We start from the raw sequence: 288358 nt of genomic DNA, 5'->3' as shown, positions 1-288358 counted from the left end.
CAAAAAGAGGCCAAACTTACACAGTTTGACCTTTCCAGGTATTTATAATGTCTGATTTTTAAAAAATTTCCGAAGCTTGACATTTGCAGATTCTTTTCTCTGCAGAAACAAAATTTCTGCTGTACAACTGACTTTTGGAAGAACTCATCAGGCTGTTTCTGGCTCTGGCTCAGACTCTGCAAATTCAACATCACACTGAAGATTTCTCTCCCTACCCCCAGCCAAGAGTAGGTACCCCACATCTCTGCCAACCCTACCCCACACACACACTCTCAAACCATCCATGCTCACTTACGTGTGTGCACACAAGCCCTGCTGTGCCTGTAAAATCAGCATAGTTTTCACAAATTCCTCTAACACCTCCTATCCTACGTGGACACCCACATCCACATTGACACGCACACAAACACACGCTTGTGTGAACCCACACAATTAATGTGAAATCACATCCATCTTCCACCCCACCGCCCCTCCCCTGTTCTCCATTACAAATAGCTGAGGATTGCATTCTCTCCCTCTGGCCTTGCCTGATGTTGTTTTTACATGTCTTGTTGTGCGCAGTATTCTCCCTTATGTAAGACAAAATTACCCAATATGAGTGTTACTCTCAGCGGGGGTGACTGCACTGGTGCATTCCAAACTCAATGAGAGATGGTGGGAGATTTAGAGAGAGGTGGAAAGGAAGATAATCTTTCTTTAATGACCATTTTTATGGCAGCCATGCTGGATAGTTTACAAAAGGTACAAGAGAGGGGATACAGCTGAGAGAGAGAGGTATGCTGAAAAAGTCATGAGTCAGACTCACCAGCACCTGCTGAGATACCAGGAGGCATTGGAGTCAACAGTCTTAAGTGGTTTATTTCTGTGCAGATTTAATCCCGCCCTTTCCATAACAATTTCTTGGTAAAGAAGAGGAAGAGCTAAGTAGACTGTGGATGTGGTTGTTTTGTTTACCCTGTAAGGATTCACTGCTTATGGAGTGTTGTTCTGAATACACTGGATGGAAAAAAGACAATCATTATCAGGCATGTGCAGAAAAACTAATGTACACGCCAACATCACTTTATTAGGTACACCTTGCTGATCACTTGGGTGCCCCATACTTTGGTTGTAATAAGTGGCTATTTGAGACGCTGTTGCCTTTCTGTTATTGTGAATCAGTCTGCCGTTTCTTTTCCAACCTCTGACATCACCAAGCCATTTTCATTCACACAGCTACTGCTAGCTGGATGAAAATGGATATTTTCTCCTTTTTGGAATATTCTATGTAAACTCAAAAGATGGTTTGATGTGTAAATCCCAATAGGTTATCAACTTCGAAAATACTTAACAAAGAACAAACATAAAACAACAAGCTAAGATATGGCTATGGTTGCACTTGAGTTGCTCCAACCATCTCCGTTGTGGAGCTGTGTTTGAATTAAATCAGGATCTCAGCTCACAACATTTAATAATGATGATGCAATTCCAAATTCCAGATATGACCGACGACTGTGATTGGTTCCCCTTCTTGTGGCATAGCATGTGACCAATGGTATTCCAGTAAAGAATAACAGCACCAGTAGACAACAAAACGATTCTGAGCCAAAAGGAACGAGTAACAGCAACCTTCAAAAAAATATAGTGGAATCCAAAGTACAATATTTGTCTTTGAAATGAGTGAAAGTCAAAAAAATAAATATTCAAGTACTTAAAAATTTTACTGAAGTACAGTACTCAAGTAAATGTACTCCATTACTGTCCTCCACTTATTATTGGTGATATGGAATTGATTCATTCCACATTTATGAATCGGTGCACTCTCAGTGCACATCCCATGACAGAAAATATTATTTTACACCTGAAAAAGTCACATAATATACAACAAAAATTAAAAGGTACAAAATGTAAAAGTGACAAAATCACCAGTACTCGTTTTCAGGCAAAAAGGGGATCGACCATTAAGTAACAACTGCTTTTCTTTTTCTGATGCCTCAAACAAGTTATGCATTCTGTTTCATTTCAATGACACCCATTATGTCACAAATTACTTTTAAACGTTTCATCCATAAAGCAAGTTGTTGTTTGATCAAAGTTTGTTACCAAACAGGTCATAATCCACAAGGGCTTAGCCACATTGGTTCTGGTTAGGTCATGTTCCAGCATTCTCTTGTACATGTGACCCAAAGTGATATGTCTTCCAATCAAGTAATCCATTGTCTTTGCACTCCTTCAGGAAGACGTCTCACAGACTGAGCAGGAGGCTGAGATACTGACAAGAGACAGATCCTCCATTGATAAGGACACCAAAATAGAACCGTTCTTTGTTCAACACTGTGGTGTCTTTGTGGGCACTGGAAGGTCCACATGAGGAATGGGACTGAACTGGAGACAGACATATTACTGGATCATTGTTAGCTATAAGAAATGGCAGTTATAGGAAATTTTGCCTTATCAATCTTGTAACAGAGTACAGTTTGATCAATATGTGTTTTCTTTGATTGATGCCAGTACTAGTTTTTTAAAAATGTAAGAAGGTAGCAAAAGATATTCAAGGCCAAATGTCATTTGACCAATTTGGATGTTATACTACAAAGTTATTTGATCTTGTTCTCAATTTTGCATTAATCATTAGCTAAACAGTCGACCTATATCTACTCTTGATTTTGTGCTCACAAATTAATCTGTTTATGGATCTCTCAGCAGCTGCAAATTATTTGGAGGGTAAAATTCACTGCACTGATCCTACTTAAAGAACAGTTTATTATTCCATTGGGTAAACATTCAGAATAAGGAAACCCAGCCAGGTGCATCAATGAATTGATTTTACCACCCTCACTTCTCCAAACAAACATGTAGTAACATTGACTAGTTTACTGTATTTAGTGAAATAAGTTATTTCTGAATTATGGATTCTTTGTTTTCCCCAAATTTAAATTTAAATGTTGTCCTCCCTTGTTCTCAATTTTGGATTTTCCAAAGGAACTAAAATGGTAAACTCTGAAATCAATATTTTTCACCTTTAAATAGCTGTGGTCTTTATTCAACAATCTTTTTAATATTTGGGAATTCTTTTACATTAAGGAATACATTTTGGACAGCAAGATATTCCCTGGCTTAGATAAGATGACTGAAGTGTTCATGTAAAAGGTGAACGCTGCTTGGTCACAAGCTAGTTTGAACTCTTAAGCATTTGAGTTATCAGCAACCAGTCACAGCTTTCCTGCCTGTAAATGATGTTGTCACAGCTAAATGGTGTGAGCAGCCGGAACTGTCTTCAGTGCTGAAATAACTGACTTAGTGATAAAAGGACTGCTTGTTTAGCCTTGTCTAGCATCTGACTTGAGGATGACACGTGGCCTGCTGGAATGCTCCTCCACAGGGGTCACAAGACATCAGGGGACATCTCAAACCAATCATTATATAATTAGTTATTATACGGAGTAGCCAATGTCCAGAATGAGCTGATTACCACTTCAGTTATTTTAGGAAAAAAAGACTGGGGTTTAATTAATAATGGCAGAATAACAGTTATTTTATTTTATTTTATTCACCAAAAAGAACTTTGCATCAAAAAATGTTAACTTCTAATGTGCCCTCATGAGAATTACAGGACTGTGTTTCCCCAATAGAGATTCATTCTACTTTTGTTTTATTTTTTTTGTTTTGTTTTTTTTGTCACTTGTATGTGTTGAAGATTTTCAAGTACATGTTAAAATTAGACAATTATAACCTGAGTCAATACAACAAGTAATTTAAAAATAATAATTTCATTAATCAAGCTCAAACACCTATCCAAAATAGACCTGGGCATATTTAAAGAAGTAATTGTCCCCGAAACCTAATAACTGGTTGTGTCACTCAGAGACACAGATCTCTAAGATATGAGATAGCAATGTATCTTTTCTGTGGAGGAATTTTGACCCACTCTTCCTTGCAGAATTATGTTCATTCAACAGCAATTTTGGCTTTTCAAGTTTGAAAGGGTTATTTATTATTATGCCACCGCATCTCGATGAGATTCAAGTCAAGATATTTTTTTTTCCTTTCAGAGGTGGACTTGCTGATGTGCTTTTGTCCTGCTCATAACCCAGCAGTTTAAGGTCACAAATTCACACGCACCTGGAAGGTTTTTCAGGTAGGTAGCAGAAGTCATGTGTCTATCTGTTACAGCAATTTATCCTTAGCTACAGGAGCAAATGAGTCTCACTTCATTGTAGTGCAAGCATCAGGTTATGTAGTCATGATGTTCTTTTTCCGAAACGCTGTTCGTTTTGTGGCTATTGCAGTGGTATCCACACTTTACAAACATTTCTGATATATTACATATCTCTACACATATATGTGTGTTTTTGGGGGGAAGAAGGATAGTATGCTGTTATGGACTGACTATCCATGATGTACCCTTCCTTTGCTTTTTCATTCTACAGATAGACTATCATCACACCTGGGTGTGGCTCGTAAAAAAAACAATCCAAAATTGTGTGCCAAATGACAGTTAATTAATGATTAATGCCTACACCGATTACTGAAGCAAACTACTTGTAACAAACCTGCAATTAAACCCAATTTTGATTCCAATTTAACATGAGGCACTGGATTTGTTTGATTAGCTTTTTTACTTTAATGAATGAAATCAACATCAAAAAACTGCATTTGGTATTTATTTGTGACTGATATTGAAATTAGTTTGAACAGCTGAAATCATTAATGGTACCAATAGAGAAAATATCAAGCACTATATATTCACTTTTCTGCTGTGAAAAGCAGAAAAGTGTTTTTTTGAATTACACTTTTAATGTGATTTTCAAATAAAAAATAATAATAATTATAAAAAGTTTTGATGCAGTTTCCTTTTCAACCCAACAAAAAGATCCATCACTGGTCAGTCTGGCTTTGACATATTGATCTTGTAACCATCGCACCATAAAAAACTCTTAACAAAACATATAATAGCAGTACTGGTCAAAGGCCACCACTCTGAGCACTCAGGCTTGTTTGAACATTACACACATTTATAATGGAATACATGGCTTGATAAATGCATTCCCATGATCCATCTATCTTTTGAACGGGCTTGTCCTCCTAAAGGAGGCTTAGCTTAGAAAAAAGAGAGGGGCGTGTGTTCCAAATTAATCAGCCCTCCTCACTTCCTTCTCTCCACCAGACAGACCTCCACTGGAGGGGGATCTGCGGCAACAAGGAGGGGAGGGGGACTACATATTGTCGTGTGTTTTTATGGACATGGCAGAGGCTCAAGCTCTGGCTGTGTTTTGGCTTGGAGAGGGGAGAGATGGGAGGACCAGAGGTTACAGTCAGGGAGAAAAAGAAAGAAAGAAATATTGGACAAACTAGGTGGTACATAAAAGTGAAAGATATGATACATCATTAGGCTACAAGTTAGAGGAAGGGCTTGGATAACAGCAGATGATCATGGAATATGCTGGCCACATATGAGTGGAAAGGAAGCTCACAGATGACAGTGCAGTGGTATACCGGGCACTGATCCAGACTTCAAGCCCCTTTGGGAAGAGTCAGGTTTTTTTTTTTGCTCTTTTTGAATGTCCCTCTTTCTCTTGTTGCTTCTCAAAGCACTTAGTTACAATTTCTCTTTATTTCTCTCCCTCTCACCTCTTTATTGTGCAACATTATTCAATAAAGTCTGTATCAGTGCCTGTCCTTGCTGTTACTCACAGTCATATTACATTTGCTTGAGGAAAAGGAGGAAATACTTTGAGTGCAGACAGCAAAGACAACGCCCTTCAACTGACATTTGTTTTCCCAATAACTTGTGGCTCAGCATAGAGAATGGTGGATGTCACACTCCCATAGATGTACATGTGCAAATACACACAAAAACACACATGCGTGATTGCATGTAGCATAAACAGAGTATTAAATAGGTTTAACACAATGACAACAAACTCAATGTGGGTTTCCCCAGAGCCCTATAAGCTGGATTTCTTAAAGAGACTATTGTTCACTCACAGTTTTGTGTTTATAACCTACCTTAACCTTGGTTTCATATTTGCGTCAATGCTATTTATGGAGAAATGTGTCAGCATTGGAGCTGTAAGTTGGTAAAAAATCTTGTCTTGTCATTTTTGTAGACAGACTATACAGTATGTCTAAATGTGGATATTCCTTAGAAATCCACTCTTAGCAACATATTTAAGTATGAACTCACTGACCACTGTTTTAGGTTCAGTTTACACTGAGCCGGTTTTCAGTAAATCCATAACAGTTTTATTGAGATCCAGCTGTTTGCTTACACTTCTCCAGTGATCACAATCTCTGTTCTATGCGCGCACTGCACAGTAAAGGAAGGTGAATATCTTTGTATTGTGTGTGATGCTTAACACTTCCAGTTTAACACATCTTCTGATACAAATGCATTTGTCTTACATGAGTACTTGTTTCGTCAGAGACGGAGATGCACTTTATGTTTAATAGAGATACTGAAAGGATCCATGTGGCACATGCAAGTTTTAATGACATGCAAAAATCACAGCGCCATATAGTGTCCCGGCATGACAACTACATCTGATTCTAAACCGTGACGCAATGCCATTTAAATGTGGAACTTTTCTGAAATCAACATCTGAAAATACTCCGTTTCCAGACAATGGTCTAGTGTAAACAAAGGTACAACTGTAACTTGTAAACACAAATACCAACTCAGCCATTGACATGACAGTAATGCAATGGATTTGGGGATCTTGATGTGCTGGAAATGAGTTCAAGCAGAACATCAGAATGTGGAAGAAAGGGAATTTAAGTGACTTTAAATATGACAAAATTATTGGTGGCAGACAGGCTTTTTTGAGTAGTTTGTGGTATTTGCTGATCTACTGGAATTTTTATGCTGAAGCATCTCTTCAGGTAATAGAAAACTGTCTGACATTGAGAAAATACCCAAAGAGTTGCACCTTTATTGATGAAAAATTCAGAGAAGAATGGGCAGATGGGTTCAAGATGAAAAGGCAACAGCAGCTCAAATAAACAATTGCAACAACCATGGTGTGTGGAACATAATTTCTGAACGAATAATAAGTCAAACATTGAACAGCAGCAGAAGATCACACCACGTATCACTTCCATTAGCTTTGAACAATAAACTAAGGCTACAACTTACACAAGTTTGTCAAAATTAGACAAAAAAAAAACACTGTAAAAAAAGTCGACTGATCTGGTGAGTATCATTTGACTATAACATACAGGTTCCAGCAAAAAAAAACAAAAAAAACCATTGAGTACCAAATTCGAAGCAACATTATAGCATGAATCCATAAAGGTTCCCACATACTTCATCCAAAGTGCCAAAATCAGTTGTCATTGACATAAAAGCACAACAAATATGGAGTCATTTTCTTCTAGCCACCTCTGCTTCTTGACACCAGGCCCGGGTTTAACTATTTTAAAAGAACTCTGTGCCAAGTGTTGTGTGTTTGGTCACACAACACTGCCATGTTGCTGCCATGTTTCATTCAGAAATGTGCTCCAATAACAGTGTTGATATTTTACTTCTACTAGTCCGCTTCTATTATCTGGTTTTTGTATCTGCAGGAGACATGAAACTTTTAGGAACATTTATCTCTCACAGTAAGGAATTATGTGTATTTATGCAGTTCACTAATTAAATACTATAATAGTAAGACTGTCAAATGGCTAAAATCACAGTGTTGTCCACGGAGGTGGCAGTATGCAGAAAGGTGTGAGGTGCTTTCTGTGATTGTTTCATAAAAGTAAAACAGAGGATACAGGAAGGGAGAGGGAACCCCAGCGGGTATTGGTGTGATGTATATTGAAAATGGAGGGGTGTCCCCCAGGTAGTCTGTGCCATTGTATGAAAAGTGTGTAAGAAAACAAATAATCCACATCCACATGGCTGCTCATCGACGTTCGGCTTTTGGAAGAAGTAAGCGGAAGCCTTAAGGTTTTGTGTCAGTGGTTCAAGTTGGAGGTGGTGCTGTTATGGTGTGGGTAATATCTTGCAGTCCTTAATACTAACTGTGCATTGTTTAGGAACCACAGCCTGGAGTATTATTGCTTAGTAGGTCACCAGTCCTTGACACAACTACTGACGTTAAGATCTTCAATCATAGGGTGAGGAGCATTATGAGCAAAATGAGGTTTCATCCCATAACAACTTGGGATGTGCTTTGTGGGAATACAGTACAACTAAAAACAGCTCTGGTAACCCACTATGCGCCACAAAGCACTGAATACTTGTAGCTGCTTGCTAATGAAGGCACATGTACAGGCAGGCTCATCTTGTTCTTGCCCAGGAAAATCTAAAGGATTTAGTAAAGTTTTGGGTCATATGAGCCCAAAACTGAGGTCTTTGGCATCAAGCCAATCTGAAGAGAAAGGTGTTAGACCAAGAGAACACCCTCACCGCAGGCAGTGACAACATTATGCTTTGAGATTACTTTTTCTGTTAAGGGTACATGTTAACTTCACCTCAAATGATGGGGCGATGTATTGCAAAAATGTTACAATATTAGCTATATTTAATTTATTTTCAATATTTTTTTAAGTATTCTGTCTTTAGGTTCTAGTGTGTTCCATTCTCAAGGCAATATCTAATATCTGCCTACCTAATGTGTTTAAAAAGGACTACCAGGTTCTCAGAACCAACCAAAGCTTCATTTCCCTTGTCCCCCTAAAACTGTATTTGTTCCCCGTTTTCTGTGATTTTTGAGTACAGTGAACACATCTATTTGTCTATAGAGGTGAGGATAAACAGCCATTTTCTTTAATGATTGTTCTCCTGTTTTTGTTAGTTTATTATGGTGTTTTGGTTTATTTTCAGATTGAGTTTTGTTGAACAATTTTCTCTGTTTATATATAAATAGCAAGTTTCCTAATTATTTGGTGACTTCTAGTGTATTTTCTTTTATTTAATGCTACAGCCCACCACCTTGATGCTGGGCATGATGGATGAGACTCCATCATGCATCCTTTGGTATGCAACAGACTATTGACCTTTATAATCACAAACTTCAGACAAAAATATGCCATTGAAACATTAAAAAAAAATGTAGTTCTGACATTTTGTCATTCTAATTTATAGATATTCCATGTTAAAATGCTCTATGTGCATGTTTTGGCTCTGGTGCAGAGCAGCACAGATCATTATAATTATCTTGGATACCCACGTGCCTAAACCTTTGCTGCCACAATCACTGTTTATCAAGTCTACCAAGTACATGAGCAGCCATTATGGCACTAATTGCCCAAGAGCTCACTTTTCCACCGACCTGAGGGGTTATGTACGACAATGTGCTTTGAGAGTCATTTGTCTTGTCATGAATTAAACTATGGTACACCTTTCAAGACTGCAGTGAAACACCAATGTTCCTCTCCATTTATAAATAATTTATTTGTGGGGATTTTAAAGCTCCAAGACATTTTACTCAAAGACATTTTAACTTTGTTGGATTGTGTTGGAGGGGGAATCAAGTACATAATCCTCAAACCAATGTTTCATTTCATTATTTGTTTTCATGCTCAGTTTAACTTATTTCTGACCAGATTTTATTTATCAAGCTTAAATTACTCCATCAAAGAACCAAATCATATTACTAATCAGATTTTTACTAGTATACACATACAATCACATCAACTTCTTGTGTACAGTGTAATTTTAGCAGCAGATATGCCATCATCTCATTGACTGGTAAAGTTGGAGTTATTGTTTTATAGTCTAAATGCTAAATGAGTTCAGATTTTACTAGAGATGTACCAATCCCATATTAATATCTGTATCAGTCCCAATACTGAAAAAAAAAATCTAGATTGGGTATTGGTGAAAGTGTACCTGATCCATAAGGGCAGATCTATTCAGTCTAAATCTATGATTTCTGCTCTGAGCAACATCATAAGTCATTATTTACTTTATATTACACTTAGAAATTCTAAATGAATTGAACCATTTGAAAGAAGATTTGTTTCAGTTTATTTTTCCATGTTTCACCAAGCAGTCAATGTATCTTTGTCAATTTTAGGTTGCCTGTTATACTAATCCAAATTGCACTGACTGAACAAGTTAAAGTTGTGTTGATTTTACATGTTTGACCAAGCTTGTGAAGTTATTGGTGTATGTAAGTGTGTTGTACTGGTGCAGTTATCAAATAAATTTGTAATTCAACATGTTTATGACTGTGTTTAAAAAAAACAGTTTAAATTGAATTCAGCACTGTTTTTCCATATCGCATAAATACCGGTTGATACTAAACCTCAGATATCTGAGGTATCTGTGAATAGGTATTGGAAGTGAACAGAGTGGATCAGTGCATCCCTAGATTTTACTTAGTAAACTGGAACTAGTCCCTGATATCAGGCAGATATAATATGTATATCCCAGCCAAACTTTATGGACAAAATCATATCCAATTGTTTAAAACATCAACAGAGTGCACACCTCCAGCAAGCAATCATTTCCCAATAAACAGAAAAGCTTTAACTTAAACATCATAGTTATTTATTCTTTATCATAAAGCTCTAAAATTACATTTTTATAATTTTAAAAATTTCCTTTATTTGGAAAAACACTGTGTTACACTGTGTGCAAAATGTGAATTATTGTGAATAACAAAGAACTCTAAAAACAATTAAACCCTCAGGAATAAAAATCTCCTAGGAACACTACAAGACCAGGAACAGATATTTTTGCAGTTTATAATATTTTTATTTTGAGAACATAATATCCTCGTGATTTAGTGAAGAATAATGTGTTTTTTAATAAAAATAAAAGTCCACAGGGATTTCATGACATTGTAGCAATACCAAATTCAATCAGCTTACTATGATTACTTTAAATCATTTTGAAAATGTGAAAATTTCCAGTTTTATATGTCTTTATGCTGTACACTATCTACCTTCTATTATTTTGAAGAAATTAAAATTAAGTAGTGTTGGGGAAAATAACAAATAAGGATGAGTCATTTCTTCACTCTCTTCTGTCACTGTCACCACATTAAAAATGGTTGATGCTGCTTTGCTAATCGCAATGAAGAAGAGAAGTGAAGAAATGGCTGCGTGACAGATGGAGGGCTTTCCCCAGATGTGTTTTGCATACATTCAGGAAGGTTGAATTAAATTTAAACAGCCCTGGTTTTCATTTTGAGACCAAAAAGAAATGAACGCAGCCCTGTGCGCCTTGATGCAGGAGGTTAATGTGTGTCTGTACTCAGTTGTCAAATGTAATTGAAGGGAACAGCTTAAGAAAATGAGGTGGCGAGGATGAGGCCTTTAATTAGATCAAGATCATGGACAGAAATGAATTAGAATCACCGCTCTCATTACCCACAGCAAAACTGGAGCAGCGTAGCAGTGAATACATAGGAAAACTTTCATATCCCTGAGACTCAGTTACCATGTAAATTGAGATTTTAAATAGGAATGGCTTGTTTATCTCATTACTGAGCTAGGATATATGAGCAAATCCATGGTTTTATTTGTATTAATCTGCGTATTTCCACACCCTGGTTACATGTTTTCTCTCATAAACTCAGAGGTCTCATTATTTCTAAATATTGTTCTGTTTGTTAAAGGCTCAATAAGTTTAGCTGCAGAAAACTACATGGAACACTAGAGCCATCTGGTGGTAAGGTAGCTAGAATGTACAAAGAGCAAATAAAGTAAAAAAAAAATGTTTACAGTTGCATCGAATTAGAAACTAATCACATAAGAAGTTTTTTCAATCATTCAGTTCAAGTCAAAACCATAAAGATTCTTTACATTCAGGAGGATGAATCTCTAGCATTTGTTTATGTTACTTACGATCATTAAAGTTTATAGCTAATAAAAACAAAAATAAATAAATTTAATAGGGAATTAGAATATTACATATGACCAATAAAAAACATTTTATGAGGAGGCACGGAAAGTGTTTTTATTTATAGAAATTTAGGTCATCACATATTGAAATAGCCTTTATGATTCTCACCACACTCGTACAAATGGAAAGAAAACAAATTTGTCCTTGACTGAGAAGTTTAGGAAAGGTAACAATATGTTCATATCCTTGAAACTGGAGGAAACAAACTGTTACTCCAAAACAAGACAGTCAGTTTTTCTGTTTGTTAGAAAGCAACAACAAACAGGGTTATGCTTTACAAACATGATAAAATGGAGAGGTTTGGATATGTTTGGACACTTTTTGTCCTCTTTTGCAGCAAACAAGTAGGTCAGTAGGTATTTTTAATGTCATAATATGCTGAAATATTTATTGCCAATTCACATTAAATAAGAATATTATAAAATAAGAATTTTACTTATTATGATAAGTAGCAAAACATTTTAATAAGGAAATGTGGGCCTTTAAAGTATGTTCTTGTACACTTGATACGTGATTTGGGCTCCTTTAACATGAATTACTGCATTAATGCTGTTTGGCAAGAATAATTGATCTGTAGTTCTGCTAAGATATTAAGGAAGGCAGGGTTGTCTTTGAATATAGCTTTATAGCTGCAATGTTGGGTATTGTCCTTTTCATCTTCAATGAATGTTATTAGCATCAAATTTACAATAAATTGCAATTATTTGATAATGAATGCATGTATTATTTGTACATTGCAGGAGAACTGGTGGGTCTTGATAATGGGACCAACCAGGTATATTAACTATGAAAACAAGTATTGCTTTTTAGCAGTTCAGAGAATTAAACATTCCACTTGTATGTACTGTAAGTGCATGTATATCAGTTCTGTCATCTGCATCCTTTTGACATGGTTTGCTTGGTTAACTTTTCCAAACCCTTCTGAATGTTTATGGTTTTTAGTGGTAGCCAACATTAGATGTCATTGGAGCAGGTAATGAAGCAAGCATGGATTTTAGTAGATGATGATGATGTGTTGTCTTAAGTGTGTGTTGTAGAGGCAAGTAGTTTTCAGCAAAAGGGGGCTTCATGATTTCTGATGGCCAACATTTTTTCCCTCGACATTGAGCAGAAACCCAGTTTTGCCAAGTCAAAATGTCACGTTTAGTGTCTACTCCCTTGGTTCACTCTATGATTTGATACTAGGATGTTGTTTTTAGCGAGTTAGAGAAATTGAGGTTTTCAATCAAATATGAAAGCGAGTATGCTGCCCGGAGCGATGGAAGATATCTGCAGCATTCAGCAAAAGGGGCTTGAAACCATTGTACCTGCACAAATGGATGTGTCAGTGAAGCAGAACAACAAGTCATTTTCAAGAGACTAAAGCAAAATCGGAGGGTATAATAATGGATTTGTTGAACGGACGCTGTAAAGTAACCCTTTTCTTTCAGGTTGTCCATGTTCACATCAATGTGAAAGAAGAAAAAGAAACACGCAATATACCTGATTTATATTAAAGATGGTAACTCTTAGTGTTATGCAACAATTCTTCGTTTCATAGAATGGACTGTAAAATTTATTTCAACTTTAAAAACTGCACCAGACAAGCATTACACTCTCATAAACCAAGTCAGATAATTAACCCGCCTGTGGCAGTTCTCTTCATAAACCATACTTCAAACCTCCTCTGACAGCATTATGTTTCCAGTGCCCCAAACTGCATTCTGTTCTCTTCCAATCAGTAGGAAGATCTAATAAAGCATCTGTGCTCCTTGCATATCTGTGGCTTAAGCTGTTGTTTTGTGTTAGCAGCTCAGCTGGGAGAAACAGTGGGGCACAATGAGAGCATGTCATTACAAAGATGCTATGACACTTCCAGTTCAAAGTGAAGATAGGAATTTTTTGCAGCATCCATGCTAGCTTGAAATCACAGGTAGGGCTCCAGCAACCTCACATTGGGTGTAATCATTGAACATGAGAATGATCGTTTTCCATTGTAATGCTAATATTTTTCTGATATTTTGTAGTGTGTTTTGGTGTTTTGTTTTCTTGAAATGATATTGAAATATTGCATCTAGGTTTTACATAAAATATTTTGGGACTAAAACTAAACTTTGCACTTTTAACCATGTTGCCCACAATGTTTTGATAGACTGTTGCACTGGATTAATCTTCCTCTACCTCCTTTCTGCTTAAGTAGAACTGGCGCTGGTTTGCACTAGTTAACCTGATGTCTAAATGCCTTTGTTTGGATCTGATCTTACTGGAGCATAAGAGTAAAAGGAGATAAATACAAACACAAACCATATTTCTAAGATTTTATTAGGAAAAACACCATTTTGAAAACTATGCATAATTATGTGCTAATTATTATTTGATGATTTAACTCATAACTCAAGGTTCTAAAATTACCAATGTGAAAAAAGTTGAAAGGGACTGAAATATTTTTACTAGCCACTGTGAGTGGAAGTTTAATAAAAAAATATTTTTTTAAACTGACAGGCTGCATTATAGTTACATAATTAGTTTATCAATACTGCAGGGAATCTGTGTCCATGTTGTCTCCTCAGTTTATAGAGTGTTGCTGCTGCAGGATGATCAGAGAGTTCTTAATAATTTGTGTCTGAACATCCCTGTGGAAATGAGCCCCAGAAAAAATCCTCCAGAAATGGAACAAATTGGCTGAAAGGTGCATCATTTTTTTCTCTTGCCATATGTTTTTGCAGTTGGACACAAATATTTCTCGATTATGTGACAGCTTTGTTTCAGTTTCATCACTGGGAGTTGTTATTCGCGAAGGATGCTCACTTCTCAAAGTAAAAGACCATCTTTGTAGTAATACTCATCATATTGTCACTTCCCATACTGCTGATTAGACCTCAACAGTGTTTCTTACTGTAAATAATGTGCTTCTGCTTCCAGGTCTGTCTCTTGGTCTGTGATCCTAGCCTCGGTGGGAAAACACACAAAGTTATCAGACTCCTAATTTTTTGTTATACAGGCCTTAGCACATTTGGCCTTCACCATTAATCAAAACCTAGAAGAAAAGAGTTGCAAATGTTTAATCATTTTTTTAACAAGGCGAACCTTGACCCCTCAGGTGTCTTATTAAACCTGAAAAAATTCTTCATGCATGCCAGTGTTTATGCACCAGCTTACCTGTTGGCATGATGTTGTACGTTCAAACGTCTATGGTACATTGAATCTGCTGACTAACTGGGCCAAACTGGGCTTTCAACAGCAGAACCAAATAATTCTGTACACTACTCTTTTCAGTCTTAAGATTTAGGTGATACAGTTCTCCGGCATTACAAAAACATCCCTATAAAATACAGACAAGTTTGTGGTTGTAACGTTACAAACCTTTTCACATTTTACTGAGCATACTTTTTTTTTTTTTTTTGTGGGCGCTCCTCTGTCTTAAATGAACTCAGGCACAAAAGCATTTGTGGTTTTTACATCCATTTGGTCCTTGCCTCACAAGCTTTAATTCCATACCTGCAAACATAGCAGAACATTTTCAGTATTATATTTTGGATTGTACTGTACTGTTGAGAAAGTCTCCCTATTCTCTGCATTTTACATTATGAAGCATTTGAAAATAAAATTGTTACTTTGAAATTTGAAGCAACAGCTTAATGTTTCAGGGAACCAGCCTTTTACTGTCACCAATTGCCCCTCTCCCCTCAAGCCACAGGCCATTTGCAACGGTTTCTGTGATGGGACAAATTGGGAAAATCAAGAACTTTATAGTTGCACTTTCACAGCATGCACATGGCTTTTTCTTGAAATTTCAGCAAGACTTTCTATCATGCAGCTTTTCTAACCATTATATCACTTCAGTCATGACTCTTACTCCCACAGCATTCAACCTCTTATCTCCTGCAGCACTACATCCGTCCATCTTCTCTTAGTCCATCCACATATGCCAAACATTTAATTTTCTAGTCTCAAAGGATGCTGGAAAGTAAGGACAGCCAGTCATCTATGAGAAAGAGAAGATAGTAGGTCATTTTAAAATTTCAAATATATGAGCTCCTCTCACTCGCTGAAAAATATTGTGTTTCCTCCCTTATTTCACCCATGCAATAAATTTCTCTATTACAATTCAACCATTAGAATTTGAATAGTAGAGCACCCCTGCTTCTGTTTTTACCTAAACATTTTATTCTACCATAATGTGACCTGCATAATCACATAGGCGGCTGCAGACTTTACAGAGGTCCAACAGTTAATGAATCCCTCCACTAGAATGGCAAGCCACAAATGGTAATTGTTACAAAGATTGTCTTTTTACAATTTGATTAATGTAAACATATTACAGAAAAAATTAGTGGAAGGATAACATGTGGTGGGGAAAAGTGCATAGGAGCTTAGTTAAAGAAATATTCACCATGGGGTCTGCTGCTGTTGGTCAACTTTGTTTCAAAGTCAGAGAAACCTTCTGCTGGGAAGCTTTGAAGCTCCCCATGCTTCCTTCTGCAGACAAGCTTAAGGAAATTCTGATTTCATTTTCCAACAAGACTTGGTACCTTCCCACACTGCCAAATATACCAAACATAGTTAATGACTGGCAAATTGGCCTGACATTAACCTCTCAGATGATCTATTGAGTATATTCAAGAAAAAGATAAGGGACAAAAGATCCAACATGTTCGTTAATTAAGGGACCTACACTTCCTCAACACCTCAGCAGAGCTACCAGCTGCTTTGTGCAGTACTGTTGACAATATTTGTTGTGAAAAGAAAATTTTTGGCCTTGTGTCATATTCTGTTTATTGACAAGAATCATATTGGATTTTTATTAGCCATAAGCCATAAACATTCTAATTAAGCCAAATAACTGTGTTCAATAAATCAATGCAAGCTTCACTGATAACCTAATTTACTGAGGTTCAGCGATTCAATTTGGCATGCATGAAGAATTTTTTGATGACATTCATCCTCCCATCATCTCTTCACAGCATAGAGAATGAGAAATTTTACAGCACAGGTTAACCTTAAGGCCCCCTCTCATTCCCATCTGTTTAGTTGAAAAACCTGAACTCTGCAGTAGCGCAATGTCAAACCCATTCGCCTTGATCTTATTTCTTATTTGTTACTCAGAAATGAAAATAGCTTGTGAAAGATTCTGACTGACAGCATCGAGTCCTATTTGAGCACTCTGACATCTTAATGTCTCCTTAATGTCACTATCATTCTTACTACGCACCTTATTTGCTGTACTCCTTTAAGAGCATAAAATAGGAATCTTGTAGAGTTTCTGTCCTTCATCAGGAAATATCTCATCTGCAATGAAATTATATCAGATTCAGCTCCTTTGGCAGCATCACACAGTGGCTTGTCAGCAACACCAAGTCTTTTGTTTTACCACATAATACATTTAATAGCATTTATGATATTATTTATAAATGACTAAAGTTCATATTCTTGTGGAATTTTAAGGTTTGATTAGCCTAAAAGTGATTTAAGAAAAGTAACAGCAAAACAGATCTTGCACGGTGAAAGCTGAACATATGTGTAAAGAAAATAAAGATTTTGACCCATAGATCTCCACCATAATAAACCATCCAGTGGCTCTGTCAATACAACTTTAGTGTGTGCATAGGCTAAGGCCTGTGTGAAAATACTATTCAACTGAAGCAACTCACTCTTCACTTCTACAGCAGCTAAACTTTGCTCCAAATACAATCGCAACATGTCACACACTACAGAGAAAATTCACTCACCCGTACTGTGACCTGTAAGCCACAGATCGAAATTATCCTGACAAAATCCCATTTTTGTCACTGATAACAGTTCCAGTAGAATGGTTGTGAAAACAAATAATTTCTCTTCAAAATGTTACAAGAGACAGGCAATTGTTAAAATGCATCAGACAGTATTGCTAGATTTGAACACTTCTTTTACAGACTGCATGATTTTTCACTCTGGGGCAGTCCAGGTGCTCCTGTTGCATAACTGTGATAAGAACCAAGCACCAGCAGTGTTTTTCAAAGGTATTGCCTCCTTAGCTAATATCAGTAACATATAGCCAGTGACATATAATGTCCATTTTCATGAGCAGATTGATCACTGCAATTTCCTCCCAAAGTAAAATCAATTCTTTAATGTTTTAGGAAAGATAATGGTCCTTTTTATTTTGATTAATCTTACCATTTTTTCTTTTTAGATTATCATAAATATTAAGTTAAGTGGTTAATATTTATGACGTACTCAGATCTTAGATCTCAGATTTGGGACTGAGTTGAATGTGTTGTAGTTACATTTCTGAAAACAAGTGGGATTTGTAGTTTGTTGTGACACCACATACTATCATCAATGCGAGCCAAAATTAACAATAAATTTTACTTTAATTTTTATTTTACAATAAATATTTTACATGTATTGTGCAAGCCATTGATTTCATTAGTTGCAAACAGCAAAAAGTGCAATAAAGCAACACAAAACTGTATTTTCGACTAAATTTCATAGAAACTGAGCTCAGGACTGCTCAAGGATGGCTGACATTTTCATTCAGAATCAGTATTCTTGCTTCCAGATTTTTACTTGGAAAATCTTATTTCCAGGTAAAAAAGAGAAAGTGATTTTATACTGTTACACCATTAACACTCATGAACATACAAAACAACAACTTTTGAACAACTATTCACACTATAGACTACTACATATGAATGATTTGGATATTATTTTGACACCTATGCACTGAATGGAAAACTTGTTCATAAAAAATAAATGGTAAGTGGACAGAATGTATTCTACATTTACACACCAACATTCAGCTCAGTAGGCAACCTAGGATGAAGTGCCTTGCCCAGAGGCACACCCACAAACTTCCAAATGCTAGACAACTTCTGCACTCAATAAAGTACAGTCACCTTGAATTTTGTTCAGAAAAGATAATTATGTGCTATTCACATACCCACCCAACCTAACCTAACCAGGTGCACTCTACATAACCATGCACAGATAAACTGGAAAGGTAGTGCACACCCCCAATTCATTAATACAAATGAAAATCTATGAAAGAATATACCTCTGGGGCTCAAATACACTGCTTTTCATATTTACACAGCACTTAAAATCACTTTCCCTTTGATATTAATACATTTATTCTCTAATGACATAAATATGGTTAATTGTCTCCACTTAAAGAATTTAAAGTTGTTCAACCATCTAAGAAGCTATGAGGAAAACCTTATTTTTCCTGTTAGTGTACAACTACAAGTTAAAAAAGCTGTGCCACACATGAGAGCTGTTTGCACATGGGGATCGTTTTTATTATTATTATTTTAATTTAAATCCTCCTACTTATCTTTGAATCTTACTGTATTTGTTTTTGTGCAGGGGTGTGTTCGGGCATGCAACTGGCAGTGGGAGAGTCTGCTCACAACATTCTTAGATGGGAAGGTGAGGCTAAGACCATGTGAAGGAAAAGTTTTAAAGTAAACATTTTGTTCTACTTTTTAAAAATTCATTGGTGACACTGAGAAGCTGTTGGGATACAGAGTTGATCTCACTTTCACTTGTTGTTTACAGATGCCAAATCCACTGAACTTAACCCAGAAACCAAACACCCTGTGGTATGCTGTCTTCTTCTTCACACCGTGCTCATATTACATTATGTCAGCAGGGAAGGCTTGGCGTTCTATTTGATCTTGACAGGTGAATGACATGCCAGAGCACAGCCCGGGAAAAATGGGAGGGAGTGTGAGATTTGGAAAGAGGGCAACCATTTCAAATCCAACTGTGTAGTTAAATTTAGTTTATTTAAGGGTCCCCATTAGTTGCTACCATAGTAGAGTTATTCATGTGGTCTACACTACAAGCATTACAGAAAAATTCCAATATTACATACATTAAAAAAAACACCACAGAAAAGCCTAAGACACAAAAATACACGTTGAAAGAACAGAAGTATAAATCGATAAGCGTATTTTCAAAGAATGTTAAATGAATAATAACACTACATAAAATCAACACACACATTCAATTCAATATTATTTCATAATTGCATTATAGATTTTTAAGATTCTTTTTAAACCTTTCATGATCACCAACCAATGTAATTTCAAAAGCCAACATGTTCCAATATTAAGTATACTGAATATGTTTCTGCATTAAAATCCCAGGTTATCTTCCCCCATTCTGCAGTGATTTGTTGTTGTTGGAGGAAAACTATAAAGAGATGGAGAATATATTGAAGAGACAGACACAGATTTCAGTTAAACACTAAAATATGGCTCTAAAGGTTTTCGCATCACTATGAATAACAATTTATGTATAAAACATATTGTTTAAACATGAAAAGATATTTTGGAGTTTCATATCCTTACCAGGCATTTTTCAGAAATTGTTTATATTGTACAAAACAAGAACCACTTCTCCAAAATGCTTTTGCTCATTGAAATCTTCTGTCATTGAAGGTAAATTCAGAGCTGCAGTACCACTTTGAAAAAAAAAGGACTTCATTTTGGTGGCCAGGATGTACAGTAAGAAAGAGTGGAGGTCACTGAGTTAGAGCATGAGGAGATGATAATAAATAAAGGTCTTTTTTCCTGCTATTATGAGTCATGATGCTTTTGAAAAATCTTACAGACGCCACCATGTACCTGCATGGTTCAGTCATATTTGTGGTGTAATGAATCATGTTGTAATAATTTCCTTAATGCTCTCCCTTATTTTTCAGGTAATCGTTATTTTCTTGGAATTTCATTCAGATTTTACATTTTGCCCCATGAAACTCTCTGCTCCATCTAAGTCTTACATAGGCTGTAGGAAAACCCCAGAGCTACCTGTCTTATGGCCTTTGCTTTTTTAAATGGTAAAAAAGTATTGTGGACCTCAAATGAATACCTAAGTAAATTTGATTTTTGCTGTGCTAAAGCACTTTTAAAAGGCATACATCACAATTTTTACAACTTTTCCTTTTAAGTTCTACTTTGTGTTTATTGCTTATAACAGTAATTTTCACTACCACAAATATGTGAAATAAAATTAAAAGAAAGAAAACAGGCAGTCCATAAAACAATGATCACCCATGAAGTGTCATGAAGTGCGGGTGGTGTTGGTGGTGAGGCAGACGCAGCGGACCCAGGTAAGATGAATTATGATGTTTTAATAATAAATAAGTCCAGTACACGGCAGCTCGCACAGAGACACACCGACGACGAACAGACTAGACATTGACGAGGACCCGACGAGGAACAAGGAACACAGGTGGAGTTAAATACACGGGAGGGTAATCACAGAACGAGACACACCTGGGAACAATCAAGGGGAGGACAGGACAACGAAGAGACTCAAGGACACAAAAAACTCTAAATGAACACAGAAAACACAGATCCTGACAGTACCCCCCCCTCAAGGGCGGCTACCAGACGCCCAAAAAAAAAAAACCACAACAAGGGTGGGCGGAGGGGCGCCGGATGGGGGGCCAGAGTCCAGAAAAACAAAAAAAAAAAAACAACCCACCATTGTGGGCGGAAACACAGGAAGGGCCAAGAGTCCAAAAACAAACAAAAAACTACCCACAGGGTGGGCGGAGGCAAAGGAGGCGGGAACCACGGAGGTGGTCTGGCGGTCGTCCGCGGCGGCGGGAACCACGGAGGCGGTCCGGCGGTCGTCCGCGGCGCTGGAGGCGGGAACCACAGAGGCGGTCCGGCGGCCGTCCGCGGCGCTGGAGGCGGGAACCACAGAGGCGGTCCGGCGGCCGTCCGCGGCGCTGGAGGCGGGAACCACAGAGGCGGTCCGGCGGCCGTCCGCGGCGCTGGAGGCGGGAACCACGGAGGCCGTCCGGCGGCCGTCCGCGGCGCTGGAGGTGGCGATGAGTCCCGGGGGCCGCCCACAGACGGCGACGACGAGCCCCCCGAGGCAGGGTCTCTGGTGGAGCACAGGGGGTCTCGGTCGGAACGCTGGGGGTCTCGGTCTCGGGAGGAACGCAGGAGGTCAGGGTCTCAGGAGGAACGCAGGGGGTCTCGGTCTCGGGTGGAACGCAGGGAGTCTCGGTCTCGGGTGGAACGCAGGGAGTCTCGGTCTCGGGTGGAACGCAGGGAGTCTCGGTCTCGGGTGGAACGCAGGGAGTCTCGGTCTCGGGTGGAACGCTGGAGGTCAGGGTCTCAGGAGGAACGCAGGAGGTCAGGGTCTCAGGAGGAACGCAGAGGGTCTCGGGAGTCGGGGTCTCGGAGGGAACGTAGAGGGTCTCGGGAGTCGGGGTCTCGGAAGGAACGTAGAGGGTCTCGGGAGTCGGGGTCTCGGAAGGAACACAGGGAGTCTCTGGAGGAACACAGGGAGTCTGAGTCGGAGCGCTGGGGGTCTGGGTCTCGGAAGGAACACTGGGAGTCTCGGAAGGAACGCCGGCTGGAACGCCGGCTGACTCGGCCTCGGGTGCGCCGGCTGGAACGCCGGCTGACTCGGCCTCGGGTGTTCTGGCTGGAACGCCGGCTGACTCGGCCTCGGGTGCGCCGGAGCGAAGCCTTGGAACCGGCCGCGTAGGCGAGCCGCAGCGAAGCCTTGGAACCGGCCGCGTAGGCGAGCCGCAGCGAAGCCTTGGAACCGGCCGCGGGGGCGAGCCGCAGCGAAGCCTTGGAACCGGCCGCGGGGGCGAGCCGCAGCGAAGCCTTGGAACCGGCCGCGGGGGCGAGCCGCAGCGAAGCCTTGGAACCGGCCGCGGGGGCGAGCCGCAGCGAAGCCTTGGAACCGGCCGCGGGGGCGAGCCGCAGCGAAGCCTTGGAACCGGCCGCGGGGGCGAGCCGCAGCGAAGCCTTGGAACCGGCTGCGGGGGTGACAGCTCCGGAAGGCGACGAGGGGCCGGGTCCACCGGCGGCTCACGTCGCTGTCTCCGGGCTGACCGTGGAGGTGGCGGCTCCGGAAAGCGACGAGGGGCCGGGTCTGCCGGCGGCTCACGTCGCTGTCTCCGGGCTGACCGTGGAGGTGGCGGCTCCGGAAAGCGACGAGGGGCCGGGTCTGCCGGCGGCTCACGTCGCTGTCTCCGGGCAGACAGCGGAGGAGGTGTTTCCGGAAAGCGACGAGGGGCCGGCTCCACCGGCGGCTCACGTCGCTGTCTCCGGGCAGACAGCGGAGGAGGTGTTTCCGGAAAGCGACGAGGGGCCGGCTCCACCGGCGGCTCACGTCGCTGTCTCCGGGCAGGCAGCGGAGGTGGTGTTTCCGGAAAGCGACGAGGGGCCGGCTCCACCGGCGGCTCACGTCGCTGACTACCCGGACGGAGGAACCGACGCGGGCCGAATCCGGGGGGCGCCAACACCAGTCTTGTCCCTCGGAAAAGCTCCCGCTGCAGCTCGGCGAGAGCGTCAGCCAGCGCCCTGTCCTCCCTGCCGGATCTCCGCCTCCGCACTCCAGCTGGGTCCATAATAGCAGCCTCACCTTTCGGTCTGGTCGGGTCCTACTGTCATGAAGTGCGGGTGGTGTTGGTGGTGAGGCAGACGCAGCGGACCCAGGTAAGATGAATTATGATGTTTTAATAATAAATAAGTCCAGTACACGGCAGCTCGCACAGAGACACACCGACGACGAACAGACTAGACATTGACGAGGACCCGACGAGGAACAAGGAACACAGGTGGAGTTAAATACACGGGAGGGTAATCACAGAACGAGACACACCTGGGAACAATCAAGGGGAGGACAGGACAACGAAGAGACTCAAGGACACAAAAAACTCTAAATGAACACAGAAAACACAGATCCTGACATGAAGAAGGTAATGATAGCAAAGTCTTGATTATGGTTCATATGGATCAAATTTATGAGGCAATTTTTTCCAATGAGGAAGTAAGAGAAATGTGTTCAAAGCACGGAAGCTTGGAAACCCGCTGGTCTGGACCCAAAGATTTAAAAGGGCTTTTTAACCTGTCTTTAATTCATCAGAGTGAGGGGGGAAACAGCTGTATTAAAAAGAATTATGGCAGCATTCAGATAGATTTTGTAATTTATGTTCTGGTTCTGACAAGTGTCGATCTGATGTGAAGAGCCAACCTGTTTTTCAACTGTTACCAAAATACTCTATTAGGAGCCAACACACACTCCATAATGGAACTGTGGCTATGAGTTACTGTACATTAGCATGGGAACCATATATGTTGGTATCACCTATGAACTTAGCGCTAATTTCATCCACTATGAATTCCATCAATCTTGGCACAAATGAATACATACAATGTCAATGTCAATGTCAAATTTATTTATATAGCACTTAAAAAACTGGTGTAAAGCTGCACCAAAGTGCTGTACAAAAACAATAATAAAGTAAGTTGATGAAAAGAAAAAGAGAAATACTACAAGAAAAAAAATCTATATGTATTGTTAAAATAATAAGAGTAATAATAATACAGCTAACTGTTCCTATACATAATCAGTGGTGTTTTATTTCTAAGGGTAAAGCTATAGTAAAATGATATAGATGGCAAGTCCAGGTCCAGGTCCAGGCCCTCCTGTGAAACATTGCTATCCCTTCTGCAGATCATCTCTTCCAGCCTCATTATGGGCCTGACTTCTCATAGCAATACATTTTGTCATGATTTGTTTGGTAAAATATTCTGAAAGTCATTCATTAATGCTATGTGTGCAATTTCACAGGAAGAGCTCAGAAATAAACACTGTTTATGCTAATATTTTTTTGAAGTATAACTCTACATGCCATACATTATCACAGAAATTTCAATGGCTCCACACCCCTGTAGCATCAGAATCACCTTCAGGGCTGGTTGGTCAGAGTGTAAGGGTAAGTGACTGGTATCACATGATGTATGATGCCTGGTGGATATGATTGGATCTGATCTGAGGTATCTGGGGTATCTGAGGAGTGCATGGATCGAGGCACTTGATCAAAATAGGTATGAATCAAAAGAAGATAAGCTAATGGAGATTTTGGCTCAAAGAGCATAAGAAATGTATTTGTAAATGGTGATATTCTAAATGAAAACGTACAAAGTTCTGGCTGGTACATGGACCACTGCCATCTGCAGGGTTATGATTTATAGGAGATTTGGCTTTAAAATATAATTTTTGCTTGATAAGTTCAAGGAGAATTCTTTTTTCTTCTAATTTTCTACTGTTCTTTCCCAGCTTACTATAGTTTACATGCTTCTTTTCGACTTTATGTGCTGCAGCATTTTCAGCGGGAGTTCAGCAGATCTGATCTTGATGTATTTCCCCTCTTTGGGATCAATAAACATCTTCCTAATGTTTATTATTTAAAATGTAATTTCTTTAATGTTGTGACTGGGTGTGGTTGGGATCTCCTCTATTTAGTTTATCAAGCTTGTTTGGGGCTACAGTGACACAGAAAGGAGAAATAACTTCATTACACGGATTTAGCAGCACTTTTATTCAAAACCACTAAGAAATAAGAAGTTTCTAAAGAAGCTGTAATAAATTTGGTTTGAATAGGACAAAAAACTTAGTATCTTTATGTTATAAACCTGGAATGAAATTCAGCTAGTAAATGATTTATTTCAAGATGTTAGTTTTCACCAATACATTTATCTGCTGGTACTGAAAAATTGCTTTTGTATAATTTATGCCTAAGTTATAAACATGTCTGCACATTTACATTTATTTTGTTCTCCTCCATATATGAACTTCTAAAGTTGATCTGAAGTTTAAAGATGATCTCAGCAACTTTTAATTATAATCCCAGTAACTTGAAATTGTGCCCACTTCTATCATTTGCAAGTTACAACATGATTATATCAAGGTTACAAATAAGAATTTAATGCAAATTTTATGAAATGTAAGCCTAATTGACCTTTGGATAAAGTAATAACCATGATGGATGTATCTATACATTTAGAGCTTAATTGCTTAATAAATGGATAGACATAGGGCTGAATTAAAAGAGCAATGAGTGTTGAAGTTAATGTCTATTAACACTGCAATATTTTATCACTGTAGACACCATGAAATGATCAGTGACAAGTACAACTGCTATTTTCCTTATTTCACAACATTTTTTTCTTTAATTTCAGGGAAACTTACTGCAACTGCAACATTTTCAAAACTCTGGAAGTGGATGTGATGAGCTGTTAATTTACAGTTTTCAGTTTTGGACAACCCCAATCCAGAAAAATCTGGATATTTTTTCTAAACTTATGCAGCTGAAGAACATTCCTATTTCTTTTTGTCTTAAATCATTTTTAGGAGCAGAAATAGCATAAGTGGATGGAGAACAGGTTATTGAATGCGGGCAGAGGAACAGCCAATACAGCAGACATAATCACTTATGGGATAATGGAAGAATCCAGCAAAGAGCAATAAAAAAATCCAGGAGTTTAAAAACAGGGGAGAGCGACGGTAAGGAAGAGGCAGGTGGTTGATTACTAACAGGTTACAGCTGGGATAGGAGGTAAACAGGTAGTCTGCGGGAAAGGGGCTGATTACCTCTATGAACTCAACTGAGACACAAAGAAACTACAAATCAAAAAGAACAGCACTGATCTAAAAAACTGAATCCAGTGAAGAACAGAACACAATAAAAAATACTTAAACTGGGGCGTGCCGTGGTGGCGTAGGGCGTAGCGCGACCCGTATTTGGAGGCCTTGAGTCCTCGACGCGGCCGTCGCGGGTTCGACTCCCGGACCCGACGACATTTGCCGCATGTCTTCCCCCCTCTCCTTCCCCGTTTCCTGTCAGCCCACTATCACATAAGGGACACTAGAGCCCACAAAAGACCCCCTGGAGGGGTAAAAAAATATATATATATACTTAAACTGAATTTCAAGGGAATTAATGTAGATGACAAAACCTTTGAAGCAATCATAAATACAGGCATAGAACAGAATATGGCAAAACCTACTGAATATAACAAAACAGAAAAAAAAGACATGCTTCAAACAAAAACAAAAATGAAACCAAACAGAAGGATCATAACAACCTTCTGAGTTATGATCAAAGAGCACAGCAAAGATAAGGCATGTAAAACCAAAGTCAATGCTTTTGGGTGTAAATTATAAACTCAGAGCTACAATGAATAATAGGTCTGGCTGTATTTAGATAAAATTATACTCTTGTGATAAAAGTTCTGTATGTAGTGTTTTGCCCTTTTCAGGCGACATTAGTCACCTTGGAATCAACAACTCAGAAATTAACTGCTTCCTAGGGCAATGTTAATCAATGCAATTAAGCTAAAACTTCCATTTAATCTCAGAATGACTACTTTAGTAAATGTTTTTTTGTTGTTGTTCGTGATAACATAAACTCACATAATTGTCTATAATAACCTTTAAATGTATGTGCAATAAACTGTGTTTAGTGTGCAATAATGCTGTTATCTTTCCCAACATGATGTCCATCATCACTTTATTTTTGAAACATTGTTAGTCCTCCCAAGCGGTTGAAGAGGCAAGCACATTAACGAAGAACAAAAGTTAGAATAAAATATGTGCGTTTTTATAGGAGCATCCAGAGTTTTAGAAAACTAAGTAAAATAAAAGCTGTAAGGGACCAGACTTAAACAAGGGCAAAATGTGTTCAAAAATGAGAAAAGGTTTCAATTTAATAATTCCAAAAAATAGTTAACAATACATAAAGTTTCAATGAAAAAATAAGTCAAAGGACAAATAACAAATTTGGGTCCAAAACAACTGAGGTCAACTGAACACAAACAAAACTGACCTGCAAACAAAGAACAAAAGGTTGCTTAAATGGGGGTGGAGTAACCAAAATCTACCACATGAGGGAGGCACAACACAACAAAGGGACAAAAATTACAAAATTAGCTAAAGTAATATATAAAACAAATAAAGGAAAACCAACTTTAGCTTAGCACAGATAATAAGTGACTATTAAAGTGGGAAAATAAATAACTAAAGTCGATTTTAAACCAAGTCCTCCCCCAAAGTCGTTTAGAAAAAGAAATGGTATGCTCCAGGCTTCCTCCTCCATCTGGTCTGGATTTGCAGCACCTCAAACAAAAGAACAAGTGTGAGTAAACCATTCAGACAAATATTAACTACAGTGTGCACCCATTAGAAAATATGTGTCTAAATAAAATGACTGACTTAAACATAATGTAAGCTATAACTTACATTATGTAATAATGTAAATTAAGAAAAATAAACACTTAACACTGTGGTGGTTCAAGCTTTATTTCCACCTCAAAGGGAAAGGAGCTTGATTTTTTTTTCTCAGATTATTTGTCTCCTACCATACTATCAAGTCATAGTGACAGTTTCAACAAATATGTAAAAAAGAATCTATATATACTTTTTTTCCATACGTTACATGCAGCAGCTTTAAGTTCCATAAAAATGCTTGGTGGCAGCCCTCCATGAACAGACAGATTCTTTAGAATGAGCTCTTGTGGCTCATTCTATCTTGTGGCATAAATAAAGGTTATGCATACACCTTTGTCTATGCACAAAGGTGTATGCATAAATTGTTTTTATGTGCAAAATTCAAAATTTCTGATAACCTGAATTTTGGATTTTTGTTCACTCTTCTAAATTTACAATTAAATTAATTGTAAAGGATTATTAATGAAGTGTCCTTATAAATGTGAGCTGAGTCGCTTTATGCCTTTTGCAGCATCAAGTTTATCCTCAGCTTTACTCAGGGGAATTGATGCCCCATTGTTATCAACTTCCCTTTTTTGGTAGCAATGTACACTCCAAATGCAAGATCATAAAAATTAGTATAACAGCTGCAAACTGTGTGGGCAAAGACAATCCAATGCTCATACTCACTTTTATGTTTCCTCATGACATACATATAAGTGTTTTTATCAACAGGAAACTGTAGTTTTCCTTTACATAGTGTCACACACTACTTCAGAGTCCTCCCACATATATCCCTCCCTTTCCAAAATGGCCCTCCCTGTGTCCTTGCACTTCGCCCCTCCCTTTATCAAGTATCAACAGGCAAACTTTAAAAGTCCACACCCCTGTGCAACTACTCTTACGCACATGCTAGTAGCATTTACCTTCAGCACCTTAGATGAGAACTATAGTGTTCCTGGGGTTATCTATGCGGGAGATTTTGCTGCATTCTGGCTTTGATGAGCCATCATGAAAAGGTGACTTTCTGGCTACAAAATGCTTTGTATTTTGGGATGGAAATTATCTTAGACTGTACCACTATTTGGAAGATTAATAAGGAGTGGCTGTTTGGGTATTTCTCAACACTTGGAGTGTCAGAGGTAAGGAGTCAGCCTACTTGAAGATGGTGTGGGAGTGATCATCTCTTGCACACACTACTTCTGCTATTCTAATTTTAACATTGACCTCTCTCTTTACCATACTCCTCTTTAACCTTTCATAAACCTTACTGTATTCTATTTGTTCACTTCAAACTTTTACACCTACTGTGTTTGTCTTAGTTGATCATTTCTCACTTCCAGCAACAATGGACCTAACTTTGTGGCAGTACCAGTTCAGGTTCATAATGCTGGGGGACTCCACTGTGGGTAAATCATCCCTCCTGAAGCGATACACCGAGGATTTGTTCCTGGAGTCAATCAACCAAACTGTGGGTGTAGATTTTTACGTTCACTTCCTGGAGGTGGAGCCGGGGGTCCGGGTCAAGCTGCAGTTCTGGGACACCGCTGGGCAGGAGAGGTTCAGGTAAGAATCATGTGATATGTGATTTAACATGTGCAGAAGTTTAGTCAATAGTTCCTCTACACCACAGGTGTCAAACTCCAGTCCTCAAGGGCCGCTGTCCTGCAGTTTTTAGATGTGCCACAGGTACAAAACACTGGAATGAAATGGCTTAATTACCTCCTCCTTGTGTAGATCAGTCCTCCCAGCCTTGCTAATGACCTAATTATTCTATTCAGGTGTGGTGCAGCAGAGGCACATCTAAAAGTTGAAGGACACTGGCACTTGGGGACTGGAGTTTGACACCCCTGCTCTACACTGTTAGATGTATGATTATACTCACCAGCCACTTTATAGATACATTGTGCCATTGGCAGGTTGGAGATCCTTTTGTTCTTCCAAACCTCTCTTATTCTTTCTGGCATTTTTTCAACAAGGTGACAGAAACATCCCTCAAAGATTTTAGTTGATATTGTCTCGATAGCATCACACAGTTCCTGCAGCTTTATCACTTGTACATTCATGATGTTAATCTACTGTGTCATCACTTTCCAAACATGCTTTGTTAGGTTGAAATCTGGAGCTTGTGGGGGCGTGTAATGTTCAAGAAACCAGCTTGAGATGAGCTTTGTGACATGGTGTATTATTCTGCTCGAAGCAGCCGCCAGAAGATAGGTCAACTGTGGTCAACAGGGTCAACAATAATATTCAGTTAGACTGTGGTATTTAAACAGTGTCTTGGTAGTACTAATAGTACCCATGTAAATATATCCACCACAGCATGACAGCACCAACTTCAGTGTGAACTGCTGATACGAAGCAGGTTGGATGAATGCTTTCATGTTGTTTACACCAAAACCTGACCCTACCGGCTGAATGTCACAGCTGAGCCTCATCGGACAAGATATTCTCTACCTCTGTAATGAGTGGTAATTTGAGCTATTGCTACCCTTCTAACCTTTCAAATACAGACTGCCCATTCTCCTCTGACCTCTGAAATTGTCGAGGCATTTTTTTGTACACACAATAACATGTCAGTAGACATTTTCTCTTTTTCAAGCCATTTACGACAGACCCCCTTTACGGGTTTACACACACCTGCATGTGTGAAAACCCGAATAGATCAGCAGTTTTTGAAATACTTGTTTAGCAACAAGAATCAAGCCTCAATCAGGGATCCTTCTGCCACATCCTGATGTCAACTCCAGCAAGTTGCCTATATGATATTCCATTTAGATGCCTAAATTAATCAAGTTTCTGCGTTGGGATTTAACGATAGTAAGCAACAAACAGCTATACATATTAAACTTACATATATATATATATATTAATACATATATAAAACTTCTGTAACCATCAGGCCTGATGGCATGACCCTTCAGTTGTTTTCATTAGATGGTTATCTTGAAAACACTATTCTCATTGTGAAGACCATACAACATCAGGAGTGTATGCAAATACAGTGCCCAAACAAACTACTCCAGCCACTCCACTTGCCTCCAAGCTGTTCATCTGTGTTTGCTTTCAGCCATCACCAGCTCAGTGTGCAATGTGTACAGAAATGCAGTCAGTGCAATTCTTTCACAGGGCACCGTTCTCTTTGCTCAGCATATTTAATGCAAGAGGTAGAAGTAGCCTGTTTCATTCTGTCTCTAAATTAATTATTTCTGTTGTCCAGTTGAATGAACTGTGACAAATTGCTCACTGTGCCTGTTTGTACTTACCTCAGGTCTGCAGTCGAACCAATCAGCTAAAAAAAGATGGAAAAAAAAGGTTGCTTTTAATGAGATGTGTGTTTAATGAAGTAATAAAGTTGCATCGGTGGAAGGATGTCTTACTAAGCCTGTTCTAAAAAACAGTCAGTGACTCATGGGGGATCTACATACCTGTTGATGGTTAAACACCGCAGCTATCAGTTTCCAACAAAGAGAATGATTCTTTTTCCATTCGCTTATCTGAAAGAATTTAACTCGTACAACACAGTTCAGTGGAGAAGGAAATAAGTGAAGGATAATCTGAACTTTGGACTTTCTATTGAAATATTTAAAAGGTTTTTATATGCTAAAAATCCGATGGCCGTCTCTCGCTTATTATCTATATTCTCCCCCCTCTCTCACTTCTCTTCTCAGATCAGTGACCCGTTCTTATTATCGGAACTCTGCCGGAGGCCTGCTGGTGTTTGACATCACCAGTCGGTCATCCTTTGACCATATAAAGGAGTGGCACGCTGAGGTGTGCGAGCGAGTGCAACCACAGAAGGTTCTGTTTGTCCTGGTAGGTCAGAAGATTGACCAGGACACTCACGAGGACAGAGCAGTGAGCCGGGAAGAGGCCCAGAAACTGGCCGGACAGCTGGGGATGCCCTACGTCGAGGCTTCAGCAAAGACAGGACAAAATGTGAGAGAGTCATTCGAGCTCCTCACTCGACGGGTCTACCAGGGTCTGTTGAGCGGGGAAATAGAACTGCAGGAGGGCTGGGATGGTGTCAAGTGTGTTGCCCCACAGACACTACAGTTACAAAGAAACAGTGTGTCTAAAGCCAGCTCACCAACCAAGAACAAAAACAAGTGCTGTGGATAAATACTGTACTGACATAAAACTCATGCTCTGGTAGGAGAGAAACCGCCTGCTGGCAAGTTGGATTTATAGTGGCGATGTAATGTATGACCACCCTAAAAGACACTCAAAATATATATTTTTCATTTCTATTGTGTGGAGTTGTGTATAATTTTGTAAAATAATGACTCAATATTGAATCTAAACACAGTGAAAGGTACAATGATTGTTTTAGAATGTATTACTTTAGCTGACATCACCAGCAGTCTGACATTTACAATGAATTGCAAACATTTGCATACCCCTTGGACTTTTTAATATTTTGTCATAGTACCATTACATAAAATTTATTTCATATCTGTGAACAGCAAATTTTCTCTCAAATTCTCAGATTGATGCCGCTCTGGATGTGTTTGTGCCATTATTGCTCATCTTTATCCCACTCTCATTTTTTGCAGATTTTTCTTTCAGGATTGTTCTTGTTTAGCTCCATCAACTCTAGACGGTTTCCCTGTAAGCCACTAAAGAAGAGCATCCATAGTATGATGTTAAAACTATTTTAGGTGTCACCGTGGAGATGGTGTGCAGTGTTTTTCAACATGCAAAGCATTTAGCTTGTAAGTGATAAAGCTCCGTTTTGATCTCATTTGACCAGAGCAGCTTTGTGTCTGTGCCATCTATATTTCTAGAGCTGAATTGCTAAGGTTTCTTATGCCATTTTCTTCTGGGCACTTTTAAATGAAGGCCAGATCGGTGAAGAGCATGAATTGAAAGATTCCCACAACTGTTACTATGAGCTTCCTGCCTGGTTCTTTCATTAATGCTCTCATTGTCTGACTTGTCATGTTTTGGTAGGTGCAGTGGTGTCTAACTGATGTTGAATTAAACAGTGTTCCTTTGTCTCCACGATGCTGTTTGTTCACTAATATTCTCTACCAAACATCTATGTCAATTACAAGACAGCTAGTTTTATACTGACATTTAATAACATACACTAGTTACCCTATTTATTAATAATTTTAAAACTGACGTCCTCTGCTTTCTCCTGCTTTTATTTAGGGGTATCAGATTGGGGGTGAATGCAGTCCACATCACACTTTTAAGATTTATGTTTGCAAAAACAGATGTCACTGTCCATCCATTTGTAACTAAAGAAGTAAAAAAGTTTGCAGGGTCTGAATACTTCTGTACTTGAATTAATATCCTCTCAAGTATAAGGTTAGCAGTTTCACTTTTTTGTCAGTCTTTACAGAAATTATGTTACATAGGACATCATTGTCGAGCATGTTGTATTTTAGTATTAAACCTATCTTAAGGTTTGCTCTTGCAAATGATGCAATTTCTTATGAGTTTTGTACTTTGAGACAGTTTTTTCTTCCTTTATTAACATATGCTTGGCGCACAGCCTATGCTATTAATGGACTGATGATGTCATTAGTTAACCTCAGTTCAGTAGCAAAAGGGTATAAAGGTTAATGTCTTGCAGTTTGCTTTTTGCATAAGTAATCTAAAAGATGTTAAAAATCGGACTCTTTCGTGGCCACATTCAATCTAAAACGTGGGCATTTTCTCTATTGACTTTTTTGTCATCTGGACTTGTAGATGACACTGGATAAGTGGTTTCTCACTCTGAGAGCACCCACAAGAAATATCTCAGAGGTCAGAAAGTGTGGTTTTAGTGTTTTAAGGGGAAACTATCACTTGTAAAAAAATAGCCAATAAATGATTCTTTGATGCGCAAACACACTGATGGTGTGACTAACAATAAGGGGGCTGAAAAATTGCGGAAGCCGCTGCACTACACACATTCTTTTTCTTAGAGAGCTATTTAAGTATTTCCTGTTACTTGTTTGCTGTAAGGAGTGGTAAAGGTACCAAATGTCTTTATTTAGATTAAAAACACCAACTTTTATGATCTCATCTTAAGCCTAAGTCGGTGAAACAAAATTGACTGATTTCCAGGTGCTGTTGTTAAAATTAAATAAAATCTCTTGGGTGCCTCTGGATATTGCTCTAACAATTTTTCTCTACACAATCAAGGGTTATATCCCTTGTTTATGTACACAATGGGGTGACTTCTTATTTTGTTAAGATAAATTGCAAGGTGTTAACAGCTGTTTCTATTTATTATATGAATACCCATAAGAAATCTTTATTACAGCTCCACTATTGTGGCTTAAAAATTCACAGCATTTTTAAGATGCTGTGAATTACTCTATGCTCCATACAGAAGAGAAAACACTGGACTTTAAACTAAAGTAACTTCATGATGTAAAATTTTATTGATTTTATGCAACTGTGACTTTTTAAAACCTTTGTTACGTCTTCATATCAGATACAAATTCATTGCTACACACTGCCATATTATTCTTACATCTACTGGGATGCTCACTTCTAAATGGTAACAGAGACCCAACTAAATTATTTAAATTATTTTGTAAATTAAAATACATATAAATAGGAATTCTGCTTAGACACACTAATTCCCTCTGTATGGAATGTCTCTCATGCATTAGTTTAACAATATGTAATTCACACTTAAAATCATTTTGCTTTTTACCAGCATCCTTTTATTTAGACACTGAAAATTCAATAACTGTCAGAAAATGGAAAGGGGAATACAAAGTACAGTGAGTAAACAGAGGAACTCTTCCATGCTTAACATGTACCTTGGCAAAATATTACAAATCATTTTTAGAAGGCTGAAGAGTCAGTAACACTCACAAAAACATGCTCAACAGTATCAAAAGCAAAACCAAAGACAGCAATATTGAATACAAAAAAAAAAAATCCATAAATTTTTTTTTTACTGACAAAGATTTTAAGTTGGAGTTCTGCCAGTCTTAGCTAGTGGTAATGAAACAGAACAAAATATGAATACCAATTTTCATAAGATGATTTTTGCAAGACAGTCAAATGTTAGGGAGACAATATTACAATTTATATTCAGAAAGAAAAAAAACACCCCTCACCATCACCACTTTTATTTCATTAACCAGAAAAAAAAATAATACACAAAGTTAGTACAACATAATAGCTTTCTTGTGCTACTTTTTGGTTGTCTTGCGAATCAGTGCCATTCTCTGGAACAACAAAGATAAATTCATTAGCCCCAAAACACAAATATGCATAAGTACATAAATAACTATTCTGATTTTCCCAAATTAACCAAATCCTGTTATTGTTTACCTGTTTGTGAGCCTCTGTAGTACAAGCTTTCTTGAATGGTCTGATTTCATCTGATCCATAACCTGGAATCCACATGTTCCACTGACGCTCTAGAGAAAAACAATATAAAAAGTAATCAGCACCCAGGTCTTTAAACACATCCATTAATTTTCATATGAATATCTAAGCGCAGCAGAATCCTTTGACTGAGACAGAAATCTATACTGGCAATACAATTCTAAAAATATAAATCATTTTTTTCCCAATGATTTCACTTTAAATATGTATTTAAATATCAATACCCTTAAATTATTTGGCAAATGATGTGGCTTTGAAGTTTTTTGTTCAAACGTCTGAGGAACAAATTCTCTCAATTCTTAAAATATGAAGAGTTACAATTCTGCCAAAAAGCCATCAGAAACTTACCTAGATGTAACTGAACATCTTTAACCTCCAGCGTATTGGATTTGCGATGACGTGCCAGCTGACACGCTGCTGTCACTACACTTTCTATGAAATCATCTGCAATTTGAAGCAGCATCTGAAAAGAGTCCCACATAAACAACTCTTAAAACAGCTCAAATAATGGGGATAAGAATAACTTTAGTAAACAACAGAAAATAACATATTTTCAAAGTTACTTATAACATCTTCACAGAAGTTCTGTATAAATGTTGTAAGTGAGTTTGCTTATTTGCAGTAGACAGATGTATTATATCACAAAACAGTTGCCAGCTTTTATGTATTGGCATCAGTTATATCAGTTTGCTTCATCAGCTGATCACAAGTCTGCCAGGATAATTTCCAGACAACTACACAATACGGTGTCATGTCTGATGCTGTTGCTTAATCCAAATCCAAAGATTTATTCCACTCTTGGTAGATTTAGAAACAGACAGGTGATGAAATAGACTGATGTGGAAAACAGCATCAACAAATTTAAACTTTGATAGCATTGTCACAGAGGTTGGTCCTCATGGAAAACAGTGACAAATTTAAAGTGTTGATAGTTAATATACAATGTGCTGTTCAGCTACATCCCAAACATAACCATTTTTAAATCAATAATGAACAAAATCTCTTAAATCAAGGATTCTGTTTGAGTAGCAAGTATGTCGGAGAATTTCTTCAGTTTCCTGAAAATTAATGGGAATGTGACATTTGTTTACAGGTGGGGAAACTCTTTGTGCCAATAGCACAACAGAACATCACATCACATCAAAAACCCAAAGTACCCCTTAAAGTCAGCATTGAATTTCTGACAGACCTCCTCAACATCTTCATCCAGTTGTTCATTTGGATCAATTTCTCTCACTAGGTCTTGCAGCTTCTTCTTACTGAGGACCTGGAAGAAAAAAGTAGCATTCACAGTACTTACATTACATAGATCATTTTTTTCTAGATTAGCAAAGTGATGATTCACTTGCTGTTCTGTTTAGAAACACATAAAACCTGTCTTCAAAGTGGTCATTATTCCTTTGCATATTTTCTTTCACATTCCAGCAAAAACATTTTATGTCCATGTACAAATAATGTCTGCATTTTCGTTTACTTCTTATTAAATACTTTGACAAACTATGAAAAGACTTCCTATTAGCAGAAACAAAAAAAAAGATAATAAATACAGGAAAAGGAAAAAAACACTAACCTGAGATCCCTCCGGACTACTCCTGCCTGCAGGACCTGAGGTCAGACCCTTCACTATTATTGGGGTGCTGTTAGCCATGCTGGTGGCCACGGGCAAGGACTTTGGGAGTCCTGAATGACCGTCTAATATCACAGATGTGATGGATTAGTTTGTATAGACACTGCCACCTATAATCTGCATCACGGAAAGAAATGATTATATAAATAAAACAAGTCAGGTTTAAGTTAAATTGCAGCAAACATGAAGAGTATTAGTTGAATAAAAGTCACAAATATTCGTTCAGTTTTTGTAGTAATAATATTGATAGTAGTAATATAGAAATGATTTTAATGACTTGTTCTAAAATGATAAATAATTCTACTTGATTTGCTTTGTCAACAACTATACATGCAATTACATCTACTTTTTTGATTTACTTAACGCCAATCATAGCTTAGCCGTGAAACAACGCTTTCGGGAAAAAATCCAAACAGAGACGCTGAACCCAAACTCAATAAATGACGCAACGCAAAAAAGATAACAACTGACAGCCTAATAATTTCAGTGCAAAGACAAAGCACGCAAGATGCCGTTGATAGCCAATCTGTTTGTGCTAAAAACAAAAGCTACTGTCAATTTTGACGTTAGCTTCATTGGCTAATATTAGCTGCTAATGTAGCGGTGGGGACATTATGTACTTTATTCTTTAAATGAGTTAATATATAAAACCTTACCAGGTTAAATGAAGATTACCTGCCCATTTTTCATTGTCGTATAACATACAAATTCGTTAGAAAGAAAAATAAACTCTTTGTTTTAATCCAGACATCCAAAAACAAATCACCGAGCTCTCACGGTACTTCCGCTAAGCTTCTGTCTATTTCCTGTGTCATTTAGTCGCCTTTGCTCTGCCTCCTGCTGGACATTTCCTGGAACTACATCAACAATCTAAACCACTCGAAGAGCGCTTCTAAATTTGTTGGCGGAAGTCATCGTTCTTTCTCTTGCACATAATAAGCAAAACACATCACACATCTAAGCATTTAAAGGAATATCATGGCAATATAAATGGCTGATCCCACCTTAAAGTGTTTAGTTATGATAGAATTTGTAGAACATGTTTATTATTAATAATAATACTGTAGAAGTTGTTGTTGTCATTGTTATTATTGTTTTTGTTATTACGTGATCTACTGTCTATGCTTACTATTGTATTCAATAATTATTGATCTTAAAAACTCCTAGTCTCTTAGATGACGCAGTTTGCTTCATGGTGTGTGACCGAGACAAAACATTTATTTCAACTTCTGCTTTGACCAAAAGGTCAAGATAAATGCAGCGTAAAATGTTGGCTTGTTTGGTGTTACATATCACGCCTAAAAACCACCAAAGCATGTGAGGGTTAGTTTCAATTTTTGGTGAAGGTACAGAAAAACACCTAAACGTGGTAGGCGCGGTTCCGTTTAGATACAACTGACGCACTGAGAATAAATGAAGATTATTGGAGCAGCGGCAGCTGCTCTACTTTTCACATAACAATTCATGCGTAAACGCACATCAGCTTAATATGAACCCCAAGACATATTAAGCTGTGTCTCGGCTGAAAAGGTAAAACTTTACCTATTCAGCCCGATTTATTTTCGCTTTTAAAACGAAAATAATGAATAAGGGCTTTTAAAAATTCAAACTGTTTCGAACGCACTTCCTGCAAAAAAACAGAGAAAGCCACGCCTACTCTGTGATCTACTAATACAAAGCAAACTTTCATTCTGTTTAGTAGCTGCGCAGGACCTCAACATTTGTTTCTCAAACTCTGAAAAGCCTTTTCCTACAGCCATGAAAGCCCTTCTACTTGTTGCATTGGTGGTCGTGATTCATGGCACTAATGGTAAATACGTTTATTATGTTTCAATGTTTTACAATTGTTGTAAAAGAGCTTATTGTGTTCTTTTTTTACTCAATATTTTGAGTTCATTACTCAAAAAGCCCATATTTTATAGTCTGTTTAGCTTTATAAAGGTCTCAATTTGTTGTTGTCTAAGTAATTCTTTCTCTTGAGGAAACACTTTGTTTTCCCACCTGTGTCTCTCAGAAAAAGACAGAAACTTGTTCCTAGAAATATTGAAGCAGAATACTTTAATGTTTTATGCGCACAGAAGGTCATGTTTAGTTCATAACGGCAGGAAAGTTTGCAAAATATTGTCAAGCCATTAGAGCTTATGGTAACAGAAAACTGGTCAAACTGGTTTCAGATCATAGCATCAACAGATACATGTTTCAGAAGGAGTGTGCTACAGATCTTAACAATGTATTGCAGATTGGTAATATGTAAAGTCACAAAGTTATTGGATCCCCATTGTGTCAACAATACTTTTTATTCATCCAAATCATTAACCTGTATATCTGTTATTTGTGTCCATATGCAGCAACTTTGATCATCAAAGGCCCAACTGAGCCGATTCTGGAGGGCGAGTCAGTCACACTGGAATGCCTGTACACAGACTCTGACCTCAATGTCAGCCAGGTTCACTTTGAGTACCTTCCTCCGGTGAGTTGTGGATGTTATGTGAGTGGGTGGATATAATATGACCTTAGGGTGTTTGCCAAAGGCTAAAGGAAAAAACTGGACCTTGCAGTTGCTGTAACAGGCAATATCCGTAGCTGTTGCTTAAACTGTTCAAACATGTAGTAACTCATAAAATCAGAGTCGGACTACTGTAGTCAAATGTTGCAATTGCTCAGGGACTCCTGCAAGGAAAAATCCTGAGGACTTAAATATTAAATAAATGATATAGCAATGCTAATTTAACCATTTATGTCACTTGTGTTTGCGCTTGAAATGAAACTGAATGAACACTGTAACTGTAAATGGATCAACTCTCCATTCTTTGTTGTGGTGAAATTGCTAAAATGCTTTGCTTTGTCCTTCCCTCCTTGGTTTTCTCAAGTCAATGATAATCTTGTGTTGTTTTTATACAAGGAAGTCAGCTTTTTCATATTTCCCAGTTGGAAATACATCAAGAACATTACCTGAAGTCTCACTGTTTCACTGTTTGTTCGATTATTACTTTAACTTTTAGAGGTATTTTTTTTAAAAAGCCCATCTAGGGACAAGTGCTGCGAATTAGCTGTTGCTATTGCACTATGATGTAAACATGGGACTGCTGTTTTGTTCAGTTTGTCTATGTCGCTGTATGTCTGTCCCTACCAAATAAACCAATTAAATTAAATTAAATTAAATTAAATTGTGACTAAGGAAGTTAGAATTTTCAGAGGAGCCTTAACTTCAGAGTTCAGAAAGTCTTTGATATATATATATATATACAGTATATATATATATATATATATATATATATATATATATATATATATTACACAGTGAAATCTGCAGGTATAAACTGTTTATAAATACTTCAGATGGTTTGATCAATTTCCACTATTTTACAACTTGGAACCTGAATGTCCTCTACTGTGGTGATTTTCTAACATCTAAACTTTGCCTTCCAAGACAAATTAAAATGAAGAATAATTTAGACGGGGTAAACTGGGGGCGAGTCCCACATTCAAATTCAGTTTAAAGCCAAGGCTTTAAAGAATTGTAATTACTCAAGAATTACAATTCTTGAGTAATGTTACTCAAGAATTGTTTTGCTCTCCAGACCGCTTTTGTACAATGGTTCACCACTGAAAAGTTCACTGAACTCAGCTCAGTCACACGAAGTGATACTTCAGACAGTCTAATATGTATATGTTCAGGTATTCCCCTTTGTTTGGGGAATTTTCCAGCTGGAGTAAAGTTCAAGCCAATCACTTTCATTTTACAGTAAAGTGTCATATTCTTTCTGCTCTGTTTTATTTTGATTGTTCACTCATCTGGTATGCAGATAGGCTTCTTAAATTCATTTACCACTGAGACATTGTGGTATAAAGGCTGACATGTTTCCCCAGTCCAATTCAAAATAACTAGAACTCTAGAACATCTGTGACCATCAGTATTCAAGTGCTTCCACAGATTATTGTTTGAAAACAACCAAGAATCTGCTTGACAAAGCAATTTACATGTTGGTCAAATAGTTTGATTTGGGTCTCAACTAACCAGAGCATGTCCTACCACGTTTGTTGTGTTTTCTCCGTAGTTTGTGACAAAGGTACAAACAGAGCTTCTTGATTCTAACCCTCCATAAAGTCCAGATTTGTGGAGCACATAACAAATGTGCCACCAATAGATTCTCCCCTGAGTTGCTGATGTTTGCAGCTCCTCCATAGCTCCTTTGGCTGCTTCTCTGGTTAATACTAGTAATACTCTCCCTGTCAATCAGCCTGTCAGCTATGGTGAAATATAATGCCTGAAGAGGTTTATAGTTCTGCCATACTCTTTCCCTTTCCTTTTAAAAAGAACAGTGATATATTCAAAGTTCAATGTTTTATGACCTAACATTGGTTTAAACCTATCTCTACTACTTCAAAACTGTTTTTATTTGTGTTCATAGTGCTTCATCATCCAAGTAAAATGTGCTGATAAATGTTTGTGGTTGCTAGTGTTAAGACCATTTATAAGGCACTGTAAATACTGTAGTATATCTGAATTTACACATACTATTTATAGATGTTTGTTTTTCAGACAGTTTGATTATGTTGTGATATTCTGAAAGATAAACCATTCTTGTCTCTTTCGTTTTTTTTCTTTTCTCAGTACCAGTACTCAAGGAACTTGTGGCGTAAAGTTTGGGGAGCCAGCATGGGCAGGTGGTTTTGCGGAGGGGATTATTTTTATGGCGAGGATGAGGAGAAAAGCGGACTTCTTCATATTCCCTATCCAACAAGGTTCTCTGGGGTGCCCTTCCGTTGTGTGTCAGACAATGAAAACACAACTGCTCCAGACAATGCGTCTGAGCCGCTGACCTTCAAAGTCCAGTGTGAGTTTCTTGGTTGCAATGGGAGGGTTTGGCTTATAGATGCAGTCTTCTTAAACTGTGCACTTCAATGACATTTACAATCAAATTCAGCTGTTGGTGTTATTAATGTTTTACAGAAGTAAGATAAAGATCAAATTATTATGTGACGCAAATTAACTTGAAGTTTCACTCTTAAAACAGGAAATGTGACAAATTGTGAGTTCCATTTCTAACAAAGAAGGACACATATCATCCTAACACATAAGTTGTTGGCTATATGGCTAAACAGAAGGTGTCTGGAACATATTCCCTCATGTTTGCAACTAGCAGGAGGTAAACACAATGGATTCCTCTCAGTGAGCAACAGAAAATATGTATTTTAGAGGTTGCAGCAGTCATAAAACAGCACATGCTAAAGATCTAATGCAAATGCTGTTACCCAAGAAAGGTTGAGCAATTTTCATTTCATGCTCTATGCAAACAGGGAGGCACTGCACTGGTTAGGCTCCAGTTTAAAACTACAACACCAATGTGGGAGACTTGAATTAAGTATCTTTTGTGTAGCTGGCCAGGATTTGTCCTCTCTCTTCTCAGTGGCCATCATATCGACCCTGATGCTGTTTGATCGACTCCGCAGCCTCATGGGAGGAATCAATAAGAGGAAAAGATTAGAATGAGCTATAGGATGGAAGGAGGCAAGAGAGCTGGATGGACGTGGGCCATCTATTGAAATGGAAGAGAAAATGAGTCATTATTCACAACACTGCCTCTCTAAAGACTTTGATAAGATGAAGCCTATCATCGTTACTATTGATCACTCGTAACAGTCAGCATCTATTGGAGGCATTGGAGGCCACATGGTCACAACTATTCTTAAAACATCTGAGCTTTTTCCAGACGCTAGTCCGGACAACATACATTTAGTCACCTCCCAAATACTCAGACAGGTTACCTCAGCATGCATTGAATTAGTTGCTTCATTAATGCCTTATCATTCTGTCTCATCTGCACTGTTTCCAGATATGAGAGAACTGTCAGTGTCTATGGAAGGCTACACCAGCTACCTGGGCGTCCCGCAGGACCTGAAGGTGCGGCTCGGGGATGATGTAGAACTGAAGTGCTCAGCGAGCTCGTCAGAGGAGCCAAGCTACTACTGGCAGAAAGAGGTGAGAAAACCTCGGGTATGCACACTGTGCTGGTGTCCTCATTATACTTTTGGAAACTTGTCAGTCTCTCTCCTCCTCCCATCTCTGGATGTGACCTCTTTATATTTTCTTTCTACCCTCTTCTCTTTCCAGCCTCACCAGGTCTCTGCCGCCCTCTTGGCTTTGTGCAAGCCTTCTGTTAATTGTCTCTCCTCCTCCAGCACATCTCTGTTTCTCTCCCTGACTTTCTCAAGTCTCTTTAGTCTCCCCTTACGTGCCGTCTTTCTCTCTCTTTCTATCCTCTAAACGAAAGGAGTTCTGTGTTTAAGTGACTGGTTGGCTTAGCCTCACCTCTCGCTGGGAATTGCAAGCTTGCCCACTTACAGAGGATTAATAGTTTAATGAGGTCTAGACAAGAACCAGTCAACCTGAAAACAATTATGTGGATAGATTTCTAATTATTTTTGTAGTGTTTGGTTAACTGGCATTGAATAATTCAGCTAGGCTACTGAACTAAGAAAGTGTTGCTGAAAGGAAATTAAGATGTCTCGCTTTAAAATGCCAGAGTGACAATTGGCGTGTAGAACAAGATGAATCTCTCTGACTAATCACATTTTTGAAGAACACAGGTAGGCAGGTGATACACCTAGTACATGTGGTGGGTTTGAAAGGTACAGGTGCCTAAAAATAAGTGAGAGATTTTGCGTTTTGGGGTCTGGTGTCTCGTATTTTCATCTTCAAGATGTTCCACAGATTCTCTATGGGGCTTATGGGCCAGTCAAAGCATAGTGATACCACAGACATTAAAACAACTGTTGGTACTTTTTGACAGTGTGTTAAGTCTTAGCCACTCCTTAGCCATTGGTAATCTTATCTTTGTTTCAGGGCTGACTTGCACAAGGAATATGACATTTCATAACGCTTGCTCTGACTCTAGCTGCAGTCCCCGCCTTGTGACAATTTCTTTCTCAATCTTCTGAATTTTGTGGTTATGCTAGTTGATTGTGAACTTCTTTTGTTCCTGTTTTTCTTTAGTTCAGTTGTTTCTTAGGGATGCCAGTTTATTATGTTTATTTTTGTTTCTAGTTATTTTTAGTTACTCTAGTTTAATTATGTTTAGTTTGCTTTACTGTTAGATTTATTCCATAATCCCCTATGTACTCTCCCTGAACCCCTGTGCCACTTTCTCTCTCTTTCTCCCTCTTTTCAGTCTGTCTTCTGCTCTTTCCTCTCACACCTGCAATCAGTTAGCTAATCAGCCCAGGTCCATTGTTTCAGTACTTAGCACCTCTTTCTCAGTCACTCCTCAGTGGTTCCTCCCATTACTTCCTCATTCTAACTCCTGTTCTCCTCATGTCTCCTTGCTGGTTTGTTTTCCTTGGATTTTTTGGTTTGTTTCTGACATGGCTCCTGTGATTTCTAATAATTAATTAAAACATGTTCTTATAAAAAACCCCATAAAAGATCTACAAGTTAGCCCTTGCTGACAATGAAAGATAAACCTATTATTTTTTCGAGAAACTAATTATTTTGGTACAAAGGACTTTTTATGTTATTCCTGCATCACTGTCAAAAACTGCACTACCTTAGCAAAAATGTCTCAAAATCTTGTTATATCTGGAAGGGCAGATATGTTTGCTCACTTTCCTCATTTTTGTTTTCATTCTCACTAAGTTGGCTCAGGGTTAATGCTTGTTAAAGGGTCATCACTAATCCAGGTTTTAAATGGGTTTACAAGTCCAAATCCAATTCAGTGGACTTGTCAGTGCGCTAATGCTGTTTGTCCTCTACATAATCTCATATAGGGCTTTAAGGTTTTTGTCATTATCTGCCAACAATGCTCTGCTGTCATTTTTAGTGACGAGTAATAATCTTAGAAAAGACAGGCTGGTTTTGTATATATGAACTTTCAGAAAAGTCACATTCAGAGAAATAAAATAGAGTCATAGAAGTGTCTCTATTCACACGTGATTAGAGGTAATTGTTCTGTAAACGTGCATAAAAACCCCTCTATGTCTTTGACAAGAGGGATGTTAGGCAGAAAGAGTCCCAGTTTGACAGACAGCCGGTGTGTGCGCTTTGGCCCCCAGAAATGACAGCAGGACAGAGGCAGGAACGACATGCTGCTTTTGGGCGCCAGTGGATTTGCATACAAAATGCTTCTTTGGCCAGACCTGGCCTTTATGGGAAATCCTCTTAATTCAGATCCATTCAAACTGAAATGGACTTTCTTGGCAGGAACTGTAGCTCCCAAGAGCCAAGTCATTTGCATGGTATAATGTTTTTTCTTTGTTGTTTCTTTTTTTTTTTACCCCCCTCTTCCTCATTCATTGTTCTTCCAATCCTTGTGTTTGGCCTATTATTTGTTCCCCCCCAGGTTAGGCTCTACCTCATAATAGTGCTGCTATATCTGTGTCGACAATTCATGCCGCTCCCCTGCCATCTCATTATGTGTTGTGTTAACAGTGAGCTCTTGCAGCATCATTCTTCGTGGATGATGCTGTTATTTGGGTTATTGACTTGTGTCGATGTAAGTTCGCTCATTGGGATTACTGCTCAGGTAAATAGAGTTCATTTAAGACTTTTGGGACAGCTCTCTGAAAAACTCACACCAGTAGAACTTTGTTGTATCTCTGTCTCCATCAGAGTCTCAATATTTCTTTTGTCTTGCTCTAATTTACTATGTCCCACTGCTCATCCCTCTGCAGAACACCAAAAATAACTACTCTGTTTTCCATTACCACCTGTTTTCCCTCATATTTTTCTCACTGCTTGTGTTTGACATCCCTGCGTTTCTTCCTTATTTCTCTCCTTTGTCATGGAGCATCAATTGCTCTTAATTTGTATTCTTGCAGGGCTGAAAACAACCTGACCAATAAAACACTCCCTTTCTTAAAACCTCTTTTCTTTCCCTTTCTTGCAGGGTAATGACTGGATTCTGCCTTCCTCTACACTCACACTGAAGAAGGTGAGTGAAATGGATGAAGGACAGTACACCTGCATGGCTACACATCCTTCAGTGAAGTCCCTCACCAAGAAGCGAACCATCAGCATCACCCTGCTTCCCGGTAAGTTGGGTGATCGTTCCTCGTCGTCATCCTAGCCAAGTCCTAAAAGTATTTTCACCTCTTCCTCTTTCTGAAGAAAGACTGGGCTTTTCTTCACAACTGCATGGGGAATTCATTTCTCAACAGAAATCTGTGCTAATCTATTGGTTCTTCTATCAGCCACTTAAATGTCACAGTAAAGGTCAGCTCATGCGGATGTTCTTACATCATGAGACAGGTACAAAAATGTTTTCTGTTTCATGTCCATAAATTTATGGGAACCAAAGGAAAGTTAGGCTTTCATATTGAGGCAGAAGAAAAAGGATGTGATGCTCCTCAGAACTTCCAGAGGTAAAGATGTTTACCAAAACTCCCCACATAGCATGTGTGAGAAATAAAACTGTATGTAAAATGCCATATGAGATGATCACAGATGATGACAGAATATACTCTACATCTAATAAATGCTGTAATAAACTGCATAAAATCAAAAGTGTGAAAATTTTAAAATTTTTAAAGGAAGCAGTTATTATTATTAGGCCAAATTCATTAAATGCTCAAATCAGTTGATTTTATTCTGCAGTTTACAGGTGCATATGAATAGATTCAAATATAAACATGAAGTGAATAGTTAGTAATTCACAAAAATGAATATTCAAAATATATTCAAAGTTTTTAAATAAGAGCAAAATATTACATACAACCAATAAAATGTTTTAATTAAGAAATCTAATGTTAACTACACAGTAAAGACACAGTAATCTACACAGTAAAGAGAAATACTATTTCCATTATTGTAGAAAAAATTATGATTTGAGACTGTCACCTTCCACAAGGAGGGTAAGCCACCAAAGGCCATTGCTAAAGAAGGATTATGGTCACAGGGGGCTTTATCAAAGTATACAAGTGGCAAGTTGAGTGGAAGGAAAAATAATAGAAAAAGATGAACAATCTATTGGGATAACTGCAGCCTTGCGAGGACTGTGCAGCATAGCCCATTCAGAAGGTTGGGAGAGATTCATAAAGTGTGGTCTGTGGCTGGAGTCAGGGTTTCACGAGTTTCCCCATACAGACATGGAATAATAATCAGAATAATAATCAGTGACTCTATTGAGTATGGTTAAAGGAAAAAGATTAAAAAGACAACAATGTAAAGCTGCATGGCTTCCTTGACACCTCAGCAGAGTTATAGGCTTTTGCCTCATTGATGTAGTAATTCATGCAAAGCTAGCCCCATCAAATTAATGACTGCATATTATACAGTACATGAACATACATTTCATAAGGCTGTGACTTCTGTATTAAAAATAATTTTTATTGGCATTATGTAAGTTTTATAATCATCTGAGATACTGAATCTTGAGTTTTCATTAGCACAATATCAGTCTGTGTGTAATGAATCTATATAATATATCAAGACTTTCACTTTTTGAATAAAATTAATGAATGAAATTAGCTTTTTGGTGATATTCCAATTAATTAAGATGTTCTGAGTTGATTTCTCAGTCATTACAGATGTAAATAGACAGAGCGTACATTATTACGTATTCCATTTAGATGACATACATATTTCTGTCTAATTTCTCTTTATTTTATTACTGATAGTCTTTCTTTGCTTGAAACCAGGCAATAATTTTATTTGCAACAATATATCTAATCTAAAACCAGACTCCATTTGTCTTCATCATTGTTATCACTGATCTGTCTGTTGATAATTATTAATTTACTGCAGTTTTAGAATTTACAACCAATAGAATTTATTAAACCACTGGGGTTAAACTAGTGTGTTCCAGTTTGGATTAATGAACACCACTGTCATGAGTCATTGGTGCTCCTTTGTAAGTCTGGTTATTTCTTTGGAGTAATTATTAAACTCATCTCTGCATATTGGAATTTTATGTGGTCCTCCCTGATGTCTTGGTGAGACTTCACCACATACCTCTATGGTTCCTTTGAAGGAGTTCACTACATCAGCTGCACAAACCTTAGGCAAACATTCTCCATGTGACTACACAGCAATCCTCTTAACACACTGTATTTAAGAAGACAAAGGATTTTTTCTTGCATTTTTTTCGGCATTTGTTTGTTTTGTCCAAAACTGCAAAGACTGGGTTCAGAAAAGGCAATTATTTTGACTTTATATGTGACCTGGAAATCCTGGAACATCCAGGGTATAATCTCCGATTTTTTAGAAATTCTAACAAGCAGACTTTGTACAGGTCAGTGTGATGACTTGTGTGAATACCTGGCATGGTCTCTCATGTATTCAAGCAGGAAGTTGCCTGGAGATACTTTTTGCCTCGAGGCATTATGAGGTGTGCTGATTTTAGATTCTGTGTCATGCACGTTTCCCTTCATGTCTGTCCCACAGAGGATGCTGCCTGGTATGAGACTACTAATGGGCGACTCTGGTTGATGACCTCCGCGGCTGCAGCGTCTCTGGTCGTGTTCATCCTCTCTGTGAGTGTGTTCCTGTGCCGCAGGGCCAAGCGGATCAGGAGCAGCAAGGGCCCCATGTAAGGAACCGTTGTTGGAATTTTTGTGCCTTTTTATTTTCCAAACAGGCGTCTTCACATAATCTAAAAGCCTCTGGTTTTAAATAACACAATTCAGATTAATTTTCCTGCCAAGTCAGAAATAAGTCAGCTGCTCCCAGTCAGAAACAACCAATCAGAGCTAGGGGGAGGGTCTTAGAAGTGTCAATTTCGCTTGTGACATGTTATACTGTCATGTCATGGTGACAGATTTATGAAATATGTAAATAAATAAAAAAATATTAAAGTTACATATTTTAATAACTGGAACAATAAACAGCATGTTCCCTCAAACCCTTTGTTTTGAGATAAGAATACATTTTGATGCCGAAATTGGAATCATTTTGCAATTCCTTCATTTTACCTGTGATTTTAAGATGCCACCTTTCCAAAACAACTTGCCAGACATTTTTAATGTCATGGCCAGTGTTTATTACATTTAACTTAAACAAAACTTTTACAGAAGAGTTAGCAGTTTAATGTAATCCCTGGACATAAAAAAACTGAATTGTTCAAGTAAGCATTGACAGATTAGACAAACTGGAATCAGTTGTGCACTATACACCCATTTTAGGTGTTGAATCCTTGCAGGATCATATTTTGGGGAATGACCATTTTTCCTCCAATTTTTTTTCCTGAAAGTCCCCAACTCCTGTTCAAACATCACAAACACTGTATTATGAAATAATCATGCAGTTTTTTTGTGTGCATGTATTCAGCCGCTCTCTCTCTTTAACATGCCCAGATTAGTTTATTTGTGGAAGAACTAGATTCTGACCATATAAACAAAGCCAGAGAGGAAGGTGATTTGTTCAGCTGCTGTCTACTCTTTTTCACAGGAACACTTACTGAGCCACCGCTTTGAAATCACTTTGGTTAATAGGATCTTAAATCATGTTTCAAAAAGTGATGGCTAATATGTCTTTGAATAGAGGTGAATGCGTGTGTTTATTTACTCAAAATTGCTTCCCTTTTATCCACTACTTGGATCTCCCTCTTTGCAGTTTGCCTTTATTATAACTAAGGCTGCAATATTTCATTTTGTCATGTGGCAGAACAAAGGCTATTTCATGTCCAGAGTTTCTGTTTGGTGTCTGCACCTTTATTTGAACCTGCCGTATGATGTCGGCTATGTGTGAGCCAGCCAGCACAACACAGACTGAATATTAAGAATCAATCACATGTAGAGACTCTCAGCTACTTTAGCTTTAATATTGGTTAACCAGCCAGCCTCATGAATTCTTAATACAAAATCCATCTTATAAGTTATAAAGAAATGAATTTCATCTAAAGCTTACACCTTCCTATTGAGTTCTTCATGGTTTCAAGTAAGAAGGAGTAATTTCTTAATATGTCTAATATTTATGGAAAGAATCTTATTGGAAAATCCTACGCCTTGCAAAAGATTACAGAGAAAAACGACATGTCTAATAATTGTATTGTGCATTTTGTGGGAACAGAGTTAATCTGAAGGCAAGCACTCTTTTCTATAAGAATTAAACTGATTAAACTCAGATTTTATCACACCTCTGGTTGATTCTTAAATGTCAAAAAGAAGAACACGTTTGATGCTTTGAATAGGACCTTTAAGACCTATGTCTGCCTAAGAAGGGGATATAAAATGGGAAATGGGAGAAGGTTACAGTCCATCAGAGAATCCACCATCAATCACATCAATGTCTGTTCAGAACAAAGTTCCTTTTTGGATCTGATGCATCCCGCTGTCTTATGGGAGACATATGTCTGTCTCTCTGGCTTAGAGACACAATAGAACGGAGGGGACAGCCCTGCATGACAGTGATGTTGTTCTCTGTTGTTACCTGGACGTTCTTCACTTTGGATTTTGAAGCATTTAGTCAATGTAAAGAGGGAACAAAGTTTCTACAAATTATACTGAAGCCTGAAACAAACACACCTTCACTTGAAATAGAAAAATTAATGTAGCATGCAATGTAAAAGAGATTCTTGTTTTGGATAAAGATTAAGGTTGCTTTTTTTCATGTCAGGAAACATTCAGATGTAGGTATAATAATGTTACTGCAAATGGAAAAAATGCAACCTTCATAATCTGGTATTTTATTTATTAAGGTGAAAAGCAGCTGCAGGTAACTTTCCAACAATTTAGAACATCATATAACAGCCATTGATAGGAGAGTATTAGTTTAATGAGGATATTTTTGGTAACTCAGTTAATTTTTTCAAAATAATACAATTAGCACGGCAAACTGAAGGTTGCTTGCTAAACTCAGCAATTGTGACCCACTTGACCTCATCCATGACCTTTCACATATTTCTGTATAATCCTGCTGTTATCTTTGCTTTCCAAAACCATAAAAATGTAATGTGAACACTTTTTCTCTTACTGCATGAACTAAAGTTTTATCCTTCATGCAGATGTTTTCCTTGACTGTCTTCCGTGAGTGTTTCTTGTGAGTATACAAGTAGGTGTGTGCAAAGACACTCAGACAGCACAGAAACGGATAATTGACTTTCATATCTACAGCCATGTGTGCCTCCAGCGCTTTGTTACAGCCTATAATTTCCTCACTTATACTTTTTGAGTGCCTGCTGCGAGATCGATCCACTGATAATCGTTCTTCTCCGTCTTTCCCTGTCTTCCTCTCTGCAGTGATGACCACTCTCAGAAAAAGCCTATCTACAAATCAAGTGTGGAGTCCCTTCCCTCCACCAGCGCAGACAAACAGCCGCTGGTGTGAATGCTCAGGCGGGGCTGCGGGATGAGAAAGTCGGAGCAAGAGAAGAGGAAGATGGAATGGGCAGCCACAAGGGGGGTGCCAGAGGGGGAAGTGAATAGGGTGAGGTAAATGGGGATATTGGAAGACTGTGGAGAAAAAAATCGAAATCAGTAACAAGCCGGGTGTAAAAAATAAATAATGAAACATACTGAGGGGCAAATGATTGCTTTAGTGATGCCGTTGCAGCTTTGCTTCTGAGTGCAGAGTGCAGTTATGTATCTCGAACAGAACCGTTTGGCAATTTTCTTTTCATTTACTCTGCAGTGGGGAAAATTGTAAGCTCCACCTTTGCAAAAATCAAGATGAAGATTCTTCTGCTAAAGAGCTGCAAAAACTCCTTGCACAATTCCTTCCTTTCAGGTGCAAGCATAATTGCTCAGCTGTTTATCATAAATGAACTATTTAGATGATAAGAGAATGGTTTAGAGTGTTGATTTGTTTCTGTTCCCAAAAGAGGAACTATCATAAAGTACTTGGGAAAGGTTATTATAATCTCTTTACTGTGGCAGCACTCAAGCACTTTCCACTTCTAATACTGCACTTTTGGATTTCTTTGACATTAAATGGCTTTTAAAAATATTATTTACCCACCTCCAATGTGTCATTGATTTTGTTTCATTTTAGAGGTATAAAAAAAGGTCTGGGGAGTATTGACAATGTGGCGAAGGCCGGACATGCACACTCGCTTGGCTGCACATCTTCTCGATCCTCTGTCTTCCTAGGTTTGCATCAACCTGTTTACTGACCTTCCTCTGCAGTCTGCGAGGTTTTACTCTTAGGGAATGATCTTTACTTAAAGTTATCCACTATTGTTCCCCCCAACCCTTAACAAGCATAGTGAGCTTGACAAGAATTGTATTTTCAGTACAGAAAATAAGAATCACCGTAGGGTCAGGTAACCTTGAAACTTTCCCCATCTTTTACAAAAGCTGCTGCTACTTCTGCTTCGACTTGACTAAATTTAGCCTTCTATGGCTTTCTAAAATATAACCATCGTATACAACACAACAACTTCATCTTTTTAATTTTCTCCTCTGTTGCTTTGTAACCCTTAACACTGCACTGCACAACCATTCCTTATTACCACAACTGTGCTCATATTGCTGAGAATTTCATTATGCCTGTCCGTTGAAGTTATGTCGGATTTTATGCGGTTTTATTATGGCTGTGTGGTTGACCGTAGGCCGTTGTTAATAATGGGCAAAGCAGCGGTTTAACAATGACACTCCATTAACTGTTCCATGCGCCACAGAGCACAGCCCTGGATAATGTTATTAAACTGATTATTCAAGCCCCCCTGTACAGCTGCTGCAGCTATCCTTTGTTGAGACTTTTACAGACTTTCTCCACATTTCTAGTCACAAAGTAAGATCCTGCTTACTTTATGGCTCAGGTCAGGCCTTGCTTGAGAGACAAAAATAAGAAGGCCCTTAAACAAAACAAGGAGAAACTCAAAATGCCTTTCTGCATGTTAAATGCCAGTGAGCACCAGGTTGTTTTGGCCTTTGAGTCAGTCATGAGTGAAACCCTGAGTGCTTTTAAGTTGTCTTTTTTTTCTGAGGCTTCAACTGAATAGGCTCAAACGACAATGTTATCAGGACTTTGACACAGAAGAGCTGACCCTAAGGTGCAAGGGTCTGATTGGGAGGGAAGGAAAACAGTATTCTACAATAACTTTTTGACCTCTCCAGTGCCCCATGGCTGAACCACTGGACAACATCTCGGATGGAGGCAAGGCCAGTGCAGAGAATACAAAACAGCTCAATTTCTATTTTTTTCAGTGTTGACTGGAACCTCTGTTAAAGATTTGTAAAAGCCTTAAATAAATTGACCTTTTATATATGTAGTACAATCTCACACTGATAATAGAATTCAACCTATTTAAGTGCATTTATTTACTGGGGGTAAAAAAAAATCAAGTTAAGATATATTTTTCTTGTCAAAGTAACTGCTGGTGCAAGTACTAACACTTGGTGGTTTTGACAGCATATGCATGTGCCAAGACCTGCTGGTAAATGAGATCAGCATCTCCGTAAACTCCATCAACAAATGGAAGCATGAGTTGTTCTGTAATTTACCATTTGATGGCTACTCTAACTTTTGACTTGATAAACCCCAAGAACATGGCATGGCTCTCAAAATCATCACTGACCATGAAAAATTCACACTGGACTTTAAACAAGTCAAATTCTGTGCATCCTGACCTTTTCTCAATGCTCTATCACACTTCTTCCTTCCACTGAACTTTACACTAATATTTTTTAAAAATCTGCAAGAGTGAATTTGGGGTTTTCATAAGCTGCAAGCTGCAGTCAAATACATTGCATTATATCACTGTTCATGCATGCAATTTTAAAAATTGTTTTAAATTGAAATTGACAAATTAACTTTTGTTGAAATTCTAAGTAATTGGGACGTATTTGTAAACATGATGTTTCAGATTTGTAGCTTTAAAGTCAGGCAGCTCTCTTCCCTTCTGTATTTTTAGTATGGTATAATAATCTTGCACAAACCTTTGCGTACAAGGGAGCTAAACATGACACTTACGTGGCTGAGGCACTTTGTTTCCATGTGTCACTGACTGCTGCTGTTCTCGTCACGGTAACTTGGTTTTGTACGTGCATCCCGCATATGCTGAATGAAAACGGCCGAAAATGAAGGAGTGCAGTTAACGGGAGAAGCAGGTGTTTTCCCCTCATTACTCCCTGACAATACCCCATCTGGTGCAGGAATGGGAGCTGCTTGCCACTGTTTCCCTGCCAACCTGGGACCAAACACTCTGGAAAATGGTTGACAAGGAAAAATTGGACGAGTTAGAAATCAGGGAATGAGTGGGGCAGAAATTATCATTTGCCAAAACAACTGAGTTAAAATGTGTCGAAAAAAATTAAAGTGCTAAGTGGGAAGAGCATGAAACTGAGACTTTAAGGCTCTCTGGCATATCTGTCAGGAGAGGTAAGATATGAAAATTGAGAGCAACTTTATGAAAGTCAGGGGTAAAAATATTAATATTAATATCAATATACCACTTTGATGTGTTACGGCCTAAAGGAAATTCAGTCTACTTGAGCCAAAAACGAAAAAAATGTCTGGAGGGTTTATGACAGATGAGAGGCCAAGGCAGATTTTAAGACATATGACATGTCATTCCAGCTTTTACCTGCGGGGGGCGAAAAAGATACAGTTGAGAAAAAATGGATGACTCAAGCCTCACAGGCTCACAAGTACATGGTCCTTTGACAAGATTAGGGGAGGGGAGAGTCAGAGATGAGGAAAGAGAAACAATTTTCATAATGGAGCAAGTCTCTGACTGGAAAACACAATTATGGGCGAAGTGTGGCATACGGGTAAACTTAAAGAGTCCCTTTAACAGGACCTAATAACCAGAAAAACTGCAGATAACCAGACTTTTGCTCCTTGGAGCAAAAGTTTTGTTTTCAGACCATTGCATTCATTGTTTGCAAAGATTCAGCCAAATAAACTGAGATCACTCAAAGCACAGATTGCATTTATGAGTCCTTGTTTGGAACAAAAGTCAGTTATTTAAATTGAATGTCTTTTTAATAAATAAAAAAATGCAGCAAGATTAACTAAAGGGATAGAGTCAACATGATTTGATCACTAAAAAAACAAAAGTAATTTCTTGTAAAGTTAAGTCTGGCAAACAGTGGAGAGCTTTCCACATTGATAAAAATAGAGAATCTACTCAGCATGGCATTTATGAAGGGTCGGGTCAATGCATACGCAAGCTTTGCGAATGCTTCGGTCGCCTGATGGCCTGCAGACCCCAAATTCAACAACATCCTATCGCCACCACAAAAATATGTTATTTTTCTGACAGATCAAAGAAGAGACTTTTTTTCCCTTAGTTGCATGTGAATGCATAATTAAAGATAGCTCCTCTTATCTTGACTGCTTTCTGTTTAAAAACTAATGTGAAGTGCAATGTAGCTATCAAGCCCAGCAAATAATGCCATGCAGCCAATTCCATTCACTATTCATTTATCACCTCAGGCGAGGCAAATTTATTTCTATGGCAAAATTCACACACAGGATAATTCAACATAGTTTTCAGAAAAATTAATGATCACAGGCAGATTGCATACAAAAAGGATAGATAGCTTTAAGCAGCAATGTAACTAATGAAATGGTGAAAATGAAACAACAAAATAGTTAAGACATAATAAAATAAACCGGTGAATGTTAACTGACCTTCACCAGGCATCCACTGGCCTTTTGGACTTTACACAGCATTATAATAACTACAAATAAAAGCATACGCTAGTTTTACTGGGTCCTATTTTGACAGTGAACCGTTTATTCTGACATTTTTTAAACAGGCTGATTTAGCAATAGTAATTCTGGTGTGAGTCCGTAAATAAGCCAAGAAGCAGGGCTGTATTGACCTGACGCCGGTGTTCTGGTGCGCATGCGCATTACCACAAGTTAGGACGGATTTACGGGTAGCACAGATAAACAGAACACCGGCTCCGCCCTTATGCGGAAGTAGAGGAAACCTCCAATAAACAAACAGCATTATAACGGGAGAGGTAATGGAACTCAGTGCCTTACCTGAAATCATATTTGCTTTATCAGCCAACACTGACAACAGGCAAGAAAATCAGATCTTTAAGGTTATTTGCTGGAAACAATGGAGAAATCAACGTTAAAGCCCAAGTCTTTCGCTGCCAGAGGATTAATGAGGGGCACAAAGTCTCATTGGATGTTAGCGTGAACGCTGTGTCGGACGCATTTTGCACGTACAAAACAGGTGAGTAATGACTTAAATAACACCAGCTTGAGAAAATCTCCCTGCAGGAAAATACTTAAAAATAAACAATAGCATAAAAAGGTGCTTAAATGGAAATACCACAGTTACTTCAAGTATGTTTTCATGGTGCCATAGAGCTATCATTGGAATTTACACATAAAATCAAACATGACTTCCTTCATTTATTATTTGATTTGACTATCAATAAGTGTTGTTTTGACAAAACATGTGATGTTTACTACCAGTTACCTTAGTGCAGATGAACATGTGATAATTGCCATCTCTCACGGTTTCATTCAATTGGATATGAGGTCGGCTGCAGAAAGTGCTTCTACCACTTCTATCTAAACAACCGCATTAAGTTAGAGAAACATTCCTTGGGGAAATGTTATTGATACACAATCCATAACATCAGTTTGGCACATTCAGTCACTGTAAGGGACAGTGGTCACAGGGTGATACAGAAATATAGCTATGTGTCAACAGCATACTGTCTGATTTGTAAGAGATCTGTCAAATAATCTGAGGCATATAACTTAACAGTGACCCAAGAACACAGCCATGAGGACTCCCACATGTAATCTTTGTTCACTCAGATTTATAATTACCAATTTATGCAAATTATGCAAAATGCATAAATACATGTTTCCTAATCTGTAGCCCATTCATAAAATATTTTCAATCAGCCCCAGACTTCCAGAAATAATTTAAACCTAGTTGTATTTTGGTAGTTTTTACGTTTCTGTCCATAGAAATTAATCAGCAAATAATTTATTTGCATCAAAAAGAAAAGAAAAAAAGACTCGATAATTAATTACATTTGAGCTAATTGTTTTTAAAGGATGCAACACTTTCCCGACCGATTTCCCTCCTATTTCCTTTAGCCAATATTTTTAAGCCCCAGCCCTCACTCATCCGCAAGCCGCTTCCCCCTCTACCTGGTCCTGCGCGCTGTAATTGGTCGGAAAGACACACGGGGCCCGCCCCGCTGGCAAGCTTTTCAAATATATTTACAATGTAAAACAACCGAGAAAAAACGGCAGAGCCATCATATTCGTAAGGAGAGAGCGAGGGAGGGAGAAAGTGCGCGCGTGTGACACAGAGGAAGCGCTTCGTAAAACACACGCGCAGTTTCACGCGCTCTGTCAGACAGACACATCCAAACACAGCCACACGCGCGCGCTGTGGTGCACGGCCGCCCAAGGCTCCGTCGGAGTGTGAACCTGCGGGTTCATGACACTAATTTCTCCGGGGAAGAGGAATACTCAGGAAGATCAGAGAGGAATATCAACAATGGCTCTGAGCATGTGGAACTACTGCGTCCCTCTCGCCATCATCACAGCCGCCTGCTTGGTGAACACCGGTAAGACTTGAGACGAAAGAGTGAGCGAGTGTGATGTGAATGGGGATGGAAGAGCCGTCAGTTTGTTGGGGGGCGACTCAGTCAGTGGGCAAGTTTGTCCAAGTCCTCTCTGAGCTGAATGATGTTTCCAACTGCTTTGGTTTATTAGGCAGCAAGTGGAGCGGGAAGGAGGAAAGGGCGAAAGCACGTGTTTAAATCGTAATGCTTAAAATTCAGCACATGATAATTATTGCTAGAGACGATTTTGCGCAATCCGGGGGTTTTATTTTAAGTGAGTCACCGCGTTCCAGTTGCTGAGCTGGAAAGACCCTGGAAGACCTCGATCAAGACAAAAGTGAAACCCGCGGGTTGTTGTGACTTTTCGCTCCCGCTGATCTATTTTCTGAATGGGTCTTCCCATGCTCCGATGACCCTGGTGCGTCACAGCAATTTGATTAGTCCTGGTTTTGTATGTGCATGGCAGGATTGGAGCCTGTGACATAAGTCTCCTGTGCATGCTGCTCCGATTGAACACTCTGACAGCTACATGAGTGCAAATTCCCGCAGTGGATCAGACCTGTGTCAGATACAACGCTGAACAGAAGAGGAAGTGTTTGCTCTTCCCTTTATGTCCCACAGATGTGTGTCTGAACAGACCTTTGATACGCCTCCTTATCAAATACAATAACATTTAACAGTCGTATTACAAACCCTGGCAGCGGCTCCCGCAGAGCACCTTATCTCGGGATGGTCCTGCTGCTTCTTCAGGCTGAATGTACAAGTGGACGGACATTCTGCAAATACAGAAATTTTGATTCCAGAACAACTTTAGCCCCAAGCCATCTGCTCGGGAGGGAACTGAAGCACAAACTCATAACAAAGCCGTTTAAGTCCCACCCATAACACATAAGTACTTGTGAATGAGATGAAGTGATGCACACAGATGTTGCTTTGCAGGGTTTTGTTTCCAGCATTCTGAAGGCTGTTAAAGGGTTAAGTGATAGGTCAGGTATTACCTTTGTCACTGCCACTGAAGTCATGATGTGTTTTGTTTCACACAAGAGGACCACATTGCTCCATTGCAAATTTCATGGTTGGACTGATAAGAGCCTTAGCATCGCCTGCATATTGATTTCCTCCCCAGAGAGTATTTTTGTGCGTCTGCTATGGGATCAGGGCTGGCTGATTTATATGCATGAGCTGTAGGTGTTAGTATGTTAGTCTAAATGGAGTTCTGTGTTAGAGGTTTGTGTGTTTGTCTGAATGATGCTGGAAGCTGCTGCGTGTGCTGCTTACAGTGCAGGGTTTTGGCTAAGCTGCAGGCACCCTCAGCTGGGGGTTGCTCGCTGATCATTGTCATTAATCTAGCCTCTGACAGGAGCCGGGGGAGAAACATGAGGCTGGGGGGATTCAGGAATGTTAAAGGCACAAGGTGGTAAAGAAGACACTGCAAAGCTGTTTGTTTTGAAACTATTTCTGATAAAGAAAACAACATTTATTGTTCTTTGCCATTCTAAAGGGAATGTGGAAACTAATCAGGCTTTTCTTGGCCAGCACTATTTCTGATTTTCTTTGAGGTTTGACCTTACTGATTCAGCTTTTTTTCTACATATGTTTCTTTTTTTTTTTTTTTTCCTAAAATACTATAATATATGACATACATACGTTTAATGCAGAATCTTTGATAGACATTGTAGTTTTAATTGCAGCAAAAAAAGGAATTGCAATATGGTTTTCAGTTTTGCATTTTTGATTGTTCCTTACCTTTTTCTGATTTTTTAAAAAGTGCGTCAAATGGCACGCTTTTGGTTTATGCATAGACCTCAATTATTCAGTTCTTTGTTTCGATTAATTTCACAGATATCAACTTTTTCATATTCCAGTCACCAATCAGACACAATATAAGGGATATTTTCTAACTGATTGGTGCGTCGCTAGTTTTACCAAATGAAAGAAAACATGGATTGAAGTTATTATGCAGAGGTGTTTGTGTGGAGGATTCTGTTGTGAAGACTTGTCCCTCCTTTTATAGAACAAGGGGTGATGGGGATGGAGAGAATGTGGGAGCAAGAAAGGCATAAGAGGGAAATGGTGGAAGAAGAAAGTCAGGCAGACTTCACAGTGTGTCTGACAGGCAGGCCTGAGGGACACACACATGCACACACACACAGAGTCAGCGCTGTATGTTTGTGAAGGTGCAGTCTAAAACTTCCACGTACTGTAACAAATACTCCTAACTCCACCTCTGCCGCTTAATCACCACCCTCCATCACACCCATTTTTGCACCCCATCCCCATTCCTCTCCTTTGCCTCCATTACCGCCCGCCTTATCACCATGCGCTTTAAATCACCTCCATTTGTTTATCCGAATGTGTGCAATGAGACCCATCCGTTTGAGCTTGTTCCCCATCATCCCGCTTGGACCTTGGCTTCGGCTCCAGTGGCTGAAAAATAGCAGCAGTTGGACGTAGTTGTGGGAGGAGATTTGAATACCAATTACAGTCGGTCTAAGTGTGCGTGTGTGTGCTCGTGTGTTGGTGAGTGCACCAACAAACGCAGAGAAGCCACGCATAAATCAATGTCGCTCTGAGTCACAGAAGGGAAGCTTGGCACGTAAACAGACGCATCAAGGTAAATGCTGTATGTATACAACTAGAAGCATGCACACATGCATAGGTGCATAACAGATGTACACATTAGGATTTTCTTTGAGCAGAGCAGTGTTGGTTATGTAAGAATTTGTCAGAACCCAAACGCAGCATTTGATGCTTGTCAGGCGTAGTTTGCCTTACGCAGGAGTTCAGAAACCCTTTTTACATTTTTACATATTGCGCTGGGCCTGCTATTTCTGTGCCTTTCTTTGTTGCCTAATATGCTGAAAAAGCCTTCACCGTATGGAAAGATGTATCCTTTGATCCTAAACTTGAAGGATAATTCACTCTCCCCCCCAAAAAAGGAGGAAAAAAAATACCTCTCATCAACAATTTAATTAAAATGTGCAAGATCTTGCCTCTTTGCTCTCTGTCCTGCCATCTGCTGGTTCACGGTATAAATCAGTGCAAAATCAGATCTCCTTGTTGCTACGATGTTGTTTGTGTTCGATCCCCCTCTGATTCACTGTCTTTTGTAAGTTTAAATAATTGGACAACCAAAACTTGGCAGAGAGTGCTACTGCGCCTGTCGACAGGAGAGAGAAGAAGAAATGAGGATTTTTTTTAAAGGTATGCTGCCTGCTGCTGTTGTGCACAGCCCTGTTTGATCAACTGATGCAGTCCTAAAGGGCCCTGACAGGGTGGCCCACTATCTCAGCTGAGCAACTGCCTCAGCATAAGCTCCATAGACAAATTGTGTTTCTCCCGGGGAAAGCCACAACCAAAAGAGTTACAGAGCTTATTGTGGCTTGTTTTTATTCTCCTCTGGGCTTTTATGGGTCCATTACTCCAAAGGAGAAGTCTTTAAGCTTCAAGGTTTGCACAGGTGATATATTTTATTCTACTTGACTACTCATTTCCTCCCACTGATCAGGCATAACATTATGACCACCTTTTTTGAATGACTGCTAACATGCTATCTGGCACTAAGATGTTATCAGCAGTTCTGTAGTTTCGAAATGAGTCCTCAATGGACGGTACTTGTTTTTACAGCTATCTAATGTTTTGCTTATTAGATATAGATCTGGGAAATTTTGAGTTCAAGCTGAAACCTTAGACTTCTTGTGCTCTTCAAATTGTTTATTAAAAAAGTTTTGCTTTGTGGCAAAGCTTATCAGTTACTTTCTCAAAATAGCCAACCAGAAATAATGGATTCTAATAATTTGTCACTCTTTGAGGGAATCTTCTCACTGAACATGCATGGTTCAAAAACCAATTCCAAATGCATGTAAGATGGAAAATACCCTGTGATCTATTAGCTGTTTTGTAAAGCATGCAGTGTTGTCACTCTTACTGGTTTGCAGCCTTGGACCCCTAACACAAGCTGTGAAACACTGTATATTCTAACAACCAGCCTTAACTTTAGTAATTTGTCTCTTTGATTGGACTACAGGGATTAATCTTTGCTACCTGAGTCCATCAATGGCCACCAATGACCCTGCTGTGTGTTCAAAACTGTTCCTTCCTTAGACCACATTTGATAAATATCAGTGACAGCTATTCAAGTCTGCAACTTCAATTTGATTCACACTTAAGCTGCAAACATAAGTGCTTCATACTTGACTTTCACTCATGCTCTGAATACTTGTGATCTCACTCAGATTTGAGGTGTGGAGCTAGGGTTCATGAACAATCTTTATCTCATATAATCAGCAATGAAAGAAAACTGGGGTGTGTAGATCATTTGAGGAAATAATATGGTCCCCTCTGAGTTTACTGTGTACAAATGACTGACTGTCATGCTAATGTCACACAGATCGGTTTTCTGGTATATGTTTTGACAGTACGTGCAAGTAAAAAGAGTTTATTTCATCTTTAAATTTTTGGGGGGTTTTATTTAATGCTGCAATCAAGCAATACACAAGGTTGATTGACAGTGCTAAGATCTTCCTGTTGGCTCTGAATATTGGTTTCTGACCACGTGGTTTATTTCTGCTGATGGCTGTAGGACCATATGGAGGTTGCTAATATAAGTAATAATTTGTATTTTTACTTTTTTAATTAAATATAACTATAATAACTATAAACAAAAATGTGAAAGTCCATGTATTAAGTCAGGCTTAAGGGTAGGGATTTAAAATCATTGCTTCTACTCCTGCACCAAGTTGGACTTGGTGGCATGCATGTGATGTGAGAAAACTAATTTTAGTCAATAGCAAAAAACTGGGGATTTGACCTCAAATTGGCCTGCAATTTCAGGTCAATTTCTTGAGCTGGGGCAAAAAAGTTAGGCATATCTTAGGTATGGTCTCAAAGTTGTGAACTTGAATTGGACTTGAAGCATAAAACTTGAGGACTTAGCTTGGAATTGTGGTGAAAGATTAAAGACTTAACTTAAATGTTCCCACTAAACTTTTGAGACTTGACTTGAACTTGGCCTACATAGATTTTAGATTGGAATTGATCTTTAAAAACATTTACTCATCAAATCAAACCGATATTGGTAACTGCCCAGCTGGAGGGGCTTCAGTTTTGGAGATGGTCTGACCCAATTAATTTACTGGCCATCACAATTTGTCACTTGCCAACGGGTTAACAATCCTTAGACTTTCCAGTTATTCCTGCTTCTAACACAAGTGTCATAACAAATCATCAGTATTCAATTGATTTAGAATATGTTATGCCTAATAACTGTGTAGCTTCTTGTTTTAAACATCTGCCATTTCACTCAGTCAATAAGCTACTCTACTATTGTAGCCTGGTCTTGATAGGATTTAATGTTTTTGCTTTGATTTTAATAGAAAAGGGAAATTAGACCTGACATGTCCTTTTGAGCCCACACATCACACATCCTTTTTCACATCCTGTTTACTGGAATGTGCTTCGGTTTGAGCTTCGCCTTTAGGGATAGCTTTCTGCAAACTGAAAACACAAAGCACAATGACTAAAAGGGTCACACAAAGACACCAAATGGTAATCGAATCCTTATATCTCATTTGACCATTTTTTTTTAATTGTCCATTAGTTAAACTTTCTGTCAGTCTAATCAGGGCAAATACTAATGTAGAAACACTCTTTATGGCGGCCACCTCATCTCCTTCCCATTACTATTCCCCAGATAGTGCTGCCCGTGATTATCATAATGGTGATCTATGTCGTCCTTATGTGTCGCTTTCTGAGAACAACTGGCATTCCACCAACTTTGGTGCGCAAGTTTTTTCGATGCAGAGTAGGACACCAAGGACATCTCCGTTTGCTGGCATCTGAAGCCTGCCAATCAATCTGGTGCTCTTAGGTTCATCTGATCTGATTGGCTTTTGTGTAAAAAAAAGCAAAGGCCCCAGCTGGGTGAATCTCTCACTGTGCTATGACCCAATGTCCCCTGAGCCAGCAGCTTTTCTCCAGTAGCTGACCCTTCTCTGTGTACATTTGTCTTTGCTTTGGGACTGTGAAATCAGTAAATAGCAGTTGTCCCGGTATAACTTCTTGGTGCAACTCTCCGAAACAGTTGCTAAGTATTCTTTCTGCCAGAACACAAGATGTACTTCTGTCAAGGCAGTCAGTGCTGAATAATGGTGTAGTGAGAGGGGCTTCTGCGTCTGAAAAAACATGAAAATATTAGCACCACGGGGTGAGCATTATTCACTATTAATATCGAGTCTCCCATGGCTGGGAGTAAATGTTTATATCTCCACTTTTGGGCTTGTTTAACACCCTCCCTTGCTGCTGTGACACCTGTCTCCACAGCTCCCAGGGCGCAGTGCTAACGTGGTTAGACAGCGGGCTCCAGTAACGCGGGTAACCAAGGTGATTATCCTCACTCAAGCGGTGCAACAGAGTCCTCGCTACCTGTGATTGGGCCAAAGAGGCTGATTGAGCTGAAAAGGGCAAGTGCCTAAAATTGAAGAGCTAGAAGCTGTGTACTTTGCCAGAGCAAAAGGCTAATGCGCATCCCATCTGGAAGACTTAATGTAGAGACAAGAGGAGGGACGGATGGCTGGTAATGAGGTGCTCATTCGGTGGTAAGGAGGATCAGAGATGGGCTTAAACTTCAGCCTGGGTGCAGAAACTCCACAAGAAACCACATTTTCCTTCACCACCTTGGGAGGTCGGTGTGTCTGGTGGAGGCTGGGTGATGAAGAGTGACCAGGATTAGCTGGGGCACTGAGGAACTGATGGGGTCACAGAGGGAGAGTGAAAGCGTCACAGGGAGAGAGGGAGCGATGTCTGCAGCCATGGCTGCACACTGTATCAAAAAAGAGAAAGAAAACAGCAAGAGGGGAAGGGAAAGCACCAGGGGCATGTGTCATAGACCAGTGGAGCAGAGGAGAAAGTCAGGTTGAGAGGAGTCCAGCAAACGAGAGAATGATTGCAGGATTCTGTGCTAAAATAGAAGAGTGTTTAAAAAAAACAAAGGGAAAGTGATGCAGGATGACTGATTCCTAGGGCAAAAAAAGGTGAGGAGGGAAAGAAGAAGGATGTTAGGAGGGGAGGGTAAAGATCAGGAAATACAGGGTGCTGGTGTCAGGAGAAGGAGGGAGCTCACATACAGAGAAATGGATGGCCATATTCAAAGATAAAGATGAAGAAAGGGCAAGCACTGTGTAGGTGACCACACCTGAGGGAGAAGTTGTCATGATCAATGAGGTCACAGTGTATACATGCCCTCTTACACCTACACACAATACACACACAAGACCCAGCCAAACAAGTGTTGAAAATGTTACACACAGACTTATGTCCAGCCCTCCTACTTTCACCCATCCTACACGAAGAATTGGACACCCACACACGCACTGGGCTATTCATCCGCCTGCCGTTTAGAATCCTCCTTCATATCATCACCATTAATAGGTTTGCTTTGATGAGATTGTCGGATGCTGAAAATTGCCAGTGAAAGCGCCGCTTTATCTTCTGGGAAATCAGATGGAGATTTTCAGAGCGCGGAGACAACAATGCCAGAGAGGACTCCGATGAGTTTTCTGTCTAAGAAAACCCTTAAAATGTCTCTCCCATGAGTGGCAAATTCATTGTAGTTATTACCATGTCTGGCTTAGCTACTGTTGTGACATTTCCCTTGCTCTTTTTTCACTCAAACATAATCAAACCTTGATTATATTAGCAAATGTTTATATATTCTAACAGCGCTCAAAGATGCTAGCTGAACAAGAATGCATTAAGTAAGCAAAAGATTAAAATATATTAGCTCTACAAATGCCATGCAAACACAATTTTGTGTATGTGCTTTAAAAAACACCACTCCTATCACTGCAGTAGATACAACTGATAACATCAATAGCTGGCAGATAAATATTAGATTTCCCATTTTATTTTGGACAGAGGGTAAGAGGCTGTTGACAAAACTCTTAAAAAACTGTTGAATGCCTAGTTTTTTATAAAAACAGCAGAACCTAATTGAAATCATTCTGATGTTTTGGAAACCTTTTAATATGTACTTTTAAACTTAAATAAACACACACTGGTTGCTTTTTGGGGGTGAGGAGGAGGGAATAAACAGTGTGTTGAAGTATTGCTTCAACAAACCATTGTTAAAGAACTTTTCGTCTTTCTACACCATCGGTCTGTTTGGGTTGTAGTCTATCAGGATGACACATGTTTACGTAGACACTGTACTCTGCAACAACATTCCTGTTCATATCCATCCACAAATTTTCAATTGGATTAAGGATGATTTTATTTAATTTTTTTACCATTACACAATTTCCCATAATAACTCCTTGGGCTTTAGTATGTCTGTCACTTCATCACAACCACAACTAAATATTGTATCCTACCACTTCTTTGCCACTTAATTTTTGTACATACTGGTATTGGGATGATGACTGAGATTCTATATGCTGAGCAGCTTAAGCCCAGGCATAAATATTACTTAGGGTTACTGTCACAGATACTACACACTGATTATCTGGTAGAAATTCATGCAACTTGAAAATTATTTCCTACTATTATGTGACCATTTACACTGTTCTCTGAGGACTAACTACAAAATGTCAGAGTATTCTAGAACAGCTGAATTCTTTTTGAGCAAAAAGTTGTGCAGCCTCATTACTTCCTCCCCTCCCCCCGTAAATATTTAAGTGTCACTTTTACTTATGTTGGTCTAAATGTTTACAAAAACTTGTCATCTTGTGAGATTTTTAGATCCACTATACTTTGCTAATACCCTTTTACTCTTTCCGCTGTCTGCTTTTCTCCTCAACTCTTCCTTGGGCCTTAGACAAGATCCTCAATATCAGGGGTATTAAGCTTTGATCCACTTCATTAGCAAACCGTAAACAACTCCTAATTAGAGGCAATTAATTTAGAGCATATGAAAACAATCCTCAAAAAAAGTTCCTCCCAAACACCTTGTTCCCATGTGCAGGATGGTGGGAGTCTGAAAAAGATGGACAAAGATTTAAAAATGAGAGGGTAAAAAAAGCCTGCTGTAATCTGCTGGTGCAAGATTTACCGCAAACATTCGCTGGGCTCTTTTAAGATTCATAAGGTCGTCAAGTGAGGGTTTGCTTTAATCTAAACAGAAGTTGGACTGCTGTGTGGCTGCCTGCAGTGAAGGGAAAGAGGAAAAAGAAAGTAGCTCTGCCAAATTGGATTGGTGCTGCAATTGTTTCTGCACACATTGTTACAGTTGGTGAGACCGTTTAAGAAATGGCCTGGCACCAACAACCTTGAGGAGAGCTTTCACTGGATTCATTTTCTATGGAGCAGTTCAAGGAGCTTTCAAGTGCATGACTGCTGATTCACCTGATGGCTGTTAACAGGTCCGACCCACTCACCTGACCTTCCATAAACCATCAGCGGCAGATTGAAGTGGTGCTTGAGTCACATCCACAGATGTGTCCCTATCTTCGTGTCCATCTGGCGGACGAATAATGTTATCACCAGCTACAGAAGGACCATGCCTCTCCTTTCTGGTCATTGCTGCAGAGGAGTGGAACAGGCAAACAATCTGTGATACTGAGTGAGTTTGACAGAGACCTTGGGCATTGGACGCAGTTGCAGAGGAAACGGTAGTTCATAGCAACTGCTTCCCACTAGGCTATACTGGCGAACTGAGCTGTGAAGCAGTTTGGATCGGCCAGTGGGGTTCTGTTGATCGCTCCACAAGTCATTTTTAGCTTTTGTCAACTCCGTAGGCATGGGCAGCAAGTGTTTTCTGTGTCTGCAATAGAGATCCTAGAGTTGGGAGAGCGAGAGAGTACACACAGCACGGAGCCGTCGCCTCCTGACTGCATATACAGTAACATAGTTTATTGCTAGAGAAACTAATAAAAGAAAGCTGTAGGGGGAATGTGCTTTCATTCTTGATTATTTTCTCTCTTCCCAAAGGCCATGATGGCTACCATCTATCCCTTTTTTTTGTATCCATGTCGCTCTGCCCACTGTTTTAGTCAGCGGGATTCCAGGCTATACCACAGCCCATCTAAAGTGATTCACAAATTTACTTTACTTTTTTTTTTTATGTTTTAATGTTGCGAAATAAATAAAAGGTATGCATTTAACATATATAGCATAATATAAATATCATAAAAAAAGCTTGCTGTGTATTTTCATTATGCTAAGAAGTATATTACAATACACTGTTTGCATAAACTTGAACTGGATAAATCTGATTATATTTGGCCCCTCTGAAGCTGGGAGACTTTGATATATGTGGCTTGCTGTCTCGATTTGAAAAGATGAAAGCTCAACAATCTGTGAGCAGAAGGTATGCTTGAGTCTGCAGAAACGACCAGAAGGCAAAGTTAATTTCTGTGTGCCAGGACTAACTGACATAAAATGAGGAAGCATTCCGCATCTAACTACTGTTATACTGTTTTTGGGTCTAAATATAGAGAAAAGACTTTTTAACAAATTGTTTACTACTTTACATAAGGAAAAATTTATTATTATAATTAGTGAATATATGATGAGAGATGAACCAGTCAGAGATTGTGTGGCCAGTTTCCAAACACTGATGTTGTAAAGCTCTAATCTGCCAATGACAATTTTAGTTTATTCTACAAATACCCATAGAACTTAAATTAGTATCCCACATTTATACAGCATTTAAACATAACAACATGGCTAACCAAAACACATTCTGCTGTCTTACTAAAAGTTCTACATTTTCTGTATTTTGGACACTGCAAATGTATTTGCTCTAAAATGATCTGTAATCTGGAGAATAATGCTGGCAACACTATTGCAGTACAATCATCTGAACAGAAGTATTTGTGATTTAAATTCATTGCAAATCCAGTTTAAATCAAATATTTGCAGTCTAATTCTGTTAGCTAGGCTGTTTTACAGGGGCTGGAAAATTTATACACAGTATTACTTGTGAATCAACAATAACTCAGCCTTGTTTATAGTGGAAATGAATTTGGTTTGAGGTCTGAAAAAAATAAATATGAACTTGTGGAAAAAATTTGAAATAATCATAAACTGTTGGTAACTAAAAATTAAGTTCATCCCAGATGATTTTAAAATTGCCAAATGATTTATTTGTGTATATATATATATATATATATTCAATGTCTTGCATTTGTACAGATTTTGAAATTCAGGTCTGCTTGTGTTCCATCACAATCAGTGAACTGTGCTTCCTTTTCTGCTGTGTGTTTTATATGTGTAGTGCTCCCTTATTAGTTTTCTTTTCAGCTTTCCAGTAGATATTAAAGACAACCAGTCAGACACACCCAGCCTGAAAACCATATTCACAAAAGCACAAGGCCTGGCCCATTGGTTGTGCCCTTTGATCTCAAGTAAAACCTGTTTTGCTTGTACTTACTGTTCACCTTCTCTAATATTTTTCTTATTCTTAACAGTTTTTTTTTTCTTGGTTTCTTCTTCTTTGATCCTTCTTCCCCAGCTCTCCTGCAGTGTGAAGCCTGTTCAAGGGCCTCAGCAGTGACTTAATGTCTTTTTGTTTTTGCTCACTATGATCACACAAAAGCTTTTATTTCTATCTCCCAGGCCCCTCCCTGTGCGGCTGTATTTCTTCGTCTAACTCTGTTGGTGTCTAAGTACAAACGCCCATGGCCACGCACGACACTCTGAGCTCCAGGTGCATGTGTCCGCATGCATCTGCTCCAACTGTTCCTAATAGTTAGCAATGACAGGCAAGCTCAGTGATAGTTGGAAAGGCGCGTTTTGGTGAAGGGGAAAAAGGACTTTTCTTTGCCAAGATAGCTTGCTGATGCATATTTTGGCAGTCTTTCCCCCTGCCTCCCTGCTGCTTGCACCCCATCTATGTCTTCTCTTCCTCCTTCCTCCTATCTCTCACACTGTCGCTGTAGGCTACGGGGATGGCAGAACCAGGTGTGAATAGATAGAAAGTGAGATGAAGAGGGAGAAAGAGGAAAAAGAGAGACAGAGGATTGACGGGACCCAGGTGGCCAGCTTTTGAATGCCTGTGTTTCCGTTTTTCTTCTCTCATTTGCATTGGCAAAATGGTTTTCTCCTTTCATCTGGCACTTTATATTTCCCCTCACTTTTCTTACATTTACACAGACCCCAACAAATCATTTCCAATATGTTTTTTTTATGTCTCCCATCTTCTTTATCCCATTTCCCATTTCTCAAAATAACTTAAACTTCCACTTCCTCCTTGTGTTCCTGTAACTTTTTGCTTTCTCTTAGTCAAAATGCTTGTTTCCCTTTTTTTAACTCTACCTCCAGATGTACCTTCTCTCACTATCCCTTTTGCTCTGGGCTTGCTGAACTCTGCATTTTACACGGCGCAGCAATATTCTAGCGGTTTGAAGCTTATTTTTAGTGTACATGCCCTTCAGACACCTTGCAGTCCCCTCAGCCATCTCCCACTCCTCCTTCTCTTCCTCCCGTGACTGTCTTTTACTACCTCATCTCTTCCAGCCCTCCTCTTCTGCTTCTTTTATGTCTCCAAAAGCCTGCAAATAATGTTTTTTCCCTACTATTAGCAGGAAAAGAGAGTTTAACTCCTCAGTGTTTGATCATACCTATCGGGCTCCTCATCTCTCCACAACGAACATGCACACATCATCATTTTTGTCTTGCCTACTCTACTTTTTTCATCGCTTCCCTAACCTCAGTGGCTCACACATCCATCATACTTCAGAATTCACTTGTGCTACTTGGCTTGTTCTTGGCGTATTGTCTGTTTTACAGGTGTGACTGGTATTGTGTATTTGTGCACAGTGCCTTGCAGTTTGTTACCTTATAACAACAAACCTTAATTTATTTTACTGGGATTTCATGTGGCAGACTAACAAAAAGTTGTGCATAATTGTGAAGTAAAAAGAAAATAATATATGCATTTGAAACTTTTCAGCAAATCAAAATCTTACAAATGCATATGTATTTAAGCCCCTTTGAGATTCACCCATATGTCATTCAAAGCACCCGAAACTGCTCTCATGATGACAAAATCTCATGATGAAAATTGTGTCCTCTGGTTCGTCAGGAGCTGTCCTTCCTTCCCCTTTTGACACCAGGCCTGAGTTAAAATATTTTGCACAGAGTCATGTGTGATGTGTTGTGTGATTGCTCAAAAGTTTGTAGGACGTTTCATACAGAAATGCGCTAGAACAGTAATGTTGATATTTTGCTTCAAATAGACCATTTCTGCCATCCGGTCTTTGTATCGACAGCACGAATGCTTTGGAGGAATATTTATCAGACACAGTGAAGAATTATATACTCTTGTACCATTCTTTGCAAAATGTCTAAAAATATGTCACATGGCTAAAAATATGTGGTGCTCTCTCCATGACCATTTCATTATAGTAACATTAAGGATGCAGGGACAGAGAAGGGATCCCAGCATGACGTATACTGAAGCATGCTTCCAGTCGACCTGGAAGTCCCCAGGTGGACTGTGAATGCAAAGGTGTATGCAAATACAAAAGTCCTGCTACCACAAGATTGTGTATCGACTGTTCGATTCCAAATGTTCCTAGTTATCAAGCAGTACAAAAAGCTCCATTAGTTGCTCAAAGAAGTTTAAAAATATTCTGTCCAAGGTAACCCGGCAGATTGCATCCAGTTATCAAGGAAATTTTACTTTCTAGCAGAACATTGGCCCAAAGCATACAGATCAAACCTTCTTTGTATATTGGAATGCTGCAGTCAAAGTCCAAAATTCAAGTCATTACCAAAGGCGGTACTTGAAAATTGATGTTCACAGATGAAAACTTCTAGGTGTGCAAAACCTTTACTGACATACTATAAAACACCTGCAGCTGTAACTGCTGTGAAGGTCGTATATTATGTGATTTTGGTGGTTCTTGACCCCCCTAAATTGCATTCACACCCAGAATACATTGTAGTGATATGCATAGTCTGGAGTTTCTTCCCATACCAGGACCCATCACTTCCTACATAGCTCTGCACAGTAAAGGTAAACTCAGTCACGCATTCCAACACACAGGAAAAAATGCCATCAGACTCCCTCAGAATTCCTGAATTGAGTTATGTAGCCTGCCAGTCAACTCTCTTCTCCCTTGTGTACTAACACACACACACACACATCCAGAGTCTTTGGACACACACACTCACATCCACCCTTCTGATGATGCATATTTGGCATAGGGAAGGGACTCAATTACTGTGAAGGTGAAAGAAGCAATAAACACGGCACAGATACAGTGAAGCGCGTTCAGCAGCAGTGCAGTCAATCACAGCACCAGGTAGGTAGCTGCTGCTGCTTTGCTCATCCAGCTGTGAAGTGATGGGAATGGTCAGGGGTGGGCAGATAGATAGAGGTGGGTTTTGGGAGGAGTTTGTGTGTGTGGGAGTAGCGGTGGGTACAAAGCGCAACCTTCTGATCCTCCCAAAAAATTATTTGGCTCCAACCAACTTACACTGACCTGCCACTGAGAGGATGGAGAGGTGAGATGAGTGCATTGTGACCTATCAAGCATTTTCATTTTATCCCTTGTAATCTGTTTTCATATATTTTATACAAACACAATTCTGACCACCGTTGGTGTTGCAGATACATGGTTTGGAGAATCCACATAGCATCAGCATAATGAGAGCAAATGACACCATTACGCATCCGTATCCCTTTTCCTTCTGGTTTATGTGGGATTTTGTGCAGCTGATATAACAGCCGTAATCACTTGTGCCAGTTTTATCTGAACATCTGAAAAAAAATATCTGAACATCCTGTCCAACAGGATCTTATGTTGTTAGTTCGTGGCATTGTTTATATTACAAAAAGCAGGTGGTAAATTGCTTCTCTGCTGTACACACCAACCCTGTGTTTTTATCCATATTTATGTTTTTGTTTCTTCCTTATAAACTGCATAATTTAATGTGATAACTAACATTCTGGACAGATGTGTATTGTTGTTTAATGCTGCTATATTTATGACAGACATTGGGAGTGTTGAGCTTTCAGCTGAAACTCCTTTTTGATAATATGGTATTAGTGAGCATCAAGCAGTAGGAAGCCACCACAAAAACAGTAGCGTAGCACAATATTGGGAACACATACAGGATTTAATTCATGTTATTGGGGATTTTGTGTGATAGAGAAAAATAAATAGTACATAATTGTGAAGAGAGAGGGCAATAATGAAAGGTTCAAAAATGCTACACAAATAAAAATCTGATTAGTATGACATTATTTGTACCAAGTGAATGTTTTATCAAACCATCTGCCTTTTTGCTTCATCCATCATTCCATCGCAGAACAAGTTCTTTGCGCATGATCTTTCAGCTGAAACTCTGCAATGAAGAGCACCTTCTTCCACATGTTGAAAACCTTCCTGTGTTTGAATGATATATCATTATTGTAATATAAGTGTGCACAATAGTATTATTGCAAAGGACCAAGTGGAATGATTTTTAGGGAACATTTGTTGGGTGTTACATTTTAATTGTCTTATATAACATGTTGCATCTGGTGTCACTACAGTAAATGCCCACACCTGATGCAGATTAAAATCTAGATGTACCACAACTGGTCTTCATGCTTGTCCAGAAAGCAGTGCTGCACATACAGTCATTAATTGGTTTGTGGGTTGCTAGGTTGCAAACTGTCAAATTAATTTCTAACAGTGTAATTGTGTATAGCATGCAGGAGGTTGTCTGTGCAAATGCTATTTGCCAGAGACTGTGGTAAACTGGATAACATCAAAGAAACATGTAAAAATAAAAAAATGAGTAAACTGGTATTATTCATTTATGGGTAAACTAGTTACAAAAAAATGTGATCTGAGATAACAAAATGGGAAGGCAGCAAGTGATTTTCGTTGAAAAATGTGACAAAAGGTTTGGCCAGTTGAGAATAAGCATTTAACCTTTTTTGTATGAATTTAAGCTTGGAGAATGATGGGAAAATTCAAAAACAGGCAAGCAGAGAAATACACATTCCCCAACCAGCCACATTTTAAACCCTGTGCCAACACCAGCTATTGTATTATTATACAACCTGTCATGTCATCATGGAAATAATGAATTATGTTTCATAATTCACCATGTGCATGCATACATTGAAAAAGCTAATCAGTGAGGCAAATGTTGCACTTGCAGACTGAGCCTATGCCTGAAAACTTGGCATCAAAATGCAAATAAAAATGTATGAAAAAATAAAAATAAAACAAGAACCAAATATACATAAAAAACACACGAAAAAGAAATGCATAATTGAATTCAGAAAATTTTCTGTTTGGTATCAAAAAGCAGTGCTTTTACCAAACTACACACACCAAAAAGATTCTGTTGGATCAATATCCACTACCAGAAGGTGAAAACGATATCCATCTAGACTTGCACTGATATTCATGAGCAGTTTTATTGAGTTTTTTTCTCTCTATCTTTTTCAGGCTTTTTCGACAAGTCTTTGCAGAAAGTTTTCTTTTTGCTTATTTCGATGGAGATAAAGGTTGTCCTGGAGGGGTTATATTTAAATTGATAGAAACATTTCAGTTTCCAAGAATGCCTTTCTCTTTTTGCTCAATTCCAAACTTTGTTGCATAGTTTCAGCTGAAAGATCATAAGCAAAGAATTGTGTTTTTGGTGGTGCTAGAGTTTGAGGCACTCTCTACAGGATGATATATGTCAACAAACTCACTCCTAACCTGTTGTGAATGATACGTGTACCTTTCAGACCTTCATCACACCACAGTCCAGCCTTTTGAAATTTGTTAGCAAAACCCCACATTTTAGCTGCATCGCAGTGTTCAAAGCATGTGGAAAAAGTAATCACTTATAGTGCATAATTTCCTGTAGTTTTTAGGTGGTCAATTCATCTTACAGTATTGGAGAGCCCAGACATAAGAGGAAAGCACATCAGGAGCAATACAGTGTGTTGTGTCACCTTACATACATCACTTAGCACTTTCAACACATATTCAACATGTTGTACTGAATTGTGCCAAAACTTTAAATAATAGACTTGATCTCTGGATAATTGTTTTAACAGAATTATCTAACATTTTAAATAGAAAAAAAAACATAGAAAATGACAACAAGGAGATTCAGCCGCCAATCTGACACTGCTGGTGTGAACTGATATGGATTTTTTTTAACCTATGCCTTACAATGCTGTTTTATGGTACCCTTTACCTTCATTACACCTCTGCTTGTAATATTCTGCTCTTCACTTCTTTCATCCATGTATTGGCAGCAGCATTTTCATTCACCACTGTAATGCCAAGATGGTGACCAAATCTCTTTATCACACTGTCAAGCTTGGAACAAAACATTGCAAACTTGGGACAAAGTGTCTTCAACTTTGCTAATACCATGATTAGACCTGAAATGTTGCTTGTAGTTTCCGACTTTTACTCAGTATTAATCTTTGACTTTTATTGACCTTGTTTTAGAGTTAAAATTCGATGCCGTTCTTTGCTGCTTTGTGTTTTGCTTTTTTCGGCTGACATACTGCAACTGAGCTTTTAGTACTTCTGTTGTACAACTATACTGTGCCATGGCTCAATAGTCCTTTCATTTCAGATGACAGTTTTGCAGCTCTGACCTAGCAAAAAGAAATAATATGGCTAAAATGATTGCAAAATTAAATTACATCACTAAACTAGCACAATATTAAATGCCTCATTACCATTTGGTTAGTCAGAATCTCCTGACATAAGTTGAATATGAAATGCTCTTGCAGTCAAAACATCACTAAAGTCAAAACCTCAATAATCTGATATCCAATAACATATGTCAACATGCATAAGGAAAATATGTGTACTTCATTCGACGAGTTACAGTCATTGCATTGGCATGACTCCTTAATAATGTGCCTGTGCAGGTCTGTTTGGTATTGTACTCCAAGCTTTTTAAATTACTGTCATTAAAACCCTGCAGCTTTCTTTATGTGCTGTGTATTTGTTAGTTTACTTGTCGGGAATGGAGGCAAGAATTTTCCTTTTTGCACTTCTTCTTGTATGTTGTTGATGATGAATGACTGGTGATAATCTCAGGTGGTAAATGTGATTAACTTAGCTAATAGTTATTCAGATCTTTTCAAATTAATTATTATTTTTTTGCTCAGTGTAATATGGAAATTTTTTATCATTATAATGATCAAAAATACCAAACCATAGAGCAAAGTTTACTTCCCAACACTAGTCCCTGCTGCAGGTGTAACTCAGCCTGGGCATAAGTGTTCTGGTGTTTGTGGTATTTTGCAGCCTTACGCATGTTCCCGAAGTGTCAATAGAAACTCTGTGGAAAAGTAGTCAAAATCTACAACAAAAAAGATCTAGATGAATGACAAATTTCATTCCGTCTTAGACGTAACCTGCCCTATTTGGCTGTGGTGGCACTTTTTTTTTACTTACCCAGGTGTCAAAGATGTAGATGACCTCTTTAAATATTGAAATCTTGCAGGTATGGTAATTTGACTGCAATGTATTCCAAGCAAGGATTCAGTTCAAAAAGTGTCTGTATAATCCAGAGAGAGCCAACTCTGTGGCTGTCAGTGGATCCAACAGACTCGCACGTTTATAATTTGTGATGTTCTGCTGTGCACCGTCACTTTCAGGGAGGTCCCCCCCCCCCCCCCCCTCACACACGCATAGAGATTCAGATCCGCAGATGGGGCTTCGCATATACTGTATATTTACTGCACATATATGTGCATGACACAAAAGCAGATATAAATGAGCACTTTACATTAGCAGCATCCCACTGAGCTAGAGTTTATAACTACAGTGGTGATGGGAAGAGAGAGCGACTGCCTGCAGAGAATCTAATAGCTCCAGCTGCTCTCTCACTCACCTCAGCCACCTTTCGATCCTATCTGTTTCCCTCCATATTTTATTCATTTCTGTTCCCCTCAGCACATCCGTATTTCTGCCTGCCTTTTCACCCCCCTCCGTCCTGGTCTCTTTCCATCTTGTCCGCCTCTGAATTTACCACCAAGGCTTGCCTCTTGGCACTTCCTCCTCCATTCTGTTGCCCTGCTCTTCTCTCCCTCTGTGTCCTTTTTGTCTCACTTCTTAGAGCCTCCCTTTTCTCCCCGTAATCTCTCTTTTTCTTATTTTTTGCCCGGACTCTGTATCAAACCACATTCTTTTGCACTTGGCCCAAGCCACTTCTTGTTCTTTTTTTGTCTTTCATAAGTTTGCTTGGCAAAGAGTTTGTGGTAGAGCTTAGATGCAAGAGGAGAAGGCGTGAAAAAGCTGCATGTGTCTAATGAGTTTAGGCACGCAGTCAAGGAGAGACCTGCGCTTGCAAACATGCATCCACCAGCTTTAATAATTGGTGGTGTAAAAATGTTAGGTTGTGACATTCTTGATAATGTTCTGGGTTATTAATAAAAATGTTACGGAATAGGAAGGGCCAAAAATCAATAAGCAGCCTTAAAGGGAAATTGGAAAAAAAGGATAAGGGGACAGCTTGCAAGAAAAAGCTTGGTGCAGCAGAGACATTGTTATTAGCTGCTGCTGCCCTCTAATGAGGCTTATTTAATGGGCCAAAAAACAAGCACACAAAGCAAACAGCTAACTGAATGCTGATTTGTCAGCTGCTAGCTAAAACTTTTTTTTTTTCAAATGGAAACAATAGGGATGAAATGTTCTGGTACGAGAAGAAGCAAAAGACTTCCAGACTGTCTCCCATTTGCTCACCCTGAAATGACCCTTGTTGCTTCGGTTTGTTGGATGTTTTTCCTTCTTTAACTACCTATATCTTCCGAATCTTTCTTTATTTCCTTCATCTTTCCCTAAAGCACCATTTTTATGGAAGAAGTAGTCATTACAGGACAATAAAATCCTGATTGGAAAGAGTGAAACCATCTTTGAGAATAGCGCATGGAGGGGTGCAACAACAGACATGGATGTGTGCCGCATTACACACTTAATAGCTTTGCTCAAAGGTAGCGCTGATTTTCCTTGCACTGCTGCGCACCTCTCAATGACACATCATCTCCTGTGATAGAACATTGTTTTTCACGCCATTAGAGTTCAGGTTGGAAGCAGCTGTGCTTTACGGCTGCAGGCTGCAAACGTAGCTGCTATTCACAGACAGTGAATGCAACATTGATTTCAGAGACACTTTGGCATATTTACATTCTTCAATTGTCTGGATCCTTTTACAGTATTTGACACTTGTTCAATTATGTGATGCGAATCTTCTAGACAGTACAGTAGTGCAATCATAGTCAGTGTGATTCAGTGTAATGAAGACGTTTGAGAATTTGGATTACAGAAATATATTAAAAAGCAAAGCAATCAAAAACAATCCACTGATTGTGAAAAAGGATTTTTTTTTTGTCTGCTAATATTGACAGAATTTACATGCCAGAATCAGTATCCTAATTCAGGAAACTTTACAAACATGCTTACATTGTAGTTTGTCTGTGTCTATTGGTGCGTTCGAAAAATAAGAACATTTTCCAAAAAGGAGGGCAGTTTTCTGTGGTCATTATTGTCTCTCTGCATTTCAACTTTTATTGTTTTAGAAGAAAATAAAAACATTACACTGTAAAACATTCCTACCTCTTACATTTTCCCAGGAACACCCCCACCCAAATTTCTCTTACAATCATTCCCAAACCCTGCACCCACCTTCCCCACCAAAACACAAATCAACCTCCCCTTTATAACCACCAGAAACCACATAATGATGTCTCTCTGCCTTTCTACTCTTTTTTTTCTATTTAATAAGGTGCAATTAAATTACCAGCTCAAAAAAACACCCCAAATAAAGGCCTTAGATAGGAGGGTGCACTTTTTCACTCACCAGAGACTTTTAGATGGAGCTTTGTGAGGAAGAGTCACATCAAAAACATATTTGGGACAGAAGCTTTAATGTATAAATAAGGGATTATCTTGTAATTTCTCCAGTTTGTACTGTATTCTAAACTACAAACTCCTTAAGAGCCTGTAGTTTTTTTGTTGTTTTTTTTTTTTTTGCTTTGAGCTTTTCTCAGTAATTCTTCGGACACTTTGATATCTCTGGCATACATTATGTGATTTCAGCTTTGTCACAGTCGGTTATTATGTTTGATCAGAGTATCTGGATCAATATTCAGTATGGTGTGTGAACAATGTGTTGCTGAAACAAAATACACTGTGAAAAACTAAAAGTTGCATTTCTTTAATGTTAATGGTTAACATTAATCCCATCAACATCACATTTCTGATCACTGGCAAAAAGGTCCTGAAGGCAAGTTTATTGGACTATTAGAAATACTCTACTGGCTTTCATTGGACACTGGTTAACAAAATAAAACAATAAAAACGCATGGTTCATTAGAGCAACATTGTCCTGACAACAGACATATTAATTGGGGATCTTCTTTTGTATTTAGAGAATGACATGAATTTTATAAGCATCTTTGTCTTCCATGCCTGCAAGCTATATGCACAACAGTGAAACTTTCTTTCTTTCAGAAGAGCCCAGCAACTTGCAGATTTTACTAATCTATACATATCATGAACTGTGGTACAACTCAGATTCCACAGAAATTAAATCTAGCTTACAGCATTCATAATGTTTAAATCATTAAATGTTGATTCAGGGCACGAATGTTGATTTGTTGTCATTACTGACAGAGGAAAGCAGTGATTCTATTAAATTTTCCATGGAAAGACAAAAAAATACAAACATAGGTTAGAAGAACTTTTTTAAAAAAGGAAATATATTTGTTCTATGCACATACTCCTGCATATACTTGTCATGTTAATCAACGTTCTGTGGTAAGTTTGTGCAAGGGCACATGTAAGACATGTTAACACAACTACTCTATAATGGATGTCAGCAAATCCTCAGTGACCTTAGCTAGATGCAAACCAGACTTGTTCTTTCTTTGCTGTGACATTGGCAGCACTGGCATTAGTTTCTGACAGCTCTACAGCAGCCAGTTTTGTAATTACATACTTTTATGAGAAACTATATTGTAAGCCTCAGCAGTCCCTCCAAGGCTTTTATGCATCTTCGTGTGTGAACTCATGCATGATTTTCTCACGTTGCATCTTGATTTTATTAAAATTACTATATGTTAACCTTTCTACTGACCCCAGAGTAAAAGCATCATGTTGAAAGATGGTTGTTAATTCCCACATCCATTACTGCTGTATAAAGCTTTGTTAAGAATTGGTTGAGATCAACAGCACGATGTGCTCAAAAGATTAAGTCTCCAAATAAAATGCCGCCCAAAGGGCTTTGGGGCTGCTCCCTCTTTGATGTTATCTTTATCTTTGCCATATTGAGTTTTCACACCCAGTTCAGTACACTAATGAAGGTCTTTGCAAGCATCGTGCAATTAGCGTTCAAACAAAAGCTTCAGAGAAATAAGAAAAAAAAAAAACATCTATTGACAGCAAGTGGATTACGATTACTTTACACCTAAATCCCACCATAAATTTTTCTTTAAAGCAGCAAGACAAAACTTTAAAAAAAAATATATTTCTTACATATTTGTCAAAACTGTCACTATGTCCTTACAATATAATGAGATAATCAGTTTAAAAAAAATAAACAATCAAGCTCCAGTGCCTTCTCCCTGTGGTCCTACTGCCATCTGCAGAAGCCGGTTGCCAGATTACCATGGTAGGCTACGCTGTGGGAAGGAGGAGCTGTGGCGCTGTAGAGAGTAAGGGAAAAGGCGTGAGCACAATATACAAAGGTTCTGAAACAAAAATATTGAATATTGTGTAATTACCTTCTTTTAAAACAGGAAAGCAACAATCATTCTAAGTGCTTAAAAATTTATGAAACCTATTATGATTATGCATGTTTTTCACAACTGGCAATGCTGGAAATTATGCAGCGCTGTCTCTGGTATCTCTTTCAAAACACTTTAGATGTTATAACGCAAATTTTAAAAATCCTGGTTTACCTCAGTATTGGTAAGGGGCACACCCCTGATCTGTAAGCCTTTATCACAATGTTGCTCTTTGACTCATTAACAAAGATGGACATTCTGTTTGTGATGTAGTAACACTGGTTTAATAGTCTTTCACACTGTAGATTTTTTACAAGCACAGTCGATATGCAAATTAAAACCTGGCAACACTACCCACCTGTCCTGTCATACACTTTCTCTTTTTCATAATGCATCGTTTTAAGGTTTATTATGATTGAAATGGATGTACTACCCATACAAATGAAGTAAATTGGCCATAAAAATCTAAACTAAAGTTAACTTGTGTTATAAAGTTGGGGATTATAAAATGGAGCTCAATGGTTCTGTAAAAACAAATCTGATGAGGCCAAATTTGGAAGTTGATATTTTTGGCACTTCACCCCTTGTGATACAATATTGTTCTGTATGAATTTCCCACTTGGTACAAGTGGGATTCTGTTTTGCTCTTGTAAGATTGGAAGTCTGTTTTAAGAAGACAAAAGCAAGAGGGGATGAGATAAACCGTCTTTCACTCCTAGTTTGTAACAGAAGCAGTCTGTTTTGAGACATAACCCCTGACGATATCACTCTGACATCATTAGGAGTGATTTTCTTAGACTTGACAAAGCTCCTTCACAGCAGTCGAAGACATCATAGGACTGGATCCACGGACTGAGTAGCACAAACTGTGACTAGCTCCCTGGCCTACATGTGTGTAAATGGGTGTTCAACAAATCCTTCTTTCAGAAACAATTTATAAATTTTCAACTTTGAAAATGTCACATTTTGCTTTGCTTTTAAGCATAGACGGTATAATGGCTGATAAAGAGGTATCTAAGTTCACAAACAGAATTACTTCTCTTGATAAAGCTGTCATCACTTAGTGAGGGTTTGTCAATACTCCAAGTTCCTAAAATGAGGTGAAACAGAAGAGCTAGCAGGAGTGATGTAAGACAAGATTTGGCTATTTTTTTGTAAATCAATCTTTTTTAACAAATGCAGTAAAGATATCGTACATTTTGTTCTTCCTCAGGAAATTCTACATGAGAATGTTAAGGCATCAGTATTGGATCTTGAATCCTGTCACACTTTGTTTGTGCTGGAGGATGGGCATCCAAAGTACAAAACATCCTTTAAATAACTTGAAGGCAAAAGAAAATTTTGGAACGGCCTACAAAAATCTAACTGAAATCTAAACTGAAATTCAAATTTGACACTGTAGAATGACCTTAAATGCTGTTTGTACTCAAAAACCCTACGATATGGTGGAATTAAAACCTTTCTGGAAAGGAGAGTAAACTAAATTTTCTTTGTGGTTAAGTGAAAGGCTTTTCTCCAGTATTTGCAAACCTCTGATGTAAGTTGTTGTTAAGGAAGTCACAAATGATTCCTAGGATTATTGTTGCATAATTATTTTTCACAGAGACTGTGGTTAGTTTGGGTAGCTTTTTTTCTTTTGGATGATTGAAATCATCATTTGGAAACTGGTTTTTGTATTTACTCTCTTTATCCAGTATGAAAATTAGTTCAACCATCTGAAACATTTAAATGATATGGAGAAAACAAAAACAGAAAAAATATTTAAGGGAGAAAACAGATTTTTTTCACAACTTTGTATTTTGTTTAGTTACTCAGTAGCTTTTCTTATGTGTTCAGTTTTGCTTTGATAGTCCAATAGTTTTTTATTTCCTGCTTTCCTGCTAATCCTGAATTAATTTGTCATATTTGATAGTTTGAGTCATTGATGTTTTGCAGTACGTTATGATTAGTGACAGCATAGTTTCTTTGGATTCTGTGCTTCTTTTCAGGCATTTCCTCCAATTAGACATCTCTGTTCTGTTTTCAGTGAAAAGTAAAATGTTTTGTGGTGATCCAGCCATGCGTTTAAATGTCTCCAGAGTTCAGAGTCTCTGACCCCGGCACTTTTTGAAGTCAGGAATCAGAGGAGGTGTGTAGTACTCTACAGGTGTGAAGTAGCACATGCACATGTATGCGTAGTTTATTCTACGCATACATGGGGAGATGACGACAAAAACAATGCTGCATGACTCTGGGTTGTGTGTGCCACGTAACCTGTTCAGTTTGACACAACCTCTGATATGGAATAGATATGTGTTACATGAGCACTTGGTTGGATGGTCAAAAGTGTTTGCGTGTTTTGATGACATGCTAAAATCACAGCGCCATATAGTGTCCTGGTATGACAACCACAGCGGATTCAAGGTGTCTTGCTGGTCTGATCTAAATGTAAGACATTTCCACAATCAACATCCCAAAGTTTTCAGACTGCGGTGTTGTACAAATTTAGCTTCAGTTTGGTCTTCCTCTTAGCTGCACTTCGATCTGTCAATTAGACTCCCCTGATCCTTCTTGCAGTAATCACCTTCCTAGCTTACTCTTCTGTTCATTTGTCAGATCCTTTTGATGCCGTGAATGCTTGTTTTAAGCCTAGAAATCCTTTTTTTTATTTCTCTTCATCTCAAGTTTCTTTTTTATTGCAATTTCCCATTACAATTTACAATTATTCATGAAGCGTCAGTAGACTTCTTTTAGCCAACTGACAGTAAGTTTCAACAGGTTGAAAGCTCTGACCACTCATGCACCTCGTATGGAATCTAATTAAAATAGCTATAAAGCATAAGAAAAGTGTAATAGAAAATCTCTATTTTCTATTTTAAACCTTATTCACACGACCAACTTTACTTTGACGAAAAATATTGTGGCATTTCAATATTACTTTACGTCACGTGCGACGTGATCTTGTTACACCTCTCCTAATCAGTTTAGATCTACTCTAAAGATTTAACTCGGGTGCATGCGTCAGTCAATGTTCTGCTACACTGGTAATCATGGAACACCTCTGATAGATCTGCAGCACCTGAAGCACAGAGTGCACAGGGAGAACGTGAATGTTCCTCGCTATAAATCAGATGAGATATTTTTTGCCTGCGCATTGTTACTTTTGCTTTTTCCATTTGAGTGTATTAATATGGTTCAAGAGATGTGTGTGGGTGAACGTGTGCATGTGTGGGGAATTATTATCCGTGTGTGTTGCGACGCTCGACTCGTGTTTGCTGCAGTTTCTGTTATGAAGGAGCACAAAGAGCCTGTGGTGGGAGTGAAAGCTCAGCCTCTAGTGCTATAGGCCCTCCGATGAAGAGATTAGCAGAGAGAGCTGTGAAATAAAGAGTGTTAATTAAAAGCGGAGAGAGGGGGTGTGGGAAAAAAAATCAGGTAAGAGAGATAACAGAAAAGTCTTGAGGAGAAAAAAAAAATATTTACCTGCCCACACACCCATACATATTCACACACAAACGTTCAAAAATCCATTTTAACCCAAGAAGATAGAGGTTGAGGGGTAAAATGAGCAAGTTAGTGATGTGGAAAGTACAAGAAAAGGAGCATTGCTGAGTAGGTGGCAAAGGGAAAAGGGGATTAATTGAATCTGATTTTAATCCTGCTGTTTGTATTTGCTCGTTGTATAGGTTTTATGCACTTTTTCAAGTGACGCAGTGTGTTTCTTTATGTCGGTCTCAGAAGGTCAAATAAGGCAAATATAAAGTTTTTGGAAACTGAAAGCAATGAGGGAATTTGATAATGGATTACAAAAAGGAAGGAAAACATCTGCCTCCCCTCCCTGATCTAAAAGGAGATACCATTTACTGGCATCTGAGTAAATGAGTCAGGCATCTGAAGTGATTGTGGAGTTTCTTGCTGTTGCATAATTACACAAGGAAATAAAGTTTGTCTGGGAGTCTGAAAAGAAATGGGAGAGATGAAGGGATGGGAAAAATTGAGTTTTTACCCTTAAATCTTTGCCGAAAGACAGAAAGTTGGAGATGTGGAAAGGGCAGTTTGAGAAAGAGAACAAGGCTGCGAGCTAAAAGGATTAATCGAAACTGATTTTAATCCAATGGGAGATATTAGCCTGAGTCATATTTGACGGGTGCCAGGGGGCAGGAACTTAGGGAGAGAACGTGGGGGGGGGGATTACATTCGTAAATCATTTTAATGACGCCTCTCCTCTGCATTACGGGGGCAGCCAGGAGGCCAAACAAACAGTGTGTAATTAGAGCAGAGGAATGGGAAATAGAGATGGCGCTAGAGTCGGGGCAAAGGAAAGTCATTTGGTAAAGTAAAGGATTGGAACAGGAGACCTTTGAACAATAATGGTTATGGGTCTCATTATATGGTGCCGCAGTTAAGAAATGAGAGCTGACAAGGTGTGTGAAACTACACAAGATGATGAAGCTGCGTGCGGTTGTGGAGGTGACGTCAACTGGAGTTGAGAAGATGATGGTGAAGGTGATATTGTAAGATCCCATCCTCCTGGGTAGCCGTGATGATGGCACTGAAGAAGAACAGTGTCACAGTGATTAGGATTATAATGGCTGGAATTATGATTACAATAATGGGGATGATGATAAATGTGATTTCAGTGTCATTGCTACCAGTGCTGTCTGTTTCTCTAATTATCCATCCATTTTATTTCTACGCTCACTTATCATGTGCAGGGTCACGCGAGGGCTGGAGTCATTCCCAGCATGCATTAGGTGAGAAATGAGAAGCCAGTGTGTCCATGAAGTCACATTACCACATGTAGAGTTCCCGATTCACAGAAACTTTTCTTCCTCTGAACAAATGGAAAGAGTTGTATGCTTTGAAAACTTTCTGTAATAGCTTCACAGTATTTGTATTACAAAGAGAAAGGATTTTTTTTTCCCCCACGAGAGTTTACACAGAGTAAACACATTTTCTCTTTCTGCTAATTTAATTGCATAAGTAGCAATTTTGTTTAACCCGTTTTATATTGTGGTGAAAAATAAAGGTAACACTCAGTGAGCAGAGGAGAAAATAGATTAAATTTGTAATGTAATTCAGTACAGGTTTGTATCTACTGATCCATTTGACAGTTGGGAAACTTTATGTTATTACCTACTAGGCTCTATTGTGGAAACAAGAACAATAACTTTATAAGTAAACAAATTAAAATACTTATAATACAGATAAGGCAAAAGTTACTATAAAACAGGAAGATGTAGTTTTAAAGTTTTTCTTTTTTCACTCACCAAATAACTTTGATTTCTTTTAAACACACAATAAGACAGGTCTCTCTCCAAACATGCTTGGCCTTTATTTTCATTCTTAAAAAAAAAAGAAGAAAAATCTAACATTTCTGGCTGAAATTCTGAGCACTATTTAGCATATTTAAATGTTCAAACTCTGGTTACCAATTATGACACATTTATGGTCTCATAATTTGTATAATCAGGAGAAGAAGGTCTTGAAACATCACCATGCAGGTCAAACCATAGCTTTTTTTTCATTTAACCCTTCAGAATATGTTTTACACAAACTAACCAATAACAAGAGCACAATAAAATGGAAAAATAATGTTTTTGTGATTTCATGTACCACGTACTTTACTTTCGAAGACATGCCAAAGCCTTCTTTTCTTTAAAATTTACTTGCATGAAATCTGTTACTGTTTAGACTTTTTCAGTTTATTCACCTAAATTCTTTATTAAATATAGTCTTGCCAGTCTAGTTTTGAAAATCTTGCATCTTTCAAGGAAAGAAACAACTAATTAGATGTAAACAGTCTTGACTTTTGATGAGAAGTTGTATCTCCAAGACTAAATTCTCATCCATTTCTGTAACCTCATTATGTAGCTGAAGCCCTTGTGTGCTACTGGACTGACAATTTTGGATTAATTTTCAAAAGTAATTATTTTTTAAGAAACCAAGATCTGTAGCCTACAAATATTTGACCTTTTAGTTGAAGCCTGTTTTTTTATGTGGTTTTTGGAAAAAAAAATCCTGAACTTTGAAGAATTGGGGTCTCACGTCTATTAATTTCCTATCCAACTATTTATTTTTATCTTTAGAGGGCTCATTCGTTGGCATAACTTCACTTCTCTGGATGCTCCACTTTGTTGATCTGCTCCTAATGTAATTACTGTATAAAAGACGAGAGACCACAGTCCTCGTTCTCTGGTAAAATAGATGCTGAATCTCAGATGAATCTAATGAGTTTGCAGCAGTCTGAATTTGGCAGATAAAGCAGTTAATTAAGTTGCTGTCTTTTATCATTAATTTTCTTTGTGTTTTCTCCGACCTTTTTTCGTCCCTGGACTACAGTGAAGGATTGCAACACAAAGTGGGTATTTGGGGAGTCTTTACAAGAGGACAAATATGGAAAACAGATATGGGTAAAGGAATTCAACAGAAGCCAGATTTAGACGACAGATATTGCACTTCATGGTCAGTGCTTTAAACCTTTAAGCCTACAGGGTGCCTCAGAGGGAGTCTTACAGTAAGAAGGCTGGTACTTGAAAGATAAGCAGTTGATTTGTCTCAATTCTCTGAGGACTGATGGTTGTTTTGACTAAAAAATTGAAATAGCCTTTTGCATGCCATAAAGAACTGTGGATTTTCCTCTAATCTTTTACATGAGAGCAATGCAGTGAAGCAGTCTACCCACATTACAAGAAAAATCACATGTTGTCATTGTTCATTCGAGCGTACAGATATTGCTTTATATTATCAAGGGGCAAAAAGCAGACTTTTTCCTTAATGTAAAGGTGGAAATGGGTTCAAGTCAAGCGTTCATGAGAATCCTATTTGGTATCTAAAGTCTGAGAAGTTAAAAACAACAAATCCGACTTATTTCAAAACTTGCCTGCTTCACTGATACATGTGCATGGCAACTTGATATATTATATCCTTTGAATGGATTATACATTAAAGTAAAAGCATCATAAACTAGCAACGGCAAATTAGAAAAATGTAAAAAGAAAACCACGCAGATACAGTCAATCTGTTTTTTGTGTGTGCTTTTGGAGAATGCGCTGCGGGCTAGTTTCAAGAGTTTGCATAATTTGTGTTCCTGAAATCTTAAAAAGTCGCTTTCCTTGCTTAAAAGAGCGGAGGAGGGAAATATCTACAACCCTGAAACAAGCCATAAAATAAAATAACCCTTTAAAAAGGCCATGCAAGTGCTTTTGCCTTTTAAGCATGCATTATTTTGACCAAAGAATTGCAGACACTGAATTAGGACCCAAGGAATCATCTCAGCTTCTGAAATAAAGGCATAATTATCCTTTAAATATTGTATATCACAATGATGAAAACATTTCCCATGATGCAATAATAACTATAAGGATGAAATAAGAGTTGCATATTGTAGAGCAAATGGAATCTACATAGCCTGCTTACAGTTACAGTAATATCAAGAACAGTTATGGAAATGACAGCGCTGCAGGCATTGGTGATGATCACTAGTGATGTAATTCAGCTCATCTGCATGCAATTTCACTGTGCTCAGGTTAGAGGTCAGGGCACATATATTATTAGCTCCCTCAGTGCTAACCGTAACTATAATGACCATGAACTCCTAAATTTACTGTTGTCGATAATCTTACTAGATCAAGGGGATTGGCCTTTGTGGTTTCCCGCTGACCTCCTCCGTAAACCTACAACAATCCATAATTCATGTGCTGTGTAATAGCTTCTAGGTGGTGATACGAAGATGCAATCTGCCGTACACTGACGGCTGTTTGTTTTGCTGGAAAGCTGCATATAAATGAATGCGGGGGGAAAGAAAAGCCATATAGGCTTATCTAAAGTGCAACGGATAGCCGCTCAGCAGTGAATGAGGGGAAGCTGAACCAAAGGGATGACGGAGTAGGACGGAGGAGCCAGGTGGAGAAGTGCTCCTGGTTGATTCATAGGTGTGTGTGCTCTGCATGGGAGTATATGATTTCGGATGTGTTTACCAGAGTGGAGAAGATAGTGGGAATTGCATGAAAGGGGGAGATGGATGAGAAGGAAGTTGCTGATTTGCTGCTTGCCTGTGTGTTTTGGTGTGCGAATTTGTTTCTGCATCTCATAACTAAGTGCATGTTGGTGATTACTCTCTGACCTGTCGCCTCTGGTTCTGTATCTACATAACCCTTCTCGTTTGGAGAGCCTACATTCTCCATACACACACTAAAGAATCCAGTGTGTAAATCCAGCCAAAGTCCAGAGGGCACAGAGAAAAGCATCCCCAGGAAACAGAATCTTGCCCTCTCTTTTTTTTATTCTCTGATCTTTCCCTTTTTCTAATTTTCCCTCCTTCCCTCTTACTTTCCTAAATCCTCATCTCCATATTCATAGATGGAGGGGCTCTTTAAGAAGACTGCTATCTGAAATAGGCTGGCAGTACCTCTTGTTTGTGGCCCTCCAAATGGAGAAAAGCCATTTCCTTTTCCTGTCAAGCATGGAGGCCTGCTACACCAGCATATCCTTGTATGTGTTTGCGCATGCACGCCTGTGTCTGAATGGAAAGTTGTGTTGTTAGTTTTATACTGTTATAACTTGAGAGGAGCCAAACTGTTGGAAGCTCAACCTCGCTTCCACTTTTACATTCACACTTCTCATGAGACATTTGAAATGTGCAGCATTGCTGGAAGAGGAGGGGAAAAAAGCACAGATATTTGGCATAAATAACAGAGAGCAAAAATGGAAACTCAAAATCAAGAGAAGACTTAGAATTCTAGATTAGTCAATCTCTCTTTTTTTCCACAACTCTGTCTCTTATTAGCTTATACATAATGTGAGTTAGGCTTACACAATATCAGAAAACCATGATTGAATATTGGAATAACTATATCAACTGACATTAACCCAAAGTTTCCTTTTTTTCCCCTCATTGTAATGTCTACATTGGTCTCAATGAGCTTTAGGAACTTGATTACTAAGATTTATATAAATTGTGGGACAGAGTAATTAACCAATATTATCCTTGGCAAGCAGTTTAATGCATGGTGCCTGGAGAACAGAAATAAATATTCAAAATACTTAAGAAAACAGAGGTTTTATGGACTTTTTCTTATTCGAGTACCTAACTTTAATCAATGAAAGAGGGTTTTCAGTACTAAGAAAATGTGAAATCAGATACTTTCCAGCACCAGACAATGTTGATATTAAGAACATTTGCCTTCCTGAATATAAACCAAGGTATGCCACCACTTATGGAACCCCCAAGATATGTCAAGCAGAGTCCCACTCTGCCTGGCTGATGGAGGATTTTTACACACAACTGCTGAAAATGGTCACAAGTTTAAACGAAATGTGGCAGCAAGGTGTTCTGTGAGAACCAAGTGTTGGATTTTTGAATAGTTGCCTCTTTGGGTCCTACCAAGACCAAGTTGCCTTTCAAAACTTTCCCCACTAAAGCACTGACTCCAATTCTCTGTCTTTACTAGCATGTTTATCTGTCAGATAAAAGTAAAAGACCAACCAAATCGAATTTTGGGGCAGACATGAAGGATCCCACTCACACTTTTAACCCATCTTCACCTTTGACTGACTGCATGTTAAGGCAACACATTGAGTGCATGGTCATGTAACCTGTTTGACTGTCAGTTATCTTTCAATGGACATTCAACCTGTCCAGGGTGCATCCCATTGCCTCTCATCTGTTGTCTCTTTGAAATGAGCACCAGCCCCGAAACAACCCAATAAGAATGAAGCAGATATGAAAAATTGATTGAACCATTCATAAGCAAATATTTTATTTTCAGTGACTAACCCACCACATTTGCATTCAAGGTTTGACACAGTGGTTGTTAATATTTGATGCATTTCTCAATTAGCAAAATAAGAAGGGTTCCAACATATTTTGACTGGGACATTAACAAAACACTTTTGAGCATAACAATCCCCAAGGTCAAATACATCTAATATTTTTCGACCTACCACCTCTGTGGCCATAAATTTGCTTTAATTAGACACAAGGTGGTCAGGAGGAAAGATTCACATCCAAGCAAGGCAATTTTTTACTACAGTGTTGAATTGACAGGCACAGGAGCAATACTGTTTCAGTCTAAAATAAAAGAAAACACATCTCTAACCTATCTCAAAGCCCTTCTTGGAGCTTTTAACATCCATGCTTGAGGAATTTTGAAATGTTATTTACTCTGGTCTTATTTTCCTCTTTCTGCTAGTCTTCAAAGGAATAGACAAGCCTGCCAATGTAAGCTCTTTGCTGCCTTCTGAGAGTCATGGAAAAAGTATGTGAAATAAAGTGAGATTTTTCCAAATTTAAGTCTAATTCCGATGTTGCAAAGTTCCCCTAAACCTTCGCATTGTTTGGGATTCGAGGGGTCACAGGTCAGTTTTTCCTTTTACCAATTTGCACCACCATTTCAAACCTGTACTTCTACCCAGTACCTTTATTTTCATGAATAATGGAGATAGTTACAAATATGCTTAAATCTCACATATAATTTCGTTTAATTGTATATTGTTTGCTGAAAAAGTTTATATTACATCCTATATCTTTTTATTTTGGTTGTGACCCCTGTGTGGGTAGTTGAAATATGATAAATTAAAAACTTTGGTCCATCCACAGTAACTTTAAGCAGACCTCTGCTGGTACCTATTTTTTTATTGAAGTCATAAAACCACATTTCCTCAAAGCAACAAAGCGGGCACAACATGTACCCCTGGTGGGTGAAATTTAATGAGTGGTTGACATAAAAATCCTCCATACAGTGCATTATGTAGACAAGGAATATACTTCCACTCTTGTTACATGTGATAAAATTTTGTGTTAATATGGAAACAAATGTGTTCTTCTCAGTTTATTGGCGTATAAAAATAGTATTTCTAAATATTTAGGGTCCACAACATCATGAGATAATTTCTAACAAATAGCATGAAAACAACATAGTCTATTAAGAGGACGTGCAGTTTAATATTTGTTTGAATTTGCATTGTATAGTGAGGAGTTACTACCATATATATTAAAACTATTGCACATTTGACCTTTAAAGTCACAAAAGAAGAAAAATAACTATTTTCAAGTGACCTTCACGAGAGAAAAAAATAACAGGGATTTGAGTGGATGGGGCTCTGGAGGTTTATTAATATGTGCAAGTGCAGTTCAAGCATATAAATATGAGTGTGTTTCATTAACTTCAGGAATATTCTAATTAAAACCCGACATATAACACTTGATTACCAGCATGCATAATTGCATTAGAGGAATAAATCCTGTTCACGTAGCTGCCATCACAACACATTTTATTCGATTTGCAATAATGCACCATTGCATTTTCTAATTTAAAACCAACATTTGAAGAGTATACTGTATAAGTGCAATTCAACGCAGTTTTAGTGCCTGATGAGATGAGGGAAAGTATGAGAAAGAGATGAGGTGAGTTTAGCTCACAGCGCTAGGAGGTAGGGAAGTGAAGTTTTAACTTTTCCTCGTCTACCCTCTCTGTCTCCCACGTGTTTTACTTCTTTCTTATCTTTGCTGTATTCATGATGCAACAGAGAGTAATGGATGCTTTACTTGGAGATTCATTGACTCGTCAGCAGAAATAAAATACCACCAAATGAACGAGGTGACAAAGGCTGGCTTTCTATTCTGATCTTAGCATTTTTTTCTTTTGCCTTTTACTTTCTGTCATTCCTCCTTTGTGTGGGCTCCATCCACCACGATAGGATCAATAAGTGATGTAGCCTTAATGACGTGTTACAGCTTTGACTCTTGTCTAGTCATCCCAAAAACCTTGCTATGTCTGGCTCAGAGTCAGACTTCTACGTCGTGGAGTCGAAGTCAAAGTTTTTTCTCTCTTGAGCTCCAAATCCCAAAGAGCTCTACATAGAATGTGGGTGACTGTGTACTTCCGAAATTTAAGGATACAGTCAGGTTTAAAGAAATGTAGACGAATGAATAGATGAAAAGATAGAAAACCTAACCATATAACTGGAAGAATGTTTGTCATTAATTAAGAGGAGCCTATATTCTGTATGAAGTGTCACATTAATTTCTACTATCTTATAGTAGAAAATTACAATAGAACAGCACAACAGAGAATTTAAATAGTCTTTAAACAGATGGCTTTTTATAAACATAAAGAAGATGCTTTACAGAACTAATCCCAGCTGCTTTTAAAGATTAAATAAAAGTAAGGGAACATATTGTTAGGGATAGCTGTAGTTCTCTGCCACTATGTATATAATATTGCTAGGAGGGTTACAAGCTAATTAGCATGCTAATTACTTGTGTTATTTTCCATCTGCAGTTTTAAATGTGCCCTTTATTTGACCGTCTGATGGGTCAGCTAATGTAGCTAACTGCAAACATTAGAACGTAGTGGTAATTTAGGTGACACAAAACTAAAAAATGGAGATTTCCCAGAGGCAGGACTAGCCTCTTTTCTATCTTTCCTAAACCCACTGCTTGGTAACTTACTTTGAATTTATGTTAAAAAAGCAAACAAAAAGTGTCATTCAGCCATCCCAGTTACCAATCTAAAGTGGTTCAGGAGTTGTGGCGTAGGTCAAGCTGGAATTGAACCATGTAGTCTACATACTTTTAAGTTGATGTGCGCCTAAACATTAGTCTATTGTAATTTGCATGCATAGAGGAAGTGTTTGGGAGTAATGCACCAAAACTAGCTCTAGAACAGATTGAGTTTAATTCAGACTTAATTGTCAGACTTGGGTAACATTTAGATCATGTTTGTCCATTAGTATGAATGTTATATTTACCAAAACTACTGGAAGAATTTTACAACAGGTGTCATATTTGTATTTTGGAGCCAAAAAGACACTAAACATTTCTATATAGAATGTGATCTAAATGTTAAAGAGAATGGTAAGTGGTGTTCTTTAGTACCCAGACTCTAATATTGTTATTGTAAAGAAATTTTAAACTTTTGTTCCTCAAATGAGAAAAAAAAACAAAAAAACAACTCAATTGCATCCCCTCATTTGACTGTTGTATACAGCTGACTGGCAGCTCACAAAAGAAATTAGGGTCAGGAGAAATCACCTTGCTTCAAGATTGCAGTTTAGTTTTTGCTTAGCATCATGGAACTTGTTTAAGCTAAAAGAACAGCACAACAGGGAACTTAAATAGTTTTAAACAGATGGCTTTTTAAAAATGGGAGATACTTTGAAAGCAAAACTGCTCCATGCCTAATTTACACCAAATACATATCCGCTTAAACAACGATTTCAAGGGGAAGAACCAGGCTCTAACAGGCAGAGTTCATCGTGTTAATTTACAATGTTTTAGTTGATTTTTGAATGTAATTATTCCTGACAAAACTCACGTGGGAAGTCTGGATAATTGCACTGAGAGCAATCAATTCGGCAATTACACCTTCTTCTAAACAACACTTGACAAAGAAAATGACTGCTGGCTGAATGTATATTCTTCATTACATTACATGTAAGAACAACAACATAATCAGTAAGAAAAAGCTTTAAAACAGTTGAATAGACAAAGATTCTGTCACCATCATTGCAGCACTTTTTTGACATCAGTAACTATTTTAACTTCAATAACTAATACATGCCTGTCAGAGGGGTGGACTGTTCAACAGAAATCGCTAATGACACACATGCCAATCTGCAGGGAACTGCACGCTTTTCTGGGAACTGTGTTGATTTGATTGCAACTGTTGTTGGAAATGGGCTGCAGGTGGACCATGATTAGGCCTTACTCAGCCATGGTTTGGAGTCAGTACTTTGCTTTATATTGTGCATGTGTGTGTGTGAGAGAGAAAGAGAGAGAGAATGTACCCTGTTTCGCTGAATTTGAATTCCCACAGTCTCTACTTACAACTTGGGTGAAACTCGTTCCTCCCATACGCAAGACGTGTGAGAACGTGCCTTGGTGTCAAACAACAGAAGTAAAAAAGTTTGAGAAAATGAAACTAAATAAAAAGAGTAGACATAATTTGCACAGAGCGGCACAAACACAATGCTGTACATTTATTCTCATTTACTCCTCCTGCTCTTCCCAGTACTCCCTTTCCTCTCACTAATCCTTTTTTTCAGCTGTCTCCGTGGGCTGATTTTCTCCCCCTGCCATCCTTCTTTCTCCTTTCTCTCCATTCTTTTCATTTTTCACCTTCCCCTGTTTATTTCCCCTGCCTTGTTCCCTTTTCTTCCCAATCTTTTCCCTGTCTGCCTCCTGTCTTTTTTTCCTTCCACCTGCTCTCATTTCTCTCCCTGGCTCATTTTCTCCCTCTCCCCCTGTCTCCTAGTGTATCACTGCAGACTCTTGTAGTCAATTATCCCTTCTGTTAATGAGCAGATAAATCTAATTGCTCTCTCCTTCGGTGCCTGACGGCATCTCTCTTCTGTCTTTCTAAGCTTGCAGGATGAGCATTATTTTTTTCAGCCGTCATTTTTCAACCCTTCCACTGTACAGTGACTCCGTTTTTCGGCACCTCCTGTGACTTCTTGGACTTTATTAGGATTGATATTCTTTTTTGTTTGTTAAATCTTTCAATTTGTCTTCTAACTATTCATTTTCACCTTTAGTCCAGTTATGCTGACTTTATGAGTCCTCTTTTCAGTCCTGTCTGGCTAGCCGGTGTTAGAGAAATGACAGGCTGTGTGGGGCTCCTGGTCATTTAGATTGATGGTGACAGAGGCCATGTATGGTTTATCTCTCCCACTCTTAGACACCAGTAATATTTCTACCTAGGATAGATTGTATTTATAGTCCTGGTCAGCTTTCAAAGACAGAATGTGCAAGAAACTTAATTTGGAAGTTTGGTTAAAGTTCAGCTAAGATACTTTGAAAAAAGATGTCTCTCATAAGAGAGCATGCGTGGGTTCTCAGCAGGTTCCCTGACTTTCTCCCACAGTCCAAAAATAGGCATGTCAGGCTAATTGGACACTCTAGAAATAGCCATAAGGAGTAAAAGTGTGTGCGTCATTGTTTGCCTTGTGTGTCTGTGTGTTACCTTGTGATGGACTGGTGACCTGACCGACGGGTATCCTGTGCCCCAACGACTGCTGACGATAGGCACCAGCCCACTGCAAAGCAGCACGGATAAGTAGGTTTTGTAAATGAATGGGCGAACAAATGGAAGGGGGAAAATTAAACTCATTATATCCATCCAACCATTGGCTATTATCCTTGGAAGGTCGCGGGGAGGCTGTTGCCTATCTCCAGTGGTCATTGGATGAGGAGCGAGGTACATCAGGATATAAATATAACTGGCTTACAGTGTATCAGATCTTAAAGTTGTTTTTTAATTTATTTTCAAAAATTTTGTTTCTCAGAAAATTGTAATTGTATAAGACACAGAAATGTATTGATTGTTATCCAACAAACAGCCTTTGACATCCTGCACAAGGATACAAGGATAAGCCACAAAAGGCCACTGCCAAAGAGACTGGCTGCTTACAGAATACTATATACAAAAATATTAATGGAAAATTTAATGGAAGGAGATGGTCTGGTCAAAAAAGGAAAACAAGCTTGCAGTTGTGATCTATTCACTAAGAATGAATTTTCATAACAGTTGTGAATTGTTATTGCTAAGGAGGTCCACTTTCAGTTGGCTCAGCAAAGACGCATGATAATACAAGGTCTGAACAGGTCCAATCTGTCTACAAGAACGAACCCAGGGGCCCAGAATCCAGTTTGATTCAGGTCCAACATGAAGTTTCCACAATCTGTGATAATTTGGAAAGCCATGCTATCTGCTGGCATTGTACATGTTTCATGAAGTCCAAAGTTTTCACAGTCGTATGCCAGGAAATCTTGAAAGCACTTCATGCTGACAAGCTTCTTGGAGGATCAGATTTTCACTTCCCAGTTGGACTTTCCACCTGCCCACACTGCCAAAAGCACCAATGCCTGGTTTATTGTCCATGGTAACACTTTGCTTAATTGGCCAGCAAACGTCCATGACCTAAACCTCAAAAAAAGCTTAGGGGCTATTATCGTGAAAAAAATACGAGACACCAGACTCAACAAAGCATGACGAGCTGAAAGCCATTATTAAAGAACCTGGGCTTTCTTTAACACCTCTGCAGAGGCTGATCACTTTAATCCCACACAGCATTGATGAAGTAATTCATGCAAAGAGACCCCCAGCCAAACATTGAGTGGATACACTGCACAGTATATGATCATACATTTAGTTAGGCTGACATTTCTGTTTTAAAAATCTGTTTTTATTGATCTTAAACAGATATTCAATTTTAAATATGACTTGTATGGCTCATACTAATCTCGGAACTTGTGGTGTTATTCGACAAACTACTCAGTAAATATTAAATATTTACATATTTAATAGATGCTTCTCTAGTAGCCTACTCTTTTACTTCATTTGCTGAAACATCCTATGTGTTTCTTTCCTTAAACTGCCTTTTGATTGTCAGACAGGAAGGCGGTTTCTTAAAGGAAGATACACTCACTCTGTGGTGTCTCTTTTTGTGACCAAGTAATACTTTTGATGGGAAATAATGTTCTGAATAGGATGAAGATGGCAACACTGATCCTTGATATCCCTTTAATGATCTGCATGAGCTTCAGTTTGTCGCATTAGTTCGTCTTACTTGAGTGAGTAGTGCATCTCCTACTTCAATCACACAATAGGGAGAAAAGCGATGTGTCAACACTTTGTAATATATGTGGAAAGTTGGCAGGGGAGCCTTCTTATTGGCATAATTGATGTAGCTGGATGGCAGGGTGACTGTAAAGCAGACATTACACTGTAGTTGTAGTAGCACACACCATGAAGAAGGGCCTGAATCAGCTCACAGTGTTATTCAGGGGTCAGCATGAATTATCACTTGCTCATGCAATGATTGACGCTTCCGAGCAAACATGACGCATGGGTTTGTAGTACACCAGAAACCTGTTTTGTTGAAAAGCCACACAGACCAGTGGAGACAGTGTGACTACACTAGAATTGCTGTTCTTAAAATCAATTTGTGCCCTACTGACATGACTAATAGAAAACTGTATCACACGTTTCAGTCAAATTAACATAGCACATTTTTCACACATTGACAACTTGTGCAAAAATAAATGTTGATCTGTGTTTCGGGAAACTTTTTAAATAGTAATTCATGGCCCTGTTTCTACCTTAGCCTATCTATCTTCAAAATAGTAATGACAAGGCAAGACAACTTGCCATTTAAGTAAAGCATGTGTGTTGACCAAGAGAGCTGCAGTAAGGAGTTGCATCTTGGGGTCACCAAGTGTCCTTAACAAACAGATGCTATCTACTTCCTAACCGGTTACTCAGGAGCAATGGCAGGGAAGTCTTTCCTGCCTTACCATCGTGGAGGTTAAATGATCTTGCTGTGGCTTTCACTGGAAACGTGCTTTGCTAAAGTTATACAACTGTTACAACTATACAACTATTTTCAACAAGAAAGACTTGACTGGATGATTCTGACATAAAACAAGTAATTAAAAGAATTTGATGTCCACAATTAATGTTATGGCAGGTTCTGTAATGCTGTGGACCCATCGCTCCTCCAAAGGTCCAGGGAACCATGTTAGAGTGGCAGAAAGAACTCTTTCAAACACAATGTTTTCAATAAAAGAAAATGTGCTGTCCTTTACAAGTACCATAGGGTCTTTCAGCGGAAAGACCATAGCCACCTTTAATGGCCATCTCAGGTTCTAGGCCTACAGTAAATGCTATAGCAAACTTATGGATTGAGATGAATTGAAGAGGATAAGAGAAATTTTCTGTGATCTCTCTCTGGATTTTCTAACCTTTTGAAATGTTGTAGGAGAAGACTATTGTTATGAACAATAATTCTTATGCCCATTATTTAATGAAAAAAAGCAGAATTATTTAAATTATTTATACTGAAAAATGTATTATTTCCTGAAACATAGATTACATAATATTTTTTCAATGTGACATTACACTGCTGCAATAAAAGGTTAAAGTTATTTTAAGAGTTCTTGCACATCTTCACTGGGGGTGATAGTAATTGTGTGGGACACACCAGGATTAAAAAAATACTTCATTGTGTTAATTTTATGAAATTACCAACTGCTTCTGACAAAGTAAGCGACTATTTAAAGTTTCTGAGGTTTATGGATTGACCTCAGGGGGTATGAACAAACCTACAAAATAATGCAGGCACTTATTTGTCAATCTGTACTTTCAGAAGTCGCTGAGTTTTTTGTTTTGTTTTGCTTTAGTCTTTTCAGCAGTTTATGTAAGCTGCTCAGCAGATAGCTGGAAGGTTTTCTTTCTTTGTTGCAGAGAAACAATCAGTCAGACACTAAAGGAACCATAGGGGAGACAAACCACAAAGCCCTTTCACTTTCACACATGGTGGGGAAAATGTGTATGTATACACACATTTATGACTATAGAGTGTGGTTTTACATATGACTACATTTGTCAGTAAGCAAGAACCAAAATATTTTTTTTCATGTACTTCCTAAGCATTGGCAAAGAAATATGTGTTTCATTACACACAATGCAGTTCTTTTATACTGACACTGTAATATTGCTGACAAGGTCAGTCAGATTTATTCTGTGCTGGCAGGGATTTTTTACTTCTAACAGATATACATAATGCAAGTAACTAAATGATGTTCAAAACCTTTTACGTGACTAAAAGTAGACATGCTATAATTTTAAGATATTAGAAGTCTTGTAATCCATTTGTGGCTTAACGCACAGTTGTAGCTCATGTCTATGATATGTATGTGGATAGTGACTCCTGAGGAAATGAATCCAACCACATGCGTTTTGAATCTCCCCCATCCTGAATGGGCTTCACTTCATAATACTTTTATGATTTATATACACATATTTCTACAACACAACTTTCAATTAGCCTTGGATACAACCCTCTATCGCGCTCAACTTCTTCAGAGACAATCTTTGATGTCTTACCTTTCATTTGGAGGTAGTCCAAAGAAAACTCATCGTTCTCTTGTCTGTATCCCCATCAGCATTCCCACCATCACAACACTCCTAGTGACATTTAGCATTTTGTTCTCTAAAACCCAAGTGTGGCCATTAGTGATGCTGAAAATCAATTCAACCGGTCAAAGGTATTGCTGCCATTCAAAGTGTGGATGCCTAACGCTAGAAATAGGGTTGCATATATTGCAGTATTTTAATAAAAAAATATTGCAGTCTTTTGGAATTGGGATTTTGTCTCATCGATAAACACTCAAATTATTTGTATGTAGTAAATGCATTTTATATGAGTTAAAATTTTTGATGGAAATTAGAGAATACACCTTTAAATTATATTCTTATATGAAGAAATGCTCCTGCAAGTAGAAGTTTCCCTGAATTGTGTGAGCCAAGTTCTTGTTTGAAATAACTTCCAAGCACTGAACAACACCTCAGAATTAGCTTTTGGTTTTTTTTTTTGGTTTTTTTTTTAGTTTTTCCAAGTTTTCCTTAACATAATCTCAGCATTTGTAAAGTCAAAGGATAAAGCATGTGAGGTATTTAGAAAGGCACAGGTATTTGCATATACAGTATATTCACACAACAGACACTAGAGTACAGAAACATAAGCAGAAATTATTTTTCACATACATAGCACCCGGACCTTCATAAGCATCAAAGATTTCTTCTATCTGCAGCCAAATGTAGATGCATAAACCTGATACAACTTGGCAAGATAAAATATTTCACTGGCACACAGACCAGAAACTAGAATCACACATAAACATAAACCACTCATGCATCTACACAGTGGGAAATTGGGAAATTAATAAAAAATAAAAAAAAGTCAGATCATCACACATCAACATGCACAGCTGCAAAAAGCCCAAGGGAATACAAACATGAGAGCAATGAGCTCTCATGTTTGTATGGTGTTGTCAAGCTGTGGGATATATGTGCTGATGAAGTGGGTCTCTGCATTTAATTTAACTGTAAATGAAATGTTGAATCAAAGCATATCCACAAAGCTTTTATCTGTTTGAGTGTGTATGTAACAGTACTTGTGTATTTGTTGCGTGTACTTGCGTGACGGGTCAGGTTTGGTTCATTTCCACCTCATCTACCTCAAGCTCATCATTCCCCGCTGAGCCAATCGGTGTCCTCTGAGACGACCCGTGTCTCCAGCCGCGCCCTGAGACCCGAGTGCGGTGATGAACGGGAAACCTGGGCTGCAAGCACTGCACACCTGCCTGCTTTTAGATACACACATCGGAAGCACAGTCCTGACATGCTTGAGCATCCCAATTGGCCAAGCTCTTTTTCTCATCACCTCGGAAACCCCAGGGGATGTGAGAGGAGTGGGACAAGGATGGTTGGGTTCTGATAAAGGAGGCAGTTAGTGCATAATTTTGAGCCGCGCCCATTTAGCAGCACTGCTCTCATCAAACAAAGCTCCACTCGAGAGCCAGCTGATTCTCGCCAAACCCCGCACACGGAGCAGGTCAATGGCAGTGTCACAGGCTGCCTGCATCAAGGATGGCCGTGCTTTTAGAGTGGGTGGTCATGCTGGCGGAACTGCCATCCAGGCTTTGAGACTCATTTGCCACCTGCCGACACATTTAATGCCAAATTAGAAAGCCTGTTGTTTCATCAGAAGCCTGGAAGTGTGGCATTTGCTTAGAAAGGAAGAAAACTTGAGGCTGATTACAGACAGCAATCAAAGCCCTTAGGTGTCCCCTTTTTTCAGGGACATGAATAGAGTATTAATATATTAAAGGACTATTGCTGTACATTTTACTGTGTGGAAATGAGATATTATGCCTGAGAGGGAAAATAAGATAAAAGTGCATTTCATAGTTCGGTTTACAATTAAATTCTGTGAAACGATGATTAGTTTTATCTCTAAAAATGCAAAACAGTCAAATTAGTGCAAAAGAAAAAAAAAAAGCTTTACATTTAGTCTTTAATACATAATATTCATTTGAATAATAGTAAACTAAAAGCGGTGACCTGAATAGGGACTGGCATGGCCCTATTAGCGACCTGTGCGGGTCTCAGCACTTCGTCATCGGAGACGGCCGCGTTTCAGTCCCATTGGAAAGCTGTCAGATGTGATTGATTCCATTGGAAGATACACCTTGATAATATTGATCAGCTGCTCGGCCTCGGGCAACATTTCCTCCACTAACAGGGAGATGAAATCTGCCCCCAAACAGCTCAAAGCCAATTTTATCTTAGCCAAGGCCTGTTTGTCTTGGGAGGAACAAGCAGCAGCCGATTTGACAACAGAATCTCTGAGCTGTAGTGGCATTATAGATTTTGATCTTGAAAATCCCTAATAAAGGTGGAGATTTTGAGCGTAAAAGACTGGGTGTTGAAACTGTCTCTTGGTACAGTGCCCAGAAAAAAACAACAACAAAAAAAAAGTATCCTTGGAACTTTTTCACTTGTGGTAATGGCACAACCACAAAAATCTATTTATTACATTGGGATTCTAAGCGATGTACCAACACAATTTAGTGTACAGTTTGGAAGTAGATGCAAAAGGACACATGGTTTTTGAACAATTTTACAAATAAAAATCCAAACGGTTTTGTACACTTAGAGACCATATCCTCCTTGACAAAATTGCCCAAGTTCAGTTAGATAGAATAGGAAACATCTATGAACACTGATTTTTAAGTTTTGTCACAGTTTGTCAAATAGATTTGGGTCTGGACTTTGACACACATGCATATGCTTAATCTGAAATATTCCATTATAGCTTTGTTTGTATGTGTAGGTTCACTGTCCTACTCCAAGTCAGATCACTCTAATGTCTTGCCTGATCTATCTTACTGTTAACTTTGACCAGCTTTGATGTCCTTGGTGTAAAAAAAAGTATTCTACAACCAGGTTTCAGAGTGTGGATGGTGTGTTGCAGTGTTTTATGAATAAGCCAAAATTTATTTTGAGGTCTCCTGTAACCTGTCACCTTCTTCCACATTTTGTAGCGGCCCCTACATGATATGTGGCAGACTTTCTTGAGCAATGTCGTTCTTCCACTCTTCCATGAATGCCAGATTTGTGGAAAGCATGACTAATAGCGCTGTGTCAACAGATTCTCCCTCCTGAGCTGTGGACCTCTGCTGCTTTTTCAGGGTTGCTATGGGCCTTTTTGCTATATTAATGTTAGGTTTGTAGAACTGAATACTTTCTATAGTTGGATAATGTATTGAACAGAACTCTGTGAGATGTTTAGAACTTTACATATTGTTTTATAACCTGCTGAACTTCTTTCAAACTTTATTTTGTGTTTCATATTCATTTGCCTTTTGTTCACTAATGTTCTTTAATAAACTTCTAGGCTTCTGTAGTGCAGCTATAATTATACTAAAAATTATTTGATTTGGGGTTATTTCATGTAAGTGATTGAAAATACAAGCACACCACACTATTCAGATTTTTGCTATGCATTTCTTGGTTAAATATATTCCTTTTACCTGCTTTTCATTTTCTATGGGCGGTTGCTTTTCTCTGCAGGAAACCTGTAATGTAATAATAATGAAGCCTACTCGTTATGCATCCAGTGATGGTGCCACCGGACTCGCATGCAAATGTGGTTTATAAATAGCAACTTTAAAAAGATGACATTCAGTTCAAAGTCAGCTATTTCAGGTGTGTTCACTGCAGAGGGCTGTACCTGAATCAGCTGGCTTTGATTACTGACGTGTTTACATCCATACTTCGTCAGAGGAATTAGATTTGAATTTCCTGCTGCTGCTTCCGATTGATTTGGCTGCATTGGGAGGAAAAACAATTTAATAAATGTCCCGCTATTCTTAGTTTTTGCTCTCACGTTTATGAGACATGATGAAATATAGCAGGTCGTGAAATATAATAAAAAAGGTTTCATGAGTGGGAACAAAACGAAGGGATGACACACACACATGCGCACCCCCACCCACACACACAAAACGAAGCCCATGAAATGAGGCACTTGAAGAGTGAAGAAGAACTGATTAATGGTAAGGAACAAGTGTGATTTATTATAAAGGTAATCTTTTATTTCTTTCCCTCTCTTTCACTGACCTCTTTTTAAAATTAATGCTGCTTCGTCATTAACCTAAACACCTCCATGAATGTTTCAAGCATTTTTTTGAATTTCTTGGATTTCACAGATGACTGATTGACCCAAATGATGAATTATTTGCACCAGAAAAAGTGTAATTTAGATGCATAACCGTCTTCTTCTGTCAGTCAAAATTATTGTTTCTCTAATGCCTCCTAAAAATAACAGTGTTGAGAAGTTACATAATTTGCTTTGTATTCAAATATAGAGAAAAAAGTCATGAACACCACACATTTTTTCACTAAGAAAAGTAAATATCACGTGTTATTCGATCTATGTTAGCATTGAACCAGTTCAGTACTAACTGAACTGGTTCAGTTAGTACTGAACTAACTGAAGAATCCAGAAGAGGATTGAAAAGAATCCTCTTCTGGATTTTTTTCAATTCTTTGCAACTACTTTCCAGAACAGGAAGTAGGTGCAGTAATTTTAGACTTGCAGTACTTCCTTGCAATACTGGCCTGGAGAAATGCATGCCTTGCATGTAAAGGTACAGTCAGAATCAATTTAAAATACATTCTATAAAAAATTAGTGTTTAGAAAAATGTAAATCTTTTAAAAATGATTAGACAGCAACTGTTGAGGCATTTCTTTTTAAGACTTTTTTTCAAAGATCTGCACACATTCCTCAGAATTTCCAGCTGTAGTCCTGTTATACAGACCCTTCTTTGTTTACTAACAAGAAACCTGGGCTCAGAAAGTTGACTCCTTCTGCACTGATGAATGGAGTAGAGTTTAAGTGGCTATCTTCCTAGATTTAATCCATTTGATCCAACAAATCCCAAACTAAATTAAAGCTCAAGCTTTAATATTGCAGTGACATTTATATTTGCTCTGTGTATACCTAAACTTCTTGCCCAAACTTTATATTACATTAGCTTGCACACTGGGGATGAAACAGTTACTGGTTTTAATTATTATTATGATCAACTTTTTCAAAAGTTGGTATTACCTTTCTTTAAACATATTAACAATAATGAAAAATGCAAATAAAAAGTAAATGTTTGATTGTGTCTATGTCGCAGATGTTTCACTACGGACTCAAGCAGGAATTATTTGTAGCTTCATTCAGATCTTATAAAATGGAAATAAAGACTTAAGATGTTCCTTGCTGTATGAAAAAAACAACACTAATAGTCCTCTGCCTCCAATGTCCTCTAGCAGCCCAATGGTTTATTCCAAGTAAATTGGTTTTTAGCCAGATGTTTACACTCTTCAGAATGTTCTAGTTGATCTGTAAAAATAGATGTGCGCATGTGGGTTCCTTGGACTATTAAAATGTTACCTACTGGTCTGCTTATTCTTTGTAAAATCAGCCAACAAAATATATGAGCCTCTGCTGTTCAGGTTCAGGTTTCAGATTGTAATTTGTTCTGTATTATTATTGTAATAAATTTATGAGTTGTGCTACCTTTGCTTATAGCAGCTTTAAAAAACATTAGAAATGTTCTTATATTCAGTATTGCAAATAATTTGCAGTTACATATTTATATGTGTTATTACATATCTATGTGATTTCAGCAGTTGGGGTCCTTAATAATACCAACAGTGAAAATATATTTTTCTTTTACCTTTTGTGGTGGTCTTAATTTCACTGGACATAATATAACTACACATTTTTTTTAAAGTGTTAATTTGGCATATTTCTACATGTACATTGTAGATGTACATGTAGAGGCTTGATGTCAGTAACAGGCTTGATGTCAGTTGTTGCCACCAAGGATGGGACAACCAGCTCTTAAGTCACATTAAAGCAGGTTTGGTTAGCTTTTTCTCATATTGAATTTGGTCTTGGTTACTCAGGTGTCTTTCTCTGACAGAAAAAAAAAAAAGTTTGATTAAATCAAATGTTTAAGTTTGCCAAAAAACAGAAGAAATCTCTAAAGAGGCTAACATATTTTTCAACAAACTATATGTGTGAATAGAAACCGTTTATGAAATATCAGGCCTGAGGGGTCTCCATATAGCTGCAAAGTTAACAATGCTTGCATTTGGCAGACATCACTTAGTTGACAGCCTTACATGGGCCTTTTCTTTATTCTCCACGTCTCACCAGGCTTTGATTGATCATGACGACATGTCATCTGCTGTGTGTATCTTCTCTCTGGGTACATTGTGCTTTATGGCAGCTACTGTCAGAAGAAAAAAAAGGTGTGGGATTGCATCATGACATTAGATTTTGTGGCTTGTAAAATGCACTAATCCTGGAAAGGGTTCTGGCAATGTGTGCTTTATTTCAACAACTAAATATGACTAAGCACAGGGTAGAAAATGGCAAAGGGATTGTCAGGGTAACATTCCTAGAAAACGGAAAATAATAAAAGGTAATAGGCTTATAAAAACAACACTCTTCAGGATTAATAGACCAAAAAAGCCAAATGACAAAAGCTCTTTTGAAATGGGTTCAAATGGTACAATGGTACAAAACTTGCGATTATTTACCTAGTGGATCTGTTCTCACAAATAAGACACTGGAAATGAGCAATGGGAAAAATATCCATGCTCGACTCTGTTCCTGTATCGCATTCCTTTTTTTTATTTGAAGATAAGAGCCTTTTCATCATTTTTATGCATTAACCATAAAAGAACAAATTCTTGTAAAAAATAACTAATAATGATGACAGTTTTACACCTTGAATGCAAAAAAGAGGCTGAAATAGCGCATACAGAATCTGTAACCGTTGCATCATCCGATTCCTCCTGATGAGCACACTGTGTAACTGTTGACATAATATACAAACCTGACACTGAATTTTAACCTGATGGGTTTTTTTATATTAAGAACAAGGAATAACACAATGCAAAGAATAGAGGAAAATACCTATAGCACATTTAGTGTTCAGTCTTTAGTACTTTGCAAAGGTATTCAACCCCGCAATCATTTTCACATTGTATCACATTACATTCACACAGCTAAAGGCTTTATATTGGGATATAGAGGACAGAGTAGTTTTACCATTTTCAAGGGGAGGAAAAATCATTATTTTCATAAATAAAACTGTGCATATGGATTCTCTCCTCCAGAGGCATTACTTTGTAATATTTGCCCACTCGACTTTGTAAAATAGCTGAAGCTTAGTCAGCTATTGGATGGAGTGTGTGCGGACAGCAATTCTCAAGAGCTCTTAGAGATTCACAACTGGACTTTGGTCTGGATTTATTGGGTCATTTTAACACATAAATATATGTGACTGGGCACGACAAAACTAGGAACAAGTCTCCCCCCGGGGGTATTTTGAGTTATTTACAGATTCTGAAAGTGTGGATTCTAAGCTTTCTAATGATGTCAAAGAGAGAGAAAAAAAATAAAAAATAAAAATATGACCATTTGAGTGTTGGCACTCTGAAAGCAAGATTAGTGTCTAAACAGGCAAGTGGAGAATTTTCACTTGTGCTTTTCCTGTTTGGAGTTTTAGTTTAGGTGGACAGACAGGTTTGCAGTTGTTCAATTTCTAATTTTTTGGTGGTGGAATGAACACTGCTTTGTGAAATGTTCTAAGGTTTTTTATATGGCATTATGGGCTAGCCCATACATTAAGCTTCTCCACAATGTCATACAAGACAAAAATACCGAGGCCTTCACAAAAAGGCTAGATTTAAACTGAACAGTTGGTGAACAGTTGATTTTGTTTAGGAATATAAGAATAAAAGGGGATGAATGCACCTTCAGACATTCTACTCTTTTCTAATTTTTGTGTTTTTTAAAAATGTTATGTCATTTTCTTTCCACTTCAGTAATTATGTGCAACTTTGTGTTGGTCTGTCACATAAAAGCCAGATGGGTTTAAACACATCCACACAGGGCTAGATATTTTTTTTTGAGTGGATTGTCTTAAATGGAACATATCTGGAAATTCCCTCAGTTATTTTCTGAAGCAAACAATTGAAAAATGATTTTTTTTTTCTCTCCTTTGAATGAATAGAGTGCATTTACATTGATGGATTGCTCCTGCACAGTGACAAGATTTGTCTGTCAGCAGGATATGTGATGGAGTTCCAAATTCAGCATGTTTCCCAGGAGACTTTGAATCACACGCATAGTTATGTAGGAATATACTTCAAAGTATATGTAAAAATAACTATATAAAATGGGAATCTGCAGCACACCGAATGACAGCGATGGCTGGTTAAATGCAGGGAGGAAAATTGTAGAGGTAAAAAGAAAGAGAAACTTCACTAAGTGTTTTTTTGTATCCCTTGGGTTGATTTGGTTTACTCCTTCCCCGTTCATCATTCGAAATTGAACTTCATAATAATTTCCAAAGTTTTTCAGGCGTGGAAGAGAGCAACACAGATCCCGACTACTGGGAAGGATTGTAAGAGTTACAGGGGCTGTTAAGATTGTTAGTCTGTGGTTTCGAGTCAACGATGGATGCTCCTGTGCTGTTATAAGCAAAGCCTTGCTATGACAGGTAATCACTATTATGCCTGCATTTCCATTTGGGTTACTGATCACAGCATAAAAGCCCATAGCTCTGATTTGTGTGTACTATAAAGCTCAGAGTGAAATGAAGGGAAAGAAGTGAGGTTGGGATGTGGGAATCGAGTTGAGAAGGGCAGAGAGATGGAGACATATACGTGTTAAAGGAGGTGTGATAATGAAAGAGAGGAAGCAGGGATGTATGGAGGTGTAAGGAGAGGGGATATGTGAAAACTATTCTCGAATGGAGATGTGGAGATTGGACGGGAGGGCGAGAGACTGGAAGAATGACAAGTGTGTGGGCCAATCAATAAGATCCTGTCAGGCAGATGGCAAATTGGAAAGTGGCGTGACACTGAGACAAATTGACACAATCAGATCTACGAAGATGAACAGTCATTGGAGGGCCCATGTGTGCCTTCATGTGCAAGAGTGGGTGTGAGACATTCAGGAAACTAATGGCCAAATCAGAGAATGATCCACAAGGAAACTTAACTATATTTGTATGACACCATTCACACATAAAGTAATTCAAACTGTTTAAGAGAGGGAAAAAAAGAAATTAGTTCAAAGAATATTACATTAAGAATGCATGACAAACAGCAGTAAAAACTTAAGTACCTTACTAAATAAAAATTGTGCAATTTTAAAACAGCAAATGATTATGACATGATAAAATGAATAACTGATGAAACGGTCTTTGAGCTTTATAAGAAAGTGACTGTAAACTACAGCTGCACAACACATTGCAAGAATATCATCATGGCACTATCATGTGTGCAATATTCATATAGCAAAGGACTGCTTGGGGTGCAATAACGCTTGACTAATACATCCCAAGTGTTATAAACTTGTGAGGAAAGAAGAAAATATTAATATATTGTGACTCGTATCACTATCGCAATATTTGCTAATATTTTAGCTGTCACAAAATGTTCAAATATCTTGTAGCCCTATTGTAAACAGTAATGTGTGTTTGATCCTGATTCTAAGTAGGCAACAGTTTCTGCACATCAATCTAGTGCAACATTAGACAATCCCACCCACTTTTCCAATCGGTCAGCCTGTATGTCATGAGCAAGCCTGCGAAGCGCAGCACTGAGATCCAGTAACACCAAAACAGAACAAGTCACAGAGGAGAAAGAGAATGGGAGAAGTTAAACAAGAAAGCATGAAATAGGAATAGAAAGGGAGAAAAAGTGTCAGCACCCAAACTCGAATAAAAGGGAAATGAAATGGAAGACATCTGGAAAATTTGAATGTGTGATTGTGAGGTAGCGCATAGACCATAACCCTAAATCTGTCACCGTTGGGGCCAATGTTCTCTTCCTGCATCCTCGTGTCACTCAAACATTCCCTTTCCATCTCTGTCTTGCTCGCATCCCTCTTTGCAATTGCGCATTAATTTTTCAGTGTCAATCTGGCTTGTGCCCTTAGCCCTACTATCTTCCTCGCGCTCAGTGTTTCTTTCATTTCTTCACCACTATTCTCACTTCCTGTATTTTCTGCTCTTGCTTTTAGTTTTTGCCTTCCCTTGGATATGTTTTCATGTTCTTGCAGCATGCCTTTGGTTAAAATGTGTGTTTGCGCTTTGTGTGGCTTCGTGTCTGTTTGTATCCAATCAGTCTTTAGTTTATTCAGTCAGGACCATTTGTCTCTTTTGTTTGTTTGTGAGCAAGCGATAGATAAATATAATTAGACAAATGAAATGGTGCCTTTTCTGTTTTATCTATTTGCCTTCCCTCTGTTGGGAACAATCCATCTTTGGCACCTTCCCTCCATTGCCCCTTTTACCCTTCCCTGTCTTCTCCTTCTTGTAACCCTCCTCATCTCTCCCTCGCTTCTTCCCTCTGTCTCTTGCCCTGACGTATTTTCATTTGGGCTGTGAAAGTAGCTGTTTGAATAGGCATATTTGTCCTGCTTAATAGCATACCACCTCGCTTACTATGTGATTTAGTTCCTTGGCCTTATCTTCTCCAAACACAACCACTTTTCTCTGTATCTGGGGGCTTCTCACACTCCTATTTTTTATTTATTTTTTCCTCCTGTGCGAGTCCCTCTTTCTGCCGACACCTCTGGCCACTGCAACACCCCACGGCTTTATCAAAATAACATTAAAAGGGGACAACCATGCATTTTTGTATAACTAGATATGATAACTGTAGCGTCTTGCCATTACACCAGTGTGGGCCTTTATCTATTAAACAGCAGGTAACAGCATTCACAAAATATTTTTTTGTGTCATCATCAGTGTTTGAATTTTACAGGCTGATATACCGAGAAATCATATTATCTACAGGATTCTTTAAATTTTGTCAAGGGTAACACTGAATGATTTCTACTTTTGAGGTTTTTATCAGAGCCTCAAATGTCTTTTTTGTTGGCTTGCTTTGTGCATGAGTGACCACCTGTTGAATTGAAACAATAGTTTTGAATACATCGGAAAATAAAAAATAAAAAAATACAGGAGTTTTAAAAAATATTTCCATCAATTAAGTAGGTTTTTGTTAATTATGTTAAGTTCTCTTGTTATTAGGCTCAAACAAAAATATGTTATCAGTTAATCTGTTTACTGACCTTAAATAGTGAAATGCAATAGTTTGGATACATTTGATAAAAGAAAGAAAATCATATTTTTTCTTTTTCTGATATGCTGTCAACAGGTCAGATGTTGGCTGATTCCAGGCGATTTATTGGCATATATCTCGCTACACGTACATTCTTGCCATTCTTTTCACTTTCTCAAAGGTCTGACTCATAAAGTGACACTCAATGCTATAAAGCAGCCAGCTGGCTGCTAATTAAGGGTGACATGGAACCTGCTTCACAACGTGGATTTTGACCAGTCACAGCTGGAAAAATGTGTTAATAATGGCTGACTAATATTTTATGATTTTTCTCTTTTCTCTGTTTTCATAGTCCTCGTCCTCTCTCTCCATCGTTTTACGACAAATATTTTCAAAAGTACCTCACTTTGTAAAAAAATAAAAAACAGCTGGAGGTTTGAGAATTGACATGGCTCCCCTCCATCTGTAAAAAATGCTCTTTCTTTGCAGCTGCATGATCTGGCACAAAAGAGAGAGAAGGAAAAGAGAACAGGGAGTCTAAATGTTAAAGAAAGAACTATATGTAATATTTATATAGCACTACATGCCTACACTTATGTATGGTTGAGGAATGGGGATCCTGCGCCTGTTTTTCTTTGAAACAGCCCCACGAACTCTGCGTGCCATCATTGAAATCACAGAAGATTTTAAATATCAATCTGGTGTTCTCCTGTAGTAAACTGAAAACATACCTTCATACCACAAAATTACATTCAAATGAATATAGAAACTGTTGAGTAGACACAAAATCAGCCCTCTTTCATGGGCATATCAGTCCCAAGATCTAAATCCAACAGAGAGGGCAAGATAAGAAAAGGTCTCAGGTCACTGAATGATCAAGAAACGTTGCACAAAAACAATTATTTAAAGACCACTTAGTTTGCTTCCCTCTAACTTGTGTGACACGCCAGCGAATCTGTTTCAGAAGTTTTAATGGCATCGGGACATCTGAAGCAAACGTGGCTCGTTAATCTCAAATTATAAATTTGATTATGCGACTCACACTTTGTCACCAATATATCCAATGCCCATCTAACAAAACATAAAGATAAAATACAACATTGGGCTGCAATAAAACAATGACTAGATTATTCAGCTGGGTCACGAGTCATATTTAATTGACATCAGTTTAAAATAATGGCTTTCAAGGAAGGACTCCTCATTTTGTTAATGCCTTTTACCTTTTCTCATCCTGCTCTCATATATGGTGGAAATGGCTATGAAAGGCAAGAGTTTGAGTGGGGAACTACAGTGTGTGCAAATTTGGAAATGAGATGGGGGGGCCTGAGTCGGGTCCTGCTGGTGAACATGCTGGGTCATTGTCAAGACATTGTGAGAGACTATAAAGAGCTAGAGGAACTAATGAGAATTTTGCCATCATTAATTTCATTTACTACAATAGTGCTTTTCATACTTTGACAAGTCAGCAAATCTACTATTAATAAAGTATATTTCTCTCCCCGTCAAAAATTCTTGGCTCCAAAGTTTTCTTTACTTTGAATATCGACCTGGATTTACATTTAACAGTACATGCTTTAATGGATGTTAGTGTTTGGGTATGTTTCATAATCTACACTATATTAATGTACATAAATTACACTCATAATCAGTCTGATATTGAATCAAAAACCTATCACAAGAATGATATTTTTGGCCTAGCCATTGTGTTAGCACTTACACAAAACAAGTGTAATGATATCTGCTCAAACTAAAAATAAACCAAGATAATGCTGAGCAACTTGTAACAAAGAAAAGAAAACAAAACACATTCTGCACACGTCTTATTGACAAAGGTATATTTGAAACTGACTTATATCTATTCATCTGCTCAGGAACAGTTTTATTTTGGCCAAATCATTTAATCTAGTAAATTCTATTTGGGTATTTAGAATTTTGTCTTAGTCGGTTGAAGTAAAAGGTAACAATTTTACTTAATGTTGATATCAATAAATATAGACTAAGCATTCAGGTGTTTAAAAAGACCCGAAGACAACCAAGTCAAAATGGCAACTAAGTCTAAGTTAGATTAGTGATTAGATTAGAAGTGTGTTGAAAACTGCCAAATATCTGTGAATACTTCAAGTGGTTTGAAACGGTTAAACTCTCAAATACCATGTGATAAGATCTAAATCGAGTATCAACATGTTTAACAAAATCAAAAGACAGTTAAGCAGTGAGGTTTATGCATTCCTGTCTACTGTTTTATAAAAAATTTTTAAAAATCCTGTTCTCACAGTGGTTTTTGCATTGTGTATCCTGGGCATGTTGCCCAAGATCACTGTGATTAGATTAGAGAAATACAAAAAAGGAGAGGGTTTTCTTTCTGTTTACCAGAATGTTAAGTTTGTGCCAGCCAGATGACTTTCCCGGGGTTGCTGTGAAGAGAAATGGTGCTACGTGAGATCACTTGTCTATTTATTCTTTCTCAAATAACAGCTTTTGTTCCATGTTTTTTATGGCTTTAGTAAAAGGCAACACACAAATTAGTTATTTATTTTTATGTTGACAAATTACTAGCTACCTATGTGTCAATATCATAGCCATTTGACTACTATCAACCACAATGGTTATTACAAATCTTCTCTGAACGATCAGTTTTTTCTCATCTAAATTTCAGAAGTTTTGAACAGAAAAAGCCATTCTGTGTCACAGATATCACACAAGCAAACATGGGGCAGTTCCCCAGGGAAGAGGCTCTTACAAAACCCAATTACATTGTCCTTTCAAACCATCAGTCAGCCACTGCGTGCATCTGCAGCAGCTGGGGGAACAAACCAGAGTGTTGTTCTGTGAACTGAGAGAACAAACTACATTTTTTTTTCTCTTTCACTAGGGTTTCATGAACTAGAAAGAAAGGAATTTCATTATGGGTTCCTTTTGTACTTTCCTGTTCAACCTTTTCCAAACATGCTTGAGTGACCTTTGCCACCCCTCCAGTTTCAAGCACCTTTGCTCATATCATTTATAGGATCGACATTTGAGACACTGCATTGCAGTCTGCTGGGTGAAGATTTCTGGATGAAATAAACAGACGTGCACATAGACATGGCGAGGCACATATGGTTGAGAAACAAGGACGCACAGGAGAAACTCCTATTTGCACAATGGGACTCCTATTTATATGCATGCATATTCACAGCCTGGGGTGATGCTCAGACTTACCATGTAGGAAGAAGATTTATACAATGAATGTGTAAGACTGTGGATGCACTGTTGGTCTCTGTTTGGTATGTAGTTGGGGAGATCTGGAAATTGTGGCTTCATTGTATCACTGAGAAGACAGTTAGCAAAGGGCTGGAACCTCTTTTGACTAATCAAATTGGTTTTGGTGAAATGTTTTTCTGAAACTTAGTGGTGTTTTGTGCCAACATAGTTTCAGAATGAAGAGAAGTCTTTTTTTAGTTATGTTCAAATGTGCCTTAGGTTTAAGTTTTGCTGGACATTTATTTCCCTCTTTTATTTTGTAAACATGCCCTGCGACAGACTGGCAACCTGTCCAGGGTGAACCCCGCCTCTCGCCTAAAACGTTTGCTGGAGATAGGCACCAGCACCCCTCCCAACCCCAGTAGGGACAAGGGTGTAAAGAAAATGAATGGACGACTGGATGGATGGATGTTTTGTTAATATTCAAGTTATATTGGTCTTGTCTCTTATTTAAATTTTTGTCCTTTTTTTTTTAGAAAAAGGACAGGCATTGGGAGATTTTCAGCTACATTGACTGGTTACTGCATCATCTTGGAAATTCAGAGGTTAAGATAAGACATGAAGTGAGGGAATAAAAATGGAAACTGATGCTTTGTATAGCTAGTCGTGCAAACCATGCAAATTACTAATATACAATGCTGAAGTCAGTTTGCCATTTTTGCAATGTAGTTTATCTTTCTTTTTATAGTTTAGTAAATAAGCTATCACAAGTGCTATAATGTTGCACCTGCTTCTAATAGTAGTACATGGATTTTTTTAGTTATATACAGGATATTAATTAACAATTTAGCGACAGTTTCTTCTCTGGCTACTGACATACAGGCAGTATAAGTGACTGTATCTAACTGTAATGGAATCTTTTCTAGGAAAGAAGCCACTTTTGTTACATCCTAATTTTCCCCCTCTGTTTGCAGTACAACTAAAAGGGTGAAAATAGATTAGTCAGGTTAAAATTCACACCAGAAAATGGCTCAGGCAGAAAGATATGGCAATTTGATATTACCCTGGACCTTTCAGAGAGAAATGTACTAGAGGGAAGGTAATTTCGCCCTGCGACAGACTGGCGACCTGTGCAGGGTGTACCCCGCCTCTCACCCGGAACGTTAGCTGAAGATAGGCATCAGCACCCCTCCTGAATCCTCTAAGGGACAAGGGTGTACAGAAAATGGATGGATGGATGGAAGGTAATTCCTTTTGAGATTGTTTGAATTTGCACAGCATTACATGTTGGCCATCCCAGAAAGCTTAGTTTACTAAAATATGAACTGTAGATAATGTTACCTCCACAGTTCTTATTTTCTGCTAATTTAACGCTGACTCATTTTCAAATCACAAACTTTCTCTTCAGAACATCTGATGAATCAGAAGGAGTACATTGTCTAATTAAGGTTATAATGTTGGGTTTTAAATTGTAAAATTAAATGTTGCTGGGGATTGCCAGCCTCCTTTCCTCCAGCCTGCGAGGATAAGCAGACATGAACAATGTACGGACAGATGGATAGTGTTTATGCTCCAAAGCACAAGAAATGAAAGACCAAACAACTAGACCAGGAGAAGAGAAGAGACCCTCTGAGAGTCAGTGGAAGAGAGATTCAGGGTTCACAATAATCCATTTCGGGGCAATACAGCTTTTGTGTATTTTGATAGTACACTCTGAAAGGCCCTAAAGCTGTATAACATAGACACATAAGTCAACCTCTGTAATAAATGTTAGCACTTACGCAAAGAAAAACCAATAGAAACAATAGCAAAAGTCACAAAAATTTCCCTTTTCGACATATTACTTGACTTTAGTGAGAGAAGCCAAAGAACTTGGCCCATTAATCAAAAAATACAATGCAAAATAAACTCACATTTAAAAACAAGACATTATATGGATATCAAATCTGACATGCAGCCTCAACTTTTGCACTTCCACAGTCTTATGGGCATGGAGTTTGGCTTCAACCCACAGTTTGAAAAAAAGAAAAATCAAATCTGATCTCCTAACAGAAAAAAACAGGAGTCAAGCTCACGGTTCTTGCAAGAACTTGGGACTTATGCAACTTTAAACAGTAACCATTTCAGTTTCTTGCATTGAACTTAAAGTGTGGGGAAGTTTGTATGTTTGGTGTAGATTTTACCTATGTTGTTCATCAAGTTTAATTATAACGTCTTTATGAAGGAGAGCAATGCTTATTTGCATTATTTCTCGTGTTGTCTCTTCTTCTTCTTCTTCTTCTGTTTCTTTTAAACTTTTTTTTTTCAGTCTGCCAGAACATTTTGCCATTCCTCCCGGTGTCCGTATAACAATTTTACATTCAGTAGTAACAGGGATATAAAAATGCAGCACTATAAAACTCTCCCTGGAGTAAATAAAATAAGATTTGATCTATTACCTCTTTGAGACAAACTTTTCCACCTATTTATGAGAAAGAAAAATATACACAATGACACAGCCAGGTATTCAAGATTAGACATTGATTATTTTTGTATGCTTGCCTGGTTAAATAGAAAAGGATGTCATATAGACTTGGTAAAAGTAGCCATCTGCCTCAGTTTACTGGAAGAAGAGGAAGATAAAAGTGCAAGAATAGGATGCAAATGATCAGCAGGACAAAATAAAGTACAATCACTTGAGTAGTGATCAGGCCCAAAGTCATCAAAGATAAACTTTAATATTCAGTAAAGTTTGAAGCGTTGTTTTGAAGATTAGGAGAATTTATGACTCAATAGCACAACTGGGAACAAGTTCATCTAGTGTTTTCATGATGATGTGAATGTAGTCAGAAACATCTGGAGCTTTGCTTTTTGCAGATGATGTGATTCTACATTCTGTGCTGAAAAGTTTTTATGACCATGGAGGTCTTAGTCCGACAGTGGTTTGTGTTTTGGTAAGCAGCCAGTCTCTGTTTCAAGGAGAGGAGTTTAAGTATCTTAGTGTCTTGTTAATGAGAGGAAGTAGGATGGAGATGGATAGACAAACTGGGGGCTCATTTGCAGTCGCATTTGCTCTTCTCTAGATTTTCATAGTGAGGAAACGGCTAAACCAAAACTCAAAACTCTCAATTTACTCTGGTTTTCTATATTCTGACCCTCACCTAATGTCATAATATATGGTTAACGACTGAAAAAACACAATCTCACACATAAGCAGCTTCTTCTGTTGGGTGACTAGACTCGGCCTTAGACTAGACGCTCCTGATCCAGAGGAGCTTAGAGTAGAGCTGCAGCTTCTCTGCAGGAGTTATTTGAAATGGTTCGCTCATGGATGCTGCCCCCTTTGAAAATTTACCGGGCATGTCCCAATGCGAGAAGACCCTGGGGGAGGTCCAGAAATTGGAACTCAACAATAGCGATTCAGATTTTTCCTACTGGACCTACTACTTCCATGGCTGGACGGATGGATAACTTTTAAGTCTGGATTGTACAAACATTTATGAACAGAAGGCAAAACTACAAATATGTTTTTTTCTTCTTCTTTTCATTCATATTAATTCTTTTCAGCAACCTTATATGCATCAAAGCAAGAGAGCACTTATTTGCACGTTCATATAAGAAGCTTTGATAAAACACTTGGAGATCATGTTAAGTGCTTGAGGGTAGAAAACAAAAGGGTGTTGCAACACATACAAACATAAAAACCACTGAGGTAACTGTTGTTTTAAGTTCTGTGTGAATTCTCTTAATGCCTGCATGGCTGTGAACTATGGACATGTGCATCCAAGTGTTACTGCTAGCAATGGGGGCCAGATGGCTCTCCTACAATCGCAGTCCCTGACTGTGGACGCTGATTGCTAATTCTGATCCAGTGTTTTCCATTTCCAAGCTCCCTGCATTTGCATGCACATGTCAGTGTGCTGCAGGTACGCTGCGTGTGGGTGTCCATGTTTGGCACGGAGCTGTTTCACTGTATGCCAACTCGCCGTTGTGATTTTTCTCAGGGACAAGGCTAGGTCATGTTTGTACTTGTTAGTTTCGGGAAGCTGGCTGTGAGTGTGTGCCAAGGTGTGACTGTGGCTAATTTAGTATGGGAACCTGGCTCTGTTATTGACTTCCTGTGTCTGTTTTTCTGACATTGTCTCTATCTGTGTCTACCGTAACTTGCTGTTTCTAAAACCCTGTCAGTGAAACTTGATTGATAAAACAGACACTGTGCTGCTAGAACAATATATTTTCTAATCTGCAGTGGAGATTTTTGTCACTAGAAATATCCAGTACATAATAGATTGAACATCTTGATATGTCTGTGTTACTACCAGGAATGTGATAATGTTTACTTTATCCACTGTTTTCAGTGGAGCTCATTTATTTTGGTTTCAACCTAAATTGAAGTATTGTTTGATGAAAAGAATAGTTTGCTGTTTATTTAAAAAAACAATAACAACTATTTCTCTTGATAATTTGACTAGCATCCAAGAGCCTGAGTGACCTCTTTTGTTTATCGTTGTAGTAAAGTTTCGATCCAGAATTGCCTGTCCTTGTCCCTAATTGGGATCAAACATCATTGCTCTATCATTCTCTATCATTGCTCTATCATTCAGCAGTTCCTGAATGATGTTTGTGATTTCCAAATTATCTGAAAGTGTAAAAGGAGAAAGGAGAGTATAGTTGGTCAAGGCATCAGTCTACTATAAACAGATAATGTTTGTAAAAGTATATAGAAATTATTCTTGGTATTGGTAAATCTCAACAAAGTTTTCTTAAGCTTAATGCTATGAAAGAAGAGAAAAGAAAAAAAAAGATAAACTACAAAAGCCTGGAAACACAAACTTGCACTTTTATCTTGGACTTTTTTTTAAAAAGTGACAACACAATAAAAACATCTAGTTTTGTAAGGGACAGCTTCAATGTCCAACATACATTGTTTATGCATAAGGTGTCATGTGTTATATTTTTATCATTTCTCATAGTACAAACTAGAAGTAAGGGTGCTGTTGAAAATGTTCATATTCTAACTTCAAAGCAAATTAGTTGTAATGGATTTTATTTAAAGGCATAAGAGTGAAGGGGGCTGAAAACTGACTTGTATTATATAAAGAGCTTAATAAAAAAGTGGGAAAAAAAGCTTAAATTCATTCTCAGTGAAAACAACAATTAGTTACTGTCTCTCCACATTATTGTAGACGAGTTTATGGTGGCAAAGCACCTTATAGTACTTGCTCATCTGTTTGTTTGTGGTGCCTTTCTGTTTGATGTCATTACAGAAAGGCAATGATATCAGAAAAAGACTGTCATATCTGCTTCTGTTTCAGACAGTTTGCTTGTGTCAATGCCAGAAGTCTTGTGTTCAGTTTTAAATGTGTTGTGGATGTGTGTTTGTTCATTCTGCTCTGAATTTGTGTCAAAATGTCAGACAGGATTAATGTCACTGAGTTAGCGAGGGTTTAAAGGCACCCTGGGTTTGTGTGAGTGTGTTCACTTTGATGGCCTGGAGTGCCGGTGAAATGTTGTGTCAAAATGTCTGTGCAGATTTGCGTCTCCAGGTGAGTCTTCTTACAATGTGAGAACATTGTTCCTGCTTTCATCTTTTGGTTGATCTGAAGTACTCAGATGAGCCTTTTGGGTGTAGAGGCTGCACACTTGTTCAAATCTATTCTTGACTTGAACACCAGCTTGATCTGCAACTTTGTAGTTTAGGACATGGTGTTAGTAAAGTAGATCTGTTGCTACTGTTCATTAGATAGCGTCGCTGTCTGGCTGTTCATCTATCTTGGCTAATTACCTGTATGGCTGCTTGGATCACAGTGTCTATGTGTGTTATGGTGAATAAAAACAGCTTAAATTCTGACCCCTTACTTCTGCTTTGTTAAAGAGCAATGACATACACTCATCAACAAGATGAATTTATATTAGTTCAAGGCTTTTAATGATGCATTTGAGATGTTTTTGTTGTTTTTGTTCTGACCAGCAGGGTATGTCACTAGGAGCAACTTTACTGGAGAAATAGTAAGATAAAGATTTTAGCACAAAAAGCATCTTTTTAATTGTAACTTCATTAGTTAGCTCAGTTGCACTTAATGCTCCCTAACTATTCCCCTGGGTTATGTTTATTCTGCTAATGTGCAGTTTTATTTTAATTATGTTGTGTTCAAAGAAAATAGACTGGGTTTCATTAAATACATTTTTTGATAGCCAGGAAGAAATGGATGCGTGAGCACCTTTGTTTGTGCATTTGTGTTTTTCCAATTGTGTATGTTTTGTCCTGATGGATGACTCGGTAGCCTCCTCTCCTATCTGCGCTTCTGTCTGCATGACCAAATAGTTTTCAGGGCTGGATGGCAGGCGGCATGCCTGGCATTTGCCCAGAAACATTACTCCTCCGTCCCAATTTCCTATGTGAATATTTAATGAGGGCATCGTGCATGCTAATAGGCCTGCTGTAATTACCTCTTTCTCTGCTCTCGCCCCATTTCTCAGGCCACTGGTGCTCAATGCCAATGTTATTTTTAGATTGCAGTAATGATGACTCTTCCACGTCACAAACATTCCCCACACTGCAGATTAGTGGAGTAGAACTCTCCCCTGTCCTCCTTTTCTTTCCTTTCCGGCATTTCCATTCCAACCTTCCCTTTTCCTTGTTCCTTACTCGGTCTTCGGTTTTTGTTTCTGCCCCCCCACACTGGTTTCTCATATCTCTAGCTCATTCGTCTCCTCTGCCCACTCTTTTCTAATCCCCTCTTTCTCTCTTTCATCTTTCCTGTGGAAAATGGGATATCAACAAACATTGTGCGGCCTTGCTCTCATTTCTCTTCCTTCTTCTCCCCACTCTCATCCTACCTTTATCTTGCTCCTCGAACACCCCTTGGCCACCTCTGTTTGTTTCTCTTTTTTTTTCTTTTACATTTCTCCCCTCTCATTTCTCTCATCCTTCTTCTTCCTTTGTAGTCCTGTCTGAAAGTACTTTCTACAGCCTGCTTCTTTTGTTTCATTAGGAAGTTTCAGAGGCTGTGATTATGTCAGCCTGAATGATGACTTTTTTCCTCTTTCTTATTTGTTTCCCTTAATCTCTCTCAGCTGCCTGTTTTTCTGTTCTCCATTCCTATCACTTCTGCATGTTCCTTGTTCCTTTTTGTCATTCCTCACCTCAAAGGTTGAGCCCCTGTGTCCAGCTGGGTTTTATTAGTATGAGATTCATGGCAGTAAAGCCCTTTATCCTGGTCTGATTCACCCCCCGCCAACCAACCTCTTGCTCCATCTCTGTAGCTGTCCTTTCTTGCTAGCACACACACTCGTGAGGACTCCACCACACACGCTGACAAGGTGATAGGCAGCCAATCACCTGCACACAAACACACACCTTTTTTCCAATCTCTGTGGTGATTTCCAGACTCTGATACACCAACTTTTTTCTGCACTCCACTCACCTTTCCCTTAAGTCCCCATCTTTCCCTCAATCACTGCATTTTTCTGTATTTTTGTCTGTTTATTTTTTCCTATTTCTCTGCAGAAATGTGTATTCTTTTGTAACTTGGTGAAAAAGACACTGGAAGAGATTATAGTAGTAAGAAAAAAAAAGTTTATTATGAACAAAGTAAAATGAAAGTATCAGTTCTTTTTCTTTAACTTTTTCACATAGTGTAACATAATGGGTGTTTATGTGTAAGACCAACACAAAGTAATACTAGATTGTGAAGAAAGATATAAGTGATTATAATCTGGAAGGTTTGACATGCAGCTTTGTTGAGCTGTGATATCTCTAAATAAAATCTTGTGCATTGGCTTTGGAAGTTATGTAAGAGTAGACATGTGTGTAATTTAAGCTCTTGCTGTTCAGTGAAGGCCTCAGAAGTTGGAGAACATTAGAGAACAACATGTATCATGAAGACCAATGACATGGGTCACTGATAAAGTTCTGGAGAAGTTAAGTTATAAAATGATACCCCAAGCTTTGAACGTCTCACTGAAACTGTTGTGTCATTCAAGCAATCTCACCGCTGACAGAAAGATGGATTGAGTTAAATATAGGGTAATCCTGGCAGAAAATCCACATTCATGTTTGTTGATCTGACTGAGTTTGAACCACAGTCTAGGCAAAACTTTCAGTCTTTGGATGTACAGAAGTATTAGAGACATACCTGAAAGACTTCATGCCACACTTATTTTTTGATGGTACACAATGCTAAAAGACTACTTGATACTTTGAGTTAATCTGTCACATCAAATCGCATTAAAATCCCTTGAAGTTTGTGGTTGCAACATGAAACAATTACAAAAAGTTCAAGGGGTGGAAATGCTTATTGCAACTTACTGTATGCTGGTCTGCTATTCTCTATTTCTCTGTCTTTTCAAATGTTCTGCCTTGTTTACCGCCGTCCCTTTCTCACTTGTTATCCAGACCTCCAGAGGGACATGCTTTAGAGCTGCATGAAAATCAATCACCCCTCCATCCCGTCCACTCTCTTTCATCTTGTTGTGACGTATTTTTATGTGTGCATGTGTCTGTGAGTATGTTGGAGGGGTGGATGAGGGTATTATTTTAACCTTCATCTTTTGTGGTCACCCTTGTCCTTTTTGGAAAGCTCAATACAATTCACTTTAAAAACAAAACCCTTCGCATTTGCTTAAGTTGGATAGGGTTTGACTACACAAAGCAAACCCTGTTTGGCCTCCCTACGCGCCCCTGCAAATGCTTGTCTCCATGAGCGGCATAGTAATTGGAGTGCGAGAGGGTGGGAGACTAATTCGGGTTGTCCATGTGTTTGAGGTGTGTCCTTTTTAATTCTTAGAGTGGCTGCCTGGTCTTCAGAGCCGGTAATCCAATTGGTTGTCCTGTTTAAAGTACTAAATTAACCCCTGTCTCACCTCCAGCCTTTTTCTGTCTGCCACAGTCTGTCTTGTTCACTCAGCCGGTGGAAGGGAGGGAGGAATAGATGGAGAGGTAGATGGACACACTGTTTCAAACCATGTTATTGTGATGCACAGGAGGTTGAGGACAAGTGTTTTAAGTGCCATCTCCTGCCTCTGTCTCGCGGACCAGTCTGAAGTCTAACACTTTTAAATAATACGGTCTTGTAAATGATAATGTCGGGTGACAGTATGGTGTAAAGTTAATTTGTGAGTTCACTTTTTATTCTTCCTTATAGTAAATTGATTGAAAGATGTTCAATAGTAGAGCTGTGCTATACACAGTCTCACCTACGTAAGTGCTTGAATAAAAGACAAGTGAACTTCTTTTCTTGTGTCTGGAAGACGGCTAACCTCTCATCTCAAAAGCTTCAGTTCTGATCATGGATCAGGAGGTTATAACTGTCAAACAACTACAAGGCAGCTTGACTTCGTTCCCCAGGAGAATTCACAACCTGAAACAAGCGATCAAAACAGTTCGCGTGTTGAACTTACAAGGAACTATTCTATCTGAAGACCTCATAAGATGGATGAAAAAGTCACTCAGTGACTTCAAAGGCCAAATTAGTGTCAAGATTTAGGCATATAAACAAAATATGTCTAAAACTCTCATGTTTAGAACTGAAGATATATTTTGGATGAGCGGTTGCACATAATTTCTTAGGATTTCAATTCATGAATGACTGAAGATCTACCCCAAGGTCAATGTCTCACCATCATGTTATAGTTCTGATGGTGAGCTCAAGTGTGCTCTCGTGCGTTAATTTATTAGGTACTCCTGTTCAATTTCTTGTTAATCCAAATAGTGATTCAATTAATCACATGGCAGAAAATCAATGTGTTTAGGCAAGCATGGTTATACTGGAGATCAAAGTGAGGATTAGTATTTGGTAGTACAGAGCTGAATGATGTTGCATATGGTACAATTGTTGGATGGATAATTTCAGAAAGTATTTATCTTCTGCTTTTTTATGCACAACAAACAATCTTTTGGCCATATGGAAAAAAAAGGTAAAAATGTGAATAGTAGTCAAAGGCTAACAGCTGAACCAGTTGCTAGTCATAGAATGACAACTATTGCTCATATAATCACTCATCACAACCAAGCAGTGTATATCAAATAATACAGTAGATAGGCTGCAGAAGACCAAATCAGATGCCACGCCTGTCAGCTATGAATAACAAATGGAGCTTCCATTTTGCACAGGTTCACCAAAATTGAACGAAATAACAGAAAACAAACATTCCCTGGTTTTGATTTCAGCTGCAACATGTTGATTTATAAGAAAACACGAAAACTTGGATCAGTCATGCCTTGTCCCAGTTATCCAAGCTACTATTGATGGCTTGATGGTCTTGTAGATAGTTTGTTGGTATGCTTTGGATCCTTCACATAGGCAGTGGAGTTTAGATGTTGCTTGAATACTGTGGATGAAAATGTTCATCCTTTTATGACCCCATCTTCTCATAGCTGCTTCCAGCAGGATAATGCAAGATGACACAAAGTTCAAATCATCTCAAATTTCTATCTTGAACATGACTGTGAGTTTACTGTATTACACAAAATATATGAGTTTGGGTTTTGCATCTAGGCACTGATCTTATTTCTCTGAGGATGTTGCTTAACATATAATGAAGTGATAACTATGTCTTTAAACTATTTCAGGTTGTATGAAGAATGTGTCTCACCTCAGAGCCCACAGGGAGATACTGGGGTGGTGGGTGAGCTGAAAAGAAGGAGAAGCACAGTGAGGTATTGCAGCTCAAATCGGCAACCTAAATTAGTTAGGTATATGTAAATGTCACAATCTCTGTGTGTGAAAGATTATGTGTAAAGCTGCAGCACAGTTTGAGCTGATTGCCTGAACTAGATTGTGGGCACTGCCTCATTAAGGACTGCTTGCACAATTGTCACAATGATGTGCAGTTTCAAGTTAGGTAAAATCTGTTATCTAAAATCTAAATGGCCACGACACAAAATGTTACTATTAAAAAAAAGAATAAACTTGCATTTCTAGCATAAATCCATCTATATTCTGTTTGCTTACCTTGTTTAGCGTTGTGAGGCGCCTATCATTTCAGCCAACAGGCGAGAGGCAGAGTATTGGATATTCAGTTCCTCACAGGACCAACATAGAGAAATCACTATACACACCTAAAGGCAATTAACCTAACTGACATGTTTTTAACATTGTGTGGTAAAACCAGAGTACCCAGAGCAAACCCACATATACATGTGAAGAAAAATCTCAAGGGACCTATAAGTCTTTAAAGTAACAGTGTTAGCTACCACTGTGTGAAACAGGTACAAGACAGTTAATAGTTTGAAAAAGGATAGATACATTCAAATCCCATCTTCTTTTCAATAAATTTGTATTTTGACCACCAACTTCATGGAATGTGCGTATTTGATTTAATTTGAACACACAATAATCTCCCCCTCCAATTAACTCTAATAAAAACAAAATAATCAATAAAACACGATTCACTGTAAAATCACAGTTACATATTTATAAATGAGATTGTCATTCAAATTTTCATTTATTTGTGTAATTAAATTTAAAAGTGAATCATAATTTTGTATAAATTATTTCTGGCTTACAGCTGCTATGGACGCATATAATATTTAACTGGTGTGGAAATGTCAAGTTATGGTCTACATAGTCATGTTTGTGGCTTGATAATTATCCCTCATGTAATCATCAAAAGGTCATTCCTAATTAATCTGACTGCTTACAAAGTGCTGCAAATGGAGAGTTGAGTGGAAGGAAAAAGTGCTGCAGAAAAAGCGATGCAAGTAACGGACAACTTCAGCCTGACCATGGTTCAGACCATGGTTCCTGTTACACCGGAAATAGTTTGAGTTATATTCTTAAACAAGACAAGACTTCAAGTGTTGCTGCATTTGTTTTGGTTCACTATTTATCACAAGTCTCAAAATATTGTCACACTGTGACTTTGAGATTGAAAAGATTGTTTATATGGTGGAAAATGTTCAGTTTCACTGAATGGTGTTGCATAGATCTGGTTTAGGGAATTATGAAATCAACAGGGGAAAGTTTTAGCATTGCAAATAAAGTAACAAAATGTTCTCATGTGCCTCTCCATCCCAAAAACACACACACAAATGCACACAGGGGCACAAAAAGACTTTTGTCCCTTTAAAAAATGAAAGCAAAGGCAAAACCCAATGCCCGCAACAGTCCCATAAACGCCTGAGGCAGTGGAAGATTTACTCATAAGACACTGTGCCAAACCCCCCAGAGCTTTCATCATATTAAAATTCTATAATATGTTTTGTTGTATTCACCAGTCCCTGCTTCACCCGCCCTCGTACACATGCATACAGACACCATTCAATTTTTCAGCTGAAATTGCAGCCCAATGGCTTCCTTTGTGTGAGCTGCTTTTTCTTTTTTTTTTTACAGTTATTCACAGGATCTTCTCTTTCACCTCTCCCTCTCATTTTTCCCTCTCCCCATCCTTTCCCTCTGTCTTTTTATTCTCGCAAGTTCCCCGGAGTCATATCTAAAGTGTCCACTGGGTATTTCAGTGCTTTCATTAAAGTCATTAAGCCGTTGCCCATAGTTCCCCTTTTTCTTAATTGTCCTTTCCTTTCCTTTTTCTCTCGCTTTTTTATGTCTTTTCTGACTCACTGGCCTCACTTTGTGTCTTCTCATCTGTTCCATCACTCTCATGCATCTGATTACTACCCCCTCCCTCCCCAATTCCCTTATGGTTCTTTTTTAAGCCATAATACATGTTTTTTTTTTTGTTTTTTTTTTGTTTGTTTCTCAGAACCCCCTTATCTCTGCTATCTACCTTTCCTTTCTGGTACACGCTAAACCTTCATAACATGGGTTGTACATATAAATCCCTTCTTATTCTCCACAGATTAAGCCACAGCGCAGCATCCCCAACCATGTTTCCCATCTTTTCTCCACACCTCCTTTGATCTAACTGTGAATTAAATTCTCTCTCCGGCTGTCACCCCACACTACCTACTACTTTTGCATGTATCTATACATGCGAAAGTATTCTGCTTCCTTTGCTCTTTAAACTATGTGTCTTGTGATCTTTTAATCCTCTCCTTTCCCCCCTGATTCTTTCCCTCTTTTAATCCCTCACTTTTGTCATTCTTTTAGTTTCTCCAGTCTTCCTCCACACTTCCCTTTTACCCCCACTGTGTTTCAACCCCCTCTTCCAAAAATCTTTAAAAAAAACAAAAATCTATATTAGGGTGAGCAGTTGATTTTGCCTCCTGCTTCACAGCCCACCCGCTCCCCAATATAATGTAGTGTTTTCTGTATATATATATCATTCTGTGTTGTCCCAGATCTGAATCAGGCCCCTGGGGGACTGCACCTCCTAATAGTCTAATGAATTCAGGGCCAAACATGAATATTTCAAACCAAGGCTTGTTCTTGTTTACTTAATGGCGGTGCTAATTCAGCTGACTTCATTGATTAACCCTTTCATGCATAGTGGTCACTACAGTGGACAGCTATCTAAAAGCCATTTTCTTGTGCTTCCTGTGGATTTTTATGTTATAAATGCACACAGACCACTGAAGTGGACACTAATGCATCATAAAATATACCATCAACTACTGGCCATCAGCTGCAAATGCAAGAAATTATTTTTGTTAAATACAATATGGCCGACAGACAAAAAAGCATGAGAACAGACCCGGTCCTCCTTCTACTGTAGACGACTCTTGCAAGTAAAAAAAATATTGTGACATCAGATAACCCCTAAGGAACAATACTACTGATGTATTTTTCAAATAACAACTTTGTATTTGGACAAAATTACAATTGATCACATAAAAATAAAAAATAAAAAAAAAATTATTTTTACAAAAAAATGTTCCTACCTTTTTTATGCCTTAAGAAAAGAATTTTAAAAAATGGAAAAAAAATTCTGACACAAAGGATCATAATTCATGCATCAGAGGGTTAAAAATTTATTTTATTTGTTGGATGCTTGTGTTTTATTTATTCTTACCACTGCCTACATAAAAGTCTGCAGTTCAGATGCATGTGTGTGTTTGTGAGGCTGTTTGTGGGGACCTGAGTGACATGCCAACAAGTGGAGGCTTGCTTTGTGTTTCTAGCAGCCCCCTTCAAGTGAATAACATGTGTTGAGGGGAGTAAAATAGCACATGTGCATGTGTTTGTACTGTGTGTGAGAGTCTGTGTGAGTGTTTGCGTGGCCTAATTTTCACATTGTTTAGTTTTTCTTCATCTTTTCTCCAGTGGCCTTGCTATCACAGCTGAACAACTTTCCTCATCACAGAGAGAAAACACTGCAACCAAACTGCTCCAAAGCATCCAGACTACTTTGTTCTGCCTCACTCTGGTGCTGTTCCAGCTTTTCACCCTCCCGTTTCTGTATCACCTTAGTTTCCCTATCTTCTCTTTGACTTTCTTTTGCTTGCTATGATAAAACAAGTCTTTGTTGCTGCTTTTTTGCAGGATTTTTTGTGTGCGTCTCAAGGTTAGCTCTAGTGGAAACTAGGAGTTGCACCAAATGGTAGACTTGTAGATTCTGTGCTGTGACTTTTTATTTTTACGTCAACAAAACAGATTTTTCAAGAAAGATGAAAGATGAGGAACTAGGTGAAGAATGTCGGATAGTTTGAATTGTATAAACAGTGTGTAAGTAATTTACCAAAGGGATACTAGGATACCCTGGCAAAGGCTACTGGAATAATCTGCAACATGTTTCATATCGGGGTCTTTTTCATCCATCTACCTAATTTTCAATGTCAGCTTCAACCTGCGTGTTGATGCTTTTAACCTGGCAGCTTTATGCTCTTAAAAAAACGCTGTCTGACAACATCTGGAAACAGCTGCATTTAAAGCATCCGACTTTCACTCTGCGAAGTCAGGGAGCCACTGCACAGAATAATCCATGGCAATGGTGGAGCCAGAACCTTTTCGAAGGCGTGGCCAGGCTTCGGCCATTGCTCACTCAGCAGGGCCAACGTCTGATCACTGCCAGACCCAGATTGGACAACAGCATTGGAACTTTCCAGATCATTTAATGTGATCGAAAATATTTTCTTGAAGTGAATAAATGAACACCTAGATTTATCAGTTTATGCTGTCTAAGCATATTTCACTGCTGCCACCAACTGTTTTGAAGCGGAACTGCAGGGGGTGGCCAATGATAGGTCCCAAGGCTCCACCCATGATTCACAGAGCAGCGGTTATATTTAAAGATCTGGGGTCATATCTTACAATATCTCACCACAGATATTTAACGATCTGTGAAGTGATCTAATGATCATATTAATTGACTTGTGGGTTCTGCTGTCCAAGACAAGCCAATACCTGATCATCAATATCAGCCGATATTCAGAAAAAAAAAAGTCAGGCTTGATTTTGTGTAACAGACAACAGTGGCAGAAGGTCATTGCTCTGGTCTAATTCTGACAAATAAGTTTAAGATCATTTTCTTATTTTTGTACTGCATGCTCTTATCCATGTTTGCTGTAAAAATAGCTAAAATTTCAGTACTGCATTTGCGGACCCGTGCTCTAAAATAAGGATAATAAAATCCAGTTCAAAGTTATGAAAACTGTGAAATAGGCATTTATATTGCATCAGATTTGTAGTAGGCAAATTATAATTTTGCACATCATGAGTATATATAATATCAGACGCATATAAAAGATAAGTCCAAAGAAAAAAAAATATAGCAAAAAATCTGCCTCCGTAGGAACAAAATAGAAAGAAAGGGTTGTTAAAACTTCCTCCTCTGGCAGTGATCAGAAAGGATTGTTAAAACTTCCTCTCACTCTGAGTTGTTTTCATACAAGTTTGTAGTTTTTTTCTGTAACTTAATATGCATTTTTCATGCATATTCATTATGCAGATCCCAAGTGACAGCTGATCACAAGCCTTTTCACTCAACTTGTGTCATTCTATTCATCTCAGTGCTGATCTCCCCATTTCCAAACTCTCCACTTGTACCTCCTCTCTGATCCCTTTGAGTGTCGTTTACACGCTGCGTCTTCCTCACTCCTTTCTATTCTCTAACCCTCTCTACTTCTTCTGTTCTCTGGGAAAGAAATCTCTTTCATTTGATTTTTATTGGCTCACTCTCCTTCCCTCATCTAATCTTGTCATAAGGCAAGTGAGAAAAAGAAGACAAGAGCAATAAAAATGAGGTCTTTATTCACGGTTTCCCCTCTTGCTTTTGTTTTTATTTTTTTATATGTTTCTGTTTTTGCCAGAAGGGAGAGTTTGTCGCAAAAGAAAAAAGAGAGAGGAGCGCAGTGGAGGATCTGGAGATGGTACAGAGCAGCAGGGAACAAAAAGGCAGAAACTTTTAGCTTTCTTTTATTATATTTGAAGAGTTGTCAGGCCATGTCAAGTGAGAAAAAAGAAGGGATGAGGAGGGAGGAAGAATATAGAGGTGTCACATCAGTTTATCTCCCTAAAAAAGTGACAGTCGTTTACCAGCTAACAATCCATTCTTGATGCGGCACTTGTCTCTAAGCCCCTCCACCTCTTATTCTCTGTTTCACGTTATTTCTCTCTTCCTTAGAGCGTACTTCCAAAAGCTGCCGCGGCAATTTACTGTAACTCTCCATCATTTTTCTCTTTTTTTTCTCTGCATTTTCTTTATTCATCTCTCTGCATTTCCTCTCTCGATCAAATATACATGGGCTTTTGCACCCCCCCTGCCGTCTTTCTCTCTTTTCTTTCTCTTTCAAACATTTCCCCATGTTTTCCTCCTTTACAGTCACGTCATTTTATCTTGACATTTCAGAACCGAGGCGCTCTGTCTCTGGGAAAGAAATGTCTCAATTGTACACAACATGTTGGGCTTATTCATCTGCTTCAGTCTCAGTGTGCTTTTTTTTTCTGCCTTGACTCAAGAATGTGTGTAGGCCATTCATTTCGCTGAGTATTCTGATGCCCTGGGGCATTCTTCAGAATCACCCCATTTATATTGCCTACATTCAGTTGTCATCACTCTGTTGTGTAAGTGTGATTGTATTTATGTGTGTTAATGCACTGACACAGTATTTCAGCATTGTCCATGTTTGGACAGGGATAAATAATGAATTGTGTTTGGACTACAGCCACCATTATCTCCAACATGACATGTGAGATATTTAGCACCTTAGGCCATGTGTGTAAATACAGATATGTGGATGTGCTTGTGCTCTCTCCAAGAGTAATTATCACGACAGGTTGCAGGCCTATTGGCAAATGCCAAATGTTTAGCTCTACACTGCTCCAGGTTAATTGGCTGATTGAAGTACAAGACACATCGTAATGTCTCATCATGTTGTAATGCTTGTGTGTGGGTGAGTTTGTGTGCGTGGGTATGCATGTAATGTCTTAAAATATAACTATTCTGCTGCTTAAGAGAAAAAAGCAGTGTTTGAATTGACTAGGTTAAATTCTGTGGTACTGTGTTCTTAGAGCGCAGATCGACTTACCTCTTTTTGTTGGTGGCCTGTAGAGAGGTTGATGTCAAAAAAATGTCTGCACCATGGTTTCTTGGGAGTTGTTGTGCGGGTGATTAGCTGTGTGAAAAAAGACAATTAATTTTAAAGATTTCTCCTAAACTATGGATTACACCATAACCTTCATTGCTTTACCAGGCAGATTACATCTTACCTAGTTTTGTTGTGCATGCCTAAAAATGTCAGAATGCACTGTAACAAGATTTATGTAGGATTCATTGAAAATAAATATCAGCATTGTCAAACTTAACACTGGAGAAAAAACGTTTAGATTTGCTGTTGTTACTTAGAATCATTGATTCATTTATTGTAACCGTACCGACGGCCCAGGCAGCATTTCTGTTGTGATTGATCACTAATTATTTACACTAGGACCAGAGGCGTAAAATAATTATTTATAGAGGAATGCTTTGGTGAAACAAATTAAGCAAACTTTCAAAGCACATCACAAAATAATACTAATGACACCAATACCCTCCAAAAATGCCATTGTGAACTGTCTTTGGGATCTTATATTGACATAATTCACATAATTAGGAAGGCTAGCAAATGTGACATTCTACTAGAATGTCTACAACCTCTGTCTATAGACCCTTATTGATAAGTATAAGATTTCCAGAAGACTGGCAACGGTTTCTAATCCAGCAGCTACCTTGATGGATAAAACTGGACTTTGAAGAGGATTAAACAAGGCTGTCTTGCTGTAAAACTTTAAGCTTCTTGTTATTGACTAAGTCTAACTCCATGTTATAAATGAACAGTTGCCTTGCTTCTAGAAAATACAGCTTTCTTTCTGAAACTTTGCATGCTTCTTCTAAATTCATTTTTAAACAGCACAGTAATCAGCGATACCTTCTACACTAAATGAGTGTTGTCAGCCTGACCTGGCAATTCTTAAATATGGGTCATTCACTTAAGGTTAAAATATATGAGTAAAAACCCAACTTTTGGTTCTAAAACTTTGTGGAAAAAAAACTTTACTTTTTGCACTCTTAAAGGTATTGCTTGTGATATTGATCCATATTCTTGCAAATGTCAAATGTATATCTACAAAATATATTGATCATACTTTTGCTAGTCTTTTGAGCTCTATCCCCACAAAAAGTGTTAACATTACAGTTAACATTACAGTTAACACTTTTTTGAAGAAGCCGTCAGTCCAATTTGAGGCTTGATTAGTGCCAGAATGTGTATGTCTTGTTTAATCTTAGCTTCCGTTTTTTGTATTTGAGTTGTAATAATTTATTAACTTTATTTAGATTTGTATGGCTTCGTTCCAAATTGCAATCAAACCGCCATGATGACTAATAGCTGGTGGGTTGTTCTTCTCAATAAATTTTGAATCTCATTCCCTTCAAACCTAATTTGGGTCATTGCCTGGTGTGGCTGTGTCTCATATGTATGTATGGTGTTCTCTGCTGTCAGACATCTGATGCTGAATTTTGTTATGAGGACACAGGAAAGAGTTTCTCCAGGAAACTTCGTCTGAGCAACATGCCCCAAGGCATACAAAGCTTTCAGATATTTGCTCTGATCTTTTGTAAAGGACCTCCTGTGTCTACATTGAGTGTTTACAAAGGTTAGGTGTTTCACTATGAACTGAATATAGTCATCAGTGTTTGGTATGGATATTGGACTTTGTTATTAGTCTTTAAGGCAACCTTGTGAATATTGTGAATGATCTCGATTCATGACAGCTAGGTTTGCTGTAGCCTTGCCTTGACCTCTATTTTGTTAAAGCAGAAATACAAAAAAAATGAAGTTATATGTGTGCATCTGTTTTTGAACAGCAGAATAGTATCGTTCAATAGAAAAAACTTGCTTATTATTCTTCTTCTTATATTTACCTTTAGTTTGCTGTTAGAGTTTTTTGGATCTTCCAAACATCAACCAGCTATTGATCAGCTGCAGTGCATATTTTCTTTGGTAATTTTTGGAGAATTCGATTTTTTAAATCGGCTAAATGTAGTTGTTTAGTGCAACTATAGTGTAACTTTTTGAGTTAACTTTGCAGCTTACATTGACTAACCTTTCATAACAAGGGGTGACAAATTAAACAAGTTCATTAGGGCTTTAGACTTTGGTAAAACGTTAGGAGTCATGAGTTATGGTTTGGATAGTTCTACTTAATTCTTTTAAAAATATGCAAAATAATTACTTAATTATCTAAAACCCTTGAAAAATACATGTTTTACATCTTTTCATTTTTAGCATGCTTGGAAAATTCAAATACCATTAACAGATTTTAACATGGGGTATCCAAACTTTTTGCATGGTACACTATTTGAGCAAGTACTTGCTGTATATGATTTGTGTACGTGTCTTTTTAATGGTTTATTTCAAAAGAAAAAAGAATAAGTCCCACACAACTACTTCACTCCTAGGGAGACAATAAGAAGAGAAATTATTTGTCAGTTTCTGTAAGATCAATACAGAAAATTGCCCCTTTACTGCAATAACACAGAAAATACCTAGGCTTTAAAGAAGTGACAAGTCTACTAAAAGAAGTCGTAAAATACTTTTTGTCAACAGCCACATCAATAGTAAAAAGCTTAAACTTGTCATTTTTTGTAATTTTAGTTGAAAAACAATAAACTAAAATGACAAAAAAGATGTTCCATCTTAGCTGATCTGCTTTTGTGTGCCTTCTCACATTCATGGCTGTGCATGTAAAGCTCCTTGTTATTACATTCATTTAGACAGTTTGGTACATGCAGGTTATAGCCAACAAATTAGAATAAAACCTGTTGTACTGGTTGGTTTCTGAATAACTACACTTAAAATATACATTTTGATTGAAACCATACAGTTAATAAAAATTACACTATAGAATGCTTTTATTTTTTATTTGGTTTGTTTCTGATGAGCTGAAACAAATAAGCCAATACAAATGTGTATAAGGAAGGCACTATTGTATATACTGATGTATCAGTGTGTGTTTGTGTAAAGGCTGTAAGTACCGATGGATATAGGTGACATGTAGCATAAAAATGCTCTGAGTGGACTGGAAAAGTGTCATTTATATAAATTTAATCCATTTACCATGTGCTGTGCAGCTCTTTATATTTATAATGTTTATTCTACCACTCCGGATGTTTGAAAAGCTTTCATGAAGTAAGTATACTTGCCATATCTTATGATTGTGCTGTTTACTGCTATATATCCACCTATCTTTGAATACCACTAAAGTGACATAAATAACTTAAAAGCAGAAATAGGAATTACTATCTACAATTTTATTCTGAACAGTTTGTCTGTTCAACATGAGAAGTATAGTTTGAAAAGTTGAAAGAGTAGGATGTAGAACCACTATAGTGTATATAGTTTGAAGTTCTGATACAGTCACTGCAAGCAAGACAGTAAGACAGACCACACACGTGGTCAGCTGAAGTTTTAACAATTTCATTGTATGAGAAATCTGACTGGACACAACTTAAGTGTGTCGTGTCGTTGGTGAGCTGTTGCATCAGATGCATTAAATCTTTGGAGTTTTTTTTGGACTTTGAAGCCCCCAACATAATGACAACTTGCAAAATGAAGATTTGCATCTTCAGAGTGCAGCAGGACTTTTTATGAATTCAGTGCTTAAAAATGAAAACAGTTTTGATTAGAGTGTGTGGTAATTCAGTTATGTATAGCAAATCTATGGGTCTTTGCTACCCAGAGTTGTCTTAAAATTTGCCTTCAAATGTTGCCTGGCTGTTAGCATGGAACCCTTATCAGGCCTGTTGTGGTATTAGAAAATGGGAAGACACAAAAATGTTATAATATAGGATGTTCTTCAGATAAAAAACTTTATAAACATGCATTATTATTATTATTATAAAATATCAACAACATGAAAACTTCTCCCAACCCCCCAAAAAGTGACTCACTCTTTTGCCTGAGGGAACAATTCTTTAAAGAGCACCACAGACAAAATCATCAGATACTTTTGGGCAACTTTGTTCAAGGACTGAAATGTCACTTGTGCATGAAAAGCTTGCATGAAAGACTCCAAACGTGTGTATGTGCACAATGCTTGTTTGTTAAGGAGTGGAATTAGAATAAAATGTTCTCTTTTAAGCCTGTGTGTGTCGGGGTGAGCAAGGCAGCAGATCAGAGGGCCTGTTAAATGAGAGGGGTAATGTTACAGCTTTGTCAGAGCAACGAGGGGCCTAACTTAGCTTTAGTCCGTCTGATCTCCATTTGTTCCACCCGTGTACAAAGAGTCGGGCAAAGTGTTGGAGAAAATAGGGGAACAACACAGAGATAGAGTGTGATGAATTACACACTCCTTTGGGAGCTGGGAAGGGGCAGTGAATTTGGAAAGGAAGGAGAAAATCAAACGAAAAATTCAAACTCAAACAAATAAGCCACTAAAATATCTGTGAAGAAGACATCCATATTAGTGAGGTTTTTTTGGATAAATACAACAGTTTCCCCTAAAGAAGCTGTAATGAAAGATTTTCTTTCCTTTTTCTTTTACTTGAAATTTTGCTTTGTGGTCATGAATCAATAGAGAAAAATGAAGAAAAAAACTCTCAGTGCTATTTCTGTGTCTATTGCCTATCTATAATGTTCTGCATTTATCTGTATGCTTTTAGGCACAATCTCATTTTAGTTGTGTCCCGCTGAGGCTGGCTATGTACTTTCAGTTCAACCTCAGTGTACTTTCAGATTGTTCTCAGTCCATCTGTCAAATAGTAGGGGGTCGCCCCTTCTCGTGCTTGTTTGTACACTGGCGACACAATAGACTGATGAAGGCCTGCTGTTGTGAAGCATGTCTTCATCAGTCATGTTACAAATCTTCTAAGTTGGGGTACAGAGCCTGTTACACGTCTGCAATTAAAATAATTTGTTTCCTGCAGGATATAGTTTCTATGACTGCAGTGTTAACATAAGACCGACTTTTGGTAAAGTCACAGGTTGTTCATGGGTGGAACCAGGCATAGTCCAGTTACCCCCATGATTTGACGTTGAATGAGCAGATTGGTGGATGGACAGACCGCTTTTTCTCTCTGCATAATCTTCAAAACAAATGCAAAGGCCTACAATGCATGTTCCAGCATTTATATTGGAAGAAGGATTGCCCCTGTCTAGAGCCAAAACAAAGAGAGAGGATAGATTTTTAAGCACAACCTAGTGTGGCATTTAGCTAGAAGAGGAAGAACAACCAATTTCAAAGGAGAGAAATATGACAGTGAGGAGAAAAGCAAAGAACTGTGGAGTTGCGTTGCGCAGAAATAATTCCCCGCTCTGTTTCTCCCCCCTTTTCACCATTGCAGTCCTTTGATCTCAGCTCGTGCCATATTTAGAGATGTTCTTCAGCGCTAACCTTTCACCATCTCCTTCTGTCTCTTGTACCCAGACACATGTGAAAACTTGCAGACACTCATTTACACTGATAGGTTTCACCCCTGCTTTCAGTGTACTTTTCACACTTGCAGAAAAAAAAAAAATCACACATAAGGACAGCATCTTCAAACATGAAGTGTTGTCCTTGTCTGAGGACAACATAAAACGGCGCCACCCACTTTAGTTTATACAAACGGATGGAACCAAACCCTGGGCAAATATCCAGCCACCTCATTACACATCACATCATACCTGAGAAACAAAACTGTAACACGGATGCCTCAGACCTTTTTCCAGATGTAATCATCACACACTAGAAATCACTCCTGTGTGCAAAACAATAAACTCGCAGGTTTAGGCCATCAGCAGACGTGTGGCAGGGAAGGCACTTGAGTTGCAAAGCAAGATTGAAGAGAAATGGCATGAAATTAAAGGGGAAAACAAACATCTAAACCTTCTCCCTCTTATCATTCTTTAGATTAAGTGATGTTCTTTGTCTGAAAGCCTATAGGATCAAAAATAATATCCTATCCAAATAGTGATGATGGTGTTAAGAATTGAGTGCTTGCCTTCTTTCCCCTTTCTTTGCTTCTTGAGTATTGCAGTAAAAGTGTTTATTATACTTCCAATCATGTCGCCTGTAACATATTTTTTTGCTTCTTTGATTTTTAAGCATGAAGTTAACAAAAATACAAAATAAACACCTTCTAAATTTGCTTTCTGCACAGGATATCATTCCCTTTTTCTAATCTCACCTTTGTAGCTTAGCAGAGTTATTGCAAGCTAGTCGGGTTAATCAATTAACTGATCTGGTAGACATGCCACTCATACTTTTCAACTGTAGTTTTAAAACAATATTACCTTAAATAGCGAGATTTAGCTGCATAACTCTATCCCAGAAAAAACTTCAAAATCACTGATACGTTCTCTGACCATCTCTTCAAAAGGGCTTCATACTATAGAAACTGCATGATGTAAAATTTAGCTGCTTTATTACTTTTTATAACTTTGCAATTCTGCTTATTGCTTACATGCATCTTATCCTCATTTATAAAATAAATATTTTAGGAATAGGGCTGCACAGTGGTAGAACCATTGTCTTGACCCATGTCTGGGGTCTTTCTGCATGGATTTTGCATGTTCTCCCTTTTCACAAAAAAGAAGGTCATGCTGCCTGTTTCACTTTCAGCATCCAGCATGCCGATGTGAGTAACTCATATACTGCATGTGATTAAGCAATGCTATTATTGGGTCATTGCTGGTCGTTGAGTAATTGCTGTTCAGCATGGCTCATTTGGTGATCATATTATGCATGCTAAAGAAATAAATGTGTAGAAATGTGATGCTGGAGCTTCATTTTTCTAAAATGCCATTGAAACAAAAGACAAGTGTGATTATATGATGGGATTATAAAGATTCTTACAAACCTCAGTTTACATTCAGCCTATGTAGAGTAAGACTTACTGCAATATCAGCTATATATTTTATAACTTGATTATGTGTTTATATATTCATTAGATATGTTAATTTGATTCACTGAAAATATGGCAGTTGGGGCCTTTTTCTGATCATAATGAAGAGCAGGTTATGCAACAAGAGATGGCGACAAAACTTTAGCTAATTTGTTACATGAAAGTGTACAAAAATTAAAATACAAACTATAACAAAACTGCGCAGTGAGAACTTTTTCTCTTGTTTGTGTTTCTACTTTAGGGAGCTAAAAATCTCATGTGGTATTATTTCTTTTGGAGATTTTTTCTGTTCCTTCCGCTGACGCCTGTGATTGTTTTTGATGAATGATTAAAGTGAGGATTGGATACAATCAAGTGATTTCCTTTGATAAACAATCAGGATTTTCTGATTTTTTTTTTTTCTGCATGCTATCATTATCATAGCATTGTTGTTTTGAACTATGTCACTTGGTTAAATATAGCCAATGGAATAAATTGAATTGATTGACATCAGGATGTTTGTTCTTACACAATTGAAGGAAGGATGTTGTTTTTAATTGTCACTAGAATAAAACTGATGTGAATTCAGAGGTTTTAGAAAACTATTTTTAAGTATTGACAATATTTAATTTAGATGACATTCTCTACATACAATTCTTTCTTATTTTGAAAGAAAGTGAAGCAGAGGACATTTTTCTGCAGGGTCACCTTACTTCTAACTTGGACTGTATGTTTTCTATAAGGTGTGAAACGAAAGGGCTTTGAGACAAACCTTTGTAAAATACCGCTGTTTCAGAACAGTACATCTATAGATTCAAATCTCATCCTTTATCTTTGACCTTTAAAATCTTTTCGGCAAAGCTGAAAGGTCAGTTTAAAGGAACTAAGATGTGATACGAAGATCAACCAAAGATGTTAAGAGTTAACCTCCAGTAATGAAGCGATGGGGCGTGTTTGTGGAGCTGCTGTATAACCAGCACTGGCCTTGGCTGCCTGGCAGGCTTCCAGTTCTAGTGAGAGTGCATTAGGAAAGAGGCAGCAGAGCTGAACCCGAGTCTAGTTTTCAGAATGAGGTCACCAGTGGAGCACTGTCTGAGCCTGCAAGGTCAGGCATTAGCTATGGTCACCAGGGGAATGAGAAGGGAAGAGAAAATAATAAATTTGATCAAAACAATCATTTTTTTTGTGCCATTGAGCATCATCACCATCTGTAATGGTCATGGAATGAAATTAATGAGCATTGATCGAGATTCTGACAGGAACAAAATTATTAAATTTGAATGAAAAGCAAATATTCTAACAGCTGCTAAAATAGAAACACATTGAGTACTACATGTATAATAATTTTACCTTTAAATGTATTTATTGTTTTCATTCCATTTTGAAGATTTGAGTAAGCATAAAAAACTCTGTAAATTTACAGGTTTTCTTGAAATGATTCTGCAGTGTTTACATTTGCCATTCTGCTTAATGGAAAACGCAGAAATTAACATGAAATTGACTGCTGAGCAGACATGCCACACCTTGGCCAGTTGTACTTTATCTACTATTAACTTAATTAGCTATGCAAAATGAATTTCTTAGTTAGATATTTAATTTATTTATATCCTATGGGTTTATGTTTTTCATGACCAAAAACAAACAGGCCTGTTTATTAGGCCTGAATAAACATTCTCTGAATGTTTATATTTTCTCAAGTGAATTGGCTGTTTGGAGGCCTAAACATCTACAAAAGTCGCCAAAGTTTGGACATGAGTCAGGCTTGCATGAAATGTAAGTATTTTAAGGGTTTTGCAAAAGCGTGTGGTATGAAATCTGGTATGCTTGTAAAGCTTCATAAGATCTACCCTCAAGTCTCTAGAAGCGATGTTTTACAACAAACAGGAAATGACAGTGTGGCAAAGTCCAATGTCACAGCATGGACACACACGCACACACACACACACACGCCTATATATATATATATATATATATATATATTTACTTATTTTATTTTTAGTTTTTTTGTCTCTAATTTTCACATACGTCATCTGATCTGCACCAGAGTGAACATGCGTAATATTAATCTGACCCCCAAAAGATAAATCCTACACAGCTTCCACAGCTACACAAATAAAACTGACAATCCAAAGATAATTTCTGTTCATTTTGGTTCAGAAAGACCCAAAGCCATTTGATACAGATTTCTGTGTGAGCGATATGGCTGTGATCGTTATTGTAATGTTGCAGTAAACATAAACGTCGAGTTACGAGCTCTTGAAAGCTTTTAGTCCACCAACATCCCCGGTTAATAAATCATATGCACCTTAAACAACAGAATCATCAGAGCTGCGGTCTGTGGTTTACATACTGTAAATGCTGGTCGATGATAGCAATAAAAACAGACAAACTTAGAAGCTGTTTACTGCTGTTGCTGTCAAAACAATAAAGATGCCATATGAGTTGTGCATAAGATTACCATGACAACCAGTCATTTGTACACTGCCTTAGGTCGGTTGGGGCAATTTAAATTATTTACGCATTCATAGTTTAAAATGACTGTCTGCCTTATAATCCTGATTACATAAAATAAGTATTCTTCTTGAGTCCCAAGCCTCATACCAGGAAACTCAAATCAGTATCCCTGATGCAGCCCTTTTTTTTTTCTAGCATGTTATTAAATAACTTTAAACCCCAGGAATACATGGCAGACATTTTCAACAGTTTTAAAACAGGTAATTTTTCAAAACTATACCTTTACTTGGTGCCAGAAACTGACCTATACCTGATACCCAGTAAAGAAAGAAGGAGATGGATTTCAGCAGAGGAGTTTTATACAAGGAGAGGAAATGTCTCAAGGCAAGAAGTTGATTGAGAGTGATGAGGGAAAAATGAAATGATGAGAAGTATATCAAGAGAGAGAGAGACGGAGATGGATGAAATACAGAATGAGAAAAGAAAGATTAAAATACAGATGAAAAGGCGTTTAAACGACTGATCTCATCAAGGCACAAACAGAACTGGAGTAATTGAGATAACGCAAAGAGCAAAGAAAAAGTGCAGCACGATTAAATGATGGAAGGGAGCTGAGGAATGCCTGAAGTGGAGGAAAACTCGACTTTGGGACATGGAAGGTGGAACTGTATGACAGGAAAGTAAGAAGAGAGTCTCAGTATCAAAACATCTTCTTTTTCTTAGCCTGTCGATTCTATATAATGACTTTTTCTTTCAGACGCTAGGCCTATTACAGTGCTATTCAGCTTGCCTGACCGCATGGGTCAAGTGATGTTGACCTGAATCCTAAGTGCCCCATAGACAACCAGAAACCATCTCTGAAAGTCCTTCATTAACAAGCACAGTGAGGGTTTAAGGGTTCAACTTATATTCATACACAGTGCTAAGAAAAAGTATTTGCTTTTCCTTTACTCTTTCTTTTTGCCCTTTGTCACACTTGAATGTTACAAATCATTAAATAAATTTTATGATTGGAAGAAAAGGATCATTAAATACAAAATAAAATTTACAGATTTTTTTGGTTTTTGTTGGATGGAAAATGCTACACAAACCAAACTGGTGTCATGTCAAATGATAATTTTCTCCCTTGAAAAATTATGATCAACCCAAGGCCTGATTAGCAATGGACCCATAGAATCAATAAATTGCTTAAATAGAAAATATTTTGACAATATGAAAAGGGCTAAAAAACCCAAAAAAGCAACATATCTTGCTCAGAATTAGAGAGATATAAGATCAGGTGAGAAAAGTCATAAAACTTGTCAGACTTGTAAGAGTTACATATCCATTTAAAAGGATTTGGAAGTCCAGTGAATCATGGTGTGATCTATTATTCACCAATAAAGAAAACATGGAACTGAATGGGACTTTCTCAGGAGTGGCCAGCCTACCAGAATTAGTCCTATGATGCATAGATGACTCGTCCCAGAATCCAGAACAAATTGAAAAGTGCTAGAGGCTTCATTTGCTACAGGTAAGGTCAGTGTTCCTGGCTCCACGTGATAAAGAAACTTTGCTAAGCTAATTTCAAGGGCAAATCTGAAAGAACAGAAAGAAGACATTCAACAAAGAAGATCTTGATCATCCCCAAGTTGTTTGGAATGTACTGCATGGAAAGTTTTGGAAAGCGTGTGTCCTTACACATTTTGCAATAAAGTAACAATGTTTCAGCACATGAACATCATGCTGAGAGTCAAATGTTTTTGTGGCAGTGTGATGCTCCAGAGCTGCCCTGCCACTACAGGACCTGGACAACATGCGGTACTGAATTCTGCTCTTCATCAGAAATTCTGAAGGATAATATCCGGCTATAAGTTTGGGACATCACACTTAAAGCGTATTTGGGTTAGTGGCCTAGTCGAAGTCTAATTCAGATGCTGTGGTATATTCTTAAACAATACATACTTACTAGGGAACCCTCCTAAAATGGTTAATTAAAACAGTTTTCCAACGAACAGTGCAGCAAACTTCCTGCACATCAAGGTAAAAGTGTATCTCAGTTAACACAATGCTTGATAGAAATTGGCGCTGCCAAGTGTGACGCAACCACTTATTAATGGGACTTCCATTTTCATTCATGTCAGATTGGAGTTGTTTTTTTCCTTAGTATTTAAATCACAGTTGTGAAACAATAATTTTTGTGTTTATTCTGGTTATCTCTGTCTAATATTGAAGTATTTATTCCCCTGAAACATTTAAGCTTGATTTGAAAAGTCCAAATCAGAAGATAGTGGGCAAAGATTTCATCACTGCACTGTCAGCTTTGGAGGCCCACACAGTTGTAGTTCAGAGTTATAAACAGCAGACAAAACTTGGTGATTGCGGAAAGATGTTACAGTTTGCAGAATTACTGTAAATCTCAGAGCTGATGAGTGAGCTCTTTCAAGCCTGCAGGGTCAAACATCAGTTTTGACATTGATTGTTGGTACAATTGTGTTTTTTGTGTGTGTTTTTCTTTTACAGCTGCTGAGTGGGCGCTTCTGAGCCAACAGAGTCAGCCAGTTGCAACACACTGATTTGTAGTGTTGATACACAGAACTGTATCTGTGTAGATTTTTTAGCCAAGTGTAAATTTGACAAGTTTTGACTGAGACTGGCATGCATTTGTGCGTACAAGTGTGTGTGGCAAATTTTGGTGAAACGTGTTAATGAAACCCCACATGATTTAACACTTTAATTTGTCATCTGCTCATTTTTGATGCTGACAAAATGAGGTAGCTGGCTAGACGACATGCGAACGACAATTAGCACTTTGCTGTTCCACAAACCTGACAAAAAAATCTAAACTGCTGGTCATTAACAGGTGTTTACATAAATAAACGAAGAGCAATGCAAAGTCGTTCCACAAAGCAAAAGAGTAAAAATGATATCACAGTGTAATGAAGGGGATAATTGCAGTAATGATTTGCTGTATTACCTGACTGCATCCTGAGCGCCGCCTCGCTTTAATGCAAACAGTGTTACTGTGAACGTCTAAAGTGCTGTGAAACTGGGGATAATTTGGAGCCTTTCGCTTTATGATGATGTAAGCGTAAGCAAGTCGTGTTTTATTTGTTTTATTGTCATAAGGTGGTTTTTATTTTAAAATCCACCTGTAGAAAACATCCATTTAGAGAGAGCGAAGATTTATGCACTCCCTTTCCTTTTTTTAGCTACAAAGCCCCCCCTGTCTCTTTCTTCCCCGTCTTATTTTAATTACAGTTTCCGCTCCCATCCCCACCTCCCACCTCTCGTCACTCGATCATCGGAGAGTGGTAAAAATACCACACCAGAAGACCTCATCAGCCTAAACCCCAATGCCCTTCCACCACCACACCTTTTGCTCCAACCCTTTTGCTTTTCCTTCTCATTACATTGTGTCTCATTTCCTCCTCTCCTCTCTCAGAGTCTGTTCTCCTCCCTTCCACGCCATTGGCACATTTCCTTTTTCCCCTTCCAAACAACAATCTATCCTTTTTTTCTACTTAGCATCCCTCATCTCAGGGTCTGCCTTTATCCAATTGTCTCTTCTGTTTCTGTTCTTTTCTGCCAGCAAGATGAAAGATAAAGATCTTTAATTAATCTGTCCACGTGCCATCGCCAAGACTGTGTCTCAGTTTTATGTCTCAGGCTTTGACTGAAAGAGAAAAAATCCCTCTTTGACCTTTTTTACAGTGTGTCTTTGAAATATAAGCACTAAACCCTTATTTTTTTATTTCTGTTTGGTTCTGGTGCTTGCTGACCTGAATGATACTTCATACACTTAATGAGGGCCGTATGTTTGTTTAGACTGTGTAATTAAAAAAAGACTTCTTTATTGTGTATGATCAGAACAACTTGAAGCTCATCCATAATGCTCCTAATTGTAGTGTCCAGTTTTTTTGTAATTGTTTTTGAGGTCTGATTATTCTTTAGTGTTAGATTCATTTCCTAGTCTCTTCTGTACTCTCCCTCACCCCCTGAGTCATTCTCTCTCTCTCCTCAGCTTGCCTTCTGCTCTCTCCCCTCATACCTGCAACCTGTTAGCTCATCGGGTCTTTGGTTCCAACATTCAATCTCACAGTATTTAAAGCGTTCTCCTGTTCACACTGCTTGCTGGTTTAATTGGATTTATGGTTTTTGTTCTGCTCTGGCTCCTTGTTATATTTGTAAGTTTGTCCATCATTTTTTTAATTAAACATTTTTCAATATGATCCATGCTCCCAGCTCCAGTTTGCATTTTGGTCCATCCATAAACTCACAATTCATGACATTAATCAGTTTTTCAGTTTAATATTTAATATCAAACTGAGAAATAAGACTGACAACCTGACTATTTGTTCATTAAATGTAGTTCTTTTATCAATATAACCTTTTTGGCAACACATGAGCAAAACAGAATTCGTGCTGTAAGAGCTATCCCATCTGTGATCGCATACATTGACTCAAATACTGTAAAAAGGAATTTTGGAGGTTGTTAAATATTAGCTATTAACATTCAAATTAATATTAATTAGTATTATTACTAAAATTAAATGATGGGGATGCAGTAGTTGCTTCAGCTCTGTTGCAGTTTATATCACTTAGTTTTTACTTTTTCTCAACATGAATTAGATTGGCAAAATGTCTTTATTATTACTTTTGATGTTAAAATGTAACTAATTTAGTCAAACACTCAAAAGTATTTATCTTAATTTACAAAAATAAAATGTACATTTTTAAATAGTTTTTAGATAGTGTAGATTTATTGTTCGATTCACATTTGTGTAGCAGTTCTTTGATTTTCTCCAGAATTTATACGCAGAATTAAAATCTGACCCTATGGAACACCCCCAGGGAACCAGTCCCTGTGATTGAATATAAAAAAAAATATTTCATATCTTCATGGTCAGACGTGACTGACTTTTGATTTCAGAGAGGAATACAATTTTGATGCAAATTGCAGCAATCAAGCATTAGGGGAAGGTTTGAAGGAACCCTGATGGCTTCCATATCACAGCTTCAGATCCGGCTCCAATATCACAAGTAAGCAAACCTGCAAAAGATGATATTCTGTTGCTGTCATATCATCACCATTCTTTTGATCTCAGAACTGATTGACTGATGTAATTGTAACATCATTTTTGCAAAATCTATTCAAACTAACTGTAGGAATTTATACCTTAACATTTGGCCTTTGATGCATACTGCTCTGCTTGAGCTGAAAGGATTTCACTTATTGGGAATTCATAAGATCATGATTTGCTGTTTGATAATTTTTCTGCACACTGCTTTTTAAGACAACCTTGATCATGTACTTAACATCTAAATCTCTCTTTCTGCGCAACATCTCTCCCTTCTGCTCTCACAGATTTGTGGTTGATGCTGAGCACCATCTTGTTCTTGTCCTTGCTTGTTGTTGCTGTGGTTTCTCAGCCTTTTACTCAACTCCAACAGTTTCCCTTCTTGTGAAAGTAGAGCTGCCAGCAAACACCGACACACATGCAAATATTTGCAAAGATGTACACATTACAGCATTGTTCACACACACACACACACACTGCCTCTAAACCGTTATTGTCTTCTGCTGACAATAAGAGTCAAGTGTGACTTCATGCCGGCATCTCTGTGTGTCACAGTGCGCTTCTGTAATTCTCATCAGTCTTATCTGATCCTTTCTCCTTGTCTACAACAACTATCGGTCTCCTTCTCCAATATTGCTCCTTTTTCACAAACAGCTGATATCTTGATATACTTTACTGGTCTGTTTTTCAACTCTTTTTGTCATCTTTTTTATTTTCTTCTTTTACGTCATTTTAAATCATTGGTCTCTATGATTTTCAAACGACACAGTTCCCCTCATCCAATCTGACATCTGTTCTTGTAGGCTGATTGAGCTAACATCTTTTAACTGACACTTTCCTTTCAATAATATACCTCTGACTGCATGCTTACCTCTCCATTTAAATTCAGTCAGAATTGGAATTAGTCTTAATTACTCTTGCTTTGCTGGCAAATATACAGAAGGACTTAATGTTACAAGGGCATATTTTACTTGTATAACAAAAACACAAGACACTCGGGCAATATGTGTAAGTGGATAAATGCTAATTAAATAGTGTAATTAGAAGACACTGGAAAGTCGGGGAAATGGTCGTGCACAGTCAAGCACAAGCTCGACTCAGCATCCTACTAAATCCGTCTGACAGGATGGTTCATGCTGTGTCATTGATCATTTTATTTGGTTATTTGCTACGCTTAAAAAATTGTTGTTTTTTCCAATTAAAAAAAGACAATTTCTTTGGAAAGAATTTGACTGTCAGAAAATGTCATATTTGACATATAAGCAGATGGATATTGCTTTGTTAAAGCTCAAATTAGAGCTAATGCTGAAGACAGGGTTCAAATTGCCTTTTTTAATTTGGCAAAACAAAATCTAAGCTTGAAACCCCCCTAAAGTCCTTCAGTTGGTAACTTTTAGCTTTCTCTTTCCCCAAGTTCTTCAAAATGAGAAACCATATTGGAACATGCCATCCGTCATTGAGCCATTTTTCAAAATAGAAAAGACTTTACAACATAATTCAAAAAAGGGAAATTGGTGTTGGTCCTCTAAAACAGAGAATCACTAGAATAAAATAAACATTTACCGTACTTCCACTTGCCCATATCTATAGCCACAGTAATAATAAACAGGTTAAAATATCTGGAAATGTGAAAAACACTGGATGCAGATACACATTCATATTTTTTTTTTTTACCCGTCCAGGGGGGGTCTTTTGTGGGCTCTAGTGTCCCTTATATGACAGTGGGCTGACAGGAAACGGGGAAACAGAGGGGGGAAGACATGCGGCAAATATCGTCGGGTCCGCGACGGCCGCGTCAAGGACTCAAGGCCTCCAAATACGGGTCGCGCTAACCGCTACGCCACCACGGCACGCCCCTCATATTTTTTTTTACTATTAACTGGGAAGAGAATGGTAATAGAGGTAAAAAATGTCTCTAGTCAAGAGTGTCCTCTACACTTCTGATGATGTAAATAATCATGGAGGCCGCTCTTTACAGTAAAAAGTTCTCTCTAATGTTCAGAACATTTTTGAGGATGTGTAACAGTAAAAAAAACAACAAAAAAAACCCTTTAATCCTTTTTCTCAGATTGAGACTCTTCTAAATCCAGAGAAAAGTACACCTTAAGAGCTGCCTGGCCATGGAAAAACCAACAAAAACCATCCCACACTCCTGTTGAAATAAATAAAAAAAGGAAACGGAGCGAGCTGTGCACAGCAGAGAGGGGGCTCGTGTTTATTCAAGTGCCGAGTCCTCAATCAATGTTCTCCTGTCTCAACAGTCGCAAATGACCTTTCAAAATTTGAGCATTTTTGAATGTCTAATTTTACCAACATCTCAACAAATTAGATTTTCTGCCACTGTGTTAAACACCGCATGTCACAACAAAGGGTTTTGTATGTATTATGAAATGTGGACTCCCTATTTCATGCACCAATTTCTGATTAATTATCCTTTCTGAGATTGTGACGTGTTGGCACCCAAACATTGTGCCGCCTCAGAGAGTGAATATTACAGCACAATATTAAAGCAAAACAAATGTGGCTACAGCTATACAGGCATGAGTTTATTTTTCTTCATATGCATAAAATAGCAATAGATGTTGTCTCTTGTGTCTCATTTTTGTTTGTGCTGGCTGTCTCATTCCTCCGCTGCCTCTCCCCTGTCGGTTTTGTAAGTGTGTCCTCTGTCTCTGGTGAAAGAGAATTATTTGAAAGATTAATTACAACCTACTGTACTGTGGTTACTGTCAGCAGTCTCTCTGGAGCATAAAAAAGACTGGGATGGGGAGCAAATGCAACAAGGGAGCTGCTAACAGACTGAGGTGGAGACTGAATAAGGAAAACTGAAAGTCGGGTTAGACAAGATGCAGGGAATACAAAGGCAGAAAGTGGAATTGAGTGAGAGATGGGGAAAGTGGGGAAAGGAGGGTTCAGGAGAGAGTCGGAGCTAAAAAAAAAAAAAAACGGAATGGAATTGGTTGCCACTGTAGCGTTACTCTATCTCGATGGGAAAATGTGGATATAGCTGGATTCAACGCTCTGTGCACGACAGAGAGGCTATATATGCCTCTGTGATAAGTTTGTGGCTTCCAGTGTTCGTGGGGGGCTTACATGTAGTTCTTTTATGTGTGTGTGTGTGTGTGTGTGTCCTGGTGAGAATGGAAGACTGCTTTTTCATTGTGTTTCTGTGAGTAGCGCAGAGGAACTCATGATGTCAGCTCACTCTGAGAAGCAAGTTGTGGGTAGTCAGAAAGTGAGCATCTGAAGTGCCTCATGTTCAAGAGATAGAGCTAACAACATTTACATGATCATGTTTTAAGGATTTAAAAGTCTTTTTTTAATGATTTTCAGTGCCCACAGATGGCTTTATCTTTACAAGAGCCTGTGCCGGCTCCTTTAAGCTGTGATGTTTTATTTCTTCTTGGCCTTTAAATCATTTCAATGGAATTTAGACAGAAATGAAAGGAATGATGTGGTAAAGTCATTGTAGAGGTCAGGGTTCCTACGCAATCTGCAAAAGTTTAGTATTTGATTTAAATAGTTTTATGGTCTGCAGAAGTGTGGATAAATTAGAGCCTAGACAGATCAGGGTTTCCACCATTAAACAAAGCCTGGTGGTCGGGGTGCCAGAGCAGTTCACCAGTGGGTCACCATATTTTTTGTGTTAAAAAATGTTATGTTGATAGGAAAGGTCAAAATATTACAAATTCAATTCAAATTTAAAAATACTTTATTAATCCCAATGGGAAATTGAATGTTGTTGTAGCTCATCAAGATTCTTCAAAGAACTGGGTAATTATATGTTACTGGAAGACATTGGTGGACAAGAGCCAAGTGTAAAAAATAAAAAAGCTGAATGTTTTCAAACACAACAAAGATAAAGAATCATTGACATTTACCCAGAAATGTGCAACATGCTGTTTTTATATGGAGCCAGATGAAAATGGTTGCACTAAAACCGGTCAATAACACAATTATTACTACAAAATTGTATTGAAGAGCAGAAAATGCCATTAACAATGATAAAGGTTGGCCTTAAAGTTCAATTAGATGGTAAATCATGTGGCTTATCAGGCAGTGCGTGATTTATCCACAGTTATTTAAGCCTTTTTACAAGAACAGTTTTGCAAACTTGATTTTCATCATTTTATGATGGCGCTGAAACCCCACTTTTAACTAACTGCAGGTGGGTTTTGTATATTGATATACTGATAGTTAAGAAAGTGTAATTTTATTACTGGTCTACCAATAATCTCTGGTATCTAAATGCTTCAGGGAAATGTGTGTTTAATTTAGGCAAATTGTGAAAATAAATCTCACTAGTTAATAATAGCTATTTGAATTGTAGATTGTATTAAAACAGACATTACCTTAGTAGCTGGAATATTAATCTTGAGACTGGAGATGGTTGTAATCAAGCAATTATAACTAAAGTTTTCCCTATAACTCAGTAAAAAGGTGAAGCTAATTACAAAGTTCACTGCAACTGTTACTCTGAAGGATTTGTGAAGGATTTAGTCATCACCTTTTGCCTTCTAAATTGAAAACAAGTAATGGATTGCCCTATTATTTACCTATTATTGACCTCTAAAATTTAAAACCTGTAAGTGAGTTGATATGTATTTGCAGTAAATTCAAGATCAGCCTGTATACTAATATTTAAAAAATGAGCTGAACATTTGGACATGAAAAATGTGTAGGACTGCACTCTATTTAACATAGGCCACTACTAAAGCTGTCAGTGTCCTAGCGGATTCTCCCAGTGCTGCCTCATCAATTACTTTGCTACTCAATACCGACCGGCCGACTCAAGTACAAGACTAAATGAGATTCTTACATAATAAAACACGGGCCACTGATGACATAGTAATCTTGCGGTGAATGCATTAGGTTTAGAGGCCAGGTATTGCTGTTCTGTGCTTACATTCCCTTCATGCTTTACAGGGACCAGCAAATTCTTCTATCAGTGCAGCACTAATAAAGTTGTTCAGTGTTTTCTTATCACATAGGTCCAATAAGACACTCAGATTTCACATTGCAGGCATCATTCTTTAACATGCTCTGGCTGCCACCTTGTGATGCATTGACTTCATCATTTAAGCATATTTCTTCATGACATTTTTCATTAACTGATCAGAAACCAAATTGAGCTTGGCTATTATAACCTAAGATGTCACCATATTTAATGTTTTTTTGTTGTTTGAATAATAGTTATTGATTGTGTGAAAGTATAAGTACAAGGATGTGCAGGCGCATAAATATCTCCAAAACATTTTTTCCTGTGACAGTTTTTCTTTTCAGTAATGTGACAGGAGCACCCCATTTATCATCATAAATTTTTATTGAACTGAGGGTAGCATTGTTTAAGGTGACTAGTTGATGTAACTTCTCTCTTTATGGAGGAATTACTGACCATTACAGATCATTCAAACATTTCTCTGTGGGATTACAACCAAATATGCATCAGCTCTCCCTTTTTACAATTTATGAAAAAAATGCTAAGAATGATATTAGCGGGTTTAGGCCTTGTTTACACAATAATGTCAGCACATTAAAATACAGATGTTTTGTTGCATTTTGGCCTTTCATTTCCATGGTAACAGCATTTTGTCTGGACACAAAGGTTTGACATCATGTCCCTATACATACAAACCAAAAAGATTTGGAAACTACGGCATCAGTGAGTGCTAGCTATGTTCTCTTTCTGTTTTTGCATAAACACAATAGACAACATTGTGCAAAGAGGACCTTAACTGTGTAAAATTTCTGCAGAATGATTCAATGCAATCAAATGAGTTGTCTGTCTTGTTTTTAAATTTGATTTTGACTGAACTGTACACATTTCGGTCTGAATGTGATTGGAGTGAATTTAGTTGATTCAGAAATAATTTTTAATTGAATTGGATTTCACATCAAGTAGATGTGATTTGGACCTGTTTTTCCATTACATTAAGATAATGTTATGAATCGGCCTTGTATAAAAGAAGGATGAAGGCAGAAAACATCATACGCTGAAAAACTAAAAACTAGACTGTATTGTAAACATTTAGCCCCATAGAATAAAAAGCCCTGATTCATAGTTTAACTAGTAGGGGACAATATGTTAAAGGAGAAAACCCTTTCCCAAAATGTTCTGCCTACTATAGAAAAGTGTTCCAAAGGCCTTTCATATGCTGAAATGCATTTATTGTTTAGCACAATCGCTCTTGAATTTAAAACGAAAAGTAACATTCGCTTACGGCAGCAAATGCACAAAGCAGAACGAAAAACAAAGCGACTCCTGCTGTGTCAATCTGAGTGATGGCTGGCCAATAGTGATACCATAAAGCAATATTATGCACCACAGATTGCTGCAGTATTGAAAATTCAGGTGAAGCGGGATTCTTCGGCCGGCTGGCTATGGTGGAAACGCTGAAATATAAGCAATCTATTGTGCACTGCCTGCGTAATTTACCACCTTTAGTGAGACCTGTTCACCTTTATTGACATTGTGTCCAAGCATTGTTCATCAAACTCTGCTCCATTTGAGATGTTCATATGCTTGTTTCTCGGCTTGTGGGATGTAGAAAATGTAGGCAGTATGGACATGTGTACATTACAGGTTTAGCACCTTTGTGAATGTAGGAGAAACAAATAGCTTTGAATTGTCTGATATTTAATGCTTGTGCCATTAGCAGCCTGACAGAAAAATGAGAAGGCCTGCAAAACTGCACAGACGGTCAACATTTGGTTCCTCTTAGCAAGTCATGATGGTCAGTTTATAAATCTGTTGCATTCTGATGCTTCTACCAGCCCACACACACTGGGCACACCACCAAGATTCATCTTTCTTCAGATTGGCAAAATGTTGTGTATATGTATGGATGCTTGGAACTGCGTGCATGTGTCTGTTCTCTAATCTGCTTGGGTTGCCACTATTATCCTCTCTTAGCAGTTTTATTAAAACACTGGACTTTTTGTTTATTCACAATGTGTAATGCATGAAGTATGATGAAATGCGTGTCTGTACTGTATCAGTGTGTGCGGGTAAAGTGCACCCCTCCATGCGAGCTTATGTGTGCGTGTGCGTAGACCCACATGCGTGGGGCCTTTTGAAATACGCAGAGGGTGTTGTCTGTCATTGTGCATCTGTCAGTCTAACTGTCATGACCGTCAGAGAGCAAAGCCAATGTGGGAGGAGTGGAAGGAGAGACAGAGAAAAGGACAAATTAGAAGGAAGAAACACAGCGAGGCAGTTGTTGAAGAGGAGCTTGAATTGGTGAATTGTTTCAGGCAGTTTGTGTTCGTGTGCGTGTGTGTGGGGGCTTGCTATACTGTATTCAAGGAGCCCAAAGACCAGAAACCTACATTGCTTGTGGAGATTATAATGCTGGGCCCCCACATTTTATTTATTTTTTCTGTCGAGCTTTAAGCTTGTTTTTAAAACCAGATTTTATTGTGGTTAATAGTTCAAGTAAAACACAGAGAGAAGTATGTTCCAGCCCTGGGATTCAATATTCAAAAGTTTTAAACTGGCAGGGTTCATAAACAATAAAGATCGGTTGTCAAGCTGTTTCTGCAGTTAAGTTATTTTAATGAGCAGCCAGAGAAACTGTAAGGAGTGTCTCACTGTACGGATAAAGTAGCACAGTTCTTACCCATCCCCACCTGCTGCTGTAATCTGCCAACTTATTTTAGTTCAGTTAGTGCCATTTCACAACAAAGCAAAAGTACAAGTCAAAAGAATTCAATTTCTACACAGACAGATATAATCGCGTCAGTCCAATGAGGTCAAAGTAAAGTTCCAATACAATGCAGTCAAATTAATTTAATCATTCCATTCTGTGAGAAATAAAATATATGTAAAGAACCCCATCGAATTGCATTGAATCATCGACAGATTACAGCAGAAAAATGTCTTAAGTTCTACACATGGTTACAAGACAGAATAAATTGAAAATATTTTCAGTTATGAAACATAACTGAAAATAGGTGTGTCGCCCATTGTTAAGGTATTACTAAAACAAAAACTGGCATGTTTGACAGCAAGTTAGCTGTCAAACATGCTGTTACATGTTGGCCAACCGGGCAGTTAGCTGGACTGAATAACCAACCAGTATCAACTTGTTATCGGATGCTTACTCCATCAAGAGAGGAACATGTATATAAAAAGCCCTGGAAAATTACTACTACAGTTGCTTGTATTATTACAAAATTATACTAATGGATATTTTAGCTGCCATAGGAATAATGTATTTAAAACTCTGGTCCATGCTTAGTTGTGGCACTGAATTTATTTATTTTTTGTCATTGGCTAACAAAACAAACAAGAAAAACAATAATACAAAACTTTTAAAAAAGTAAAACACAAGGAGATATGATGGCATCTAAATGACATAGAAAATCTTGTTAGATTTCTACCTCATAATGAAGCATAAAAGTTAAAAGGCTGGCAAATAAACCAGCAAATTCTGAAAATAATCTACACATATCCTCCAATGCACTCCTCCAGTGGAGAGTTTGGGTGTGTTACAAATTAGGAGCTAGAGTCAAGTGCCTCAGCCAAATTTCAGCCATGTTAAAAAAATAAAGTTATGATTAGGGTTAAGTTGAGGGAGCAGGTTGGCCATTAATTGGTTACAGTGAAAGCTGATGGTAGATTTTGGGCTAGGCTTTATTAAGGAAGAATAATTTAACTTTAACTTTGGACAAAAAGTTTGGCCTCTCCTTCCTTAGAGTCCCGGAATCTCTGGCAGGCGGGCTGCGGCTGGAGGAAGTGAAACCACGACACTGCGCGTTGACGTCACAGATCACGGAGTTTTAATCTCATACAAAGCCATCGACAACAAAGTTGCAGAGATACAGAGATATGCATTTTCTCATGAAAATAAAAACACACAAGGGGAAGACAGACAAACACAAAACACATAAGACAGACAAAGGCGCCCAACGTGGAGTAAAAAGATGGAAAAAAACTCTCCCTCTCCGGTGATGACCCGAAACTATAAACCAAAAGGGTGTTTCCCTATTTAATATATGCAGTCAAGGCGTTCCGTTCTTTGACCAATTAGAAACTTAGAAACTCCCCTCATCACAGCCCCGATGTCTGGTTTTTGTCTAGGCGAAAAGGGGGGACCACTCCGTCTTGGGCCGTGCCAGGTACGGGGAGAGGCGCCAAGAAGTCTCTTCTGCTCTCTCGGAATTGTAAATTTTATTGCTGTGTCTGTCAAAAGGGGGAGGAAAAAAGGCCCTGCTTTGTCTGCTGAATTCCCAACTGCTCAACAGAAACTATTCCAAATTAAAGTGTTGGCTATACCTTTACACATGTCGTGGATTAGCTATATTAAGCACCAAACAATAATTATTTTCTTTACAGTTCCCCCTTTTGAGGTCTTCAAAAAGACCTCAATAAAAATTGATTAAGCCTTCTAATGCAGAACCAAAACTATGTATTAAAAAAATAAAACAAAACAAAAAAAATAGAAAACAAAAGGTTGACGTAGCCTAATTATATACAGTTCCCCCTTTTCAAACAAAACCCAAGGGTAAAAACGACTTATCCTTACAGAAATATAAAATCATAAAACAAAAACACAGGATAAACAAAACCCAAAGTGCACAATGAAAAATGAAAAAATAAAACAGGGACATACATAGTAAAATTAGTAAGAAATGCTCTGCAACTTAAAAGACAACATTCACCACCCAAGTACAACCTGTCAAATGAGAAAGACACAAAATTACAATCTGTTGCTCGTCTTTGTCTGTTTTTTTTTTTTTTAAATGTCCATCGACAGTCTCTTAAAAAATATGAAGTCTTCGTCAGGAATTGTTCAAAAAATGCGCGCAAAAAACAAAACGACAGTCCTTTCCAGAGTTCACAACGAACGAAAAACACGCAATAAAAGTTTATGATGATCCTCTTGCAGCTTGATCTTCTTCGACTGGAAACCTCAAGAAACGACCTGTCACAGGTCATTACACAGACATTTTGTGTTCAACATGAATTTCATTAGCATCAGAAACACAATTACCACATTCTTTAATATCATCTTCATTACAGTCAGCATAATCAAACGATGGTTTCACCTAAAAATAAATTTGTTTTGTTATTTTCCATCCAGGGAAATTATTTTAATCCTTTTTATCAAAGAACGCAGACTTTGAAGGAGACCACATCCGCAGGGCACCAGGAAACCAGCTGCAAAACTATAATGACAAAACAGAGATCAGATTTATCCAAAGGCATCATTCAGTTGTGTAATTCAACACAAACATCTTCAATTCACTTTGTGTTCAAGTGAATCCTCCAACGCTCGTGGCTCTGTGGCTGTTATCTTCGAAATAAGTGTGAAGCCGCTTCTCCAAGCAGCCCCACCCCCGCCTCGCATGACACAGCTTGTATGACAGAGTCCAGAGTCCTGGAGCACCGAGCTCCAGGGCAGTCTGTGTGTAAAACCATGAGCAACACATCACGTGAAACCTTATCTCCTACTCTGTCCAGTTCTGTTCATCAAATGGTGGATGTGATCCCTTCAATTTACGTTTCTATTATAATATACTATAGCTCCTAACCGATGGAAAACACCAAAACCCTGTAATCATTTGCTTCAAAAGACATGTTTCCAAAGTAACGTTTTGCCAGAATATCAAACAAATGCAGATCTTTTCTTAAAGCAATCTTGTAAAAATAGGATCAAACAAACGAAACAAAACAAACACAAAAACCTAAAAATGTAGTTGTAAAGCTTACATTTACCATCAAAAATGAAAATCAATGTAAATTAAACAGTCCAGTTTAAATTACTTTTATAGAAGAAACTAGATCCTACTGGTTATTTGTCTAAATCATTTTACATGCATTCCTTAAACAAAATTCAAAAAGTTAGACTTGGAGAAATTATAATGAAACAAATCCAGACATTTTCAAAATATACCGACATTACCTAGGCTTTTACTTGTCGTCGAATTTAAAGTTTTATCCAAATTCGTTGTAAATGAATGTAAATCAAAAAATCAAAATCAAGTTTACAAAAATCATTATAATCCCGCCTATGTACTTTTACTGATTAGTGATAACTTTAATCAAGAACAGATTCTTCAAAACATTTCTTAAAACATTCATGCTCCATTAAATTAATGCTCTGAACATGGCTGACACAATAATATTTTAATTTCTATAATTATTTTCCCAAGTTAATTAACCAAAATATGCTTCATTATCACTATAAATTTATCTATTTTCTCAAAATATGTTAGCCCATTGTCAGAAAATCTTTTAATGGAGAACAACTCAAACCTATTTAAAATAAGCACATATATTACCAGAAAATATTTTCCTTTCACTTTTATGTGTAGCACAGATCAGACATGTTCTTCAAAAATTTGTTTAAGTATTATAAAAGATGAACCCATGCATCTTCTCCCCCTTTGATACATTACTGGCTAATGTATCACTATTTCTAGTATGTGAAATAACGATGTTGATGAAACAGGGTTATTATTCAAGCTAAGAAAAATCCCACCGATATGCAATGTTGCCCTCGTCTAAAAAGTAAACCTTTCAAAAACAAACAGAACAATTTATTGTAGCATGCTTTAAACCTTCAAGATTATTATGTTCAAAAAACATTTCACATTACAGTTTCAAAACTCAGTATTCAATTTAACTCTCATGATTATCAAATAATTCGTTGTAGAAACTTCTCAAAAATTTTCAGCAGTGTTTGACAAAACGTGTTTACCAATTAAAAACTCATTGAAGGTTATGCATAAACCAGGCAGAGAGACGTTGAAAAAGGAAAAAAAAAAAAAAAATTCAAAATATATTCTTAAGAAAATCCAAAAATGATAAATTTTGACAAATACTGGTCAGAATATTACCAAATCAACAAATGAAAGAAATTAAACTGAAGACTGAATTTCCCCCTCCCCCTTTCGAACGGGTCAAGAGGAAACTGGTAACTCAAAAGAAAGAAATTAATTTGGTAGATTTAACAAAATATAAAGAACTGACATTTAAAATTAACTAAATGGGAGTCAAACCAATGAAAACAAATTTTAGAGAAAACGGTCCACTAAATCTAGGAAACCAAACTATATCAAATCCTGCGTAGTGTAACGCTAAACACTCTCTACAACTTCCTATACTCTACAGTGGTATGCAAAGAGGCTCCACATGTTAATTAGTGGAATCTAGTGGGGCAGCCTTTACAGCTCAGCTCTGTGGCCCTCCTGGAGCGGCTGCAAGTCCCCTGATCTACATTATTCTCTACAAAAGTCCCACCAAATCCTCTTTCATTAACCCATAAGTTATTTCTAACTTAACATGATCCTTCAATAACAAATCTTGTCGATGTTATCAAACTTGTCTATATTTAATCAATTTCTATTTAACAAGTGAGTTACTTCCATTTTATTCTGTCTTATTATCAGTAAGTCCTGTAGATTTAATAATATTTTAACTATGCTAAAGTGTTGGTCAGTTTGAAAAAGACTGATTGTGAAACTATCTAGAGTCAGTTGCATATTGCAGTTTGTTGTTATCTGAGCAATTCCTCTTACAGTTAGAGCCTGTTTCTCTAAAAATCTGTTCTGTTTTTTGTCTGTATCCTCAACTCATTGAAAAGGTCCTATTTTAACTCATTGTATTTTATCCTATTTTTCTGCTACCTTCTCAGCGTAGAAGGAATAATTAACATTTTATCCACAATTTTAGTTCTCAATTCTATACACAGTTTTATTTTATTTATTTCTCTACCTAATCAGTCATGTATTTAGCCATTTATTCATTCAGGATATTTATGTATTTAACTATTAATTTGCCAAGACAGCATTTCTAGAATCCTCTGTGACCTAATTTTCTTGGCTTATTCTTTCTTTCTTTATTTATTTATTCATTTATTTAACCTTAGAACCCATAAGTTATGTTCAAGTTGTTCAGATGATTTATTTTATCAAGATACTACCCTTTAATCACCTTCCTAACTTTACACTGCAGTGCACACTTACTGCTGTTATCGTTTAATTTTAAGAAGTTAGTTCAATTTAACACAGAGGATGTTTGTAAAATCTAGAAATTTTGCACCATCATACAGCACTGAGAAATTGCTCTGTATTTATATGACATAAAATACCAAATGGTATCTTATCTCCAATCACACACTCTTTCAGACCAACACGAATGACAACACAAACGAAGACAAACAAAACACAAAACACAACACATCTGGCCAAGTTTTATAGTCAGTCAAAATTTCCTCAGTCCCCAAGTGTCAGTCTGTGGTCATTATTCTATCAAATTTAACTATAATTTTTTATCAAATTTACTGAAGCTTCAGGAATTGTCCAATGGTTTGTTAACATTTTTCACGAATTCAATTAATTTTAAACTCAAGTCTTCAGGAACGTATGTAAAAATAGCGTGCACGTTTAAAAAGAGACATCTCAGAATTATGTTAAAATTTAACCACAACCAATAATTTTGTTTTCTGGTACCAGTTTTATGTACTTAACTCCTTACCTAGGATGTTGCGGAAGTAAGGCAGCGTTCGGAGTTTGACGTGGCGACAGGTCCGGCAACGCACCCTCTTGTGCAGCAACCGGTGTGTAATGAGGACACTGCCGAACCCAGTGACCATCCTCACCACAATAAAAACACCTATCTCTGCGTCTCCCGCCCCGTGCACCTCTTTCCCGGACCCCCGACCATGCGGGGGCTCCTCTTCTACCCCCACGCCATCCTAGAACACCAGGCTGGCAGGTCGGAGCAGCATAGATGTGCGGACCAGATTGCGTCACCGCACCCGGGACCCCAGCCAGAACCGAAATTAAGCGAGCAGCATCTGTTAGCATAGTTTGAGCCTCCCTCTGTTTTTGTCTTGCTTGACGAAGCTTCTGTCGTGCTTCACCTAATTGAAGCCGTAGTAATTGTGTCTTAAAATTTACTTGCTCCGTCTCCGCCTGAGGGGAAGAAGCTAAAGCAGGTGTGGGGCAGCTTAACCGGTGTGTAATATGAGTAATGCCCGGGGAAACCGCAGAAGGAGGCAGAGAAACACAAGGTTTTCCACGCAGGTCCTGATCTGCCATAGGAAAACTACCAGCACTGATAAGGTCCTCCTGTTTGCGGACCGCATTTTCCAATTCATCGGCCTTCACATTAAGCGAATCCAGACCAAGCTGTTGATCATACATATTAAGTAAGTCAGCAATCTGGTCCCGCAGACTAATCCGCGGAGCCAGATTACCTGGACGGTCTACATCTTCGTATGTCAACTCAGTGTCCATAATAACTGCACAATAAAACGCAGCAAAAGCAATGCAAATTCACACAAACAGCTTCTCACTCTGCACAGACACACAGCCAGCCCGAACTCGCGCACGCGCACACACACGGCCACACCGATACACACGCAGCTACGCACGCAGATACACATACACACACTCTGGAGACGAACCCAGTGTCAGACGAACGTACGAGACAGAGGGAAAAAATAATCAAAGTCTACCCCAAACTATTTTCAGAATCTAAAGCCTACCGCAGACTATGTTCCAAAGCGTCCCGTAAACTATTTTAAAAGCGTACCAAACACTACTGACAAAGCTTCCCGCAGCTATTGTAGCTTCCCGCAAACTATTTTAAAATGTACCACACACTCAGGAAACCTACCCCAGGTTATTTTACCGTATTATTCTGAAAATCTACCTCAAAGTTTGCCTCAAGCTAAACCAAGAATTTACCACAAATTCCATCTGTCGGCCTACCTCAGACCTATCTAGTTCAAAAACAAAATACACAAAGCTTGCCTCAAGCTAAACCAAGAATTTACCACAAATTCTGTCTGTCGGCCTACCTCAGACCTATCTAGTTTAAAAACAAAATACACAAAGCTTGCCTCAAGCGAAACCAAGAATTTACCACAAATTCTGTCTATCGGCCTACCTCAGACCTATCTAAAGTGTACCACACACTAATCCTTAATTCCTAAAACCTACCGCAGGCTATTTTCAAAGTCTACCCCAGACTATTGTACGCACGGAAATTCATTTTTTAGGGACCCAGTCATTGATTCCCAGGGCACAAGAACACAATTAACAAACCCAGCTGTAACGACGGAGGGAGCGCAAAATCCTCCGTCTGAACCCGCCACGGTCCCCTGTGGTGCGTATGTCTATAAAGTGTACAACACACTACCCGTCAAAGTCTACCACAGACAAACATTCCAGCCTTTTAATCCAATTCTAAGTCAACAAAGTCAAGTAGAAACAATCTATCCTCTCCTGCAGCTCCGAACTCCGAACAGCTGCCGCTGACTACGCCAATTCACGCCGGCCCAACCACAGACGACCAAAAAATAATCAAATAGTATCTTACCGCATCAAGCCGTCGAGCCGAAACAGGCCGATCCGCCTGCCAAAACTTCAGAACCGGACGAAGCCCCCAATTATTAAGGAAGAATAATTTAACTTTAACTTTGGACAAAAAGTTTGGCCTCTCCTTCCTTAGAGTCCCGGAATCTCTGGCAGGCGGGCTGCGGCTGGAGGAAGTGAAACCACGACACTGCGCGTTGACGTCACAGATCACGGAGTTTTAATCTCATACAAAGCCATCGACAACAAAGTTGCAGAGATACAGAGATATGCATTTTCTCATGAAAATAAAAACACACAAGGGGAAGACAGACAAACACAAAACACATAAGACAGACAAAGGCGCCCAACGTGGAGTAAAAAGATGGAAAAAAACTCTCCCTCTCCGGTGATGACCCGAAACTATAAACCAAAAGGGTGTTTCCCTATTTAATATATGCAGTCAAGGCGTTCCGTTCTTTGACCAATTAGAAACTTAGAAACTCCCCTCATCACAGCCCCGATGTCTGGTTTTTGTCTAGGCGAAAAGGGGGGACCACTCCGTCTTGGGCCGTGCCAGGTACGGGGAGAGGCGCCAAGAAGTCTCTTCTGCTCTCTCGGAATTGTAAATTTTATTGCTGTGTCTGTCAAAAGGGGGAGGAAAAAAGGCCCTGCTTTGTCTGCTGAATTCCCAACTGCTCAACAGAAACTATTCCAAATTAAAGTGTTGGCTATACCTTTACACATGTCGTGGATTAGCTATATTAAGCACCAAACAATAATTATTTTCTTTACAGCTTCCTATAATGAACGGAAGGTGTTAAAATGCCCTAATGAGGAGAACCGCTCTACCTTTTGTGAGTCTGTGAATCACCTATAATATTCTACACCGAATACAACTGCTTACAAAGATAGATTGGCTTACAGGTGCTTAAGAAACAGTTCACTTTAAAGACACAAATTTTGAGGTCAGTAAGTCAATTATAAGCCAGACTTTTACATTTAAAATGAGACACAGGTCTGTCTGATGCTCAGATTTTTATTACCTATCTATTAATAATAACACACACACCTGCGCGCACACCCCCACACACGCACACACCCATACAGCGAAATCTCAGCCAGACAGGAGTCAAACATCCTTTAAGAGATAGTTGGATTCACACAAATGCAGTAATGAGTTCTTCAAGCCGTGCCTACACACAGACTGGCTCTCCCATGTGTATTCACCAAGCTCAAACATTAAGTGGGTAAAAGATTAAGCGTGCACACATACACAGCTCGTACAAACCTACGCTCCTGGGCGCCATTTCTCACCCACGCACGCAGACGCACGCTGACACCAAGTCTGCTAAGCATACCCGTATATCTCCAATAAAGTGTCAACTACACTTTAATTGGCCTTGAATCTGATGCCTCGCTGTGTTGTTTTAATGGCGTGTGCATGTGTGTGTGCGTTCTTTACGATGAGCTGTGAGAAAAGTGTGGGCTCAATCAACTTCCTCTATCTCTATCTTAACATTTAGATGGATGTTCTGGTCTTACTGTCACGGTTCAAATTCTGGGTTTCTTTGTAATCAATTTTGTCCAAGTTTGTCTCATGCTCACCATAATTCTTCGTTAAGCTGACCGTCTTTACAATACACCTTAAAACGAGCTTCTAAAAATGTACGCCAAAAAAGATAAAGTCAGACATGTGTCTCAAGTTTTAGTGCATAGAGCAGAAAAAATATGACAGTATTTACAGGTTTTGTGGTAGTATTGTCTGGTGGGCAGTGTTCTCATTGAGATCATCCACTTTAAATGTCAAACCCATCTCACAAAAAGTGCATTACTTACATTCAGCTGCAAAATAGCCCATTATGTAAAAGGGATTTGATGTGCTGTCATAACAACGCCACATTACAGGTGCATTTCAATAAATTACAATATTCTCAAAAAGTTAATTTATATAAGCAATTTGAATAAAATAATTGAACTCATACATTATGTAGATTTACTACACACACTGTATTATACATGTTCCAAACATGTATTGCTTCTTGTTAATTTAGCATATTATGCCATACAACTAAATCGCAAAAGAAAACAAAACCCTAGGGTTAATCCTAACCCTAAAATGTTGCTCTGTGTCTTCTTTTGAGATGACAGTGAATTTTTCATTTGTTTTGCAAACATTTAAGGAGCCATGAAATCCTCTGGTGGTGTTGAATTTTATTTTTATTTTTTTATCAAGTCCAAAGTCAGTGAAGCACCCAGAAAACTTTATAGCACTTTAGTTCCCTCTGTTGACAAACTTTATTTCATTTTGAGAGCACCAGACCCAACCATGCAGATAAGCTGGAGGAAACAATTAAAACGACCTCAACTTCCATTATATCTCAGCAGAGCTACAGGCTGCTCTCCTCCATTACACACCACATTGATGCAGCAATTCATTCAAAAGGAGACCCAACTATATGTTATGCTTACAGTATGTTTAGTTTTCAATAGGTTATCATTTTTGTATTGGACTTATTTTTTTGTTGGTCTTATATGACACTGTAAGACCACAAAAATACAAATTGGAAATAAAAGCTGGAATTCTATGTTCAATCTGTAATGTGTATTTACTTTATATAAGCTTTAGTTTCTTTAATGCAATACACACATTCACATTTCACTGACCTTCTAGTTCAGTGAGATTCACCTGTATGTGAGTAGCTCAAATAAATCTTCTAAACCATTTTAGTTTAGTTGCCCTCGAACTGGTTGAAGGTCACTGTGAACAGAAGTAAACCAAAAAAACCCAGAAGAAAACGTGAGCTAAAAGCTTGAATAATTTTCTTTTTTTCTCTCTCTGATGGTTGAAAATAAAAATTTTAAAAAGTATATAAAAGACAATTTTTACACATGTCTTCAACATTGCAACAGGTGGCAAATGTGTCTGTGAGATACTTGTTTATCTGTACATGCACCTGGATTAGTGCTCTTATCTACATGTAACCACTGCTTTTGATGGGAAGCAATCAATCGTCCAGCTCTCCCATTAGGATACTCTGAAATGCTTGTGTTTGTGGATGCTGGAGCATTCTTTGTTAATTTGTGTCAGGCTATTTGCATGCACAACACAGCCAGCAAGACGAGAGGGAAGGAGATGAACAGGAGCAACGACCAGAAGGGACAGGAAACAAATGGAGTGGAAGGAAAAACAAGACCCGTGGCAGGGAGAAAGAGGGACAAATTAGATGGCAGAGGACTAAACAAGCTAAGAAAATGGGATAAGAGACCTGACAGAAGGCCAAGAGGTTAAAGTCAGCACTTAATCCTGAAGGCTGTTCACAGATGTGTAAGAAATGAGAAAGGGGCATTGCACTGCATGTTGGAATTCACATGCCTGTGCTGTTTATCATTTTATACATACCATCAGCAGCATTATTTCAATTGGATTTTCTAAATTTGAGTATTCTCTCGCATGGGTCCAGAATCCACCTCAATGAATTGTTCTGATGAATGATTTTTGAAGGATGCATCTCATTTGCAGAAACCACTTGAGATATTTATTATTTTTATTATTTTATATTGACTGAATTTATTTACAGTATTTTTAGCTACAGTATTTAAAATATTAAGTATTGAATTATATTACACTTAGTCTTTAGTGCTTGTTTTTGTCAAGCACATGCTAAATCAAGTCGAGGTTATTAATTGTAGTATCACACATGTAATAGATATTTATCTAAGATGCAATTTCTGCTTTACTGTGATGACAAGATGACAAGGTGCCTCCAACAGGAATAAATGTATGGATTATGCATCAAACCCTAATTCCTGTTTCTTCTCAAGATCTTTAGATCTTTCCACCACTCTATCGTTTAGCTCAGTTACACTGAAAAGTATTATACAAATGACCTGAATTGTTAAAGTTAGTTTTGATTCCTCTTTTTCTTCATATCATAGTTCTTGATGATAATTAAGAATTAAATGCCTCCATTTGGCCAGATGCAACCCAACACAAAAGTTATTTCAGAATGGTTCAGTTTTGGAATGACAGATTGAGTTTACTTTTCCTGTCATGTCACCACGCTGTTGCATTCTTCTCAAGAAGAGATTGTTTTGGTGCTTTTAGGACACTTGGATGTCCTAAAGCCTTCTTCACTGTGATTATACATCACCTTGAAGCTTTTTTAATAATGCAGGAAAAAGTTCTTTCAAGGCCAAAATTACAAGTAGCAATCTCATTGCATTTGATACAAATCCATGACGGCAGCACACTTTTCTTTGGAGGTAACCATGTTTAAAAGAAGACAGTTATTCCAATCACATCTGTGTCTTTTCTACTGCAATCACTGTAGTAATTAAATTGAGCTATTTTTGCTGTAATCTTTCACATTTTTACTTGTTTATCATTTGATGATCAGTTTGTGCCAGAGCAAAAGTACAGAGAAAGTAGTTTTTTGTTATGAAGTGAATTTGTAATCTAACATAGACAGCTCTGTGCAATAATTAAGTGTCAGAAATCACTTTCTACAGGAATTTTAAAAAGGGCTTATAGAGCTGCGACTGATTTATTCCCTTTACAAACTTAACCAGTTTAGCTTTTCTTTACTTTATTTTTGTCAAATCATTAAACAAATTTTAATTTCAGATTAAGACTTTCATAGATATAAGACTCAGTTTTTAACTGGCCCTATGTTGAAAAATTTATCTTTCCCAATTTTACATTACAAATTAAATGTGATGAGCCACCTTTTTTTTTTTTTTTGGAAAGCAATTTAGTTTCACCAGCCTCACCCAGGCTTGATTACTGCCACACCAAGAATTAGGAAGTCATGGGTTGTGACAGAAAACCTGATGTATTCCAAAAGATATTGAAAAGCAACACATCACACCTGGTCATATGGAACTTAACAATTGATGAGCAACAATGTCACCGACATGCACAAAATAACAGAAATACCCATCTTACATTTGCCAGAAATATCTTGATGACCTTTTTAGAAGGTATGTGTCCTGCTACATCGACCATAAAACTCCAACACAATCTTAAAAAATGTACGTTTGACTATTGACAGTCAAACACGGAGCAGGCTGTGTAATAACTTGGATTAGCTTTGTTACTTCAGAATCTGGGCAATTATTGGAAACATGAATTCTGCTTTCTACCAGAAAGTCCTGAAGCCAAATGTTTATTTTAAGAACAAAAATGGAAAACACCTTTTGCCAGTTATTGCAAACACTTAATTGTTTTAATATTAAATATGGCAAAATCAATTTTGAGTTTAGGAAGCACTGCTCTTTCATATAGCCCAGGTTGTTATGAATAACTTTTATCCCTTCATTATTTAAATTATTATTTGAAAACTACATTTTGCATCTGGTGATCTGCATCTGATAAATAAACTTCAGTTGATCATAAAATGCTAGTTGGTAGCAGTTTTCCTTGAGTCGTCCAGCTGTTTGATGATCTGAATTGAGTGTGACAAGAAGGCAGAAGCGCCTCCATTTTTCACCGAAACTTGAAGCTACAAAGATGCATACCATATGTGTGCCAAATCTTTTCACCATACTTGAAACCAGAAAATCCACAGAGTGTCGGTATTTATTTTCCCAGCAATTTCATGGCTGTACTGAGTAATTGCTTCCTCTGGAGCAAATTGCCTAAACCAGGCCATTTAGTGCTGATCTCCTCCACCCCAGTAACTAGATTCTACTGTCTGCAGCATTTCCCCTAGCATTAGCCTCCATGTTATTTTATTCATTACTCTTAGCATTAGCCTAGCTAAAGGCACAGTGCAGGCCTTTTAATTAAGTCTCCTTTGAGCACGGAGCATTTCAGATCACGTCGGTGCGCCAACTGAAGCAGGACCACACTCTCTTGCCTTGTTGCTTTCCTCATCACATGCCTGTTTCTCCTCTTAGGCTTTAATTCTTTCGCTACTTGGCTTCCCAGCTCTCATTTTCTCTTGAGGTCACCAGCTAACCATGACAAGAACAGTTGTCTGAATCTGTGTGTTGCATTCTTGCCTAATATTTTTATCCTTGTGAGAACTCCTTAAAGAGATTACAATCTTATTATGAAAACATGTGTAAAGTCAAAGCTGAAATTAAACTGAGAGAAAAATATAAGGGATTATAAGCAGTGTTAAGGTTGAGTAAATACAGTTTATTAGTGTGTCCCATTGCACAGATAGTTCTACCATTTTCCAGACTCTATTGAAAAAGAGGTTTTAAATCTCAATGGTTTTTATTATCATAGTAAAATAAAAATTAAAAATAAATGCAATTTTAAATTAACGTATCAGATGTAATTATAAATTATTGTTTCTATTTTACAATGCCAAAGCATTATACAAAAATGTTGCCCTCTAGTCTCAACCATGACACAGTATTTTATGTAGTCTAATAATCTCTTTAAGCGTACAAAACATTAAGATGTTATGTTAAATCAATAACAGAGATCAATATGAATAACCTTCCTCTTGCCAACAGTCTAACCAAAAAAAAACAAAAAACATTACATAAGTAATAATGGGAAATATCCACTGTTAAAATGGTTGTTAACATCATTATTTACACTCAGTGTCATTATAGACAATGGATGTTTTTAAGTAAATTGTTCATTTCTGACATGTGCCATTTCGCTTGCTATTCTAATTATTTAAATTATTATTTTTCCTATTCTTTAATTCCATATATATGTCTTTATAGCCTAAAATGTAATCATTTTATTTTAACTCAACTAAAATTACCTCCCTGCTATATGTGGTGGACCTTGATAATGAAGCCCTCCTCATGATTTAAGTTGAATCATTTCATTAAAATTCTAGCCCCAAACCTACTCCTGATGCAGCAAGGGGTAGTGCTAGGTCCCTAGAGGTGCACAACAAACAACCAGTGCAAAAATGCTGCAGTGCTTTAACATTCCCAATGGCAGGCAAGGACTAGACTTCCCAACAGGGACCCAGCACCGTCTCACACCTCTCTGTCAAGGTTATTGATGCACCAGAGGACACCAGTTCAATTCAGTTGATTTATGTTGCGCCAAATTACAACAAATGACACTCAACATGTCAAACATTTAGAATCCATTTCAACCTGAATTAATTTCAAATCAGTGGAGTCCATGCATGTAGTTACAGTCAGATCAGTCTAGTTCAATCCTTCTTAACATCCATCACAATAAAATTTAGTTGCTCATAAAATGCTACTTGGTCGCAGTTTATCTTGAGCCATCCAGTTGATTGCTTTGAGTCAGTGACTTTGCAGCAATTCCTCATTCTGAACAAGCACCTAGCAACAGTAGAGAGGAATGCATCTGTTATAACAGCAAGAAATCTCTAGTAGAACCAGGGTCAACATGAGGTAAGGTCTGTTACTGCTGGGTGTGGTTTGAGAGGACAGGAAGCAGAAACAGAAAATAAAACCTTAGAAACACAGAACAAGTCTTACCTTTCAGAAAGCTTTGTCGGTGACTTCATCTAGGACGATCACAATAGAGTCGTCTATGAGGGAAATGTGGTTAAACAAAAAAACTTCTGGCCCGACATACCTTTTATGGACAGAAAAACTTGTAACTAGAAGTTTTGTCAGAGTGGTGATACATAATTGTGAGCTCAGTGGGTTGTGAGATGCAGGAGGCTTTTTACCTTTAATGAAGATCTTAGGCCCACGTGGTTGCATACACTGCATAGAAAATCCGGCTCTCATGCCAGATTTTGATAGATGGTGGACAGTTGGAGTCATTTGCATCTGAGTTATATTAAAGGTAAAGATGTCTTCTGGGTTGTAAATCAAGAGTCAGCAGCCAAGCTTTGTTGCTTGTTAGATGTTAAGAACAACTCTGTTAGGAGGATTTTGAATTAGCAAAAACCTTCTGCAAGCCTGTCAAAATCTCAGTTTTAGTTTTTTTCTTCCGTTGTGACAGGATTATGCATTTTACATTGCGATGTAAACAAAACATTGAAGAAAGATCTTTTCTACTTAGTCAAAACTCTTGGTTCACTCTTTATAACTATTGGATGCAAGGAAATGTCTCACTTTGGTTTGTATCTCTACCTTAGTAAGTTGTCACAAGTACATAAAAGCTATTTAAGACATTGGCGCAAAATAAAAAGCCTAAAAGCAAAATGTGCCCTTTTTATGTAAAGACTTTCATGCTTGAATGCATTAACATAATGTTGATTTTAAAGTATGGGGGTGTAGTCTTGTCCATTTTAATCTAAGTGGAGTTGCATATATGCAATGTGTTATGAAAAGGTAATGCTGAAAGGCCATTAAAGCCTCTTGAGTTGTATTAAATTGATGAAAGATGTAAAGAAGGAATGAGTAGGAAAAATTAGAGGGAGAGATAATAGGACAGAGAGACAAATTAAGAGAGAAAAACAGAAAGAGAGCTTGAGCCACTGAATGTGAAGCAGATAAAGAGAAATGAACAAAGACAGCACAGAAACACCTCTAATGAAGATGAACAACAGTGAGAATCCGTCACTGAAGAGGAGCGATGCTTGATAGATAACCACGATAAAGGAGAGGAGGAGAGTTTAACTCTCACAGCACTCATCATCTGGGCTGCCTGCAACAGCCTGCCCATCCTGGACAGGCTGTGACATCATCGGCCCTTACTGCTGGGCGTTAGTGTCACCACGGAAACTGGCTCTCCTCCAGCTGTTGCCAGGCGGCAATCTCCATGGAGATGTATATGAATCAGGGAGTGGGACAGAATGAAAAGGGCACGAAGGGGCTACAAACACAGAGAAGCAAATATGTACAGTACTACACAGTTTTTCATTGTTCACCTATTCCTACTTCACATCACTAATATCTTTAACCTACAGCCCAGTGCTTTATAGAGACACCAGGGTCGGCTGTGATCAGCTCACATTCCTAGTCCGAAGCAAAGTCACTCAGACTGGTTTTTTTGTTGTTGTTTTTGTTTTTTTGTTGTTTTCACACACTGTCTTCTCCACATTCAGTACTCTGCACATGTATGCAATTAATCTATAAATTCAAATTGCACAAAGAAAAGAAAAAATGTATCTCTGTTGCAGTCGCTTTAGACTAGACAATGATTTTATTAGGGCTGATTCCCATTCAGTAATGTTACCATTACGTCTGTTGCTGCAGTCACACATTTCCCTACTTATATCTAGTGCACTTCTGAAAAATCTTAAATTGCTAGAAGTACTATGAATCAACCAAACCTTTATTTTTTTAATTGGACTAAATGTTGGGGCAGGCCTAAAAAATGGCAAACAAGGGTAAAATCAGACTAAGGCTAAGTTGTCTCCTGCCAAATACAGAAACTTTCTAAGTGGTAAACATGGAAATTAATTTAACAACTAATTTAATCCATTAGAAACATGTTAGTGCTTGGGGTTTTTATACTTTGTCTTTTTTGCCTTGTAGCATAACATTTCATAATGAGCTGAATAATTCTTACAGGCATAACATGTAATTCTCCTAGAGCTTTGAGAAATATGACTTTTTCTTCCAGAATATTTAAAACATACTCAAGTAAGGCAATAAAAACAATATCCCAACTTATCGGTCAGTTCCTCAGTTGCTTCTGAAGCCATCACATCTTCCTCCAGTTATCTTTAAGCGCAACACAAGCTTCGTTGTGGTATTTGGCCTAAGGGTCTTCTGCATGTGAACTGCAGTGAATTAATTGTCTATATTTGCTGTAACATTTCCAGGCTGAAGAAAAATGATTTTCTACCTTTTTTTTTTTTTTTAAACCGATGTGCTGTTTTTAGCAATAATATAGAAACATGTAATGTGTCTAAGCTCTTTATGAAAAACTGACATGTTGAAACCTCTCAGGAAGGCAACAGAATTTTCTTTCACGTTTGTTTGTACACCCTGGAGATGAAAAGCTCTGCTTATGACACTTACCCGTTAATGCTTTCTAAAAGTATAATAAAATGCACTTAAATGTGGAACTTTGTAGCAGTTTTGATGGAAAACAGATTTTCTCAGCATCTTAAATTGAGTTAATCTTTCAATCTGCCCCATTGCTCTTTAAGTTGAAATATTTTTATGGTCCTCCAGTGAGCGTGCACGATTTTAAAAACACAACATTTGTGCCTGCAGGGATCAGAATTGTTACCCTGCAAACGGAGACTCCCCGGCTAGCCCTGATCCTCAGTGTCTAGTTACATTTTTTTTTTCCAGCCTGGCACTTTAATCAGCTCCTCAAAGCTGCATGAATTCCCCATGTAGGCCTGGCCTCCTTCCCTTGTGTCTGGCAGCCTGTTATTTTTCTCCTGCCACATCCGCAACACATCAACCTGTAAGTGTCATTTAGCTATCAACACGCACAGCTCCCCTGAGCTTTTTTGTTATTAAAAATGGGACATGGTCTCTCTTCCATCGTGCTGCCAAGTGTTTTGTGTGTGTACGGGTCTGTTGATGTTCATTTTTTTTGGATGCAGAGAGACAGTCCTGTTACTAAGAGTAACCCCATGTTCCTCATGAGAAATCAGCAACTCAAGAATCACGGGTGCATCTCAATGAATTACAATCTAGTTGAATAGTTAATTTACTGTGGTAATTCATTTACAAAAGTAAAGAGCATAGATTTACTACACACACAGTGATGTGTTTTTAGCATGTTTTTTTGTGTGGTTATGGATGGAAATCAGCATTTCCAAAGAGCTTGTCCACAGAGGGATGCATAAATTGCTCAAAAATTTCCCAGTTGAAAACTGCTCAGACTTTGGTCTTGACAAATCACAGTGGACCGACACCAGCAGATGACATGGCTCCAAAATCTTTACTGACTGTGAGTGCGTCATAAATGGCCTCAAACAACTTGGATTCTCTATTGCTTTACCTTTTGCCCGGACTCTGTGGTATTTATTTCCATATTTCCAAATAAAATATAAAACTTACATTCATCTGAAAAGTGGAGTTTGGTTCTCTGAGCAACAGTCAGGTCCATTTTTTCCAGCCCATGTACAATGCTTCTGATGTCTGTGGCTCATGAGTTGCTTAGCACATAATTACAACATTTGTAGCTCATGTACCGGGTACATCAGTGAGTTGTAAAGCACTGACTCCAGCTGCAGTCCACACATTGTGAGTCTTTCATGCCCTCTTAAAAGGGCTTTCCTTCACAATCCTCTCAAGGCTGTGGTTATCCTTAGCACGTGTGCACCTTTTTCTGCCACGCAGTATTCCTTTTGATGGTGTAGGCCATAGCATGCCCATGGCATAGCATTTCTTCCCTAGCAATCTTCCTTTAGTTTATTACATATATTAATATTAATTTCTGAGGTACTGGATTTGGGGTTTTAAACCACAATCTTCAAAATTAAAGGTTTGAAATACAACTATATATAATGAATCTTTCTGAAATATGGCGCTGGATATTTAAACTGAATTGCTGAAATAATTATATTTACTTTGATGTTTTGTTTACTGAAAAACACCATTATGTAGCTCTGTTATAGTTTGAGTCAATCCTTTAAAGCTACAGGTTTGCTAATTTACCTATGAATTCCTTTGCGTATAGCTGAGACGTGATTTCTGGTGTGCCTAGGCAAAATCCTCAATGTGAAGGCCATGAAATATTGTTTTCTGACTTTCGTGGATTCTCCAAATCACAATTCACTTCTTATTACCTTATTTTTTTGATTGTCAACTTTCTATACACTATAAATTAGATAATTCCTACACTTATTTGATATAGATGCCTCTTTTTGGTGGCCATAACAGGCACTACCTGTATCTCTGTGTTGTTGCCCGGAGCTGCTGTTTTATCACCATTCTCTGTTTTCCTTCAGTCTTGATTGAAAACAAACGTGTCAGTGAATCATTAAAAGTGACAAGTAGAAATGCTTTTTGCAACACAGCTGCCTACCATTACTGGTGTCATTTTATATTTCACTGGCCCTGCAACTGGAGCAAAACGGGCTGTCAGATAGGCTGCTCCGTTCATGTTTGCGTTTCATATGTGATCAAAATTAAGCTGGTGGAGATGTACGTCTCTTTGGCGTGCATACTTTTGATCGATACTGAGCTCCCTTTGAAAGTTTATTTCATGTGCATTTGTGCGTGCATGTTTTCAGCTCTCACTTCAGTGCCATATTTTTTTAGGAACCCGCCTCTAAAGGGCTTAGGCTTTGCCTAAATCTGTGCCATATTAGTATTTATATATTCAACTTCATTTTCCACTCATTTACTCACAGGCGCAAGCACACTGGTGCACAAATTGTCTGCAGACATGTGAATGCACGCAAACACATGCCCACACACCCCCGCGCGCAAGCAGAGACTTACACACAATCACCAAATGCTTTATTTATTTGTGGGAGTTTTTAAGCTAATTAGTTTGAGTCCAGGGGAAAACGGTAATTGCCTCCCAGGAGTAAAGGTAGATGACAAAGGGAAAGAGAGAAGAGGGAGGTCTGGAGGGAGAGAAAGATACCGCAACCAAGTGGGAGACAGGTGCAGAGTGAAAGTTGTGAAGCAGGGTCTGTGTTTGAACATGTTCAAAATGCATGTTTTTATACAGGACTTCATGCAACACGCATACGTAGGCAGCCAAAAAGTGTATTGAGACGTGACTTTTGTCTTTCTCCATGCTTGCATGTTTGCATAACCACACATCAAGCGTGGAAATGTGGGCGTTAAGTGCAACATTCTTCTCTGACTTTGACAATACAGCAAAGTTGAATGACAAAGAAAGCGAGTGGGAGCAACATGAGGACACGGAGAGACTCAAGAGAAGGCAAAGGGAGGAAAAAACTGTTTAAAAATGGAGTGGGGCATGTTCAAAGCCTCAGGAGTTTTTGATCGATTTTGCCTCTTAGTAACGTGTGTTGGGTACAGCTTTTCCCCTAATTTGTAGCTGGTTTTCAGAGACTTTAACCCCTGAAGAAACTTTGAGAAGAGGGCTCTCTAGTCTACTTCAAGGAGCTGGCAGAGTGGGGAATGAAAACATCTGGAAGTGAATAATAGGGTCTTTTTAACATTGTTGTGGTAATAAAAAAGCCTAACTCAAGTGATAATAAGGTTTTCAGTTTTTTTAAGATTGGACCAACACAGAGATAATCAGACACATTCAAAGAAGAGTTTTTTAATGATCAAACTAGGAACTGCCTGCTCTAACAAGGTTCCACACTGACCTGAATAAAATCTGCAGTATTGTTGCAAAAGTGTTATTATCCCTTGAACTTTTCACATTGCAACTACTACAAAATTCAGTATATTGACTCTTTGTGAAAGTGGCACAGTTGTTGTGAGTAGAACAGAACATTTAGGCAATTTGTAAAACACTACTCCGAACAAACCATGCTAATGATGCAAAATGGCAGTGGCATATAGAACAGTCTGGGAAGAAAACCTTTACAGTACGGCTTTAGCATGAAAGCTACAATAGGATATCAAGACGTAGAGATAATTAAGAATTACTGCCAACAGCTGAAAATTGAGGTGAACAGACACACACTGTCTAACCTTGTGCTTGTTATTTAAAAGGAATTGGCAGTATATTTGGTCTCTACATAAGCAAAAATAAGATATTTATATTTCAAAACTGAAACAGTTTTAAAATCTCAACCTTTTTCTTCTACTTCAATATTATGTTTTACTTTGTGTTGCTCTCTCATAAAAACTCTCACTAAAATATATTTGCTATGTGTGAAAAAGAATAAATGCTACAAATACTTTTACAAGATACTAAAACCAAATGAAAAGAGGGTATCTGATTACAAACAGCCTCGTGTTGCCGAGGGTTATATGTGGATTATATGAAGCATGTCTGGATATAATGTTAAACATACAACACTAGAAGCCACTCAACATCGCCACTCAGCCATGAGTCAATCCAATGCAGTGCTTTGATTCAGAAGAACGTCATGATACAATACATACATAGCGCGACCCATGTTTGGATGCCTTGAGTCCTCGACACGGCCATCGCGGGTTCGATTCCCGGACCCGGCGATATTTGCCACATGTCTTCCCTCCTCTCCTTTCCCCTTTCCTGTCAGCCTACTTTTGTATAAGGGACACTAGAGCCCACAAAAGACCCCCTGGAGGGGAAAAGAAAAAGAAAACCTTACAACTGTCCTACAATAACGGCAGAACACTTTGTTTCAAATCAGAATAGTGCGCATATTGTACACTAGTTAAGATTTAATCTACATGCCACATGATAATTAATTTTTTAAATAACTGGTGGGAAAATAACACTGCTCTACATGAAGAGCAGAAAAAGAAAATAGTCCTATAGGAGTTTATTCACAGACTCAACTTTAAAAGTCCATCTTCATTAATCAGAAATCACCAAATTTTCAAAAGTAAATCTAAAAAACGTCAAGAACTGCATCTAATAACAGATGTTCCAATGATACACTGACAATGTACACATGTTCATGAATCTTTAGAAATATGTTTACATCCCTAATGGAACCACTTAGATAGAAAGCTAAAGGTAGTTGTTTTGGGTTTTTTTCTTCGCAGGATTTGTGTCTACAATCTTAATGGAATCTACAATCCGTTGCACACGTCTGTCTCTCGTGGCTTAACTTTCCGTTTTTGTTCCAGCGTGCTGTCACTCCTGGTTCTCTCTTCCCACTCAAGTGAACCCTTACAACAGTACTTAAGCAGTCAGTTAGTTTGTTTGACATTTGGGATCTTTATATGCTTACATGCTTGAATGCGTTATGACCTACCAGTTGAGTTGTTTGCACAGTGGTTGAAAATCAGAATATATGAACTGTATTTGTAATGTGGCTTTGCTGGGAGAAATTGGCAACATCAGAGAACCAGAAGACATTGATCGCATAGGCCTATGGCAGAAACTTCTAAAATGTATTCAGAAAAAATGTGCAAAAAAAATATTTTTTTATATAAATATATTTATAGAAATGTATACAGGACAGACCAAAAGTTTGGACACACCTTTTAATTCAATGAGTTTCCTTTATTTTCATGACTATTGACATTGTAGATTCACACTGAAGGCATCAAAACTATGAATAACACATGTGGAAATATGCACTAAACAAAAAAGTGTAAAACAACTGAAAATACCCCTTATATTCTAGTTTCTTCAAAGTAGCAAACTTTTGCTGTGATTACTACTTTGCACACACTCTGCATTTTCTTGATGAGCTTCAAGAGGTCGTCACCTGAAATGGTTTTCACTTCATAGGTGTGCCCTGTCAGGTTAATAAGTGGGATTTCTTGCCTTATAAATAGTCATGAAAATAAAGAAAACCCATTGAATTAGAAAGGTGTGTCCAAACTTTTGGTCTGTACTGTACATATATATATTTGCCACTTTAGTTCCTTGTTCATCTATTTGCTCATGTTCTTTAATTTGGCTAAAGACTGAATGAACTACTGGGTCCTTGTGGCAGGAAGGGAAAAAAAATTAATGACTACCCATAAAAAATAAGTAATCATGTTTGTCTGTTGTTTACTGCTCTTTATTGTTTGTGAAAACAATGGGCGATTAAAAGCAAATTGTCATTTTTGGTTTTCCCAAATTGGAAAGCATTTTTGAAACCAAAGGTCTCCATATGAAAGGATAAGTGCAAATGCATCAGAAAATCTCAGTTTGTTAATTATTCATTTGGCATAAAGTAAAAAAAGAAATACTGACACATAATGTTATTCTATAGAGCTTTGCTTGACAGAAGTTTGCAGAGAGTTTATAGTGGATTCACTCCTCCCATTCCGCTAGGGGGCTCTGTAGTTGCTTTGCATTGGTACGGTAGGGGAGGTGAAACAATAGAAGAAACTTACGGCAGGCCAGTAATGCTTAAAAGTTATGGATCTCTGGTTAAATTAGTTTGGGTTCCTGCTCACATTGGAGTAATAGGGAATGAGCTGGCAGATAGTTTTGCTAAGAATGCAGCAAAAAAGTGTATTGTTGATTTAAATATTAAAATGAGTAAAAATGAGGTTAAAAATATTAGTAAAATGTATATTAAGGATAAATGGCAGGAACAGTGGGATAAAGGAAGAAATGCCAGATTTTATTATAGCATCCAAAGAAAAGTTGGAGAATTTAGGAAATGTAGCAGGAATAAAAAAGAAGAAGATATTATATCTAGATTAAGGTTTGGACATACAGGTTTAAACAGTACTCTTAAAATAATTAATAAACATGATACAGGTTTCTGTAGTTATTGTGGGAAATTAGAAACAATACAACATTGTTTTTTAGAATGTAGTAAGTATGTTCGAGAAAGGGAGGAATTAATTAGAAATTTAAATAGGAATAAAAATAAATTAGATATTAGAAGTTTGCTTCAAAGATCATCGGGGGACGTAGTTTTTAATGGTATTTTTAATTTTCTAAGGAGAACAGGTATTATGGGAAGATTATAGTGACTTTACATCTGATCCATACTCCAGTCTAGAAGGTGGCGGTAATGCACCTAAAAGTTGTTTGCCAACCGCCATAAAAAAAAAACAAGAAGAAGAAGAAGAAGAAGGCCAGTAATGCACTGAGACTGCCGTTAGCTGAAGCTAACAAGCTGAATCTACCATAAAATCATATGATACTGGCGTTCGTGAGTGTTGCCCTACGTTGTGAGTTATATTAATGCTGTAAGCTGTGGGGAGATGAGTTTTTGTTATCTGTTCTAAGCGTGTACTCGGTGAATTTGCTAGAGCTAATTAGCCAAATGCTAGCTGTGTTTTGCTGCACTGTGATATTTGAATACCGACGTTTATTCTATTACGAAGTGTTCTAAGAGTAAACTTTGCCTTATAACCGGTTAGTCAAGTCAAGCTCCTAAATCTATGTTTAAGTTTGTGTTTATTGAATATTGCAATACTAAGTATTGATGTTTTGTTTTTACTCTATTTACAGTTTAACCAGCATGTCCGTGTAAAAGCACTCGGCAATAAAATTAACAGCAACAACAACAACGGCTATCTATGTTCTTTGTAACAGTTTATTTCTCCTCTATTTTACAGGTATCCCTTTAATGTTTAAACTTGTCTTATAACGTTCACTTTTGGACAAAATTGAGGTTAACATTAGTGTATTGATTTTAATTAAGTAGCGATAGTTTAGAACAAATTTCATTTGTAGGTAGTGTACAAGAGCAGCCCAGATGTCTACAGACAAATGGATCTCAATTAGATGTCTGGTCATCTCTACAATGCTTAGTGGCAAGTTAGGTTTATGTCTAAAACTAAGAATAATTTTTAGATGTTGGTGGAAGGTTGCTAAACATGAGGTGTAGCTACTGGGGAGATTTGTATCCACTGCTGTGGATTGTTATAACCTCAGCCTTCCATCTGACATTTAGGGAGTGAGAGTGAGACAGGCAGAGATATGCATGGTGTCAAAATTAGATTAGAAAAAGAGATACAAGTGCCAAAAGGATACAGGATTTGAATGAAAGGATGGTCGACAGGAGGATGAAACTTGGTGAGAGGATGAAAAAAACCCGAGGCTGATGAAAAATAGCACACCATGCTTTTTTATCCCTCGGTTTGGGCTATCAATCACACTATTAATCTCACCCCCTCCCCAAACTTTCTTTAAATTTAATCCTGACTTGTTGCCTCCTGGACCAACACACTTCATTTTATGTTTGGTGCCTTTTCTTTTTTTCTGCAGGATAAAAAAAATAACTTATCATTGACAGAAAACAATGGGATTACTTCAACTGTTAAGAGCAGAAGTGTGTTAACATAAACTGAACTCTCTGTTCCTTGGAATCCTTCTTATTTAAAAGAGGTGCCTTTAATGGTAACTTGCATCTGTAAAGACAGCAAAATTTTGTTTCTCCAAAGTGCTTAATTCTGATCCACACCACACACCAACACTTTTTGTAGGTCTATCTTGTCGAATCAAAAGTGTTCGAGTTTTTTGTTTAAATTTGACAGTTGTGACAAAATCTAAAATGATTCCAGCAACATGAACGCCTATTGCAAGGAAAGGTGTGTTATGCCATTTTCATGCCTGATGGGAAACAAGAAACCAAAAACTATCAAACAAATATTCTGAGTTGACCTGATTAAACTTTTGAGTGCCGATCAGATTGCCACTCCAGTCCTGAGAAGCTGCTCCTGCTGGTTCCATTGAGATTCACTCCAAGAGACCCAGTTCAGTTTGCTCCAATTCACTAAGTATGGTCCTCATTACTGTTTTATATGCAAAACCAATTAGTCACTCCATTCCCCATCATTCAGTCTACCACACAGACTATTATACGAAAAGCCCCATAAATCACTCAAACATGTTTTTTCCTTGGGGGCATGGAAGTAATTGATGTGTGAGCGTACCTGGCTTACCACATTGCCTTCTTTTTAACAACATATTTCTTTTTGTTTGCATGAGCATTTCAATCTTGAATTTTGTCAGTTGCCGGTCTGGACATACATTTTTCAGCCTTTGTAATTTCCATATAATAGGATTAGAAGGGGAGTTAAATTAACCTTGTAACCGGAGTTGCTGAAAATTATTAGACAGCTCTTTTTGAGTTGCAGCGACAAATGTTAATAAGATTATAAGAGCACAGACATCAGCATTTAAATAAAATCAAATTCAAAAAGAAGAACATGGACTACCTATTTGCTACATCTGTATCTTGATATATATGAGTGCACCCTAATATTGTTTGTTGATCATCATTGGAGTTATTCATTCAGACGTGGAAAAAGAACAGTTCAGACACTTCATTAAAGCCCTCAATTAACAGGATTCAGAATGAAATCTACTAGAAAGAAAGACAATAATCAAGATCAATTTACCAACAGAAAAACAGGAAAACATCGACCCATAAATGTGTTTGTCAGAACGACTGAGTAAATGGAGCTCTAGTGTAAAGCACTTTAAGTGTTCAGTATGAATAGAAAATTGGTACACAAATGAAGTCAATTTATGCAACATAATGCATTCTCTGCATGTCCGTTGTCCATCTTCAGTTTTATGTGGTTGAGCTAAACATACCATGGCTAAATTCCCTCAGCACAAACTTAAAGTGACCTCACATTAAGCTCCTAGATACTTATACAAAGGAGTTCATTGGCAGCTTCATAAGTCATTATCCCCTTGGGTACAAGGCTGCAAAATAAACCCACCATCTCACTTCCAAGTTATTTAATGTCTTCATGCAGATCTGTAGCAGTTTTGTTTTTCTTGTTCTATCTGGTAATCATCACCAAAAGCTCAAATTGTCTCCTAATTTGCTCAATCTGCTCTAAAAGTTTTACTTTCTGCTGTGTATAATCATCTACTTTAGTTTTTAATGCCTTCCTCTTGAGTTTTTGTTTTTATTTTATTTTGTTTTAATTTTGTAAAGAGAGATAAAAATATTTGGAAGTGACTTCCTGTGGTAAGGGGACATAAAATTCATCTCTTGTTCCTGTTTTTGTTTTAGCAAACATATGACACATTTAGATTCAAAATATCTGCTGTTTCACACTTACTAATAATGACATCACATGGTTTACACCTTTTCCACATCATTTTATTTGTTCTTTAACACTTGGAGAGAATGTACTTAATTACATAAAAACATACAGGTACCTACTGAGCTTGTTTTTAATTACTTTTAACACATACATAAAGATCCAGTGGACTCAGGATCTCTTAATAACACTAGCACAAAAATATTAGTAATAGAAGTAATATTGAGAATTTCTGTTGTATTTGCTTTTGCATTGTGTAATTCTGTACTCCAGATGGCTTAGACTTTTTTTTCTTCTCTATAATGCAGCATATTGTAATGACAATGAAAGTATATAATAATGTCATGTTCTGATATGATTTACTAAATCCAAGTGGATTATGTGATATTCCGTACAACAGAATACCATGATCCACCATCTGCCACAGTGCCAAATGCTGAATGCTTCATCTTGGTTTGCATCGGAGGAACATATGACTTTTTATGCAATAAAGCATCTTTCCTTTAAGCTGCAGTAATGCGGCTGGGTTTTCAAATTATACTTGATGTAAATGAGACCGTAGAAGTTGGACACTTCTTTCTTTTTACAAAATAATCAAGAAAATAGTCAGCGCTAAAGCTAGGATACAGAGACTTTTTTGAGGTCTCTCTTTAAATAGGAAGGCAGAAAAAGACAAAACCAACACTTTTACCTGAAGGATTATATTCACTTTCTAAGTCATTGCCAAGATTGATTTTTCTTTTTCTTTTGGATATGAATTGTTCTTGCCCACAGCCTCTTACCTACGTGTATTTCTATCTCCCCTGATCCATGTTTTGAGGCCATTAGTCACATTGTCAGCGGGTCATCAGAGGTCACAGAAAAGTGCAGCTTGGTCTTGTTTACTCCTCTGAGCTCTGGGCTTATCTGTTCATCTTTCTGTCTGTCTCTTTCTATTTTCTCTCTCCACTCAGCCTTCTCATTTCTGTAGAGCTGCGTGGTTCTGTTTGAATGTCTGATTACGTATCTCATTCTGTGTAGTGTCTCCTGTTTAGAAACACTCAGAAAGTCTGTATATTATTGGCACATACTCCTTGCATGACCTTGATTTCCAAGAAAATCGAGAATACTGTCTAGAACATTATGTATAGAACAACAAGTTTACATCAATAAAGTGCACCAATCAGTACATTGTTTTTTTTTTCATTGCTACTCCATCTCTCAACTCTACCAGGTTGGTTTTGATCAGACCAAGGGAATTAAGAGTTTGCAGCTGACATAATGCAGAAAACCTGCAAGTTCTCAGAAAGAAAATACTGAAAAATGTAATGATTTTGAAAATGTGTTGATTCTTCAGTGTTGGATGAAGCTGAAACTCCATTTGTGTGTTTTTTCTATAAATTACTGTCAACAGTATAATTGGATAGTCTGACCCCCCCCCCCCCCTCCCCATCAACAAAAACTTGCAGTTTAGAATAATTGGCTTCTCTGAATTACCCTTAAGATTGATGGGCACATTCATGCATGAAACATAATAAAAAATACATTGTACGTGGTTAGGAGGTAAAGTTGTATTTTTAGCATCTTTACCTTTACGTATGTTTGCTGTAGGTACCATTTAGAATATAATTAATAAGGGTAAAACATTTATTGTAAAAGTGCTTTTTCAGAACTTAAATTGCAAAAAAAAAATGCATGTAGTTAAATTTAAATGAGTTTATTTATATAATCCCTATAACCAAATGACATCCATCCATCCATTCATTCATTCATTTATTTTCGGGCGAGAGGCGGGGTACACCCTGGACAGGTCACCAGTCCATCTCGGGCATCTCAAAGTCTCACGTCATTAACTTTACAGCAAACCTCATCCTGGATGTGCATGTGGCAACAGTGGAAAGAAACTACCTTTTAGCAGAAGGAAGCTTCCAGCAGACACTGAGTCATTAATAGTGGCCATATGCTGGGATTACTATGGGTCTGAGAGAAAAACAGATTAAAAACAAAGCAAAACACAGGTCCAGGGGTACTTTCTATGTTACAGAAACGGCCTACAGAGTTACTGGCAGCAGTGGGTCTGTTAGTGGATTTGTCAAAGAGAGCACTACAACTAAACAGAGATGTAATGAGCCAGTGGTAAAATCTATAGGGCAAAAAAGAGGGAGAGAGAGTTTCTGCAGTAGCTATTTCTGTTGCAATTTTCTTGTCAAGAAAAGTCTTTTAAGGTAAATTTTACTTGGGGGGGGGGAAAAAAAATCAAAAATCAAATCCCCATTGAAGTTATTTAGAGCCTTGATATGTGACTTTGTCAAATGGTTTCCTGAAGATTGCTGGATACTAACCTAGTTGGAGAATAAAGGAACACATGTAAAAGGAACTGAAAAGTATTTATTCCCAATACCATTCAAAGACTTATAGACCATCAAGGAGATTTTAAAATCAATCTTTGAACCAACAGGGAGCCATTGCAGTGATTTAAGAACTGGTGAGATATGATCTGTTTACCTGCTGTTTCTCAAAACTCTGGCAGCAGTGTTCTGGATTAGCTGTGGCTGACTAATTGTTTTTTTTTTTTTTCTTTGTAGACTCTACTAAAAACTCTGTTACATTACTTTGACCTTATGAAAATGAAAGCATGAGCCAGTTTATCTATACCCTAATTGGACAGGAATCGCTTTATTCTGGCAATGTTTTTTATGTAATTTATTTTTTTTAAAAGATAGAATCAGGCCGATTTAATGAAAGACTTTATGTGGTTGTCAAAATTTACACAGAGGTTTCTTGCATGGTCTCAGTTTTGGGGACAAAAAGAGTGACTTATGTTTTTTTCTGCATTATGGTGGAGGAAATTCTTACCCACCCACCTACTGATATTATATAGATGCTGACTCAGTGACTGTAGTGGACTGTGGTCATGTGATGGCACAGAAACATCAAGCTGGGGTTATCAGCACAGGTATAGTCAGAGATGTTGTAGCACTCTACAATCTGAGCTATGAGAGACCTGAATAAAAGTGGCCCAAGATTGGAACATTGAGGAACCCCATATTATCTTAGTTCACTCGTTTTTTTATGTTGCTTTTCTTCTTTGTCTGATTAAGTAACCTGCATAATATCAGTATTTGAACATTTGCTAAATGTGTTCCTGGTTTGTTTTTATTGCTAGTGGTTATTTACTACAAATAACCATAAATTTATGTATCGTCACATGGCTCTCAGTTTGTCTCATCAGTCCCCACTCCGATCTTCTTAGCAGTCTCAACTTGTTTAAAAAAAAATTCTAAATTGTTATTGGTATGGTCATACATTTCTCACGTCACTAAGTGCAGAAAACATAATAAAAATGATTTAGTGATGGTCAAGTCTCTGAACGATGTCACCTTAAAAATCCTGTAAACAAATGTTATGAAAGGTTCGTAAATCAGTTTTTCTGTCATTTGGATTATGATGTTAAGTCAAAGCTTTTTCGTGAAAGCTTATTGATCCAAGTGTTTCTATGTACCAACTCTCAGCATTGACAACCACAGTGTTGATTATGCAGTGTGAATGCAGTTTAAGAAGCACTGCAGAATGCTAATTCAGTGTTGGGTGCCATTTGGAGAGTTGAAGTTCAAGTTCAGCACATAAAAATCTGAAAATTGAGGGTTTCTCTGTCTGATCCGCTTCTTTCTTCAAGGCTGGCTCTTTATAGCCCACTGTCTTTGGGTCTCCGCGTCATCTGTCCTACTCTTTAACTCTATTATAAAGCCATTTTCCTACAGTAGCCGCTCTGTCTCCTTGCTCCCCCCGTTTGTACCCACTTTCCCTTCCTCCTGCCTCTCCAAATCAATGAAACTGCACAGGCTCTTCCTCTCCCCATGATTCGTTGAATACTGTTCCCTCTCCCATCATCAGAATACTTTACCCTCCTGCTGTGTTTTCTCCGTCTCTTACCCTCTTTCTCTCTTTCAATACTTTCTCCTCCATCCGTTTCTCTCTCTCTTCCTCTAACTGTAATGTCTCTGGGTTTCTAGCTGCCAGTCTGTCTTTTTCCCAGCTCTGCTGGACAGTTAGTCTCTTTTCATAAAACTTTCTCTGTATTTTGCTGGCTGGCTTTTTAAAATGTCAGATGTGAACCAGAAAGTTATGATGTTCTTTTTCCTTTGACACACAAAGATTGTTTGACAAACAACTGAATGGAAGCAAAGTTCTGCCCACACATAGTCTCAAGCATTAATGAATGCTTGTTCCACTTCTTGACAGAAATGTTCCCATATGTATTTGGTGAGTCATGTTGTTAGGTATCTAATGCACACCCAAACTAATATAAACATCTGGATCTCAGTGTAGCATTTTATGCATTTATAGAAAGAACAGAGATATAGTCTGAGTTTTGTTTTGCCACAAGTTGCCTGTAATGATGGCAGAAACAAATTCACTTCTTCTCCAGCCAATTACCACACACATCCTGAACTCGCTTCTAAATCTTCCACAGCAGAGGACGAGAAACAGATAATGACGTACGCAATTCAGTCGCCTGTCATAATCTCACGTCAGTTTAACTTTGTAATTTCTCGTTCCGACCACCGAGAACTGGAGGTGACTTTGCCATATTGTTGATGTTAGAATGTAATTTGTTGTGGAGTGGAGGAGGCAAATTAGTGATGCTAATCTCAGTTATGGAGAATTTGTTTAATTGGAAATCCTCATAATGGAACAAAAGGGTGGTGAAAAGCACTTTTGTGTCTGGTTAACCACTCAAAAGAGTTTTTTTCTAACAAGTCAAAATGAAACAGAAGTTTAATTTCACAGCTACTTGAGGATGTCTTTTTGGCTGTGCATATGTGTGTGGAGTGTAAATGGCTTTCGTAGTGCGCCTGACTTTGATTCTTTGTTTAATAACTTTGATGGATATTGTTTGGTCCCGGAAAACATGTTTGTATTAGTAACTTCGTCACTTTTTGTTACAAACACAAACATGAATGTATTTTATTAGGATTCCAGGCAACTGGATGACACAAAGTGGTGCATATTTGTAAAACAGATGGGAAATAACTTGTTTTTTCAAGGGTCAGGCAAATGAAAAGTGAAATTGCATCATTCTTATACATTCTGCTCCCCCGAGTCAAAAGTGTATAGGACCAACTTTCTCTAACAAGACACCTGCAGGTGCGTTGGGGTTATGTCTACCAGTTTTATACATCAGTAAAATACTTCAAGCTCAGTCTCATTGAATGTGGATCAGTTTTTAGGTATTGAAACTAATTCTTAATCATATTTAGGCTTGAGCTTTTACAGGATTATTCTAAAACATGAAAAGACTCAGATCTAAACCATTCTATTTCAGCTTTTGCGGTGTGTTTGGGACTGTTATCCCTCTAGGTAAACCTCCAACCCAGTTTAAGACTTTGGCAGCCTCTAACAGGTTTTCTTCCAGGATCACCCTGTAGTTAGCTCCATCCATCTTCCTATCAACCAGGACCAGCTTCCCTATCCCTTCTGAAGAAACGTATTCCCACAGAATGATGCCGCCGGCACCATTTTTCATGGTGGGAATTGTGTTTTCAGGGCACTGTGTAATGTTTGATTTTCACCACACAGACCGTTTTGCATGTTGGCCATAAATTTCAGTTTTCCTCTCGTGAACAGAACACCTGCTTCCACATTTTTGCTGTGTGTCCTACCTGGCTAAACACTGCAGACTGGACTTCTGAATGCTGTCTTTTAACAGCAGCTTTTTTCTTGCCATATGTCCAAAAAGGCCAGATTTGCAGAGTGCACAAGTAATTGTTGCCCTGTTGACAAATCTCTCACCTAAGCTGGGAACTGTGTAGCAGCTCCAGAGTTACCATGAACTGCTTCAACCAAAAAATTATGCTTTAACTCACCTTGCTTGTAAACTTAGGTAATTGTGCCACTCTGTTTACAAATTGGGTGGCTTCTGACATTACAAGATTTTATTTCAGGGTACCTTAAAGGTGACTAAACACAAATGAGGCCATGCTTTCAAATTTTTACTTTCAAATAAATGTTGAAAACCCTGTTATTTTCTTTCCACTGTATAAATATCCAGTACTTTGTGCTGGTTTGTCATAAAATTTATAAAATAGTGATGGAATTTTGACTTGGAAAAAATATAAACATGCTATATGTGCATATTTTAATGCATTGGACCCAGCACAGTAGCTCCTTATTACAGATTGTAAATAACTGGGGGCATGGTTTTCAGTGTGTCCCGTGTTTTCACACGTGTTTACCAGCAGCTGTGTTTGTCTGTGAAAGAAATGGATGGAAAGCCCTTTGTTCAGTTCCAAATAGGGTGAAAATGTGACTCTTATTCAGACATGGAATGAAAGACATACAGTCGCAGCTTCTTTCAGACTGATGGTGGAAATAGAGAGGGTTGGAAAATGACGACGCGGGGAAAAAAATGTTTGTAAATGAAAGAAACAGAAAAGGAGGTGATAGAAAGAGCAGTTTGACTTGTGAAAGAGATCTGTTTTCAAAACAGCCACTAACAAAAGAATGACATTTAGGCGGCTGCAATTATGGGAGAGAACAGAATGAGGGGAACAAAGACTGAGGAGTAGAGAGTGAGCTGATGACCTACCACCAGGCATAGTTAGAGGGGACAAACAGGAGGGACAGGAAAACTGGACAGGGCCATGCCAGTCTCCCTGCCGCTGTCAAAGTCAAATGCTGCCGGTCGCTCGGGAAACATGCAAATGAGATGCAAATGTGCGGAATCTCTGGAGTTGGGCTGGGTTTTCATGTTGACGTTGTCATGGAAATGAACAGTGGCACACACAGAAGGCTATGTTGGCATGTGGCTGGATAGATGGATTAGTCAAAAGATGAAAAAAACAGGGAAAAGGGGCCAGATAGATGGATAATGGAGATGAAAGAGAGACTGTTTACCCCAGTTAAGGTTGGAGTACTCAGATGGAAGAACAGGGAGCTACTTCTGGACAGAGATGCAAAATACAAGAGAAGCCAGAAACAAAGTTAATAAATGAAAGTAAATAGCAGGCAAAAGAAAACAGTTGAGGTCATTGGTGGAAAATGAGGCAAATGAAGAAAAATACTCTGCATGTCATCTGCTCATCATTCTTTTCCTCTTTGTCCTTCAGGTTATTATTCATGGTCTCCATTTAAGCATCACTTATTATACTTTATAATTTTGTCATTTCCCTCAACAGTTCCTCTTTAAATTTTCAAGGTTCGCTCTCCGTTTGCTGCTTTGGAGCGTTACACAGGTAAAGATTGCCTTAGACACAGTAAAGGAAAAAACATAAATCATAGTACAAAATGTAATTAATGCCGTCAATAAGATTCTGGTACTCAGACATGGGTCACTTTTCTTGTTAATGTGCCTTTTGGCTTTGTTCTACCATACCAGTGACGTTGATGGAAAGAGTAGGAGAATCGGAGCAATATGTTTTGTTAAGATTTTATTGCATAGTTTATCAGGTGAGACAGGGTGACTTGCAAAAGTTTATACAAGTTTAACCTTTTCCACATTTCGTCATTTTGCAATCTCACATTTCAGTGATTCCATTGGCATTTTATGTGACAGATTAATTCAGCGTTGTTCATTATTATGAAAAAGATGGAAAATTAAAACTGTGGTGTGCCTTTCTGTTCAGCCTCCTTTACTCTCATACTTCTAAAATAAAACCATTTGCAGATCTATTTCTTCATGAGTCACCTAATTAGCAAAAAGTCTAACTGTATGTAGTTTTAAAATACAGTTAGAGAACATTAAGAACAAACAGCATTATGGTCAGGGGAAAAAGTGGAATAAAAATCATTTCTCAAGCTGTGAAACTCTCATGAAGCACCATTTGGTTTGTTGTTAGAAAATGAAAGGAGTGTGACTTGACAGCAGTTCTAACCCAGACATGGCCGTCCACCTAAACTGACAGGCGAGGCAAGGAGAACGATAATCAGGTAGACACACCAGATGTGGAAGAAGCAGCTCTGGTCAAATGAGACTGACAAATGATGATTATCACATTTTAATCGAAAGCCATATATTGATAGAATAAGCAACATTTTCAACAAAAAAAAAATATTTGTTGCTAAATTGTGCAATAAAAAGACACAAACTCAACAATAAATGTATTATTTTTGATTTGATATTTAGGTTTTTCAACCATCTGATAGGTGCAAACCCACCCAGCTAGTTTAGTGGTATACCGGTACCACAATACAAAGTTCCAAGTCTGGACTTTTGTGTGTAAAAAGAAGAATTATGATTAATTGCATAAAAATATTTAATGCATTAAAGCTTAGGTAAGTCGATATTAACAAGCTAATTTTCAGCTCTAATTTTATTTAGATCTTTAGTTGAAAAAAATAAAAATTAAGACCATGTATTATTTTCTAACCAACAAACACTTGTACAAAATATTATGTATGTATGAAGTACTTCAAAGTTTCTGACTTTAATGGTACAAAATTGGGAAATGTAATATTAATACTAATTCTCAGGGCTGCATGCTCATTTGCACATGTAGATTACTTTGCCTGATTAAATATAATCTCTTTAAATTTCAGAAAAGCACCACTAGAAAGCAGTGAACCAAAATGGATAAACTCGATTTTCCTAAATGTTATTGAAAAATATGCTGATTTTTGATGGAGTCTCAATTAAAAGGTTAACTCCAGCAGCTCTTACAGCATGTTGAACAGCTTTGTTTAGATCAATTTCTTTCATCTTGTGGCTCTGATGAGGTCTTCATTATACCACAAAAATCCAGGTTTAGAATAAAGTAACTTGGAAAGAAAGAGAAAAAGGATCAAATACCAAAGATCAAATATATCCACAAAGATATCAGCTAATTGGACACTTAAAGTGATGGACTGAGTATGTGGATAAAGTTTCTTTTTCTGGCTTCAAACCAATCTTTGTGCTAGCTCGGAAGAATGTCCAATAAAATTACATCAGTGCCAATATATTTGGTCAGTGGCCTCGAGACAAACACTTAAGTACTGGCACTGTTGGCACATGGATTGACTATTAACTGAAATGCAAATATCTTTTTTTCTCCCTGCTAAATTCAACCAATATTCCCTAGTATGTTATACTCCTTACTGTTTGATTAAAATAAGACCATGGCATTACAGTGACAAATGTATGCCAAACCAGCAGTGGGGTTTCTACTTTAAAGTTTGAGTGACAGCAAAACAGCAGACACTTTGATTGTTCCAACTTCCTCTTGGGATGGAAGCCAGGGTGAGTAGCAAGACACAAAGCATGCAGTGTAAAGTAGAGACTCAACACTGACTGCATCTTTTCAATTTGTCTCTGAAAGCAGGGAAACAAATTCTTAATTATATTAAGAAGCTGAATGAGATCGCTATAGAAGAAAATCTTAAAATTAGCTGTAGGGGACCAGACGGAGGAGTAATCAGAGTGCTACACCCACGAAGGACTGAGAGAAAGCACATCCTGATAATGAAGAAGAAGAAAAAAAAAATTGCAAGAAGCAGAAGGGCAAATGAGAGAGATGGAGAGAAACAAAACGACAGAGGGAGATAAACAAGCGGACAGAGGGAAGATGTAGAAGGCACAGGAGGTATGGAAATGAGAGAGAGGTTGAGGAAAGGAAGTAAAACGAGTGATGTGAAGAGGAAAAGGGGTAGACGGATGAGGTAGAGGAGCAGTGGTGCAAGGGATGGCTGGGAGAGAGAGGGAGCAGGCTAACAGAGGGCCATGTTTTACAAATTGCCATTTGAGATGAGCCAACTGAGGGGAGGGGGAGGGGGGCTCAGGAGGGGGGATACAACAACTATAGTCAGGCTGCAGATTGCACACAGTGAGAGATGTACCCAGCCACCTCTAAACACTGCATCATGCACACATGCTTGATCCCTAAGACACTCTCGAGCACAATGAGTCAGATGCAGGTACGCTGATATACAGAGACAAGACTTAATTGGAAGTTGTGTCAGATCTATGTGAACTCATCCTGACCTCTCATTGATTGGCCTTATCTTCTGACCCCAGAAACATACCATTTGTAAGTTCTCACACACAAGACTGAAATACATTTCTTTAGTCATGGCTCTTATTCCCCACTCACTGTAGACTAACCTTAAAATCAGGATATAACTCTTTCAAGGAAAGAGAGAGAACTAATGAGGATCTGTGACTCGATATAGCAACACAGTATATGGACCATACACAACCTAAATTGAATGAAGCAACTTTTTTCTGCTTGTTTTGGTGATTCTTAAAGTGGGGCTATTATGTAAAATTGACTTTTTTGAGTTTTATATGTTTTTATATTATTCCCTTATTGAAAAAAAGACATGCCGCCAGTTTTCAGATCATCTCCAGCAGTTTCACATGTCAGGCTGGGTTACCAGTTAGGTGGGCTTTTGCGTTTGGTGAATTATTTTTATGTCTTTATCTTAAGGTTGCACTGATTTATCGGCCGGCCGATTTCCATAATTTTTAGAGATCGGTGATTGTCCTCTTCTGCTTTACTGTGAGAGGTTTGACTGATAGATGACCCACCAGGTCATGTTTGCAAATTTGCAGTTAACAATAGTCATCCCACTGTTACCAACTCAGCAACTTTCTTGCTACATTTAACAACATTTCAGACAAAAAAAAAAAAAAAATTATATCAGCCAAATAATAATAACCGATTGACCGGAAAACTGCAATTGGTGTACCTCACCTTTATTTTACTACTTCAGCCATTGTAACTTTATTATAGTTTACAATATTTAGTTAGAATTTCCCTTTAGAAAATCAGTGTTGCTTACTCCTAGAGTAAATTTATTTTTAAGTTGTGTTATTTCCTATAGGCACCAATGTCTTGGGGGCTTTGGCACTGAGATTCCACTCTCTGGTCAGAGACCCTGTACCTTATTTTGCAAGAGAAAGCTTATTTAGGAGAACAGTAAGGATGGTCCCCAATTAATTGGAAAATAAGTGTCAGACCAACAACCAAGGCGGAATGACGGATGTCTGTGCCTTTCCACCTTCAGCTAATATACAGATTGAAATTATCACAAGAAAAACAGAAAGGACCATTTGTGGAACCGTATCAGTCAGACATTAAGTGTTGTTATTCTGTTTTTTTCCCTTTTGTCACTATACAAGTTGCAGGCTTGCTGACAGCTGTGTGATTAACTCTCACGTGTGTGGGAGCAGGTTTTTAATGAGGTGCTGAGATGAAGTGTTCTCCTGTGCCCTGACAGCCTATTTCAACCCGAGAAAAGTGGCATATGGACACACTCTTCGAGGTCCTTTTATGAAATTGTCGGCTTCATAATTAAAACTGTACTGTTCGTTATCATCGTCAAAAACACAAGAGCTGAAACGTGTGACATGCTTTTTTCACTTTCATTTTCAGAACTTTTCTAGCAACTGCACATTTGACACGTGCATAGAAAAACTTTGTTGATGTGCAAATAAATTATCACAGCCCAACAATGTCAGGGACTGCTGTACATTGCAACTTGAAATAATTTTACTATTATAATTATGGCCCTTTCCTAATTGAGGAATAAATGAAAAACTATCAAGGCTTGAGTGACTAATTTACATTCATTTAAAATTGTAATTTTTAAATATTCTGGTTTTGGCCAAGAGGGAAATAAGAGAATATTTTCCAAAGTGCATGAGGTTATCTATCCCTCCTCCCTCATGATCTCTGTTAGTTAAAGTTATCTATACAGCATTAATTTGGTGAAATATAATATGATCTGTTACTAAAATTTTATGCTTCTTATAAAGGAAAAGGGCAGTTTTGTTGGAAAAAGGTAAAAAAAAATTTAACTAAAGGACTTTATATCTACAACAAAAAAATCCTAAAGAAGCAAAATTACCTTTAAAAAATAAAAAGTAGATCAAAGGGACAGTAGAGATAGGTAATTTGATAACTATAAATTTGAAACATTAAACCAGGCACAGCTGAATCGCATCGTAACTACGCTCAGTGGAAGGAAGGGGCAACAGAGGCAGATAATGAAGAGGCTCTTACACTGGAAGACGCAAAGCGAAGCAAAGGAGCTTACATGCTGGCAAAAATTAATGACCTTACACAGAGAAAGTGTGGCAGAAAAATAAAAAAAGAATGAAGAACAAAGGTTAATGATCAGTGGGAGAAAGGAGTACAAAACAATCCAAAAATAAAAAGTACAAACCAAACTTGAAGACAGCAAGCAAATATACTGTTAATTTAACTAAAAATAAGAATCTAAGCTAAAAAGAATCCACATTAAATAGAGATTTTATTTGGAATTTGCTTAGATGAGAACTTCATTGTATCCTCTTATTCAGATAATTAATGCAACCTAAAAAAAATAAACATGTAAATGTTACCTAAGTAAACATATTGGCATAAAATGTATGTCCATATGTTGGTAACAGCCCAAGTGATCCAAATACAATAAAATCAAATGGAATAATTCACAAATTCAATTATGTATTATAAATTGGAAAAGAGAAAAGGTTTGTACAAGCATACTCAAATTTTTTAAATACTAACTACAGAAGCTTTTGTTGTTATTTTGACTCATTGTTCCATTCAGCATTTCTTCAACTCTTAAAGGTTTTATAAGCCTTTATTCAATTTGATCTTCAATTCTTGCATAGATTTTTAATGGGACATTAGTCCAATGGACCAGTCGTGAAGCTTTATTTTCTTACTCTGAAACCAATTCAGAGTTTGCTTGTCTGCGTGCTTAGCATAATATTTTTTCTTGAATTTATACCCTTTGATCAGACTCAGATTTGTATTGATTTGCACTGATAGGAGGCAGGATTGCTTTGTCAAATACTGACACATTTGAGCTTACTTGTTGTCTCCCTGTAACTTTATGCTGTTTTTTTTTCTTCATGTGTTCAGTACTTATTTCCCGTTGACATCTCACTTAATTTTTATGTGCACTTGTTTTTATGTTTCATCTGTGGATTACTTTGGGTCTTACTTACACATAGTGTACATTTTTGTCAATATGTCTCTTAGAAATAGATTTACCAGAACATACCTTCACATCTTCAATATTTCACTATGTAATTTTATGTTTTTAGAATATATATGAAAACGAAGAATAGACTTTAAGTCTATCTTTAAGACAATATTTCATCCTAGGAGTAAGTGCACAGCGCCTGAGCAACATCAACCCACACATAGTTTGAAATACTTTCTCTCTGGGCCATTCGGTTTATTCCTTTAAACCCACCAGGCACTTGTTCCTGAGCATATCCTTTGACTGAGCCCGCTGTCCTCCTGGTGCCCTTCTTTTAGCTTTATGCTTCGACAATACAGAACATCACCGTTTTCCCATCAGTACAGTATCTTCTTTCTAAACTCCAGCCCCTCCAAATTGTCAAGCCAGAGCCACACTTCCCCTTTTAATTTAATCCACCCATCAGCAACTACAATAAACACATAAAAGGGAAAATTACCCTGTTTTAGGCACATTAACTTGAAAAAACATAGTGTAACCCCAGGGGCTGTTGAAATTTATTATACAATTGGAAAACAGGTAATTATATTTTTGAGTAATTTAATAAGAATATCTTAGCGTTTTGTTGGAGTAAACATTATGCACTTAGGGTCTTAAAAGTTTGTTTTTCTTACATTCACAGCTAATATAGTTAGGTAATCCTACGGTCTCCTGTCACAGCGAGTCTCTAAACTACTTGTTGTAACTGTTTTGTGTCGGGAGTCTTCTCGAACCTTAACCATGACCTTTTCTTTCACCCTGCCAGGTAAAGTGGATGCCTAAACTTTAGAATTAAAACTAATGAGGTGGAACTAATAGAAACACCAGAAGGTCATGTTCTCTTACAAACACTTTCTGCAGTCTCCTGGATGAAAGCCTTTAGTTTGATTCATCACTATACCACGCCTACGTCCTCCAACTGCAGGCTCTGTCGCTTCTTTATTCCAACCTCATATTTGCAAATGGCTCATGAGTCATTTAACTTGTGAAGCATCTGGATTCTCACATGGTCAGGCTCATGACATAATCCATCTTGTCAAACTTCAAGCTGTGGGTTTGTGGACAAGTCATTGTTTTTCAAGTTAATGTGTGTCTTATTCTAGAAGCTACTGACAGGCTTTAGCTGACAGTTGATAATGGATTCTATTTAAGTGGATCTTTTAGCTGCTGCAATACATGTTATACCAGAAACAGAAAACCGTTCTTCTTTAGTAACTAAGCATTTCTGCATTGAAAAGATGTGTTTGCACTTATCAGGGATTAGCTATAGTTCGCTTATTAGCATGTAGTGCTTTGTTGAACTTTATTGACGATCGGCAATAACAGAGAATAGCAGCTCATCTGTCACATTATAGATTGCTTTTAAAAGTTTAATACAGATCATTGTGTCAAATCAATGAGACTGTTTAAAGTGAACAGCTGAGGGGTTGCTTTTCCTACTATTCTATACAGGGTCATAGAAGTACAAGAGCCTAACAAATAATACTTTTTATGGCTAGATTTGCTTTAAAACAATTATAACATACAATTGAGAAGGCAATTTTGCACAGTAATTTTAAATTGATGTTATCTGTATGCTTTTTTCACATATCTCGCCAAGTGCAGTGTATTAAAACCAATGGATTGCTACTCACGTTGTTCTTTCCTCTCCTCATTTTCTATCACTAAATACTGTATGTTGCCGGGGCTTCTACATAAATATTTCAATAAATGACTTTGGGCACTGTCGGTTTGGTTATGCATAACAGGGAGGACACTGAGTTCTTAGAATACTCCAAAAGAGCTTTTTCAGTCCCTCCAAACACTATCATGTTCTAGCTGTTTTTTTAATGTCATGTTGTGGACGTGTTCCAGTGTAAAGGGGATTTTAAAATAGGTTTTAGAGACCTTACTTTAAAAAAACCCCCAAAACTTTTAATCCATGATTTTCATTTATTTTGCTTTGCCCACTTGTAAGACTCTTTGTGACTCTTGTACATATTCGGCACCAATCCACTCTTTCTATTATATAACCTGTCACCCAACCACCAACATGAACTTGTGTAGCTTTTATTTTTCCTGATACACACACACACATCACCATCACACATCATTTATAGATCTCAAGGTTGACAAGCTAGATGAAAGGTGTGTTGTAAGAAAATCACCAACCTTTTTTTCTTTTCATCTCCTATTCCCCAAGTTTTCCTCATTGATTTTTTCTCCTTTTTATTAAAAAGTAGCCAGTTTTTTATTCCAACAAGTCTTATTCCAACAAGATAGATTTTGTTTATCTTTCCAAAGGTAAACAAAGAAAGTGGGATCATTTCCACTCTTGAGTTAAATTGCACCTGAAAGTGTGGGACGCGTTGTTGTTTTGTCCAGTGTGTCATTCAGGTAGTGTGAGAACTGTGTCGCTCTGTTCTGTCTCTTGCTTTGACAAGTGGCTTCACCATTCTGCTCTATCAATACAGGGCAGGTCCTCCAGGACCAACCTGAATACATGAGCCATTTGGATGAGAGCCTTTTCATGCACCGAGTATCTCAGGGGGGTTTCTGAATTCAGTTTTTGTCAGAGACATGAGTGTGTGTGCGTGCGCGCGTGCCCGTAGGCGTGTTCATGTTTGGGCATGTATGCATGTGTGTACAGGTCAGCAGACTGATGATAGCCTGACGTAACAAGACCCAATGATGAGAAAAAACACTGGCTCAGTCGAACTGACAAATTCATTGGCAGAAGCAACAGTGATGTTGTTGTGACTCTCTCTGGTGTTCACATACAAGCAGGGTTCCTCAATGTTTTTCATGTCAAAAGTTCTACTTCCCTATACTCAGTTTTCCAGTGTTGTCCTTTTGAGCCAATTTTTGCAAATGGATGGATGGATTTACAAATAGATCAGTGAATGAGCAAATGAAAATGTGGGTAGTGAAATAGATGGATGGACAAAAAGATTTGTGAAGAGGCAGATGGAGATATGGGTGGACACAGGGAGGGTTAGAGGAATTAATAGATGGACACAATCATAGGACAGAGAAAAAAATCTGGTTTTTTAAAATACTTCCATGCTTTATCTTATCATTGATACTGTGCCTGGAAAATACTTGTATCTGATTCCTTTGTTTCAACTTCTCTAGGATCCTTCTCTTAGGATCTGGACCCTGGATGTGAATGTATTCAGACTGTATGAAATATCTTGATCTGGGACAAGCAACAGGTTTTTACGTTGTATATTTTGCTCTCCCATATGTTTTTGTTTTTATTATTATTATTTTGTCTCTAATAGATTCAATATGAATAGTTTTGATTTAAAATGACTCACGATTAATGGATATTTAATTGTAATGTAAAATATTAAGATTTTCTATTAAAATTTTATAACATGAAATGCTAATGAAAACTGAACAATTGGAAATACAATTTTTAGCTCTTTTTCTTTCAGCTGTTCTGTGTACAGCGCTGGTTGGCTGCTGGTTACTGGCTCTTTGGAACTGCAGGAGCCTGAGAGTCTTTGTGTGAAGTGACATTAAGATTTTATACTGGGAAAAGAAATGACAGAGAACATTTCTGACAAAATGAAAAAAAGAAATGCACAAATATTTCTCTTTGAAGTTTCCAAAAGAAAGAAATCATTGTGAGCCTTCAAAGGGTTAGCGTGTATTGCTCCCTGAGGGTCCTCTGTGGGATGGTGAGGTATTTTTGCTCTGCAGTCGTGTCAATTCAATAAGTTTTGCTTTGACACTGCTGGTGAAATTAAAAAGTTTACACCTGCATGGCAGCTTGACCACCAGAGTTAGAAAAGGTGAGACTTTTGTGTCTGTTTGCCCAAGGCAAGGAGTAGCATCTCATAACATTCACAATTTAGAGAGGCTCTGGTGCATAATCAGCACAGCATTTGCATTTTATCCCCATTCTTTGTCATGTTTTATTACCGGAGCATTCCGTGAGCCACCTCTTCGGACCTCATTTACTGTAAACAACTGTGATCGGATTCAAAACAAGTTTGCTGGATGAGCGAAGACATGAAATATGGAACAATTCATTTTAAGCTGTTTTAATAAATCTTGATTAAAAAAAACACACAGTCCTTCTCTCACTGATGGGCAAAATAATGGGACCACAGCGAGGATAAAACATGGGACTTTATAGAGGCTCGGAGTGTAAATATGGGCCAACACCTCTGCTGAGTGTTTACTGTGTTGTTTATTGGTCCCAGTGTTGAATGAGCTTTACTATCCCAGCCTATGGGGTTCAGCTGTAAAGGCAGGGAGAGGAGGTAGTTTTTGCTCTCTGATGCCAAGTTTAAAGTTTTACATTTTAATTTTAATTAACTATACAAGACAAGTAGGGAAACATAAAATGATGAGAATTCATTTTTGCAATGATGTTTCTGAAGACGAGATAATCAGGCTTCTAATTGCTGAAACAGATAACATTTATTAAGTCCAATCTACCAATTCTGTCCGTAAAACATACATACATACGAACATGTATGTATGTATGTATGGCTCTTCCTTTCAGCTGAGGCTAAAGTTTCCTCTTTCTCTCCAAAATTGGACAAAAACAGATTGAAGAAATGTTTGTTGAGAGTTGATTTCAGCTACAACATTCAGATACTAGGGATATAGACTGATGTAGTCATTTGTACCAACTGATCATCATTTGAACATAACAGCTTGCTTATGTATTGTTGCTAACAATGTCCATTGAATATGATTTTAATGTATTTTTGATGGCTACTCCCAGGGGAACAAAGCATTATGTCACAAAGCTCAAATCATCTCAAGCCGGTTTCTTGAACATTGTTCTCTAATGGCCTCTGTACTCACCGAGCCTTATTCAAATAGAGCCCAAAACCTTTGCGATTTGGTGGGACAGCAGATTTGCATATCATACACGCAAGCTGGCAAATCTGCAGCAACTGGAGTCAATATTGACCAAAATTTCAAGACTACTAAATCTTTGCCACAAAGAACTGAGACAGTTATGAAGGCATTTGAGTCCCACTCTTTACCAACATATATAATAAATTGGTCAACGAGTGTATGTTAGCGATCTTTTTTAGATGTTTTGAAAATCCATCAAATATGTATGGGAGTATGTGGTGTTATTTTATGCATTTGTAGACCTAATGGTCAGAGACGTCTGACTTTTCAGTGATTTTCCAGTCAAACAGATCAGGTCAGGGGAAAGTTAACCAGTTCTGATAGCTGACTGATTATTTGGTGCATCTCTGGTTATTTCTGCAGTTTACAATGACTTCAGTGTCTGATAAGCAGCATGGAGAGAGAGGACAGAGGAGAGAGAGGAGAGAGCTGACAAAGACAGGGTGACGACAGCAATGACAAACGATGCCTTAGAGTTGGCCTACTGTAAATGGTAGATAACCCCAGCAGAGGGAGACAAGTGAGGGAAGGCGCCAGGGAATAATGGAACGGACAGGGAGGAAAGAGGAGGACTGGACAGTCAATTATGTAGTCAACTGAGTATGACAAAAATGTGTGACTTCCTGAAAATGCAAAGGGTCGCCAACTCCCTATGCGAACACAAAGATGGATCTCAGGGTGACATTTAAACTGGATTCTGCTTTTGTTTCCCTAATTTTCTGGATGGAGCAAATGGCTCACAACTAATTATTTTGATTCCTAATGTATTATTTTCTACACTCATATATTAACATACTGTGAGCTTATGCTGTCACAAACTCATGTACACACAAGAGCATCCCTATACCCTCTGCCTCTCTTTGTCTTACTTGGTGAATAAACAATAAGTCATTTTTCTCACAATGAAAGTTGACATCCCAGCTTTCCGCTGAGCATTTTCTCATGATGAATAACTCTCAATACAAAGAAGGGGCATCACACACCAGGCATGTCTCACCTCTTGTTCCTCCATCCCCTTTTCTTTGCCTCTTTTCCCTCTTGCACTCAGTTTTTCTATACCCTTGTCCCTTCTTGGAGTTGCATTGAAATGGTGCTGGCTGCCTGATGAATGCTTTGTTACCGAAGCACTTCAAAAAGAGAGGGAGCTAAATGCAAGCTGAATTAATGGAAGGTGGTTTAGAAGCAAATAGCTTTCAAAAAGGCAGCTCTTCACTTATTCTTTTTTTCCTCTGTTACATGTTCACTTACTGCCCCTCTCATGGCTTGGTTAAATAATCTTTCTACCTTTTCTTCCTATGATGAAGAGTCTCTCTGTCACTCTGTGTGACGCCTTTCATCTTATGCTGTTTCTTTGTTTTATCCATCATGTTGCATATCTCCTCTTCTTCCTCTTTCTCTCTCTCTACTTGTCTACCTCTTTGTTTTCCATTTCTCATTCTGTCATCACAAATTACCTCAACTCTTAGTCTTTCTCTCTGAGCGCAGTACTCTCTCTGTTTGTAAGTATCTCTCATCGGTCTCCATCTACCATCAGCCTTGTTTTTTTTTTCTTCCACCCCCTGCCTTCCTTTGCATTCGTCCCACCATTCTTCGTTCGTTTGTCTGTGAGCAGCGGGGTGTCTACAGTCCTCCAGGGTGCATTTGGTGTCATAGTGAAGCTTGTCGCGACGCCGCAGGCAGCTTTTATCAGCGCCCTTAAAAGAGCACATGCACTCGCATCTGTTGACATACACGTGCACCAAACTGTAAGATGCTGACTTGAAGCACGCAGGGGTTGAACATTTAGGGACAATTTAGGCCTGAGGGCTGTGACATTATCAAAGTGCACTCAGCTCCCTGCAGTAAGCCTGCGTGTGCGTGGTGGGGTGTTTGTGGATATGTTTGTGTGATAATGCGACCACAATCTCCACACTCGTATCCTAACTTTTTTTTTTTTTTTTTTTGCTCGTTCCATCTCTGTGCTGTCCATATGAATTTATATCAGGCTTCCACCAGTTTCTAATGTTACATTTGGTCTGTGTGGCTATAACTTCTGTGTCCCCAATGTCCAATATGCTAGAGGACCGTCAGTTTGAATTGTGGGCTCCCTTTGAGCGTGCAGACGTGGATGTGTGTGTGTGTTAGGAAGGTTGGGAGGTGATTAGGTGGAATATTTTTCACCTCCACTTACCCTGTCCTCTATTTGAACTCTGCTCCACTATTCTTAACAATAACCATTAAATATGGGAATAAAAATAGAATAGAATATTGTCCCTCAGAGGGAAAATTTGGGAACTTTCAAAGATTTGCTGACAAAGTTACCCTGTTTACCAAAATAATAATAATCAAAATAGTTTTCTATTCTTGGCATATTTTTGTGCATTCTAATTTGTTTCATACTGCAAGGGAAAGCAGTTCACCATAGTTTGCAGTGGGTAAAACTGTGAGATGAACAAAGTAGAAAATCCATGATAGCTTATTAGGGGCTACTGCTAATTTTCATGATAAAATTCACTTATTTTTTAAAAGTTAAGTTTAAGAGTTTTTAAAATTATAAATGTAAAAAATTACCATGAAAATATTATGCATATTTCCATTTAGTAAGCTTTAAATAAAGAAGGTATCAAAGCACAGGATGGATGGATGGACATGATTAAAAAATCTCAGGTGTCAGGTCAACCAAACCTTTTTTTAAATAATCTGTAGTGAAAGCACCTGACAAAGTTCATTTCTTCTTTTTTTTTAATTTTTATTTTTTTAATCTTTTTTATCTCTGTGTTGTGCATTACCTTATCTCAGCAACATCCTCAACAAGACATTTAGCCAGGTGGACTTTGTTAAAGAACCTGCTTGGTTTTGTATGCATTGCTGGCTAAAATAATTCATCATTTACTGCTGCAGTTCCCTGTGTGTGCAATATGACAGTCTCTGTGCTGTCTACTCTGATAGTCTCAGCTGTATTGGAGAAAGCAACTGAAACACTGGCCATTAAGCATTATGCTCAAACAAAGCTTTACATTAATGAAGCTGTAGCTGTTTTGTCTTTACACAATTAACTGGAACTATGTTGGAAATATATTGTATGCTGCATTATCAACAAGTGGTCAAAACGAATAAGAAATGCTATTTTAGTTATGCAGTCCAGAAAGCTGCTCTGCATGGAAACATAAATACCAGGAACTGAGGACTATAGTTGGATGTCAAGTCAGGTATATTTTTAGAAGTAAATGGTAATGTTGTGCATGTTTTGGTGGTAGTCATTATTGCAGATTTCCTGTTCCATTTAATGTAGTGTTGGTGCAGCATATCAAGGCCTCCCTGTAATTTTACTGTCTTAGAGAGCATGTTGTCTAGAGAAACAGCTTCACTCTCCCTAGACTCTGTAATACTGATGAAATATTGTGGGGTATTTTACTTTGAAGCTTCAAGAATATGTAAAGCATTGATTTCTAATGAGGTATCGGGCCAGGACTTCCCCAGTAAGTTGTGTGGAAAATTAATTTTAAGCAGTTTTCTTCAGTGTATAACCAGTGGCTAGATCGTACTGAAGATTGATTTAAACAAAATATACTTTGAAGCATCAGTGCAAAAATGAAAGACAGGTTTTGCTATGGAGGAACCATAACTACATTATGAAGATGAATCACGGGACACAGAAACAAGGAGATGCAGATAGTGTAAGGGATTACAAATACGCAGCAAGACACATGACACTCCGATAAGAATTACCATGATGCATGGTGACATGAAGTGGCACAGGGGGAGGGGGAAAGGAAGAAAAAGGTTAGAGTCAAGGAGAAGCATCATGCCAGAGCTGGTGAGGGTTGATGGGAGAAGAGGGGTGGGGGTGGGAAAGGTTGTCAGGTACAAGACAGCCAGAACAACTGAGGTAGGGGGAGGGGCAGAAAGGGAAAAGGTGCTGTTGAAGCAATGAGGCGAAAAAGCACAACACACCAGGGAGATATAGAAATGATGGAAAGATCGCAGCTGAGCCACTCGGGCAGATAGAGTGATAGAAAAAGGAAGGCAGAGGGATGAAATGAGACAAAAAGCAGGAGGTTTTTAGTGTTTCCTGTCACCAGAAATGATTGCAAGGCAATGTAGGATAATAGCTGAATGTTTGATGGATTCCTCTAGCCAAGGATCAGACATAATTAGAAGTGTGGAGGCCCGGAGTGATATTAGAGCTCCTGGACTGATGGAAGAACTTGTTCTTAAACAATATCCCCAGTATGCCTTATTAAATACAGAAGTTTCCTGGGTAAATTAATGGAGACTGCAGGCCTGTAGTGTGACATTTAGCTTATTTCAAGTTTCTGCCTTGCATGTTTTCCCTGTTGTTTTGTTCGTTTTTACTGTGCAAAGAATATTCAGTCTTGCACAATTGTGAAAAGAAATGATAACAAGATAATGCATCAGAGTAGACTATAATTGGGTTCATGGCCAAAGCACTTTTTTTTCATCTTCACCCTTGTAGGTACCCAAGACCAACATACAAATTCTAAGTGTGAACTTAGCTGAGAAACTGAGAATATTTCAGCAATTTTAATTTAACTGGCTTCATGTTGATATGATTCAAGGAATCTAGAGCAAATCAGATCACCTTTGATTGACTGATTATTTAAATCTCCATCTCCACAATTTTCAACATTTTTTTTAAACCAAAATGAATTTGACTAGCCACAACCAGGTTTTTTTCACCCAGCCTGCGATACTAAGAAATTTCATAAATCTACCCTGACTGGCAGCATGAAGTAGAAATAAAAGATCTCAAATGACCCCAATCTAAAGTAATTGAAGAGCAAAGTCATGAAGAGTTACAAAGTCTTATCTAAGGCTTTGACACTCTAGCAAACCACAGTCAGAGCCATTGCCCCCAAATCAGGAAAAGATTTGTGAACTGAGGGGCTTGCCAATCTTAAGAACCAAGTATAACACCTAACTTTCAGTAAATTTAGAAACATAAATTTTGTTAAGCCTTCATACCAGAAGCCAACCGATTCCTAACACTATAAATATACAGTCATATTCAATAAATTACAAATATATATATGAATGTAATCCACTAAGTGAAACACATCATCTATGTATTTACAACACACAGAGTGGTGTTTGCAAGATTTTATTTCTGTTAATGACATTTCTGCTTACAGTTAATGAAAACATGACATTTAAGATTAGAATAAACCATCAGATCAATATAATATATATATATATTTTTTTTTTAAATATGGGCTTAATAAAAAGTAGGTTTATCCCTTGCATAAAGGTTTTTATTTTCAAACGTTTTTCTTAACCTAACAAATAAACCTTAGTGGAATTCATATTCTAGGTTGCTGAATGTGACTGTTTACCAGCTTTTTAAGCAGTGAGACATTTTCAAACAGCTGTGTTTGTCTTTCTTCTAAGTAATCTTCTTAAGGTGTTTTCACACCGGATAGTCCAGCAGACTCCGTTTGATTGAGGACTAAAATTGCAACATTTGTTAAATTTTCAGAACTGTAGTTCGCATTCACACCACTGTGTCAAACGACCCAAACTAACTGGAAAAACATATTCCCTCTGTCGCCTGTGGTGGCGCTGCACCAAGAACTACTGAACGAATCGACACAAAATCTCTGAAGAAGACCAGCGCAACTTCCTTCTTCACAAAAAGTAAACAAAAACGGAGCAGCGTCAAATTTTAGCGGTTGTAGGATTTCTTCATTGATAGACATTACTGGTTTGGACATCGCCTGTTAGCCGCTAACACTAGCTACGCTTCCGCAGGGTGAGTCTGTCCACAAAACCAGACTGTTACAATGCAGTATGAGCAGGAATGTGTCACAAAAATGAAAGCAGCGCCTTTATTTCTGAGGGTCTGCCATGCCAAGGGGCAGACCCGTTGACATGTCTTCGTTAACCCGCGGAGCAGAGAGTAATATATTGACCAGAATGTCCTGCACTGCTAACTTCCTGCTTTTGGAACGGTCTCAGGTCCAGTTGTAATCTCACTGCCTTCCAACCGTTTCAGAGTTCGCTTAAACCGGACCGAGACCTAGGGTTTTAGGTGGATCGGAGTTTGCTTTTATAGTCCATTTTGGAATTCAAATTTGCATTCTCACCTCCCAAACGAATCAAACTTTCTAGACAAACAGAATAGAGTCTGATTCAGGACTCTTCTAATCCTAGGCTGGTGTGAATGCACACTTCATAAGCCTCATTTTAACCAATTGATTACCAATGTGCAGCAACAGGTAAGGGAGGGGCAGTGCTGTGCTACTGTATCATTACAAGGATCTTACTTATGCCTTCCTACCAGAAACTGGCCTGTACCTAATGCTATAAATATAGTATATGTTTTATTTATTTATTTATTTATTAAGTCTGGAAGCCTAATTGCAGTTTTAGTTCATGCAGACCTTTAGGATAGATTCAGTTTATATTTCTTATGATAATTCATTTATTAGGATAAAAATTATCAATTAAATCTCTCATGCATGTGAATTTGTTATATTAGACTATCCTAAGGCCCTCTTGTAAATTTGCGTATCTAATTGCAGTTAAGGATTTTAGGGTGTGGCTAGGTAGAGTGAGTTGGGCCACACAGTTTTTTGACCTCTTTCGCTTCTTTTGTCTTATTCTGTATTCTTTTTGTGGATAAGTAACATCTGTATCGTTTTTATTTTTGAAGTAAACCGTTTAACTTTATCAAGTGGATCCAATCTGTTTTTTTGTCGTTTCGTCATCAAGTGGACCGAAAGGGAAATACAGAGAGGGTGAAGCTTATGGCTTCATTATTTAGGAACCTACATTTTGTCTTGTATGTTTTACTTTTGCATATTTTGCTTATGAATTTTCATGTTGTCTCCAATATAATTGTGAGAGACACTAATAATTGTAAAATTATTTTTGAAAAGATATTAAAGCACAGGGAGATTCAGTGTGGGATAGGAGCAATTGGGAGAACCAGGTGATTTTTATCAGGTTGGTTTTCAGCTGATTTGCCCATGTGTTCTGTTGTTTCTAGGCTTGACCAGAAACCATGGTCAGCTATGGACTAAGCATATCTCATGTTTTATATTCTGAACCTCTGAGCTGTCAGATGGTTGTAACATCCTTCGTAATATCCTGGGATAATCACAACTCAAAGGCTGCTAAGATCCCAATCAAAATCTCTGCCAGATGGGATTTTCTTTTCAATAGTGGATCAGGGTGGAACACGCAAGAGTTTTGTACAGTGTGCAACACACTGATTCGGAATCTTCTCCTGTAGCGTGCTTTGAATTTTATAGATTTAGAGATCTTTAAAGTTTGGAAGTCCAAAAATAAATCTCAAGCTGGTCAGTTTTTTTTTTCTGCCATCAGGTAAAAAAAAAAAAAAATGCATTTCATCTAACGTGAATGCAACTTACACAGTTTTAAATGACCAAAGACAGAAAATCCATCACAGCAAAAATGAAGCTTTGATTTGGTCCTGTTAGAGTTCTGCTTTATTATTATCTCATTGTGTCAGAGTCCCAGGTTGAGTGCTTTCATATCACTGTGCTACTGCTTACTGTCGGTCTCTTGACGGCTGCTAGAGGACATAAAATCCTCTGGCAAGACCCAATCTTTTCTCCAAATATGCTGCTTTATAAACACTGTCTTTTTGTCTGAGGCATTGATTTTAGATTTGATTTAACTTAGAAAAATGAAAGGTTTGATAAACATTCATGTGTAGTGGAAAACAAAAATATCAAACTATAAGTGACACTAGTTTTCATTTTTCTAAATAGAAATGTATTTATTTAGAATTCAGATGTGTCTGCTATGAACTTAACTGGAAAAAATAAAAAATATATAAGTCCATAGTCACTTCATACATCTTTGCAGTGTGTTTTCCAAAGCAGGTTTGGGCATGAGTGTTATGAAGTGCCTCCTACACACAGGAGAGGGTGAAACACCTGACGAGTATGAGGTTTGAGTGCTCTGACACCAATAAAGGTGTCAAAAAATATAAAAAGGGCTTGGCAAAAAAAAAGAGAAAAAACAACTGAGGTTGCTGTTGACGATATTGAAGCCTTATTGACTAAACCCACACCTCTTTTCCTGATCACGGCCATTCGTCTCTGGGGAGCCACTCACCTGATTGGTTGCCTTTCAGAGGCTGGCTGCTTGGGAAAAAATATCAGACATATTTTCTGATAGGTGGTTGCTAGGCAGTGGATGTTAGTACAAGCAGCTGGGTGTGTAAAAGGGAGCAGCTGGAAAGGGTGATTGTATATAACTGGGGGCATGTGTGCACATCATTTATTCTTCTGGTTCTCTATACATTTCTTCAAAGTTTGAGCTGGAGAGTTACTTATATGTAAACCAAATGATATAGTATGCAAGTAATTAGAATATTGTCAAAATTTTATTTTTTTAGGTATTAAGCTCAAAAAGTGACACTTCTTTCTCTCTCTTCCTCTCTGTTTTTTTCTTCAGTGGATTTCAGTTCAGGTCAGTTTGCTGACCAATCAAGCATAGATAGACCATGGTCATTAAACCAGGTAGTGGCACTTTAGGCAGAGCAAGCAGGTGCCAAGTCTGGCTGAAAAATGAAATTGGCACCTTCATACAGCTTGTCAGCAAGGGAAGCAGCAAGTCTTCTAAAATGTTGTCATAGATGGCTGAGATAAATATTTGCAAAAATACGTTGGACCAACTCCAACAAAGGACATTCCTCTCCAAGTCATCACTGGCCATGGAAACCTAACACTGGACTTCAAGCAGCTTGAATTCAATGCCTCTCCACTCTCAACATGTTGAATGGACTTTTCTTTATAATGCTTTTAAGGCAACCCCACTTTTTTCTTCTACTAGACTTTTCATTAATATGCTTGGATACAGCACACTGTATCTGCTTCTCCAACAACAACCTTTTTGTGGCTTCCCCTCCTTGTGGAGGATGACATTTATTGTCAGCTGGACAACTCTTTTTTTCCCATGATGATTGTGCAGGTGATAAAATAACATTTCTGAGTTGAAAAACCTTTTTTTGTATTTTCTTTCTGTAATGTCTTAACTGGAGTTTGATTTTCATTCACCAAAATTAATTAAATAGATGAGTGAACTATTTCACCATGTTAAATGAATTTATATAATTTTTGAGTTGTTGAAAAAAATTAACTTTCCAATAATTTTCTAAATCATAGAGTTGCACCTGTATATATGAGTTTTATGTGCTTGATGGCTTCTTGCAGGCATAGCAGAGCAATAGCTGCTATTGACAAATAATGGCACAAATGAAACAAAGATATAAAGAAAAGCATCACTCAGAGACATAAATGTTCATGAGTTTGTGTGTTTTCTGGCATGAGAAAATACATATATATTAAGGAAATACAATCATCCTTTAAGCCATGAGGGAGTTTCTGAGGTCACCTAATAACTGCAACGCTCTCCTCTCCCTCCCAGAGCCAGCCAGGGATCTGCTGTATGTAACGGTGTTCAAAGGCCACACAGTGTCTTATTAGGTCTGTTTGTGACTCCTGCAGTTTAATTTAGTCCCCTGCTGGGAGCGTTATTCCGCTCATTAGAATTATCAACAGGTGCTTTGGGGGCGCAAGTATAAAACTCTGTCTGATAGCGACTCGGCTACATGTGTTGGTGCGACGGATCTCATTCCTCTTTTTCTGCTAATTCTTTGAATAGCACAGAGTCCCCTTGGTTCTTCCCTGCTGCGTTTTTGATCAAGCAAAATTAAATGTGAAATCTTGTTTTTTTCAAAGGAGAAAATAAATATTTTGAGCTTAGACTGGTCAGGTTTGGCGCCGTGTGTGATGTGTCCCTCTGCTGATGTTTGACAAATTCTCTGTCAAACTTGAGTAAATAGAGAAATGAGGGCGCTGGGTATTGCTTGTGAGCTGAGTTTGCCATGCGTTGTGTAGTAAGACCTACTATCGGCTCATTAAATCAGTTTGAACAAGCGTTAGCTTGTTAAAGGAAACAGTGTCCAGAAAGCTATCGCACAATGGACGTGGCAAAGAAAGCCCTGTGGATAAATCAGTCATTTTTTATTTTTTTTTTAGTTTAAGAGCGTTTCACATTTAGTCTCAATTCGCATCAGCTCTGAGCCACTGAGTTGTGAATGACAATCTTTTTTAGGACTGATGATAAAGGAGAAATTTGCCAATTTTCCATTATTTTCTGCTTTTTTAATCAGAACTAATCAGCAGTCTAGATGAGAAACAATTAACAGAATGGAGAGCCTATTTAAGGATCTGTAAGTGTGCACATTGGTTTAAACTCGACCCTCTCTGCTTATTAAATTGATCAAAAGTGCAGATAAGGCCACTTAATAATTATCACGTAGCAGTAAATGGATGAATGTTGGGTATTTTTATCTGGAGCTCATGTGAGCCATATGTTCTTTCTATAGCCTTCTTCAAAAGAGGGTGCTATAATGACATTATGTTGTTAAAAGTACTGATGGATATAACTGTGAATAAACAGACCTGAGGGGGAAGTTAGCTAAAATATATCAAGAAAAGAAGAGGTGAAGAACGTTGAATTAAAGAGTGATGTGCCAGGGTCAGTTCTGTGGAGGCAGCGTGATAAGTGCTTATGAATATGGCAACTTTTTGAGTCCTGTACAGAATCATGTAGGCAGTATGTCGAGTGGGAACACTCTATTATTAAATTCTATAGCCATCTGATGATTGCACAAGAGACATACTTTGAACTGCAAAAGTGTGACACATTTAATTTATTAAATAAAAAATAAAACACTTGAATCTAGATATAAACAAAATAGACTCAGACTGTTTCTCCCTTTTCCTGAATAAAACTAAACCTTTCCAGATTTAGTTTTTTTTTTTAGGATCTGGTTAATTATTGAGCTCACTACCCTATAATCTAAAGACATTAAGGGATCTTACCTTTCGGGAAGGAGATGGGCTTTGTCTCTTAAAGATGAACGTGCTTTGATTAGAAATGTGTAAATCAACCCCAAAATGAAAGCTTATGACCTTGTAAAAACTGAAACTGTGAAATGGCGGGTACTATGTAAAATGACCTTTTTGAGCTTTCATGTTATGATTTTATTCCCTCATCAAAAACATACCTGGAGAGCTGCTTTGAATCTTTCAGGCATCTTTGAGGAATCCTTGAATCTAATTTTTAGTTGGCTTGAGCTAGAAAGTAACCTATATTAAAAATCTCTCACCTTTTTAAAAAGTTGTCCCAGGTTTTACTCTCCTTCAATCTCTGCCCTGCTTTCTGTTCATTTTTTACTGACCACTAGTACCACAAAAACTTTTTTAAAAAATAAATAAAAAGTTCTAGTCCAACTAGACAGATAAATGTAATTCAGTTGTGTAAATAGATAAGTAAATAAATCTTGACTCACTGACTCACAATCTCAAATCTCCTGCTGGCAGTGAACTGTAAACCACAGCTTATGTGTGGTCTTGCTGTTTGAAATCACAAATTCCTGTATGAATTAATAAAAATAGTTGGTGTCATGCCAATAGTTTATATGCATTTTTTCCTCATACATTCCAGTCATCGATAATAGAATTTTCTTTTTCACATTATCTGGTCTTCAGTGTTCCTTTTCCAAGCAAACTTTGCTTGTGAAATCCAGGTTTTCTCATTGGTCTTAAAATCTCACACTGCTTTTGGTGCGTTTTCTAGTAACACTGACACACAACACTTTTGATTTGCTGGAGTTGATTTAACAACTAATAATGGTTAGATTTTCTTCTTTCAAGATAAATATGAGGGATTTTTATGGAGAAAAAATCTCTGGGTCAAGAGGGACAACACAACTTCTGGTTCTCTCAAGCAGAGGTTATCCATGGACTTACCATAACAGCACAAATGTTCAGTTGAGGGGACAGTAACACATTTTAGTGGAGAAGATAGTGACAACATTAGGTGCCAAAGTGATCAGGTGTAGTGTTTGCTAAAATTTTGAGAAAAGTTTAGAGTGAGTTCTTTTAGACGTTTAAACTGCATCTGAGTTGCTATTCTCTCTCCCCATAAAAACTTCTTTTAGTTTCTCTAAACTGGGATTGCCCTGACAGCTGCTGATTTCAGGTAAAATACTAACTTCCTATAAATATTTCTCACTACCCCCACTTTAAAAAGTGATTTATTTCCTATTAAAGTGAATCTCTTGCTTTTAAATTATTCATAAATATTAAAGTTAGTTTTCCTTATAAACTAAAGTTAAGTCAGGACTCAATGATCAAAATTCTGAATGTGGAAATATAGAAACGGCCTCGCAAGAATAATAAAGTCTAAGTAATATAATTATTTATTTCATTTCCCAAGATGTCAACCTAAAAAAAGGTGTTTTTTTATTTTATAAGGAAACAAATGTAAACTGACAATACTGACAAGAGTTTACAATAGGGAAATCGTAAGAAGTCAAGTCAGAGGTAGTGCTGTCAGAGTCACCTTGTTGGAGCAGGGACTGTCCCAGTGAGAGATGTTTGGTACAAGCTGCACTGAAGGAAAGAGCACAGGTGAAGAAAGAAGTGATAGACTGATACAAGAGGTGGAGCACTTAAATCAGAGATCTGGCAGATTGCCTCTAAGAGGGACGGTTGTCTTTGTTCGTCAGCCCTCTAATAATCCGCCACAGACACATCACAAACACCACACATAAAAACCAAGTCACATTTTGATGTTTCCATTTCTGCCTCAAGCTACTGTTGTCATATTGAGACTGAAAGCTCTACTTAAAAATAAAAAATAAAAGAAACCATGGTGAGGGAAAATGCTAATGCTGCAATTTAAACGCTAATTTCATAAAACGTTTATTGAAAAAGATAGAAAAAAAAGGAAGTAATTATTAGATTTCATTATACCGATATAATTAAACATGCATGGGAAATACATTTTAATATTGTGCCTTGTAGGCTCATGTAGGACTTTCTGCTTGCAAGGTTCATGCATTCTGCAAAAAAAAAAAGAAATGCAGTTCTTAAATAAACTTTAAAAACTGTATAAACACATAATCTAACAGGACACATGCCTTAAAATCTGGATAAATATACAAACTTCTCAATATTTTCTTATTTTTCATATAATATAGACATCTAGGTTGGCATTGATTAATTGCTCTCCCATGCAGTATTCCTTGCTGAAGGAGGTAATAAAATCTCTTATAATGATCTGTTATCTCTCCTCTGTATAATGGTTGTAGAATAATACCCTTCTAACTAAAAGTGCTTAAGGAGAACTTGGTTTTGAGGCATCGTGTATTTTACGTGCACGACAGCTGAATACATTTGGCAGAAGCCTTGTGTGGAGATGTTAAAAGCGGCCGTGGTTAAGGTCGTCTTTCAATTGGGAAATTTGATCCTGAGCTCATTCCAACAGCAGCGGTCCTTTGGGACTGTATTGAACCTGACATCGCTCTACATGTCCTCATTAGTGTGTGATTGCAGATAAACCAGATTGTACATATACACCAGATTGGGCTGTATGAGTGTCCTTGCTATTTGATTTTCACCAAACCAGTTCCCTTCTACAGCATCCTGATGATCACTTCAACCCATCTGTAAGTAGGACAGATATTTGTCCAGAGGTTTTGCAGCATCTAGATACACTTATGGTGTTTGCTGCATGAAATTTTCCCTATTTTCAGCTGCACTTGTTAGCATATTTTTTCCTGATATTCAAATTCATAAAAGTCAAAACTATTTGTGCTTAAAAGCTGTTAAAAAGTAAAAAAAAACTGCTTCCATGGCATTCACAAAAATTTGACATTTGACCTGTAACTAATTCTTTATGTATGAAAACAAATTCAGTGATATTGCACAAAGCTAATCTCAAGTATTGACATTCTGATCAAGGCATTTCTAAATGATTGGAATCAGAATCTATAACAGAACCAAGCTCTCAATTCCTGCCATTGATCTACTATTTGTTACATTTTAGTCATACCCCAGTTCGCCATGTTCTGGTGCAAAACTATTATAGGTTGTACACATTGTTTGGTTATATGCCATTAGTCTTAATAAAATATCAGATCTGAGCTTGGTATTGGAGTTTGGAGGGAAAAATGTCCTCATGGGATATCCCTTAGTGTGAAGTGGAACTGAGTTTCTCCATTCAGCATGATACAAAGAGGTAGGCCGGTCAAAGCTGTAAGGCTGGAGAGTCTGGAGACTTGAAAGAGTTCACTGGATTTGCAAAGAGGCAAAATGTGACTCTTATGAACTTCTATCTGAAAATAGAATCCTAATATATGCACATTTCCAATTTATGCTGCAGTTAGGAGGGATATTCTAGAAGCTTGAGCAACCCTGTATATTATTCAAACTGTTTTCTACAGACCATGTTGGTAGTTCCTGTGTACAAATCTTGATAAAACCTTCAGAAAAGTAGGACAACGTGACTGTATTTCACTCAGGGAGGTTAAACAAACACAAGGTTGCGTTTGTTAGGAGTGAAAACACTTAAAATTTAGGAGGAAAAAAAATTTGATTTTCTTTTCAGCCCAGGGTAACATCTTATTTTTTACAAAATAATTATGCACAACACACGCATATTTTTGTGCAAAAGGCACTTTACATCAAAGTCAGACAGGCGTGAATGAGCTAATTGAACACACTATTTCCTCCTCAGACACTGCTGCGAGTCTGTAAAATGTAACCCTCGTGTGTAAATATAGTTTTTCTCTAATATGCAATGAAACACAGCAGATAAAACAAGGCCAGAGGAGCCTTCCTCCATCTTTATGGAGGAAGGAGAGTGAAGAGAAAAAGAAAAACCGCTTTGAAAAATCTAAAAACAGCATAATGGAAACAGAAGAGGGAAAGAATGGTAAGAGGAAAGTAGGAGTGTGATAGGGAAGCGGTGGAGCAAATCAAAGTAAAATTAAGTGCATTTACATATTTAGATGAGCGCTTCTAGTCACCCTGTCTAATTATTTCATCTCCATTTTTCATTTGCACGCCGTTTGATCCAAAGGCGGCGGGCCGTGAGGAAAGTTTCTCTCTCTCCCTCCTTGCTGTGACTTTATCGCATTCATCCTCACCCCTCTCTCTCTGCATCTGACTCTCCACCTCTCGCGGGCGGCTTTCGTTATCCGGGTCATTACCATACACTTTTTGTCCATTCGCACTTGTTCTTCCTATCTCCCTTACCCCCACCCCTCCCTGCGCCTGCATTCTTTCACTATGTTTTATGCATACGAGGATACTGCCCTACTTGTGTCCAGAAAATGTGTGTGTGTTTGAGACTTTGTGTAAAAGTTCAGGACTAATGCCCTTTCCAACACATGTTTTATGCATTGTGTTGCTTGGGCAAAGACACGATGGGTGCATGTCAGTGCCCAGCATGTGTGCGTGTGTCTGAACACTCTCACCTACAACCACAATCTTCAAATTAGCTCGAGGCTATCTGGTTGCAGCCTTTTATCACTGATTTCCCCCCTTTTCTTCAATCCTTTTTCCACAGTAAATAAATCTGGCTTTCTCCTCTTCCTTGGAGCTGTTCATCACCTTGTCTTCATTACTTCTGCTAGCTTCTATAAATCTCTTCCGTCTTCTACCAGAGTACTATTAGAGAACAGCGTATGTATATGTGTGATTATCTATCGTACATAAACCACCTTATTAGAAATAGCTGGCGAAAAATTGGGCATGCTGGGCGGAATTGCTTATTTCTGTTCACGTGTTTAGATACGGAATTGGTCTTTTTGCCTGTGCATGAATGCATGCATGCACTCAGGTGCGTCCACTGGCATAAAAGGTTATGTGCTTTAGGTGTTAATTGGCTGAGGAGCTTCGTTAATATTCTCCTCGCGAGGCTGCTCGTCAGGAGCAGAGCCGGCAAACTGATGAGTGTGTGATTTTCCTCCAGAGGGAGAGAGGGGGAGAGAAAATGATAGAAGGGGACAAAGAAGCAGAAAGAGTAAAAGGAGTGAGTCTGACGCAAAGAGACTCTTTAAGGTCAGAAGTGAGAGAAGAGGGGGCAAGAAAAGGTTTGGAATTAAATGCAACGAAGGCAGCGAGTGTTAGTGGGTTTGGGGTGGGTAAGCATTCGAGGAAGACAGAAAGAGATGAAGGTAGAGAGGGGGAGAGAGAGATGTGATAAAAAGCCATAAAGGGTTCCATTGAGTCACTGGGTGAAAGGAAAGATTATATCATGCAAGGGTGAAATTACTCCATTGTTAGGCATTTGTGGATTGGCGTAATGGGGGCAAGGCGGTTGGCAAGGCTCCCTCCAGCAAGGTGGCCCATTGCTGCTCAATTCTAATCAACCACCTTATGCCACGACAGCAACCTGCTTCCAGCTACACAGACTCACTGCAGTGTACTGACCATCACCCCTGCAGAGCACACAAAAATGAGCCATTAAAGGCTTTGGCCTTAGCAAGCTGGTGTGGCCTTGAATATCACATCACATAGCTACAGCTGCAGGTCTCTACCAGCTTAGCACATCTGGAGGTTGAAGTTCAGTCAGGTTAGCTTTGGCTGGAATCTTATGGGTTGGTTGACTATTGGATGGCAAAGGCCCCTACATATTTGATCGTACTTCACTCCGCAGAGGTCCAGACAGACTCAGTGTGAATTTAAAGCAAACATCCGCCGGACACGTTCGTGCAAAAGTAAACCTTTACGATTCATACTATGTGTGACTTAGAAACTTGGTTGGCAGGAAATGGTGTTCACATTTATTTGTTATTTATGTGACACTGAGTTGATGAAGTTGAGAGTCAGCACATCTAGTCACAAGGATGCACATCAGCCAGACTACTACTTTGAGCTGCATGGTTGGTGACCTGCTGGAGAAGAACTTGGGCTAGGGCCACAACTAACTCCTGCTATTCATTTGGACTGAATGAATAGCAGGAATTATTCAAAATGAGTTCCTTCATTTTGTTTTGGGAAATGAAGGAATTCGTTGTAGGCAATCAGTCCACTCGACAATGAAAACTCAATCTGTAGTGGATAGTGTGTGCAGAGTCCATCCAGCTCACAGAATAAAAAGTGTTAACTTTTTATCGCACATAGTGTTTTGCTTGCATACATTAATCTGACTGTAGAAACTGAAAGAAGACAAGTACTTTTTGTGCTGCTGGTGATTTTTACAGTTCATTCAGTTGTGCCATATTTTCAAGATGATGGATTTAGAGTGCTTCTTGAGCATTTGGGATGTTGCTTTATAACATAATCCTGCTTTAAACGTTTTCATAACTTTATCCATGAGCTGTCTGCTGTGCTCATTTGTCTTCATGATGCTCTTTGTTCACTGTTCTTTAACAAATCTCTACGGTTTTCACAGAGATATCAGTGCTACAGACTGATGGATTCTTTTTCCAATTTGTTGACTAGGATTTTATTTAATGTGTCAGTTTAATGGTCCCTGAATACAAGTGCATTTCAAACTTCAGATTTAGATTTGCAATTAATTTTAATATGTTTGAAAACCATATGTCTTTTTTGAATCCGCTTTAAAATTATTTAATACTTTTGTTTGTTTTTGCCTGCCACATAAAACTTCAACATCACCGTTTTTTGTTTTGATGTGATAAAATTGTGGAAAAAACTTCTCTGGCTTGAATACTTTTGCAAGACGCTGTATAAGTGAGCAATAAGGGCCGAGACAGGATCTGACATGCGCATCTGGCACTCTGACAACTATTAGTCGGCCTCACATCAGGGAACAAAACAAAATTGCACTCCGGCAACAGAAAAATGTTAGCACATGCACCGGGAAGGGAAAGAAGAGAGAGACTGACACGTGCACAGCGGCAGAGAAAGCAGTGAGCAGAGAGTTGCAGCCTGTCACTGGGAGGTGTGATGCCGCATGGATAATGAGTGTAACTCCCAGCAGGTAGCAGTGTTCTATGTGGCTCTCGGCGCACACAGACACACTCGTTAGGAAGCTTCGACAGTACGTTCTCAACTTGGCAGGTAACACTGTTTGCATTTATCTTACTGAGTAAGGGATGGCTGAGTTTAGCATTCAGTTGCATCACAACAGGGGGGCGGGACGCGGGGGGAGGACTTGCATGGCGATGCATAAAATATGCCTGTAATGCATTCTCTTACTCAAACCAAATATCTTTTTTTCTTTCTTTTTTTTTTTTTTACAGAGCAGCCAGGAAAACAGCAAGAGCCCAGAGCAGCAAGTGTCATGTCTGTGTTAAAACCTTACCGCCTTGATGGCCTGTAAAGTCTAACACCTTATATCCAGCAGCTCTCTTTATCTGAGCAAATGAGAAAAAACTGCAGCTATCTGGATTCCTGCTGTAGCTTTCCTCAATGCAAGTGTTACAGCTATTATTCGCACTGGCGTGAGCTGTCGCCTTTTCTGAAGCATTTTTCTCACATACAATAACCGGTGCGACTGCTGTGGTAACTTCTCACAAGTGCACCTCTTGTTTTGTCTGTTCAAACTAAGCGGTAGCTGCCATTAAAATAGTCTGTGGTGGCTTTCTTGACAGTTTATGTTTTCTATTTCTTTCAGATAGAACATTTCTTGGAATATCGCTGCTACTTTTCAAACTATAGTTTAAATATTCTTTTTTCTTTTGCAGTTTACAGTTGTTATTTAAACCTGGCAAGGTTTTTCAGTAGATTTCATATTTAATTTCTGTTTCAACTCAGTGGAAGAGTTTAAGTATTATTCATTAAAAGTGAATATACCACAACTGCCTGCTTTTTAAATGTTTGATTATGTTGTGGATCAATATGCTGTTGAATGATTTTTATTTTAAATCCCTTGCTATTTTAAGGAGTTCTTAATCATGCACACTTCACAAGGTTCACAGCATCACAGGTTAAACACCATATCTACATAACTGTGGGCATTACAGTCAGAAACGGTAATGCTGTATCTAACGGCCACATGGTGAAAAGCAATGTGGCTAAATTGCTTCTCACCAAAGAAAGTTGAAGACCCTGAAGAGTTTCAAAAACATCACATTTAAGTTTCTAATGGTGCTACAACCTTTCAAACAACTAGTTGTTCAGCAGCAACTCATCGTGACCTTGTACATAGTGATTATAGTGAGTCCATTCCAGGCCAGACCATGAGTGCTGATGGAAGTTAACTTCTACATCACTTCATGGAACAGGAATACATGGCTTATAAGTTAAAGCTGTTCAATTCCAATTAGCTTAAAAAGGTAAAGTATAATTCTGCTGTGCTTATTTTATAGGAATTTTAAGGTGCGACAATAGTTGGCGCCTCAGTAGTTTTAATAAAAACAATTATTTTTTAAGAGATCTTCTTTTTTTCATGCTGAATAAGTGAGTCAAATTAAAACTTTGATTTTTCCACAGTTGTACTCCTGCAAAAGAATCATTTATTTTACGGCTTTCGCATGTCTGTTTTATATGTTCCAATAAGTATGGGCGGTGTTATGACAACATAATGGAATGCAATAATTTTATTGCTCAAAATTAAATCTACTTGTTCAGATTTTTCTTTGATGTTATTCACCTACAACTGACAGCATATGGAGCCAGTTTAAGCATTCTTAGTGGTAACACATGTGTCAGATGTCCAACTTTTTGTAGACAGTCCTCAGGCACTCATACCACAGCTGGCTTCATGTGGAGAGCGGATCGGCTCAAAGGATGTCTGATTTGTATGACAAGTCTTTTAACTCAGTCACTACCTGACTGTAAGAAGCCAAATGCTTCAATCTGTGATTCAACAATGTTTTTTGGCAGAATTTTTAAACAGGCAAGTTAAAAGAACCGTCTCATGTTTTAAGCACAAAGCTACTTTATGTGCTTTCTATTATAAAGTAAAGCTATAAATCTTGGCTTATACCTCATCTTTTGATGAGACTGATTCAAAGCATTTATGCTTCTCAATGTTTTGCTTGCTGTTATGCTACAATGTGTCCAGTGATATTTTCCTTAAAATACCTACATTTATTTAGATTTGTTAAAAAAAAAAAAAGAATGTTTAGGCTGAGGTGTTTCTTTAATTATCCAACATACTTGCAGTTTCAGTTCTAGTATCTGTGTCATCCAACTGTGGCTTCTCCAGTCCACAAAACAAATGTAATAGCCAGTAAATTTGTAGCAGGGTATAATTAAGTGCACCCAATTATTTTTCCATCAGTAAATACTACAAATCCTCCTATTCCACTCAGTGATGTGCATTATGTGTTCCAGTTAAACTATAGGTGAACTGCTCCTCTCTGCTTCTCACTGACCAGCCAGTTGTTTTGTTAATTCACTGTAATTTCCAAACTAAAAGCTTCTTTCAAAACGCTTTGAACACTGTGATGCAGCTAATATACGTTTTTTTACCAACGGGTTTCAAAAGGCTGAACTGCTGCACAATGAAGAGGGAAACACAAGCTCAAGAGCATGGTAAAAGTGCATTGAGATTGATACAAATGAGAGACTGAGGAAGGGTGATGAAGTCTGCAGGATTTAATCAGAGGGTACGCAAAAATTAATGTAACCGCGATACGCATGGCACGCCAAAACAGTGCTTCTGATCCACACAACGTGGCACACATACATATATGCTTATATAGTCTATTTGTTAAAAATTTCACTAAATAATAAAATGGAAAAACAAAAATACCTTTTTGTAGTTAACTCTCCTGCCAGTTTCTGGGTTCAGGTCCTGTGTTTGTGACATCCAGTAGGTGAAGTGATAAGATTTGCTTAATTATTTCTCTCTTCTTTTCAATGTGATTTAATTGGTTAAAAGTCTAAAAGTTAGTTTCAATTTTAGTTAGCTTCACCACACAGTCACATGTAGCTCATGGAAAAAGCGCTAGCTGGCAAATAAAAGTAAATTACTTTTTCGGAATTGGTTAGTTTTTTGTAAGCGACATAAGCACATAAAAAAAGTACAAGACGTTTTATGTGTTTATGACCTTTTTATCCCCTACAGTATTTTCATAAAGCGGAATGCTCAACAGTCAAGAAATTATGGTAGAACTTGATGTAAAACCAAGGAATGCATCTATTGTTGCATTGCAGATTTTAAGGTTGCATAAAGATAAAATATATAATTTGTACTACCCAAAGCATTTTAAGAAAATAATGGCACTCTGCTTAAAGAGAAAAACTGAAGTCACTTTTTTGTAAACCACTTTACCAACTCTGTTCAGTTGAGGCCTTTTCATGGGCTGCAGTGTCACTTTGGAGCATGTATCAGAAATTTTTGATGAGAGCTAACACCATGGCTCCAAGGTCTTGTTGTTTTCCACAGTAGAACAATCCCTACATTCTTACATTTTGAAACATGTATCTGTTTTATTGATTCTCTTCTCTTTCAGTCAAAAGAAAACCTCAGTTCTCATTGAAATATTCTGACATGGAGTATTTCTCAGAGTTTAAGTCGTCAAACCCAGATAGTAAACCGGATGCTGATGTGAGTGCTATTTGATTTATGTCCAACAGACTTGACAAACCTTGTGTGATTTACTTTACTAAGTTACTGCTTTTCAGTAAAAATCAGTGCATTCAAAAAACTCACTAGGTTTGGTTCTTATTTCCCCGTTGTTGAATACTGTCTAAGTGTGGTACTAGTGGCCTTTGACACTAATCTGAGCTAAACACTGTAGTATTTTTTCATATTGTTAATTTTTTGCTAGGCAGACTTTACAAACTGTATGTGCCTTATTTCCTAAGTTCCTACTTTTTTTCCCAAAATGTCTGCTTTCATAAAATGCTAGTTTATTATTTTTTTATCACTTTTTGTGAAAATCTGTTTTCCTTCACTGACCAAAGGGCAAAGTAAACCGGACATTAGTTTGTGTAAAATTACAATAATAGTTACACTTATTTCTTGCTGTTGCATTTTATCTTTATTTCTTTATTTTTTAACAACTTTTTTCTGTAGCTTCCAGAATGGACAGTGCAGCTTTATTTTTGCACTTGATAAAACAAATAAGGGTGTACTACATTTTTTTATTATTATTTTTTTTAACCTTAACCAGCCCTTGATATTTTTGTTTTCCTTGCATCGACCAAGAATCCCTGATTATTATATTGAGATGCATCTTTGAATCAAAAAATTTTCACATTTGCAGTGGAATTTTTTGAGATATAAAACATTCACTTTTTATATAAGAATCACATCATAGCAGTTTGTCTGTCTTTCTCAATAACATTGACATGTTGAGTTTGAGTATTTCTACATATTTTTTTATGTATTCACATTTGATAATCAAAATCACGTTGCATTCTAAAAAACACTAATCCCCGAAATACTTTAAGCACAAGACGTTTTTGGATATTTTTGCCATATAATTATCCACCCTCATGGACATTTTCACTGAAATCTTTTGGATTTGATTTCATTTAGAGGAATATTTTCTAAATTATTACTCTGTTATAAACAGATAGAAGTGGATTGTCTCTCCACTTCTATCTCTACATAGCCATCAGAGTGTAAAATTAGACTACAGCACTAAGCTTTAGCTAGCACTGCCATGTATACTAGTACCAGTCATCAATATCATTCTTCATCTTCACTTACTGCTGACTGGTATTTCTTAGCTAAAATGCTTGCTCAATTTTGTGCCTGGCTGGAGAAGAATAAGTAAAAGTTGGATCCTTTTACTGCATAGGAGATGCATAGTAAATGTATAGAGGATGAAACAACTAAAAGGAATTCTGAGACGTTCATGCTTTTTTCCCCCTAGCCCTATAAAACCTTTGGATAGGTTCCTATTCTGTTTACCAAAATCATATTTCAGTCTTAAAATAATATAGAGAGATTAAAGTTTGTATGTACAGATATATGTATTCACAAAACTCACAGAAAAGGTAAGACATAATTTCCAATGTCACACTTTTGTACATGCATTTTCATCCGTCCTTGGGATTTCAGAGGCATTGAATTAAATCCTGATATCTGTTTTGTATTCTTATTAGCCTGTCATGTGGAGAGCAATATTGACATTTGCCAGAGTCCTTCGCTGTCAACAAGCTGTGAAAATAAAGGAAATCAAAACTGTGTAATCCTGAATTGTGTGAAGTAAGAAGGGAGGTGTCACTCGAAAGCCACCTAAATGATGGGGATGTATTGATCCCTTTGCCCAGGAGCAAGAGGTTAGCTCGAGTTGTACCTTTGGAAAATGCAGTCCCTGATGGCGCCCATAGATCGTGGAACTGTGGCTTTTCTAATTAGTGTGTTCATAACTGATTTGGATTACCTTGTGCATTGCTCTAGGCTTGCTATTAAACTCAAGTCTGCAACATAAACTTGAAGACAATCAAATGAGTGTGGGAGAAGAGCAGGGAAAAGTTGGGAGAACAATTGCAAAATCTTCAAAGAAACTAGTAAAAACCATATATTCTTTCTGATCAAGTAAGAGGAATAGGTAGATTTTTTTTCATTTAATATGTAATATGGATTTGATGTGAGCAGTAAGTACCTTAGCAGCAGCAAAAAGCAATGCAACTGCTGTTTGAAGAAACAGATTAGTTTTCAGCGCTCACGAGCAATCAAGGTGGACCCTGTTCCATAGCAGACTGCTACCATATTTAAACTCAAATGATCTAATGGAGACAGAGATGTGGAACTGCAGAAAATATCATTTGTATGACTCACATCTCCGGTTTGACTAGCCGTTAATCCCAACTTTTAGTGGTTCTCCACGCTGAAGTTAGAACTGATCAACAATAAAGCATTTATTTAAATTAGTGGTGTAACAGTAAATTCAGCTCATAAGACAAGATGGTACACAAGTTGCACAAAACTTAGCAAAAAAGAGTAAAGGCTTTCCCAATCATAAACTGGGTTTTATAAAATCTTACCAGTAGAGAACATTTCAGTTTGGGTTTGATTTGTCTCAGCATTTAGATTTAAAATGAATGATGTACTAATGAAGTCCAGAGTCTATTGTGTGTACAAGCCAAAGAAAACACGTTTTATTGTTTAAAAAAAATTCTAAATTCTGATCTGCCAACTTCAGTTATTTGGCTGCAACAGTGTAATGCAATAATAGCCATCAGAGTGTACAAATTGTTAGATTTTGTAAAGGTCTTGTTAGTCTAGGTAACACTGCTTTATTTTACTGTTTTACCAAGTTGTCCAAACTGCTGCCACAAAAAAAAAAAAAAAAAATGTGTCGTGTTGTCTTAGCAAGACAGTCTTGCTTTAATCAGGAAGTATTATCACATTTCAATATTGTGAGATCTCCTCACATCCTACTTTTAATTTCCAGGGTCTTAAACCTCAGCTTCTTGTTATTATCATAACAGAGCAGAAAGGTTTTGACATGTTTTTTTCTTTTTTTGGTTTTGCCATTTAAATTTGTGCTGAATAACTGCCAGATCCTAAAAGATGAAATTGTCTTGGAAAAGGGGCAGAAGCACTCACTCACTGCACTTTTATTTTATCTTTTTTTTCACAGCCATAAAATCATAATAAATCCAGATGGCCCATATATGACTCTGGTCATAATAGGGTTGTAAAAATCACAGAGAACAAGCTTCCCTGTCTCTGTTGTGTTTTGCAAAAAGTGTTTAAACCACATCTTGAAATTAAATAAAAGTTGAATCAATGTGAACACATATTTGTAAACCCCTTTTCTGGCATTCTGTGGTGAAAGATATCTCTTCACACACCTAACCAAGTAATATTGTTGTTTAAGCTGTAGGGATGGAAGATGTGGAATTTAATCAAGACATTTTGTGATATTTAGTTTTGTTTTGATAAAAGGAACAGAAAATGTATTTACGAATTATTCACAGTATTATTTTCAGGCACCTTTATGGTTATGACTGCATGTCACTGCAGTCATAGTCTCAAACAAAACTGCCCTCCAAAAAATGTACTTTTTGGCTTCTTCAATACACCAACTACATAAAGATGTATGTTCTTTTAATTATTACGTTTCTCAAAGTAACCAGATTCAATCACATTTTTGAATTGATTAATCTTTGCTTCTGCTCTCGCAGAACGAACAGTGGAGAAAATATCAAAAGTATCCACCTTGAGAATATTGTCTGTTTTGGGGGTTACTAATGTAGTCCTGCTATATGAGTAGTTTTGTTGGACAACGTAACCAACAAGCAAACCAAACATAAGTTTCATATCAATAGATTTAGGTCTTGGTATTTGTATCTAAATATTTGTTCATATGGAGCATGTGGAGCTTGTTAATAAGGGAGTATTTGTTCATAGTGCCAAGCATTGCAGTTACAACAGCAGGTGCGTTGGACTATGCCTCTACCCACTTTGCACATCTGGATGAAAGTTTTGTCAAATTCTTTCCAAAAATAAAACAAATTTATGGTTGTTGGGTGACAAAGTGAAAAAAGTTAATACTTTTGCTGGGCGCGGTATTCATCAACCAAGAAACAAAAGTCAGATATTAAGCTATATTTCTATGCTTTTACACGTCTGCAAAAATCCCATCTTGCCTGTAGATGTTCACTTATCCTGGAACACCCCCAGGGGGATGTTCATTTGATGTATTATTACTTCTCACAAACGCATGCCCTCTTTTCTCACTTTACCAGCTAATAAACCCTGAGGATTCACATCTACCCCCCCTTCCTGACAAACTCACTAACACATCACACATACACACATTCAAGCATGCTCCCAACCCACTTGCCCGCAACAACCTCAAGGGAGACATAAGAAATAAATTCAACACTTCCGCTAACCCAAGAAGCGCCTTAAGGACAAAGAGAAATTTAATCTTGGATAAGCCTCCCGATAGAATCTCTGCATTAGCCCTCTGCTGCTGGTTCACAGCTATCCCATCAACCCTTACCTCCCACACCTTGGCCCAATTCCCTCGTATCTTTCCTCCGCCACATTGCTAGCTTCTTTTTCTTTTATTTCTCCCCAGTTTCTGCGCACAACTTCTTCTGTCTTCCCCCTTATTTCCGTAATCATCAGTTGCATTCGGTTCTTTCACCTTGTTGTATCCATTCACCATGTCTCCTCATGCCTCAACCCCCAACTCTCTGTCTACTCCCAGTTGTGCTACACATTGTATGTCTTCATATTTCTGTTCCACCGTCTTGTCGGGGTGCTTTAATACCATTGGTATTAAATGCCGGCACGACCTCCTCAGCATACTTAAGCAGGCATGGATCCATGTAAGGCTGTTTGAGTGCTTAATATTTTTAGCACGCTGCTGACTTAAGCCCCTTAAGTGCTTTGGCAACACTTATTCCACGGTGGCACCAATGAAGCCCATTAAAAATTTGATTTCGATGAGAAAGGAAGGCCGAAAGTAAAGAGAGGAAGGGGGGTATCAGGAATCTTTCTTTGCTTTCACACACATTGCGACAAAAAACAAATACACCCATCAGGGGGGCTGCCCACACTGGAGCTTTGCAGACATGCCAATGCGCACATACTTGTGCAATGATTTGCAATGTGTTTTCTTTCTGTCTGTAATTATGTTCATTCTCGCTTTATAAAGCACTCTGCAATGACCCTATTTTGTTAAAAGCTGTTGATAAATGAACTTGACTTTATTTGACTCGATAACAGGGAACAGGATGTTTCCGATTGAACTGGAGACAATGTTTGTAAATAAAGCCTGCAGCAAATTAGAACACATAGTTTATGATCAACTGATTAAGGACAAGCAGAGGTGCTAATATAAAAGCAAAACCGTGTTGCTGTTCTCGGTTTACAGGATAATGAAAGTCAAAGACGAAGAGCCTGGTGTAGTTAGCACCCGCTATTGGCTTCGTATTGCCAGTTTTATGGTCAATAGAAGTAATGATAGTACATGTGGGCATCAGCTTGAACAAAGGAATTGCATTATGCTTGATGTGTTAGTTCAAAATGTGCTGACAGACTGATTAGACTCCTAATAAATTCTGGGTTCTAACAATAAAAGTTCAGGGCAGATTCCTTTCTATGGGGCATGTTTACATCAGCATAACAAATTGAACAAAATTACTAAACATAATTACTGTGCCATGCAAAGATACTAATACACCTTAAACTTTTCAGATTTTGTTACATGGCAAAAAAAAAACTGAATACATTTAGTTGGGATTTTTTGTAAAACAGTATTACGTTATAGAAGTCTACTTTATTCAGATAATCTTGAATCTGTGCTATGGCATAATGTAAGGCAGTTTTCATGGGTATTACTACTTTTGGACGACAATCTGAGCCCATGTTTTTTTTTCTGTTTTGGACACAAAACATGCAAACGTACAGAGCCATGGATATTCCCATGGCTCTGTAAAACCCGTAAAACTGTTCATTGAACATAAAGAGGCACTATGAGGTTTTTCTGTGACTCTGCATGGGTACATTAACGGGCAGCAGACAGTGAAAGAGGCAAACATTCAAACAAATGTACACCCTGCTTATCCAACACTGGACAGTCAAGCACATTCACGTGCAGACACACTCCGCCACTGTTTTTCGACCTGAAAGACCCCCATTGTCAACGACACCATCCCCAGATGCACATCTCGAACCTTCACAAACTTGAATTTTAAAATATGCAGACACTGATCCAACCCTGACAAAAGCACATTTTCTAAGCAGGGGGAGGGAAGCCAAGCTTATATAAACAAGCAGAGGACAGTAAAGGGACAGATGGATGTGATCGTCGGCGTTCGCACTTTGGGATTTAACAGGCTTTGTAGATTACGGGGAATGAAGAGAAACAAAACAAGGACTCACTTTTGGGAACTAACAAGCTGCTGTGAGAAGGCAGACTGAAGGAGCAGGACTAAGAGAGGACGCGAGGACCGATAAACTAAAGACAAATTTAGGGATCAGTCTGAGCACGTGCATTTAGTTTCCATCTGTGCTGCACCAGGCCTCAGACTGGCTGTACACAAGCTGCTGGTTGCACACCAACTGAGAGCAATTTTCCCTGCGACAGCCAGTTGACCGATGAAGTAAGCACTGTGGAGAAGACTTCTGATGAGCCACTTTCTGCTTTGCCCGAGGTGTCAGGGCCATCGCCGTCAGAGCTCATCGTGTTTACAGCGGGACACAGAAAAAGGGCGAGGCGTGTGTGTGTAGTGATATTAAAATGACACCCACACTTTATTCCACCAGATAGTGCTCAGCGAGGTGTGCGGTGCTGCTCGTCACGCTTTGTTTTACTCGCTTATGGATACACTCACACACACACATCACAGAGCTGCACGCCCCACCAAAAGATCACATCAGGTTCTGATAATCAGCGGCGCTCTGCCACGACCTTAAACGCAGCAGGTTTCAGATCAGCGCCTGTAAGTTAGTGTGTGTCTGGATTCCAGCAAGCGGTTCTGTTGCAGCCGGTGGAGCAGGCTGCATAGGAAGTGTTAGAAAGGTCGATGCCGCACGATCATGCAGGCTGATAACCTATGATTATTCTGAGAAGTGTAAATTACCATGATAAATCACTCTCCATTCATGCTGCAGTGTGTACAAGGAAGTGTATTGATGAGACCCCAGCATCCACGTGAATGTTATGGACAAATGGCAAACAGAAATATCTGAAACCAAGGGAGCTTGCTGATGCGTTTGTGAGTTGGCCATTCCACACAGACCAAGTACTTTCACTCTCAATCTTTAAAGTGCATCACTCGACTTGAGGAGTTTTATTTAACTTTAGATATCTCTAGATGAGTTTTAGTGAGCGAGTCAGTCTCTCCAGAGCGCTGGTTGGCTTTGGGTATATTGCTCAGAAGAACATTGACTTCTGATACTTGATTTGCTGGGCGAGAAGCACAGAAACGTTCCTTTTTGATCCATTTGAATACAGTGTATTTGAGAGATTGGCTTGAGGATTCAGTGATGTAGCATATTGCTTCCAGCCTCGGAGATAAGTTGGACTTGCTTTGGAAGACAGTTTCGGGCTATATCTAACTAAATTACATGGATTTTGATGCTTTCAGGTACAGAGTAGTGTGGTTCTATGTTGACATGCAGACCATTTGCTGGTGTGGTTAAGGGTTGGCTGATCATTAGAGCCCCTTTTCTTCAGAATATCTGTTTCTCAAAGTGTGAAACTGTGGTACAGCGTTGTTAATTAGGTTGTTGTTCATTCAGTCAGTTGCATAAGTGCATCTGTTGGGAAAGAGAACAGTATTGCCCTGTACTGCCATTTGAAGATCTAGCACAAGAAAAAAAAAAAAAAAACTTTCTATTTTTGGATTGCTTTCTCACATCGGAAATGTGCATTTTTAGACATTTCCAGCTGTCTAAATGATTTTTTCTTATAGACTAGCACAAGTTGCTATAGTCTGCTGAGAAACTGCCATGTTAACTCTGTCTCTTGATGTTTTTTTGATGTAGAATTTAAGATACTAACTCTGGTTACCCAGAGCTCTTAGAAACTGCTGTGTTACCCACATAAGCCTCCGACTGCAAGCTCGTCCTGTGTGTCCTTGCTACAAAAACAAGTTTCATTGCTTGTGCTCTGATAGAGGGTTCTTTCTTTAAGAGTTCTTTTATTTAAGTGTCGTTCCCAAACAACTTGTCTCTAACAGCACTGAAGTAAAAGCCGAGCTGCCTCGCACGTGTCTGCAGCATTGCAGTGGAGAACAAATCCAAGTGCATTAGTGCATGAGTGAGTGTGTGTTCAGAGCCGTGTCTCTGTAGCAGTTCAGGCAGGGTTACAGAAGAGTCATTGATCAAATCTGCACAGCCACTCACACTTGCAGGCTCAGACACACACATAACACACATCTTCGACCTGAATACACAATGAGGCCTGTCCGGAGCTCTGGCCTCTGCTGCCTCCTCCCTGGATCTTTCTTGCTGACTCTGCACAGCCTCGTCCTGGTCCTGCTCTTACTCTGCATCACTCGTAAGTTCATGCAACGCATTTACAGTTGTAAATTGAATGAGATGTGCTGCATTCAGTTCAGGCTTGTGAAGCCAAGTCCACCTTTTAGGGGCCTTGATTTAATCATTTTGCACATTTGCCTTGATATTTAAGAACTTTATTCTTCACTTAAACAATATGAACCAGATTATGTGTCACCCCTCCTTGAAATAAAAAAAGTTAATACTTTGCTACAATAAAAATAATAAAATAAAAATAATGTTGAGCAATCTATCAGCCATCTGTTATCTAATAAATCTAATGAATAAACCTGTTACTTAAAATAATTATTATATATATTTTTTTTAAATGGTTCGACATCAAACTACAATGATCAAAATCACCTCGGCTGAAATTTAAAATATTCCTGCTTTTTGATAGCTGTCATCAGTTACAAGGTGTCTTATTTAGTGTTGATATTATACATGTAAATACACACACACATAACAAACACATAGAGTGATACTTTATAAGTCACTCAAGGTGCAAACCGTTTCAAGGAAGAGACTGCCTTATGTCAGAGTTTTTTGAGGGTTTTTTGTTTGCTTCAACACTGTCAAGAAAATCAGCACAAGGGCTTTGTGTCATATGGTGACCATACAGAAAGGACTCGACAGACACCCGTAGTGACCTTGCCTTGTTGTACGTTGTGCTGTCACCATGGATTTTTGTTTTTATCTGTGTAATGCTGAAACAAGTCTGGAATGCAATATTGGAAGATTATCCAGTACACCCACATCCCAGTGTTAGATAGTTCTTTTTTATTATTTCAATGGCATATGAAGAAATGATGCCATGGGAAAAAACACAATAGTGTTGCCTTTATGTGCATTGACTACTGTAGCATAAACAAATTGATAACCAGATAAACCAGGCTGCCATGTACATTTCATCCAAAAAAAAAAAAAAAAAATGTTCATGTTCCACATTACGCTGTGTTGTGTTCACTGGTGAACACTCAAGTTACTTCGGCATGCCAGATGCTTGAACGTGAAAGTGAACACCTAACTTCCTTTCCGATTAATTTTACTAGTACTTACCTGACCACTTGGGGACACTAATGGATTATTGAAATTTGATTTCCAGATGGTTAGAAATTCCTTAAACATAATTAGGAATGTGAATTCCACATTCTTAATCTCAATACACTAATGTATCACATACAGACCTACAGTATGTAATCATTTCTGCCAGCACACTTGGGAAAATACAGAATATTTTTCTCAACCCTCTTCTCCAAATCACTGCTTTAGCGGGCAACTAATAGATAGATTTCAGACTTTTATTTCAGACTCAATGTCCAACTGAAATAAGTAACAAAATAACAAACTACCAAACAAATATCTATGAGTTGGGGGAATGCACACAAACGTGCTACCACTGACAAGATGAGCCACTTTTTTGTGAGGGCAATTTCTGTTCATTTAAAGGAAACTCCTTACAGATGTTTAAATGCAGCAATGGAGTGTTTCTTTTATCTTTAAATGGAACTTTGTTGTGAATATGAGAGTGATTTTTGCAACATGATAGTAAATTAGACTAGGAACAGTGCTAAGCACATGAAATGTCTGATTGTGGAATCACAAAAAGGCAGTTTTTGAATTGTTTGAAAGGATTAATTAAACCAGAATTAGTAATGAATATTAAGAACTGGGAGGAGTTGATATAAAAGTAGGACCTACCAGAAAGATTTAATGATACAGTGGCTGGACCAAAGGATCTAAATGTAAATTCATTCAAAATAATTAAGAGGCAGAGATAGAGATAAAAAAAGTGGTTTAAGTCTTTTTTATCAGCTTATATCAGAGAAATCTAATCAAAGAAAGTTTGACTCTCAAGACAAACCAAAAGAAAAGGTGCTTAAATAAAGAGTGATGTGGAAAGGTAAAGCTTAACAGTTCAATATGTATCAACAGAGAAACTAATTGACACAAAGAACGAAAGTTTTGGTCAGATAGTGCTATGCAAGATGGGAAGGGAGGGAGTGGCTGAAGGCAGAAAAAGAGAAAAAAGTGAGACAGAGATGGAGAACAGTGGATTCAGTGTGTGTATGGAATAAAGACAGAGATGGAGGGGATTGGTACAGAGATAAAACAAGGCACAGGGCCTCAGAGAGAGTTGCATGGGGCCAAGAGATGAAGCAGAGTCATAAATTGATTGAACACAGGCTACGGAAAAGTCAGAGGTGGAGGAAAATTTCTATTAATGCATCTTTTTAATCCATAGGGGTGTTTTGGTTTTATTACTGCTGCTCAATGGGAAACTAGAGTAGCATTTTGCTGAAGTTTTAATTCAACTCCTTGTTTTTTTGTTTCTGCCAATGTTGAGGGATTTTGACAATGAATGTTGGAGTACAAGAATAAAAAGGGGATGGTATCTTGGCAGTCATCTTGGTTATGTAACTAATGCCGGTAGAGCATTTTCATTTGGGCTTCGAAATCATGCTGTTCACACACATTTAATAGATATTTGGTTTTAAACAGTATTCACAGTATTGTCTCACAGACATCTTCCAATTATGTTTTACTGGCCTCTGGTTTATTTTTTTCTCTTTTAAATAGAGAAAACGTTCAGCTCTTCTGGCCGTTGTGAATCTCCTGTGTCGTCGCAGATGTGTAATAGCCCTGTAAATTTCCTTTAAGCTGCTGTTCTGGTGTAGAGGGTATTGTGTGGCGGCTTTTGTCGCAGGATTGTTGGGGCTGTGACAGACGTCGACCATAAAATGCTGCAAAGTAGGCAAGGCTAACCAGCTCGGTCCAGAAAGGAAAAGAAGGGGACAAAAAGGAAACCCAGCAGCCGATGGAAGAGAGGGTTGGGACAAGAGAGAAGCAAGGCGATTGCAATATGCCAAAGGGCAGATAAGACATAAAGATATGAAGGTCAAACTGAGAGATATGTGGAAATGAAGTGTCAAGATGCTAGACATTAAGGGTATATGTGATGAGAATAAGACAATTCATGACAGAGGAGAGTGAAATCTTAATGTGATTGTGAGAAAATTTACATTTAAAAATATAGTGGAGTATAGTGCTGTTTTCAGTTTTAACAACAAACTTTCATGGATGTTTTGGGGATTTCATGTGATTTGACAAAACAAAATATTGCATTTGAGTTCAGCCACCAATACTCTGATACCACCTGGATGAAAACCTTTCAACCAATCGCCTCTAGACGTCACCTAACTTAATGGTTCCGGACCATTGTTGAAACATGGACTGGTTTAATATCAGGCAAGATTTTCACATACTGGTTTTCAAGGTGTGGCGGATAAACAAACTAAAATAAAATGATAGGACTGGCATAAAAACTGGGGTATTTTTAAAATAGTGTGATAAATCCAATGTGTACTAGCAAATTTATTACCAGTGTTCCCGTAACATCACGCCAACAACATAACATGAGTAATAGCTCTGTTCTCTGATCACTATGGCAGCATTTAAGCATGGCTTTAAAATAAGATATACAACAAGAACAAACATAAAGGGCATGTTTACAACTCACCACAGTGCTGAATCAGTGGAATCCCTGTGCCTGTTTCTCTGTAACTAGACTGTCCCATCTAGGGCAGTTTAGAAGGCTTCATTGCCTCATTAGAAAGCCGGTTACCACATATTATGCAGAGCAGGCTTGGTGCCTTGAAATCACCTGTCGCGATAACTTCATATTTTAAGTAGGTCTCCAGGTATTGTCGGTTAAATGTAGCATTCTTTTTCTTGGAAGTTGTAGACTCTTCTTTTGTCTCTTCACTGGACCTTTTTCCCTTTGCAAAGAAAATTTCCAGAGACATTTGTTTTTTACTCATTTTGCTAGCTTGTTGGGATGTTTTTAGTGGCTACGAATCATGTGGAGACACAGGAGTCAGACCCGAGTGAGCGATAGACAGATGCAACAGAGAAAATCTGGTTATTTTCCAAAGTAAACTTTGTTCAGATTCAAATATTAAATAAAACAGAAATATTGTAAGTTCTTTCCGTGGTGGTTAGTACTAATTGACCGGGGGATTCGAGACCCCTGACCTAATCCATACAGGTTCCCTGTATGTAATTTATTCTCAGTATAAATTCAGCTGTTCTTTGAAGGCTTTAGAGGATTTTCAATCAACACTGGTGAACAACCAGGACCATAAAAACCAGGGAGCCTACTACGCAACTTAGGGATGAAGTTATGGAAAACATAAAGTCAGGACTGCGGTATGAATCAATATCACATAATTCACCCATGGTAACTCTGGAGCAGTGAGAGGTTGAACGTTATCCGATTAGATGAGACGAAAAGTCAACTTTTTTCTTGCATGCAAAAGCTATGTGTGGTGGAAAACAAGCACCCTGATTTTCTGTAACGGGAAGATTGTCTCTCAAGAGAGTCAGATCGGCCTTCATCCGATCTGACTGCACATAGAAGATTGGGCAGAAATGCTTGTCACCAGATGTGCACAGAAATAATTGCTGCAACAGGTTGTTCTAGAAAGTATTGACTCAACGTAATTTTGCATTCATGCTGTATTTTGTGAAGGTCTTTCTTTTCAAAATCCAGTGAAATACATTAATGTTTGTGGTTGAAATAAGTAAAGTGAAGAAATTTAAGCTACATGAATTGCAAGGAAAATCCTGGGCTATACAAAAGCCAAATAAAGGAATCTATATCACAAGGAGAGCAAAATTGCAAAAAATAACTATTTCCTCCATTCATATGCTTTGTCCTTTTGTCCCATATAGTCCTTTGCCCATCCAACATCCCCCTACCCGCATCATGGCCTTACCTCCTCTTTTCCGCTAGAAAAGCAACACGATTATCCCGCAGACTTGAGCTGCAGAACAAATCACTTTATCGAAGGAAAGTGCGCAAGATAGAACTAGCAGAGAATAGAAAGAGAGACAGGAAAAGATTCCCACTGAGTCACAAAAAGAGACAGAATGAGAGAGATTGCAAGGAAAATGAAAGCACATTGCAGGCTGAAAGGAAGCAATTTTAGGGGCAGGAAAAACTGCATCAGAAGAAAAGAAGAAGAAACCAGGAACAGAGGAGAATGGCTTGCAACACTTCTCCTGAGACTGAGAAGAAAAAAGGAGGAAAGGAGACCTTTAGGACAGCTCTAATGAGGAAGATGCATGATGAGCGATGCAATAAGAGATAAAGGCAATGAGGAGGAAAGATGACAGGAAGAAAAGAGGAAGGATGATAACGGCAGGAGAAATCAAAGATTAGATCAGGCAGAGGGAAAGACTGTGGGTTAAAATAAAAACAAAAGACAGATGTGAGAATGAGATTAGACACAAAGGCAGCAAGAGAGGAGAGCAGTGAGAATAAATGAGGAGAAATGCACTTAAAGAGAGGGATGAGAGTAGGGGAGAAAAACAGGACAGGAGATGCCGACTGAACAGAGGTAATGAGAGACACGGCAGCAAGATTTGTAAAAGGATTATGTATTATTTATAAAGGAAGAATTTCTTTCTTTGCATTTTATTATTTCTTTTTATGATTGGCAGAGTTCTTTCTCCCTGAGAAAGATGAAGTGATAATTTTAGACTGGGAAGAGAAAGAGGGAGAGGTCTACAGAGGAAGTTACGGGAGAGAAGAACCTCAAAGTCAGCTATTTCATGGAGTCAGTGCACCGCAAAACTCTGTGATTAACCTACAGCAAGTGTTTCACACACACAAACGCACGCACACACGTAAACACCGCACACTTCATTTGCATAGATACTGTGGAAACAGGCTCGCCTCGCAGACTCCTGGGATAGAGGAGAAAAAAATGTACATCCAGATGGGAAGAGATGGAATGGTTGCCAGCGGACCCCATATGAGTGGAATCCATGAGCTGTTGTTATTGTTTTAATTAAAGCAGCAACAACATAAGGGGTTAGGCACTGTAGTCTTCCCCCCTCTGCATCGATTTCCTTGTAAATCCGTGGCCGGCATGCAAAGAAAACACAGGCTCCTGGCCCGCCTCCAATTGAAAGATAATGACAGATAATGAATGGGGTGACAGCGACTCCAGCTGATTCAAGGATACAGGGGAGCTTGTTTGGGGCAAATGGAGACAGTTCATCTCCTATCCTGCTTGTCTGTTCTGTTCAGTCTTCACCTCTCTCCGCCCTTACAGACATGGACAGGGAGCAATAGGTGCACACCAATGTGGTAACTCAGCCTGCTAACTCTGAATCAGGGAGATAGTTTCTGGAATTTACTGTGAGTAAGGGTGAGCCAGCAGTCCACCTGGCTGCCTTCCATGTGCCCCCCTCCTTTAACTCGATAAAGCCCCTTACAGCCGCCCATCCCCTCTCTGTTTCAATCCTCTTCCATCCTGTCCCTCTCTTTCTTTGCTTATAAGTCAGCGTCTTGCAGGACCATTAGGCTGGGACCCTGCACTGCCCTGTCGTATAAAATTGTGAGCTATTATTCATTTATTTGTTTATGCATTTCAAAATGATGACCTCTCTCATATGTCTGTTAACCTTATAAATAAAGGTTCCTATTCACCCAGGCGTGTGGTTGTGGGGCAGAAGACTAATTACTGTGAAATATTGCCCTCGCTTGGTTGGAAAGAGAATTGCCTCTTTGTGTTGCCCCACTTGATTTAGCAGTGAACTTTTTCACATCTTGTCACTTTAAAGCAAAGGAGTGCAATATATTTTACTGGGGTTTCATGTGATAGACAAAACAAAGTAGTCCATAAACAGGACATAAGAAATGAATAGTTTTCCATTTCTTCTACAAATGAAATTTGAAAACTTTGGTGAGCCATTGTGTTGCCCTGTAAGTGACTCCATCTGTCTTCCTTGATAAAAAAAATTCCTTAAGCATTAAGCAACCACTATCATGCTTAACCGTAACAATTTTTTTTCTTTATGATTTTGTGCAGTTTTTTTTTTTGTTCCACCTATCATTATGCATGTAGGCATGAACAGAACACCTTCCATCACGTGCTGTTGATCTGTCACAGAAAATCCTACTAAAATACCTTGAAGTTTGTAGTTATTACATGACAAAAGGTGAAAAAGTTCATAGTATTTTATCAGTTGATCATAGCCGTCAGTGCAGTACCACAACATCGATTGTTTGAGGCATTCTCCTTTAATATGAGGCTGTGCTTGCGGAGTATTTTATTATGGGCACACATTTTAATGGGGCTGAGATTAATACCTCTGTCACGGGGGTTGATTCGCCCATCCACCCACATCCCCCCAGCCCCTGCCTCACAATTTCTCCCCAGATTGTGCGCTGCTCTGCAGATCAGAGGCGCAGGCTCACGGCCTTCATATGAATGAGATCCTATAAAACCTACAGTCAAACTAAAGTGCCGTACCCAGCTGCGTTATGAGCAGAAGTGGAGGAATGCGTCATCTCTCGTATATTTCGTCCAGCCCTCTCCAGCTGCTTTATTATATCCAAACCCTCACTTCCTAACTCCCCGCTAGAATTTTGTGGTTAGAGCCTGCATCATCTCCATCCACCGCCAGCCAGCAGGTGTTTCTGGGTGGCATCTCTCAGCAGGCAGCCGCGGAAATCAGTCAACCCGATTGAAACAGCCGTAAATGCTTGTTAATATTTTAGTTTCCTTTGTGACTTTTCTTTGAGCTGTGCTGCTATGCCACTGCAGCTAATTTCCTTTGAAGGGGAGACAGCTGTCAAGAGAAATGGGAGCAAAGTACAAATGGACATCTAATTAGTTTTTCTGGCATCATTTCACACGCAAACCTTTAACCACTTCTTTTCTCTCTTCCTCTCCCATATGAAATCCTTTTTTCACTGCAGCTTCTGATCGGTCACTCAACCCACAGGCAGACACTCTCTGCTTTTGACTTTTTGTTGGGATGCATAGCAGTACTATATTACAATTAGCATTGTTTAAAACAATGGCCGCATAGCCCTGCCCAGTTGCTATGGTGTTGAGTAATAGCTTCCATTAGAAAAATAATTGGGATGGCGGTGGCAGGCCCTGATGGCCCTTGATATGAATCACAATATTGATGCAGAGAATGGGAGCAATAATGACTTCAATTAGTGGTAATTGTCAATTTTTTTTTCTCAGTTCCACGGAGAATTAGAGTCTCCTTTGTCTTTATTCCCACTTGGTTTTATTTTTTTTTTCTTTCTGTTCAGTGTATCTGGCATGACTCAGTGTTTCGCCCCTCCAACATGATGAATATGTAAGCTTTAAGTATTTAATTAAAAGAGATTAAAATCAAGAAGAGAATTGGATTTGGATTAAGTTGGGAAGATTAAATGATGTCAAAGTAGCTTAATTGCAATATGCCACCCTCTCCATTTTGCTCATGCCCACCTATTGTACATGAACACACATACAAACACCTGGGTTGCAGATACAGACATTTATTTTGTCCCAAAGCAGTCAAGTCAGCACCTCCTGTCGTGGCAGCCACCATCTGTTTTGTCTCCCAACATTTCCTGCTTTCTAAAGGTGTTTTACAGAGCTCAAAGACACTGCTGCACTCCACAGTGATATGTATATGTGCCAACAGTCTCGTCGCCTTTTTCTGCACTTCTCATTGCCTGTTTCATCACTGCCGTTCAATATTGATGTTGTTCTTTACCTAAATCTTCCCCGCGGCCAACACTTTGCAGGGGAAGGAGGGAATGCAAATAGGGATGCAAATTAGGAGTTGGAGAGAACCAGTGAGCTGCTCCTCTTCTGAAGGTAACCTTTGGCTCCAAACCATGTGACTAATTGCTCATCAAATAATTCATATTCAGACAATGGCCCACACTATCCCATTCAGCTCAGCAGGAGGGGGACACTCGGCTAAGTTTTGTCAGCAAACATGGGCCGTGCAAAGAATAGCCAATGTCTTTGTAACTGACTTTTGGTGCTTTGAGAAACATCAAAGATACCCCCTGCTGTTTTATCACCTTCCATTGTTTAAAGATGTTGTCTAGCAATCAGTTTTAATTAACAGATTGTTCAAGGAAGTATCGGCGAGTGCTAATTTTGCACTGTGTGAATTCTATCTCTGTTCTCATTTGCAGGTGAGCAGTTATGAGGAGCTGGTGTTAGAAAAGGTCTCTGAATGTCTGAGTTAGCCGTTCGCAAGTGCCAAGGCTGGTGCATCATCCTGCCACTCTAATAAGGAACCATTAGATTTGAATAATGGGATGTAATCAGTTGGGTTTAGCATGCACCTGGATGATGAATTGCATTATGAATGTGTAATGGTGCATCAGTGCTCTCCACTTCAGACTCATGCAATGAGACTGCAATATTAAATTAGACACAGTTGGTTCCAGAGCTCAAATGGATCCAGTCAATCACACTTGGCGCAGTTCATGTGCGCCAATGCCTTTCCCAAGCATGGAAGTAGAAGCAGGAGGGTTGTGTGTCAGATTAGCAACCTGACTTAGTAAAACTATAACCCATGTCAACAACCAGTTCACTAAAAAAGTCAAGAAGAAGTTAGAGCCTTGGTGATCATGTTTCTGAGTGCAAACAACACCAAACATCACATCAAAAAATTTCCAAACTTTGAATTTGAGTATCTTTTAGACTGGATGAGAAACCATATTTATTTTTAAATAAAATATATGTATTTAAAAGCTTGAGCTTGAGGATTAAAACTATCCTCAAGCTCACTGCCACAAAGCATCACATCCTGATCATAAGATCCTTGACATGCTATCTACATGCCAACCAGTAATCCTGAATTAATACTGAAAAAAATATATTTTCTGTCCTACTGTCACAAAAGTTAATCTGTGGAGCTTAAGGAATAGTGTATTTATTAATATTCAAACTTATTGAATGGGTCTGGATATGTGGGAAATCACCCATAGCTGATCTGGGATGCTATAGGTACTTTAGAAAGCAAATCAAAATCTTGTTCTGTTTTAACATCACAAAAGTAAATATGTTGAGCTTGATGAATTCTTCTGGGAGTTTAACTGGAACTGACACCTTTGATCAAATGGGACTTTGCTGTCAAAAAGTTACATCTAACTCTTCAGGGGGAATAAAGTAATACAAAGTAATACAATTAAAGTAAGACGAAGGATGAAAATGTAAAAAATCACATTAAGCTCACAGTTGAATATGGTGGATTGCACCAGTAAACAGGAAATGGGTCGTCACTGGATCTAGCAGCAGAATAATGATCCAAACACAAGAACAAATCAAAATGGAAATTCTTCATTTGGCACAAAATCAACATTCTTTCATGGACATATGCAAAGAGGGACGGTCAAATGCTTCACTCACCATATGGTCCAACCTTGTGAAGTGTTAAAGGAGATGACTTTCCAGCAGGAGGAACAACTGTGGCACCAGTGATTTCCTTCAAAACAGATGCATCTTAACACTGAATCCTTTTTCCTACTTAAAAAAGGTTAAACTTTTCTAAATTTCTCGGTGTGAAATTATGCAGCTGCAGTAGATGATTTTAATACACACTTTCGCCAGTGGTGCCAATAAATGCAGCTAGCACTGAATATTTTCACCCTTGAATTTATTAAATCTGTTAGAATAGTCAGAGGCAAAATCGTTGTTGGTATGTGAATAGTTGGTAAGGGATTAATGGTGATGGTTATTATCCCTCTTATTATAATTATAGTGCTTTCGCTCATAAAAAACCTTATTTAACACGTGGAACTTTTCAGTGTCATCTTTCTGTCTTTCAATCTCCCTGTTGTCTCTTTTCCTTCTCTTTCTGTTTTGTTTTTTTTTGCTGTTATCGTTGTATCTTTATGATAAATGGGACATAAATGAGCAATGCGTTAAGTACCTTATTTTGAAAGATTCTATCTGAAGAGAGTTGTGAATTTATCTTTTTTTGCTCTTCTGCATCTGTTCCCTACGCTCTCCTCTCTCTGTGTCTTTGCTCTCCATCATGCAGTCCTTGCATCACTTTATGAACATCAATCTTTCTTTCCCGCAGCCCGTTGCCAAGCAGTGCAAGCAGAGAATGTGACAGTCTTGGAGGGAGGCACTGCCCAGATCTCCTGCCGCCTGCAGAACTACGATGGCTCAATTGTGGTCATCCAGAATCCCCGCCGGCAGACTCTCTTCTTCAACGGCACAAGAGGTTTGTGGCCTCAAATCCATCTGCGTGAATGCTTTTGCCATTTCTGACATTTGGAGGAAGTCTTTGATGGAGGCTCTGGCATGAACACACCAAGCCATCACATTTTGTATTGTTCCTCCTGATAATTTTCATTTTTGCTTGAAAAGTATGTCACATAAAAGATTGAGATAATCACCAAGTTATTTGAAGTTTATTCTAAACTCATAGCAGTGTGATGGTTTTAAAAGCATAATTTGAAGCTTTCTACATAATCCAGAGTTAACCCCATTGATGAGATCAGAGCTTATTACGGTCCTCATTAGAGCGCAACCTTGCAAAGTTATTTTTAAAAAAAAAAGCAACTTCATGGCAAATTATCATTGTAACCAATATTATAATCAAGGCACATTTAATTTACATCCTGGGGGTGGGCAAACATTAGATGTTTTTACTTGCTAATTAAATGCAAGGGCAAGTTGCTACCTTCGCCAGACTCTGTGTAAGTGCTGCTGGGAAACCTTCGAGCCAAAGAACAGTGATCAAGGATTCTAAGCGTTGCCTTTGAAATTTGTGTGTGGCTGCCTAAATGAAGCAGAAAAACCCGTTGTGTTTTGTGGCATAACGGGGTATATTTATGTACCTCATAATCTGTGTGACATCTCTTGCAATTTGAAAGGCAATTGTTCAGCTTGAGGGCAAATATTTGGATATTCTAAACTTACAATCACTTAAAAAACATAACAAGAAGATGTTGCTTTATACCCATCTGTATCTCCACTAAATGTTACCTTGAAATCAGACAGAAGTGGAAAATCAAAACTATTTTTCCTTTGACTGGTGGCTCTACCACCAGTCAATTCTTCTGAAGTTCAGTTATATTTATCAGCCTTATGTCTATTGACCTGGATCTCCACAAGTAAATCTTTAATTTTTTTTCTTTTTTTTCCTCCAAGCCAAACATTTGAATATTTGATTTCTTCTCTGCACCTTATGCACCTCCCCAGAAGCTAACACAGTGTTGCCGATCATTTAACACTGTGATAGCCTCCCAGACTTATTCACACCCCTGGAGTTTCTTTAGTTTGTCTCACTACAAACACAAACTTGAATGTCGTTTCTCAGGATTTTGTGCAACAGACTAAATACAAAATATCTCATAACTATGAGGTGGATAAGATGAGATTCATTGCTTTTAAAATTTATCACAAAGAAACTGGATATGTATTAAGCCCTCCTCAGTCAATGTGTTCTCCTGCTACAATGTGAACATGAACCTCAATGTCAAGTCTGTTGCATCATCCCACAAGTTTTCTTTCACACATTCTCTACTATAAATAAGATTTGTGGAGTGTAAAACTTAGTAGTTTTCTTCAACAGATGTTTCCACTTGAGCTGTGGATCTGTGCAGCTCATCTAGTGCTACTAAGGGCCTACTGACTGTTTCTCTGATTAATGGTCTCCTTACCCAGTCCTTCAGTTTAGTTGAACAGCCATGTTTTGGTTGGTTTGCCATTGTTGCATAATTTTTCCATTTTCGAATTCTGGGTAGGATGCTGTTTTGATATTTGTTTTATAACCTAACCTAGATATGCATTAGATTGTGTTATTTCACATACATTTTTGGTTACAAGTTGAAAACGCTACATGGGTGTGAAAACTTTTTAACGGCGCTGTGTCATATATGCAAATATTCATAATAGTTTATTTTTGAAACCTGAATTAAACTTTAAAGAGTTCACCCAGTGAGTTTGTGATACAGAAATTTCAGCCTGTTTCAACTGGTGTATCAGCTAGTCTTAACTGGTGATCATGTAGTTTAATAACTTCAACCAGTTCAATGCATGAGTCTTGAAAAGGAAATTAATCATTATCCACTTTGTGTGGCTGAACCGCAAGCAAGGGAAATATTACAAATATAACTGGCAGGCAGGCATTTTTCAGCAGATTGCTGTACATTAAAGATCCTGTCAGGTACTGGATGCTCTTCAAGTCATATTGGACTTAATTAGAATTTTGTGAAGTCCATAATTAGCAGGGTAGAGGTTTTCATTAGGACCCCTGGAATCAGCAGCAATTACAAAAAGGCATCCTGAAGAAGTGAATGTAAAGAATTGCGGTTGGAGATGGAGAGTACATGCACATTCAGACCTGCACATGAAACAAGGCAATTTATATAAAATTTATACCAAAACAATCTTTATCCTTGATATAATAACTAGATTTCCAAATCTAATCAATACATTTTGTATGAAGTTAATTAATTTCCATGGTTAAATTATCTGTATCTGCTTGTATGATTTATTTAGGGGTTTTCTGTTCCTGTGGGTGTATGTTACTACACATCTAAACTCTAATGTTGTCTAGTTTATAGCGTACATCAGCTTAAATTTCAATGGTTTTCTTCCAGCTGTGTTAGAGCAGTCAGAACTAGACCTTTCAGAAATTACCTGCAACAAACAAGAGTTTAGACAAATTATTGCAAATGAGGAAACATGACATGTTCCAACAACAAGGTACATTTTTAGAATTGGCTAAAAACAATTTATCTCTAAGGTGTGCACAGCGCAGTTAAAATAAAAGGACTCTGTGATGTAAAACAATGAAACCATGATAAACTATTTTAAAATATTAACATTTTGAGTTGTATTCTGTAGAATCCAAACTGCACACATGTTCTGTTGGATTTAGTTTTGCAATCTTCATCCTTTTCATCTTCAGTTTTTTATCTTTTCCTAGCAGGAAACTGAAAGTTCACGTTGAAACTCACTGGCATTTAGATGTTATAATCCCAACTTTGTTAGAAACTTTTATTTGATCTGAAGATCAGTAACCCTAACCATGATGCTGCCATTGCCATGTTTCATTGTTGGTATATTCTGCCACAATGCTTTTTTAAGACTTTTTGCCAGGCTGGAAGATAAAAATAAAAACCAAACATCCAGGCTTGAGCCTTAACTTTTTATGTAGAGATCTGGAAAATATATGGGAGTATTGTTACAATCGGATCATTTAGATTTTTTTTGTAACCTGTCAGCAAACTACAATTTTAACTGAAGTTTGCTCCGGTGGTACTTTTGAGGTCTACTATGTCTATTAAAGTGACTCCAAATAACCCACTAAACAAAGATTATTAGCTGCAAATTAGGATAACATTGTTATTTAAAGATAGAAAGTTGACTGTGTAAAAATATAACATTTTCCACTGAAAAGCCACTGAAATATTCTGTCTTCTTACCGAGCAAAAAGTAGAAGAGATTTGTGCACAAGGTCATTTTTTAACACTACCTTAATTTTAGACATGTTTTTTCTCCTTCCTAAAACAATAACAAAACCAAACATTGCTGAATTTCAGTGCAGAAATAATCAAACAGATTGGCTGAGCAGCCAACTGGAAACAACAAACTTCCTTTGAAAAAGCACCTGCTTACCTTGCAGCTCAAAACTCCTGTTTGAGAAAAGAATAATAACCACATTTGTGTAAGATTTCATTGTTTCACAAATGTGGTTCTTATTCTCTTCTCATATCTTGCTTTTCCCACTAAAACTTTTTATGGATTAAGATTTGTTAAAGGATTGTTCTGCTTGTTTCATTGTGTGACAGGTGGTACATTTCTATGCTTGATTCAGGGAAAGCGGGGGAAAAAAAAGACTTCCTCCAAAAATTTAAAAGTTTGCTCTGGTCTTAACTGAAAAGCAAATTACATTTAGCTTGATTAAAACAGAAAATTGCACACAGGCAAATACTAAGTTGCTTGTGTGCAACTTAGAGTTTTGCAACTAAATTGCCAGATTTTTTTCCAATCCCTTTTTCAAGTAAGGGGTTGAAGGGTTACTTGTGTCATAGCTCAGTATCTGATAAGATAGCATTACAAGCAAGGGTACCACAAGATAGTGCAAGAGGACCAGAAGCACAACATAGGTCAGTCTTATCCACATTAAGTCTTATCCACAGTTAAGATAAGTATGAGATTTCCCTTTTTCCCCAAAACTTTACATGCTTTGTATTCTTGGGTAATCAATTTTAAGTTGTGCCTTTTTCTTGGCATTTACGGTAATTGCATGCGTGAGACTGCAAGTCTCCTGTCTTTCTGTAGAGACTAGAAATCCTCATCTGAAAATTGGAGACAGGCAAACCCAAGAAAAACATAATGCAGGTGCAGTGAATAAAAAAATGATGTAGAAGAGAGGACAAGGTTTTCAGACGGACAGAGTTCTACATGGAGTTTTTTTTTATGCAGAGTTTGGATCTGTTTGCATAATTTTTTTAGAGCATTATCTAATATTAAACTCAGCTAAGTAGCTTTAAAACAAGATTAAATGTAAGAGACTCCTACAGAGCTAAATCAATGCTTTCAACAGTTAATAGTTTATGAATTTAATGCAACATCAGACTTCCCCAGTGAAATTTGAGTCAAAATAAAACATTTTTTTAACAGGAGTTGTGAGATTAATTTAAAAACACAGAACAGGTGAAGAAAATTTCTGTTTTTCTTAGAGCAGAAATCTGACTCAATGCATCTTCATTCTTAACTTTTACTAATTTAATCTTGCTTGATTTTTGCATAAGAAATAACTTTTAATTAAATAAAACAATAATATATGCGGAGCTAGTTACACGTTTATACTCTCATCAATTATTCAGCTATTAATTCTTTGACTTCTGGTGATTTATTTGGGGTTTGATACAGTTTAAAAATAAGATTTGGGTGTTTTTTAAAATACACACAGGATTAAATATATGCTTACAATCCTACAAATGTTTGATTAAATGTCTCTTACTAAGTTACAGAGAAATAACAAAATAAAGTACCTGAAAAGACAAATCCAAGTTTTGTGACAACCTTTGGCCTCCTTAGTACCTGCTGAGTATCGTTTAAATGCCACACCATTACGCCCATCCCTTTATGACAACAGTGAACCTTCTAATCATCTTAAACTGATTTTTAGAAACATTAACATTTTGCTGGAAAATCTGTTGCAACTGTGCAATGCTATCATATTAATAAAGAAATGTTTTCGAACACACGCTAAATGCATGCCATAAAGAATAAAAGCAGTTCAGGATGCAAAAAGTGGGTCCAACATTGTTCAAGCAAGTTGTATCTAACAAAGTGGCTGGTGAGTGTTTAGAAAAATTAGTCAGCTCGAAAATTTTCCAGACTCCCAATATCAAAAACTAATCGTTGGAGACACCCCTGATTTCAAGATGCCCTGAACTTCCCCCTTTTTTTTTTACAAAACATAATTTCAAATCACTGTATTTGCCACTAACCAATAACCGTAGAATCTTGTTAACGAAAGAAAAGCTTGCATCAGTTCAAGGTAATAAACAAATAGCTTAATAAATAGCCTAAAGTCTGGAGGTTAAATTAAAGTTCAACTTTAATCTGATGAAAACATGTTAAAAGGGAAATGATTGCAATACTTTTGCATCATGAGATTTCTTGAGGATAAAATGTGCTTAAACTGTATTAGATGTTTTACTTTCAATCGTAAGAAAATTAATAAAACTGGGCTTTGTGCATCATTCACAAAGCCTGGTTATTTGTTGAATTTAGCTTCATATTTTTTGTTGATGTTGCCAGCTAACAAAGCAAACAGCAGTGAGTCATGCTTTGTTTTTCTGTAATCATTTGTTATGACATTGTTTTGAAAAGTTTATATTTAAACACATTTTTAACCATCTATTCATAAAAACCTACAAACAGCAATTTGTTTTGATTCGACAATCAAGACTATTCACTAGAAAAACAGTTTGACTACTGTATATAGAAGTTGCTCTTTATTTTCAGCTGGGGAAATTTAGAAATAGGATAAAATTGCAGCCATTCATTTTTTACACATACAGCACTCCGCTCTGACTTTTTTCTCCACTTCACTTGTCTGTCACCTCAATCAAGAAGTGGACTAAATTGGAAAGTTGAAGTTGGTGCTTTTGGGCACAGAATCTAACTTTCAGCCCTGACTCTCTTTCTATCAGATCAGCACAACTGCAATTTCCATTAAGTATTTAAGCTGAGCTGCCTTGTCTGCTCTCACATGAGACGTTGACTTGCACCCTTCAGGAAAGCATGGCGAAGACTAATAAGAACACGGAGAAAGAGAAAGATGTGGTGTAAAGCTGAGAATGAAAGAGAAAATGAGAGAGAATATACAGGAGGAGTAAAGGGGGATCGAGGCAGAGGATGAGGCAAAAAGGGAAACGGGAAAAATACACTGCTTAAGGAGGCGAAGCAGTTTTTAGAGAATATGTAACATTTATATTGCCACAGTGCTTTGAATAGGTATCCAAACCCATTGAACTTTTTTGTACAACCACATACTGTTTCAATGGGATTTTATTTGATAGGCCTACATAAAGTACGTAGCAGATAATTGTGAAGTAGAAGAAGAAGGATTCATGATTTACAACTTTTTTTGGCTTATATAAATCTAAAAAGTGTACTTTTTTAGATTCTTTTCACAGCGCCTTTTCACAGCGTCAATGCTTTGTAGAATCACTTCTCGCTGTAGCTCAACTCTTTTGGGGATATATTTCTACCAGCTTTGTATATATAGACTCAGATTTTTCTTTTCTTTCTTTTTTTCTTTGCAAAATAGCTCCACCCCAGTCAGATAGGATGGAAATCATTTGTGAACAGTTGTTTCCAATTGATATTATATGTTTTTAGTTGCTTTTGGGTCTGGATTTGACTGGGGCATCCACACATATAGAAATCCCTCGATCCAAGCTTTAACTCTGGCTGTACGTTTAGCATTCTCGTGCTGAAAGGTGAACGTTTGGCTCAGTCTCAAATCTTTTGTAACCTTTAACAGACTTTCTCACAGGCTTGCCCTGTGTTTAGCTCGATCCACCTCCCTATCAACTCTGAACACTTTCTTTTTCCTTGGTAAAATAAAGCATCACCAAATGAGGATTAAATGAAGATGGGTTTTTTATTGCTGTTTTCTGGGTGTTAGTTTTCCGCCACACAGTGTTTTGAGTGTAGATCAAAAAGTAACATTTTGGTCTCTCGTGTTAGCAGAACTGTGAATATATGCAGCTTCCCCACAGTTAGCATGGGCCTCCTGTTAGTTGGACAGTCTTGTCTTAGTAGGTTTGCAGTTGTGTCATTTCCCACGGTGCTGAATGAAACGGCACTCAGTGAGAAATTCAAATCTTGGGATATTTTTTTCTAACCCAAACTTCTTCATAGCGTTATGCCTTTATGTGTTCCTTGCTCCTTCTGATGCTGTTAACTCACTAATGTTCTCTAACAAACCTTTTAGACCTTCCCAGAACAAGTAGATATCCATTAGCTTGATGTTATTGCAGGTTCACACTTCATTACAAGTTTGTGGTCTGTCCCATAAAATCCCTGTAAATTCCTAAAGTTTGTGACTAAAACTTGACAAAAGCAGGATAAGTTTAGTATAGATATTTTTGCAGTACACTTATGGAAGCAAATAAAAAGTCCCATTATGGGGCAGTTTCCAAAAACATAAATTACATCTTGTTGACTTTTCACTTCCATACATTCGTGGCTATTATCCATCTGCCAACCAGATCATAAACCAGGATCTTTCTCCATTCATTCCTATTAGCTATGAACTCCCAAAATAAAGCCACTGCAGTTAGCGAAGAAAATTGTGCGACATGTTGTGCAAGCAAGCAACCTGTCGCAGTTGTGTTTTATGACAATGTGGGGACGGTCAGCTTCAGCAAAAGAGGGCAACTAACCAAATGGAGCCTTTCTCCTCCTCAGTGGTCCATGTCTCTATTTCTTCTCCTTTTGCCAGCCCTCATCAGCATGCAAATGAGACAGGACAATAAAGGTGAACTTGGACTAGAACAGCAGTCTGACATTTAGTTGCCATTTTGTGGAGAGAGGAGGAAAAAGACTTACCTGTCTGTGGGGAATAGCTCTAACAATCCTCACACCACCATTCAGGGGAGAGAAAAAAAGATTTGGATGAGGTGGAGAGATTATTGTGGCATAGGATCTGGAGGAGTGGACTAACTTCATGCCTCCAAGCCTGGCTATTGTACTCAGTATTGTACCGTACAAAGTTTTGCTAGCCCTGTTACAGAATGTACTTATATTAGTTTATCTCTTTCAATTTGCTTTCCTTTCCTCTTCACTCCCTCTAGAAAACAAACAAAGATACACTTATCCACAAAAAATATCTCTAGCTCTCTCTGATATTGTGTATTGTGCTGTGAGGTGGCCGGGTGCTACATAAGGGAGGTGTTTTTTATCTTGCTGAGCCAAACACAAAAGAAACAAAACAGGGACAGAACCAAACACAAAATGAGTGGTTTCACGGTCAGCTTAATACAAACTGAGCCTTAGAGGCATTTATGTGAATCTGTGGTCACAGAGTTACTGTCATCCACAGACAGCTATTGAATTATTGGGTATTACCAGGATTTTTCCTCCCATTAACTCGATTCCTTTCCTTTCAAAAGAAAAACTGCTACAAGCTCACCTTTTCACTTTCAAGCTTTTAATGTTCCTCCATCTTTCTTCTTCATGCACTGTGATGTTTTGTAGCTCACTGATTTGAGGTTCAAGGTGGACTGCAATTGCTGCGTTTTGAAAGCTGATGTCAATTTACGACTTGGAGTATTCAGCTCCTGTCAAAAGCTGGCCATTCTATAGGTTTGTCTCATTGAACATGTAGCATTATTTGCATTGCACTAGGATGAGGCAGGGAAAACGACAATAATTAAAATCTTAAAACAACCTTCTCTTAAATTAGAAAAAACGCCTCCATTATACTTCATGACAGTCCAATAAGTACTCAGGAGAAAATGAGCAGGAAATGAGGGAGCCAATACATATGCTGAGTTGTATCAATCCACATACTGAAGCGACTCTGGAGCTCTGGAGACTCGCTTTGCAAACTTGCTCTGAACTTTCTTCTTTCTTCTTTTTTTTCCTCAAACGAAACCTTAGATTTAGCAGTGCTATCAATTCCAGGGCAGCAATCATCTGGGATGCTCACAGCCTCTATTTCGTGTGCTGAGCTGTTAAGAGTGACATCACAAATTAGATGTTGAAACTCTATTCGGACTCCTCGCTTTATGAGATAGAACCGGCTGTTCACTGAAAACAGAGCTAACTGTCTGGAGGCCAAGTAATAACTGATTTCAAAGCTGAAAATGTCATGCCACTGAATTATGCCTCTGTTTCTCTTAGGAATTTGTTAATACTTACCAGACAGTGTATGTAAAAGGTTATCTATATCTACAGAGATGTGCACTAAAAAAAGATTTACCAAGAGCAAAACAATATGTTTTGAAATCACTTGCAACAACACCAGACTGCAGTCATTCAGATATGAGGCTCATTTAAAGCTGCACCGTATACACTGAAGTGCAACTAGCTTTTTTTTACCCATGTTAGGCTTTTTTTCAATGACCTTTAATTTATAGGTCAAAAAAAGGTCATTAACGTAATGACCTTTAACGATAGCTTGATATCACTATTACGGTAGCGATATTAAGCTGGTGCAGCCATTGTTTTGTTGACTTTGTCTTGTGCAAGGACTCACAATGACGCTAAGTAGTTAAAGGTCCCGTAATATTCAACTTTCTAAACACCTGAAGGTTTTGTATCAAAACTGCCTTGTATTCCACACTTTCAGTAATTTCACTTCCCTTTTCAGTAAATCTAATTTCATGTGAGGCAAAAGTAACCCCAGAGGATGATGGTGCCACCACAATATTTTATTTGGGTATTGTGATCTTTTGGGGATTTGTTGTTTTTATGTTAAACTTACCTAAACTTTAGTAATTGTGACCAAAAGGTGAGGTTTGGTTTCATCAGACCACAACTCATTCTCACACAAAGTTTTAGGAGATTTTGAATGGAGTTTTGGATGAAAAAAAATGATTTTGTCTATATCCATTATGGATGCTGCAGTCACATGTAGAAGACGACTGGTCCGACCCAGAATTCCCTCCAGCTCCTTTGGTGTTCCTTACCAGTTTCTGCCTTGTCTCAGTTACTGAAAAATGTGAACTTTTAGTAATATTCCTTGGTTCCATAGTTTCTCAAATTGTTTGTAATTGGTGTCTTTGCTGGACTATGGTGTGTATATAACAATGCACACTTATTTTGTATGCTTCTCCTGCCTGATACCTTTCAGAGATGATGTCATTTTAACCTTTGGTGACCTGCCTCCAAATTATGGTTTCAGCTAAAGGATGCTAATTAGTAAATGTCAGTAAAATCAAACTAGAATAAGATAACTTTATTCAGGTTAATCAGATTCACGTCAAATGATGACAGGTGTGAACTCCAAAAAACTATTGTCCTAACTGAATTAAAAGCTGCTTCAAAAATTATGCTAAGTGTGCGCACAGCTATGCGGTATCATTAATGCACCGTTTTATTTTTACAAAATATTTCCTCCCACAAATGTTTTTCACCTTAATTTTACTAGATTTGTCTTCGATTAAATGTAACTAGGCTGCACAGTGGCGCAGTTGGTAGCACTGTTGCCTTGCAGCAAGAAGGTCCTGGGTTCGATTCTCGGCCGGGGTCTTTCTGCATGGAGTTTGCATGTTCTCCCTGTGCATGCGTGGGTTCTCTCCGGGTACTCCGGCTTCCTCCCACAGTCCAAAAACATGACTGTTAGGTTAATTGGTCTATCTAAATTCTCCCTAGGGGTGTGTGTGTGTGTGAATGGTTGTTTGTTCTGTATGTCTTTGTGTTGCCCTGCGACAGACTGGCGACCTGTCCAGGGTGTACCCCGCCTCCCGCCTGGAACGTAGCTGGAGATAGGCACCAGCAACCCTCCCGACCCCATTAGGGACAAGGGTGAACAGAAAATGGATGGATGGATGGATGGATAAATGTAACTAAATGTGGAAAAGGTTTTTAAATGTTTACTTTGATGTCTACTTTTGTAATCAGCAAAGTCTGGCATTTTAACAGGAGTTTGTTCACTTTGGAGTGAGACACAATAAAACTACTTCACAAATGGTACAAGAACTTGACAGAAAATGAGCCAAGAACAAAGAAAAACTCTGAAAGACATTTAGATAGATTAAATAACTACAGATTGTCACCACTTTAAAATATTTCAACGTCTGGCTCCTTAACACACAAAGGAATGGTCTAAAAGTTTTGCACAAAAATAATTTTTATAAAATTATTTAAATTAAACTTTTCAATTCATAAATAACAAAACAATTTTCTGCTTTGTATGACTTTTACTCTTACCATCTAACTGTTTGCTACTACCACTCTTGTGCACACCCTATCCTCACTCCCTTTTTTGTGTCAACCTCAACAACAGTAAGTTTTCTCTTTTTATTTCCCCTTTACTCTAGCTCTGAAGGACGACCGTTTCCAGATGGTGCTCTTCACGCAACGACTGGTGCGCATCACCCTGACCAACGTCAGCGTGTCCGACGAGGGAGGCTACTTCTGCCAGCTGTACACGGATGCTACGCACCACCAGGTGGCGACGCTATCTGTTTCCGTCCCTCCAGAAACGCCGACGGTGGAGGTGAAGCAGGAGGCTGTGGAGGGCGGCGAGGCCGAGCTCACCTGCGTGTCACCGCGAAGCAAGCCGGCCACTACCCTGCGCTGGATGCGCAATGGCCGCGAGATACCAGGTACAAGGACACAGCTTAGATATGGAGTGATGGATGGGTAGATGATTAGGAGAGATGAATGTGAAAGTTAATGAGATGGTAAAAGACAGGTGAAGTGGAATGGTAGGTTTACACCACAGGCTGAGTGCAGAATAAAATGGAAATAAATGGATGGGTGATTGATGGCTTGGCAGGATGAAAGGGAGCTGAATCAGGGGAAAAAGAGCAGGTAAGGACGGGTGGATAAATGGAGGAAAAATTAGGATTTGAGCTGTCGAGGTGCCAGACTTTTACCTAACATTTCCTCCATTTTTATCACTGAAATCAAACATTTCTTCACATTGGAACTGAAGTAATTTTGCAGTCCTGTTGTTTCTAGGAGTCATTATCAGTTCATTACCCCACCATGTTGCGTATTAGTAGGAGGTTATACAGAGACAACGGATCATCAGCATCTGCAAATGTTTTCACACATTTTTATTATTTCTAGAGTACATTCACACTTAAAATCAAAACACATTTACAGTACGGTGAAGCAATTCTTGAAAAGTGACACATTTTATATCACTTTGAGGTGTTAAACAAAAATATATTCACTTTTGTTTACTAGAATGCTCTAAGAATTGATTCAATTATATTAAATGTTAACTCATGATATGCCGATGAGCCCTGGAGTCTAGCTGGTGCACCACATGGAAACCAAATCGGAAAGCATTATTTTTTATATATTTTTAAGTTTTTTTGCATCCACAGGTATTTCTGCCTTTAATAAAGCTTTCAGAAAGTGAAATGCACCTCAGTGAGTCTCAGATTAAGGGATTGACCCTGGCCACTGCAGGATACTCCTCTTTTTTTTTACCACTAAAATCTTCAGGTTTGCTTTTGCAATATGTTTTGGGTCACTGGCTATCTGTTCTGTGAAGCTTCTTCAAATCCGCCTTTTTAAATTTACCTGGATGTGAGAAGATAGTCTATTCTCTGTATATTTATGGTACGTTTTAAAATTCATATGGGCAAGTCTCTTATTTTTATCACATCATCAGTAAACACTGAGCTGTCACACAGCCTTCATTTTGGATGCTTTTGTTCATAAATATTTCAAGCCTACCCTGTTCGTTTCCTGACTGTTATTTTGGTTACAGTTCATCTTAATTTTCTCTGGCCAGAATAAAAACTATTATGGTAATGAGCCTATTCTCTGTGCCTCGCAAAAGTATTCCTACCCCATGAACCTTCTAACGTTTTGTCACGTCATAACCTCAAAGCCCCACAATGTAGTGTGAAAGAAAAATTTGCCATAATTGTTAGCAGATTTTAACAAATACATATCTAAAAAGTCTGGCATGTATATGTATTTAGTAGTCCTGAGTCAGTACTTTGTAGTGCCAAATTTTGATTAGATTAAAAATACAGCTGCAACTCTTTTGAAAATGTCTTCAGCAGCAGAAATGTACAGGCATAGTTTTCCATCAGTATCAGAGTAAAGAAGCACAATTAATATCAATGGCCCACCTTTCTATTTTTTATTTGTGAACAAACATTTAAACCATTCCTTGGAAAGGTTTAAATATTACTGCTGAATCTTTTCTGGAAGGTAGACATGGAAAGGGACTTTTTTTATGCATGAGAGTTGTTTTAGCCTTCAATATTGGAAAGATGCACTGGACGTACCTTATCAATGCACCAGGCGTATTTCTGATGTGTTTTTATTTTCCAAAGAAAGTGCTCACTCGTCCTCACATGAATTTTTGCTATTTTTCTGATGGATTTCTTGTGTTTTTTCGATTTCTACATAGACTTTTTCACTTACACAAAGAGCTTTTTTTGCCAGAAACTCAGAAAAAGCTTCACAATACCAATCAAACTCGAAATCAACTCGAAAGCTTTTACAGTTGGTGAAAAAAAACAACAAACACTTGACCACCAGACAGATTTTGAGTTAATTGAGTGTTGAAAAAGAGTTCTGAACATTCAACAGCTATAACTCTTCCCTGCTCTCCACTCTTGACTATAATTATCCAAAGATCCCAAAAACTCCTGACTCGTATTCAGTTTGAAAATTTATTTGAAATTGGCATAAAATGCTAAAGGTTTCAGCCTGTTCTGTGAAACTTGTGCAGGTTTTCCAGAAAGGTCACTGAGGAAAAATAAGTATTTGTTCACAATCAACTTCCCTGGTAAAATAAAGGTTAAAAAGAGTGTCTGGTCTTCAAACAGCCTTCCCAAACACACATCATCATCCCTTCGTTGGCCACCACTTGCTACCTTTAGGCTACAGTTTACAATTCAAATGTCTGATGTTAACCTACAAAGTCTGGTTGATCGGTTCTCATCTACTTCAAAACTTTTGCAAAGAAATGCATCACAACTTGGTCACTCCAGAAAGGACTGTCAGCCAGCAGTTCCTACATCATACCCAAGAAATCTAGACTCTTTCCAAGATGGTGGGATGACCTTCTGAGGCTTACCAGTACACTGACATCCCTGTCTGTCAACAAGACACTCTTGAAGACTCATCTCTTTAAAGAGCATCTTCCAACTTACCCTATGCTTCCTTTCCCCTTCTACTTCCTTAACCCTCCTATTGCTATTTCTCTTTGTATTTCCCACTGTCCCACTTGTATTGAACACTCCCACCCACTCTGACAGAACATGACTAGAGGTCTTCATTCTCTAGTCATGAAGACATAACTGCATTGTTTTGTCTTCCTTTGAAAGTTGCTTTGGATAAAAGTGACTACTGAATGCATAAACATAAACAGAGATGTCTGGAATAATACATAAAAAGTTTATCTTATTTGCTCATAATCTGACAAGCTTACTAATACACAAAGGCTCAGATCACTCTTATTTTAGATTTCCAGCTCTCTCTCTTCCTCTCTTTATCTCAGACTCTGAAAGGCAGACAGCTTCATTTATAACCCTCTAACCTTTCGTCCTTTGCTTCTGATAAATCCAAGAGCATTTTATTAGACTGTTACCTTGATCTAAGTCAGTTTCTCTCATTCTTTCAATTTCTTTCTATTAAAGGGGTGCTTGACACAATAACATATCTGAAATCTATCTTCCTGAAACCTTGAGCCAGGAGAAATAGTCTCTGTTGTTAACTCGGCTTATGTGTCTAATGCGAGACGTAATATAAAATTCCTTAAATTCTTGGTTTATTCACTAAACTGCTTGTGACCATGTTACTACAGCTCTCATGAAGGCTTACAGCACAGGAGAGATGCACCAAATATACTTTTTAAGCAAAATACATAGTGGTTTTTGGGAACCTTTGGTACTGAAAGGGTTAGTTTAGATTTCTCTCTTAGAACCCAATTAATGCTACCTAATTTATATATATATATATATATATATATATATTTTTTTTTTTTATTTATTAATTTTTTATTTTTATTTATTTTTTTATCTGATTTGTTTTGGAATTAAACGTGTTGCTGCTCATAGTTACTCACTACATGCCAGTGTTTCATGTCTAAATGATATTCTTTTTCCATACTGAAATGTTTTCAGTCTCTTTTTACTAACTAATGTCAAACTAATGGTTACAAACTCAAATAATTTTCCTTGTTCTGGTATCTTTGTCTATACTTCTCCACACCTGGATAATGATCAAGCTCTATGCCTTTCCTTGCACTGTTTATCAACCCTATTGTACAAATAAAACCAAGTTGAAAAAGTATACATCTTCTTTATGAGGTACATGGTACTTCCTGACCATTTACATTTTTTAAAAAACACAGAAGAGCACTGTATCACAGGAAATCCTTTTCTTTTTTTTTTCTAAAATATTGGTGAGAAAAAAAGCTCTGATTTACTGTTGGATTTGTTAGACTGTTAAATCTTTTATTAGTTTTATTATGACTATACTGTGTGTTTTAATGAGGCTTCCTGTCATGAACGGTCATTAATTATTTAAATTAGGAGCAGAGGCTCCTGACGTGTATAATTACGCACACTCCAATGTGCACGAAGTGAGGAGTAGCACTGTAAGCAGCTCTGCACTGAAACAGTAATTTACTGTTGCAATAAAACAAAGACAAAATGATTGTGAAACTGACTTTTTAAGCTGTCTGAAACGTTTTTCATAAGAGATTAGGCCCCTTAGCAACTTTAGCACTACTGACTGTAACATTGGGCATTTCTGGATGGTAAATCAAACGTACCCTAACTCAAAAAGTAGGGAAGAGTGCAAAATATGGTGGAATAGAGGTTGATTTGTGTATCCTGATAAGTCTTGTAGTTATTTGCAGCAGTTATTGGTCCACGAATACAAAAACCTTAACTTGCGGATCCTTACAAAAGTATTCAAACCACTTGAATGTTTTTCAAGTCACAACCATAAGCTAATGTATTTTATTGTGATTTTATGTAATGCAAAAACACAAATTAGGGAAGAATTGTGAATTGTATGAACAATTAATTTTAATAATGAAATTATAAGTCCACAAATTAAGTGGTATTCATATCCAGCTCCATTTAATCTGACATCCCTAGTTAATCCTGTGCAATCATTATTCCTTAGAAGCTACATCATTTGTAAATACAGTCTCCATGTGTGCTATTTAATCTTATAAATTCAGCTGTTTGGTGAAGTCCACAGAGCTTTGTGAGTATAGAACATTAGTGAACAAACAGCATCTTGAAGACCAAGGAACACTGCAAACAGGTCAGGGAGAAAGTTGTGGAGAAAGCAGGGATAGGTTATATAACCATATTCCACAATTTGAACATCTTACAGAGCACCTTTTAATTCAACAGCATAACTAGAAATACTGGCTGTATACCAAACGTGAAAAGTCATGCAAGGTAAGCATTAATCATAGAAGCAGCTAGAAAGTTGTTGCTCTAGAGGAGCTACAGAGACCCCCAGCTCAGATGAAAGAATTTGTGACTCAAATTTGGTCTGCATGGAGGATTGAAAAGAAGAGTCATTGTGGAGAGAAAGCAATAAGAAGTCATGTTTAAACTTTGCCACAATCTATTTAGGGGACAAACCAAACATGTTGAAACATATGGTGTTCTCCGATTATACAAACATGAAACGTTTTGGCTTACAGGCCAAAAAATGCGTTTTGTTGAAATAATTACTTTTCACAGTGAGAAAACTATCCGCATTGTAGAACATGGTGAAGGCAGTGTCATGTTGTGTGAAGAAAGGTTTACTCAGCATTGGAAGCTTCTCAGAGATGATGAGGGATCAAAGGAGATTAATACAAGACAATCCTGGAACACTGTAAACAATGTTTAAGATCAAAGCATGTTGTTCACGTCCAAATGAGACAAATTTAAAATCTATATCTATATTCATATTCAGAACAAGCTTCAGCTGCTCAAGATGTGCGAAGAATCATAACTTAAAAGATTTCTTCACACAATATTGACTCTTTGGCTGAAAACATGTACATGCCACATTTTTCAGTTCTTATAATTTGATTACAGTTACAAGCCTGTTCAGGTACGACGGGTTGTCATGCCATAGTACTGTTTAATAATCAGCGTTAAACAGCTACAGAAGATGTAATAAGCAGTCTGTCAACCTGAGAACTTCATGTCAGCCATGATCTCATTCCCCTTTGTTGTGTGACACTCTTTCATCCCCATTCTTCTTCCTCCCTGTCAAATACACCTGTTTTATCATTCTGACTATAGTTTCTGTGCTCCCACTTACTTCCTAGACCTTTCTTTTAATCCGATACTTTCCCTTTTTTTTTGTTGAACTCTGTTGCTGACAAAGTCTCAACATATCTTGGCACAGTTAAAGTTTGCAAAGGCCCTCAAAAGTCATAAAGACAGATGGGAACTCTACTTCTCTTGTCTGATTTTGTGGCTTTATCCTTCTGTCTTCTCCTCCCTTCATTCCCCTATTCCCGTTTTCTCTCCCTACCTTCTTCATCCTTCGGCCTTGAGCTAAACGAACTGTGACACTAAAGGTTAGAAGCAGATCCCCAGCAGATATAGGAGGCACTCTTTAATTAAGACGCTATCTTTCTGCCGCTCCCTCATTTCTGTTCATCAGAACTCGCTGCCGCCATCTCCCAGGCTTCGATTAGGCCAACTTTCGTTTGCTTGCCAGCAATAATTGAAAACTCAGTGTGATAAAAGTAATATTGTATTCTGCCTAAACAAGCACAAACTCCTGGTACGTGACCGTGTCAAGTCCCGTTAGCTCGCCCCGGCTTTTTCTCCTCCCCCCTTCTGCCTCCCCTCGCCGCCCCCCTCATCTTGCCTTCTGCTCTTATCGTCCTCTTTCATGTCTGCTTTCCTTCAAACATATAGGCACACATACCCACATCAATCATATTTCTATTGCCTCCTTTTCTTTTCTTGTCTCACACTTTTACTGTGATGTCCCACTCCCCCACCCAGTGTCTGCTTCAGTTAAAATCTCAATTGGTTTATGCATATTCCCTCTTTTATCCTTTGCTCCCTCTCCCTCTTTTTCCTCTCCCTTTCTTTTGGTTGCAGACACCCAAAACATTTAGTTGATTTGCTATCTGAATACAAACAGTGCTGCTGCTCATAATTGCCATGAAATGTAGATGCAAATTGCTTTCTCTTCTCTTGCCCCTTTTTCATTCTGCTCTCCACTCATCCACCCCTCTGTGGATGCCTGTTGAAGCTCTAAAAAACTCATTCATCTGTTACTAACTTCTACCTCTTTGTTGGCATACTTTCTTCTGCCCCCCCCCCCTCTGAGGCCCTGGCTAACAATCTCCTCCCTGCTGCCTTCTCCTTTCAATACTGTGATTTCGCTGCTGGGGGTAAAAAGAAAGAACAAATTTGTGTTTTGACTGCTAACTTCCACATTCATCCCCCATCTATTCTCTCTTCCTCTCCATAGGTGTTGTGTCACAGCAGGACAATGGGAAGACTTTCAGCGTATCCAGCACCATCCGCATCCCAGTGGAGAGGAAAGACAACGGGGCGGCACTGAACTGCGAGGCAATCCACCCTGCGCTGAGTGGCCAAAAGAGGGTTCGACATTATCGGCTGGACGTGTATTGTAAGTCCTCGCGCCTTATTACGGCGCTTTCTTACAACCTGTCAAGCAAATGAAAAGGCATAATGTTCTCTTCTAAATATTTCAAAACTGCTCATTACTCCATCTGTGCTGCTGTCATCTAAATTAATACTTTAATGGTATTCATTATATTGTTTCCCCTGCAAAAATTTGTCATAGTTAGACTCATTTTTTTAAACAATGAATGATTCATTTTAGACCAGATTTTCTGAGGTATGTAGAGCAGCCCAGTGTGAGTCCTGCTCTCATTAAAGTGCAACGCATAGAGATCCTGTTGCAGAAATAGAGCCGTAGCCAAGTCAAGGTCCTGGCCTGTGGTTTTAAGAGCTTACTAACATCTACATGAAGAAATGAAAATCTCTGCTAGATTAGTATGTACAATGATCTTAGGACTGCTTAGGGATGGATTGATCCCAGCAGGCTTATTTGCAGAAAGTAGTAAAAATCTAATGCTGTCTTAGAGGAGGAAGTGCATTAAAATGTTTGGAGTAGTTTTAATTCCCTACTTTTGATATTCTCTTAGGGAGCTAAGATAAGATACAAAACCAGGATTCTGTATCACAAATAGTATTAAGGTTTCACAAATCTTAGACTCTTTCAAATAATTTGTAATCAGTGTAAAATAAACCATTCCCGGATTGAACTGTTCATTTATTGAGGTTTTTATGCTTCACTAATGTTAAGTTGCCCCTAATGCCAAGAATGGATTAAAAATTCTATATTTTTGTGTTTTCATAGATACAATGGCAGCTCCCATTTGGTTTATAATCTCTTTTTTGTGTAAAATTGCCCCATTCAGTTTGATCACCATATGCATTTTATACTTTTAACTAGAGGTAATTAAATGCAGTCTAGACCCATTAAAAACTGAAATAGTTCTTTAGTTTAGCACAATCAGGAAGCTGTAAATCCTAATTTAAGCATTATTAGCAGTTAACAGTTTATGACTAGTATCATAACAGCAGATTTTTTGCAATAAATTTGAATTCACTCAGAAAAGCAATAGAACATAGAGATAGAATTTCTCAGTTGGCTTTTATCTGGCACATGAGACAAAACCAAACAAAATATTAGGTTTACAACAGAAAAATGAGAAGAGACTTTAGCAATGTTTTTGGGAAAACTAAGAATTGCAATAATGTTGTTTTTAGTTGAGAGAGGTGAGGTGCATATTTGTGTGTCTGATTTATTAGCCAAAGACACTCATGGTTTGTGATCCACAAATTGCTCATAAGAACCTCTTCATGTTGCCTGTATCTTCTGAAAATTATTGCTAACAGAAGTCTGTATTTATGACTTGAAGTTGTTTCATAACAAAATAAACATCACATGCTGTCAAGATCTTAGTCTCTCACTGTTATACTGACATCATTACAAATAAGAACACTTTCAAGTTTGCAATATAAAATAACTTTATGTTCCGTTTGATCTGAAATTTTACATGATCTCTCATGTTGTCACTAAAATCAGCCTTACTCCGTGTTGTGAAATTTATAATGCACTTTGAAACATCTCAAATGTTTTTACTTGGCATAAAATGAAGATTAAGAATACGGTTTCCCAATAAAATGTGTTGTGTAGTAAAAATGGACAACTGAGGAATTATAAGTCATCAGGACGTTTGGTTTTTCAGGATAAAAGCAACAAACTTTCCACTTCTGGAAAAGAAAAATCTGAAACTAGTGTAAGATATACACATCGTATTTCTGTAGTGAACATTTTTCTGCTATTTGTAACAATTTTTCATATGCACATTGTTAATATCACTATCTTTTATAAAATGACAAAATAATGTTACTTTCAGTTCAGTTGGGTTGCAATTTATTTACATTCTTATTTTCCTTTTGCGTGTTCACCAAACAGCTTCCTCATAGTTGCGCATTTTGTGCACATTAAACCAGGAGACTAGACATTAGCACATTTCACCTCAATCTGCTGATCGAATGCTACGAGGGCAATATTCTGTTGCATCGTTTGTTTTCCCCTCATATCAGCATGCCTGGCAGTTCAGTGGGACTCTTATCCAGCAATATGTCCATAATTTTGCAAAGTCAAACATTCCACAGGCATGCATAAATATTTACTTTTGGCAATATGATTCACACTCAGCAAGTAAGTCTGCATCAGCCTTTGAGAACAGTTAATTTGCCACATGTATAGAGCTGTTTGTTGATGGATCCAAATGATTAATATTTATCAGGCTCCACATTCTGCATGCTGGTGGCTTCTCCAGTCGCAGAACTGGTAATAATGGCCACTTCGTCTGTGTGGATTTGGCTTCCTGTTGCTGTGTTATTAAAGTAAACGTGGTACAGCAGCTGGTGGAGCGGTGGACTGCTTATGATAACAGGTGTCACAAACCGTAGGATTGTGGGCTCGTTGCCTAGGAAACAGATGTTAAAGATTCTTCTTCCTGCCACTTTATCACTTTTCCCTTGGTCCTCATTTTTGTTCTCATCTCTCCCTATTTTCCTTTGTCTTTTGTTATTCCTTTTTGTTCCACCTGAACTGTTGCTGTATTACGGTCTGTTTTTGTATAGATTTTGCTATCGTACCCAGATAGTGACATACTCTCACTTTTTATGTTTCTCCACAGTTGCTCCCACAGTGCGGATTGTTTCTCCCACAGGGATTTTGCGTGAGGGCGACTCACTCAGCCTCACCTGCTCTATCACTGGGAATCCTTTGTAAGTGTTTCTGTTTGCATTGAAAGTCATTTTCTAGAAGTATGTTTCTGAGGATATTTGCTTTGATTTACATTTGACGTAACAGGACAAAGTTTGCAACAGTTACTTCAGAAAATTCTTTAAATTTCGAAGACAAAACACAGATATCTTTCACTTCACCCCCTAAATCACATGAAATGGCTACTTTTACAAAGGGCAAAATGCAACCTGTGCAAAAAAATGTATTGGAACATGCTTACGAAAGATGCTTTGAGGAGAACACAGGGAAGGTTGGAAGAGACAGTATCAGCACATAAAAAATTAACAGCATGCAAAAAGCCGGATAAAAACCCTTTTGCGCAGTGACGTTTTACTTGCTAAAATATGATATTTCAATTCTAATCTACCACAAGGCAGCAGATAGCTGCAGAGAAACCCACAAGGGTAAACAGCTTTAATATTGCTGAGAGGTTTAGTTGTGTTTTAGTTGTTTGTCCGTCTGTCCATTCGTGGACATTCAAAGCCGCTTGTGCCAGTTTTCTTAAGGGGATAGTTTGGATCAGTTGTCCAGAAGCCATAAACCACAACATATTGACTGCACATCATTTTTCACAGAACACTGCTTTACAAAATTCTTAATAATGAAAGTAAAAACGGAATTTGCAAGCACACGGTTGGTAAATCCTGCACATCAAAATTAGTGCCCTTAAAAACTTACCTCACAGATTTCTAGCATCGTGGTTCTTCTTAATGGCTGTTAATACACTTTATACCCTGAGTTGGACAATTTTCTGTTATTTGGGCTTTTTGTGACATTTCTACACACAGTCTGGCTCAGGCAGAGAGCTTAAAAGCTTCACACTTCCACCCAAAGAAATACACAGATACCAGGCAGTCCAGCATAACAAATGTGTCATTTTATTTAATATTTCTTATTTATATCACTGGTATGCTGTATACATTTTATAGCCACGTCCACTTAAAACACCATAACTCAGGCAGATGTAATGATTTTACAGATACATAATGTTTAGTGTTTCACATTCATCATCACCATTTGTCTGCATCTAAAGCTGAGAAATGAGATGCAATAAAAAAAAGGCAGTTGAGATATAAAGAGAGACACAGGTTAAAGTTTGCAATAACTGATACACTTTAGCTATTCAGCAGGAAGCAAATCTTCTGTAAACTGGGTGTTTCATACTGAGACCCTGACAATTTCACAGGTCAGCTGATGGGTTTAAGTACAGATGCTTTTCTTTGTAAGTATTCCTTAACATTGCTGGTTTGCAATGTTGTTTTTTTTTATAAACAACAGAAATAGTCTACCTCTATATGCTTTTTTTCTCTTAACAGCACACATGTTAATATGTCTTAACTATGAAGACTTAACAATTTATTTCTCTTTTACTCTTTTCTCTTTTATTTTAGTTCAATATTTTTGAAGTGAAATTTTAAAAAAGCTTTAAACCTCAATAATGTCACAGGAGCTCTGTGTTACTTGTACTTGCATTAGTCAGATTTTCATACTGAAGCTAATTATTTTTTCCCAGTGGAAATAGAGTTCTGAGGTAGTGTACTACTATTGATCTTCCTATGTGAAACACACACTGAAAAAGGACTATTTAAACTATTTTTGGGTGAAGAAACAGTCTAAAATACACACAGTGGAAGTAAAAATTGATTAAATCTGTTCACTTTTAATGCTGTAATGTTTTCTTTATACTGCTTTATTTTCTTTCTGTCTGATATTTTGATCACAAACTCATCATAAACTTAAGGACTTATTTTGTGCTATTTTGTAATTTTTATAGATTATTGTGTTTTGTTGCGCTTTGTTCAGCCATTGTTTTTATGATTCCCTTTTGTGCTTTAGTCTTTGTTTTTGGGGTTTGTATGCTTCTTTTGTTTATTTAGCTATTACTTTAATTTTTACAGATCTATGAACTTGCTATTCCCTCTCATTTGTTTTCCCTCAGTTGCCTCAAGCTTCCTCCTCCCTCACAGCTGCTACACATCAGTAATCACTGGCCTGTTTTTATTATTTTTTGTTTGTTGTTTTTTTTGAACCAGTAATCTCCTCTTCAGTATATTTGCCCTCCAGTTTTATTCACTTCTCTTCAGATCATCCTTTGCTCTCAATGCCATGCAGTTTGCTTCTCGCTGGGTTTTCTTAAATGTTATCCCGTCTTTTACCTTAATTAGTTAGTCTTGGGTTGTTGTTTTTTTCTAGATTTGTGTAAAAAGTTTTCAAAATCCTTTGTCTATATTTTTAAAATAAGGGTTATCAGTTTTTGTATGTTATCTTAAAAGTCTGCTGTCACAGTAAAGCTGGTATTAACCAAAATGGTACATAGGCTGTGACTGAACTTATGTATCATTTTCTAGTAATACCAAACACTCAAAGTGCTTATATGCTATGATTATCACTCACCAAGCTGCTCTAACCATATCCTCGTTATGTAGAGTAGTAGGCAATTTTGGAGCTAAGTGCTTTGCTTGGCGGCACACCGTCATGAGGCAGGGTTAGCTGGAATTGAACCCACAACTTTCTGATTTCATAATAATGATTCCTTTCACTGAGATAAAGTGGCCACATATGTGCTACATCACCCATTGGTACAGATTTTAAAGGTAGAAGCTGTCCTTCTTACGACCCTCTGAGTAACTTTAATAGATTCCATGCTGCTTATAAAATATTACACCAGGATAATAATTATTCTACCAAATTCCTCTGATAATTTAATAATTGTCAGGTTCCCCCAATCTCAAATTACTGGTTAATTATTAATGCAGGACTTCTCTGTTCTTTATTTAAGCTGACTTTTGAAATGAAGACTGAGTACTTCTCATGTTATTTCTTTCACAGAACTAAGTAGACAAGGACTGTTACAGTGAGGTTTGATTAAAGTTTCCTAAGCAAAGCTAAAACTGTTCAAACTGTTATTTATTAGCACGGCCAACATGAGAAGAAAGTGCCTTTGTAAACAACAAAGAAAACTAACGCCGTCATCAAATTATCCTCTTTGTATTCAGAAGAAGCTTCTTTGGTTTGAGTTCAATTTTGTAGCGTGAAGGACAATGGGAATTTAAGAGGTTGCTCCAAACTCTTACTATAATTAAGAACTTATTAGTGAGGGTGCGTGACTTGGATGTGTAAAACATGCACAAAATCCGATCAGTCGTTAACACTTTTCATAGCCAACTTTGAAACAAACCTTTATTTTTTTTCTCCCCTAGAGGGTCCATGGACTCTGTGCACTGTACAGAATGATATTGGGCCCTAAGCCGTTAAGCCTGCTCCTAGATGGTCCGTCTGTCTGTGGGCATCAGGTCCACTAAAGCTCCCCCAGTAAAGCTCCGTGCAGCCAAAGAGAGAATGCGTGTGTGTGTGTGTGTTCATGTTTTTGTGTGATGTCTTTAGTGAAATCCAACTGAGAGGACTGGCTGAAAACCGTGTTGGCCCTAGCCTCTCTGAAGCTTTGTAGAGGCTGATTGGGAGCACTGTGTGTATGTATAGATGTGTGTTAGCGTGTGTTTTGGAGATCACTGGGTGGGACGTCAGGCGGCTCTGCACTCTGACCTCGATCTCATGTTTTTCACACAAACACCACACCAAGGCCACCCACACGTTTTCTTCTCTAAGTTCGTTAATCGCTTGTTAGGCAATAAGGACCAATTAAATGCCACTATGTTTTGGTGAAAGGTTGCAGTTAGAGTGTCTGGTATTAAGACGGGGATGCCGCCGAGTCACTTTTCTCGCTTACCTCCTTATTTGTGAATTAGCTTTAAAAGGGATTACAGAGGCCAGGGGTATAAGTGTGTACTTATGAGTTTGAAGCAGAGAGTAAGATTCTGTATTGCATATTTAGCACGAGAGAGGGCTTGCATGTGAGGGACTGAGCAAGATGGGGGTTTAATTAGACTTCCTGAAGGATTAGAACCCAGATGAGTCAGGATTGTAATCTGTCCAAAGTGGCGTGAGCCATGACACCCAGCCAGAAACACACGCTGTACTCATACAGATTTCTTCACCCAGATGTCTCTGTAATCCTCACACCTCCTGTCTTCTCTGTCTGCCTGTCTTTCATGACCAAATCATTTTGTCTGCCTGTTTCTGTCCTTCATTTTCCTCCATATCATCTCCCCTCTCTTTTTCCCTCAGTAATATTACAGTCTTTCCTCCTGCTTTTGTCTTTTTTACCACCTTGCACACCTGACACCCTTTTTCGCTCTCATCTGCCACTCTCTCCCTCCTGCTACCCGTTTCACACCGTTGCTGCTCTCTGACCACCTACCTCCTCATTATTTTTCAGGATTCGGCCCCCTGTTACCATCGGCTTCTTCTTCAAAACCCCCTCTATTCTGTCTTCTCATCTCCCTCACCCTCGCCCTATGGGCCACTTTACCCTTCTTTACCACCTTTCTTTTTATAGCACCCCTGCCTGTTTGTGCTGCAGTCCATTCTTTTAACTTGACTTTCTTTTTTTTTTTCGCAATACCAACACGTAAACTCTGCTGAACATTGTTTAAATTATTGTGGTGTTTAAAATATTCACCCATTTATTAATTTACAATTTATGCAAAATATATTGGTTTGTGTCATAAGCTAGCTTTGCATTTTGACTGCAAATAACTTCTCAGTCTAAATCTTTTATCGATTTGTCTGTGCTTGGCTTGAATAATATTGCAAATGGAGTCAAATCTCTTTAACACGTTAACATAAAACAATGTGAAACAAATGCACTAACATATTTAATGCATGGACTGAAGATGTAACTATATCATAACCTTCATTTATTTAAAATTATGAACATTATCCATAAAATGCTGTTAAATATTTTATACTAAATAAGTGTTTTAGAGTTAAAGCATTTGTGCAAATAATTCAGAAACAATCACTTGGTTGAACTGTGAATTAAATGGGTTTTTTTGTGTTGTTGTTTTGTTTGTTTGTTTTACTGTATCCACTTTTCTAACACTATATATTATGAACTGAAATTTGAAATTTTCTGACTGGTGAAGTAGAAATGAGCCATTTATGCCATACTTCAACAGCTAAAGTCAGGTGTCTGGAGAATTATTGTGCTTTGGCATTTTCAAGCTGACTGTATATTAGCAAAAGAAAGCTAATCTCTGTGTTAGTAGCTCAGCCTAAAGATCCAAATATGGACATTAGAGAGGACATGTAAGGAGTTTGTGGGAATTTATGGCAGTTCAGACAACAAAACAAGTTAACATTTGCGCTTGCGTGCTTAGTGCATGCATTAGCAATCAGGGAGTAAATCAACATAGTTAAGTTGACAATAACTTTACTTTGTCAGCAATATTATTGAAACGTTCATTAATTTCAGAAAGATGTTTCAGTCCTTTATTTTTGTTTAACTGGAATTATAATTTTCTACTTTCAGCAAATGAAAACATGACATTTAATATTAGAGTATTACACCAGACCACTAAGAATTTCAATATAAAAATGTTTAATATGTGCTTTAATGTTATTTTCAAAAGGCAATTTTATTCTGACAAGCGACCTTAATCAGAATGCATTCTGATTTACTGAATATGAGTGAACTCTGCAGGAATGGAAATTAGTTCCCCATTGCCACAAGAACAAAAGGACATGTTTGTCTTTTTGTTCACAGTTTGGGAGCTTTTCCAGCTCTTGTTCTTGATGCATATTCTGGGCAGAACTTTTTTTTTCTTGTGTGGTATCCGAGAAATATGAAATGAATATCCTGCAGTGGGAGAGACCTATGAATATTGTCAGGCAGGTCTGCGCTTTAGTTCCTGTGAAGTATGAAATGTCCTTGCCAGCAAGAACTTTGTTCTTGCTATTGCAGCCTCGAGTAAAATAACTAATTTCTCTGCTCTTGTGCAGTATGTACTGTCCTTTGGTCATTATATCAGTTTTGTCAATGCGACATTACAAAATACAAAAAAGCAATAAAAGATACCATTCCATCACCTCCATGATGGAGATATGTTAGCAAAACTGAACTAAAAAAAAAGTTCAATATCTGATCTCACAGTCAGTCTAGTTGGTTTCAGTTTACAGTAAAACTGAAAAGCATGCATGTTTGGATGAAGTGGAACGATTTCTCCCGTTGGGACTTTTAAGACTTACTCCAGCATCTAAAACATATTAAAATATGACCTAAAACCTCTCTACCCTTGTTGGTTTGCGATCCAAAATCAGACAAAGTCCAGCCGTTATAGAGCTCTAAAACTTTTCTTTATATCAGTTCTTTGCACATTACACTACCATTTTCAAACTGACAAACATTCCAAACAAGAGGGAGCCACCCTCTGATTCAAACCACCTGGCTTTTAAAGCATGGCCAGGACTAATTAAGGGGCGGGGACAACAATTACACAAACATCTGTGCTAAACAATATTCCTAAACAAATATTCACAGAATTACAACTAACAATTTAACAAAAACAAAAATAAGCTGGTACCAAACAAAAAATAAAACAAACATCTCTCTTCCTTCTCAAACAATGGACCTTCCCAGTAAGGTAAATTGGAAACACCAGGTCCTAGGCATCACTGCTCATGGGCGAGGCAACACATGACCTCAAAGGAAAGAGAGGATGATCAAAACAAAATATTAAATAAAGCAACAATACAGGAAGCACAAAAAAACAACAACACCTGTTGAGGGGGGGTAAATCTCTCACAACCCTTCACTAGATTTTCCAATTAGTGGAATTTGTCAAGCCTGATAGGGGATTGAAATTAAGAAAATAAATTCCTAACTAAGTTGTATTTTCAGCCCAATGCTGGTCATTTTAATCTAAATGGTAAGGTTTAACAGTTTTTTTATCAATGCAAAATTTGTGATTTTTGTCTAAAGATCAAGTTCAACATGTTACAAAAGTCATTGAGATCACTCCTTATCGCTTCTGGTAGATATCAAAATTAGCTGAGTGATTTTCCCATATCATATTGAGCGCATACCCTGAATTCAGCATCATTTTTAATATTCTCACTCAATTTTTCCTCCTAGGCCAAGAGACATCCTGTGGTCCAAGATAAATGACACTTTGCCTGAGAGAGCAGAGATTTCTGGGCCTACTCTTCAGATTTCCCGTCTCAGCCAATCACACAACGGGACGTATTTGTGCCAAGCCCAGAACAACTACGGTCGTGCAGCTGATCATTACACCTTGTTGGTGTATGGTGAGTATGTCAACAATTTGTTCCATTGATTTTTTTCCTTTCCATCACACTTTTAAGTTGTTAACTGTTCTTAGTAATTTCATGTTCTTTTTTATACTGTTGTTTGTTTGAGATTGTTCTTTTGAGTTTTTATTGATCATCTCTTCTTTCCAGCATCTTCAGAATATGGTTGTTATTGCACAGAGCAACAGACACTTTAAATCTTGATGCATTTTATTTGTCTTTAGGCTGTGTTTTATTTTATGAATTATATTTTATTTTTGCTCTGGTCATAGCAGATCTTCTTTGCTAAATATCCTGTGCAACTGAGTACACATGATGTTCAGACTGCTTCAACAAGAAAGCTTCAAAACATTATTATTTAGTATATTCTTTGTGTGTTGCTCGCTTATTATCTCTGCTGGGACTCAATTTTCTCCTCAGGGAATTTTGAGGAACTGAAATCTCTTGAGTGCAATAAGTGAAGACGGCTGATTTTATTTTTTTTACCAGTAAAGGTTTTGGACTTATCCTTCAATTTTTTTTGGTATAAAGTTTTGCTTATCCTTAAAGTGCCTGGATAGGGCAGTCCTTGAGTGCCCTGTTTTGCTCCTCCAGAGTAAAATGTGAATGGTAGATGTACTTGTGTCTCTAATTTGACTATAAGTGTGGTTGTGTGTGATTGAGTGTGTTTTGTGTTAGCACCATAATGGACTGGTAACCTTGTAACCTGCCATTGGTCCAACCCAAGTCTGGGATAGGCTCCAGACCTTGTGCAACAGATGGGTGATCTGTGTTTTTTCAAAACTCACTGACACACCAGAAACAGACAACAGAGTTCAGTTTGTTGTTTTTTTTAACATGTTTACATGATTAAATTTGGCAGACAAACAACAGCTAAGCATATGTTGCAATTAAATTCAGATCAATGGTCTTTTTTGCATAAGCAGATGTATTGGAGAGGAGCTAGAGTTAGTCAAGGAACTTTTTGTTGTTTATATTTCCCAGGTGTTTCACTTAAATACAATGATAGTGACTATATTCTTCCAGAACATATCTGGTATTTTTATAAGTCTTCCATTTGCGGATTAGTTTTAGACCTATATATCACAACATTAATTTCCATTGTTGACATGGAGAAATATGTGAATAAAAAGAAACTGAGAAAGGATCAAAAATGTTTGTAAAGTGATTTATCCTGTGAGGAAGAACAAGTAAGAAGAGAAGCTGTCGTAGTGCAGAAGGTTGTAGACCCAACAAAACCACACCCTAAATGCCTTCGCTCTGCCTGTAATTTCACACAGTAAAAAATGGCCACCTATATCCAAAAGATCAAACACTGAAATTCAGGTAGCAAACTCTGAGATTCTGTACTGATTCAGATTAAAAATTTTCCACTGTCACTGTGATGTACACATCCATCAGGCCTCTCATTTCTCAATACATAAGTATGTCAGAAACCCATGCAAAGGTTGTGCAAGTCTCACTTTTCTACTTATAATCAGTATATATTTACCTTGAGAATATTTACTACATCACATTACTGAGACTTCATCAGTCTCTTACCACAAGTCATTTGGTCAAATGTCATTTCAGAATAAATCAGCTTTATTCACCAAGTTTGTTCACAAGGCAAGGACTTAGTCTTTGCTTTGGCTTTGCCCGCATTTAAGACATTTAAAATATCAATATATGAATAAGTAAATAAGTTTTCCTTTCTTGTAAATATGTATATATATACAAGGTTAAAATATGTTTTAAATTATGCTGCACATGTGGTTGATGGGAGGGAAGTTAAAATCACATCAGCTGAAATCTCTCCTTCATTTGGCTCAAACACTTAGAAAAATTAAATCACAACTGGAGCTGTGATGTGGGATGTGGGAGAACATCCAGAAGTAATATTTAGAGAGTAAGATTGTTGATTGGATTCTTTCCTATTATCATAGTTGTTTTTCTTTCTTTTTGCAGACAGATGACTCATGAAAAGTAAAACCTATGAAAATGCTTCAGAAGAACCAATTATCTTACCTGACAAACTTCTTGCAAGACTAGCGGGCATCTCAGCAGTCTGGCTGTTTACGTTTGTTCAAGGCATTCAACCTTGGTTTTCAAGGTAGTGATTCCAAAATGTCTGATGTGAAGAATGAATTTTAAAATTACTTAACTAGCTGTAAAAATGAAAAAGCCTGATTTTTAATTGTTTCATACTTTCAAAGTGTCTAGGCTTTCTGACTTTATAATACGGTGGTATTTTCTCCTTTATTGATAGCTAACCCAGTTACGTTACATGGCATCATGGCTCAGTGGAAATGATAATACAGACCTCAGGAAAATCTCATACATCTGTTTGTCAGCAGCTGCGACAAATTGGCAAACTTTCTGTCGGAGCTTCAGTTGCATCTGAAAAAGCAAGGTTTTGATGAATGGTAATGTGTCAGTGCCGCGTGAAACGACTGACTAAACTTTCAGTGGTGTGAGGACAACACAGGATTTTGTTTATGTGAGGACAGCAGTGAGGATGAACTGCAAAGTGAGCTCATCATTAGTGGCCGGTTTCTGGCTTGTTTTTGATTTGGCCTAATTACACCAACGTTACTGTCACTCAGCAGGGCTTGCTACTTTTTGATCCAAGCTCCCCAGCCCCTGGTGGAGGCTCCTGTCATTGCGGTTAGCACCTGATTTGGAGATCAGAAGCAGAAAGGGTGAATGCAGAGAGCAGAGATGTATTATGGAACAATTTTGAGCTGCTTTTAGTTAGCAACCCCTCAACACCCATAACACTAACACCACTTTTCTCTCACACATCGATGCCCTGTACATGCCATTGTACAACCTTTCAGTGACACTAATAATGACAGTTTTTTAGGGTGGCAGCAGTGGCAAGATAAAAGATGATATCCCCACCCACTAGCTTCTTGTTTTTCTTTCTCTATGCGCTTCTTAGGATGTTGGACATTTAAGACTTTGACATCTGCAAATGCATCTGGAGAAACATTTTTTTCTGATTTCTTGTCTTTCAAGATTTTGTTTTCTTGTCTCTGTGGTCTATCCTATTAGTGTATGATGAAATAACATTATTCCATTTAAAGATTTTGCTATCTTTTGTCACACTGTAGGTCATCAATTTTAAGCAGAAACGGACAACCTAATTATTTAAGTTATTAGGAGAAAAAATTTATCCCAACATACTGTACATGGCCCTAGCAAAAAAGTAACTACCCCACCCAAAAAACAAAACATCATTCTCCACTCTACAGAATTTTGCAATTCTGCTCTCTACTACAAATGCAAAAGGAGATTGCCTGGCTATAAGTTCGTAATCTTAAATTGAACCACACTTGGATTATGCAGCAGGACTATGATGAAAGCATGCTAGAAAATCTACTGAAATGCTCTAAAAAAAATAAATAAAGGTTGCGCAATGGTTTGGTCAAAGTACTTTCACTCTTCAAAAACAATTCCACAAAAATTCCTCCATCACAATACAAATGAACCATTACCATTTGTGGGTGGCATAACCAAATATTAGGTTGGGGGCTTTCACTTTTGCACATAAGACCTGGTTCAATTTGTGAGCTTTCTTCTCTTAAATGAAAAAATCATTTGAAAACAATCTATTTTCCAGTTCATCAAGGGGGAACACAGGGACATTCAAGACTAATAACCGTGCGCACACATTCACCCCTACAGCCAGATTAGCATAACCAATTAGCTAAAGACTGTTTATGGACTATGATAGGAATCTGGAGTACCTGGCAAGAACTTGTGTATGTGCTGGGAGAACATCCAAAAATTGCAGATTCAAAAGCAGGTCCTCTAAGACAACTTTGCAAACAACCAACCACTGTATGCTTCCATTTGAAAGTAGCCAATATATTTACTCAGGTTATCTTTGTCTTGTAATAAAATGAGTTAGATGATGTATAACATGCCAGTGTGATAAAAACTGAGAATATAAATATAAAGATACGTTTTTACAGCACTGGACTTTTCTCAATAATTTATATTATGCTAGACCTCTGCATTTGTTTAAAAAATAAGCACAGAAACAAACTTTAAAACAAACTCAGCTTCTCTGTGCACAACAGCTTGACAGCAATCAGCTTCTTAAACCCGCACGCTGTTGCTTTGTGTCAGCAGTGGTGTTACGGTTCTTAACAAAAAGTATGAACTCACTGAGCGAGCAGATTGTTTCTCTTCAAACCTTTATCTGAAAGAGATCAGGGCTGTTGCCGCACGTCATTATATTAAACACTGCTCTTGAGTTTTGAACAAATGTCACAGTGGATAATGAGGCAAACATGGTGTTAATTCTTTCTTTTGAAATATGGTATGATCCCTCTTTACATTCAGCTTTAAAGTTTCCAGAGATGTATGTATGGCGTGTGTGTGTGTGTGTGTGTGTGTGTGTGTGTGTGTCTTTTGAAATGCTCTACAAAACTGGAGTGTTGCATAAGCTATACATCTCTGTCAGTGCAAATAATCCACCATGGATGATTTAATAAGGTGTTAGAGAAATGCCTCTGGGAATTAAATGAAGCTCATCAGTCAATATGGAAAATAAATATCGTTCTGTGCTGTAAAATATGTTAAGATGATTCATAACTCCAGCACCTACCCAGAGTATGCTCTCTTTTTTTCACCTTCAACACCCACGTTGTTAGATTCATGTTTTTTTTTACTACTTTTAAATTGTGAATATCACTCTGTATGGCAAAAATCTTCCCTTATTCTTAATCATTGTTTTGACAGAAAAAAAGATAAAGCTTTTTATGTTGATTTTTTTGTTTCAGTCTTTCTTCTATAACTGCTTTCTTCTCTCTGCTTCACTGCACACATTCAAGCTCTCCATATGTTTTTTCTCAATATCTAGCCGCCTTTATGCTCTACTCACTGTTCTCACCTCTTTTGCACCTCCTGTTCAGCCTCCTCCTCTCTCCTCACTTCTCCAACACCACCACTGTTTCTCACCTTGCCACCCATTTGCCCCCTATTATAGGTCCATCTGCACTTCAGTTTCTTTATGCGGGAGGGTGAAGCATAAGCGTTGAGGTGTGAGGAGTTGGGAAAGAGCGGATGATGGGAACAGTGAGTGAGGCACAAAGTGATGGAGAGAGCGAAGAAAAGAGTGAAAGTTATAGAGGAAGGACAATAGAGGTCGAAGGCGGGTTAGAATTCAGTACCTCGGCTCGTCAGATAAACTAAATGTCAGTTCGCGTGGCTCCCGGTCTTCCCAGAGGGAATCCCACAGTGCACTGGGGAAGGAGGTGAAAACAAAGAGGGAGCGCTGGAAGATATAAAATGAGTCAGCGGAAAATAAAGAGTTTTATTGCAAGTTCAAAATAAAAAATAGCTCACGTAGAGAGTTATTTTCCACCAAAAACTCAAGTAAAAGTCAGTTGATGCAGGTGTGTTGGTCTCTTTATGAAGGGACACAAACTTAATGCTCATGAAGGTAGAAACTCTCCTGGGAAAAAAAAGTATAGCAATTTTCTTTTGTTGGTTTTTTAATTCTTTTTCCACCACTGTGAAGTGATAAACTGAATTTTTCAAGTTGCCTTCCAATAGTATTCACACTCATGGAACTATTTCATATTCTGTAACTTTAAAACCACAAACTGTTATGTATTATATTTGGATAGATTTGTAATACATGAACAGAAAGTAGGGAATAGGAATGAAGTGAAAGGGATATTATTAAGAAAATGTCTTTTTTTTTGCCAAAAATGATTTTGGAAAAGAATAAAAGCACCATCTCTTTTTTGCCAAAGATGACTCAGGCAAAAAAATAAAATCCTTTTTGGCCAAAAATGACTTAGACCATTATTTTATAAAGATGATGATGTGTGAATGCATTGAGCTGATGTGTGAATCCTCACAAAACATATACAGCATCCCCTTGCTCAGGCTCAGTTTGATTGCCTGGAAAGCATCTGTGAATTTTAATTTTGAACTATTTCTTAGGTGGATATCAATCTGGACTTTGACTCAGTCATTTTAGCACATGAATATGCTTTGATTTAAACCGCTTCAGCTCTGGCTGTATGTTTATTGGCCTTACCTCTACTCCAATTTCAAGTGTTTTCCAGCCTTTATTCGCTCTATCCCTTTTTTCCATTAGCTCAGACCATTTTCCCTGTCTTTGCTGATGAAAAGCATCCCCACAGCATGATGCTGCCCCTTGGAAGTGGTGTGTTTAGGGTGTTGGTATTCCTCTCAGGAGGGGATTTGCACATAGGCCAAAAACTAATTTTTTTTCTTGCACATGTTGTTCTGTCCCCTACTTTGCTTGTGCCAAACTGACAACAGATTCTTCCATCTGAGCTGTGTAGCCTGGCCAGTGTTATCTTGGCTGCTTCTTTGATTAATGTTCTCCTAGTCTGGCCTGTCAGCATACAGTCTTGTCCTGGTACCTTTGCAGCTGTTGCCAAACTTTTTACATTATCAGAATATGAACGGCTCTTGGTGAGATACCCAAATCTCTGGATTTTGTTACTTAACCCTGTTTGAAAATGCTCCACATCTTAAGTCCTGGCATGTCTGGTGTGTTCACTGATGTTCTCGAAAAGTTTAGAGATCATCTGATTAGACTGAATTTTATTCAGGGGAGTAAGAAGAAATTGGACTGAATTCAAACACTGCAAGTTTTTCAGATTTTTACTTGTAAGCACATTCCAATTTTCTTCCACTTTGTTATGTATTACTTTGTGTTGGTCTATCCCATGAAGTCCCGATAAAATATAGTGAAGTTTGTGGTTGTAACATGACATGAGGTGAAAAAGTCCAAGACATATTACTTTTTTTGCAGTACACTGTAGATAAAAGTCCACAATCCTGCTAAGGTCCACAGGGCCGCCTTACGTAATTTAACTGAGCTGCAGCCCTGAGATGAATTGCCAAGCCAGTAAAACCAATTAGGATTGAATTGCAGACCATTGGAGAAATGCATGAAGACAGACTGAGAGAGAACGATAGGAATCTTTTACATAAAAAGTACGCTTACATACATGGATAGACATCTGAAAACCAGCAGGGAGAAGTGAACAGAGAGAACTGGAGGACTAATAATTTTCTTCTAAGATTCTTTGAAAACAGAATGGGATGACAGGAAGATGAAAAGGACAGGTAGCGTTGATAGAGAGGTGAACAGGGATTAGTCGGTGTCTTCTTGACTGTTGTAATGAGCTGTCAAGATGATCGGAATAAAAAAACACAGACCTACGTTTAATGAAGTGAGACTTTTAAAAGTGCACAGAATGAGAGGAGAGACTAAAAAGGTTGGAGGCTAGTGACAGACGGAGCCAGACTCTGAGATAACTCAGAGACGGATTTGTCTTCAGCTCTGCCTTCTTCCACACATGACTATGCACCTGACGGCAGAGTAAATTTTGAATGAGCCTTCAGTTGAACAGCGTTGGCCTCCTTGCCCTCAGCCATGGACCTTCCACCAATATCTAGCACTCAGCTCACTGATAGACAACTGGATAGACAAAAAATGCTCCGGGCAAGGCCCTTATAATCATGAAAGCTGAACATGAAAGAATCCATGCTGGTGATGCAGTCTCCTCAGGCGCACCACTGCAAGAATGAGATACAAGCAGCAACGTCATTATCGCAAGTGCTGCCTCACCCATCCCTGGAAATAACGTGGGCTGTGTGTCTGATTGGCAGGCGTATAGTGTTAATGAATAACAATATGATGTGGAGGGAAAAAAAGGGATGCTATCGGCCAAGAGAACGACAGCTGTACGGCATTCTCCTTAATTAAGCTGAAGAGTGGCGGCGAGGGAATGTAGCCACGAAGGAAAGAAACTAGAGAAGCCAGCTGAGGCGGCCAAATGAAGTCTAGTGAAAGCATGGGTTGCAAATGAGGGGCTAGGTTACGGCTGATTGGATAGAACAAAGAGGAAGTATTAGATTCTAGAAGAAAAAAAAACATAAGAAAAAGTTAAACAAAGTGAGTAAATTAAGGTAAGACATTAATCATTTTGCAGTTAATTAGAGCAGCGATCCCAGCTATTATAATATTCATCCCAAAGGCTCAAGGCACACAGAAACATGGAGCACTTTGGCTCTGCATTGAGGCTTACAGTGCCAAAAAAAAGCATTGGCTTCTTCAGAGATTTCTTCTGGTTTTGCTTTTTTTTTTTTTGTAAACATTTTAAATAATCAAACAAATGCTAATACCAGACAAATATTACTTAAATTTTTAAAAAGGAGCTTAAATTATACTTTATGAAGGTAAAAAAGGTATTCAAGCAAACGTGACCCTTTGGGAAAAAGTAAAGGCACCCACACATAATAATAAGTTGTTCCTCCCTTTGCAACAACTACCATCAAGAATTTGCAATAATTAGCCAGTTTTGTTAAGTTTTGTTTTAATTCAGCCAGACTGGAGGATGTTCAACCATAAACATTGTGTTTAAGCTCATGCCTCTATTGCATTTGGATTTAAGTAAATGCTCCAAATCAGCTGAAGCTGTGATGTGGGATGTGGGAGAACATATCACTCCAAAATCTTAATTGTATATATTTTCTTCATTTTGAAGCCATTCAAGGGTGAACTTCCTGGTTTGCCTTTCATTATTTTAGTGCTGCATTGAGTGTTTTTGCTCAATTCATTCATTTAAAAACTGCTTTTTGTGTTTACTCGGGTTATCCAATACATTTTGGTAATACAAAACATAATATAGTTTGACAAAAAGGGGGGAAAAGCAGACTTTTCCACAGCCCTGTGGATGGAGTTTGGTAATTTCTCTGTAAATAGATTTTTTCCTACACCCTTTTGCTTAGTCTTTTTATAGAACGTATCACACACTTATTTCAAAGGGAGAAAGACACAGGCTAGCCTTGAAGTAAGGAGAAAAAACAAAGCAGGAGGCAGCGAAGTATAGTGCTGACAAAGAAGAGTGCAAAAAGAGATTGATGATCTCAGGGCCAGTGGGAGAAATAGGGAGAAGAGACAGAGGAATACTTACCAATAAATTACTTCTGAGCAGAAAGGGCAGCATCTTTGTGTGTGTATGTTAGGGGGGGAGCAATTATGCATTGTTGTGTAAGCATATGTGCTCACCTAGCATGAATGACCGTGCATGTGTGAGTGCCAAAGTCTTTGAAAACAAGCTCTGCCTCATACATTGCAGTTAGTTTTCAAGTTACTTTGATGAAGAAAGATTTTTCTGACTTCAAAAGTGCCGAGGACCGTGCACTAATAAACACGAACACACACACACACTCTCACCTAACTATTCATTTCCCTCATACTTCTTGTCAGCCATTATTTTTCGTTTAACAGAAATATGAACTTGTCTCTTTCTACCTCTCCATTCGCTATTGTGTTTTTGCCATTGATTTGGAGGATGGTGTCGGGATCCAAGCTATTGTTCAGCATCAAATGAGACAGTTCCCCCGCATGGCGCTGCTCCAACGAGTGTGCATCTGTCAGACTTTCACTGCTTCCACCGAAGCTTGGAAAATGTGTCATTGGTCACAAATTCATTCCTGATATATTCCAATTGACCTGAAGAATACCAGTCTGCCAGGTAGATTTCCATCAAACTTTTAAAGCTTGTAAACCTTTGCTTTGAACCCATTCAGACATTTGAAGGGATTAATCACATTTAAGTATATTACTATTTTAGATGGAGAATTCTGCATCACTTTGTACATTCACGTGATTGTATCTCATTAATTGGAGGAAATGGATTAACAGTGACTTTACAAACACTGGATAAGACCCTGATATGATAAAAGGGCATGGAAAACACTCAGAGACAGAGGAAAGGCTGACAGGAATCGATCTGGTGTATTCCGCAAATATGGATGGTGTGAAGTAACAGAGCTTGATATTTTGAACCAAAACTCCCTGTGTTTGACACAAGATGGCATATCATCAAAAGAACACCATACTTACATTGAAACATGGTAATAGTACCATCATACTTACTGAGGTTAGATCTCTGTAGCTGTGACTGGGATTTATTTCAAAATGAATGAAAATTCTGAAATATTTAAAATACCTCTATTTTATGACCCAAAATGTTGAAAAGGCAGAGCCGACATCTTTTCAAAGGGGGTTCCAGTTGACTGTCCTGCAAAGCTGTAAAAAGATTATTTCTTCCCTGAAATACAGCAAACTTTGTTTTGTTGCAGCTTAGGAAACGAAAAAGAAAACTTCTTTGCAATTCATAATCCTATTTTAGAGTGACTTTATTAGTTATACAGTGAAAGTCAAAGGTGTACGTGCCCCTGGTAAATCACCAAGTTCTTGTGGTGCAAGAAGAAAAACAAGACCCTTATAAATCATTCCAAAACTTTTATTCAGTCCTCTTGAGTTCAGACCTGCGATCAATTACAGTAAATCTAATTATCCTGAAATAATGTTTTGCTGCCCCATGAGGACTTTCCTGACAATTACTCATTTGCATCATTTAAAAAAGCTTTTCAGAGAGGTTAAAAAGGTTAAAGATGAAACTGAGGTAACTGTACAAAGCTACCAGTCAAGAGAAGGGCACAAAAATGCCTAGGAATATTTATTTATTATGGTACAGTGAAGGCAGTCATAAATAAGTGGAGATAATATGAGACAGCAGCCGCATTACAAAAACTGGATGTTTTTTTCCAAATTGATGAGACAGGAGAGGAGCTGGTCCAAAAGGCTGTCCTCACAATTTGATTGATTTTAAGAATTTTTTCAAGGCAGAGTGGGCAAATATGCCCGGACAATATTTGGCATGTTAATAAGGTTTATACAAAAGCTGAATACTGAAATCGATCACAAGGCTTATCAACAAGGTTTTTAAGGTTTTGACCACTTATTGCAACATTTTCGTTTGGGTTTTACTGGGGAAAAAAGGTCACATGAAAGGTGTTCAGGTTTTGGGGATCTGCTTTATATTATGTACATGTCTCTGATGTTGCTTGTTCATCTGTAATTTTGTCTGTCTCCCAAAGCTAACAGGAGAGCACCCATTAACTCAATTAATATTTACATTCAGCAAATCGCCTGCCATGTATTATGTGCTGTGTAAACCCTAATGTGAAACCTACAGTATGTCTGTGTTTTTTAGTATCCCTGCATGCTGTAGATAATAGTGTTTGTGTATGTCTGTGCCATTCCATTCCCTGTCTGTCTGTAGAGAATGTGTCAGTCACTACCATGGCTCCTACCACTCCACCCACCCAACCTACTAGTACTCCTCCCACCACCTCTCTCCTCACGCCAAAAAGCCGCTTTCTGGACCCAGAAGGTAAACCATGCACACACACTTTCTCCTCCCACCTCTTCTACCCTCGAAGCAAGATTGCTAAGCGAATGCTGTAACCTGCAAGAAGAACAATTCATTTACTAATATGATGCTGTTTTTAATCAATAAAAACTTAATAATGATGCAAAGCTTAAATAAAATGTACATATTGCAATGTAATATGTAATGGCCTGGTTTAGCTCCTTAATTAATGAAAGATGAGCCAAATTAATTTATCAAACTTATAATTGCTTTGAAAAGTATTCATACCTTTGTTCCAAAAAACTAAAACATTTTAGTGGAATTTTATATGATAGACAAACAGAAAGTACTGCGAAATTGTCAAGTGGAAGGAAAATGATAAGTTTTTTTTAGTTACATAAAATTTGTAAATTATATCAGGCATTCATATACAGCTCCTTTTTTTCTGATTACCCTAAATAATTTATTTGCTGTGTTGCATTTAATTACAATATGAATATGACTGTTCTGTAAAGATGTTTGTTCAAATGATCTCAAATGAGCATTTTAAATGGCTGTTCATTCATCTGACAGAACTTGAGTTAAGAAAAGTATACATCAATTGTAGAAACCTGGTAGACACTCCAAAAGTCTTGTTTCTGTTACTGCAAAGGCTATTGGCTGAAAACAAATGCATGACACAACTTATAGAATTGTGCCCATAATAATATTGAAAGCCATTTATCAATCCCCCCCATCCTCCCTTCCAAATCATGCATGACTTTGTGTTGGAATAGTGAAAAAGTTAAAGCAGCATGAAAATTTGGGCTAGGCATTGCAATGTTTTGCAGTAAAAAGGCTAAAATGTTTTGGGATTTAACATCACCAATAGGAAACCAATGTTTGAAAACAAATATGATTCAAAAATGTTACCTTCTTCTGTGTTGAAATATCCATTAAATACTCCAGCTTATATTTCAAGAATTTGCACTTCTTTAATTCTTGTGTTTATTTTGTTTTCAAGAGCAGACCATTTCATTTTAAGATCTGGTTGTGGCTACTTAGCTAAAATTGCTTCCTCCAATTCATCGCTCACATAATTCTGTTAGCTGTGACCATCTTGGCACTGTGCTTTTAATTTTGAAATTCACTCACTCGAAGTCTAATTAACTGAATTCATGGTGTAATTTGTTTGCTGGCACATTTAACAGCCAATGTGTGAGTGTGTATATTGTTGCCATTACTGCTCCATGGTGGGGAGAATGAAAGTATAAATCAATTTTACCAAACAGGCTCCTTGAAAGTCATTTCTTATTAATATAGTATTTTCAGTGATAATGGAGACATGAGTAACATTGCTCTCTGCATGCAGATTAAAATGGAAAAAAATAAAGAAGTAGGGATAATACTGTTGTGGCCCCAACCTCCTCCATTATTCTCGTGACCCATCTCTTGCAGGTTACAGCTTCTCTTGCCCTCCGTCTCTCTCTTTTTGTCGTCTCCTGCTCAGCTTTTGGTGCCGCCCTCCTCACCACCAATTTCACTGTTCTCCGGTGGCCTCTTCCCACACTTGCATCTGCCTCCACACCCACACACACACACACACACTCCTTTGTGCTTCGACCTTCCTCGACCCTCTATTTGCATTAGTATATGTGCCTCTGTAAGCTCGGATATGCGCCACGCGCAGCGATCACCTTCTCTGGTTTCTTATCGCCGGCTGTTTGATGCCTCCCTGCTAACAAACACACCGCCCAGTCAGCGTTTGTGTTTGCGAGTCTGTGATGTTCGGCTGGTTTTTCTGCTGCTTGGTGGGTACTGTTAATGAATCTGCGTGAAGAGCTTAGAGACTGACATAGGTCTCCAGAGGGCTAGAGCAATATATTTATCTGCACACACTCACGTACATGCATAAATACACGCCAACATATGGAGTGAAAAGCAGGGGTGTGAAAGTTGGGATCCAGGTGGTCTTTTTGATCACATTTTGCCAGAAAAGTGCAACACAGCAGGTCTAAGAAACTCACACTGCCATTACTTTGGTATCCTGAATGCGTAACTTAAAAATCTCCACCAGTTTTCAATTCTTTCCATCTAAAGAATCTACTTATCTCATAAATGCTCTTCCACAAAGACATGCTCGCTGTAATCTCCTCTTTCTTTTTTCCACATCTTCAGCTTATCTGTCTGCTCTGTTACTTAAAAGGAGAGATGAGGCACACGGAGCAGGAACAACCCTCTTGTTCTCTCTTTTTGCCTCTGCCATCTTCTGTGGCAGGTGGAGGATGTTCACCTGCGGCATGCGAGGAGATGCAGTTTAAAAAAAAAAAACGTCTTAAGAAAAGCTGTAAAGAAAAGCACTTTGGCGGATGTTTAGTCAACGTTGGTGCATCTTCCATGGGGCTCCTCAGAGAAACAGCACAATTTTAAATAATGTCAGTCATTTCCTGTGGAGCTCTGGGCTGCAGCAGATTAAGAACAGGTTGGCATGGGGGGAATGAGGTGCACTTTAGTGCTTGGTTCTTTCTTCTCCTGTGAAATATTGCTTTGGCCAACTGCTCTGTCTTAATGCCTTTGAATCCCATGCGTCATGTTACTGCAGATGCATTCATTTTGATAATACACGCATCTGTCAATACGTGATCATGCACTTAATCAGTTTATTACAGCGCCTTGGGAGAGCCCAAGGAATACATATACACGAATGAGCTTTCTTTTCTTCATTTTTTTCCTGCTTCTCCTCCATCAATCTCTCCTTCTCCCTTTGATCTGTGTGTTAGCACTTTATTAATGATTCATGTTTTAATTCTGTCCAATGGAAGTCTAAAGATCCTGAATCAATAACTGCCTTGCCTTCTGTTGGGCTCCCCAGCAACACATCAAAAGGTTTTTGTTATTGTCAGCGCCTCAGCTGTCTGGACTCCGCAGACATGTATATTTCATCTCGAATGCAATCTTAAGCTTCTTTTTTTTCTTTATGCATGCTGCTTTTGTTGTTGCCACACAGTCGTTGTTGTTGAAGCTATGCAGTCCACACAAGTATATTAAGCGAAACTAACAATTTAGCTGCAGGTTCCTTATTCAGCTAACGAGTCATGATCATCCCAATATCTCAGGGCTCGACTTTCCTTCAGCAGACTAATTGAATGTTACAGCCCATTAACTGCAAGTTCTTACCTGTTATCTTTTCCATAGAGATGAGTGAAAAAGCTCTTCCCATTCTATAAGGTTAACTCTGGTGTCCTGATTGATTTTAACCCATTAAAAATGGAGTTTATTGCAAATAATGCAGGGAACCTACTGGAAATGAAAGAACATATGCAAGATTTTGAGTATTCTCTTTTGTGTTGTGTTCAAATCTGAATCCAGCTGGTTTGCTTCGGGCTGAAAATAAAATGTGTGATTTGAACATAATATGAATTCAAAATTAACGTTCAAATTCAAGAATCGGTTACAGAAAACATCCAAACCAACATATGTGTAGGCATGTTTGCTAAATTGCTATGTTGTGAATAATCAACCACATTTTTTTGTTTAGTTTCCCTATCCCCAACCAGGCCAGATAACTGCCTGATCTGCACAATAAAGTAATCATACACTGATGCAATGATGAGATGAAAAATAAACTGACTGATGTCAATCACTCTGGAGTTAGAGTTCTTTCCTGAGGCTTCGGTAAATCCTAGTCAAACCTGTTATAGAACAATTTGTTACAGAAATGTTTAAGTGTGACAAAAAATCAGGAAAAACAGATAAAATCAGACACGGGAGAAAATATTTTTTCACATCACAAACATGCATATGTGACAAAACAAAGGGCTAATTTAGAAATTAAGGTAATTATTTTACTCTTTTATCTGAGATAACCAGTAATCCCACCCATTAATTGCACTGCATTCTTCTGATATCATTGAGTGATAAAGACTGCAACACACTGAGAGCATTCAAACTTTCTTCTCTTTTTCTTTATTAAACTGTGTTTTACTTTGAAGCCGTTTCTGAAGTTATTATAAGGTGTTTTTAGGCTTACAGTATTACACACTTGTGTTTTCATTTCTATCTAAAAATGGTCACAGGTTTTTCAAGCCTTTTATCTCCTCTAGTTCATTCGGGGTTGATTTTTTTTTTTTTTTTTTTGAAGGTTGCACTACACGGATTCTAAACACACTTAAAGTTTCCATCACTCAAACTGTATTGTTCTCCTGACAGGTGCTTGGAAGAAGTGTCTTTGTAAAGGCTGACTACCTTATTTCTTTATTCACTCTTCTCATTTTTCCTTTTTCTCACTCATTCAGATTGTCTGGCATTCTGTGCAGTGGGGGGTGATGAAGGGTGATAATGCAAGTTGGGTGGGAGATATCGAATTTTCTTTTCTCACGTCTTGCTCCTGGTACCCTCCCCATGTTAACGTTTTAACGGGCTTTCTTTGACCTCCCCTTTATGTCCTGCTTTCATTTTGATCCATCTATTTCTTTGTCTCAGTTTCTTTGCCTGGAGTCCTCTGTTTCTTCCATTTATCTGCATACGTTCCTATTAAATTACCCAACGCTGAACTGATGCACAGTTTTTCTCTTTTTTTTTCTCTCTTTTGCTTTGTTCTTTTTCAGACCCCGGCGCAGTGGTTGAGACTCACAGCGCAGTACCTTATGCAGTGATAGGTGGCGTTCTGGCCCTTCTGGTTTTCACCGTCATCTGTGTCCTCATTGTCACCATCTGGTGCTCTGTCCGGCAGAAAGGTAAAGTATAATCTCAAATGCACAACACAAATATAACAAAATATTCTTTTACTACTGGCAAGGTTCCTTACAGCTGTGGCTTCTGGTAAATTTCCTATTAAAAGTTTATTAGTAGTTGGGTACATCTAGATTCTGTGTAAACAATCATTTAAACTAACGTGTTAAAATTGTCAACAGAAACCAGGATGGATTGGATGCTCCTTTCTGGCAAAGCGCTATCCATAATAAATGATCTTGGCCCGAGAAGCCAAAGAGAAAGGGTGGAGCAGGAAAGACAGGCGTAACCTAGATGTTTTATTACTGTATGTTAGTGCATCAAGACTCAAAGGAAGTCTCCCACTGTTTCCTATCTTTATAAGTGCCCCCATTATTGCAAGTGTTACACTATGTTGAGCAGCTGCTAATAAATTATTTAGGAATAGTGCGACTAGCTGCAAACAGGATAACTCACCCAATGGCCAGACAAGCTGTCTGTCAGCATCCACCATGACTTGACCGCCAATCAGCAGAGAGACAGCACTGTTACAACCAATAAATGTTGAGACAGGGGCCATTAGAGCTTTGTCTTTGGTCCATTGTAACTGTCAACATGTCAGTCAACCTCTATGGTAAGGAGAAATAGAGTGTCACTCACTTTGTGACTGAAAGGACTCTTCAGCTGGGAGATAACTTCTGCTGGTGTTGCTTCTGTATTACACAAGCCTTTTTCTCAAAACAGTTCCTCATCAACTTGCAAAGACAAGCCCCTCTCTGAGTTACATGTAGCTGCTTATTCAGTTGAAACCAGATAGAGAAGTACAGCGTTGTTGAAGATGCAGTAAAAGGTCCGTTCCAACCTAAATCACTGTCTAGGAATTTCCTTGTAGCAAATACTCAGGTGAGACCTGACGTTAAAAAACATGCAGCTTACTTTTTTCTGTTTTTTTTTTCTTTTCTTTTTGTAAGGGTCTTATTTTTGGGAAAATTAAGAGTATTTCTGTTTGCTGAATGCCAAAGTAATATTTTTCTTTTTTAGATTTTGAAAACCTTTCTCGTTTTCAAAAGAATATAAAGAAAGTACATACAGTACTTCTCCTTAGTATTTGCTGGAATTGCCTTTTAAACTGTGCAGCTTGTGTAAAATGTTCTGTATGTCCTTCCACTATGGATCCACAATAGCGTGCTGGAATATTTGGCTCATTCCTCCTGACAGAACTGATGTAACAGAGGCAGATTTGTAGGCTACCCTGCAACACATTTTCCATGGAACTGAAATCAGGGCTTTATGATTGCGCTCCAAAACATTTCATTTGTCATCCTTAAGCAGTTTGTAATTAATTTGTCTGCATGCTTGTGGCCATGATCCATTTAGAAGACCCATTTGCGCTCGTTCTTTAGTATTCTTCCACATAGTGTTCTCTGTTACTGGGGGCATTTGCAAACTGCAGTCTGGCTTTTTATGTTGCTTTTGGATTATGATTTCGTCCGCTCTAAGTAGCTTTTCAGTGCTTGTCCATCCAGGATTTACGTCATTGTTGATAACCCTCTGAACACATTCTTACCGGCTTCAGACAGCATCTTCATTCAGTCTTCTGCTTTTGTTCTAGGGTTGATATGCACACATTTCACCAGATCCCATCTCTATCCTCAATGGTATGATGAGTGGACTTTTCCCATGGGGTTTGTCCTCAGATGAATGTCACCATGTGTCATCTTCTGGGGCTTTCCAATTTGTTTAAATGCATACTAATCTTAGTGAAGTTGGACTGGCTACTTTAAATAACTTCATTAAAAAGATCTATCTCATTATTCTGGCATTTAGCAAGTAGAAAAAGTATTTGAAATAGTACCAAACAGAAAAAATTAAGTATTTATTTGAACAGTAAATCGGCATTGCGGAACAAAAGACGGCCTGAGTCAAAACAAAACACATAAATCAAGTGTTGGGCATCTTCTATTCTTAAAAGTTAAACACATGACAGACGCTTCATGGGTTTTGTTCTCTTTTCTAGCATAGCCACTACTGCAGAAACATCCCTTGGCTGAAGTCCAGTGAAAAGGTTTTGTATATGCAGAATAAAACTATAACTTCTATAAGAACCAATAATATTAACTCTTTGATTAAATTGAATAATTATTGGAGCTTTTTCACTAATATAATTTGGAGTTAACTTATTAGTAATCACACTAATCTGTAATGATTAGTCAACAGAAAAATAAAACATCAAGCATATTATTTAACTCTAAAAGAGACATGTCTCTGGGTGTGAAAATGTATAAGACTAATTAAAGTTTAACAGGTCAAAGTTTTTCCTCCTTCTCTGGAGATTATAGAAAGGGTTGAATCTGATTTTCTGCAATACTCCTTGACGGTATTTTCTTTAGTAAAAAGAAAAAAAAACGGGGACACTGATTCTCTGAGGCCCTTAAACACATCATATTCTTCTTTTTAAAAACTTCTTTACCATGATATGCAGTTCCTTTCTCCAGTCTGGATGTGGCTGTTTCCTTTCGCTGACTTTTGGTTCTCACCATCCCATTTCTCAACTCTGTTTACATGGAAGGCATCTTAGCACAGTTGATTTTTGGATCTTATGCTACAAAATCAGGCTCATTTTGACTTTGATTGACATGAGTCTACTATACGTTAGACAGATAATAACAAAAATACTTTATTTTCCTATTACTTGCTTGAGCTTGAACCTATCTCCTGATGGAAAGAGTTTCCTATTCTGTCCAGTTTCATAGATGGAACTCAATATTTAATTTATTATCTGATTTATTTATATAATTTGTTAATTAAGGATGGTTGTAAAAGTTCTCTAAAAATGATTTTTTAATAAGGTCATGTACTGATGTCTGCATAGTTTTTAAACATTTTCAATTTAAGGCCTTAGACAAATGAGCCTAACTTTCCTAAACAGACTTAAGTTATCTTCAGTTATATCTTAAATTTTATTCATTTCATCATTTTTATTTTATTTTTGGTGTTTATATCATCATGTGCTGCAGTTCTGGCTATTATTACATTTTGACAAAATCAGAAAGCTCTTGATGTAGCCCTGAATTTAAAGCAGGTTATTTGGCCTTCTCGTAAAAGATTTTCTCCCAAAACAGGCTTTTTATAGTTTCCTCAGGGAGATGAAATCAAATTGTTCTTGTTAGTCATTTGTGACCAGCTGCTTCCCCAAGAAAGAAATACTCTGTTTTAAAAAACTTTGACTTTAAATCAGAACTTCTTGACTTACAATCATGAACAGGTGTTATGACCCTTACTGTGTTTGAAGGTGTTGAATCTAAAGGTGTACGAACAATGGAGCATGTCAGAACAGCTATTATTATGTGGTTATTTTATTATTATTATGCATGTATACAGGAGGTGCAACCGCAGCAGAATCATATCCATCTTCATATGTCCTGAAACCAGATTAAAACGTGTTTTGTGAAAAACGGTACCCCAAACAAACCCCCTGGGTTATTTATTTTTAAATAAGTTGGAATAGTTTTGTGGCTGATGCAAGCAAACTTTTGTTCTCCTGCACTTAACATTACCTCCACCCTTTTCTACCAATTTTTTCTTCTCTCCTTCTCCTTCTTTTACTCTGTCTATAATTCTCTCTTTTTTTCTATTACCTCCTCCTCCTCTGACTCCATGCGTCCATCCACCACCTCTAATTTTCTGCCCCGTAGGCTCATACCGTACACGAGAGCCTATCCTTGCCTGGTATTGACCTAACAATCAGTAAACTAATGGATTAATCAGTTGTAGGTATGGAACACAGTAATATGAGCGCTGATTGGTGTGAAAACGCTGCATGGCGCTGCAATGATCATGACGCTTTGCCACCTAACCACCCCCCTACAATCTCCTTCTTCTCTCTTTCTCTCTCTCTCTGTTCTCTCGCTCTTCCCATCCAGGTTCCTATCTCACCCATGAGGCCAGCGGCTTGGACGAACACGGCGAGGTGCAGGAGGCTTTTCTCAACGGGAACGACGCCAGCCAGGGCAAGAAGGAGTACCTACTGTAGCCCTTCATTTTGTTAATCCCTTCTCTTCTGACCTCATACCCTTACCCCTCCCGCTCCCTGCCTCCAACCTTATATACAGTATATATATAAATACACACACACACACGAACACACCCCAACACTCCGACACAATTCGCCATAACAGGCAGCCTTCGGAAAGCGACTGTACTACACATAGCCAATCCATCACACTCCATTCCACTCCATCTCCTCCATATACACTCGCATAACCCAAGAGACAGACCGAGAGACGGAGAGCCTCTCGGCCCCACCAGACATCAACGACTGTGCAATATACAGAACTGTAAGTCCCGGACTGCTGGAGAGAGCGAAAGAGCGGCGACGGAGTGAAGTGAATGTAGGCAAAAGCGAAATGATCCCATAATTATTTAGATCAAGAAGGAAGAGGGCCACACAATGAAAAGTGGCCCCTCTCTGCCTCGCCTGTGCAGCCGCCAAAGTGGAAGGGGAATTAGAGGCAGATGACTGCTGTAATTCACCGCCTGGAGAATAGAAGAATCTATTTCACAAAGCCCAATCTCTAACCGAAGGGGACAGCAGGAGAGCTGCGCAGGGAGGGTGGGGAAGGAGGTGGTGGAGGGGAAACTTGAGCAGAAGCTACTTTGTGCTTGATGGTAAATTACAGAGATTTTTCATATTACGGTCGTATCTCATCGACGAAGCACAGCTTGTCCATAATTCCCTACCAAAGCTGCGAGAAGTATCTGGATTGTGGCAATAAGCTGAATTTCTTGTTGTTTAGCTAGTTTTAAAAGAAAACTTAAAAGTGATCCCCCTCCTTTCAGTTCAAGAGTGAAATAAAAAGGTGATTCTCAACATCCTCTCCTTACACCTGTTACCATGCTCTCCTCCCTCTCTTTCAGTCCCTCTTCTTCTCAGTGTTTCCTCCCCCTCTACCGTTCCCCTGTTGTTGGCCCCGTAATAATGAAAGGATTAGCGTCGGGCTGCGTTCCCAAGAAGGAAGAAAGGAATATGACTTGCAGAGGCATTAAAGAGAAGCTTAATTATTTTAGAATGTCATTAAGAGGATAAAAAGGTTTAAAAAGTTCCAATAAGAAAAAGAGGGGAGCTGTCAAAAAGGAGCGAACAAGAGAACAAAACCGGCGTATGCAGCTACATGCACACATCCATACATACACGTCCACAGAACAAGTATACATATCTCTGAATTCTTTGTTTGTATAAAAAAGAACAGTGACATGAGTTAAATTAAACTTTTAAGAATTAAGAAAACTGTTTACTATTGAAACGCATTATAAAGCAACTATACTAACACAGAATATTAGCCTTTAGAGGTGCAACACCGAACAAACTACTGTCCAGTGATCTTTAAAGAAAATATAAAAATGAAAAAAAAATTGTCTTTATGAAAAAACAGAGGTCTTATTGATTTTTTTAAATAATTATTGCTATTATTTGAACAATTCTGATTGTTGTTACTGTTATTATTATTGCCGTTGTTATTATTATAATTGTAAATGTTAAAGAAATGTACACTTCCCATGGTTTTTGTTTTTTTTTTGGTTTTACTGTAGAAAAAATAAACTTGCTGTCATTTTTCACTCTTTTTCCTCTTTACCTTTCCTCTCTTTCCCAGTATTTCTCTCTCTTTGTCTCCTGTGCCTAGTTGTCTCTTCTCCTGTCTTTCACACCTGTTTATTTTAGAGTCCATGTGCCACTGTTGATATATATAGCTAACTATTTCTTTATAGGGGAAAGAAACAAAGCACGACAAAATAAAAAAAAGAATACAAAAATAACCTCATCAGACTGATTCTTGTGTCTGTGTGATCAGCCGGTGCTGTTTGTCATTTAGAGAAACAGGGGGAAAGAAATGAATCATTCAGTTTTCATACCGCGGGAATTAATTTTCTGTTTTTGTCACATCGCAACTACAAACTACAATGTCTTTTGATTTGATTTAACTTGACAGATCAGCACAAGTTATTGTTAATGATACGTGGTTTAAAAAAAAAAAAAAAAAGCAATGTAGGCCTATTTGTGTTTTGGGTTTAGCAATGT

At 38.0% G+C, this 288358-nt stretch overlaps 4 protein-coding genes and 1 long non-coding RNA gene across 14 annotated transcripts; 3 read left to right on the top strand and 2 right to left on the bottom strand.

Moving 5' to 3' along the window:
- Positions 1-28689: 28689 nt before the first annotated feature.
- Positions 28690-33918, top strand: rab42b (RAB42, member RAS oncogene family). 3 transcript variants are annotated; one of them, XM_032557607.1, is made up of 3 exons: positions 28690-28956; positions 29137-29380; positions 31486-33918. In XM_032557607.1, exons 2-3 carry the CDS (start codon positions 29163-29165, stop codon positions 31934-31936), a joined length of 669 nt encoding a protein of 222 aa, XP_032413498.1. In that variant the 5' UTR covers positions 28690-28956; positions 29137-29162; the 3' UTR covers positions 31937-33918. The 3 variants fall into 3 exon arrangements, with proteins under 3 accessions (XP_032413498.1, XP_032413499.1, XP_032413497.1); XM_032557608.1 differs by having other exon boundaries at positions 28691-28833; positions 29158-29380; XM_032557606.1 differs by having other exon boundaries at positions 28691-28956; positions 29158-29380.
- Positions 33919-34456: 538 nt separating this feature from the next.
- Positions 34457-37617, bottom strand: taf12 (TAF12 RNA polymerase II, TATA box binding protein (TBP)-associated factor). Of its 2 annotated transcripts, none has more exons than XM_032557609.1 (6): positions 37442-37617; positions 36729-36902; positions 36348-36425; positions 35507-35621; positions 35102-35190; positions 34457-34995 (listed from the first exon to the last, which is right to left on the bottom strand). In XM_032557609.1, exons 2-6 carry the CDS (start codon positions 36804-36806, stop codon positions 34960-34962), a joined length of 396 nt encoding a protein of 131 aa, XP_032413500.1. In that variant the 5' UTR covers positions 36807-36902; positions 37442-37617; the 3' UTR covers positions 34457-34959. The 2 variants fall into 2 exon arrangements, with proteins under 2 accessions (XP_032413500.1, XP_032413501.1); XM_032557610.1 differs by having other exon boundaries at positions 36729-36838; positions 37442-37604.
- An 823-nt stretch (positions 37618-38440) lies between these two features.
- On the top strand, positions 38441-51670 carry LOC116716771 (uncharacterized). The gene is made up of 7 exons (XM_032557605.1): positions 38441-38595; positions 39134-39255; positions 41401-41623; positions 42623-42768; positions 45671-45815; positions 48166-48310; positions 50958-51670. Exons 1-7 carry the CDS (start codon positions 38544-38546, stop codon positions 51043-51045), a joined length of 921 nt encoding a protein of 306 aa, XP_032413496.1. The 5' UTR covers positions 38441-38543; the 3' UTR covers positions 51046-51670.
- A 5210-nt stretch (positions 51671-56880) lies between these two features.
- cadm4 (cell adhesion molecule 4) lies at positions 56881-288096 on the top strand. Of its 7 annotated transcripts, XM_032557905.1 has the most exons (10): positions 56881-57218; positions 237789-237935; positions 249238-249525; positions 256352-256513; positions 259128-259218; positions 266211-266383; positions 277504-277614; positions 282180-282308; positions 285978-286056; positions 286206-288096. In XM_032557905.1, exons 1-9 carry the CDS (start codon positions 57089-57091, stop codon positions 286016-286018), a joined length of 1272 nt encoding a protein of 423 aa, XP_032413796.1. In that variant the 5' UTR covers positions 56881-57088; the 3' UTR covers positions 286019-286056; positions 286206-288096. The 7 variants fall into 7 exon arrangements, with proteins under 7 accessions (XP_032413796.1, XP_032413799.1, XP_032413792.1 ...); XM_032557908.1 differs by lacking the exon at positions 277504-277614 and having other exon boundaries at positions 56883-57218; XM_032557901.1 differs by lacking the exon at positions 285978-286056 and having other exon boundaries at positions 56883-57218.
- On the bottom strand, positions 245262-265495 carry LOC116716923 (uncharacterized). Its single transcript, XR_004338658.1, has 3 exons — positions 265370-265495; positions 259035-259039; positions 245262-245272 (listed from the first exon to the last, which is right to left on the bottom strand). It is a non-coding gene; the product is annotated as an uncharacterized LOC116716923 (long non-coding RNA).
- Positions 288097-288358: the final 262 nt, after the last annotated feature.

Source organism: Xiphophorus hellerii, chromosome 3 (assembly GCF_003331165.1).
Source record: "Xiphophorus hellerii strain 12219 chromosome 3, Xiphophorus_hellerii-4.1, whole genome shotgun sequence".
NCBI classification, from domain to species: Eukaryota; Metazoa; Chordata; class Actinopteri; order Cyprinodontiformes; family Poeciliidae; genus Xiphophorus; species Xiphophorus hellerii.
The sequence above is the reverse complement of the archived record's forward strand: the minus strand, read 5'-3'. Positions and strand labels throughout refer to the sequence as shown.

Coding starts and splice junctions, on each gene's coding strand:
- cadm4 (XM_032557901.1), top strand. CDS start 57,089: ATGACACTAATTTCTCCGGGGAAGAGGAATACTCAGGAAGATCAGAGA. Junction 259,219..266,210: donor TCTATCACTGGGAATCCTTT/GTAAGTGTTTCT, acceptor TTTTCCTCCTAG/GCCAAGAGACATCCTGTGGT. Junction 266,384..277,503: donor TTACACCTTGTTGGTGTATG/GTGAGTATGTCA, acceptor GTCTGTCTGTAG/AGAATGTGTCAGTCACTACC.
- LOC116716771 (XM_032557605.1), top strand. CDS start 38,544: ATGAAAGCCCTTCTACTTGTTGCATTGGTGGTCGTGATTCATGGCACT. Junction 41,624..42,622: donor GCTGACCTTCAAAGTCCAGT/GTGAGTTTCTTG, acceptor CACTGTTTCCAG/ATATGAGAGAACTGTCAGTG. Junction 45,816..48,165: donor CAGCATCACCCTGCTTCCCG/GTAAGTTGGGTG, acceptor TCTGTCCCACAG/AGGATGCTGCCTGGTATGAG.
- taf12 (XM_032557609.1), bottom strand. CDS start 36,806: ATGGCTAACAGCACCCCAATAATAGTGAAGGGTCTGACCTCAGGTCCT. Junction 36,426..36,728: donor GTAGTCCGGAGGGATCTCAG/GTTAGTGTTTTT, acceptor TTTTTCTTCCAG/GTCCTCAGTAAGAAGAAGCT. Junction 35,191..35,506: donor AGATGTTCAGTTACATCTAG/GTAAGTTTCTGA, acceptor GTTTTTCTCTAG/AGCGTCAGTGGAACATGTGG.
- rab42b (XM_032557607.1), top strand. CDS start 29,163: ATGGACCTAACTTTGTGGCAGTACCAGTTCAGGTTCATAATGCTGGGG. Junction 29,381..31,485: donor GCTGGGCAGGAGAGGTTCAG/GTAAGAATCATG, acceptor TTCTCTTCTCAG/ATCAGTGACCCGTTCTTATT.